We start from the raw sequence: 240,511 nt of genomic DNA, 5'->3' as shown, positions 1-240,511 counted from the left end.
ACTCACTGATAATTTAGAAGTATACTGTTTAGGAGCACCTGGTTGGCTCAGTTGGTTGAGGATCTGACTCTTGATCTCAGAGTGATGAGTTTAAGTCCTTTGTTGCCATGCTGGGCATGGAGCCTACTTGAAAAAAAAAAGTAAAAAAAAAAGTAAAAAAAAGTAAAAAAAAAAAGTATGTTAATATGCATATATTTATGGATTTCTGAGATTTCTTTCTGTAGTTGATCTCTGCCTTCACTCCATTGTTGTGGGAAAACATATTTTGTATGATTTCAATTCTTTTAAGTTTATTGAGTTTTCATTTATGCCCTGACATATGGTCTTTGTGAGAATGTTTTATGTGCACTTAAGATTTAACATGCAGTGTGCTGTTGTTGGAGTTTTCTTTAGATGTCTTTTATATCAAATTTGTTTACAGTGTGTTAAGGTCTTCTATTCCCTTGGTGATTGCTGTCTAGTGGATCTACCTTTATTATTCTTTAAAATACATTTGATGACTGAAAGGAAAAATTTTAAGATTGTTCAGTGCAGTTTACAATGTATATAAATGTACTTTGAGTCATCTATAACATGAAGAAAGGAAGGCAAAGATATCTCTATGGCCTTTAGATTTCTACAGTCTACTTGAAATGATGTGGTATTCAATTTAAGTCGTCTGTAAATAAGTATATTGTAATTCCTAGAGCCACCATTAAAAAAAACAACAACTATGCAAGGAGATTTATTCAAAGAAAATAGACAAATTAAACAAAATGATATTATTATTCAAAGTATTCAAATAACTAAAAAGGCAGAAAAGAGTAAACAAAGAAATGAAAAATAGAACAAACAGGAGCACCTAGGTGGTTCAGTGGTGACTGTCTGCCTTTGGCTCAGGTCGTGATCCTAGGGTCCTGGAATCGGTTCTGCATCCGGCTCCCTACAGGGCACCTGTTTCTCCCTCTGCCTATGTCTCTGTCCCTCTCTGTCTCTCATGAATAGATAAATAAAATATATTTTTTTAAAGATTTTATTTATCTATTCATGAGAGACACACAGAGAGAGGCAGAGGGAGAAGTAGGCTCCATGCAGGGAGCCTGACATGGGACTTGATCCTGGGTCTCCAGGATTTGGCCCTGGGCTGAAGGCAGCGCTAAAGCGCTGAGCCACCTGGGCTGCCCAGATAAATAAAATCTTAAAAAAAAAAATAAATTGCTCTCAGGAACACAATGATTATAAAACCGCAGTTTTTCTTATAAAGAAAGGTGTGGGGGATCCCTGGGTGGCTCAGCAGTTTAGTGCCAGCCTTTGGCCCAGGGCATGATCCTGGAGTCCTGGGATCAAGTCCCACATCGGGCTCCCTGCATGGAGACTGCTTCTCCCTCTGCCTCTCTCTCTCTCTCTCTCTCTTTCTCTCTGTCTCTCATGAATAAATAAATAAAATCTTAAAAAAAAAAAAAGAAAGGTGTGGAAGATGTATCTGCAAAAATACAAAGAAACGAAAGCCTCCTTTTCGAATCAAACTGTGTAATTTCATAAATCAGACAAATTAGTCAAAACAAAATACTGTTAATAGTAAATGTGTTCTATATTGTTGAAATATAATTTGAATTCAAACCATTTGGGGACACCTGGGTGGCTCAGCGGTTAAGCACCTGCCATTGTCCCTGGGTCCCAGAGTCCCAGGATCGAGTCCCACATCGGGCTCCCTGCATGGAGCCTGCTTCTCCCTCTGCCTGTGTCTCTGCCTCTCTCTCTCTGTGTCTCTCATGAATGAATAAATAAAATCTTAAAAAATAAAACCAACCAGTTATTTTCCAGACCTGTATATAAGCTGAGGCTTATCACTAACTTGATCTTGTTTCTAAATTGTCAGAATGTTTGTTCTCTTTATATTAAGCTGATGTATTCCTGTTCTGAGAAAGCCATTCAATAAAAGCAGTCTGGGGGTCGGGGTTGGGGGCAGTATTTTTAAATATCTGGAAAATACAGACGACTCACGTGGAGATGATTACTGTAAACATTTTGTTATCTACTGTTCTCTAATATACATAAATGGGGGGGCTCTTCAAATTACACAACTATAGTCGTCCAAAAGCAGTATTTGTGGCCTCCCTTTTATATGACACACTTTTACTTTCCTCCTAGAACACGCTCTTCTAATACACACGAACTTTAACAGGGACGCTCGGTGTCCACAGGGGCCCGAGGTCACGTGTCCCCACCAGCGTCCAGGAAGGGGCTTCCCTTTGACACGCTCGCCAAAGCATCCCGGCTGCTTTTCCCTTTCACAGCATCACGTTATTAAATTTTTTTTAAAGATTTTATTTATTTATTCATAGACACACAGAGAGAGGCAGAAACGCAGGCAGAGTCGGGGAGGGAGAAGCAGGCTCCGTGCAGGGAGCCCGACGCGGGACTCGATCCCCGGCCTCCAGGATCCCACCCCAGGCTGCAGGCGGCGCTAAGCCGCTGCGCCACCGGGGCTGCCCTACGTTATCAAAATTAAGAAGAAGCGGCGCCAACTTTTGAGGAGCCCTCCGGTACACACCGCCCCGCCGACGGCCTTCCGTTCAGCAGCGCTCAGGCTTCCCGCCGCCGCTCCCGCAGCCGGAGCGCCCCCCGCGCCCCGCAGGACCGCGCCGAGCCTCGGGCGGGGTTGGCCGGAGCGCCGTGAGCCGCGCGAGCGACGCCGACGTCGGCGGGCGCACAGTGCTGACGCAACACGCACGCTGGCCCGGCCGCTCTTCGGCCGGCGACGGCGCTGCGTCACGGCTTTCAGGCGCTTCGCTCCTGGAGACGGGACCGCGGTGGGCCTCGGCTCTGGCCTCCCGCGCCCTGGGAGTCCGGTCGTTGGCGCGATGCGGCGCAGCAAGGCCGACGTGGAGCGGTACATCGCCTCGGTGCAGGGTTCCGTCCCGTCGCCCCGAGAGGTGAGTGGGTCCTGGAGAGCCGGGCGGCCCCCGCCCTGCCCCGGCCCTGCCCCGGCCCCGCGCAGCGCCGGCGTCATGGCTCCCGGCGGCCGCCGCTCCCTGGCGCGCTGAGGCGCCGGCCGGCTCCCGCGTTCCGGTGGGCGGCGTGGCGCTCGCGAGCTCGGGGGTGGAGGGGGGGGCGCGGCGGGCTGCCGTTGGCGTCGGCTCTTCCCCTTCCTCCTGGCCTGCTCCTGACGCTCCGCGCTCGGGGGCCCATCCCGCCCGGGGCTCCTGGGCAGCGGCCGCGCGGCCTCGCCCCGGGCTGGGGAGCCGGCCAGCGGCGGCGGCGGGGCTGTGGTGGTTCGCCGGCAGTAGCCGCTGCGGCAGGAGGCCCTGCCTGGCCTTGGAGGGCGGCGGGACCCCGCGGGGCTGGCGCAGCTCGGGGTCCGCGCTGGCCCCTCCCGGCGGGGCGCGCACACGACGCCGGGGGACGTGGGGGCCCCACTCTGAGCATCTGTCACCGCGCGCCCGTGGGGACTCTGCCCCCGCTCTTCACACTCCGCTCCCGCTGCCAGCACTCCGCGCACGCTGCTTTTATTTGCCCTTAGCTTTCACAAACGCAGTCTTGGGAATTCTGAATTTCTTACAGGCCATTGTTACTACGGCTTAACATTTTTAACCTTTTGACAACACGTTCAGCGTATTTTTTCCTCTGAAGATAATGTATCATATGTTGTGGGTTCATTAGTGATTGGATGTGGAGGGTGAGGAACAAGGCTAATGGGTGAGTGGTGTGCCCCGGATCTTGAGTTAGTTTGCTGGGAGTTGAATCCCAGCACTGCCCCCTATAAGCTCTGCGATCAGAGGCGAGTGAGTTGGGTAATGGTATTGGTAGGAGTGCCCAGGATGGCCGGTGTTAAACATTTAGGGCAGTGCCTGGAGCATGGTACGCACTGAACACTGATGTCAGAACAGTTCTTGGGGGTCTTTTATGAGAAGGGCCTATGAGAATAAAGATAGGTGAGGAAATTAAACTGAGAGATGGATGTGATTGTAATAGCTGCATTTTTAAAAAAAAGATTTTATTTATTCATGAGAGACACACACACAGAGAGGCAGAGACACAGGCAGAGGGAGAAGCAGGCTCCACGCAGGAGCCTGACGTGGGACTCCATCCCGGGTCTCCAGGATCACGCCTTGGGCCGAAGGCGGCACTAAACCGCTGAGCCACCCGGGCTGCCCTAATAGCTGCATAATTGTATCTCTAACCATACATTAGGCATAGGTCTCTGTAGGATTTCGGTTGTGGGTCTGATTTAGTTTCTTTTATAACAGAGTTGGTTATAACCTGTTCCACCAGAAGAGAGGAATAGGTACCTACATAGAGATGGCTAATTTATTTTATTTTATTTTTTTGAGATGGTAATTTTAAACAGCTGGCTTTAAACACAAACGTGGTGCCAGAGTCTAAAACAGAACTTAATTCAGGTTTCTGGACCGCTGAATTAATAAACCTTTTTTTAAAACAAATTTAGAGCTTTTATGAGATTTTTAGTGGCTCCCAAAAGATTAAGATCTTATGTCTGAGGACAGAATTTAGAATGTTCTTTGAACTACTTAGCTTTTTCCATCAAATAAAGAGGGGTGGAGTGAAAAATTTAAGGACTGATTATTATGGCTACCCTTGTTTTACATTTAAAGAGTATTATTTAATCAGATGTTTTTCTTCAAACCTGAGAACTTGGGGATTTCATTAGCAAGTGAGTAACTTTGTAGCAGGTGATGATATTCTATAATCTTAGGTCTAAGTGAAAGGACAAAACAGTACTTTGTATAACTTGGAATCAGGCAGATGGTGGAGGAAGCAGAGTGACTGTTGAGAGTAGAAAGATTAGGGGGATCCCTGGGTGGCTCAGCGGTTTAGTGCCTGCCTTTGGCCCAGGGTGTGATCCTGGAGTCCTGGGATTGAGTCCCACATTGGGCTCCCTGCATGGAGCCTGCTTCTCCCTCTGCCTGTGTCTCTGCCTCTCGCTCTCTCTCTGTCTCTCTCATGAATAAATAAATAAAATCTTAAAAAAAAAAAAAAAAGAAAAAAAAACTTTAGAAAAAGAAAAAAAAAAAAGAGTAGAAAGATTAGTATTTACTTGGCTCCCAGCTTGGTAGATACCCACAGTGTGTGAACTGGGGATGCTTTCTGGGATGTCCCAAGTTCTGGAATGCTGTGATGGGTCCACAGTCTTACCTTCCCAGGCTTCCATTATGCTTTCATTTATCTCTTTTGTTTTGTTATTTTCTATTCATGCCTGCTTTTGCCATTATTGAAGATATTACTTGTGTTCTTTAATTTTTCTTTCCCTAGTTGGCTTCTATTTAGTTTTCCTAGATTTCTGTTGAGTTGGCTTCCCAGTCCATAATACCCCTCTTACCTACTGATCAGAGGCAACTTGGCAGCTCTTGGTTGATTGTTCTACCATTTACATCTATACTATAGACTTCTGAATAGCATAATATATACTTTTATTTCTCTGTTTCCTTTTCCACATTTTAGACACTTCCTGTGGGCTTTCCACTCTGTCCCCCAGATATCTGTCCACAGATCATTTCCCTCTCTTTTTTATTTTTATTTTTATTTTTCTTATTTTTATTTTTTTATAGATCTTTTCCCTCTCATTCTTCAAGGTCTGTTGTGATTTTTAGTTAAATGAATAGTTTGTTTATGTAATTATGATAAGGTACATATTTATACATTTGAGCCACCTTTTTTGTGTAGTTTTATCCTTCTTTGGAGTTAATAGTTGCTTTATTTTTTTGGTTTAGTTATCTATGATGTATTACTAATTCTTTACCCAAACTCAGTTTAATTCTCAAGTGTGATCAAAGAAGTCACATAGTCCACTGATTTCAGCTTAAAATTTTTTAAAAAGTCTTTGTTCTGGAGCGTTCTTGTCTTACTCCCGCAGTCTGGGCTGGTTTCTTCTCTTTGCTACACAGTTCTAGCTCTGGGACTTGGCTTTATCATCATCTTGAGAATTACCTTTACTTCTTTCCTGTTTTAGACCCTTGGTTTCTTGTAACTCAGTGTACTCAGTTTCCTTTGTTTTGGTGTAGCACAATCTCCAGTTTGTTTAAGAAGGAATGGTTGGAAATTTTTTTTTTTTTAACATGATGTGCCTGAAAAAGTCTTCACCTAAAGTTTATAGTTGGTTATCAGATTCTAGGTTTGAAATAATTTTTTCCTCAATTTTGAAAGTATTGCTTCATTTTCTGATCATTTTTTTAAAAAAAGATTTTATACACACAGAGAGAGGTAGAGACATAGAGGGAGAAGCAGGCTCCATGCAGGGAGCCTGACGTGGGACTCGATCCCAGGACTCCGGGATCACACCCTGAGCCAAAGGCAGATGCTCAACTGCTGAGCCACTCAGGCGTCCCCATTTTCTGATCATTTGTATTGTTAGAAATCTGCTGTGATTCTTGTTATTGATAGCTTGTAGGTTTTCTGGAAATTTCCCTTCAAAAACTTATTTCTTTCGGTTCTGGGACCTTGTGTTACTCCTTTGAGCATTTCTTCCCCATCCCTAGCGCACACACACCCTCCGCCCGACCCCCTTCAAAACACCTGGAAGTGGATTCTGGTTTGATCCTCCGTATCTTTCTCTCTTGCTTGTGTCTTCTATTCTATTTTTAACCTTCTCTTCCAGGGGAAGGTGATTGGGGAACTCACCACTCAGTATCTAGACTTTGCTTATCTGTGTCTATGACCTCTGCCCTCATCCCTTATCAGGACTCCGTAAGTTTGGAGCTCATTGGTTTATACAGAGAAAATATCCATTTGCTTATATTTTTTGCAGGGGGTGTTGGGGACTTGGGGAGATGGGGAGATAGTGAGTCAATTGGCTGTGCAAGATGAGGGTTAATGTGGCATCTCTCCAGATCTGAATGTTCCTATTTTCAGCCCCACGTCAGTTTTGATAGGAGTTTAAATGAATTTAAGTATTTGTTTACAATGGCATAAAGTGTCATGGAAAAAAGCAGTGACTGAATCATGGACTAACTGAATTATGAATAACATTGGCTCCTTTCCTTTCTACCTGTGTATCCTTAAACAAGGCATTTAACCCCCTCAGACTTAAGTTCTTTTATAAAATGAGCAGAATGGAGACAAGACTGTTAAATTTTCCAATTTTGTGCTTCTATATATTATTCTTTAATAATTGCTGTTCAGCTATCTTAATATAGTCTTTAATGAGATATTTGGAAGCAAAATAGGCTGTGGAGTTGGTTTTTCTATTATGTGTTAACATTGTAACTTGTGGGAATAATTAATAAATAAATAAATAAATAAATAAATAAATTTTTAAAGAGTATTTATCCATGAGAGAGACAGAGAGAGAGGCAGAGATACAGGCAGAGGGAGAAGCAGGCTCCATGCAGGGAACCCAACGTGGGACTCAATTCTGGGTCGCCAGGATCATGCCCTGGGCTGAAGGCAGTGCTAAACCACTGAGCCACCCGGGCTGCCCAGGAATTAATTAATTAATTAATTAATTTATTTTTAAAAAGATTTTATTTATTTATTCATAGAGACACACAGAGAGGCAGAGACACAGGCAGAGGGAGAAGCAGGCTCCATGCAGGGAGCCCAACGTGGAACTCGATCCAGGGTCTCCAGGATCATGCCCTGGGCTGCAGGCGGCGCTAAACCGCTGCGCCACTGGGGCTGCCTGGAATTTATTTTTTAAAAGGAGGAAGAAAAGTGTTCATTTTAATGCCATCTTGCCTGTTGTGCATTATTATTGTCATAAACTACTTCATATCTCTTAAATTTATGAATTTGGGGAAGAGGAGGGAGGCTCTGTGCCTCAATTCTGCTGTATTCCTTCTTTGCTTTTTAAAAGTATTTATGATTACAGTTCTAGTCCCCCTGTTTTTCTCAGGTGTTTGTTAGTCCTGAATGAAGATTGATTGCTTATGGTTCTTTTATAGTTATTAAAAAATATTTTGTTTATTAGAGAGTCTGAAGCGGACTCCATACTAGTTGTAGAGTGTGATGCGGGACTTGATCCCACAACCATAAGATCATGACCTGAGCTGAAATCAGGAGTTGGAAGCTTAACTGACTATAGTTAACCCCTACAGTTCTTTACTTTTAAAATATATCCTGTAAAGGGATGCCTGGGTGGCTCAGCAGTTGAGCATCTGCTGTCAGCTCAGGGTGTGATCGAAGAGTCCCAGGATCGAGTCCCACACTGGGCTCCCTGCATGGAGCCTGCTTCTCCCTCTGCCTCTCTCTGTGTCTCTGCCTTTCTCTCTGTCTCTCTCATGAATAAATAAATAAAATCTTAAAAAAAAATGACTAAACTCTTAAAAAAACAATATATCCTTTAAGGATGTATACTGAATACTGTCATACTAAGGTCACTTGGAATAATTTTCCGATAATTCGGTAATTTCAAATCACAATTTCAAAATCACAATTTTGACATGAGAGTGTATTTTATACAGTTTAATTGAGATACAGTTCACATGCCATATACTTCACCCATTGAGTATGTTCCACAGTTGATTTTAGTTTATAAAGTAAGAAGTGAAGAAAGTGGGGGCACAATTATAGTATGCGACACCCAAACTCAACCAAATCTGAGATTCCTGGAAAAACCTATCAGTTACAGAATTGGCCACTTCCTCCCCCGCTGAAACAGGGGCTTGTCAGGGGAGACCGGGGAATAAGTCAGGTGGCAGGACCGGTGGTTGCTCTTGGGGCTGGGAGTGATCTCTGTGACTTTCAAGGCCAGGTGGTCTCGGACTCAGGATCGAGACTTCATCGTAGATGCAGCCAGACTCAACAAGATGGCTGCGACCGTGAAGCCCTGGGCAGCGATCCGGGTGCGCATCATAAGCTGCAAGCGGTGGCTCTGACCCTGGTGGAAGCAGTAGAGGCCGTAGGTTAGGGCGGCCGCCGTGCCCAGGCAGCCTATGGATACCATTGGGTTCTCGTGGGTCTTCCGAAGGAATTTTTCCTTGAAGCTTTCTGGAGTGCTGCAGATACTGGGGCTAAAGCCCTCAATGACTGGGGGCTGTGATGGTTCAAAGGGTGCCCCCGGAGTCACAGGGCCAGGAGCCGCCTGTCCCGGGCAACAGCTTTGGGAGAAATCCACAGTCGATGTTTTAAATTGTAAAATACATGTAAAAAAATTTACCATTTTAATGCTTTAAACATTTAAAAAAAAATTTTTTTTTTTTAATTTTTATTTATTTATGATAGTCACACAGAGAGAGAGAGAGGCAGAGACACAGGCAGAGGGAGAAGCAGGCTCCATGCACCGGGAGCCCGACGTGGGATTCGATCCAGGGTCTCCCGGATCGCGCCCTGGGCCAAAGGCAGGCGCCAAACCGCTGCGCCACCCAGGGATCCCCATTTTTTAAAAATTTTAATTCCATTATTGTTAGCACAGTGTTATATTAGTTGCAGGTGTACAATACAGTGATTATACACTGCTCATCATGATAACTATATGTCTTTAATCCCAGTCACCAAAAAGAAAAAAAAAAAATCCCCATCACCTATTTCAGCTATCCCCTCTCCCACTTCCCCTCTGGTAACCATCAGTTTGTTCTCCGTAGTTAAGTCTGTTTGTCTCTCTTTTTTTCCATTGCTCATTTGTTTTGTTTCCTAAATTCCACATGAGTGAAATCATATGGTATATTTGTCTTTGACTTATTTCACTACACATTATATATTTTTTTCTTTTTTTTTTAGATTTTATTTACTTAATTCATGAGAGAGGCAGACACACAGGCAGAGGGAGAAGCAGGCTCCACGCAAGGAGCCCAATGCGGGACTCGATCCCGGGTCTCCAGGATCACACCCTGGGCTGAAGGCGGTGCTAAACCGCTAAGCCACCTGGGCTGCCCTACACATTATATTTAGCTCCATCCACGTTGTTGCAAATGGCAAGATTTCATTCTTTTTTATGGCTTAGTGATACTCCATTTTATAAGTATATGCCGCACCTTTATCTATTTAACTATCAATAGACACTTGGGCAGCTTCCATAATTTACCTTTTGTAAATAATGCGGCAATAAATATAGGGATGTGGGTGTTCCCTTGAATTAGTGTTTTTGTTTTTTTTCCTTTAACTTTTTTTTTTTTTTTTTTTAGGTTTTATTCATTCGATAGAGTATGCAGATGTGTGCACAAGTGGGAGGGACAGAGGGAGAGAGAGAAGCAGACTCCCTGGGGAGTGGGAAGCCCAATGCAGAACCCAATCCCAGGACCCTGGGATGATATCTTGAGCTGAAGGCTAATGGTTAACTGACTGAGCACCCAGGCACCCCTCTTTTTAAAAATTGTATTATTTTTTTTGGGGGGGTGTCATATGAAGGTTTTCTGTATTTTGGATATGTCATTTGCAAATCTCTTCTATTCAGTAGGTTACCTTTTAGTTTTTTATTGTTTCCTTCACTGCAGAAGCTTTTTATATTGTTGTAGTCCCAGTAGTTTATTTTTGCTTTTATTTCTCTTTTCTCAGGAGATCCGTCTAGGAAAAGGTTGCTATGGCCAGTGTCAGAGAAATTACTTCATGTGTTCTCTTCTAGGATTTTTTTTATGGTTTCGGATTTCACATTTAGTTTTTTGATCCATTTTGAATTTATTTTAATGTATCATGTAAGGAAGTGGTCCAGTTTCCTTCTTTTGCATGTAGCTATTTGGGTTTCCCAACACTATTTGTTGAAGAGACCATCTTTTTCTCCCTGCATATTCTTTCCTCCTTCATTGGAGATTAACTATATTTGGGTTTTCTATTCCCTTCTGTTGATCTATGTGTCTTTGTGCTAGTACTTTTTAATTTTTTTTTAAAAATTCATTTATTCATAAGAGACACAGAGAGAGAAAGGCAGAGACATAGGCAGAGGGAGAAGCAGGCTCCATGCAGGGAGCCCAATGTTGGACTCGATCCCGGGACTCCAGGATCACGCCCTGGGCCAAAAGCAGGCGCACTAAACCATTGAGCCACCCAGGTGTCCTTAGTACTAAGCTTTTGATTACTACACTGTAATATAATTTGAAGTCTGGAGTTGTTTATGCCTTTAGTTTTTTTCTGGTCTTTTCCAAGATTGTTTTGGCTATTCAAGGTCTTTTGTGGATGCATACAAATTTTAGGATTATTTGTTCTGGCCTTTGTGAAAGATGCTGTTGGTATCTTGATAGAGATTGCATTAAATGTGTAGGTAGCTTTGGGTGGTGTTAACATTTTAACAATATTTGTTCTTCCAGTCTGTGAGCTGTCTTTTTTTTCCTGTTGTCTGTAATTTCTTTCACCATTGTTTTAATTTTCATCTCTTAAGTTTATCCCTAGATATTTTTGGTGCAGTTGGAAATGGGATTGTTTTCTTAATTTTTATTTTTGCTGTTTCATATATATTAGTTTATAGAAATGCAATATATTTCTCTGCATATTGATTTTGTTTTCTTGACTTTAGTGAATTCATTTATCTGTTCCAGTATTTTTTTTTTTTTTTTTTTTTTACAATCCTGAGGTCTTTTATTTTCTTTACAGTTATCATGTCATGAATTCATAGGGAACGGGTTCCAGCAGTTCAGGCTCCTTTCCATTGGTTCTCACAAAGTGTGCTTCTGGGTGGGGCAGGCTGGCGCTTCAGTTGGACCCAAGTACCTTTCTCTTTGGCTTCTTCTTTTTCTGATCATTTTCCTTCACACGCTTCAGGAAGCTATCTCGGCTCCTTGAGTGTTTAATATGCTCAATGAGGACATTAATTCTCTTGGCAAGAATCTTGCCCTTGTTTGTTTACAACAATGCCAACAGCATGCTGAGTAACATTGTAGACCCTTCCAGTTTTGCCATGGTAACATTTGTGGGGCATTCCTTTTTGAACAGCGCCCATTCCCTTGATGTCCACAGTATCACCTTTCTTATAGATTCGCATGTATGTGGCCAAAGGAACAACTCCATGTTTTCTAAAAGGCCTAGAGAACATATAGCGGGTACCTCTCCTCTTTCCCTTTGTGTTGGTCATTTTGGCGAATTACTGGAAGATGGCGGTTCTGGCCGAAAGGAAGCTTTTTTTTTTTTTTTTTTACAATTTTATTTATTCATGAGAAACAGAGAGGGGTAGAGACATGGGCGGAAGGAGAAGCAGGCTCGCTGTGGGGAGCCCCATGTAGGACTCGATTCTGGGACTGTGGGATCATGACCTGAGCCAAAGGCAGACATTCAACTGCTGAGCCACCCAGGCATCCCTCAGTTCTAGTAGCTTTTTAGTGGAGTCTATAATACATGGTATCACATCATCTGCTGATAGTGAAAGTTTACTTCTTTACCGATTTGGATGCCTTTCATTTCTTTTTGTTGTCTTATTTCTGTAATTAAGATTTCCAGGACTGCGTTGAATAACAGTGGTTAGATTGGACATCCTTGTCTTGTTCCTGACCTTAGGGGAAAAGTGCTTAATTTTCCCCCATTGATAATGATGTTGACTGGGGGTTTTTCAGGTAAGGCCTCTATTATGTTGAGATATGTTCTCTTTTAAACCTCTTTGTTGAGGGTTTTTATCATGAATCATGAATAGGTATTGTACTTTGACAAATGCTTTTTCTGTATCTATTGAAATGATTGTATGGTTTTTATCCTTTCTTATTGATGTGGTCTATCACATTGATTTTTAAGTATTGAGCCACTCTTGCAACCTAGTAATAAATCCCACTTGAATGATTTTTTTTTTTAATGTGTTGGATTCAGTTTGCTGGTATTTTGTTGAAGATTTTTGCATGTATGTTCGTCAGAGACAGTGACCTGTAGTTCTCTCTCTTTTTTTTTTCGTAAAGATTTTATTTATTTATTCATAAGAGCCACAGAGAGTGAGAGAGAAGCAGAGACACAGGCAGATGGATAAGCAGGCTCCATGCAGGAAGCCCAATGTGGGACTCGATCCTGGGACTCCAGGATTATGCCCTGGGCTGAAGGCAGGCACTAAACCACTGAACTACCCAGGGATCCCCAGTAGTTCTCTTCCTTCAGTGGTGTCTTTATCTACTTTTACTATCAGGGTAATGCTGGCCTCTTAGAATGAATTTGAATTTGGAAGTTTATTTTCTTCTTCTACTTGTAGTAGTTGGAGAAGAATAGGTATTAGCTCTTCTTTGAATGTTTGGTAGAATTCTCCTGTGAAGCCATCTGGTCATGTACTTTTGTTTATTGGGAGTTTTTTGATTACTGATTCCGTTTCATTGCTGGTAATTAGTCTGTTCATATTTTCTATTTCTTCCTGCTTCAGTTTAGGTAGGTTATATATTTCTAGGAGTTTATCCATTTCTTTTCTTTTCTTTTCTTTTTAAAGATTTTATTTATTTATTCATGACAGAGAGAGAGAGGCAGAGACACAGGCAGAGAGAGAAGCAGGCTCCATGCAGGAAACCCGATGTGGGACTTGATCCCGGGACTCCAGGATCACGCCCTAGGCCAAAGGCAGGTGCTCAACCACTGAGCCACCCAGGCATCCCCTATCCATTTCTTTTAGATGTCCATTTTGTTGGCAGGTAATTTTTCACAATATTGTTAAAATTGTTTATATTTCTGTGGTGGTGTTTGTTGTTTCTCCTCTTTCACTTGTGATTTTGTTTGAGTCCTCTCTCCCCCTCTCCCCCCCCCTTTTTTTTAATGAGTTTTTTGGTAGACAGCAGTTTTTTTTTTTTTAAGACTTTATTTATTTATTCATGAGAGAGAGACAGAGAGAAGCAGAGGCAGAGAGAGAAGCAGGCTCCATGCAGGGAGCCCGATGTGGGACTTGATCTTGGGACTGCGGGATCACACCCTGAGCCAAAGGCAGACGTTCAACCACCGAGCCCTCCCAGGCGCCTAGTTTTGATAATTTAAAAGAATCACATCTTGGTTTCATTGATCTGTTCTATTGTGTTTTTTTTGTTTTTTAGTTTCTTTAACTTTTCTGTTTTAATCTTCATTATTTTCTTTTGCTTGTTTTGGGCTTTATTTTTCTAGGTCCTTTAGATATAAGGTTACATTGCAGATTTTCTTGTTTCTTGAGGTACACCTGTATTTCTGTAAACTTCCCTCTTAGAACCACTTTTGCTACATCCTCAAGATTTTTGGATTTTTAAAAAAAATTTTTTTTAAAATTTATTTATGATAGAGAGAGAGAGAGAGGGGCAGAGACACAGGCAGAGGGAGAAGCAGGCTCCACGCACCGGGAGCCTGACGTGGGATTCAATCCTGGGTCTCCAGGATCGCGCCCTGGGCCAAAGGCAGGCGCTAAACCACTGCACCACCCAGGGATCCCGGATTTTTTTTTTTTTTTTAAGATTTTATTTATTTATGAGAGGTGCAGAGGGAGAAGCAGCCTCCATGCAGGGAGCCTGATGTGGGACTTGATCCCAGGACTCCAGGATCCACGCCCTGGGCTGAAGGCAAGCACCAAACCTCTGAGCCACCCAGGGATCCCGGATTTATGTTTTCATTTTCATTTGTTTCCATGTACTTTTTGTTTTCTTCTTTGATTTCTTGGTTGATTTATTCATTGTTTTGTAGTACTTGTTATTCACTTTCCGCGTATTTGTGGTTTTTTCAGATTTTTTCTTGGAGTTGACTTTTTGTAATCATGTTGTGGTCAGAAAAGATGCATGGTATAACTTTGATCTTTTTGAATTTGATGAGATTTGTGGCCTAGTATGTGATCTGTTCTGGAGAATGTTTCATGTGCACTTGGAAAGAATGTGTATTCTGCTGTTTTAGGATGGAATGTTCTGAATATATTTGCTGAACCTATGTGTTCCACTGTGTCATTCAAAGCCACTGTTTCCTTGTTTTTCTGTTTGGATTATTGTCCATCAATTTAAATGGAGTGTTAAAGTCCCTACTATTACTATATTACTATTGATTAGTTCCTTTATGTTTGTTATTAACTGTTTTGTGTATTTGAGTGACCCTATATTGAGTGCATAATTACCTAAAACTGTTATATCTTCTGGTTGGATTGTGTCCTTTACCATTATATAATGTCCTTTTTTAGTCATTTGTTAGTCTTTGCTTTAAAATCTGTTTTGTGGGCAGCCCCAGTGGCTCAGTAGTTTAGCGCCACCTTCAGCCCAGGGCATGATCCTGGAGACCTGGGATCGAGTCCCATATCGGGCTCCCTGCATGGAGCCTGCTTCTCCCTCTGCCTGTGTTTCTGCCTCTCTCTCTCTCTCTCTCTCTCTCTCTCTCTCTGTGTCTCTCTTGAATAAATAAAATAAAATCTTAAAAAGAAAAAAAAATAAAGTCTCTTTTGTCTAATGTAATTATTGCCACTCCAGCTTTCTTTTGAAGCCATTTGCATGACAAATGTTTCTTTTTCCCTTCACTTTGAATCTGCAGTGTCTTTAGGTCTGAAATGAGTCTCTTGTAGGTGGTAGGTATATAGATGGTTCTTGGTGTTTTTAATTTAGTCTGTCACCCTATGTCTTTTGATTGGAGTAATTAGTCCATTTACATTCAAAATAATTATTGATAGGTATTTATTGCCATTTTATTACATGTTTTCTTGTAGATTTGCTCTGATCCTTTCTTGATGTCTTTCATTATTTGCTGGCTTTGGTGATATATTTTGGTTATTTTTATTCTTTGAATATCTATTACTGGTTTTTGATTTATGGTTACCATTAGTTGTATAACATCATCTGCATTTATCACTCTGTGTGAAGGTAATGTTTATGTTTGAATCCATTCTTCTCCTTCCACATGCCCCCCATGTTTTAGGTATACGGTGTCATTTGTTAACATCCTTTTATTTTGTGAGTTCCTTGACTGATTTTTACAGGTATTCTTATTTTTAAGTATAAAAAACTACTTTTGTGATACCTTCTTTTCATACTTACAGTCTTTTATTTCCACTCAAATAGTTCCCTTGAATTAATTTCTTGTAGGGCTGGTTAGGTGGTCATGAACTCCTTTAGTTTTTGTCTGAGAAACTCTTTATCTCTATTCTGAATGATAGTCTAGCTGGTTACAGTGCTCCTGCCTGCAGATTTTTCCCTTTCAGCATTTTGAATATATCATGCCACTCTTTCCTGTCCTGTAATGTTTGTCCTGAAAAAAATCTATTGATTGCTTTATGGAGTTTCCCTTGTATGTAACTATCTTCTTTTTCTTGCTACTTTAAAGTTTTTCTTTGTTACGACTTCTTGCCATTTTAATTACTGTGTGTCTTGGTGTAGATATTATTGGGTTGATTTTGTTGGGAGATTTCTGTGCTTCCTCAATCGGGGTATCTGCTTCCTTCCCCAGATTAGGGAAGTTTTCAGCTCTTATTTCTTCAAACAAATTTACTGCCTTTTCTCTCTGTTCTTCTGGGATCCCTATAATGTGAATGTTGTTATGCTTGGTGGAGTAACTGAGTTTCCTAAGTTTATTCTCAATTTGCAGAAGTTTTTTCTTTTCACTTGCTCAGCTTGATTGCTTCTTCCAGCGTGCTATTTATTCTATCAAGTGTGTTTTTAATTTCATATATCTTTTATTCCTGATTGCTCTTGTGTGTGTGTGTGTCCTTTTGTTAAGAGTCTTTTTGATGTCTTCTACTCTTTTTTCAAGCCCAGGGAGTATCCATATGAATATTACTTTAAATTCTCTATTAGGCATATTATATACTTTTGGCTTAGGTTTCTTTCTTTCTTTTTTTTTTTGGCTTAGGTTTCTTGATGTGATCTTTTTTTTGTCCTGTTCTTTCATTGGGGCATATTTCTCTCCTTATTTTGTTTTAACTCTTTGTGTCTGTTTCTTTGTGTTAGGAAAGTCAGCTACGTCTCCCACTCTTGAAGGTAATGGCCTGAGAGGAGGAGGATGTAATGCCTGCACCACAAGGTCCTGTTTCTCAGGACCTGGCACCTCAGGGAGTGTCTCCTTTGCATGTTGGATGTACTCTGCTGTTGTGTTTTGGCAACTTTTTTTTTTTTTTTTTTTTTAAGTTCAATCATTTAGAGAGGTTTCTTTTGCCTGTTGTGGGCAGTGTTTGTTCCCTGCTGGGGTGGGTGTGTTTTAGCAAAGTGCATGTTGGTCTGTTTATGAAATGAGATCTGCTGCCATGACTCCTGAACCGAGCAAAATGCAGGCGTTGGGGAATGTGGTGTGGGCAGGTTTTGCGCTGATATTCTGGGGCAGGTACCTACAGGGCTGAGACTCAGGGAAGTGTAATTGGAAAGGATAAGTCCCTCCGGGGAGGAGGGGGGTGGGGAATGGTTGATGTAAGCAAGTAGAGTAGGAGGACCCTATTAGGGGTAATACCACTCTATTTCCTGTAGGTGGTCGTGTGTTTATGCTGGGATCCTTGGAGGGAAATAGTCCCTGCCAGCTCCTTTGTTCCTGGAGGGAATTCTCTGTTATCCCTGCCTCTCTGGGACACGCTCTAAGTTGAGTTAATAACTCTTCCCCCTGTATGCCCCAGATGTTTTTCCATTTTTTTTTTTTCCCCAGATGTTTTTCAAACTGCTGCTTCTATGTATATCTCTTGTGCTTTGTTTATGCTTTCTGGGGTCTCAGAGCCAGATCTCCCTGATTTTTAAATTCCTCGGCCCCTCTTGATTTCAAAGCTAAGTATTACGGGGATTCCTATTCTGGGGGTGGGGGTGGCGGTGTGATAATCTGTTTCTTGTCCTTCGATGTGCTAATGGCTCTCTCCTAACTGGATAGCCATAGTCTGTTTTGCTCCCAAACCAGGTCTCTGCCTTTCTTACCTTTTTGCCTGTGGCCTCTTCTCTCAACCTTTAGTTTTGGAGTTCTGCCAGTCTCTGGATCATTTTCTGTGATATTTACAGTAGTGTACATGTTCCTGTGGGATGAGGTGAGCTTAGGGTCCTCCTCCTACTCTGCCATCTACCCGCCTTCATGAACTACTTTTAAGTATACAATTCAGTAGTATTAGTTACATAAATAGTGTTCAACTACCACCACTATCTATGTTCAGAAACTTTTGGTCACCCCATGTAAAGAAACTTTGTAATTATTAAGTAGTAACTCCTCAGGTTTCCCTTTCTCCTAGTCTCTGGTTACTCTTAATCTACTTTCCTTCTCTATGAATTTGCCTGTTTTTGATATTTCATATAAGTGGGAGCATACATTTGTCCTTGTATCTGGGTTATTTAGAGTGTTTTAAGGATTCACCCATGTTGTAACATGGATCAGCCTCATTTTTTTATGGTTGAATAATAATATGTTGTATATATCATATTACTTTTTCATCTGTTAAAGGACACTTGGGTTTGTTTCTACTTTTCTGCTTTTGTGAGCATGCTGCTGTGGACATGGGTGTAAGAATATCTATTTGTGACTTTGTTTTCAGTTCTTTTGGGTATATATCCAGGAGTAGAATTGCTCGTCATACTCTTTAAAAAAGCTTTTGAGGAACCCCAAACTGTTATTCATAGTGGCTGTATCCCCACCAGCAGTGTAAAGAGGGATCCAGTTTCTCCACATTCTTACCAAAAACTTATTTTCTTTCTTTCTCTTTTTTAAAGATTTTATTTATTTATGCATGAGAGACAGAGCAAGCAAGGCAGAGACACAGGCAGAGGGAGAAACAGGCTCCTCGCAGGGAGCCTGACGTGGGATTCGATCCCTGGTCTCCAGGATCACACCTTGGGTTGAAGGTGATGCTAAACCACCGAGCCACCCAGGCTTCCCCATTTATTTATTTCCTTCCTTCCTTCCTTCCTTCCTTTCTTTCTTTCTTTCTTTCTTTCTTTCTTTCTTTCTTTCTTTCTTTCTTTCTTTCTTTTATTCATTCATTCATTCATTCATTCATTCATTCATTATTTTTTTAAAGATTTTATTTACTTATTCATAGAGACACACACAGAGAGAGAGGCAGAGACACAGGCGGAGGGAGAAGCAGGTTCCACGCAGGGAGCCCGATGCGGGACTCGATCCCGGGTCTCCAGGATCATGCCCCGGGCTGCAGGCGGCCCTAAACTGCTGTGCCACTAGGGCTGCCCTATTTTCTTTCTTTTTAAATTGTAGCCATCCTTATCAACTTGAAGTGGTTTTTATTATGGTTTTTATTGGTGTTTTCCTTTTTTTTTTTTTTATAAAAAAAAGATTTTATTTATTCATTAGAGACACAGGGAGAGAGAGGGAGAGAGAGGCAGAGACACAGGCAGAGGGAGAAGCAGGCTCCATGCAGGGAACCTGAGGATGGGACTAGATCCCAGGTCTCCAGGATCAGGCCCTGGGCTAAAGGCGGCGTTAACCGCTGAGCCACCGGGGCTGCCCTATTGGTTTTTTCCCGATCATTAGTATTGTTGAGCATCTTTTTCTGGTTTATTGGTTATTTCCATATCTTCTTTAGAGAAATGTGTAGTCAAGTTCTTTGCCTTAGACTTTTTTTTTTTTTTAAAGATTTTATTTATTCATGAGAAACGGAGAGAGAGAGAAGCAGAGACACAGGCAGAGGGAGAAGCAGGCTCCACGCAAGGAGCCCGATGTGCCTGGGTCTCCAGGATCACACCCTGGGCTGCAGGTGGCGCCAAACCGCTGCGCCACTGGGGCTGCCCCCGCCTTAGACTTTTAATAGAATTTGTTGAGTTGCAGAAGTTAGTTACTGGATTTAATTTCCAAATATTTTTTCTCATCCTGTATATTGTCTTTTCAGTTCTTTTAAAATATCATATGATGCACAGTTTTTAATTTTGATGAATTTCATTTTATCTTTTTTGTTTTGTTTCTTATGCTTTTGGTGTCATGGCTAAGAATGCAGTACCAAATCCATCTTGGATGAAGACTTATCCCAAGGTTTTCTTCTGAAATTTTTGTAGTTTTTATATTTAAGTCATTGACACATTTTGAATTAATTTTTGCCTATGGTGGGGGTGAGGGTCCAGTTTTATTCTTTTGCATGTGGAAAATCAGTTGTGCCATCACCATCTATTATAGAGACTTTTCCCATTGAATGTTCTTTTCCCATTGAATAGACTTGCCACCCTTGCCAGATATCCATTGGCCATAGATTTATGAGTTTATTTCTGAACTCTCAGTTTTGTTCCTTTGGACTATATGTCTGTCCTTAATGTTAGTATCACCGGTTTGATTGCTTTAGCTTTGTTGTAAATTTTGAAGTTGGAAAGTGGTGACGCCTCCAACTTTGTCAGTTTTGAGAGTGTTAGTCTGTTTGGGGATCCATGTAGTTCCACATGAATTGGAGAATTGACTTTTCCTTTTCTGCAGGAAAGGCTGTTGGAATTTTTATTGGGATTGTGTTGAATCTGTCTATTGCTTTGGGTAGTAGAACCATTTTGACAATATTAGGTCATTGTATCAACACACTGTTTGATTTGTTTAAGTCTTTGTTTCAGTCTTTGGTTAAATTTATCACCAGGTATTTTACTCTTTTATTTTTTTTTATTTTTTATTTATTTTTTTACTCTTTTAGATGCTATTGTAAATGGAATCGCTTTCTTAATTCTTTTTTTTTTTTTTTTAAGTTGTTCATTGTTGGTGAATAGAATCACAGCTGACTTTTGTGTGGCTGTCTTGTACCCTGCAATGTTACTGAATCTGTTTCTTAGCACTAGTGGTATTCTTCTGGGTTCTTCAGGGTTTTCTATATACAGAATCATATCATCTGTGAAGAGAGAGAGTTTTACATCTTCCTTTTGTTTCATATTTGGAAGCCTATCTCTCTTTCTTCTCTAATTATTCTGACAAGAACTTCAGTGTTGAATAGAAGTGATAAAAGCTGTTGCTGATCTTAGGGGGAAAGCCTTAAGTCTTTTACCATGGAGTATGATGTTAGCTGTGGGCTTTTCATTTGTGGCCTTTATCATATTTGAAGATATGTTCTGGTTTTTGAGAGAATCCTTGTTTTCTGAGAGTTTTTATGAACAGATGTTGAATTTTGTGGGAAATTTTTTTTCCGGCAACAGTTGAAATGATTTTTTTTCCTAATGTATTCTTTTCTTTCTTTTTTTTTTTTTTTTTTAAAGATTTACTTATTTATTCATGAGAGACACACAGAGAGAGAGAGAGAGAGAGAAAGAGAGGCCGAGACACAGGCAGAGGGAGAAGCAGGCTCCACACAAGAAGCCTGATGTGGGACTCAAACCTGGAAATCCCGGATCACTCCGCTGAGCCACCTAGAAGTCCCTAATGACGTATTCTTGATTAATTTGTGTGTGTGTGTGTGTGTGTGTGTGTGTGTATGGAACCATCTTGCATTCGTGGGATAAATCCCAGTTGGTTACATATTGGGCGTATACTACTTTTAATATGCTGTTAGATTCATTTTGAGGAATGGTATTTTGTTGAGAACTAAATTTTTTAGAACTATTTTTTAGAGCAGTTATAGATTCACATCAATACTGTGCAGAAGGGACAGATACTCCCCACATACTCCCTGCCTGCACACAGGCTTGGCCTCATCCATTATCAATATTCTCCACTGGAGTGGTGTATTTGTTACAGTTAAACCTCTTTGGACACATCATTATCACCCAAAGTCCATAGTTTACCTTAGGGTTCAGTCATGGTGTTGTATAACCTATTGGTTTTGACAAAGATATACTGATATGTGTCTGCCATTACTGTGTCACACAGAGTAGTTTTACTGCACTAAAAGTCCTCTGTGCTCTGCCTATTCATCCTTCCCCCAGTCCCTGGCAACCACTAATCTTTTTAGTGTTCCCTTAGTTTCTCCTTTTCCAGAATATCATATAGTTGGAATCATACAATATGTAGCCTTTTCAGATTGGCTTTTTCATTCAGTAATGTGCACCTGTCTCCTCCATGTCTCTTCATGACTTGATAGCTCATTTATTTTAAAGTACTGAACAATATTAATATTCTCTTGTCTGCATGTAGCACAGTTTATCCATTTACCTACTGAAGAACATTTTGGTGGTTTTAAAGATTCAACTATAAAACATTTTGTGGGAGGTTTTTGGGTGGACCTAAGTTCTCAACTCCTCTGAGTAAATATGAAGGAGCACTGTTACTGGATCACATGATAAGTGTATGTTTAGTTTTGTAAGAAACTGCCATACAGTCTTCTACAGTGTCTACCATTTTGCATATCTGCCAGGAATAAATGAGATTTTCCGTAGTAGCACAACCTTGCCAGCATTTCCCGTAGCGGCACAACCTTCTTACTTAGCATTTGGTGTTGGAAGTGTTCTGGATATTGACTATTCTGATACATGTAATGGTATCTCAGTTTAATTTGGAATTAAACAAATTGATGTGGATCCTTTTATATATTTATTTTCTGGTTTTATATATTTTTTGGAGATGTGTTTAGATCATTAATTCATTTTTAAATCATATTTTCTTTTTTTTTTAACAGTCAAATTCTTTATTACACAACAGAAGGGGGAATTAAGTTTCTGGATATAAAAAATGAAAGCTGGGATCCCTGGGTGGCTCAGCGGTTTAGTGCCTGCCTTCAGCCCAGGGTGTGATCCTGGAGTCCCAGGATCGAGTCCCGTATCGGACTCCTTGCATGGAGCCTGCTTCTCCCTCTGCCTGTGTCTCTGCTTCTCTCCCTCTCTCTGTGTCTCTCATGAATAAATAAAAATCTTTAAAAAAAAAAAAAAGAAGAAAGCTTCAGGAGGACATAAGTAAGAGACAGCTCCAGCGTTATACAAAGACTCACATATACATCATAGGACCATCATGGCCTCCCTCACCATCACTCTTCCATTCACTCTCTGCCATCCAGTCTCACAGTCTCACACAGGCTCCACACAGGCAGGACTCCTGCAACCCACACACTTGCTGCTTCTAAAGATTCTGCCCATTTGTCTGTCTCTCTCCATCTTCCATAGTCTCCTGCACCAGTCCTCTTCTCAGCATACCAATTTCTTGGTCTTCCTGAGAACAGGTCAGACTGGTCCTGAGAATGACAGAGAAGGGGACCTAGGGTTGGGGAATCCTTGATTCAGTCATGCTGCTCCTCAGGAGATGTGGAGCCCAGGACATGTTGGTATTGAGGAGATAGGAGGTGGCGCTAGAGGCGGAGGAGTGAGTGGAGGCAGGTTCTGTGGAGGAGGAACCTAGCTACCAGATTGTTTTTTTAAATTATTAGTGTATTTTGGAAAACAGTCCTCCCCAGATGTTTCTATTGCAAATAATTTTTTCCACTATGTAGCTTGTCTTCATTCTCAGTGTCTTTTGCAAAACAATTTTTTTTTAGAACAAATTTTTAATTTTAATGACATACAGTATATCAGTTCTTTCATGGATAGTGCCTTTGGTGTTGTATATGAAAAGCCATCATCAAACGTTGAGGTCATTTAGATTTTCTCCTGTTATCTTCCAGAAGTTTTACAGTTTTATATTTACATTTAAGTCTGTGATCCATTTTGAGTTAAATTTTGTGAAGGGTATAAGGTCTGTGTCTAGATTATTATTGTTACTGTGTTGCACTTGGATATTAGTTCTAACACCCTTTGAAAGACTGTTTTTCCTCCACTAAATTGCTTTTGTCAGAAATCACTTGACTATATTTATATGGGTCTATTTCTGAGCTGTCTATTCTGTCCCATTTTACTGTTTATAATTTTGCTAATATACACTCTTTTTTGAGAAGTCTATGCCTTTATTGCCTGAACAGCCTACTAGAGAGAGATGAAGTGGGAGGAGTGGGAGGCCTCAATACCAGGTCTGCTGTGCTTCACAGGCTTGTAGGTAATAGAGAACTCGCCCAGATAGTGGCCAATCATCTCGGGCTTGATTTCTTAGTTGAAGGTCTTGGCATTGTAGACACCCACCATCTCAGCATGATGATTGTGTTCTACAGGTGCGTCTTAACCACCTTGGGCTTTTCTGTCAGGGAGCCTTCTTCTTGGCCTTGTGCAGGCACTTCAGCAGTGAGTGCTATTTCCTCCACAAACCCTGGTTTAGCCTCCACAGCTGCCAGGCTCTGTACAACTGCATCAACTGCTCCTAGGGCATGTCCAGCAGCTGGTTGTCTGTGCCGCGGTAGGTGAAAGTTGGGAAAGGTGAGCTACTGCTTCTTCACTTCTGCCATCTTGTCAGCTTGTTGGGAGGGACCAGCTAATAACTCACTGTCTTGGTTACTCCAGCTTTATAGTAAGTATTGAAGTCAGGTACTGTCAGTCCTTCCAATTTTTTTCTCCTTTAGTATTGTGCAACTGTGGGTTTTCTGTCTTTCTGTATAAACTTTAGAATCACTCTGTTGATATCCACAAAATAACTTGCTAGATTTTGATTGGAATTGCTTGAATCTATAGATACAGTTGGGAAAAACTGACATATTGTCAAGATCAGATCTTCCTATCCATGAGCATAGAATGTCTCCAGTTATTTAGTTCTTTGATTTCTTGCATCAGAGTTTTGTAGTTATCCTCTTATAGGTCTTACACATATTTTGTTAGATTTAGAACTACAATTGACCCATAAACAACAAACTGCATGTGTCCACTTAATATGTGAATTTTTTGATACAGTACAGTACTGTAAATGTATTTCCTCTTTATTATTTTTTTTTATGATTTTCTTAAATTTTTCTCTACTTTTTTTGTAAGAATGCAATGTATAATATCACTTGCAGAATATGTGTTAATTGCCTGCTTATGTTATTGGTAAGGCTTTTAGTCAGTAGCAGGCTATTAAGATTTAGGGGAGTCAAAAGTTATATATGGGTTTTCAATTGAGCTGAATGTTGATACCCACGTTGTTCAAGGATCAACTGTATTTTCATTTTGGGGGGTGCTAATATAAATGGTATTGTGAATATGAACTTATATTTCAAATTTCTCTTGTTCATTGCTGGTATATAGGAAAGTGATTGACTTTTTATTACTATTGTCTTTCAAACTTCCTTATTTTCAGGAATATTTTCATCATTTGTTTTGGATTTTCTACATGGACAGTTTTGTCTGCAAATATACTTTTATTTCTTCCTTTCCAACTTGTGTATCTTTTCTTTTCTTGTGTTATTGTATTAGCTAGGACTTCCACTATGATGGTGTAAAGGAGTGGTGAGAGAGGGGACATCCTTGCTTTGTTCTGATCTCAATGAGAAAACTTTTGAGTTTCTTACCATTAAGTATAATGTTAGTTTTTATAGATATTCTTTATTAAGTTGAAGAATTTGCCTTTATTCCTGATATACCGAGAGGTTTTTTTTTTTTAATCATGAATGGGTATTTTAGTTTTGTCAAATGTTTTTTCTACATGTATTGATGTGATCATGAAATTTCTTTTTTCCCTTTGACTTGTTGATGTGATGGATTATGTTAATTGATTTTGAAAGCTGAACCAACCTTGAGTATCTGGGATAAATCATGGGTCATGGTATATGATTCTTTTTATACATTGTTGGATTAGGTTTGCTAATATTCTGTTAGGATTTTTGTAAGTATGTTTTTTGAGTGATGCCAGTCTGTAGTTTCCTTGTAATGTTTTTGTCTAGTTTTGGAATAAGGTAATGCTGGTCTCATTGGATGAATTAATTATTTTCCTTGTTTTTCTCTTCTGAAAGATTGTAGAGAATTGGTGTAATTTCTTTCTTATTAAATGTTCAGTAGACTTCACCAGTGAACCTGGTGCTTTTTGTTTTAGAAGATTATTATTTATGCAATTTCTTTAATAGATACAGGCTTATTTAGGTAATCTATTTCTTTTCTGAGTTTTGTCAGATTGTGTCTTTTAAAAAATTGGTGCATTTCATCTAGGTTATCAAATTTGTGGGCGTTGAATTAATAGTCTTCCCTTATTATCCCTTTTGTCATGGGATCTGTAGGGATGCTCTTTTTTTAAATTAAAAAAAATTTTTTTAAAGATTTTATTTTTTCATGAGAGACACAGAGAGAGAGAGAGAGAGAGAGAGAGAGAGAGGCAGAGACACAGGCAGAAGGAGAAGGAGGCTCCATGCAGGAACTCGGTTCTGGGACTCCAGGATCATGCCCTGGGCTGAAGGCAGGCACTAAACTGCTGAGCCACCCAGGGATCCCCCGTGATGCCCTTGTTAATGTCTGATATTAGTAATTTGTGTTCCCTGTCTTTTTTCTTATTACCCTCATGGCATGTTATTGGTTTTGTTGGTATTTTCAAAAAAAAAAAAAAAATCAGCCATTAGTTTTATATATCTTATGTATTTTATGTTTTTCTGCTTTAATTTTTGCTTTCTTTTTTGCTTATTTTGGATTTAATTTGCCTTTTTATAGTTTCCTAAGGTGAAGGCTTAGATAACTAATTTTAGATCTTTTCTAATACATGCATTCATTGCTATAAATTTATCTCTACTGTATGGTAATGTATTGATGGCAGGCTCTTCTCTGTGGGCCTCTCATAGTATACCTGTGCCAGAGGAGCATGCAGCCCCGAACCATTGCCCAGCTTCCTCACTGGTGCACTGTGAGCACCAAAGGGGGCTGTATACTGTTAAATTTGTGTGTGTGTGTGTGTGCCTAAGCAGTGTTTTTGCTGTATTCCACAAATTTTGGTAAGTATATTTCTTTTTTCTTTACTTCAAAATATTTAAAAATTTCTCTTGATATCTTGAGTCATGTATTATTTAGTAGTTTATTACTTAATTTCTTAGTATTTTAAGATTATTCAGTTATCTTTGTTACTCCTTTGTTACTCTTTTGTTACTCCTTTGTAGTTTGAAAACAAAGGATTTCTGTTCTTTTAAATTTGGTCAGGTGTGTTTCATGGCCCATAATATGGTCTATTTTGGTGAATGTTTGATGTAAGCTTGAGAAGAATGTGTTTTCCCTTGTTGGATGAAGTAGACTAGAGATGTTGATTATGTCCAGTTGATAGATGATGAATATTTAGTTCAGCTATTGTTTTTACTGATTCTACTTGCCTCTATTTCTGATAGAGGGAAAGTGAAGTCTCCCAACTATATGTAAAAGTGTATTCATCTATATCTCCATGCAGTTCTGTCCGTTTTTGCCTACATACTGTACTAAGTACATATCACTTTAAGGACTTCTTTGTCTTCTAGAATTGATCTCCATATCAAAATGTAATGCTCCTCTTGATCCTATATGACTTTCTTTGCTCTGGAGTCTTCTGTTTGAATTAGTATGGCTACTCTTGCTTTCTTTTATTTAGTGTTAGATTGGTACATCTTTTTCAGACTATTTACTTTCATTTATTTACGTATTAGTTTCAGGCATACAACATGATTTGATATATAGTGAAACGGTTGCTATCTGTCAGTGTATATAGTCATAGAATTTTTTTCTTGTGTTGAGAACTTAAAAGATTTACTCTGTTAGTAACTTTAAAATATGCAATACAGTGTTATTAACTATATTCATTATGCTGTATATTACATCCCCTTTGACTCCATTTATTTTGTAACTGGAAGTTTGTACCTTTTGACTCCCTTCACCCATTTTGCCCACCCTCCCAACTCTGGCAACGACCAGTCTGTTCTCTGTATCTATGATCTTGAGTCTTTTTTTTTTTTTTTAAGATTTTATTTATTTGACAGTGAGCAAGCACAAGTTGGGGGGGGGGGAGTGGGCAGGCAGAGGGAGAAGCGGTCTGATGGTGACATCAGATTGTGACCTCAACTGAAGGCAGACATTTAACCAACTGAGCCACCCAGGCGCCCTTGAATCTTTGTTTTTGTTTTTGTTTTTTGAGATTCCATATATGTAAGTGAAATCATACAGTATTTGCCTTTCCTGACTTACTTCACCTAGCATAATTCCCTTGGAATTCATCCACATTATTTTAAATGGCAAGATTTTATTTTTTTTAATGGTTAGAATGAAATTCCATTGTATATATGTACCATATTTTTTTTTTATTTTTTCATCTGTCAGTGGACACCTAGATTGTTTTCATGTCTTGGCAGTTGTAAGTAATGCTACAGAGAACATGGGGATACATATATCTTTTTGAGTTAGTATTTTCTTTTCTTCATTTTTAATCTATATATATTTTTTAAGGTTTTATTTATTCATTAATGAGAGATACAGAGAGAAAGGCAGAGACACAGGCAGAGGGAGAACCAGACTCCTTGCAGGAGCCCGATGTGGGACTCGATCCTAGGACCCTGGGATCACGCTCTGATTCAAAGGCAGATGCTCAACCACTGAACCACCCAGGCATCCCGATCTATATGTTTTTTTTTTTTATGTGGGTTTTTATATTTATTTTGGATTTCTTGTAGACAACATATAGTTGAATCTTAATTTTTAATCTACTGACAAAGTCTTTCTATTGGTTTGATGTTTTAGTTCATATTGATATAGTTGGGTTAAGAGCTATCATATTTATTGTTGTTTTCTATTTATTGTCCTAGTACTTTGTTCCTATTTTTTGTCTTTTTCTGTCTTTTGTGGTTTTCACTTAGTATTTTCTATGACTTTTTTGCTCCTTTTTTAGCATATCAGTAGAACTTTTTTTAGTTGTTTAGTGGTTGCCTTAGAGAGTTTGCAGTATACATTTAAAACTAATTCAAGTCTACTTTCAAATAACACTACTACAGTACTTCATGGGTAATGGGTAATACAGTACTTCATGGTTATATACATTTCTCATACCTAATGGAAATACATATTGGTGTTTTGAACAACTGGTATATGTTAGATCAGTTAAGAAAAAGGAAAATAAATTTTATCTTCACTTCTTTTTTTTTTTTACAGAGATGGAATTTCTCATCTGTATCATTTTTTGTTTCTCTTTTATCAACATCTTTTGTAAGGCTGGTGTGCTGGTAGCAAATTCCTTCAACTTTGTGTGAGAAGATATTTCTCCATTTCTTGCAAAGAATAATTTCATGGAGTACTGAATTCTAGGTTGGTTGTTTTTCTCTCAACTTGAAATATTTCACTTCACTTTTTTCTTGCTTACATGGTTTTTGAGAAGTTCACTGTAATTCTTACCTCTGCACCTGTCATAGGTGAGATTTTTTTCCTTTATGTTGTTTCTTATTTTTAATAGTTTGAATATGATATGTGGTGTATTATTTATATTATGTTATTATTATTACTTTTGTCATTTATTCTGCTTGATGTTTTCTGAGCATCCTGGATCTGAGCTTCCTGGATTTGTGGGTTTTTGTGTAATTTTAAGTTGGGGGAAATTCCTAGTAGTTATTGTTTCAGATATTTCTCCTGTTCCTTCATCTCTTCTCATTCTTGTAGTCTGTTTCATGGATGTTACTCCTTTGATAGTTCCACAATTCTTGGATATTTTGTTTTGTTTTGTTTTCTCTTTGCTTTTCAGTTTTGTAGATTTTTTTGAGATAGTCTGAAGCTTGCAGATTCTTACCTCAGCCATGTTCAGTTTATTTATAAGCCCATCAAAGGCTTTCTTCATTCCTATTATAATGTTTTTGATCCCTAGCTTTTTTTTTTTTCTTTTTTTGTGCTTAGAATTTTTATCTCTCTGCTTACATGGCTTATCTGTTCTATTTTATCCATTGGAGTCCTTAGTGTATTAATCATAGTTATTTTAAGTCTCAGTCTGATAATTCCAACATCTCTTGCATATCTGAGTCTCATTCTGATGCTTGCTCTATTTTATTTTTATTTTTTTCAAGATTTATTTATTTTAGAGAGGGCACCTGTGAGAGCAGGGGGAGGGAGAGAGAGGGGGAAAGAAGCTTACTCCACCTAGTGTGGAACAGGATGCAGGATTTAGGACTTAATCCAATGACCCTGGGTTCATGACCTGAGCTGCAATTAAGAGTTGGATGCTTAACTGACTGAGTCGCCCAGGCACCCCTTGTCTCTTTTTAAACTTTTTTTTTTTTTTTGCCTTTTAGTAAGTCTTGTCATTTTTTTCCCCTTACATCTCGACATGATGTATTTGGTAGAATTTAAGTAATGTGATGGGTTTTTTATATTTCACACTTATTTCCAACAATTGTCAATGACAGTTTAGGTTTTCCTACCCTAGCACTGTCTCCTGTGGAGGTTTCTGCTATGGTGAGGTTTGATTCTTTGTATTTGTCTCCATTTTTGAGGGGCAGTTAGTGATCTACCTAACTTACCCTATGGATGTAAAAAAGAGTTGTGATTTTTCTTAGTTCAACGTTTTACTTGTAGGATGGAGTGGCTACTTCTAAGCTCCTTATGTGCCAGACTGGAAGCTGGATGGATGTCTAGAGTCTGTTTTAAAGTGTTTCTCTTTTTTTTAATTGTGATATGACTATTTTAATAGTTTTTTTTTTTTTTTAATCTAGTTAAGTCTTTTCCTACTAGCTTTTGGGTTCTAAAACTAAAATACTGCATCTGAAGCTCTTTTTGGGGCAGTTCATTTTATCTTTGCATTTCTAGATTGGTGCCATTGTAAATCTCAGATTTCTAACTTCACTTGGGTCTATAGCATTCTGCAGTTCATTTCCCTTTCCCTTTCCCCACCATCCATAAATTGTGGCAAAAAAAATGCATACACACACACACACACACAGTTTACCATTTTAACCATTTTTTAAAAAAAGATTTTATTTATTTATTCACGAGAGACACACAGAGAGGCAGTGACACAGGCAGGAGGAGAAACAGGCTCCCCACAGGGAGCCCGATATGGGACCCAATCTCGGAACCCCCAGTATCATGCCCTGGGCCGAAGGCTCAGCCGCTGAGCCATCCAGGCGTCCCCCATTTTAACCATTTTTAAGTGTGCAGTTCATTAATGTTAGTGTACATTATTGAGCAACAGAGCTGCAGACTTTTCATCTTGCCAAACTGAAACTCTGTACCCATCGAACAACTTCACATTTTTCCCTTCCTCTAGCCTCTGGAGACTGCCATTTGACTTTGTTTCTATGAATTCACTACTTTAGATACCTCATGTAAGTGCATTCATACAGTATTTGTTTTTCTGACTGATTTACTTAGTATAATGTCAGTGTTCATCCATGTTGTAGCTTGTGATAGAATTTCTTTCCTTTTTAAGGCTGAATAACATTCTGTTGTTAGTATTACATATACTACATTTTATTTATTCGTACATCCTTTGAGGGACAAGGGTTGCTTAGAACCCTTGGCTGTTGTGCATAGTGCTGTTATGAATGTAAGTATGCGGATACCTTTCCAAGACCTTGCTTTCAGTTCTTTAGGTTATATATACACCCAGAATTTGGGTTGTTGAATCATATGGCACTTTTATTTTTTTTATTTTTTATTTTTTCATATGGCACTTTTAATTTTAATTTTATGAGGGACCACCATACTGTTTCCATAATGGTTGTATTATTTTACATTTCCACTAGCAATATATAAGGGTTCCAACTTTTCCATATCACCACCACCATTTGTTACGAATTTATTTTTGTTAGAACTTTTTTTTTTTTTTTTTTTTGGTTAGTAGCCATTCTAATAGGTATAAAGTGGTATCCCAGGTGATTTTGATTTCCATTTCTCTGGTGATGGTGAGCATCTTGTTATGTGCTTTTAGAACATTTGTATATCAATTTTGGAGTAATGTCTATTATAAAGGTTTTTTTTTTTTTTTTTTGAAGACTTTATTAATGAGAGACAACACACAGAAAGGTAGAGATATAGGAAGAGGGTGGAGAAGCAGGTTTCATGCAGAGAGCCTAATGCAGGACTCGATCCCAGGACTCTAGGATCACGCCCTGAGCCAAAGGCAGATGCTCAACTGCTGAGCCAACCAGATGTCCCAGATATAAAATATTTTGCTCATTTTCTAATTGGGTTGATTTTTTTTTGTTGTTGTTACTGAGTTGTAGGAGTTTTTTTTTTTTTTTGGTAAAGATTTTATTTATTCATTCATGAGAATACACAGAGAGGAAGGGAGGGGAGATGGAGAGAGGGAGAGAGGCAGAGGCAGAGGCAGAGACACAGGCAGAGGGAGAAGCAGGCTCCATGCAGGGAGCCCGATGTGGGACTCGATCCCGGGTCTCCAGGATCACGCCCTGGGCTGAAGGCGGCACTAAACCGCTGAGCCACCTGGGCTGCCCTGTAGGAGGTTTTTTTTGTTTTTAATATCCTAGATACTAATTCTTTATCAGCTATATGGTTTGCAAATATTTTTTCCCAGTCTGTAGGTTGCCTTTTTACCCTGTTGTGTCCTTTGATAAACAAAAGTTTTTAAGTTTGATGTGCTTCTTTGTGTTTGGTGTCAATTCCAAGAAATCTATTGCCAAATCAAATGTCATATAGCTTTCTCCCTATGTTTTTTATTAGGAGTTTGATAGTTTTGAATCTTAGTTTTAGGTCTTTAATTTGTTTGGAGTTAATTTTTGCAGGTGGTATGAAATAAGGGTCCAGCTTTACACTTTTGCATGTGGATATCCAGTTTTCCCAGCACCAGGTGTTGAAGACTGACTTTTCTCCACTTTGTTGTTAGCATCCTTGTCAGAAATTATGTGACCATATACATGAGCATTTATTTGTGGGCTATTTACCTGTCCTTGATTGCTACTTTCTCTTACTCCTACCTTCTCTTACTCCTTCTAGTCACTGTTTTAGAACTTCGCTGTCCAGCTGAAATTCTTCGCATTTACTCCACAAATTACCTTGCTTCTTTATTGGTGAACCAGTCTGTTGGCAGTGAACCGCCAGGCCCTATTCATTTTTCTGTCATCTGTATATTTCCTTTTCAAGGTACCTCCCTGACAACCTTTCTTGTTCTCCTCCCTTCGGTTTCCTGAAATAAGGATTTCCCCTTTTCCTTTTGAATTCTCCTCACCAGCTGTTTTTCCATAGCCTGAAAACATATCCATGCCCTTATTTATCTTAAATAACTATCCATCTCCATGTCTTGTTATTGCCCTATTTCTTCCCTCACTTTATCAGTCATTCCTTTTGAAAATTATTTAGCAGTATTTGTTCCTTAAGAGAGGAAATAGTGTGATATACAAGTAGGAAATTTATGTGTGTATGTATACACACAATTTTATGCTTTTTTCTGTAGTTTTAAATGAAATTTTCTTTTTTTTTTTTTTAAAGATTTTATTTATTCATGAGAGACACACACACACACACAGAGGCAGAAACAGAGGCAAAGGGAGAAGCAGGCTCCATGCAGGGAGCCCGACGTGGGACTTGATCCCAGGTCCCCAGGATCATGCCCTGGACTGAAGGCGGTGCTAAACCGTTTGAGCCACCCAGGCTGCCCTGTCCTGAAATTTTCTTAATCTTCATGTATGCTTTTATGATTTATTTATTTATTTTAAAGATTTCATTTATTTATTCATGAGAGACACAGACAGAGATATAGGCAGAGAGAGAGAAGCAGGCACCACTCAGGGAACCTGATGTGGGACTCAGTCCTGGGACTCCAGGATCATGCCCTGGGCTGAAGGCAGATGCTTAACCGCTGAGCCACCAGGGCGTCCCTACTTTTATGATTTAAAATGTATCTGCTTATTTAACACTTTTTTTGGTGTGGAGTAAGAAGTGTAGTAAGAGAAAGGGACTGTAAATTAAGGTGCCATAACAGATTTATGTGGCATTGCTAAGTGACATTCTTTTTTTTTTTTTTTTAATTTTTATTTATTTATGATAGTCACACAGAGAGAGAGAGAGAGAGAGGCAGAGACATAGGCAGAGGGAGAAGCAGGCTCCATGCACCGGGAGCCCGACGTGGGATTCGATCCCGGGTCTCCAGGATCGTGCCCTGGGCCAAAGGCAGGCGCTAAACCACTGCGCCACCCAGGGATCCCGCTAAGTGACATTCTAAAGCAATGGAGAAAATATGGATTATTCAATAGATAGTTCATGAAAAAATGACATTGGTTTAATAATTTATTTTTATGTATTTATTTATTTTAAAGATTTTATTTATTTATTCATGAAAGAGAAACAGAGACACAGGCAGACGTAGAGACACAGGCAGAGGGAGAAGCAGGCTCTATGTAGGGAGCCCGACATGGGACTCAATCCCGGGTCTCCAGGATCAGGCCCTGGGCCGAAGCCACTAAACAGCTGAGCCACCCAGGCTGCCCAATAATTTACTTTTAAAAAGAGACTCTCGTCTATGTTATTTACCAAAAGAAGTTTCAGATCTAAAAGTAATTTTAGAGAAACTGATATAGATGAGTATATCTATATACTGACAAATGAGAAAGATCTTTTTTAATATCTAATTTGAAAAAAAAAAGTTTTTACTGCAAAAAAATTGAAGGTTTATTTCACAAATGCATCAAACATGGATAAATGATAACTTGGGAAACCTGGAAAAAGCCCTCAGGAATGCCTGGGTGGTACGGTTGGTTGGGCATCCAACTCTTGGTTTCTGCTCAGGTTATGATCTCATGGATCATGGGATCGAGCCCTACATTGGGCTCTGCATTTAGAGAGGGTCTGGAGTCGGCTTAGATTCTTCCCTTCTGTCCCCTCCTCCTTGCATATGCTCTCCTCCTCTGCCCAAATAAATGGATAATTTCTTTTGTTTGTTTTAAAGCTCTCAGATGTCAGTATGGTTAAGAATTCTTAAAAATTAGCAAGACAGCCTTTTCAAAATTGGGAATGGCCATGGTATATTAGTAGAGAATTTATACTATAAATATTTCATTGTGGATAGTAGAAGCCAGTCTTATCAGAGGAATGTCAGGTTGTCTTAGTGGTTCTTCTTTTGCTTATCAGATTAGCAATGATTGAAGAAATGGGAAAAATTAATTTTGAAGAATATATACTCTGACTTAGGCATTCAGATACTGAATGGGGAAATGATTGCTATGAATTTTATGGAGAATTGGCAACATAGCAAACAGTTCAGGTATGTGTATTCTTTGAACTATTTAGTTTCTAGGAATTTATTAGGAAATAATGGTACACAAATTTATGTGTATGTATTTCAAGAAATAGTGAATATGTAACATCTGCCAATTAATGTTCTTGATTCCTGGTAGTGGACAAGTCACACAGGCCTTATTACCCTAATGGAAGCCTTATAGTTTTGAGGGATAGATACCTATAAAAACAAAAATACTTATGTATAAATGCAGTGAAGGAGATAAGCAGGATTTTGTGAGAAATAATGAAGAGGACATACTTTAGTCAGGAAAGACTGTGGGAGAGTGCTATTCAGAACTGCCTGAAACACCGGTGCTGCTGTGTTGTCCTGCCTAGTTGGAATTCTGAAAGTGTTTAGTCAGAATGTCACTGATGTTAGCTTTGAATTAATTGCGCATTAGGCAAACTCACACAGGTGGTTGATGTCTCAACTGTGGTTTCTGAGCAGGATTATTATGGAGATAACCCATTATCATCAGAGTTAAACCAGTTTGTCTCATGGAGGTCTAAAACCTGTTCATGTTGGGTGAAGATCTAAGTAAACCTAGCTCTATTAGTGAGTCAGCAGTCCAGTGAGAGGTAAATTCTGCTACACAAAGATAGGATAAAGTGACATCAAGGGCCAAAAAGTGAGGTTTCTCAGGACTTGACTGCCAAGAGTCAGTATGGTTACTTTTCTGCTCTCTCAAAACTTAAGATCAGAAGGATTGGGGGACCCTTCTTTTCTGGGTCTGTATTCCTACTGAAAATGTAGATTTATTTATTGTTTTCACTTCTGTTTCACTGGAATTTTCTCTTTTTACTCAGCTGACCTAGAATACCCATGGTTTTTTTTTTTTTTAACGTTTTGAAGATTCTGCTTATTTATTCATGAGAGACACAGAGAGAGGGGCAGAGACACAAGCGGAAGAAGTAGGCTTCCTCCAGGGAGCCCGATGTGGGACTCAATCCCAGGATCCAGGGATCACAACCTGAGCTTTGCGAAGGCAGATGCTCAACCACTGAGCCACCCAGGCGTCCCTAGAATACCTGTGTTATTAACAGTTACACTGGACCCAAGATGTCAAGGGGAAGTGAGGGGCATGATGGGGAGTGGGTAGGGAATCTTCCATTTATTCTACGCTTATTGTTTCACTGTGCCAGAATAGAATCATGCTCAATAAGGGTTGTTCTGTTTTGTCAGATGATTCTCTCAAACTCATTGTCCCCTAGTTACGGTTTCACTAGGATAGTGAGAATCTTGTTAATTCATTCACACGTGTCTCTCTGTAGATGATGAGGCATTTATTTAAGGGAACCATAGTTTCTTTTCATTGAATTTCTCACTCTGACACTGAAAGCACTGGATAGAAGTCATACCGTATCAAAATCTGCTGTAGGGGATCCCTGGGTGGCGCAGCGGTTTAGCGCCTGCCTTTGGCCCAGGGCGCAATCCTGGAGACCCCGGATCGAATCCCACGTTGGGCTTCCGGTGCATGGAGCCTGCTTCTCCCTCTGCCTATGTCTCTGCCTCTCTCTCTCTCTCTCTCTCTCTCTCTCTCTGTGACTATCATAAATAAATAAAAATTAAAAAAAAAATCTGCTGTAGCCTTTGTTTAAAAGATGCCTCACAGCTGCCATAGTTGGAGAGATGCATTCTGGTTTTAGTCACTGGCTAAACTACAGTATGCAGGGCCAGATGAAGTAAAGTTGGAGAGCTGGGCAGACACCATGCTAGTCTTTGGTGAGAAATTTGATATTTTCAAAGCATAATGGAAGCAATGGAAGGATTTTATATTTTAAGTAAAGGCATAACATGGTTTGTCTTATGTTTAAAATGATATCCTTTTGGTTTATGAATTAGATGGGAGGAAAAATATACAGAGGGAAACAGGAAGGAATTAGCCTTTTCAGAAATCCTAGAGGGAGATCATAGAGGCTTGTTGGACTTTGGTTATAGCAACAGAGTTGTAAAAAATGGGTGGATTGACGTGATGTAGAAGGTAGAACTGACAGGTTTTGGTGAGGATATTTTGCACCTAAGTGTAGAGCTTAGGAAAAATGAGAGCCAAAGATAGATATTTGAGAGTCAGTATATTGTCAATAGTCATAGGTGAGATTCAGTATATGTCACAGAGGAGATCTCCTCAAAGAGGATTTAGGACTGACACTGGGGAAGTCAGTATGAGAAAGAGCCTGAAGAGTGACCACTAAGGTGGATGTCAAACTGGAGATTATGATTATTTTTGAAGTCATGAGAAGAGTATTTTTCAGATAAGTGTGATTTAGAGTATTTTCTGTAGGTTTGATTAAGAAGGAAAAATTGAAACATAGCAAACAGTGGGAATAAATTTTTGTAGTCCATCTGCTGTCTAGTCTGCCCTAGTCAGTCACTTTTCACTTTATTATATATCTGATCAAATATCCCCTTAATAAGACCTTTCCTGACAACTCTTACTTTATAGAACTTCTAATACCATTGTTTGTGCCCCTCTACCATTACCAGCTAAGAAAGAAGAAACACTGCCAACTAAACAGGCACAATGTTAGGATTCCTGTGACTTGTGAGATGAATACTGAGTTTAGTTTTGTTAAAATATAGTGTACTGTAAATAATTGATAGAATACTGTAAACTCTAGGACTCTCTTCTGCTCCTGTATAGGTAGCAGTTTGTCTGTCATCTCTCCTAAAATACAGGCTTCATGAGGACAGATTTTTTTGTGTGTACTACTGGTTCCCCAGTGCCTGGAACAGTGCCTTGTGAATAATAGTAGGCACAACAAACAAATCCTAAGTCTACATTTTTAAGGAATAAAGTGAATAAATGAAAACATACTGATTTGTACACTTCTTTCTTCACTTAATATATTGATTTTTTTTCTGTGTCCTTATGTAGTTTTCAAAATTAGATGTTTGACAGCTGTGTACTTTTATGTCGTGTGTATAACATTATCTGGTATGTCCCAGGAACTTAAACTTTGGAACTTAGGGAAATAAAAGAGCCAGATTTTTGACTTGGTTTACTACTGGAGAATTCAACTTTTATTTCTGCCTTTTTAATTCTTTGAGCGTAAAATATTGATTTCTAGAGAGAACAATTACCTGGGCTAGGAAGTCCCCTGTGCCTTAATGGGTTGGAAGTACTTGCTTATTTTTCCCCCAAAAAGCCTTGCATTTGGCAAGAGAAAGACCTTTCTAGTCTATTTCACCTCCTCTAAGAAAGGTTTCTGTTTAGTTATTTGTAAAGTGAGAGAGTGGCACCATGTGGTTTTTCAGGTTTCTTGATGATATAAATTCTTAATTTCTGACATTGTCTGTCTTGCTGTTCTTAAATTTTAGTTTTATGATGAGAATTATGAAACTTGGAATGATGACTTATTTTATTATGATTTATTTATTTTAAAAAAGATTTTATTTATTCATGAAAGAGAGAGGGAGGGGGCAGAGACACAGGCAGAGGGAGAAGAAGGCTTCATGCAGGGAGCCTGATGTGGGACTCCATCCTGGGACTCCAGGATCACGTCCTGGGCCGAAGGTAGGCGCTAAACCGCTGAGCCACCCAGGGATTCCCGGAATGATGAATGATGACTTTTAGAACATATATTTCTATAGGCAGTTTTTTCCTACCTTTTAGATGAACAAAAATCAAGTATATTAATATTAACCTTATTTAAGACCGATTTTTAGTTATGTGAAAACTTTACAAAATTCAAAATATGAAAAATTAAAAGAACTCTTAATTTTTTTCAGAAGTCAATGAAAGGATTCTATTTTGCAAAGCTGTACTATGAAGTTAAAGAATATGATCTTGCTAAAAAGTAAGTATCGAACTATAAAGATACTTTAATTTTCTAAAGTCATTCCCCCTCCCCTAAGATTCTTAACTTGAAATGGGTGAAAATACTTTTTTTTTTTTTTTTAAAGCAGTTCTTCCTAAGTATGTCCCGGAAATAAGGTATTATATCACTTCAGACTAATATAAAGGACTAGCCTCAATTCTGTGGAGATTAAGCCTAGAATGAGTATCTCCTGCATGCCTGTCACTTACTTATGCCTAAGGCAAGAAATCATTTGGCTTAAAATTAAAACACTTCTAAGGAATAAAAGAGAACCATGTTTATTTTTATTTTTTTTCCTGGTTAGATACCTGGTACTTTAATCAGTTGGAAAAATACCAATGAATACAAAATTAAACTGTGATTTCTGAGCAGGACAATAGCTTGTGTAAAAGATCTTTAATTGACTTAATAGGTGACACTCTTGAGGCTTTGTCTCACCTGTAAGGCCAAGAGGGTTGGTGATCTGATTTCCTGATTTGGAGTGGCTTAAAGCAGGATATTAGGCGGGAGGTTAAAGGCATTTATGGGAAGATGGAAAGAAATGCTGATAAGTAAGGAAAATGGTAACCCTTTTATTTAACTAGCAGCAGTGGGGCTGTCAACCTTGTTCCTTATTCATATGACCCCTTTTCCTCCAGTTTTGGTCTTTGGTTTATCTTCACATATGTATATGTTATATACATATACATACATATATATACACACACAATATTATATATATATATTTGTAATATTCATTGAACCTAGATGATGCTTATATGTTTAGCTGTTAACTTGATTTAAGAAATGGAAATTATCTACATTGCTAGTTTATTTAGTAATTTTTCTTCTCTATTTTAACTGGAACAGTACAATTATTAGATAATATTTTCTTGTTTAAAAGATCAGTAACACAATTTAAAAAAGGTATTTGAATAGTATATCCTTGGGTCACCTAACTTGGTTAGTCAGTAGAGCATGCACTTCTTGATCTCTAGGTCATAAATTCAAGCCCCACATTGAGTGTAGAGATTATTAAAAAATAATAATAAAGTAAATAGTACATTGTCTTAGTTGTTATCTGGGGAATTATGCATTAGTATTTTGCATTATGATACTTTAAGAATATTTACTATAATCTTTTTCTAATTCCTATGTAAAATTCTTTAGTAATTGGCCAAAATGTAATTAGGAAGAAAAAGCAATTTATGCAATATTTTTTTTATATGTGGGTAGCATTGGAAAAAACTTTTGGTAAATGTAGTATTTAATGGTAAAATAAGTATATTGTCAATATTTTACATATGTTTGTATTTAATCATTCTTTTTATGGATACTTTTGCATTGTCTGCATATTCTAGTTTAAATAGTGGTAGTCAATAATTAGAATAACTGAATTAGTTTAGTGGTTGCTTTAGTTTAAGATGTGCTCTTCGGGTTAGAATTAAATACAGTTCTGAGTGTGATAATCTAAAGATTATTTTTGTATTATTTTTAAACAGATACATTTCTGCATATATTAATGTGCAAGAAAGAGATCCCAAAGCTCACAGATTTCTTGGACTTCTTCATGAAGCAGAGGAAAATATAGACAAAGCTGTAGAGTGTTACAAGGTAAATTATTTAAGTTTAAAATACAGCCCTTTGCAGCCACATGCATGATGCCCAGAGTAATTTGTATAATAAATAAATCAAATGTGTTTTATGGATATCATGAAAATAGCATTGGTCATAGTGCTATTAAGCAATACAGATTAGAATAGATCTTAAATTATTTGGCCCAAAGCACACTGTGATTTAATCATTAACTTAGCACTTGTAAAAGAAGATTAACACCTATAAATTCTAAGTCTAATATGGTTCAAGATGCTGTTCTTATAAGTGTGGTTTTCTTTCTTTTTTGGAGGCACTTACCTAATAAAAACATAATTTTTATTTAATTCATGTGGAAAAAAATTCCAAGACACTTTAAGTTTGATTTTAAACAACTTTGAAATAATGTATTGCCATTTAGAAAAGTTTTTAATGTGGGCAGTGATAAATTTTTGACTTTTATATATTTGAGTGTAGGTACTCGATGAATTCTAATTTATTTTTTTCTTTTTTGGTGTCAGCGTTCAGTGGAATTAAACCCAACACAAAAAGATCTTGTGTTGAAGATTGCAGAATTGCTTTGTAAAAATGATGTTACTGATGGAAGAGCAAAATATTGGGTTGAAAGAGCAGCTAAACTTTTCCCAGGAAGCCCTGCAATTTATAAACTAAAGGTAAAGACAGAACAAAACAGTAAACACGGGAAAGCTTAAGACACAACCATTTCTAATATTTGGAGTTTAAAAGACATTTCAGTAGCAAACTGAAGTTGAGGGTTGGTGGGAAATGTGTGAAGGTGTGTGGGAGTTGGTGGGAGATGGGTGAAGGTGTTCAAAAGGTACAAACTTTTGCACTTTGTGTATAAAATATATTCTGGGGATATGATGTATAGCATAGTGACTAATGTTACACATACTCTGTTGTGTATTTGAAAGTTGTGAAGAGAATAAGTAGATTTTATAAGTTCTCATTACAAGAAAAAATAACTTGTTTTAAAGATTTTATTTGTTTGAGACAGAGAATGAGCATGAGCTGGAGGGAGGAGACAGAGGCAGAGGGGCAAGCAGACTCCTTGCTGAGCAGAGAGTTGAATGCTGGGCTCCATCCCAGGAGCCTGGGATCATGACCTGAGCTGAAGGCAGACGTTTAACTGATTGGGTTGCTCAGGCACCCCAAGAAAAAAAGAAATTTAGAACCATATGAAGTGATGGATGTTAAATTTACTGTGGAAATTAGTCTCTATATACCTGTCAAATTGTTATATTGTACATCTTAAACTAAGACAATGTTGGGATCCCTGGGTAGCTCAGTGGTTGAGCGTCTGCCTTTGGCTCACGGGGCAATCCCAGAGTCCCGAGATCGAGTCTCTCATCGGGTTCCCTGCATGGAGCCTGCTTCTCCCTCTGTCTGGGTCTCGGCCTCTCTCTCTGTGTCTCTCATGAATAAGTAAAATAAAAAAATAAATAAAAAAAACAAAAACAAAGACTAAGACAATGTTATATGTCAATTATATCTATAAAAAATGGCAGACCAAAATTTTTTTCCTTCAGAATCTTTCTGAGCATATGCTGTTTTATTAGGCACTATTATGTTTTACAAATGGTATTTACCTTTATGAAATGATTGATGTGGGTATTTTATGGTTTTGTAGCTAGATGGTAGAGCTAGCATTTAAATTGAGCTCTGTCTGATGTAAAGTTTTTGCTTCATTGGGTGAAAAGAATAACAATTTAGGGTTTTTATATAGGTTTTTAAGAACTATTACCTAAAAATGGAAAGGGTTGGGTGCCTTGCTGGCTCATTCAGTAGAGCATGTGACTCTTGATCTCAAGGGTATAGAGATTACTTAAAAATAAAATCTTTAAGAAAAAAATGGAAAGGATTGTGTTAGGGGACAGTGAAGTTTTCAAGCAAAAGAGAATAGTGTCTCCAATAATTATGAAAAATAATGGGAAGTTTTTACTAATGTATTGACCAACTCTAATGTTTTATTTATTTATTTATTTATTTATTTTTTAATTTTTATTTATTTATGATAGTCACAGAGAGAGAGAGAGAGAGGCAGAGACACAGGCAGAGGTAGAAGCAGGCTCCATGCACCGGGAGCCCAACATGGGATTTGATCCTGGGTCTCCAGGATCACGCCCTGGGCCAAAGGCAGGCGCCAAACCACTGCGCCACCCAGGGATCCCTAATGTTTATTTTTAAATTTTTTTTTATTTTTTAAAGATTTTATTTATTTAGGACGGAGAGAGAGGGAGAGAGAGAGAGGTTTTTACTGAATAAAATATACTTAAGTAAGTCTTTTGGAAAGTCTTTTCCAAATTTCCAAATTTGCTAGGTACCTGACAAGTACCAGCTGCATCTCATGAGAGCTGCATGCTGTCCCTAAAATTTGCTTATTGTGGTAAATGGTTTGTGAGTACTGGCAAGGACAACCTCCTCAATGCTTGGTGGACCCCGTACGGAGCTAGTATATTCCAGTCCAAAGAGTCCTCATCTGTGCTTAGCTGTGACATCTCAGTGGATAAGTACATAGTCACTGGCTCAGGAGACAAGAAGGCTACAGTCTGCAAAGTCATCTACTGAAAACATGTGGTTTAATGTTTATAGTTGAATCAGGCCAAAATGTTTTGAATTTGTAGAAATAGAAAAGTTGTAACATTAAAAGGAAAAAAAAAACCACCATGAAAACCTGTTTCCAAACCTTGACACAAAACTATTTTGAGTCTACAAAGAGGAGGCAACGAGTCCCATCAACTGAGAGTCACTGATCTACCTAGACCAAACGGACACCGAGGCAGAGTGGACAGAGGGGCCAAGGGCTGTAGGCAGAGCCTGTTCTTTCCTTTCTGTGTGATCTGCCTAGATTACCTTTCTGTTCCTTGCAGTTCCCCTCACGTTCTGTGCTTGGTAGAGCAGTAGTGTCTCCAATGAACTTGTTTCCTGGTTTTGCATCTTGTGAAATGTTTTTTTTGTATTTTTGTTGAAGGTTAAACATTTGTATAAATTGTAAATATATTTGGTTTATTACAGTAAAGGCTTTAGTACCAATAAAAAAAAATTTGCTAGGTAAACAATTTTAAGTGTGTAGTTGACCCTTGAATGATGTTGGGGCCAGGAGCCATGAACCCCCTGTGCAGTTGAAAATATGCATATAATTTTTCCTTAAAGATTTTTTTTTATTATTTTTACTTTTTTTTTTTTTAAAGATTTTATTTATTCATGAGACACACACAGAGAGGCAGAGACACAGGCAGGGGGATAAGCAAGCTCCATGCAGGGAGCCTGATGTGGGACTCAATCCCGAGACTCCAGGATCACGCCCTGAGCTGAAGGCAGAGGCTTAACCGCTGAACCACCCAGGCGTCCCAAAGATTTTTTTTTTACTTTTATTTTGTTTTTTAATTTTTTTTTTATTTTAAAGATTTTATTTATTTATTCATGGAAGACACACACACACACAGAGGCAGAGACACAGGCAGAGGGAGAAGCAGGCTCCTTACAAGGAGCCTGACATGGGACTCGATCCTGGGACTCCAGGGTCACATCCTGGGCTGAAGGTGGCGCTAAACCGCTGAGCCACCTAGGCTGCCCAGATTTTATTTTTTAAAGTAATATCTGCACTCAATATGGGGCTCAAACAACCCCAAGATCAGGAGTCACATGCTGTCCTGACTGAGCCAGCCAGGAGCCTCTGCTTATAAGTTTTGACTCCCCAAAAACTTTAATAGTCTACTCTTGATTAAAAATTTTACTGATAACATAAACAGTTATTTTATTTAACACTTGTTTTGTGTATTGTATGTATTATATACTGTATTCCTACTCTTAAAATAAGAGAACAGGAAATGTTAAAAATCATGAGGGAGAGAAAATATATTTATAGAGTATCATACTGTATTTGTTGGAAAAAGAATTCACATATAAGCAGAACTGTGCATTTCAAACATTTGTTCAAGAGTCAATTGTATATTGTTTTTAACAGCTCCCCACCCCCATTATACATATTTTGGGTAGAATTTATTTTAGATTTTATTTATTTGAGATAGAGTGAGCAAACATGGTGGGGGTTGAAGGAAGAGGGACAAGCACACTCCCTGCTGAGTGCAGAACCTGACATAGGGCTTGATCCCAGGGCCCTGAGATCATGACCTCAGCTGAGGTCAGACATTTAACCCAATGAGCTACCCAGCGCCCCAGTAGAATTTATTTTGAAATAATTATATTAAAAAAAAATAATTATATTTTTCATAAGAGGTGGCAAAGATTATACAAGGAGATTCTGTGAATATGTAATGTATAGTTCAATATCAAAATCAGGAATGATATTGGTATAATATGTGTGGATAGTTTTTTCATTTTATCACATGTGTAGATTGGTGTAAACCACCACTGCAGTTAAAAGTACACAACTGTTACATCATCACAAACCTCTCCCTCATGCTATCCCTTTTATTTTTTTATTTTTTAAAGGATTTTATTTATTCATGACAGAGAAAGAGAGACAGAGACACAGATACAGACATAGACACAGACACAGGCAGAGGAAGAAGCAAAGCTCCATGCCCGGAGCCTGACATGGGACTCAATCCTTGGTCTCCAGGATCATGCCCTGGGCTGAAGGCTGCGCTAAACTGCTGAGCCACCAAGGCTGCCCTGCTATCCCTTTTATAGTTCTCTCCACCCCCTTCTTCTTGTCATCCTCTGGCAACTGCTGATTTGTTCTCCATATTCATAATTTTGTAATTTCAAAATGTTATGTAAGTGGAATCATGCATTATGTGGCCTTTTGAAATTTTTAATTCAGCATAATGCCCTTGAGATCAATCCAAGTTGGGTGTATTAGTAGTTTGTTCCCTTTTATTGCTGAGTAGTATTTTTGTGTATGGATGTATTCCACAGTTTAACCATTTACTTTTGGTGGACATTTTGGTTGTTCCCAGTTTTTGGCTATTAGAAATCTCATATGAATAAATGTGCACAGATTTTAAAATCTAAAGTATTTTTAAAAACCCTAGAGATAAATACTAGTAATAACATCAAGTTTTCTTCTTTCCATAATCAGTTGGGTTTTATTTTTTTTTAAAGATTTTATTTATTTATTCATGAGGGATACACACACACACACAGAGGGACAGAGACACAGTCAGAGGCAGAGGGAGAAGCAGGCTCCATTCAGGGAGCCCCATGTGGGACTCGATCCCGGGACTCCAGGATCATGGCCTGGGCCGAAGGCAGGCGCTAAACCACCGAGCTACCCAGGGATCCCATCAATTGGGTTTTAAATATTAATTTATAATGTCGGGTCTAAGTGTAGATTTCTTTACCTTGTCTTTGTGTTAGTCTCAAACATAAATTGGATTGTCAAAGCCAATAAGGAAATTATTTGATGACAATGACATTAAGGAATATAGATAGATAGATAAAGATAGATAGAAGTTTATTTTTCTTGTATTGTAAAATGCTTCTTCTCAAAGATGTTGATTTTCTTTAGTAAATTTAGAGACACTGGTCTTTAGGGGTACCTGGCTGGCTCATTCAGAGGAATGTGAACTCTTGTTCTCAGGGTGGTGAGTTTGAGCCCCATGTTGGGTGTAGAGATGACTTAAATAAGTAATTACACTTAAAAAAAAACACTGTTGTCTAAAGTTAAACCTTCTTACATTTGATTTTTTTCTTCCATTTTTTGAAATTGAAATACTTGAGACTTAAAACTGTTTAGTAGAGTAATTCTGTTTCTCCTAAAATTTAAGGCTTACTTAAGGTAAATAATTTTTTGGTATTTATTTTAATGAATGAAAATATTGGTTAGAGGGCTTTTTTTCTTGAACACGAGAGTAGAGTTTTTCAAAAGCACCCATGAAGGTGTTGATCTTTTAGTTAAAAAATTTAAAAAATATTTATGTTAGAGCGTGAACGTGAGTGGGGGGAGGGGCAGAGAGAAAGGACCAGAGACTGACTCTCTGGCAGATCCCTTACTGAGCATGGAGCCTGTCACAGGGCTCAATCTCATGATCCTGAGATCTTGACCTGATCTGAAACTAAGAGATGCTCAACTGACTCAGCCACCCAGGTGCCCCACAGATTTTTAAAATATAAGTGAAGTGTAGGGTTTTTTTTTCAAGATCTAGAAAGACCAAGTGTAAGTTTATTGAAATGATAATGAGAGAAGGAGAGAGATTAGTGAAGGAGAGGGCAATGAAACAGCACTAATGGAGAGCTTTGGTCTTTGCTGTGTGGAGGGAGCAGGGAGAAGGGGAGTATAAGTTGGAGTGATGGCTTCAGTTTTTGCAGTGAAGGGTGGAAAGTGTGGGAAATGTGAGGAAAGATGATCATGAATTAACCTTTTCAGGAAATGGAGAATTTTTTTTAAAGATTTTATTTATTTATTCATGAGAGACAGAGAGGCAGAGACATAGGCAGAGGGAGAGACAGGCTTCCCGTGGGAAGCCTGATGTGGGACTCAATCCCATGACCCTGGGATCATGACCTGAGCCCAAGGCAGACACTCAGCCACTGAGCCACCCAGGTGCCTTAGGAAATGGAGAATTTGTATATTAGAGGTCAAGTATAATTTTGTTCTAGGCATTACCAGTTTGGAGACTTGAGATTAACTAACTAATTTGAAAGTTAGTCACCCTGCTTGTGATCTCTGCCAAATTCCTGGATGCCCTACCCCCTATTGCTCAACTGTTAGTGTAATAGGCACAGGGAAAGCAGATTGTAGGGTTCTTCTATGGAAAGGTAGAGGGAATTAATTGAGGGGATCTGTGAGCAAGCAGTAATTATGGATGTTGGAAATTATGACACTTTAGCTTGGCAGAGAAGGAAAATACATGTTATATGGAAAATTAAAAACCTGGTGATATCAGTAATTGAATAAAGCTTCTTTCCATGTGGTAGTGACAAATATATGTGGCATTGAAGGTCTGTGTACCCACAGAGAGGTGAAAGAGTAAGAGAGGTATAGTGATCTAAGTGGTATGACCAAAGTACAGATTCTGAAGACCCAAGACAATGCTAAATGGATGGCTGAGACTGGAATGTAGAGCAAAGCCATGGAGATGAGGCAATTAAAGAACTGAGTAGAGCTACTTATATATCTTTGTACATCTCTCAATTGTTAATACTAGTGAGAGCTTTTAGGAATGAAGGAAGAGTGTTTTATTCTAGTTGCTCATGAGCAGGAATGAGTGGAAGAGCTGGATAGCATGTCCTTTGGAAAACAGGATTATAAACAGGTATGTGTGGGGAGATATGATTTGGAGGTGAGCAGCCACTAACCCCACTTCCTCTATTTGTATGTAGACTAGCAGAGAAAAGGCCACCATGGCAGAGAAGTAACAGAGCTTATATCAATATAATATTCCATTTAGTTAAGGCTAGATGGTGAAGACTGAGAAAATTGCAAAACAGCAGCAGCTTAGAGTGGGAGCCGAAAGAGTAGAGGATTGAGTCAAATTTAGGGAAGAACAGAACAGTTTGAGGATAAGGACCCCGGTATGAGGTTTGACTCGGGAGGCCTAGGCATGTGGTGGTGACTGGGGTGTATAGAGATGTGGGGCAATAGTCCTTGCGGTCTGTGAGGTGTATATGGGGAACCATTGCTATAATCACAGATGTTTCTTTCCACATAAATTTCTTGAGGTTTAGCTTCTGGGTTGGAAACAGCTCTCTTCCATGAGAGTTGGTACTTCTGGTTGGTAATTTACTAAAACTAGACACAGTGAAGTGGTGCTCATCAGAACTGCTATGTTTTTAAACTTGACAGGTGTTTTTCTAAACGATGCTTTTTTAAAAATAGGAACAGCTGTTAGACTGCAAAGGTGAAGATGGATGGAATAAACTTCTTGACTTGATTCAGTCGGAACTTTATGCAAGACCTGATGATGTCTATGTGAACATTCGACTAGTAGAACTGTATCGCTCAAATAACAGATTGAAGGATGCTGTGGGCCACTGCCATAAGGCAGAGAAAAACATAGCTTTGCGTTCAAGTTTAGAATGGAATTCATGTGTTGTACAGACCCTTAAGGTAGGTAAAAACTCTTGAGTCTCTGTACTTCTATGTAGACAATTAATATACATCATTTTGTACTTAAATGGTGCTCTCTAAGACTTAAATTTCTTTCCTTTATGCATAGCAACTGTGAAATGAAATTTTTACTAGGATACTTTCAATTTTATGATGGGAAGATTAGAGATAAATAAAACATATATATATCTCTTTGGTGTTTTCATAGACTGACGTAAAAATCATTATGGTTTTATGAGTAATGGGAATGGGTAAAGGAATATATAGGCGTAAAACTAATTTTTTAATGCTTGATAAAGTTTTGTAATTGAGTGTTTTTTTCCATAAAATAGGAATATCTGGAGTCTTTACAGTGTTTGGAGTCTGATAAAAGTAACTGGCAAACTACCAATAAAGACTTACTTCTGGCCTATGCTAACCTTATGTTTCTTACGCTCTCCACTAGAGATGTGCAGGAAAGTAGAGAATTATTGGAAAGGTATGTTGACTTAAGGAACGTACTTCAGTGTCAATTATAGATTTTTTTTTTTTTTTTGGTAATGATTCAGTTCATTGATCTGAACATCTTTACAGCTTTGCTGTTTCTGTAACATACCTAGGGGTAACAGTTAATACGATAAACTACTTGGGAGGAATTTTATTTCTTTTGTATATTACAATTGGTTTTGTAGGACTTTGATTTTTAGAAAATTGTGTTACTGTTCATATTTTATTAAATTATTACAGTTATGTATCCAGTTTTGGCATACTTCATAGTTCTGAAAATGTTCTGCTATTTCACATTTTATTTCAAAGGCGATATAATCTTGAGTGAAAATCAAAATAGACTTCCATCTGTCAGATGTTGTAGTAGTGGAAGCAGTTAGCATCACTAGTATTTCAGAACACTCCTAACGTTTTAGCTTAGAAACAAGATAACTAAAATATAATGTATGATTTTTCTGTTTTTCTAAATTTTGATTTCAAGGACCATAGCTCCACTTTATTAAAATAAATTTCACTGAACAAAAGCATCACTTGGATTTGTATAAAAATGTTAGTTTAGAGCAGGAGTTAACTAGAGCTTGTAGGCCAGATATGGCTCACTGCCTGATTTTGTAAATACACTTTCATCGGAACACAGCTGTGCCTCTTGTTCGTATTATCTATGGCTGCTTATATGCTACAGTGGTGGAGTTGAGCAGCTGTGGCAGATTATATGCTTGTGGAGCCAGAATAGTATGTGGCCCTTTATAGAAATAGTTGTCAATCCCTAGTTTAGACTGTCCATTTGTTTTTAAAAGTAATTGTTCCTTACTTGATATTTGGGGTGTTAGAGAGTGGAGTAGTTTTCTTGAAGAATTTCTTAGTGTCCTAAGGTGGTAGGGTAAGAGCGGTATCCAGAACCATTTTAACTTTCAGATTATTTTAGAAAAAATTTAGGATGTTTTCTTTTGTATGACTTATATACCCAAACATGTTTGGTGTGTGAGCAAATGGGGGTGGAAAAGACCATTTCTCAGTAGTACTATAAAAATAATTTAAACTTCTCAGATACCCTGAATTGGTCTTGAGAAACTCTAGGGGTTCCTAGAACTCCCCTCATATAAACCTACTTAGAAATCATGCTTCACATTTCTGTTACATGTTTCACCATTTGGATTTAGAAGCACTAATAGTACATTTACAGATAATAATGAGAAATACAATTTAGGCCTGTAGTCATCTATGTAGTAAGAAGAGCAGTTATTGATAACTTAAATATCTTATCAGTTATTTATTTATAATTTGAGAATGACATGTCTAATTTGAGAAATTTCAACTTTGAATTAAATAGTGAAACCATATGGTCAGTAATAAACTAGAAAACATTTTAGTTTTCCATCTTTATTGTGGTCAGTTATGAAAATTTCATCATAGTCCATAAATTTGTCATTTGATTTATATCTTTTCTGTGATTAGAGGGCTGTAGTAACTGGATTAAGACCTTCTAGAGGTTAAGCTTGAAGTATAGAAAGTATACTGAATAAAAATAAACACTAGATGATTCATAATTTATAGAGAATAAGGAGTATTAGTTTGTGGAAGATGATAATTCATGAAACCATGATTATTCACAATGCAATGGGTTTAATACCTGTTTAATAATTTAATATTGCAGTTTTGATAGTGCTCTTCAGTCTGTGAAATCTTGTGTGGGTGGAAATGATGAGCTCTCAGCTACTTTTTTAGAAGTAAAAGGACATTTCTACATGCATGCTGGTTCTCTACTTTTGAAGATGGGTCAGCATAGTGAAGTGCAATGGCGAGCTCTCTCTGAACTGGCCACATTGTGCTATCTCATAGCATTTCAGGTAAGTTTTTTCTAGTTTTGGTTGATATTTCACTGTGAGACTGCTGTATTTCACTTGGAGGTGTATCCTGGTATATATTAGAACTATTAATAAATCTGAAGAATTGAAGTCAAAATAGTTAATTTGTTAGGTGGAAAGTAACAAGATGTACACAGCATTAATGAGGTGAAATAGATATGTTGATACATTGCTGGTGTCAGTCTCTATTGCTATGACTTTAACTGGAAGACTACTGTGAAGAGTTTGATCTTTATTCTGCCATTTCTGGGAACCTGTAATAAGGAGATAATCTCAAAGATGGGTAAAATTTGATTCAAAAAGATGTGCAGGGATCCCTGGGTGGCGCAGCGGTTTAGCGCCTGCCTTTGGCCCAGGGCGCGATCCTGGAGACCCGGGATCGAATCCCACGTCGGGCTCCCGGTGCATGGAGCCTGCTTCTCCCTCTGCCTATGTCTCTGCCTCTCTCTCTCTGTGTGTGTGTGTGACTATCATAAATAAATAAAAATTAAAAAAAAAAAAAGATGTGCATGCGTAACTTGCACAGAAACCTAATTAAGTAAATTTTGGGGATGGTTACATAAGCTGTGATAGAAGACTGTTTTTGTCACAAGCACTTCAATGTTAATTGAAACACATATGTTAATAACATTATATATAATATATAGTAGTATATTTTTGGAAACATGATTCCTTTTTTTATACATAGAACATGATATGAAGGAAATATGCCAAAATGTGAACCATTACTTTTAGATGATGAGATGCTGGCTATCATTCCTTCCCACTCTATTTTTGTAGTTTTAATGTTTTCTTTAGTGAACCCTACATTAATTCCAAAATGAGAAGAAATAAGCAGTCTGCTAAAAAATGAAAGCCTGGCTTATAAAAATCATTGGTAGTTTTAGAGAACTATCTTTTTCTTGAGGGAAAGTAAAGAGGATTCACTGTAGAATTATTTTTAGGGAAGGCTCCTTCTAGTTTATATTGTATTGATCTTTTTTTTAACATTTGATATTCAGCTCACAAGGTTAAGTGTTCCTATTTGCACAGCAGGAGCATTTAGGTTCATGAAGATTATATGTATTAGTGAAAATTAGTGAAGTTAATGAAGTTTGCTAACTTATGTAGGCACTAAAAGGTTCTTAGATTATTATTTTAAAGAATCTTAAAGTAGGTGACATTATTTTTAATGGAAACTGGAATCTTAAATTTTTAAAATATACATGATTTTTATTTTTTTAATTTTTTAATATTTATTTATTTTAAAAAAGATTTTATTTATTCATGAGAGACACAGAGAGAGAGGCAGAGGGAGAAGCAGGCTTCATTCAGGGAGCCTGACATGGGACTCGATCCCTAGTCCCCAGGATCATGCCCTGGGCTGAAGGCGGTGCTAAACCGCTGAGCCACCCGGGCTGCCCTATTTTTTTATTTTTAATTTTTAAAAAAGGATTTTATTTATTTATTCATGAGAGACACAGAGAGAGGCAGAGACACAAGGCAGAGAGAAGCAGGCTCCATGCAGGGAGCCCAACGTGGGACTCAATCCCAGGTCTCCAGGATCATGCCCTGGGCTGAAGGTGGTGCTAAATCACCGAGCCACCTGGGCTGCCCAAATATACATGATTTTTAAAGTTAATACAGTCAACTGTTTTAAACTTTGATCCTTTTTAATAGTAAATTTCTTTCTCAAACCACTCCCATCTTCTTGACTGTTTAGTCACAAGACAATATTACCGATTTTTTGTTATTTAGAAGTTTGTCAGCATATGCAAGCATAATCTACATCCCATCTTTACTTTTTAAAACTCTTTTGTCTCAGTGAAAGTATACTTTTTCTGCTGTCTAGTATCTTATTTCATTTTCTCTTGTCCCATTTTAGCACATAGACATCTACCTCATTTCTTTTACTCTCCACACATTTCCATTGAATGGATAAATAATGAGACCTCTTAGATGCTTAGATTATTATGTGTTTATAAAGCTTAATTATCAAATGATTATAAACTTAGAGGGGAAGCATGGACTGGCATGGAAGTCCTTAAATCATGTTAGGGCAGCTTTTTTAATGGTAGGATTTTTTTTTAGACTCTTGATCAGGGGAATGCTGTATTATTAGTCTATCTGCATTTCAGCTAGGAATTAAAGTCTCTCTTGAAACTGTTTAATTCTGATGAGGAAATGTTGACTTGGGATATGACTGAGTGGATTCATAACTATTTAGTCACAAATGATAGCTGTAAAAGGGGCCAGTTTTATGAATTGAATTCAGTTTGAAAGCAAAAAGAATAATGTCACATTTTGTTTCTCATTTTGTGTGCTCTTCAACATCTTCAGAGACAATTTACCATCATGTTTAGAAAACTTGTGGTTAAAAGCATAGGTCAAACTAATGTTTTTAAAATTCAAAATCAGAAACTTTTAGATTCATGAATATATTTCCTTTAAAGAAGTAACTTCTTTGAAGAAGTGATTGTATTCATAGGTTTAAAATTCGAGTGGTGTAGAAGAGTATACTGTGAGAACTCCTTCCTGCTTCTGTTTAGTCATTTACTTCTCTTCCCTGGAGGAACTAATGATACTAATTTCTTGTGAGTTCTTCAAGAAGTGAAACTTTTATGCCTATGCAAGCAAATAGATAAGCACATACTCTCCCATTCCCCTTTAAAAGGTCCAGAAAGCAGCATTCTGTACATCCTATTTCCTTTGCTTATTTTCATGAAATAAATATTGGTGATATTTCCATGTCAGTATAGAAAAGACAGCATGAGTATTGCATCTTCATTTATTTTGATGATTGCATATCATTCCATTGTATGGATGTATCATAGTTTTAGTCTTTTTGTTTGTTTGTTTGTTTGTTTAACCAGCTTCACAAAACCAAGACATTAGTTTCCTTTTACTTTTTTTTTTTTTGCTATGCTACCTCTAATAATTCTTTAATGAATAACTTGTGACATTTCACATGTTTATTTTTTTATTTTTTGTTTCTTAAAGATTTCTATGTATTTATTCATGAGCGACACAGAGAGAGGGACAGAGACATAGGCAGAGGGAGAAGCAGGTTCCCTCCGGGGAGCCCGATGCAGGACTCAATCCCAGGACCCAGGGATCACAACCTGAGCTGAAGACAGACCCTCAACCGCTGAGCCTCCCCATTTCACATTTTTAAATTTATGAGTAAAGTAAATTCTTGAAAAAAGAATCAAAGTGTATCTATGCATTTATAATTTAGAGCTTTTGCCGGTTTTCTGACTTCACAGAAGTTGCACCAAACTAAACCCTCACTACCAATTAAGAAAATAATTGAAATTTAACAGCAGTTACTCTAGCCACCCCTGTATTACTTTTAGAATATCTCTAGTAAGTGGCCCTTGCCTGTGATTGAATATTTTCAATGATGAACATTCACTACTTTCACCATATAGCCCAATGCATTTTTGATGGTTTGGGTCTTGGGTGCTCCCTTATGTGGAGTAAAATAGCACTTCTCAAACCTGTTACCTCTTGATGTTATTTTTCTTTTCGTGCTATTTAAAAACAAACTTTTTAATAGATAACTTTCTTATCTGAAGGGAGCTATTGTATTTTCTCGTCATTCTGTTCCTCATTTTTCAGCTCTTCATAGGATGTGGCTTGGAGTCCTTTGGTTGTCCCACCTTATCCCAGTGGTATCCCATATTATCCATACTTTTTGAAAAGGTGCTATATATAGTGTGGCATGCAAAGATGCTTTTGTAGTAGAAAGTAATTCCTCAGAAGTTAGTTTTTGTAGACACTTTTTACATATTATCTGAATTCCCTCTTCAGTTTTTTTCAATGGAAAACTGCAACTCCCAACTTAGTTTAACCATTGGTTAACTGTTTTGTCATCAAAAAATCACAATGTAATAGAAAGGAACATCTTACTATTAAAATATGGGTATCACTAAATAAAGGACTTTTGATTCTAAAATTATCAGGTTCCAAGACCAAAGATTAAATTAATAAAAGGAGAAGTTGGACAAAATCTGGTGGAAATGATGGCCTATGATCGTCTGAGCCAATCAGGTAATAGTAATGTTTAATTTTATTTTAAAAAGAAAAGAAAATTTCTCTGTTAGAGCACTCTTAATGATAATCTTCTATTTGCTTAGGAGAGAATGTGTCATAATCACTAATTTCTTTTTGCCATACTGGATGAGGGCAAGAGATACAGAATTAGAAGAAATATCTAGTTCAGAAGGTAACAAATGTTTGATACATTTTGCTCCTGGATGGAGAAACTCTTTAACCAAACCTCCCTCCTTTATCTAGCTGCTAGAGCCTCCATTCTGAATATTTTAAAGCACTTCCTGAACTAAGAATAATTTCACCACCCATTTAGCATTAGTAATTTATAAGATACTCCTATGGGAGATATAAAGATGAAGAACCTATGGATTTCTTGAGAAACTGACAACATAGTAAAGAAGATGGAAGATATATATACATTTACATACTGTTAGGCTTTTGGCGTTTGTAAATTTATTCCCAGTTTTGACTATTTGGATGGATCTTAAAAGGCCTATTACGTATTATCTGGTTTTGCTGAGTTAGAAACTTCAGGATGTTTATGTAGCTAGCAAATTTAGCAATGAACTGAAGAGACATAATGCTTTTTATGTAAGAAGCAGTTTTGATATAAAAATTGAATGAACTTTGTAAAGATCAAGTAGTATTATTAAAGTTACTCTAAGCTTTGTAGTTAGGCTCCTGTTCAAAGTATATATTGCTTCTCCATCCTACAACCTATTTTGTGGGAGGTGGACTTTCAGTCCTTGAAGAAATGGCTGTATTTTTTTCCTTTTGTCTCCTGTCTACCTTTGCAAGGCTGTTACAGATACTTCTGCAGAGTGTCACAGCTAGTAAAATGAACTGTGTTTTAATGTCTTGATCTATATATTCCTGAACTTGTCTGCAGATTTTCAGAGAGAGAAGTCAGATGCTAACCAGACCTGACTGACCAGCAGAATTGCTCCAAAGAATGTGTTTTTCTTTTTTTTTTTAAATGCTTAAGTGAGATGAAATTCACATTGTATATAATTCATTTAAATGTACAATTCAATGGTTTTTTAGTATGTTCACAGAATTGTGCATCCATTACCACAATCAATTTTCGAACATTTTCATCATCTCCTAATGAAACCTCATAACCATTTTCCCCCAAACCCTTTAGTCCTTGGCAACCACTAATACTCTATCTCTTTAGATTGCCTTATTCTGGACATTTTATGTAAATTGAATCATATGATATGTGGTCTTTTGTGACTAATATGTGCTCCTTTGTGACTGACACTTCTTCCACTTAGCATAGTGTTTTCAGGGTTTAGCATTTTAGAGCGTGTACTAGAACTTCATCCAAGGAGTGTTTTAAAAATAGATTCCTCACCCCAAACCTGTGGAATCAGAATCTCTAGGAGTGCACCCTGGAATTAATTATTCTAAAAGCTTTTTTAAGGATGATTCTTTCCGGCTAGCTTTAAAAATCAGTTTATCAAATTAGAGAACTTGAGCTTGACTCTGTTCTCCTATGGCCACTTAAATGACACACTTTAAATACTTATGGCATTTTTCAGACATATTCTGGTCTTGTCTTTCCTTTCACTCTAGATATAGATAACAAACCTTAGTCTGTGTCCATTTTTTGCATGAGCACTCTTTTTTGTTCAGTTGTGGTTGCTGGATTGGCAGATTAATTCTGAGATAATCATGTTTTTTCTCCTCAGAGTATGAATGAAACTGTTGAGTTTCCTATGAAAGAAAATGTTGAGATGCGAGTAAAAACAATGTTTTTTAAATGATGGAAATAATTTGTTTTTCAGGACACATGCTGCTAAACTTAAGTCGTGATAAGCAAGATTTTTTAAAAGAGGTTGTAGAATCCTTCGCCAATAAAAGTGGGCAGTCTGCTTTGTATGATGCTCTGTTTTCTAGTCAGTCACTTAAGGATAGATCTTTTCTTGGTAATGATGATATTGGAAACATTGATGTGCAAGCACCAGAGCCTGATGATTTGGCTAGATATGATGTTGGTAAGTAGTATCTTTTTAAAGTAAACATTTTGTATCTTAATCCTTTTATTTTAGGAGATTAAAAGCAAATAGAAACAATCTCATAATCTCATTACCCATAGATAATGATATAATATTTCCCTGTATCCATTTGAGGTTTTTTGGGGGGATAGGATGGTGTAAGGAGTTGGTAGTGCTAGTGGTGGAATATTTTTCTTCTAAATAGTGGTTTATACTGTACATGGGATTGTCTTCTTTCATGGATTCTCTCTTTATCTATTTTTGTAAATAACAACTTTTAATGGCAATATAATACATTATATGAGTTAGCCATAATTTGTTTGCCACTTATTGCTGCTTGACATCTAATATGTTTTCAGTTTTTTCACTATGAAAAATAAAGTATCTTTATTTCAAAATTTTCCATGGAGTTTTCTTAAAACCAGAATTACTGGAATAAGGTTGATGAACACTTTTAAGTCTCTTGCAAATTGCCATATTGCCAGAAAGGTTGTACCTCTTTATGCGTCTAAAAGCCCATAACTTTTTTGGTATTCAATTTCTTGTGGAAGAAAAGATATTTTTACTCTCCCAAGGTTATTAATAAAGTGGTATCTCATTGTCTTAATGACTCTCTACTGAAAGGAAAATTCAGTTTCAGGTTTTCTTACTGGGGGTGGCTTCTGTCAATACAGTGTTTTATTGAGTTCTAGGGAGTACCTTTTTTCTCTTAAATGGACTTGAAAAGAGCTTTCTTCATCATAACTGTTGCTACTAAATTTCCTAAATATGGAGTGTGAATACCTTTAATAAGAACATGAGACTTAGCAAAGAATTTGCCCCAGCTTCAATATAGAAAAGTAATTATAAAATTAAGATGTAATTGACAAAACTGATGGCACAAGCAAAATTTCCAAAACCTCAAGCCAGTTTTCTCCTTTCAGGTGCCATTCGAGCACATAATGGTAATCTTCAGCACCTTACATGGCTTGGCTTACAGTGGAATTCATTGTCTGCCTTACCTGCAGTTCGAAAATGGCTAAAGCAGCTGTTTCATCATTTGCCCCAGGAAACCTCAAGACTTGAAACAAATGCACCCGAATCAATATGTATTTTAGATCTTGAAGTAAGCAAAGATTTTAACAAATTAAGTATTTTGAATTTTGTTTAATTTTTTTTCTAACTTAAATTGATTTTTCTTTAAATGAAACAGGTATTTCTACTTGGAGTTATATATACCAGCCACTTACAATTAAAGGAAAAATGTAGTTCTCACTATAGCTTCTATCAGCCACTATGCTTGCCACTTCCTGTGTGTAAACAGCTTTGTACAGAAAGACAAAAATCTTGGTGGGATGCAGTTTGTAATCTAATTCACAGAAAAACAGTGTAAGTAGCAAAATAAAAGTATTCCTTTAACTCATTGCCTAAGTTTTTAACCTAATAGTCTATTTAATTTAAAAACTTCCTGCCTTAGGTATTTAATTCTCATGTGAAGGTTGAGTTTGTCATGATTAATGTACATGTAAGTTTTAAACTGCGTGTTTATAAATCGGTTTTATTAAACTTTTTTTAGACCTGGAACTACAGCAAAATTGCGACTTCTAGTTCAGCATGATATAAACACACTAAGGGGACAGGAAAAACATGGCCTTCAGCCTGCCCTGCTTGTGCATTGGGCAAAATGCCTTCAGAAAACGGTGAGTTTGTTAAAGTGTAAGCATTTTTAAGAACATTACCTAATTTTTAAAAATCCTAAACTTTTCAATGAGTCTTTTAGTTCAGAGAAACAGTAAGAGCTTATTTACATTATGCTAGGTGAAATGTATTTTTTAAATATTGCCACAAAATAGTTAATAGTTAAAATATATAAGCACTTTGAATAGTACCTGGCACAGTAAATGTTATATAAATATTAGCTGTTATTATTACCACTAAATAATTAAGTTACGATAATTATTATCCAGCCTGAAATTTTTTTTTTACATGTAGATAACAGAAGGCTCTGTAGGTTAAGGGCATTGTAGATCTTTATAAATATTTGAGGACTGTTCTATGGCAAAGTTAGGTGTGGATGTTTATTTCTGTGACCAAACTGTGACACAGAGTGGCAGGTTTGGGCTATGTTAAATGGCAACCTTTAAAAAATAGACAGGGCTACTTCATTAGGTAGTATCATTGAAAGTGTTTGAAAGTTGGGTCTAGAATGATCCCTGGTATTAAGGTGATTGGTATGTGAGGCCTATGACTTTTGAGATTCTGTTTTGCCTTGATTTGAAATTTTAACCAGTTGTTCCGACCATTTATAAAAGAATTTTTAGATTCTATTATTTGTGTTCCTTAGGATGTGTGCTTCCAATTTTCTCTTTTAGGGCAGTGGTCTTAATTCTTTTTATGATCAGCGGGAATACATAGGCAGAAGTGTTCATTATTGGAAAAAAGTTTTGCCAATGTTGAAGACAATCAAAAAGAAGAGCAGTATTCCTGAACCTACGGACCCTTTGTTTAAACATTTTCATAGTGCAGACATTCAGGTAATGGAAGATCCTTTTGTGAATGAACTGGAAATGTGAATTTCCAGTTTACAAACAAAGAAATAGAATTACAAACTGTTTAAGTCAATTGCCTGGATACTTGTTCCTTTTCTTGTTTTCAAAACCCACTAGCTATCACAAAATATAGTAGAAAAGAAGACTGAGCTGTTACTTAGATCATGTAAAATCTTTGGGAAATCACTTGGGTTTGATATTCTGGGGAGACGCAGTTGGACTAAAAATTACTAAATGTGTTTAGGCATCTGAAGTTGGCGAATACGAGGAAGAAGCACACATAACATTTGCTATATTGGATGTAGTTAATGGAAATATAGAAGATGCTATGACTGCTTTTGAATCTGTAAAAAATGTTGTTTCTTACTGGAATCTTGCATTGGTAAGTAGATGGTGATACGTGAATTAAAAGCTTTTTGTTTTAAAAACCTAATTGTTTCATAAAAGCATTTTTGTATAGATTTTTCACAGAAAAGCGGAAGACATTGAAAATGATACCCTTTCTCCTGAAGAACAAGAAGAGTGTAAAAATTACCTGAGAAAGGCCAGGGACTACCTAATAAAGATTTTAGATGACAGCGATTCCAATCTTTCAGTGGCCAAGAAGGTAAGCTGCAGGCTGTTTGTACTTTCTTGCTGTTGCTAGCTGGATGGTAACTATTTTTGCTTTGATTTTATAGTTTGATAATTTCAAAAATACTCAGTAATACTTATTAGTGCACAGAAGTGGTGTGTATATATTAGCATTGCTTTTTCTTAGGTTTGGTCTTCATTCATTCATTCATTCATTCATTCATTTTTTTAAAGATTTTATTTATTTATGAGAGACCCACACAGAGAGAGAGACACAGGCAGAGGGAGGAGCAGGCTCCATGCAGGGAGCCTGATGTCGGACTCTATCCCAGGTCTCCAGGATCACACCCTGGACTGAAGGTGGCGCTAAACCGCTGGGCCACCGGGGCTTCCCGGTGTTTCTTTTTTTAAACTTGGGAATCTAGCTTTTTTCCTACAAAAGTACTTGTTAGGGAATTTAGAAAAGGCTTATAAGGCAGAACATTCATTTTTTTGTTATCTTGGCAATGTAATCAAAGCAAATACTGCAGGAGCACCTGGGTGGCTCAGTGACTGAACACCTGCCTTTGAGTCAAGTTGTGATCCTGGGATCGAGTCCCATATTGGGCTCTCTGCAGGGAGTCTGCTTCTCCGTCTGCCTAGGTCTCTGCCCGTCTCTGTGTCTCTCTCATAAATAAATAAATAAAATCTGAAAAAATAAAGCAGTGAGCGGCAGATGGGCTGTGGCCATCGCGGCCCTGGAGTTTCCGCTTGTACTCTGCGCTTGTGGAGCGGGCTTCTGGGCACTTGGCAGACACATGAGAGAGACCCAACAGCGAGCTGCGTTACTGTCCTGGGAGCTCATTCCCATGAGAGTAGAACTTCTACGAAAGAAGAAAAAGGTAAATCCTAAAAAGATCAAGCAGTAAAGGACTGTTTGAAAAAAAGGATCAGATGACTGGAGAAAGCTAGCCAAGAGCTAATTCCCATTGAAGATTTTATTACACCTGTGAAGAAGCTCTTGGATAAAACAAGACAGCGGCCTAACATGGAGCTTCCCTTTTGAAGAGAGTGAGCAGAGAGCTCTGCTTCTCAAGAAGTGGTCCCTCTACAAGCATCAAGAACACGAGAAGGAGAGGGATGCCATCACATCCATGCTTGAGTCCCAGCAGGAAGCTCTGCAGGATATGCTGCTACTCATATCCCCAGAGCTACATGCGGAGGCTAGCTATCAAGTGGGACCCCAATTTGTTCCCCTTTGAAAGAGAAGGGCCAGATTACACACCACCAATCTTCAGCTACCAGCCCCCTGAGGGCAGGTACCATGACATCACCAAGGTGTACACACAGGTGGAGTTTAAGAAGTAGAGCTGCAGGCACCTGTCCTGTCCACAGAACACACTGCCCTTTCAAGCCAGAATGACCAGGGTACAGGCCTGCTTGTCACAGAATCAGGCATGCTGTGAATAAATACATTTAATCAAGAAAAAATAAATAAAAAATAAAGCAAATGTTGCAGCCTAAGGACCGCTGTTAATTTGGCAGTTAAACATTTCACTGAAATTAAAAGTAGTTGCTGACACCTTCAGAACATTTCTTCTCATCTTTACCATTTGCTATGGACTTTATTTTTTCTGTCAGCAGTTTGAGACTGTCATCATGGTATTAACTTTAGTTGTATTCATCCTTAAACATCATTTGTTGATTAATTCATGTTGCTGCTCTTATATTAGGGATGATATTGTCTGGTACATTCTGGCATCTGTGTTTCTCTCCCCATTCAAAATTAATAAAAAATTCAAAAATAATAAAAATAAAAACAGTAGCTTATTTTGTTCATGTGGAAAAACTTCCCAAGTTAACATTCCTCTACCATTATTGTTAACAAGAGAGAGAAAAACATCACACTTTAGCGTCAGAAGACTTTAGATCATACAGCAGTTTCATGTGTGTTCCTATGTAAAGTATTAAATGCTTATTATACAAAAGTAAGAACATGTAAGTAAATTAGTAAGATAAAGTCTTTGTATTTATTTCAGAGTTGTTTATTTTTGCAAACCAAAGCCCTTGATTCATGCCTTTTGTTTTTAGTTGCCTGTGCCACTGGAGTCCGTAAAAGAGATGCTTAATTCGGTTATGCAGGAACTCGATGACTATAGTGAAGGAGGTGCTCTTTATAAAAATGGTTCTTTGCGAAATGCAGATTCAGAAATAAAACATTCTACACCATCTCCCAGTATATATTCTCTATCACCAAGTAAAAGTTACAAGGTAAGTAGAAAGAAATGAATCCCTCCATTGCAGAATAGTTTCCATTCTAAATGCTTTAAATATTTTTTTATTTTTTTAGTTTTCTCCCAAAACTCCACCTCGATGGGCAGAAGATCAAAATTCTTTACTGAAAATGATCTGCCAACAAGTAGAGGCCATTAAGGTAAATTACTTAATATCTTTAAACTGTGCCTCTCTTATTCCCAGGTTTCTTCTTTGACTATTCCCTCACTTCTTTGTAAAGTTGTTCAAAATGTCCCTTTGCCATTCTACTGTAGAGTCCTCCTGTTTTGTATATGTCTACCATGAAATTAACCATATTATTTTTCCTATTTTTTAATTTAAATTTTTAAACTTTAATTCAAGTATAGTTAACCTAGTGTTACATTAATTTTAGATGTACAATATAGTGATTTAACAATTCTGTATATTACTCTGCTTATCAAATTAAATGTATTTTTTTATTTAAAAATTTTCTTTATTTAAATTCAGTTAAGTTAAATTCAATTAAGTTAACATATAGTGTATTGTTAGTTTCAGGGGTAGAATTAGTGATTCATCAGTAGTATGTAACACCCAGTGCCCATTGCATTAGGTCATTAGGTGCCCTCCTTTTTTTTTTTTTTTTTTAAAGCCGAGGTTTATTTATTTTATTTTATTTTTTTAAAGATTTTATTTATTTATTCATAGAGACACAGAGAGAGAATGAGAGGCAGAGACACAGGCAGAGGGAGAAGCAGGCTCCATGCAGAGAGCCTGACTTGGGACTTGATCCAGGGTCTCCAGGATCACACCCCAGGCTGCAGGCAGCACTAAACCGCTGCGCCACCGGGGCTGCCCAGGTGCCCTCCTTAATGCCCATCACTAAATTACCCCATTCCCCCCACTCACTCCCCTTCAGTCACCCTGTTTGTTCCTTATAGTTAAGAGTCTCTTATGGTTTTTCTCCCTCTCTGTTTTTATCTCATTTTATATTCCTTCCCTTCCCCTATGTTCATCCTTTTGTTTCTTAAATTCCACCTATGAGTGAAATTATATGGTATTTGTCTTTTTCTGACTGATTTATTTTGCTGAGCACAATACCCTCTAGTTCCATCCATGTCATTGCACACGGCAAGATTTCATTCTTTTTTTTTTTTTTTTTAATAATTTATTTTATTTATTCATGAGAGACACAGAATCAGAGACACAGGCAGAGGGAGAAGCAGGCTCCATGCAGGGAGCCTGATGTGGGACTTGATCCCGGGACTCCAGGATTATGCTCTGGGCCGAAGGCAGGTGCTAAACCGATGAGCCACCCAGGGATCCCCGATCTCATTCTTTTTGATATCTGAGTGATACTCTGGTGTGTGTGTGTGCATGCACGTGTATGTGTGTATATATAAAAAGCATTTTATATATGTATATATAAAACATATACATACACACATATATAGAAAATATATTTTGAAGTTTTATATATAAAACTATATATATAGTATATATAGTTATATATATGTGTGTGTATATACATATATATATGTATATATATATATAAAAACATCTTTATCCATTCATCTCTTGATAGATATCTTGGCTCTTTCCATAGTTTGGTTATTGTGGACATTGCTGTATAAACATTGGGGTACATGTGTCCCTTTGAATCACTATGTTTGTATCCTTTGGATAACTACCTGGTAGTATAATTGCTGGGTGGTAGGGTAGCTCTATTTTTAACTTTTTGAGGAACCGCCGTACTGTTTTCCATTGTGGCTGCACCAATTTGCATTCCCACCAAGATAAATGTGTTCTTAATCCCATTTACCTATTTTACCCATCTCCCCTCTGATAACCTCTGTTCTCTATAGTTGAGTGTGTTTTTCTGGTTTATCCCCCCCCCCCCCCTTTGTTTTGTTTCTTACATTCCACATAGAAGTGAAATCATATGGCATTTGTCTTTCTCTGGTTTATTTTGCTTAGCATTATACTCTCTAGATCCATCCACATTTTTGTAAATGGCAGGATTTCTTTCTATTGATTGATTGAAGATTTTATTTATTCGTGAGAGACGCACAGAGAGAGGCGAAGACATAGGCAAAGAGAGAAGCAGGTGTAGGGAGCCTGACGTGGGACTTGATCCTGGGACTCCAGGATCACGCCCTGGGTCAAAGGCAGATGCTTAACCACTGAGCCACCCAGGTGTCCTGGATTTCATTCTTTTTAATGACTGAATAATATTCCTTTGTATATATGCACACCACATCTTTTTTATCCATCTCTCATTGGCCACTTGTACTGCTTCCATAATTTGGCTATTGTAAATAATGCTGCAATAAACATAGGGGTGCATATATCCCTTTGAATTAGTGTTTTCATATTCTCTAGGTAAATACCCAGAATTATGATTACTGGATCGTATGGTAGTTCTATTTTTAATTTTTTAAGAACCTCACAAACTGTCTTCCACAGTTGCTGTGCTGTTTGTACTCCCACCAAGTGTATGAAGGTTCCGTTTTCTCCACATCCTTGTCAGCACTTAATTGTTTCTTGTGTTTTTGATTTTAGTCATCTTGACAGATGCGAGGTGATATCTCATTGTGGTTTTGATTTTCCTTTCTATGATGTTGAGCAACTTTTCATGTGTCTTTAGGCCCTAACCACATTTTTAATTTTTTTTTTTATTTTTTATTTTTTATTTATTTTTTTAATTTTTTTTTTATTTATTTATGATAGTCACAGAGAGAGAGAGAGAGAGGCAGAGACACAGGCAGAGAGAGAAGCAGGCTCCATGCACCGGGAGCCCGACATGGGATTCGATCCCGGGTCTCCAGGATCGCGCCCTGGGCCAAAGGCAGGCGCCAAACCGCTGCGCCACCCAGGGATCCCCCTAACCACATTTTTTAAATTACTTGTTTCTGCTTCCTCCACCAGGTGTGAATCCTTCAAAGGGAAAGATTCTTTTATCCAAAACATAGCAGCATTCCTGATATAGAGGTGGTTCCCAAGTGATCGAATTGAACTAGAGAAATAAACTAATCATATCTTGGTCTAGGAGTTCATTTCTCAGACTGATTGGTTGTGTGTGTCGTATTTTGTAGCTAGATATTGATATGTGGTCTGAGTTCCACATAACTTAATTATGTAAGGAAATGGCTATGTATTTGTGATCTTATTTTAGCTTTATGAAAGTAATCTTAACTGTTAGGCTCACAGAAGCTTTATTTACTTATTTGGAATTAGAAGTGCAAGTAGGTTGTTTCATCCTCATTGGATAAGAACTAAAGCACCGATAGTTTTGAAGTTACAGCAAGTAAATCCTGATGTGTGTGCGGTTATTACAGTGTTATCAGCAATGTGAGAGACCTAACAAAAATGCTGTTTGGAGGGAAACAGAATTTTGGATTTGCACAAAGTTTTGTATGTTAGTTTTATACAATTGTGGCCTATTATGATATTACATACCACCTTTGGGTTGTAAGTTCAGCTACCCAGGGTTGTATTCTGTAGAAGTGTAGTGGAACATTACTCTGTGTTCTGAAAATCTGGGTTTTAATGGTAACTCTGCCACTAATTAATGCTCTGAGCCAAGCACTTCATTACTTTTCTATTTGTGTGGCTTTTCATCTGTAGAGTAAGAATTGTTGAAACCACTTCTCAGCACATTTTGTAGGTGTTTGAATTTTTAAAATTATGATTATAGCATTAATTGCATGTTCAAAACTACAGTCCAGATACCAGTAGTGACTATTAAATTTTTCCAGGTGATTCCATCAGTTTCTAATTTTTGGATGTGTAGCATCTAGGCTAAACACAGTAGATGGATGAATGGGGAAAATTTTATTTAACTTGAAAATTCAACATATTTCTGATCTCAGTATTTAGGGTTTTGGGAAATACCTATTTGAAAACACTTTTAGAAGAAGAAAGCAGATATGCTGGTGTGTCTGTGACCTTACCTGCAGCAGGCTGGTCAGATACCTGGACCCATATACAGATATTTGATACTGTTTTCAAAAACTACTGTTGACTGATGCCACTGTAGTTTCTTTGGAAAAAGAAGTAGTTTCTTGATAAGTGCCTGTTTTGTAAGGGACATTTTGTAGTTTCTGCGATTGGGGAGACTGTTGCCATTTAGTTGTCTGTAAAACAATAGAGATGTGATAACTAGCCACCTAGCCACTGTTAGAAAACAGTATGTCTGTTTTCTGTAGGCAGCAGGGTGGTATGAAAACATATTTGGAGTAAAATCTGGTTTGAATTCTAGCTGTGCTATTTCCTGTATCCTTTTTTCCCTCATTTTAAGATGTGAGTTAATATTGTTACCTGGGTAAGGATTGAGAATTTAGAGTGCCTGGACTATATGATTATATACTTAATATATACTAAGCAGGTAACAGTTATTTTCCTTTTCCTAGTGGATCATTACAGCGTCAACCTTGAAGGATTTTTAAGCAATTGTGTATAGTATCAGGAGGTAATTTGGAACATTGAGTAGCCCAGATGGACTGGAGAGGAAAACAGTGGAAAGGAGGTGCTAGAAGGATGTTTGGGGCAATACTTCTGAGGACCAAAAATATCAGAGAAGTTTAATTTGTAGGTACTTGTGTTTTTGAGCAAGGAAGTGTCTTGGCTAGAGCTCAACTCTAGGGGCACCTAGGTGGCTCAGTTAAGCATCTATCTGCCTTTGGCTTAGGTCATGATCCCAGGATCCTGGGATTGAGCCCTCTGTTGGGCTCAGTGGGGAGTCTGCTTCTCCCTCTTCCTCTTCCTCTGCTTCTGCTCTCTCCTCACTGTCTCTCTCTCTCTCTCTCTCAATAAATAAAATCTTAAAGCAAACCTTAACTTTGGAAAGATTAATTTAGGCAAGTGTGGAATGGAAATGGAGATGAAGCCATCTAGGAGGTTATCAGTTTAGGTGATAGCTAACTGTAATCTGGAATGAATTTGGTAATATGGTACTAAGGAATGAAAGAATGGGAGGAAATAAATTTTAACAAATTGAGGATCATTTTCTTAAATCGGCCCCTAATACATAGATCTTACTAGAATATCGAATCTCTAAAAACACATTAAGTATTTAAAGTACCTAAATTTAAAATATTTATTTGCTCTAGCACTGTTTCTGGCATGACAGAGTTGCTTACAGTTGTTTTCTTTCTCCAACAGAAAGAAATGCAGGAGTTGAAACTACATAGTAGTAACTCAGGGTCCCCTCATCGTTGGCCTGCAGAGAATTATGGACCAGATTCAGTGCCTGATGGATATCAGGGATCCCAGACTTTTCATGGAGCTCCACTAACAGGTTAGTTGGCAACTAGATAATTCCACATTTTAGTAAAATCACTGTACTTTCCCCTCCTTTACACAATAACTTGTGAACTCACCTTGTCTATATACATTTGTGTATATATACATGTTTATATATGTCTGCTTATATGTTTCTTAAGTTGTGTTTGGTATTACTGAGATTTTTATAACTCTAAGCAGAAACAAGCTTTATCTTAACCTCTTTGTATATAAAGGTTTAAAGAAACCTTTAATATGTATGTCAGAGAAGCTGACACTGAGGTAGAACTATTCCTTACTTTTGGCAAATGTTACCTGATATTGTTAGGCATTAAGAGATGGCTAAATAAAACCTTCTTTGGAATTATTTTGGTGATATACTAAGAGGTATGATATTCATAGGAAATCTTGTGTATTTTGAAATGCAATGGTCATACCGATAAGGAAGGAGTTGGAGCTTGGGCTATACTGGAATTTGAAGTTGTGCTGTCTAGTAGATAGTGATCTCTGAGTCAGTTTGTGTGCTAGAAATGTGGGGATAAAACTTGCCTCACATTATTGTGAACATTTTTGTATGTGTGGGTGTGTGTTAGGCATTTACTTAGAGTTATAGTAAACACTTAATGAAGAGGGGTGTCCCGTGGGTTGTCTGTGTGCAGAAGTGCTTTGTGCATGTAATTTTACTTAATCATGGTAACCCAGAATGGTAGATGCCATCATGAGTTCATTTTTTTTAAAGATTTTATTTATTAGAACGAGAGCAAGAGAGATACCACAAGCTGGGGGTGGAGGGGGAAGAGGGAGAAGCAGATTCCTGGCTGAGCAGGGAGCCTGACATGGGGCAAATCCCAGGACCCTAGGATCATGACCTTAGCTGAAGGCAAATGTGTAACCGACTGTGCCACCGAGGTGCTGTATGAATTCTGTTTTTATAGATGAGGAGATAGGTTTAGTAAGGTTAGTTAATTTATCCATTATTGTATGGCTAACTGTTGGTAGAGTCAGGGTTGAAACTTGAGTGATCTTAAATGTAAAGCCATTTGATAGTATGATATATTGCCCCCAGGCAGCCAGAAATGATAATAAAAACAGGTTTCTTTGGCATGAGATAGATTGCTGAAATGGTAGTAGTATGCTTTTTTTCCTAAATGGTTTTAACCCAGGGAAGATTTAGAGTAGTATGTTCCAGTTTAGATGAGCACATGTATATGATGGTCCATAGGGGCATACTGAAGGCAGCCTCACTATCCTCTTTTGACAGTGTCTTCTAAATGCAGACAAAATAAATCTTTGTAAAGTCAGACTTACTAAATGTTATAAGTCATAGATAAATACATGAAATGTCAAGAGTTCAAACATTGCTCACTTAAAAACCATGTGCACTATGTAGAGCCTTGCATAGAGAAGATAAGTAAACTGGCTAGCCTTTTCTAGGGCTTTTTGAATGCTGTGTGGAATTGATCATTTGGCACCTTTTGAGTCACAATTTCCATTTCTTCTGTGTACAGACATAAATGGTCTTCTGGTTGTTAAACATAACATTCACATTGTCTCATTTTATTCTTGCAATTACCCTATGAAATGTGTAGAAGCAGCACATCCTCATTTTACAGTTGAGAAAATGGAGACCCCAAACAGCTAATTGACAAGGTCACAAAGCAGCTTTGTGGCCCTGAAAGGAGAGCTCAAGTTCGCTGTTATGCATTCCTGTGCTCACACATTTTGTTTTTCTTAATGAAAGTAAAAATATACCAAGATTGTATATTTGTTTTTTTTAGTAAGATGATTAAAAAACTTGATTAATAAACTTACAGGAAATATTCAGAAGTCCTGAGCAATGTATACTAAAAACTAACTGTACCATATAGAATGCTATTAACGTTTTGGATCATTTCCTTCTGGTCCTTTCTCTTTGTATGTGTAAAGAATTTTTAGTGAGATTTTTATCATTATTATGTTGTAAGTAGATGAGTGATCTGTTTTTGAAATATCAGAGTTCTGAACATTTTTCTTAAATGTTTTTTGAAAATACTATTAACGAATACAGGGTATCCCATCATGTAGAAGCATTGTAAATTTTATTCCCTTACTATTTCCAGTTTGTTATAAATAATGCTGTGGACACATTCTTAGGATTGTTAGAGTATTAAAAAATTTTTTTTTTGTGTTGGAAAATTACTTTCCGGAAAAGCTATGCCAGTTTACACTCTTTTCCCATCATTATCTGATAGTGCCCATCTCATTGCATTCTTGCTTAGTGTTAACTATTACTAATTTCTAAAAACCTTCAATTTTTAAAAACAAAAATGATAATTAGTTTTTATTTTTTATACTAGACATGTTCAATACTTTATAATCTTTTATATTTCCTGAGTTATCTGTTTATTTGGTATTTTTTTCTGTTAGATTAATTTTAGTAGGTTTATAAGAACTCTTTAATTTTTTTTTTCCCCCACTATGGAGAGTCACTAGTCACTGATAAAGTCACTAGTTAAATTTTCAGACTTTATGATTCTTGGCTCATATCCATTAGCTTGTTCTGTGTTCTGTTCCTTTTTTTCTCCCCAGAATGTTTCCACAATAACCATCTTTACCAGGTAGTTCCATTAGTTTTCCAAATTCAAACTTGGGCTTCTTTAGCAATTTTTACTTTTCTAGTCACTGTAAAGAGAAGATAAGTAGACTGACTAGTCTTTTCTTGGTCTTTTTCAGGGCTTTCTAGAATCAATTGTTTAGCCCCTCTTGGGTCACAGTTTACATTTCTTCCACGACAAGGCATAAATGGTCTTTAAGTTGTTTTGTTTTATGATAAAGCTTTTCTCATAAAACAGATCAAGCAAATGATGGTTGGTAGCTTTGCCCTGAACATGAGTGTCTTCTAGTTGTTGGTTTCCTGGTGAAACTCATACAAAACTGATGGAACAAATAGTTTGGACATCAGCATGAGTGTTGGTCATGATGTGTCTTTTTTTCTTTTTTTCTTTCTTTTTTTTTTTTTTTTTTTTTTTTTTTAAGCCAAGGAAACACATTTTGGTTACCTGTGAGATTCTTTGTGAATTTATCAGGTGATTTTTGACTGGAACGTTTTCAGCTTGAGTTTATAAAATGTAGCCTTATCTTCCTGAAAGTTTTCGAGGCTCACACTTTAAAAACATGGTCCCAAGGCCATCAGATGCATTTTGGTTCCTTAAGTCCTTTCTGTGACCAGTGTATCCCAATATTTCTGATGTTGAACATAGACTGTGCTTTCATATCATACCAATCTTTCTTAGAAAATGGACCAAACGCTTTCTTCTTGGCTCCTTTTTGATGCTTGTTGTGAGGCGCTTGTTCTTGTTGACCACTGTGGTGCTGCTCTCTTACTCCTCATGTGTCATATTTAGGGTTTTTTCCTAGTTTGTCATTTGATAATCTTCTTTATGGTATATTTTGATGTATAGAAATTTAAAAAAATCTATAGTTAAATCTTTCTTTGATTTCTATTGCTTTTGTAATTTATAGTTCTTGCCTAGATAGTCTTAACTGTAGTATAGACTTTTTTAACTGTTTTCTTTCTTTTCTTTTCTTTTTTTTTTTTTTTTTTTAGTTGCAACTACTGGCCCTTCAGTATATTATAGTCAGTCACCAGCATATAATTCCCAGTATCTTCTCAGACCAGCAGCTAATGTTACTCCCACAAAGGTAACAAAGGAATAATTTATACATTTATAAATATCTCCTTTTTAATTGTTCAGGCTTCCTTCAAAGAAATTCAAGAAGTAGTTCAGCATTAAAACTTATATTCCCATAAGATACAGATATTTTAAATTTCTTTCCAGATATAGAAGTTATGCTTCTTATTCATCCTATTTTTATGTTACAATACGTGTGAACATTTAGAATATTTTCTAAATGGGGTGGTGGTGGTATTGATGATGGGTCCTCCATCATTTTGTTTTTGGCGGAAATAGAACTAGAATGGCCTTGCTGAACCACTATGTGGTAAGTACTTTAGGCCTGAAGTGGCTATGTAGGTGTCTATTAACACCCAGTATTACAACCATAGTTGAGCTACAAAGCTTTGAAGACAGATAGCTTGGGTGCATTTAGACCCTGGCTCTTCTCACTGTGACCTTGGGCAAGTTTCTTAATCTCTCTATGCATTTGTTGCCTCATATGTAAAATGAGGATAATAATCCCTTAATTCATAGGGTTTTTGAGGATATTAAAATGAGATATTATATAAAGTGCTTAGGATAGTGCCCATTAGGCACATTAGTAAATGCTTGATAAATGTTAGTCTCCATCATCATCATCATTATTGTTAACATCATTTGACACATTATTTAGGAATAAAGAAGAAAATTATTCTATGCATTTATTGTAGAATTGGATTTTTAAAATTCTGTCATTAGTTAAGGTAATTTCCATTATATACCAAGAAAGGAGTATAACTGTAAGTATCTTTGTAAGCAATGTCTTCTCTCAATGCTGTGATACATACCTTAATGATATCTTTACCTTATAATGCTCATGTTTGTAGTTTGTGAGAATTGGTATCTAGTTATCTGTAGTATTGTGGACAACCTACAAAAATTTTTAATTTTTTTTCTTTTAGGGCCCAGTTTATGGCATGAATAGGCTTCCACCTCAGCAACATATATATGCCTATTCCCAACAGATGCATACACCACCAGTCCAAAGCTCATCTGCTTGTATGTTCTCTCAAGAGATGTATGGTCCTCCATTGCGCTTTGAGTCTCCTGCAACAGGAATTCTATCACCCAGGGGTGATGATTACTTTAATTACAATGTTCAACAAACAAGCACAAATCCACCTTTGCCAGAACCAGGTTATTTTACAAAACCCCCAGTTGCAGCTCATGCTTCAAGATCAGCAGAATCTAAGGTTATTGAATTTGGGAAAACTAATTTTGTTCAGCCTGTGCCAGGTGAAGGAATAAGACCATCTTTGACAGCACCTGCACACACAACACAGCCAACTCCTTTTAAATTTAACTCCAATTTCAAATCAAATGATGGTGACTTTACCTTTTCTTCACCGCAGGTTGTGACACAGCCCCCTTCCACAGCTTACAATAGTAATGAAAGCCTTTTAGGTCTGTTAACTTCAGATAAACCTTTGCAAGGAGATGGCTACAGTGGATCAAAAGCTAGTCAAACCGTTGGACCTCGAAATATGTTCAGTTTTGGAAGCAAAAATGTGCCTGGACTTTCATTTACTGAAAACATGGGTCCAAATCAGCAAAAGAATTCTGGTTTTCGTCGAAGTGATGACATGTTTACTTTCCACGGTCCAGGGAAATCAGTATTTGGAACACCTGCACCAGAGCTGGCCAACAAGAGTCATGAAACAGATGGAGGGAGTGCCCATGGTGATGACGATGATGATGGCCCTCACTTTGAGCCTGTGGTACCTCTTCCTGATAAGATTGAAGTAAAAACTGGTGAGGAAGATGAAGAAGAATTTTTTTGCAATCGTGCAAAATTGTTTCGTTTTGATGTAGAATCCAAAGAATGGAAGGAACGTGGAATTGGCAATGTAAAAATTCTAAGGCATAAAACATCTGGTAAAATTCGTCTTCTGATGAGACGAGAACAAGTATTGAAAATCTGTGCAAATCATTACATCAGTCCAGATATGAAACTGACCCCAAATGCTGGCTCTGATAGATCTTTCGTTTGGCATGCTCTTGATTATGCAGATGAGTTGCCTAAACCAGAACAACTTGCTATTAGATTCAAAACTCCTGAGGAAGCAGCACTTTTTAAGTGCAAGTTTGAAGAGGCCCAAAGCATTTTAAAAGCCTTAGGAGCAAATGTAGCCACAACAACAAATCAGGCTATGAGAATTGTAAAAGAACCCATGAGTCACGATAACAAAGATATTTGCAAATCTGATGCTGGTAACATGAATTTTGAATTTCAAATTGCAAAGAAAGAAGGGTCTTGGTGGTATTGTAATAGCTGCTCATTAAAGAATGCTGCAACTGCTAAGAAGTGTGTATCATGCCAGAATCTAAACCCAAACAAGAAAGAACTCCTTGGCCCACCATTAGTTGAAACTGTGTCTGCTCTTAAAACTGACCCAGAAAATACTTCAGATAGATTTGCATCGATGACTCCAAAGAAAGAAGGTCATTGGGATTGTAGTATTTGCTTAGTCAGAAATGAACCTACTGTATCTAGGTGCATTGCATGCCAGAATGCAAAGGCTGCTAACAAAAGTGGATCTTCATTTGTTCAGCAAGCTTCCTTTAAATTTGGCCAGGGAGATCTTCCTAAGTCTGTTAACAGTGATTTCAGATCTGTTTTTTCTGCGAAGGAGGCACAGTGGGATTGCAGTGTATGCCTTGTACAAAATGATGGAAGCTCTGCAAAGTGTGCTGCTTGTCAGAACCCAAGAAAACAGAGTTTACCTACTTCTTCTGTTTCAGCACCTCCTTCTTTTAAGTTTGGTACTTCAGAGATAGGTAAAACCCCAAAGAGTGGATTTGAAGACATGTTTGCTAAGAAGGAAGGACAATGGGATTGCAGTATTTGCTTAGTGCGAAATGAAGCAAATGCTACAATATGTGTTGCTTGTCAGAATCCAGGTAAACCAAGTCTATCCACCTCTTCTGTTCCAGCACCTGCCTCTTTTAAGTTTAGTACTTCAGAGACAAGTAAGGCTCCAAAGAGTGGATTTGAAGGAATGTTCACCAAGAAGGAAGGACAGTGGGATTGTAGTATTTGCCTAGTGCGAAATGAAGCAAGTGCTACCACGTGTGTTGCTTGCCAGAATCCAAGTAAACAAAATCAGCCTCCTTCTGCTGTTGTAGCACCTGCTGCTTCATCAGATACATGCAAGGCTCCAAAGAGTGGATTTGAAGGAATGTTCACCAAGAAGGAAGGACAGTGGGATTGCGGTATTTGCTTAGTGCGAAATGAAGCAAGTGCTACCACGTGTGTTGCTTGCCAGAATCCAAGTAAACAAAATCAGCCTGCTTCTGCTGTTCTAGCACCTGCTGCTTCATCAGATACATGCAAGGCTCCAAAGAGTGGATTTGAAGGAATGTTCACCAAGAAGGAAGGACAGTGGGATTGCGGTATTTGCTTAGTGCGAAATGAAGCAAGTGCTACCACGTGTGTTGCTTGCCAGAATCCAAGTAAACAAAATCAGCCTGCTTCTGCTGGTCTAGCACCTGCTTCATCAGATACATGCAAGGCTCCAAAGAGTGGATTTGAAGGAATGTTCACCAAGAAGGAAGGACAGTGGGATTGTAGTATTTGCTCTGTGCAAAATGAGAGTTCTTCCTTAAAATGTGTGGCTTGTCATGCCTCTAAACCAACTCATAAACCTGTTGCAGAAGCTCCTTCAGCTTTCGCGTTGGGCTCAAAAACTAAGTTAAGTGACTCTTCTGGAAGTCAGATTGGAACAGGATTTAAAAGTAACTTTTCTGAAAAAGCTTTTAAATTTGGTACTACAGAACAAGGATTTAAATTTGGGCATGTGGATCAAGAAAGTACACCTTCATTTACATTTCAGGGTTCTTCTAGTACAGATTCTAAGTCAACAAAAGAAGGATTTAGTTTTTCTGTCCCTATGTCTGCTGATGGATTTAAATTTGGCATTCAGGAGCCTGGAAATCAAGAGAAGAAAAGTGAAAAGCCCCTTGAAAATGACACTGGTGTTCAGGCTCAGGATATCAGTGGTCAGAAGAATGATAGTGGTGTGATTTTTGGTCAAACTGGTAGCACTTTTACCTTTGCAGATCTTGCAAAATCAACTTCAGGAGAAGGATTTCAGTTTGGCAAAAAAGACCCTAATTTCAAAGGATTTTCAGGTGCGGGAGAAAAATTATTCTCATCACAAAGTGGTAAAATGGCTGATAAAGCTGACACTTCTGCTGACCTTGAGAAAGATGATGATGCCTATCGGACTGAGGACAGTGATGACATCCATTTTGAACCAGTAGTTCAGATGCCTGAAAAAGTGGAACTTGTAACAGGAGAAGAAGATGAAAAAGTTCTTTATTCACAGCGGGTAAAATTATTTAGATTTGATGCTGAGATAAGTCAGTGGAAAGAAAGGGGCCTGGGAAACTTAAAAATTCTCAAGAATGAAGTAAATGGCAAACTGCGAATGCTAATGCGAAGAGAACAGGTACTAAAAGTGTGTGCTAATCATTGGATAACAACTACCATGAACCTGAAGCCTCTCTCTGGCTCTGACAGAGCATGGATGTGGTTAGCGAGTGATTTTTCTGATGGTGATGCCAAACTAGAGCAGTTGGCAGCAAAATTTAAAACACCAGAGCTGGCTGAAGAATTCAAACAGAAATTTGAGGAATGCCAGAGACTTCTATTAGATATACCACTTCAGACTCCTCATAAACTTGTAGATACTGGCAGAGCTGCCAAGTTAATCCAGAGAGCAGAAGAAATGAAGAGTGGATTAAAAGATTTCAAAACGTTTTTGACAAATGATCAAACAAAAGTCACTGATGGAGAGAGTGAGAGCTCTGATGCAGGTTCTGCCAATGCCTCCGATACAATCAGCAAGCCAAATCCCGAAAACACAGGGCCCACACTGGAGTGGGACAACTATGATTTAAGGGAAGATGCTTTGGATGATAGTGTGAGTAGTAGCTCAGTGCATGCTTCTCCATTGGCAAGTAGCCCCGTGAGGAAAAATCTCTTCCGCTTTGGTGAGTCAACAACAGGATTTAACTTTAGTTTTAAATCTGCTTTGAGTCCATCTAAGTCTCCTGCCAAGTTAAATCAGAGTGGTACCTCAGTTGGCACTGATGAAGAATCTGATGTTACTCAAGAAGAAGAGAGAGATGGACAGTATTTTGAACCTGTTGTACCTTTGCCTGATCTAGTGGAAGTGTCCAGTGGTGAGGAAAATGAACAAGTTGTTTTTAGTCACAGAGCAAAACTCTATAGGTATGATAAAGATGTTGGTCAGTGGAAAGAAAGAGGCATTGGTGATATAAAGATTTTACAGAATTATGATAACAAGCAAGTTCGCATCGTGATGAGAAGGGACCAGGTGTTAAAACTTTGTGCCAATCACAGAATAACTCCAGACATGACTTTGCAAAATATGAAAGGGACAGAACGAGTGTGGGTGTGGACTGCCTGTGATTTTGCAGATGGGGAAAGAAAAGTAGAACATTTAGCTGTCCGCTTTAAACTACAGGATGTTGCAGACTCATTTAAGAAAATATTTGATGAAGCAAAAATAGCACAAGAAAAAGATTCTTTGATAACACCTCATGTTTCTCGTTCAACCACTCCCAGAGAGTCTCCATGTGGCAAAATTGCTGTAGCTGTATTAGAAGAAACCACAAGAGAGCGGACAGATTTAACTCAGGATGATAACACAGCAGACGCAACTTCAGAAGTTGGAGAAGTATCTAGCACATCTGAAGCAACAACAAAAGCAGTGGTTTCTCCTCCGAAGTTTGTATTTGGTTCAGAGTCTGTTAAAAGTATTTTCAGTAGTGAAAAATCAAAACCATTTGCGTTTGGTCACAGTTCAGCCACTGGGTCTTTGTTTGGATTTAGTTTTAATGCACCTTTGAAAAATAACAGCAGTGAAGTCAGTTCAGTGGTCAAGAGTGGGTCTGAAAGAAGAGTGGAACCTAATGGTGAAGAGTCGAAGAATTCAGATAGCAAACAGTCTTCAGACGGCAAAGTCAGAAATCTCTTTGCTTTTCCAAAGGAGGAGTCCTCAACTAATTACACATTTAAAACACCAGAAAAGGGTAAGCACTTAGTCTTTAATGTGAGCAAATTTTTCTTCCATTGATTTGTAACTATTTTGCTTAACGCATATACTCTTTGTAGAGTACTAATGTTTTAGTAAAAGTTGGGTCATAAACACAGTGCTTCATGAACAGTGAAAATACTGGTATAGATTTTTTTTTTCTCCCTAAATGTGTTTCCCTGTGACTGTTTAAATAGCAACAAAGAGTGGGTGTGTGTAGGTCATTTAGGAGATCTGAGTAACTGGAAGATATTTATATCATGTTTAGTGCAGAGAGCAAGAACCTAATATAGTACCAAAGTTTAGTGACTCGTACTTAAATCACAAACATTAACTCAAGTCTCATTTTTTTTAAGTGTTCATTCTTCAATGTAGTATTCTCTTGTCACTCAAAAAACGTGGTACTGAGATGTACATATAATATATATAAGGTAGTCTTACCACTATTTATTAAATGATCAAAGAATGAAACTACCAGGATAAATGAATATGTGAGACAGCCAAATTGGTATAAATTGAGGGTCTCTGGCTTTTTGTATTTTAAAATCACATTCACTTTGATTCTCAAAATGTTCAAAAACAAAATACTCTTTATTTTCTAGGATTTAATTTTAGCCTTTTTAAATCTAATCCAATGGCTTTTTGGACCAGCATCCCTTCCTCACAGCCTGAAAACAAAGGTATAGAGCTAGTATTCTCAGTATGAGATGACTTTTTTTTTTTTTTTAAAGGAGCTGGTAGTCCTTTGCAAAATAACTGGCTGTATGAAATTAAGGACTTAACACTACAATGTGCATGTTAAAAGAATGTCTGTTTAAACAAGTACTTTTTGACTGGTGGTGTATGATACCCTTTAATACTGTTTTTGTTTTTTTAATGTACTCAGATATCATGTTTTCTCACTCCTGTACAACAATATTTTGAGATAGATCCATGTGGTCTTTACCTTTTGCTGCTTTGTACTTTGTTACTGTATTATTTTCGACTCTGCTTAATGAAGACCTGTGTTTTTCTAACATTTATCTTTAGCCAAAGGTAATGTTTGTGAGCATGTATACACATGGAACAGTTTCCCTTTTAGTTATCCTTTTGGACAGGGTTTAGAAAAATAATATTTGAAAGTAGACCCCGTTTTTAATAGCGACCATTATATACCTGGTATGTTACAAAAGTCAATGTTGGTATTAGAGAGGAATAATAGGAAGTGGGTGGGGGGGTCTATTGAAGACCTTCAGGAGCAAGGGTAGGGAAATGTAAACTGTTTATTAGTATCTAATAACATATCTTGAGCAGCCCAACTATGTTCAGTGATAAAATGACAATCCTTGATTTTGGGGCCCATCATTTTTAAAGTATACCAATCATAATACTAGCTAACACAGCTCTTAACCTTCATTCTTAAGAATGTATTCCTTGAGAAATTATGTGAAAGTGTGGACTTCTTCCTGTAAATGACATATACTTGCATGCATACTATGGGACCCTGGGTTAAGAATCCCTGGCCCAGGCACCTGGGTGGCTCAGTTGGTTAAGCGTCTGCCTTCAGCTCAGGTCATGTTCCTAGGGTCCTGGGATCCAGCCTTGCGTTGGCTCCCTGCTCAGCAGAGAGCCTGCTTCTTCCTCTCTGCTGCTCCTCCTGCTTCTGCTCTCTCTCTCTCTTTCTCTGTCAAATAAATACAATCCTAAAAAAAAATGTATCCCTGGCCTAAGAGCAAATTTACCAGTATAGTACAGTAGGATGAAGAGCCTTATTCTGTTTCAAGTCCAAGAATGTCAGGGCCCCGAAGGACCTTAGGGATGGAGGATTTAGACATGAGGAAACAGGCCTGATTGGGCTATCTGAAGTGCCCAAGTTGTCTTTACTAGCTAACAGCAGATTTGGAATAAGAATCTGTATCTTACAGTATTGTAATTGATACCATGTTTTTCTATTTAAGGAGAGTAAAAGGAAAGTTTAACTTTGTAAAAGGGCTCCAGTTCTCTAGATCAGATCAAATATGACCTGTGTATGTAATTTAGAATTTTCTAATAGCCACATTAAAAAACAGAATTTAAAAAAAGTGAAAAAAGGAAGCAGATGAAATTAATTTTAATAATCTATCCAGTTATATCTGAAATACCATTTCAAGTTCTAATCAATACAAAAATTAGAGATTTCATATTTTTTTTGTTTGTTTTTTGTTTTTGTACAAAGTCTTCAAAATCCAGTGTGTATTTTTTTTTTTTTTTTTAAGAGGGAGAGCTAGCAAAAGTGTGCTCACAAATGGGAGGGGCAAATAGAGAGGAGAGAGAGAATCTCAAGCAGACTGCACACTGAATGTGGAGCCCCATGCAGGGTTCAGTCTTACAACCTGGAGATCAAGACCTGAGCCAAAATCAAGAATTGGACGGTTAACTGACTGAGCCACCCAGGTGCCCCAAGAGTGTATTTTTATACTTGGAGTAGGACTCAGTTTGGACTAGCCACATTTTAAGTGCTTTAATAGCCACATGTGACTAAGGTACCATCTTGGACAGCACCAGTTGGCACATGATTTGTTATCTGTTCCCTTTGCCAGATACTCTTCTTTATAGACAACAGCATATCATATGAAGAATCCCTTTTTTTTCTTTGTGTTTTGCTTTTGTTGTTTTTCAGCTATTAAAATGATCTTAGATTCCTACAGTATTACTTACCCCTAGGATAACAGTGGGTTTTGATTTGGTTTTATATGTTATCTGCTTGGAAATATGCAAAACTGGTATAACTGATCACTCGCCATCCTTGACAATTGTTAACTTTCCTTGTAGGAACTAATCAAGGTTAGCTTTGCATTAGTTTCGTATTGATACTAATCTATGCTCATGATTTCTGTAAGTTTTTTCCATTGTTGCAAATGCATGGATATTTTGCTAAACTATTGTTTAGCATGCCAAATATGGTTATGGCAACACTCTATAAATACCTTTTACAATTATAACCATTAATAGTAGTTTTTCTTGATCAGTGAGTAAATGAAATATTTTTTTGGTTTTAAATAGATTCCTTGTTCATTAAGGGTTTTTGACAGAATGTTAAGTCAGGCTTATAATTCTTTACAGAGCTCTGTCTACATCACAATTGGTGTTTTCATCACCATGCTATATTATAACCTAAAGATAAGTCCCATGGTTTTTATTTTCAGTTAGGATATTGATGTTAATACCTATGTAATATCTTGTCTTTATAATTTTTTTGGACTTGTTTTATAGCAAAAGAGAAGGAAAAACCTGAAGATCCTTCCTCAGATGATGATGTTTTCATTGTATATGAGTTAACGCCCACCCCTGAGCAAAAAGCTCTTGCAAGCAAACTTAAACTTCCTCCAACTTTCTTCTGCTATAAGAATAAGCCAGATTATGTTAGTGAAGAAGAGGATGGTAAGCCTTTTGTTATTTTAAACACATAACATTCTTTTCATGCTAGTCTTAGTAATTGGGGGGTATATTTAAATCATTTTTAAGATTGCCTCTTAGAACCCATCACTGCTGTCTTTGTAGGTAGTTGTCTATATGTATATAAATAGTCAATGGATGTAATGATTGAAACAACTGCACTTACCAAGTGAGGATTTTATGGATGCCTACTATGAGTTGAGCAGGCATTTTTGAGAGAATTGAAAACAGTCCTAATTTCCCTGTAGACTTAGAGGGATCAGAGAGTAATGAGGCAGATGGGTGTTTGATTATGGAAAACTTTGTGAGCCATATCAGAATTTTTTAGCCAGGGTCGTACCATGTTCAGAAAGTTTCAGTAGGACCAGTTGAATTTAGTAGTGTAAAGGATTGGGTTGTGGGACATGGAGACAGGAAGATGAACTGAAATAATAGAGTAGCTCAAACAAGAGAGCCTGAATGAAATTTCTGTAATGTTAGGAGAGGTATTAGGAAGATAGAATTGGTACAATTGGGTGTTTTTTCAGTGTGGGGAGTAAGGGAAGGTATGAAGTTGGAGGATAATTTCTAGATTTGTGGCTAGAAAAATTCCTGGAACTTACTAGAAACTTTTTTTATTTAATAAAATCAATTATAATTTAAGATGAAGATTTCGAAACAGCTGTCAAGAAACTTAATGGAAAACTCTATCTGGATGACTCAGAAAAATGTAGACCATTAGAAGAAAAGCTAACAGGTATGTTTTTTAGTATATGTGCTGCCGAAGCGAGCACGCTAACAGGTATGTTAAATTAAAATTGCTAGTTATGCTAAGTTAAAATTACTTATAATTTTTATACATTTATTTATGAGAGGGAGAGAGAGAAAGAAGAGGGTGGAGAAGTAGAGGGAGAGGGAGACAGAGAATCTTAAGCAGCCTCCATGCCCAGTGCGGAGCCTGATGCAGGTGTTGATCTCAGAACCCTGAGCCGAAATCAAGAATCGGATGCTTAACCAACTGAGCCACTCAGGCATCCCACTCTAGTTAAAATGTGTTTTTAAAAAAATCTTCTGTTTAAAAGGAATCTTCTAATCTGATCATTTTTATAATTACCAGTTTTACTCATGTACTATTCCTACGGGTGATTTAAAATATTTGAAAATAACATGAAGTGTAAAACATTGTTTTCATGGGTATCCTTGTTCTCCGTTAGCATTCATAGGTATTGCTATCTGGGTCTGTAATCTGTAAATTGTATTGAGGATCTCTTTTGGAGAGTAGTTGGACTTCTATAACTTTCTTTTGCTTTTATTCTGTGGGATTTTCAGATAATGAAAAAGAATGTGTTATTGTTTGGGAAAAGAAACCAACAGTTGAAGAGAAGGCAAAAGCAGATACGTTAAAGCTTCCACCTACATTTTTTTGTGGAGTCTGCAGTGATACTGATGAGGACAATGGAAATGGGGAAGACTTTCAGTCAGAATTTCAAAAAGTTCAGGACTCTCAGGTAAGAGCATCTCCATTATTTTCCTTCTGGCTCAGTTGCTTTTGTTGATGGCAGTAGACTAGAATGTTCTTACCAAATGGTAATAATGTGTCATGGTTAGAAAATAGGTGTCTATTTACTAATCAGCTTTGGCCAAAGGAGGAGGAATTTTGTTCTACATAGAGGACTGTAAAGGTTCATCCTTATGTGTATGTTGGATTTTTGTGGGGATGGGAGAAATTGACTGAGTAGATATCCCTAAGAGTGTTATTACCACAATACCAAGATTGATATTAAGTAGTTCATTTTTCATGAGTTTATTTTGTGATGGGCAGAGTGGATACGAAGTAGCATTTGAGACTCAGTTCCCTTGGCCTATACCTTGGTTTGTCAGTTTCGCCATTTGATTACTTTCTTAGCTCAATTGTAGTGATAATTTTAATAGCTATCAACACAATGGTATCTTAATTTGTATTCCACAGAAAAGAGAAGACAAAGTCCCTGTCTAATAATTGCTTACAGTGTAATATTGGCATGTATTCAGAACGTTCCTGCCCTTCAAGTAATACTGTTTTTTGTTTGTTTTGTTTTGTTTTGTTAGAGAGATGGTTATTGAAGTAGGGTCCTGGAATTAGTTACAAATGCAGTGGTTTATTTAAAGGATATGTGACTAGAGAGAGATGTGTGGTGTAAACACATGGTCTGAGTCTCTAAGAAATTGATTACTCTTTGTTAGTCTTTCTGACTCTGAGGAGTCTAGCTGGCCACCTAGGATGTGTAGGTTTAAGCTTAATTCATCAGTACACATAAAATTAATGACCATCAGTGGATGTAACGATACCACTTTACCATTTATAACGACAGATTTATTTGTGGAAATCTGAAGTTTTTACAGCAGTGGCCTCACTATGTTGAATCTAAAGTGTATTTCAAATTACTTAACAGTTTGCGTGGACTCACTGGAAGTACACAATATGTAATGGCTGTTACTCTAATTGCTAGATGCTAGAGGCTTTATCATGTAGTTATTCATTCAACAAATACAGTAAAGTCATATTAATATAAATTTGGATTATGCAAATTTATACAGTGATTTAAACATGGCCTTTTATGTGCAGAACTTAAAATTAGTTATTGATTTAAAATTCATTTATTTGAAAACTTAAAACTGAAAAATAATTTCAGTTCTGATGCACAGATTGAATTGTACATCATTTATTCTTTTCCTTCTTGTGGTGCCACTTTAGCCAGTATACAAGGACTTGGTATCTTTTGTCATTGTTTTGTGAACCATGCTGTTTATAGGAGTTTGATACCTTATTTGAAGCGACAGTTGTGTTATTTTAAAATCTTCCTCATTGTTATAAATTAAAATGTCCTGTAACACTCTTCACGATCTTCATTAAATATTAATATTAGTGACTGTCCAAAAATACTTTTAGTACCAAAGTTAAATGTGATAAATCTCTATAAAGATTGAAAAAAATGCCACAATAAGCTGTATTTTGGAGGAGAGTAAGCATCCTTTAATACACAGAGATGAAATAGAAAACTAAAAACAATTAAAGCTAAAATACACTCTAAGAGATGTAATTTACATTCTCTCAGAATGCATTGTTCCTGCTTTATCTTTATACTCAGTCTACTTTACCTTGGATTTGCATCTGTTGCATAAAATGCTTAAGTGTCCTCTGTTTATAAGTGTTCACTGTGAGCTAGCACTATGCTGACGATTGGGGATACAGTATTGAACAAAACAGAAGTAATTTGATTTGTCTGAGGATGCATTAGGAGCTGAATTAAAACCCTTCCTATCACCCAAACAATCTAGCCAACTTTTTTTGGGTAACATTTATTGTGATATAATTTATATACCATACAATTCACCCATTTTAAAGTGTACAATTCACTGGTTTTTAGTATATTTACATGGTTGTGCAACCATTACCACAGTCCGTTTTGAACAGTTTTATTACCCCAAGACAACCTCTGACCTTTAATAGTCCTCACTCTTCCCCATTTCCCCCTAGCTGCTCCAGCCCTAGAAACTACACTGATGGACTTTCTGTCTCTATAAAGTTCGCTTGTTAGGGACATTTGTTATAAAAAAAAGTCCTGATGATATGTGGCCTTTGTGTCTGGCTTCTTTAATGTTTTCAAGGTGTATCTACATTGTAGCATATATATGTATGTATTGATTTTAATGGCTGAATAATAATACTCCATTGTATGGATATACCACATTTCATTTATCCATTCATTTGTTAATGGCCATTTGGGTTGGTTTTACTTTTTTGGCTATTAGGAATAATACTGTTATGATAGCATAAAATGTTTGACACAAACATAGAGTGAATTCTCTTTTCCTAATGCTTTGGTATGTTAAGAAATAAAGACTTTTTTTATTTGTAGTAATTTTTTTTTAATTTAGAGAAGTAAAATTCACTTTGTGTGTCTGTTTTCTGAGTTCTTACACATGCCTGAATTTTTATAATTTTCACCACAGATAGGATACATCTCCCAAAGTTTCCTTCATATCATCCTTTTGTATTCAGATTCTCTCCCACTTATATCTTCTAGCAGCTGGTGTTTTCTGTTTCTATATTTTTGCTTTTTCCTAAGCAAAACATCTAACATCTGAATGAAATCCTACAGTGTGTAATCTTTGATACTGGCATTTTTCACCTAGCATAATGCCCTTGAGATTTGTCCTAAGTTATTGTGTGTAGTAATAGTTTGTTCCTGTCTATCACTAAGTATTCCATTGTGTGGATCTACCACAGTTTATTTATTGATTCATGGAAGGTTATTTCCAATTTATTTTGCTCTTTTTCTAGTTTCTTACAGTAGAACTGTAAATTACTTATTTAAGACCATTCTTCATTTCTAGTATATTTAGTGCTGTAAGTTTCTTTCTAGGAACTATTCGGCTCTATCCCACAAGTTTTACTGTGTGGTATTTTCATTTACATTCAATTAAAAATATATATTTCCCTTGAGATACTCTTTTTGATATATGTATTAGTATGTTGCTTCCAAATATTTGGTAATTTTCCAGATATTCTGTTTCTAATTTCTAATTTAATTCCATTATTGTCTGTGAACATATTTTGAGTAATTTTAGTTCTTATAGGCTTAATGAAGGCTGTCTTGGTGATTGGTGTGCACTTGAGAGGAATGTATAGTCTGTTCTTTTGGGGTAGAGTGTTCTATAAATGTTAAGATGAAACTAGTTGATACTGTGTTCTGTGTTGTCCAAGTTTCAATATATCTTTGATTAATTTTTTTGTCTCCTTGTTCTTTTTATCATTGAGTGAACTGTTGCTAGGCATAATTATAGATTTGTCTGTTTCTCCTATTAATTTTTGCTTGATAGAAAGTGTTGCCTCTGAAGCAAATTGTGGAAGTTGTGGGAATTGTGGGAAGACATTGTGGGAATTGCTTTTCTTTCCTTTCTTTTTCTTTTTTTTTTTTTTCCTCTTTTTCCATCCCTCCCTCCCTTCTTTCCTTCCTGACTCTCATGAGACACAGAGAGAGGGGCAGAGGCGCAGTCAGAGGGAGAAGTAGGCTCCCTGTGGGGAGCCTGATGCGGGACTCCATCCCAGGACCCCAGGATCAGGACCTGAGCTGAAGGCAGATGCTCAACCACTGAGCCACCCAGGCGTCCCTATTATTTCTTTCTTAAATGTTTGATAGAATTTACCACTGAACCATTTGGTCCTGGAAGGATATTAATTGATCTTTAATAGATGTAGGCCTGTTCAGATTATCTGTTTCATTTGTGAGTTTTGGTAGGTTGTATCTTTGAAGGAATTGGTCCATTTTTTTATGTTATCAAATTTGTGGATTTAACGCTGTTCATGAAATTCATTAAAATTTATTACCCTTTTAACATCCATCAATTAAAAGTGAGTTAGTGATGGCCTTGTTATCATTTCTTTTTTTCAAGAGTTTATTATTTTTTTGAGAGAGAGAGCATGCACAAACGGGGAGGGGCAGGGGGAAAATCAGGACAAGACCCACAAGGGGCTTGATCCCAGGACCCCAGAGCCAAAGTAGATGCTTAACCGACTGAGCCACCCAGATGCCCCTTGTTTCATTTCTGATATTAATAATTTGCATCTTTCTTGTTTAGCCTGTTAGAGGTTTATCAATTTTTATTGACCTTTTCAGAAAATCAGCTTTTGATTTTATTGATTTTTTTTCTGCATTAATTTCCTGCTTTATTGATTTCTGCTATACTTTTCATTATTTCTTCTCTTTTTTACATTTATATCTCTCTTCTTTAGTTTCTTAAGGTGGAAGTTTATTGGTTTTAGGTCTTTTTTTTTTTTTTTTTAAGATCTTATTTGTTTGAGAAAGAAGAGAGAGAGGGAAGAAGCATGAGCCCAGGGAAGAGGGAGAAGCAAAAGCAGACTTCCCTGCTGAGCAGGGAGCCTGACCCTGGGGACATTCTAGAAACCCTGTGATCATGACTTGAGCAAAAAGCAGACACTTAAGCAACCTACTGGGCCACCCAGGTGCCCCATAGATCTTCTTAATATATACATTCATTACTATAAAGTTTCCTTTCTTTGTTTCTGTTGCATTGTATAAGGTTTGATAAGTTGTAGTTTCATATTTATTTTGTTAAAAATATTTTTAATTTGTCTACAGACCTTTGGACACATGTATTTTAAAAAATGTGTTATTTAATCTCAAAATATTTGAGATTTCTCCAGTTATATTTCTGGCAATGGTTTCTAGTTTTTTTTTTTTTTTTTTCTTTTTTTTAATGGTTTCTAGTTTAATTCCTTTGTGGACTGAGTATATACTTTTGAATTTGTTGAGGTGCATTTTTATGGGCCAGAATGTAGTCTTTCTTGGGTAAATGTTCCATGAGAGCTTTTTGTTATTGTATTTTTCAGTTGTAAAATTCCCATTTGATTCTTTTTATACCTTCAGTTTTTTTGCTGAGAACTTCTTATCTTTCCATTTGTTCTAAAAATTTGTCCCTATATCCTGGAGCATTGTTGCAATAACTTCTTTAAAGTTTTTTTTCTGATCATTCAACACATATCATTTCATGATGTCCCCCAACCCCTGGCCAGGAAAAGTTGGCTTTTCTTGGGATTTTTTTTTTTTTTCCCATTTCTGTCATTGGCAGCTTCAGTTTTGGGACTGCCCTAGCACCCAGGCTGGGATATAGGTTGACAGGGAAGGAAAAGACCTGTAAAGTTCTTAACCACCAGATTATATTTCAAGTCTTGGGATTCTTAATCCACCTTTCAGAGGCTTTTTATACTTTATCTGTTTCAGTCCATTTCAATCATAGGTTTTGGGAGAGATAAGGTTAAATGTGCTTATTTCATTTTGTTCAGAACTCCCAAGTCCTCAATTTCCTTTTTAGTTGTGGGTTTTGTTTTTTGTTTTTTTTTAAGGATTTTATCTATTTTAGAGAGAGAGCACTAGCCAGGGTGGGTAAGGGGCAGGGTGAGATGTGGGGGTGGCAGGGGGGTAATGAATGAATATATCAAGCAGGGCTGGATCCCAGGACTCTGAGATCATTACCTGAACCGAAGTCAAGAGTTGGACGACGATACTCAACAGACTGAGCCATCCAGGCACCCCCTTAATTTCTTTTAAAATAGGATGTGTGATCCTTTTTGTCAATCAGTATTTAATGACAGAATTATTTGTTATTTCCTCTTTGCAGAAATCCCAGAATGAGGAAGTAACTAGCACAGCTGACAGTGTGTATACAGGTGGGACTAAAGTGACTGTACCATTTTTATGTAAATCTGAAGAAACTGATTTTATTGCCAAATCTATTAGTTCATCACCTATTTCTTCTGGAACTGTGGACAAACCTGTAGATTTGTCTACTAGAAAGGAAAATGATGGAGATTCTACAAGCCAAGGTAAAATTTGATGTTTTCAAAATCCTAGGCATATATTATATAAGGTACACCTCCCTGTATGTTTGAGAAAATAGGCTTAAATGTCAATTCTAAGAACTCCCTTACCTTAAAACAAATTTTGAGATGTATAAAAGGGGCATGAGATTTTTTAAAAAAATTTATTTATTTATTCATATGAGAGAGAGAGAGAGGGAGAAGCAAGCTAGCTCTATGCAGGGAGCCCGATGCGGGACTCGATCCTGGGACTCCAGGATCACGACCTGGCTGAAGGCAGACGCTTTAACCACTGAACCACCCAGGCGTCCTGCCATGAGATATTTGTAATAATAACCAGAAAAATCATACTTCCTTGTCAACAAAGATAATAAACATGTATTTTTATTGTTAGAGTTGTAGTTATTAAGGAATATGAAGCATTGTGAGTCAGACCTATCTACCTGAGAATAAATGAGAATACTTATGTGAAAGTTTTCTTTGTGATAATAGTCTCCTTTGAATATTGTTTGAATTCTGTTATCACTGAAGTATATTAAAATTTACATATGAAGTAATTGTAGATATTAAAATAAGATTAATTTTTTGTAATATTCCTTCAATGCCTTTTCCTCTACCTGCTTCATTAATCAGTTATAGTAATTAAGATCTGATATGCTTTCCTACTTGTTTTTTCAGTCCAATTGATAGTAGAAGAGGGGGAAATCTTTTCTAATTATGTTCCTTCATAATTGCTTGTCCCTTTACTAATTTGTTGAATAACGCACAATTACTACATTTATTGGCACTTGAGAGTCTTATATGCTAGAAAAGGAGTAATCTCATACCTAAAATCTCAGATGTTTTCACATAATGCACCTAAGGCTTAGCACTAAATTGATCATGTGCTACACACTGTCAGAATTAAGATCCCCAGACTCCAGGTGACCAAATATAAATACGACACTCATTTTTGTGTGTGTCTGTGAGTTTATTTAGAAGAGAGAACAGAATATTTTATGGAGATCTTCCCTAAAACCCTACCTGTGAATGAATATAGTTTTAGATTGTAGAGGACTCTATAAAGCAGAAACTATATAGCTCTATTATCCGGCTTAGTATAAATCTACATCTCATTTTTTGAAAAAGATTTTTTTGCATTGCTTTTGGTGTAGTGTTCCATGAGAAAGTACTTGTTAACTTAATAATACTGAAGAATCAGTTCAGAATTGGGTGTATTTTGTAACTTTTTTTTAGAGAGATAACCAGAAGACAAATATTGCACACCACACACCTAACCCCTTTGGTAGTATAGAACGTCCTACCCCCATTCTCGCTGGATATGGAGTAAAGCTTTGATGTTCAGTATATAATAATTGAAATATTAAATTACTCTTTTCCTTTTGCCAGTGGAAAGCAAAACAGTTTCATTTGGATTTGGAAGTAGCACAGGGCTGTCATTTGCAGATTTGGCTTCCAGTAATTCTGGGGATTTTGCTTTTGGTTCTAAAGGTAAGGTCGGGAGGAGAGATTTTAATGATTATGTTACAGAATCAAGCACAAATGAAAGAATTGGTCCTTTGCACAGTGTTGTAACTAAGTTGGACATTGCTTCCCTCATCTTCACCTTCTAGTTTGTTTAGAGGGTTTTTTTTTTTTTGGTACTTTTTTTTTAAGATTTTATTTATTTATTCATGAGAGGCACAGAGAGAGAAGGAGAGGCAGAGACACAGGGACACAGGCAGAGACACAGGCAGAGGGAGAAGCAGGCTCCATGCAGGGAGCCCGATGTGGGACCCAATCCTGGGACTCCAGGATCACGCCCTGTGCCAAAGGCAGACACGGAACTGCTGAACCACCCAGGCGTACCTGTTTAGAGTTTTAAAAAGGAAGGACTTTTAAATTTTACTATTATTTTTGACATTTATTAATATAAACCATAAGAATTTTCCCTTAATTCAGTGTAAATCCTGTGAATAGTTTTCCTCATCCTGAAATGCAGAACCACCTTTCCAGTTTGGGATTTACCTTGATTTTGGTTCATTGTTGTTCTTTTTTTTTTTTTTTTTTTTTAAAGATTTTATTTATTGATTGATGAGAGACAGAGAGAGAGAGAGAGAGAGAGAGAGAGAGGCAGAGACACAGGCAGAGGGAGAAGCAGGCTCCATGCAGGGAGCCTGACGTGGGACTTGATCCTGGGTCTCCAGGATCAGTCCCTGGGCCAAAGGTGGTGCCAAACCGCTGAGCCACCCAGGCTGCCTGGTTCATTGTTCTTTTAATTATAGTTTTGGATTTGTTTTTTGTTAATATTTCAAGATTTGTGCATCTGTATTTTTTAAGGAGATGATTTTATAGTTTTCTATTTTTCCAGTTGATCAGGTTTGAATATAGGATTATGCTAATTTATTGTGATAAATTAATAGTTGGTGAGGTTTCCTATCTTTTTCAGTGGTTTTCTGTTTTTAGTGCATTTTGTATCATTTGTAGGAAATAATACATTACTTGATTGTTTCAAGTTTATGGCATATTACTTTTTATTCTTGCAGTGTCTTTCATATATCTGATTATAGCACCACCTAAGTTCTTATAGAAGGTGCTTGATTTGGGGAATATATTTTATTGGTGAATAAATTTTATTGAAGATATATATGTATGTGATTTAACTAACCCAGAATAGCGTTTTTCCCTCTCACATAATTAAACTTGTTTCACACACTGGCCACTTACGGAAACACATGTAAAACTTTCAGAAATTACCTTCAGGTATTTTTTGTTATGCTGGAATTTGTAGCTTCACTGATGTCAAGTTGCTTTATTTTTGTTTTAATTTATAGTAGCCTGAAGTCAGAGGATTAAAAGCAGTATAGTGGATATAGTTATCTACAAAAAAAGAATTGTCAAATGAAAGTTGATGTATTAGGTTGCTTGTTATTCAGTGTAACGTTTTCAAAGTACTCTATCAGTACTGTGCAGTAAACTATGAAACAGGTTAGACTCAAACCTCATGACATTTACTCCTCACCACCACTTACCATTTTTCAATGAGATGAATCACCAAGTTCTTTGTTCAACTACATTTTTTACTTTGTTTTGTTCTTAGATCTGACAGGAATTTATGCTGTCTTTTCAAAGAAGTGCCTTTGGTTTTGTCAGTTTTCCTTTTGCTTGTGTTTTTGATTTATCTTTAAATTTTGTTATTTTCTTTAAAAGATCATAAATTTCACCAGAATATGCAGAATGTAGCTATCCTTTTTTTTTTTTTTTTTTTTTTTTAACTTGTTTCTGGCATTGCATGAACCTTTCTGATTTTGAAGTTTTTGTTTTGGTTGTTTTTTTGGGTTCAGAGGAATCTTTTTTTCCCTCTTTTTATCTTGCATATTCTTTTTCTATGGTGATTTTTTTTTTAATCTGTCCATTTTTTGTAGTGATTTTGTTTCTTTTTTAAAATTCATTTTCTTCACAAGTTCTATTCACATAGGTCTGTCAGTCATTCCATGTTTGTTGTATAATATTTAACTTGGAAACTAAGAGAATAACAAGGAGTGCCTGTTTAGAAATCACCTGCCTTTGTCAATAATCACTATTTTATCCTTGTTCCTTCAGATTTTCTAATGTTTTCATTAAACCTAGACACATAATGGAAGCTTCCTACATACTATTACCTAGAACTGTTTTTGTGAAGTTGATGTTGATTATTGACATGTATGTCTTTATACTTTTACTATAAAATTCTTCCTCCTGGAAGCAGTGGTTTTCAAAAACCCCTTGGCTTCATATTTGAATTTCATGGAAGGTGTTTTTGTGTGTTTTTTTTTTTTTTTTAAAGTATCTGTTATGTTGGATTCCCTGGTCATGGTAACCCAGGTATTGTTTTTTTTTTTTTTTTTTTTTTTTTTAAACAAAAGCTCCTGTGTGATTCCGATAATGCACCCAGCATTAAGAACTAAAATTGAGAAATTTTGAAATTTTCTGTCATACCTCTCAGGGATCCTTGGGGGTAATTAAAATTTTTTCCTCTGCTTGGGAATTCCTGACCAGTATTTTTTTTTTTTTTTTTTTTTAAGAGAGAGTGCAGTGGGTTTGGGGGTTGCACCAAAGCGGGGGAGAGAGAACCTGAAGCAGGCTGCATGCCCATCGAGGAGCCCATTGTGGAGCTCGACCTCACAACCCTGAGATCATGACCTGAGCCAAAAATCAAGAGTCAGTTGTTCAACTGAGCCACTCAGGCAAAACCCTCTTTTGCAATATCTTAAGCATTTTTGTCTTCTCTCTCTTTTTAAAGTTTTTTTTCTTCTTCTTTTTTTTTTTTTTTTTTCCTGTCCCCTACCCATTAAATCTAGCTTAGGAGTTGCTGTTAATAGATAACTTATTTTGTGCTTTTTTTTTCAAGGGGCTGAGTTACTTTTTAAATGATCTGTGATATTTCTGTTAAGTTTTTTTTAGCACTAGATAGATGTAGAATTTTTTTTAAGGTGATTCATCAGTAAGTGATGAAAAGTTAAGAGGTGTTTCTTTCCTCTAAGATAGTGAAGAATGTATTAGCAGGCTGGGCCATCTCAGTTGAAATGGAGATAAAGAAGTAATTAGTTTTCATCTTCTCCTAGATGTGAGGGAGAGTAACAGTCTTTGTTTCTCTGTATGGAAACGGGGGGTTTTCAGGCCCAACAGCTTAGTATCCCTTGAGGATAGTTAGAGTCAGTGAGCTTCTCCCAGTGCAAGAAATGTAAGCTGCAACACTAGTTACTGCAGGAAGAAGTTGAAATAGAGAAGCTATAAACATGTGTTTAGGCTGCTTTGACTACTTTGGAAGTACCAGATTTGACCTCTTTGAGAACACATTTTTAGGTTCAAAGGTTATTTTTCACATGTGATAAAATGTTTTATGAAGTAAACTACCTTTGAAGCAGAGCTAAGTGTTCACAGTTCCATGGTATGTACTTTTAAGAACATACTTCATTACTGAAAGTTCTTGTTTAGTTTAGTATTATGAAATTTGCCTAAGGCTCAGATAATCTTTTCTTTTGTATCTCAAAGCAGAAACAGTACTAAATGTACTGTGTGCTCACTATATGAGTAAAACTTCTCAGAGTAATATAATTTTAAGCATTTTTACTAAAAGTATATGTCATCCTTGGAAATTACAGGCCTCAGTATAAAGTGACGGGGGGTTAAAAGCATATAAAATTAGATGCTACTGTTTAAATATCCTAATTTATTCATCAGATAAAAATTTCCAGTGGGCAAATACTGGAGCAGCTGTGTTTGGAACACAGTCATCCAGTAAAGTTGGTGAAGATGAAGATGATAGTGATGAAGAAGTAGTTCATAATGAAGATATCCATTTTGAACCAATAGTGTCCTTACCAGAGGTAAATATTAAAGAATGGAACTCTTACTAATAACTTCACATTTGAAGTTTAAAACTCAACATAGTAAGCTTGACTTGTAGGACTAGCTTTGTTGTTTACATTTTTTTTCAGAATATTTCCCTTTTCAAATGGAAGCTTTTATTATTTATTATATATATATATGTAAATTCTACATGAAATTGTTGGGAAGAACTAAGTTTTTTCATAATTTTTAGAATATCTTGTTTTCATAACATAATTCTGTAAATAATAAAGTATCCAATCTCATACTTGCCAAAATCCTTTCAATAGAAAGTAAAATACATTTTCTGGACAAGAATGTTATTTTAGGCAAATTATCAGTTTTCAACTATAATCAGTAGTTAATATTTCTCTTCAAGAACACTTTTTGAAACCATCTTCTGTCCTATAAAAGCATTTATTTTTCAAAAGGAGGAAGAATACTATGTAAGAGAAAAATATTTCGTGACAAATCAGTCTTTACTGCGTCATCCAAATCATATGTATTCCTAGCCCTTGGGTATTACCATTTATCTTGATACTGTAGTTCAAATTTTATTAATGTCATTGCAACGGTAATATGAGGCATTTGGATCTTTGGGATTTGTCATGGGATATGTTAAAAGCAGCAGCTTATAATTTTATCTACTGTCATAGGTAGAAGTAAAATCTGGAGAAGAAGATGAAGAAATTTTATTTAAAGAGAGAGCCAAACTCTATAGATGGGATCGAGATGTCAGTCAGTGGAAGGAGCGTGGTGTAGGAGATATAAAGATTCTTTGGCATACATTAAAGAATTACTATCGGATCCTGATGAGAAGAGACCAGGTTTTTAAAGTGTGTGCAAACCATGTTATTACCAAAACAATGGAATTAAAACCCTTGAATGTTTCGAACAATGCTTTAGTTTGGACTGCCTCAGATTATGCTGGTGAGTTCTTCATTCAGATGCTACTTTTCACTTTTTGGACTTTTCTAAAATCTATAACAAATATATAAGACAGTTTATGACAGTTATTTTAATATTAAGGTCCCTGTGTGGTTTTGTTGTTTAATAGATGGAGAAGCCAAAGTGGAACAGCTTGCAGTGAGGTTTAAAACCAAAGAAATGGCTGACTGTTTTAAGAAAAAATTTGAAGAATGTCAACAGAATTTATTGAAACTCCAGAAAGGACAAGTATCACTGACAGCAGAGTTATCGAAGGAGACAAATCCTGTGGTGTTTTTTGATGTTTGCGCAGATGATGAACCACTAGGACGTATAACCATGGAATTATTCTCAAACATTGTTCCTCTGACTGCCGAGAACTTCAGAGCACTTTGCACTGGAGAGAAAGGCTTTGGCTTCAAGAACTCCATTTTTCACAGAGTAATTCCAGATTATGTTTGCCAGGTAAGTACAGTAAAAGTCTAGAAAAGTGAACCACACTAACTTGGGAAATTTGAGTGTTTCTCTTCACCTGGAATTTTCTTAAGACTTTAGCTTTTCTGTATATTAGTTGGTGGTATCACCACCCAACTTCCTGTCCCCACAAAAACTTTCAACCCTAAAATGGTTCAAATTTCTCTAATACCTTGAAACCTGGTAGAAATTGAGGGTGGGAAAAAGACCTTCTCTTTTTTTGTCTTTCAAAAATAGGTATTTCTTAGTTTTTAAACCACATTCTCAAGGAAGCTGAGTTTTTTTTAGGACTTATCCTGTAGTACTAGTTCTGTGTGTATTTTAATATTTTATTCAGGATTCTTATTAACTGAAATATTCTTTCAGGGGGGAGATATCACCAAACATGATGGAACAGGAGGACGGTCCATCTATGGAGACAAATTTGAAGATGAAAATTTTGATGTGAAACATACTGGTCCTGGCTTACTATCAATGGCCAATCGAGGCCGGGATACCAATAATTCTCAGTTTTTTATAACATTGAAAAAAGCAGAGCATTTGGACTTTAAGCATGTAGTATTTGGGTTTGTTAAGGATGGCATGGATACTGTGAAAAAGATTGAATCATTTGGCTCTCCTAAAGGGTCTGTTAGTCGAAGAATTAGTATCACAGAATGTGGACAGATATAAAATCATTGTTTTTCATAGTAAATTTAATCTGTATAAACAGTTGAATTGAGCTTAGCTGTTGTGACAATATGGTAATTATGTTCAGCTTTTGAAAATGGACGTTTCCAATGTATAAATGTAAAATTGCAGCTTATAGCTGTTGTCACTTTTTAATGTGTTATAATTGACCTTGCATGGTGTGAAATAAAAGTTTAAACACTGGTGTAAATCAGGTGTACTTGTGTTTATGTACTCCTGACATATCTCTGTTAAAATGGAATAATACTAATCTTGTTAAAAGCAATAGACCTTCTCAAACTCTTGAAGGAATATGATATATGCAATTTAATTTTACCTTTTAAGGTATTGGACTTCCTGCATGGATAAACTTACCATTTGAATAAAGGGACCACAACTTGGATAATTTTTATTTTAGATTTGAAATATATTTGGTAATATTAACTATTGGTGTGCTCATTTATGCATAGAGACTCACTTATGAATGGGTAGAGCCACAGAGGGTAGAGACTTAACCAAAGTGCTCTTCTATAATCCTTGAACCTCCTGTATAGTTAAATTAACTTTTAAGTAGAATACCTTCTTTTCTTAAAATGATCTGTAGTTCCTGTGCCCTTTCAGAGGTATTAAATTAATTTTTACATTTTAAACAAGTATTTCCTTAGTTTTTTTGTTTTGTTTTTTAACTTTTCTGTCATCTGTTTCTACTACCTCAAACTGCAGCTTGGTTCTGATAGAACTTGAATTTTTCCTTGCAGTTATTGTGATAAAGTATGACTATTTTAAAAAGGTCTATACCATGTTCTTTGGTTAAAGATTTGCTTTATACTAGATTGTTGCAGTACCTTTTTCTGGTGAATTTTGTAGCAAAAATAAAGTGACAATTGTTAACAGCCATGACATTTAAAAAATTTATTACTTGTGCATCTAGTTGTTTGTTCATTCTAGAGCCAAAGTAAGGAGAACAATAAAAATTCTGTAAATCAGACTGCTACATAATTTCCAAAGCTCCCAAAAAAGTGACTTCAAATTTGATACATACACACTGAAGATTTATTTGGAAATGGCTACTGTCAAAGTTAGGCAAACTGCTGAAAAGGTGGTGGGGCAGGAGGGGGAGGTATTCTCATATCAATCAGCCTACTCAATATAGACCTACAAAGAATCTAGAGCACAAAATATTGTGTATTCTGATTACCAAAAATGACTGCCTTCTACCCTCCTGTGTTCTTCCCAGTGAAATCATCTCATTTTGTTTAGTGAAAGATGGTGGGGTTTATTCTGTTGTTTGGGGATTTGGAAATCGGTTATCATATGATACCTGTTTAACCACCCGACGGAGGAGGAGAAGGATGTCATGTGTGGTGTGTGTGAGTAATGAGTGGTGGAACACTCACTGAACCCACTTGGCCACAAAGGCAGATAAACCTATTGCAGTGTACCATTTGAAATTACCTGAACCTTGGACTACATGTGTGTACATTTAATATTAAGAATTGGCTTCTTTGGAGACCTATGTAATATAAATTGATATAGTGTGTTATAGTTTTTCAGCTGGGACAGCTGATTGCTTTGTCATGATTTTAGAATAAATTCCAAGTAAGGGAATTATGCTTTACATATTTTTTAGACAAATGAGTTTACACTATCTTCTATGCTATCCTAAAGCATTAAGACTATGAATTAAAAGAGCTTTAAAAGCTAATGCTTGAACCAAAAATTTTATTCAATGACATGTAAACTGTTTTCCAGTGTTAGTATTCCAAGGTGCTTAAAAGATGGCTTGGGACGTTAATGACAAAAGACATTTCAGGAAAGGACTTTGTGATTTCTCTCTGTTATTTGATCCTTATGCAGTATAAATCCACAATGACAAGTACTTTTTGCCCCAACTGGCTCAACTTCATAGTGTCTCAATAAAAATCTGCTTAAAATAGAGCATAAAAAAGTATTTGTACATGTAATATTCGATGGGAAAGAATATTGGTAAAAATAATTTTCAGATAACTTCATGATATTCTAAAACTTTGGCATTTGAAGAACTTGAAAGATAATCCAGAGAATCTAGGATTTGTTAGTCCAGACACGTTGAACTCATAATTTAGAAAGGTAAAGGATCGTGCTAATGTAATTGTATAAATTAATGAAGTGGATTCAGTTATTCCTTTCAGTTAGTCTTGGTTTGATAAAGGATTTAGGTTGATAGACCGTTCCAATAAATATTGAGCCACCTACTAAATGCCTGGCACTGTTCTTAAGTACTGGGAAAAACTGTTCAAAAAAGAAAGTACATGCTCGTTCTTAAGTTCACTACATTCGTACGGGGAGCTTACATTCTACTACTGCTTTTTAATCCCAGACCAATGGCAGGGAAAGTGAGGGAGTCATCCTCTGAGAATTCTGTGCTTTGAGTACAAGACGTCCTTGATTTCTGCCTCTAGTTAGCAAAGGCCATCCCGATTCATGAGGTGTGTTCTTGTATGCCCGAACGCACCCTAAATGTGTTAGGTTCGAGGAAGAGGGAGTCGCCGGCAGTCAGGTGTGCACGGTGCTGGTGACCACCGCGTGTGCACGTTCATTCCTGCACGCTCGCGGGGCGCACGGGGGACGGGAAGCGGCGGCGGCCCGCGGGGTCGGGATGCTGAGGCCGCCAGCGCCTCCCAGAGGGGCCACCTGCAGAGGTGCGATTGCTGTGGACATGACCGAGGAAAACTGAAGTAGAATCTTTTTAAGACAAAAGGTGAGACGCCGTTTATCAGTCCAAAGAACGCAGTCGTAGAGAAATTAGTTACTAAATCCTTCAGCAGGAAGAACACTTGTCCGAAGAGGACGTTTTGAACACTGCGTAGAGGGTGAGACGGAGGGCCTCGCTGCCTGGTCTGGGCCCTGGCGGTGCCGGCGCTCCTGGGGTCGCTCCCCCCGCCCCCCCGCCCGGTGCCCCTGGCGCTCCGGGGCGCTCTCCACCCGAGGCGGGGGGCGGGGCGTGCTGCGTCGTGTCGCAGGTCCGTGACGCGAGCTCCGCCCCTGCGCGTCCCGCCGCCGTGTTTGAACGCTGCTCCCGGGGTGACAACGGCGGCGTCCGCTCGCTATGGAGCCGAGGCTGGTGAAGCCCCCCGGGCAGGATTTGGTGGTGGAGCGACTCAAAAGCCGCTACGGACTAGGGGGCAGCCGCCTGGCCGAGGTGAGGTCTCGCCCTTCCCCTCGGGCTGTCCCCGGGCCCGCGGGCTGGTTTGTGCAGGGGTAAAGCAAGCAGGCCGGCCGGCGGCTGCGCCCGGGGCCCGGAGCCCGGAGCCCGGAGCCCGGAGCCCGGAGCCCGGAGCCCGGGGCCGGGAGGGATGGGACCCCTGGGGCCGCCGCTCCCCCTCCGCCACAGCCCCGAGCCTGGGGCCGCCCTCCGCTCCGCCCCAGCAGGGTCAGGAACGGTAGCCGGAGGGGCAGCGCCTGCTCCGCACCCTGGAGAAGCGGATTTTCCGTCAGAAAAAGCCCTTCACCCAGCACAGACCCTGGAAGGCGTGGGACGCCCCGGACGTGGTGGTAGGCCCCTTGTATTACAGTGACTTGTGCGGAGTTCAAAAAGCAATTTTATCTCCTCCAAAAACCTTCCTATTTTGAGGTAATTACCAACTTTAAGCTGCAAGGATCCTGTCAACAAGTCTTCTGAACCCTTGGTTTGGGCTCATCAGTCGTTCATACTTTGCCGCATCTGCGTTACTTCTCTTCCCGTCTCTGACGTGGCGTGCACACATTCCCCCTGAACTGATGGAGGGGACTTGCAGGCGCTGTGCACCCTCACCCCCGCATGGAAATTCTTAAGTGTATTTTCTGGGAATAGGGTGATTCTCACATATCCATAGCAATAAACTGAACAAACTGACCATTTGCACAGTAATATTTAACATAGAGTTAATATTCAGATTTCCGATTATCTCATTGATGTCCTTTGTAAACTTTGTTTCCCCGGTGCAGATAGAGTCCATCTGTATTTGGTTCTCTCCTGTTGCCTTTGTTCTGGCTCAGGTTCTAAGTCTCTGTCTTTATTTTTTTGAGATTTTATTTATGTATTCATGAGAGACAGAGAGGGGAGAGGCAGAGACACAGGCAGAGGGAGACGCAGGCTCCATGCAGGGAGCCCCATGTGGGACTCGATCCCGGGACTCCAGGATCACGCCCTGCGCGGAAGGCGGACGCTCAACCGCTGAGCCCCCAGGCGTCCCTAAGTCTCTGTCTTTATGATGTATTTTTGAAGACTACAGGACAACTGTATATGGGACCGTCCCTCCGTCAGATTTTCTCGGATGCGTATACCTCAGGATTGTACATAGATACTGACTTTGTGCGTTTTTGGCAGGAGTGATGTGTAGGTTTCTCTTGTTCACTAGGAGATATAACATTTCTTTGTCCTGTTATTGGTGATACTAACTTTGACCGCTTGATTAAGATAGTATCTATTAGATTTGTCCATGCTAATTTTTGTAATTAATTCTTGTACTTAATACATAATTTGTGGGGAACTCTTTTGAGATTGTAGGTTGATTCTTAATATATAAATTAAATGTCTTTTTTGATTTTTTTTAGTATGATTTTTCAAATTTTGATCAGGCTAGGTGGAAGAGAAGATCGCTAATCTCTCCAGGTAAGCTGATCGAGTATTTTGTGTATTTGGGGGTTTTAACAAATTTAATTTGAGAAAAAACATTAAAAAAAATGTTTAGGCTTAACACTAAGTGCCAGATATCTTGTGATACTAGGCTTTTTTCATTCAGGTAATGAACTAATAGTCATCAAGATTTGGGGGGGTAAAGGTATGATATCTCTAAAATCAAATTGAGTGAATTTTTTTGGTGTTTCAGTTACAGTATTTTTGCCTTTAAAAATGTTAAAAATTAAACAGTATATTGGGGAAAGAAAACTAATTGCTATTTTTTTAAGGCACAAACTTTTCCAAGTTACAGGGGTAGTAATTGTTGCACCAGAAGAATTTTTCAAATGTACTTGATAAAGAGAATTATACTGTGAAATGGGGTCGGTTGGAACATTATATGGTAATCTGGAACTAACATATATAGCTAATTAACCTTTAGTCTTTTGATTTGTTGATACTTCTTCAGTGATGTTTTTACTAGTAAGTATTATCATTGAATTCTGAGGTCATTGCAGCAGAAACAGTAAGTTTATGAGATGGTAGATTAGGGAATTTCATTTTTTTCCAAGTTTATTTCTCTTTGAAATTTTGTAAACACTCTTCTGAAACATTCCTTCAGTATGAACAAACCCAGTTATTACTGAGTTTAGTATCTTAAAACATTTTTAAAATTTTTTTTTAACTTTTATTTATTTATGATAGTCACAGAGAGAGAGAGAGAGAGAGAGAGAGAAAGAGAGAGGCAGAGACATAGGCAGAGGGAGAAGCAGGCTCCATGCACCGGGAGCCCAATGTGGGGGATTCGATCCCGGGTCTCCAGGATCGTGCCCTGGGCCAAAGGCAGGCGCCAAACCGCTGCGCCACCCAGGGATCCCTTAAAACATTTTTTAAATTGTATCTTAGTTTTGAAATTTGTCCTAAAATTTCCAACATTCTAAACTATAACTAAAAAGTATAGCTTGTTTAATTTCTGATGGGAAAAAGCATGTTAGACAAAAGGTGCATACATTTCAGTGACATGGATAGAACTAGAGCTGCTCAGTGAAATAAATGAGTTAGAGAAAGACATACCATATGATTTCACTTATAGGTGGAATTTAAGAAACAAAACATATGAACGAACATAGGGGAAGGGAATGAAAAATAAAATAAGATGAAATTGAGAGGGAGTCAAACCGTAAGAGATTCTTAACTCTAGGAAACAAACTTGAGGGTTGCTGGAGGGTAGGTAGGTAGGGGATAGGATAACTCGGTGGTGGGCATTAAGGAGGGCACTTGATGTCGTGAGCCCTGGGTGTTATATGCAACTGATGAATCAGTAAATCTACCTATGAAATTAATTTTAAAAAAGTCAGATAATTCCAGAAAAAAATTTTTTTTGATAAAATAGCAAACAATCCATGTTTATAAAATGACATAGGCAGAGGGTTCAAAATCAGATCAAACAACTGAATGGCCCACAGAAAACTATTAAGTTGAAGAATACATAGGAGCCAGCTCCTGCAAGGTTAAGAGAAATTTTTTTAAATTTATTTTTTATTGGTGTTCAATTTACTAACATACAGAATAACCCCCAGTGCCCGTCACCCATTCACTCCCACCCCCCGCCCTCCTCCCCTTCTACCACCCCTAGTTTGTTTCCCAGAGTTAGCAGTCTTTACGTTCTGTCTCCCTTTCTGATATTTCCCACACATTTCTTCTCCCTTCCCTTATATTCCCTTTCACTATTATTTATATTCCCCAAATGAATGAGAACATATAATGTTTGTCCTTCTCCGACTGACTTACATCACTCAGCATAATACCCTCCAGTTCCATCCACGTTGAAGCAAATGGTGGGTATTTGTCACTTCTAATAGCTGAGTAATATTCCATTGTATACATAAACCACATCTTCTTTATCCATTCATCTTTCGTTGGACACCGAGGCTCCTTCCACAGTTTGGCTATCGTGGCCATTGCTGCTATAAACATCGGGGTGCAGGTGTCCCGGCGTTTCATTACATCTGTATCTTTGGGGTAAATCCCCAGCAGTGCAATTGCTGGGTTGTAGGGCAGGTCTATTTTTAACTCTTTAAGGAACCTCCACACAGTTTTCCAGAGTGGCTGCACCAGTTCACATTCCCACCAACAGTGTAAGAGGGTTCCCTTTTCTCCGCATCCCCTCCAACATTTGTTGTTTCCTGCCTTGTTAATTTTCCCCATTCTCACCGGTGTGAGGTGGTATCTCATTGTGGTTTTGATTTGTATTTCCCTGATGGCAAGTGATGCAGAGCATTTTCTCATATGCATGTTGGCCATGTCTATGTCTTCCTCTGTGAGATTCCTCTTCATGTCTTTTGCCCATTTCATGATTGGATTGTTTGTTTCTTTGGTGTTGAGTTTAATAAGTTCTTTATAGATCTTGGAAACTAGCCCTTTATCTGATATGTCATTTGCAAATATCTTCTCCCATTCTGTAGGTTGTCTTTGAGTTTTGTTGACGGTTTCTTTTGCTGTGCAAAAGCTTCTTATCTTGATGAAGTCTCAGTAGTTCATTTTTGCTTTTGTTTCTTTTGCCTTCGTGGATGTATCTTGCAAGAAGTTACTGTGGCCGAGTTCAAAAAGGGTGTTGCCTGTGTTCTTCTCTACGTGTGTTCTTCTCTACGATTTTGATGGAATCTTGTCTCACATTTAGATCTTTCATCCATTTTGAGTTTATCTTTGTGTATGGTGAAAGAGAGTGGTCTAGTTTCATTCTTCTGCATGTGGATGTCCAATTTTCCCAGCACCATTTATTGAAGAGACTGTCTTTCTTCCAATGGATAGTCTTTCCTCCTTTATCGAATATTAGTTGACCATAAAGTTCAGGGTCCACTTCTGGGTTTCTATTCTGTTCCACTGATCTATGTGTCTGTTTTTGTGCCAGTACCACGCTGTCCTGATGACCGCAGCTTTGTAGTACAACCTGAAATCTGGCATTGTGATGCCCCCAGATATGGTTTTCTTTTTTAAAATTCCCCTGGCTATTCAGGGTCTTTTCTGATTCCACACATCTTAAAATAATTTGTTCTAACTCTCTGAAGAAAGTCCATGGTATTTTGATAGGGATTGCATTAAACGTGTATATTGCCCTGGGTAACATTGACATTTTCACAATATTAATTCTGCCAATCCATGAGCATGGAATATTTTTCCATCTCTTTGTGTCTTCCTCAGTTTCTTTCAGAAGTGTTCTATAGTTTTGAGGGTATAGATCCTTTACATCTTTGGTTAGGTTTATTCCTAGGTATCTTATGCTTTTGGGTGCAATTGTAAATGGGATTGACTCCTGAATTTCTCTTTCTTCAGTCTCATTGTTAGTGTATAGAAATGCCACTGATTTCTGGTCATTGATTTTGTATCCTGCCACGCTACCGAATTGCTGTATGAGTTCTAGCAATCTTGGGGTGGAGACTTTTGGGTTTTCTATGTAGAGTATCATGTCATCGGCGAAGAGGGAGAGTTTGACTTCTTCTTTGCCAATTTGAATGCCTTTAATGTCTTTTTGTTGCCTGATTGCTGAGGCTAGGACTTCCAGTACTATGTTGAACAGCAGTGGTGAGAGTGGACATCCCTGTCTTGTTCCTGATCTTAGGGGAAAGGCTCCCAGTGTTTCCCCATTGAGAATGATATTTGCTGTGGGCTTTTCATAGATGGCTTTTAAGATGCCGAGGAATGTTCCCTCTATCCCTACACTCTGAAGAGTTTTGATCAGAAATGGATGCTGTATTTTGTCAAATGCTTTCTCTGCATCTAATGAGAGGATCATATGGTTCTTGGTTTTTCTCTTGCTGATATGATGAATCACATTGATTGTTTTACGGGTGTTGAACCAGCCTTGTGTCCCAGGGATAAATCCTACTTGGTCATGGTGAATAATTTTCTTAATGTACTGTTGGATCCTATTGGCTAGTATCTTGTTGAGAATTTTTGCATCCATGTTCATCAGGGATATTGGTCTGTAATTCTCCTTTTTGGTGGGGTCTTTGGTTTCGGAATTAAGGTGATGCTGGCCTCATAGAACGAATTTGGAAGTACTCCATCTCTTTCTATCTTTCCAAACAGCTTTAGGAGAATAGGTATGGTTTCTTCTTTAAACATTTGATAAAATTCCCCTGGGAAGCCATCTGGCCCTGGACTCTTGTGTCTTGGGAGGTTTTTGATGACTGCTTCAATTTCCTCCCTGGTTATTGGCCTGTTCAGGTTTTCTATTTCTTCCTGTTCCAGTTTTGGTAGTTTGTGGCTTTCCAGGAATGCGTCCATTTCTTCTAGATTGCCTAATTTATTGGCGTATAGCTGTTCATAATATGTTTTTAAAATCGTTTGTATTTCCTTGGTGTTGGTAGTGATCTCTCCTTTCTCATTTATGATTTTATTAATTTGAGTCTTCTCTCTCTTCTTTTTAATAAGGCTGGCTAATGGTTTATCTATCTTATTAATTCTTTCAAAGAACCAACTCCTGGTTCTGTTGATCTGTTCCACAGTTCTTCTGGTCTCGATTTCGTTGAGTTCTGCTCGAATCTTTATTAACTCCCTTCTTCTCTTGGGTGTAGGATCTATTTGCTGTTTTTTCTCTAGCTCCTTTATGTGTAAGGTTAGCTTCTGTATTTGAGTTCTTTCCAGTTTTTGAATGGATGCTTGTATTGTGATATATTTCCCCCTTAGGACTGCTTTTGCTGCATCCCAAAGATTTTGAATGGTTGTATCTTCATTCTCATTAGTTTCCATGAATCTTTTTAATTCTTCCTTAATTTCCTGGTTGACCCTTTCATCTTTTAGCAGGATGGTCCTTAACCTCCACGTGTTTGAGGTCCTTCCAAACTTCTTGTTGTGATTTAGTTCTAATTTCAAGGCATTATGGTCTGAGAATATGCAGGGGACGATCCCAGTCTTTTGGTATCGGTTCAGACCCGATTTGTGACTCAATATGTGGTCTATTCTGGAGAAAGTTCCATGTGCACTTGAGAAAAATGTGTATTCAGTTGAGTTTGGATGTAAAGTTCTATAGATATCTGTGAAATCCATCTGGTCTAGTGTATCATTTAAAGCTCTCGTTTCTTTGGAGATGTTGTGCTTAGAAGACCTATCGAGTATAGAAAGAGCTAGATTGAAGTCACCAAGTATAAGTGTATTATTATCTAAGTATTTCTTCACTTTGGTTAATAATTGATTTATATATTTGGCAGCTCCCACATTCGGGGCATATATATTGAGGATTGTTAAGTCCTCTTGTTGAATAGATCCTTTAAGTATGATATAGTGTCCCTCTTCATCTCTCACTACAGTCTTCGGGGTAAATTTTAGTTTATCTGATATAAGGATGGCCACCCCTGCTTTCTTTTGAGGACCATTCGAATGGTAAATGGTTCTCCAACCTTTTATTTTCAGGCTGTAGGTGTCCTTCTGTCTAAAATGAGTCTCTTGTAGACAGCAAATAGATGGGTCCTGCTTTTTTATCCAGTCTGAAACCCTGCGCCTTTTGATGGGGTCATTAAGCCCTTTCACATTCAGAGATACTATTGAAAGATATGAGTTTAGTATTATCATGATACCTATTCAGTCCCTGTTTTTGTGGATTGTTTCATTGGACTTCCTCTTAAAGAGGAATTTTAAGAGTCCCCCTTAAAATTTCTTGCAGAGCTGGTTTGGTGGTCACATATTTTTTCAGTTCCTGCCTGTCTTGGAAGCTCTTTATCTCTCCTTCCATTTTGAATGAGAGCCTTGCTGGTAAAGTATTCTTGGTTGCATGTTCTTCTCATTTAGGACCCTGAATATATCCTGCCAGCCCTTTCTGGCCTGCCAGGTCTCTGTGGAGAGGTCTGCTGTTACCCTAATACTCCTCCCCATAAAAGTCAGGGATTTCTTGTCTCTTGCTGCTTTAAGGATCTTCTCTTTATCTTTGGAATTTGCAGGCTTCACTATTAAATGTCGAGGTGTTGAATGGTTTTCATTGATTTTAGGGGGGGATCTCTCTATTTCCTGGATCTGAATGCCTGTTTCCCTTCCCAGATTAGGAAAGTTTTCAGCTAGAATTTGTTTAAATACATATTCTGGCCCTCTGGCCCTTTCGGCACCCTCGGGAACACCAATTAAACGTAGGTTTTTCTTCCTCAGGCTGTCGTTTATTTTCCTTAATCTATCTTCATGGTCTTTTAATTGTTTGTCTCTTTTTTCCTCAGTTTCCCTCTTTGCCATCAACTTGTCTTCTATGTCACTCCCTTGTTCTTCCACCTCGTTAACCCTGGTCGTTAGGACTTCTAGTTTGGATTGCATCTCATTCAATTGATTTTTAATTTCTGCCTGTATAGCTCTAAATTCTGCAGTCATGAAGTCTCTTGAGTCCTTTGTGCTTTTTTCTAGAGCCACCAGTAGCTGTATAATAGTGCTTCTGAATTGGCTTTCTGACATTGAATTGTAATCCAGACTTTGTAACTCTGTGGGAGAGAGGACTGTTTCTGATTCTTTATTTTGAGGTGAGGTTTTCCTTCTAGTCATTTTGCTCAGTGCAGAGTGGCCAAAAGCAAGTTGTATTGGGAAAAGGAGAAAAAGAGAGGAGGGAAAGAAGAAAGAAAAGAGAAAGAGAAAAAAAAGGAAGAAAAAAAAAAACAAAAAAAAAGAAGAAAAAGAGAAAGAAAAAGAAAGAAAGGAGAAAAAAGGGGTGTGGGGGAAGGAAACAAATCAAAAAGCAAAACAAAACAAAAAAAGAACCACGGGGGAGTATCTTCTGATTCTGTGTACTTTAAGTCCCTTGGCTTCTCCTGGAACTTGTCCGTCTAGCTGGTCTTCTGGGGGAGGGGCCTGCTGTGCTGATTTTCAGGTGTTAGCAGTTGGGGGAGCTGCTGTGCCCCTGCCTGGTGCAGGGCTCAGTGGGGGTTGTTTACCCCGTGAGGCCCCAGGAGGAACAACCGCAGTGGCGGGGCCAGCTCTGGAAACTTGGATTCAGCTCCGGCAGGAACTCCGGAGCTCTCTGTCTGCAGGGCCTGGAGGCTCCGGGGCAGGGCCGCTGATCTGCTCAGCTCGGGGCAGGAGCGTCCTCGTCCTCGCTGTCCTGGGCCCTCCCGGCCTCTGCCTGCCCCGGGGGAGGCCGGATCCTGGGCTGTGTCCCGGCGCCCTGTGCCCCGGGGGCCTGCGCTGTTGGATTCGAGCTCCCGCCCCGCAGCCTCCTCCGCGGAGCCTCCGCCCGAGCCCCCCTCGAGCTGCTCCTGCCCCGCAGCCCCCTCCGCAGAGCCGCCGCCCGAGCCCCTCCGAGCTACTCCGGGTCCCGCCGTGCGCGCTGCAGCCCTTAGGGAGCTCGGCGGGCTCTCCCGGGGCGCAGGTGTCTGTTACTGTCCCGGGGAGCCCGAGGGCATCCTCGCCCTTCTGGGTCCTGCTCCACCTCCCTGCGAGCCCCTTTCCGCCCAGGAAGGTTGGTGCAGCTCCTGCGTCTCCGGGACGGGGCTCTCCTGTCCTGGGGACACTCGCCCCGGCCTCAGCCCGGCTCCTCGCGGGGCCCCTCCCCCTTGGAGGCCTTTGGTTTCTTTATTTCTTTTTTCCCGTCTTCCTACCTTGATAGAAGCACAAACTCTCTCACTGTAGCATTCCAGGTGTTCTCTCTTTAATTCTCAGGCCGAATTCATAGATTTTCAGGATAATTTGAAGGTTTTCTAGGTAATTTGGTGGAGACAGGTGATTTGGAGACCCTACTCTTCTGCCATCTTGCCCCTCCTCCCAGAAAATTTTTTAAAGATCTTAAAAAATATTTCTGAATTTCTTATCAGAGAGGCTCTCTTTGCATTTTATTCACTGAATTTATATATAGGCTAACAGTCTGTTAAATGTTTAGTGTTTAGGGGCATCTGGGTGGCACAGTCAGTTAAGTGTCTGATTCTTGATTTCAGTTCAGGTCATGATTTCAGGATCATGAGATCAAGCCCCGGGTTTGGCTCCACTGTCAATGCAGTCTGCTTGAGATTCTCTCTCTTTCTCTCTGCCCCTCCCACTCATGCTCTCTCTCTCTAATAAAAAAAATGTTTAGTGTTTAGAATATATAAAATTAAAAAATAAAATGTTTAATATTTGAGGACTGATGAAATATCATGATAGGTAGAAAGAAGACAGGATTCTGAATTTTAATCTTTCCATTTGCTGGTTCTGTTACTTGGATAACTTCACATAACTTCTGTGGTCCTTAGACTTCACACCATTAGAATAGGGTTAAAGGCACCCATTCTCCTTACTTCACAGTAAACTGTTGTTGCTAAGATCAAATAAGGTAATAAATGAAAACATTTTGTAATGAGTAAAGTGCTATATAGGAACTGATGCCTATTTTCTGAAGTTTGCATTACACAGACATACAGATAAATCATTAGGTAATTTTGCTGTCTTACCTTCAGAAGCCTAGAATGAGATTAGTATGTGATCTTAGTAATCTCTGCTGTTTTCTTTTTTGTTAACAGATGATTTGGACATCTTCTCATCTGGAGATAAAGTGGGTTCATCTTTGAGGTGTCACTCTGATGAAAGAAAACATTGCACAACACCGCTTTGTAGTTCATTCAAACTCTTAAATGTGAATTGGTAAAGTACCCCTCAATCCTTAGTATTACTATCCCTTTGGTATCTAAAAAATGGAGAAATTAAAGGGTGGATTCTTTACGTCTTTGCTTTTTTTCTGAGAGGACGTGCAAGCATTCTGGAGCCTGCTGAATGGTTGAAGAGACTGATTTATTAATTTTTACTGAGAATCTCTGTGATAAAAGCATTATGGCTAGTGGTATAATGCAGAGTTATACAGTATGAAAAATGAAAAATTATTTTTATGATTATTCATCCAGGACCCAAATGAAGACCTTGCCCCCTCCCCCTTTTTTTGGTTAAAGGAGCCAGGACAAAAATGAATGCAGGTTTATTAGTGATATTTAACTGTATCCATTGTGTGTCTACTAGTGTGGTAAGTTATATTTTAGGTAGTTGAAAGAGATTGAGGAAATCAGTCTAGGGAAATGATAACTACAAATATGCAGAATGCTGGGTTGTGAGTGGGTGAAAACAGTATAAAAACAGTGGCAGCTAAGGTGAAATAAAATTGTGAATTAGATACTTTTAAATGTCAGAAATAAGTGGCAGAAGGAAGTGCTATGGATATCAAGAAGTAGTGAACGTTTTGGAATAATGTTAAACCATAAAGATGTATATATACAGTAAATATTGAGATAATCGTGGGGAGAAGAAAAGATAACAGTGCCTAAAATATATGGATATTATTAATGTAATTGATATTTGGGAGCTTGAATTTTTTTACATAATTTTCTCATTCTCTGCTTAAATGTAAAACACTTAGAACAGTGCTTAGTATATTGAAAAGCATTCAGATGTGCTATTATTGTTATTTACTGTTTCATTTGGCATTCACCAAGTTGCTTTGTTGATCTGGATTTAAGATTTGGACAAGAGGTAGATTGAATATAGAGTAAGGAAAGTAAACATTGTTTTCAGATAATTATGAATTTCTGGAAATTAGTTTCATATGTTAACTGATACCATTTTTTTGTTTTCATAAATGACCTGGGTATTTTTCAAGTTATAATTTGAAGCTTTTGAACTATGAAAGTTTTTATTACATTGGACAGCTTTTTCACAATCTCTCATTATGATCTAGTCTGGAATTATAGTGCTGTCTAGCATAGTAGCCATAGGGCACAGGTGGCTATTGAGTACTTAAAATAGAAGTACAAAATATACACTGGATTTTAAAGATGGATAAAAGAATACAAAATACGTTAATAATTTTTCGTATTGATTATATATTAATCTTTTGGATATAGTGGGTTAAGTATAATACATGTTAAAATTTTGTGTCTTTATGTGTGTTTTTTTTTTTAAGATTTTATTTTTATTTATTCACGAGAGACACAGAGAGAGAGAGAGAGAGAGGGAGGCAGAGACACAGGCAGAGGGAGAAGCAGGTTCCATGTAGGGAGCCTGATGTGGGACTTGATCCCAAGAGTCCCGGATCATGCCCTGGGCTGAAGGCAGGCGCTAAACTGCTGAGCCACCCAGGCTTTCCTGTCTTGATGTTTTTAATATGGCTACTAGAGAATTTTAAATTGCCTTATGTGACTTGAATTATATTCCTTTGAACAGCACTGCTCTAGAAATTTAAACTTTGAGACCATCTTTTTGGAGAGAACACCTGAGATGTTTTTTTTTAATTTTATTTATTTATTCATGAGAGACACACACAGAGAGAGAGGCAGAGAGACACAGGCAGAGGGAGAAGCAGGCTCCATGCAGGGAGCCCGACATGGGACTCAATCCCGGGTCTCCAGGATCGTGGCCTGGGCTGAAGGCAGCACTAAACCGCTGAGCCACCCGGGCTGCCCCAATACCTGAGGTTCTAGTTCTGCTTTTAACTAGTTTAATTTCTTTCTGTTAAATGTTAATTCTTTTAGCTAAAATTATAGCTAACAGTACCTGTGATATCTACCTTACAGAAGTATAAGGAATGAAAAGAGTTTGATGGTTATAGAGCATTCTACAGCTCTATATGTCATTTTATTTTATTTTTTTTTAAAGATTTATTTATTTATTTATTTATGATAGACACAGAGAGAGAGGCAGAGACACAGGCAGAATGGAGAAGCAGGCTCCATGCTGGGAGCCCGATGCAGGACTTGATCCCGGGACTCCAGGATTGTGCCCTGGGCCAAAGGCAGGCGCCAAACCGCTGAGCCACCCACGGATCCCCTCTATATGTCATTTTAGATTAAGCCCATTGGAATATGTAGAAAGATACCTGTAGTGAATTTTTAAGGTCAGTGACTGTTACTTTTCACATTTTTATGTTTTCCTTTTTTAAAAAAATAAAAATATTTTATTTATTCATGAAAAACACACAGAGAGAGAGAGAGAGAGAGGGGCAGAGATACAGGCAGAGGGAGAAGCAGCCTCCATTTAGGGAGCCTGATGTGGGACTTGATCCCGGTCTCCAGGATCAGGTCCTGGACTGAAGGCAGCGCTAAGCCACTGGGCCACCCGGGCTGCCCTGTTTTCCATTTTTAAAAATGTTTACTTATTACATTTTTTCAATTGTTATGCTGTTAATAATAAAGCAGTTTTATTTTTTAAAATGCTACAGTAAACTTCCAGAATGCTGTAATAAATTTATTTTTTTTAAAGCCTAGATGATGAACTGGATTCTTTTCAAGATTTGAAGCAACAAGAAACAAAAGAAGAGTTAATTGAGAATGATCCTAGAATTAGTACCTCTAAGTTAACCAAGCAGTCTTTTAAAGATATAGAAAAAGGTAAGAGATATTCATTTTAGAACAATTACTTCAAAGTAGCTTTGTCAGGGCATCTGGCTGGCTCAGTTAGTAGAGCATGCAACTCTTGATCTCAAGGTTGTAAGTTTGAGCCGCACATTGGGTGTAGAGATTACTTAAAAATAAAATCTTAAAGAAAAAAAAAAGGTTTTGTCAAATAGAGCACATAAAGCTTATCCTTTAGTAATAACTCTGGTCCTCAGGTGTCTGTATATTTCTGTGCTCTGCATTTTTGTAAGCCATGGGATAGTAACTGATTATTAATTAAAGGAGAAGAGAAAAGTAAGCATCATTATTTTCCAGTAGTATCCCACTGCTCTCAAATTATCAAGTAGTAAGTTAGCAATCAAGTGAATACTTTTTATAATTTTTTCATATTTCTTCATACTTTTTTATAATTTCTTCATATTTTTTCATTTAAGTATTGGTTAGGAAGTCACTAAATACTGTGGTAGATTTGAGTAATCTTTGACTATTTTAAGACAGTACTCCAGATTACTTAAGGTATGACTTCTTCAGGTACTTTTTTAGTAACTCTCTGCATGTGGCTGCATGTTGAGATTTCAAGGAAGGAGGCAACCAGAAATGGCTTCCTCTTGGCTATAAGACTTTGAGAACAGTATTGCTCCTTTGATAGCCTTTGTGCTTCTCTTCTGGGCATACATTGTCTACACAGAACATATACTCATTTGTCCCTTCCCACTCTCTTTCATCCTTTTCCCATTCATCTCAGCATTTGAGGAAAATGAAAAGTAATTGTGCCTGGACTTATATTTCTTGCTGTTTTACAGCTTTTCCCACTGAAAATATAGGATAATGAAAAAAAAAGTTGAATGTATTTAGAAGTTGACATAATTAAGTAATATTTAAACTACAGATTGTGAGATGAGAACCTAGAGAAGCAAGCAAAGCAGTGAAAGTGCCTTTCACTTTAGGGGGACCTGGGTAGTTCAGTTGGTTGGGTGTCTGACTCTTGATTTCTACTAGGGTTGTGATTTCAGGGTCCTCTGATCAAGCCCAGTGTAAGGCTCTGTACTCTGCTGGAGTCAGCTTGGGATTCTTTCTTTCTCTCTCCCTCTGCCCCTCCTCCCCTCCTGTGAATACATGTGCTAAATAAGTAAATAGATGAAATCTTTTAAAAAATGAAACTTTTACTTTAAGGGCATTTGCTGAATTAAGTGAAGTGGAACTTTTTTCTTTTTCTATTTAAATATTTTTTAAATTTATAGAATGGGCCTGCTTGCATGCACAAGTGAGGAGCAGGGGGGTGGGGGACAGAGGGTGAGGGAGAAAGAATCCCAGGGTGACTCTGCACAGAGTGCAGAGCCCCACATGGGGCTCGATCTCACTCTCTGAGATCATGATCTGAATTGAAATCAAGAGTTGGTACTTAACCGATTGAGCCACCAAGCACCCTAAAACTTTTTTCTTTGTTAAAAATTCATGTTATTCTTTATTTTGGCTCCCTAGAGTCTGTCCAAGATGCGGAGTACAATAGGAAACCCCTTTCTTAAAGCTAGGGTTCCCAGGAAGGCTAATGCAAGTTAAAACTAACAGAAAATAAATTCTGGCAGTGCAGTGTTGGCAAAGAAGTGAAGCAAGAGGAACTTGTTCGTCCGTTGCTGTTGGGAGAGTAAATTAATATAACTACCTTGGCAAGCATTTTGTCATCACTAGCACAGTTGAACCTGCACATGTTCCCTGTGATCCAGCAATGTTGCTGTTAGTCATTTACCCTGGAGAAACTCTTAAACACGTGTACCAGCAGCCACATGCAAGACTGTAGGGCACCTGTGGCGACAAAGAACTCAAATAGCCACCTGTAGTAAAACGTTGGCATATAAAAATACAAAATAGGATAGCTTTGTCAAGGGATCTGGCTGGCTCAGTTGGTAGAGCATGCAACTCTTGATCTCAGGGTTATAAGTTTGTATAGGTGTATTTCTTAGATTTCAGACTGTTCAGTGTTTGTGTTTATTTCTTTATTTCCATCCCATCCTTGCTTAAGAGTTAAAATCTTCTGGTAAAGTATACTTTTTTTTTTAGTTTATTTTTTTAGTAATCTCTAGCCCCAACCCTAACCCTAACCCTGATTCTGTCATTAATTCAAGAACATATTTAAAGGTTATAGAAATTACATGATTACATCATTATATAAACTACAGACATTATATAGTGTTTAAAACCAGTCAAAACGGGATGCCTGGGTGGTTCAGCGGTTGAACACCTGCCTTCAGCCCAGGGCGTAATCCTGGAGTCCCAGGATCGAGTCCTACATCGGGCTCCCTGCATGGAGCCTGCTTCTCCCTCTGCCTATGTCTCTGCCTCTCTCTCTCTGTGTGTCTCTTATGAATAAATAAATAAAATCTTAAAAAACAAAACAGGCAAAACAAGGTCTTAAAAATCTTTTAATTTTTACCCAGATAGTAAAAACTTAAAAATAAAGCAATGATTAATGCTATATTTTGGTTAGAGATTAGTTTGGTTTTAGGGAAGAGAAAAGAATGTGATCAGGGGTTTCTGAAGTAACTTTACATTTCTTGGCCTAGGTGGTTCATACATAAGTGTTTTCATGCACTTTAAAATCTATTTTGAAATAATTTCAGACATACAGGAAGAGCATAGAGAATTTCTGTAAGGCCTTCAGACAGGTTTTTCTAAATTTTAACATTTTACCACGTTTGCTATATAATTCTTTCTGCATATAATATTGGAGACTTAAATTTTTTTTTAATTTGAATTCAATTTAGTTAACATCTAGTGTTTTTTTTAAGTTTCAGAGGTAGAATTTAGTGGTTCATTAGTTGCAGATAACAGTGCTCATTACATCAAGTGCCCTCCTTTTTTTTTTTTTTGTATTTTCTTCTTTTTCCTTTATTTCTCTATTTTGCATAGTTGTCAGTGTGGGTGAGTGTTAAGATAGCTCCAGTAGCCATACTCTGAGAAAGTTTACCTTGTAATAGCTATCCCTGAGGGAAACAGTATCATCAAAGTGCCCTCCTTAATGCCCACCAGAAATGTCTGTTCTCCCATGCCCCACTCACCTCCTCTCCAACAACCCATAGTTTGGTTCCTATAGTTAAGAGTCTCTTATGATTTGCTTCCCTCTCTGTTTTTATCTTATTTTTCCTTCCCTTCCCATATGTTCATCTGTTTTGTTTCTTAAATGCCACCTATGAGTGAAATCATGCGGTATTTGTCTTTCTCTGACTTATTTCGCTGAGCATAATACCCTCCAGCTCCATCCACGTCATTGCAAATGGCAAGATTTCGTTCTTTTTGATGGCTGAGTGATATTCTGTGTGTATATATATATTCCACATCATCTTTATCCATTCATCATGGACATTTGGGCTCTTTTCATATTTTGACTATTGTGGACATTGCTCCTATAAACAGATGTGTGTGTCCTTTCGAATCACTATTTTTGGCGGCGCCTGGCTGGCTCAGTCCATTAAGTGTCTGCCTTTGGCTCCCAGGGTCCTGGGATCAAGTCCTGCATCTGGCTCCCTGCTTAATAGGGAGCCTGCTTCTCCCTCTGCCTCTGTTTGCCTCTTCCCCGGCTTGTGCTCCCTCTCTCTGTCAAATAAATAAATAGATAGATAGATAGATAGATAGATAGATAGATAGATAGATAGATGATAGATAAATAAAATCTTATTAAAAAAAAAAAGAATCACTATTTTTGTATGCTTTGGATAACTACCTAGTAGTGTAATTGCTGGGTTGTAGGGTAGGTCTATTTATATTTTTAACTTTTTGAGGAACCTCCATACTGTTTCTAATACTCGAAACTTTTTAACAGTACTAAAATTCATATTTAAAGTAACTCATCCTGAAGAGTAGTCTGTCTGAGAATACTTAAAACTGTAAATTGATAAGCTTTATAATTTTTTTCTTTTTAGCAGTTCCCCAGCCAACCAATTTGGCTTCAAATTTAAGAAATTGGACTGAATGTTGTAGTGATGAAAGTGACTCCCCTCTCAGACGTGTCAGCTATCCAACATCTAAAGCACCAAACAAGCAGAGAATACTTCCACATCAGATTAATCAGATATATGATGAATTATTTCAAATACATCAGAAACTGCAGGTAAGAACTAAAAACTGAATTGAAAATTCAGAAATATTTATGTTCTGTGCACCAAACATGTATAAAATTTGAATACGGAGTATTTAATTTTAATTATTTAAATAAGTATGTCAAGACAAAGGTAGAAGAGGACAAATTTATTAAAAGGAACAAACATTTAAGATAGTTATTGAAGGGAAAAATTTATCCCTAAGGGAAAAAATAAATGATTTTTTTATGTATAGGTATATTTCTTAGATTTCACACTGTTCTGTGTTTTGTGTTTATTTCTTTATTTCCATCCCATCCTTGCTTAAGAAATAAAATCTAAAAAAAAAAAAAAGAAATAAAATCTGCTGGTAAAGTATACTTTTTTTTAATATTTTATTTATTTATTCATGAAAGACACAGAGACATAGGCAGAGGGAGAAAAGCAGGCTCTCTGTGGAGAGCCTGATACAGGACTTGATTCTGGGACTCCAGGATGACACCCTGACACCCAGGTGTCCCAGGTATACTTTTTTTTTTTAAGTTTACTCTTTTAGTAATCTCTCTACCCAGCATGGGGCTTGAACTCACAACCCTGAGACCAAGAGTCCCATGCTCCTCTAACTGAGCCAGCCAGGTCTCCCTAAAGTATGCTTTTTTGAAGTAGTGTTCCTGATTCATTGTTTTAAATACCTATTTGTAAGAAGTTCTCTTGTCGGTTCTCACCAAAATTCTATTTGGAACATTGGTCTTTGTCTTCTTTGAGATTTTTTGTTTCCAAAGGATGTAATTCTTGTATTAAGTATCCACTAGGTAGGGGTACAGAAGGGAACAAAAGTATGTATAATACACAGTTGCTGACTGAAGTTGTTATAGTTGGAATTCTGCTGTATTTGTATACGATGAAATAGTTAAACATTTAGAAAAAAAAACCAATACCTTAAAAAAAAACCCTAATACCTCATTTTGTCTGAATAATTCAGATTATATTATAGGGAGAAAGATCAAGATTTTAGTTTGGAATTGGTTAGGTTTGAGAGTTTAAGGGAGACCTAAGGTAAGTAGTTAAATGTACCAGCTCAGTATTTAAAACATAGGTCTTGGATGGGTATCTAAATTGGGAGTCATTTACATATAGATATTAAAAACTGTCACCAGTAGTTGAGATCTAGAGAGAGGGCAGAGTGTGAAGAGATGTAGGTATTCTGATGGTGGATATTAGGATGAGGGCAGTAGGGATAGAGGGAAGTAGATGGATTCTAAACATATTTAAGAGATGGAATCAGTAGATCTTGAAGATTGTTTTGATGTGGGAGGTCTACAGTAGGTTTCAGTCAAGAATGAAATTCAGCTTTATTAATTTGGCTATTGGATAAATGATACTGCCTTTTTTGCTGAGATAGGAAACAAAACTGGAGGGAGAGGATTCTATTTTTTTTTTTAATTTGTAACTTTAATTTTTATATAGGAAATAATTCATTTATTATGAATATTATCTTTTCATTTGCAGTATTCTTCTAGGTAACACAGTGTTTTTGTTTTTAAAAGTTTATAAAATGAGATGCCTGGGTTGAGCATCTGCCTTTGGCTCAGGTCCTGATCTCAGGATCCTGGGATCGAGTCCTACATCAGGCTCCCTGCATGGAGCCTGCTTCTCCCTCTGCCTATGTCTCTGCCTCTCTCTGTGTCTCTCACGAATAAGCAAATGAAATCTTCAAAAAAAAAAATAAAAGTTTATAAAATATTTATGACATATAGAAAAACATAGGGAATATTATAACATCAACTATATACTCATTGCCCATATTGCATAATGCTAAAATTTTATTAATAATTCTGTTTGATACTTGAAAGAAAATAAAATGTTTCAATTACAGTTGAAACAGCTTTCCTCCATCCCATACCCTCTTCCTTTTCCCAAGGATTAAGCACTCCCTTGAAATTGATGTAGATCCATTATATTCTTCTTTAACCCTTTTATATATTCTTATATACGTATTGCTTTGAATGTTTTAAAATGTTACGTAGGTAGTGATGTATTGTGGATTTCTTTTTGTAGCATCCTTCATTTGTTGCTAAATTTTTTAGTTGTATGTGTTTGGAAAATGTAGTTCTAGTTCATTCGTCATACCTGCCATGTAGCATTCTAGCCTCTAAATAAACAGCTTTTTTTTTTTTTGAGAGAGAGAGCACATGTACAAGTGGGGGTGGGAGAGGAAAGGGAGAGAGCCCAGCATGGGGTTTTGATCCTGGGACCCTGGGATCATGACCTAAGCTGAAGGCAGATACTTAACTGATTGAGCTACTCAGGTACCCCTATTTGTTTATGTCTATATAAATATACAAGATGGAGTTTATATTTTATGATTAGCTCTATTTAAGTGTCCTTAGCCTGCAAGAGGTAATAGTTGTAGGGTGCTACCAAATTGTTCTCCAAAGTAACTGTGCTTATTAGTTTACATTCCCATCAGCAACATTCTGGAGTTATCTTCTCCCATAATATGACAGATACCTCACTGATGTAGTTTGCATTTTTTTGCCTTTGAGTGTTAAATCCATTAAGATGATTCTGAGTTGAAACACTAATGATAAGGCTATATATATATATATTTTTTTAAAGATTTTATTTATTTATTCATGAGAGACAGAGAGAGAGAGAGAGGCAGAGACACAGGCAGAGGGAGAAGCAGACTCCATGCAGGGAGCCCAATGTAGGACTCGATCCCTGGACTCCAGGATTATGCCCTTGGCCGAAGGCAGGCACTAAACTGCTGAGCCACCCAGGGATCCTGATAAGACCATATTTTTAAGCGAACCAAGATAGTAATCTGCAGGTGCATACACAGGACTTTGAGTAAAAAGACCAATTTCTTTTATATCAAATCTAAATGTTGAAAGTAAATGAGATGACAACCCCGTGTCCAGGAATTAAGTTTCGATTCTCTAGAATTCTACAGTTTTTTGTTAAACAATATAAGCACAATAGTAGAACTTTCTGGATTTCATCATATGCTGAGATAAAAGAATTACAGCAAATTTTTTATTAACAGTGGACCAATGATGGGGAATCTGTTAGTGATTGTATTAGAATTCATTTCTTTCAAGGCTATATATATCTGCCTCAAGAACTGCTGGACCTGAGACAGGTGAAGGCAAGTGTCTTATTGGGTTTCCAGAGTAGTGGCCTGGTCCCATACAGAAAACTTCCACATCCAGAAATGATAGAAAAAAAGTTAACATTTTTTTTAAGTTTTTATTTTAATTTCAATTAGTTAACATAGTATTATATTAGTTTCAGATGTGCAATGTAGTGATTCAAAACTTCCATACATCTTGAGCTATCTTCAAATAGGGAAAATGTGATGTACGTTCACAGTGGCCTGCTGAGCACTGAAGGAAACAATGAACTCACATCAAATAATTCCAGACCTAGAAAGTCCAAGATGAAGGCTCTAGCAGATTCATTGTCTATTCGGAGCCCACTTTCTGGTTCACAGACAGCTATCTTTTTGCTGTGTTCTCACATGTTAAAAGGGCCTCTTTAAAATTTCTTTATAAAGTGTACAATTCAGTTATTTTTAGAATATTCAAAGAGTTATGCTACCATCACCGTAGCCAATTTTATAATATTTTCATTATCCAAGTAAGAAACCCCCTACTCATTAGATCGCTCTCCTCATTAACCACCCACACTCCCCTGACACCCTCCGCCCCATTTCCTGTCAACCCTAGGCAACTATTAGTCTATTTTCTGGCTATAGAGGTATTCGAAGTAAAGAATAGAGAAGATTTGAAATAGGCAAATAGGCAGGCACTATGATGAGTGGGAGAGAGAGAGCCAACCATGAAAATATAAAACGATTTCTGGACTACATTGAGAATGCAGTAGAGGTTCCCTGAATTTAAAATAGTACAACTTTTTCTGATGTGTGTTTTCTCCATTGGTATCGAGCAGCGCGGCATTGAGGTTAGAGCTGTAATGCAGAGCTAAGATTTTTCAGTCTAAGTGATGGACAAGAAGAAGAGGGGGATAGAGTATAGGGAAAGAAAAGATGGTACAGTTGAAGTGGAGCATGGAATAGAAGCTGGATAGGGGATTATTCTCTATAGTATTGATGCATTTTAGACCTCAAATTCTCTAGAGTCTTCATGGTGGAATCTCACTATGGTGTCACATCATTTTGCAACAAGATAGAATTTCTGTGTAAGCTTACTTGCTGTGGTAGTCTAGCTGTTGCTATAATACAGATTTTACTTGTACCCATGTAATCCTAAATACCATTTGATTAAGCTACAGCCTCAGTAAATAAAACCTAATTTGTAGAATTTGTGAATGAACTTTCTAAAAACATTTGAATCTGACATTTTAATGCAGTGTGAAACTGCAGCACAACAGGAGTTTGCTGAAGAACTTCAGAAGCGGGAACGTTTTTTAGTTGAAAGAGAACAGCTGCTTTTCAGACATGAAACTGCTTTGAGTAAAATTAAAGGTGTTGAAGAAGAGGTTCTTACAAGATTTCAGATTATAAATGAGGTAACTATATAGCATTTGATTTCAGAGTAATATTATAATTTGTTTTTCTTAATTTAGATTCACTTACTATTAGCATTTTGCCACATTTGCTCTATTTCTTCTTTGTCCTTCCTTACCCCACCAATTTTTTCCTGACCATTTGAAACTAACTTGCAAAAATCATGACTCAGCACCCCTGAAACTTCCTTAGTATTATCAATACTTAATCTTAGGACTGTGTATCTCCTGAGCATAAAGATATTTGTCACATCATTATCATATTAGGAAATTCATGCTAATTGAATAATTTAACTTGATATGTAGTCTGTATTCACTTTCCCAGTTAGGTGTTGAAATTTTTTTTTAAGAATGAATTTATTTATTTATTTATTTATGAAAGTGTGTGTGTGTGTGAGGGGCAGAGGAAGAGGCAGAGAATCTTTTTTATTATTATTTTTTTAAGCTTTTATTTATTTAAGGCAGAGAATCTTAAGTAGACTCCCCACTGAGCATGGAGCCTGATGTGGGGCTCAATCCCACAACCCTGAGATCATAATCTAAACTGAAACTGAGAGTTAGATGCTTAACTGATTGAGCCACCCAGGTACCCCATTGTCTTGAAATCTTTTATTGCATGTTTTATTATTATTTAAAACAATTTTTTTAAATTTATTTTTTATTGGTGTTCAATTTACTAACATACAGAATAACCCCCAGTAAAACAATTTTTTAAATATTTTATTTATTTATCCATGAGAGACACAGAGAGAAAGAGAGACACAGGCAAAGTCAGAGAAACAGGCTCCCCACAAGGAGCCCGATGTGGGACTCAATCCCGGATGCTGGGATCACATCCTGAGCTGAAGGCAGACACTCAACTGCTGAGCCACTCAGACGTCCCAGCATGTTTTATTATTATTTTCTGATTAAAGAACTAGACAGAATTTCACGCATTGTACTGGATTTTTATATGTTTTTGGTTTCTGTAAATCTAGAGCAGTCAACCATTTTCTTTTTTGTGAGACTTTCTTTGAAGATTCCAGGCTAGTAGTCTTACCCACCCCTAGCACTCTGTGCCCCCTGCCAATAACTATTGACCTATTTTCTGACCCTGTACTTCTGCCTTTCCCAGAATGTTATGTAAATAAAATTACAATTTTTCTTTATCTGTGGTTTTTAGCAGACATTTAATTATGAGATAGCTCCACATACTTTTCTTTGAGTTTATCCTGTTTGGGATTAACTGAATATCTTTGACTTTTTAAATTAATGTCTTTCACCAAATTTGGGATGTTTTCAACTGATATTTCTTCTCTTATTTTTTAATTTTCCAACTTCTTTCTTCTCCTGTAATTCCAGTGACTTACATATTAGGTCTTTTGCTGTTATACCACAGAGTCTCTGCTTCTTTTTTCTCATTTGTTTCTTCTGTGTTCTTCAGATTTGATAATATCTATTACCTACAATTATGTTCATTGTTTTTTATTTCCATGTTGCTACTGAAATCATCTAGTGAATTTTATTTTTAATATTTTAAAGTTCTAAGATTGCTAATTATGGTCTTTTAATTAAGTTTAATTTTCCTTATGAGAATTTTTATCTTTCCATTTATATTTGTTCATATTTACCTCAGGGAACATATCTAAAAATTCAGTGTTTGGATCATGTAAGGATTGGCATTTTTCTTGAGATTTAGTCACATTTTTCTGGCTCTCTGTATGATCAGTGACTTTTTGTCCCTATTGTATTTGGGACCTTTTGGATATTGTACAGATTCTGGATCTGGTTATAATCCTCTGGAGACTATTTTTTAAGCAATCAGCCCAATTGAGGTGTTTGTTTACTTATAAATTGAAGTATAATTGACATACTTTATGTTTCAGATGTAAACGTAGTGATTTGACATTTTTATTTTTATTTTTTTTTTAATATTTTTTTTTCAATTTTTATTTATTTATGATAGTCACAGAGAGAGAGAGAGAGAGAGGCAGAGACACAGGCCGAGAGAGAAGCAGGCTCCATGCACCGGGAGCCCGACGTGGGATTCGATCCCGGGTCTCCAGGATCGCGCCCTGGGCCAAAGGCAGGCGCCAAACCGATGCACCACCCAGGGATCCCTGATTTGACATTTTTATTTTTATTTATTTTTTATTTTTTATTTTTTTAATATATATATTTTTTCTTTATTTATTTATGATAGTCACACACAGAGAGAGAGAGAGAGAGGCAGAGACACAGGCAGAGGGAGAAGCAGGCTCCATGCACCGGGAGCCCGACGCGGGACTCGATCCCGGATGTCCAGGATCGCGCCCTGGGCCAGAGGCAGGCGCCAAACCACTGCGCCACCCAGGGATCCCCTGATTTGACATTTTTAAATGCATTATGAAACACTCACCATGATAAACTAGTTACCATCTCTCACTATATAATGCTGTTATAATATTATTGACTATATTCTCTATGCTATACATTACATTCCTGACTTATTATACCTGGGAATTTTGTACCTTTTGACTACCTTTACCTGTTTTGCCCACTGCCCACCTCCCTCCCCATCTGGCAGCTGCACTAGTTCTTTCTTTTATGAGTCTATTTCTATTTCTGTTATATTTTGTTTACTCATTTGTTTTGTTTTTATTTCATGTAAAAGTGAAGTTATGTAGTGATTGTCTTTCTCTGACTTATTTCATGTAGCATAAATACCCTCAAGGTCCCTTCATGTTGTCACAAATGGCAAAATTTGATTCTTTTTTTAAGTCTGTGTAATATTCCACTGTATATTTATGCAGCATCTTTATCCAGTCATCTCTCAGTGAACACCTAGGTGTCCTCCATATCTTGGCTGTTGTAAATAATGCTGTAGTGAATATAGGTGTGCATATATCTTTTAGAATTAATGTTTTCATTTTCTTTAGGTAAATAACCAGAAGTAGAGTTGCAGGATCATACGGTAGTTCTATTTTGAAGTTTTTGAGGAACGTCCATGTATTTTCCAGAGTGGCTGCTCTGATTCGCATCAACAGTTCATGCATGAGGTTTCCCTTTCTCCTCCTCCTTGCCAACATTTTTATTTCTTGTGTTTTTGATATAAGCCATTCTGACTGTTTAAGGTGATATCTCATTGTGGTTTTGATTTGCATTTCCCTGATAGACTAGTGAAGTTGAGCATTTTTTCATGTACCTCTTGGCCATCAGTATGTCTTCTTTGGAAAAATGTCTGTTAAGGTCCATTTCCTATTTTTCAATTGGATTGTTTGTTTATTTGTATGAGTTCTTTTTTTTTTTTAAGATTTTATTTATTTATATATTCATTAGAGACAGAGAGAGAGAGAGAGAGAGAGACAGAGAGAGGCAGAGACACAGGTAGAGGAAGAAGCAGGCTCCATGCAGGGAGCCTGATGTGGGAGTCAGTCCCGGGTCTCCAGGATCACACCCTGGGCTGAAGGCAGCGCTAAACCGCTGAGCCACCTGGGCTGCCCTGAGTTGTAGGAGTTCTTCATGTTATTTGAATATTTTGAATACAAGTGTCCAAATATATATTGGATATATCATTTGCGGATATTTTCTCCTATTCAGTAAGTTGTTTTTCCATTATATTAATGATTTCCTTCACTGTGCAAAACCTTTTTAGTTTGATGTAAATTGAATTGTATTTTTTTTTCTCCAGTTGTTTAGTTTTGCTTTTGTTGCCCTTGCCTGAAAACACAGACCAAAAATATATTGTTAAGACTGATGTCCAGGAGTTTATTACCATTGTTTTCTTTTAGGAGTTTTATGGTTTCAGGTCTTGAATTCGTTCTGAGTTTATTTTTGTATATAGTATGAGAAAGTGGTCCAGTTTCTTTTGTATGTATCTATTCAGTTTTCTCAGCACTATTTATTAAAGAGACTATTTTTTCCCTATTGTATATTCTTTCCTCCTTTGTAGTAGATTACCATATAAGCATGAGTTTGATTCTGGCTCTCTGTTCTGTTCCATTTATCTCCACATCAGTTTTTGTGCCAGCACTATACTGTTTTGATAACTATAGCTTTGTAGTAAAGTTGGAAATCTGGAAGTATGATATCTCCAAGTTTGTTTTTCTTTCTCAGTGTTGCTTTGGCTGTTGGGGTCTTTTGTGATCCAAACAAATTTTAGTATTCTAATTCTGTGAAAAATGCTTTTGGCATTTTTGGTAAGGATTGCACTGACTCTGTAGATTACTTTAGGTAGTATGGAAATTTTAACAGTATTAATTGTTCTAATCCATGAGCATGGTATATCTTTCTGTTTATTTGTGACATCTTCAATGTCTTTCATTAATGCCTTATAATTTTTGGAATGCAGGTCTTTCACTTCCTTGGGTAAATTAATTCAGAGGTATTTTTATTATTGTTTTAGTGCAATTGTAAATGAGATTGTTTTTTTAATTTCTCCTTCTGCTATTTTGGCGTTAGTATAGAAACACAACTGATTTCTGTATGTTACTTTTGTATCTTGCAACTTTACTGAATTCACATATTCTAATAATTTTTGGTGAATTCTTGAGGGTTGACTATATATAACATACTGTCATCTGCAAATAATGTTGGTCTTACTTCTTCCTTACCAACTTGGATGCTTTTTCTTTTTCTTCTCTAATTGCTATGGCTAGGTTTTCCAGTGTTATGTTGAATAAAAGTGGTGAAAGTAGGCATTCTAGTCTTGTTCCTAATCTTAGAATAAAAGCTTTAAGCATTTCACCATTGAGTATGATGTTAGCTGTAGCTTTCTCATATATCCTTTATTATGTTGATATATGTTCCCTCTATACTCTCTTTGTTAATAGTTTTAATCATGAATGGTTATTGCCTCTTGACAAATGTTTTTTTCTGCATCTGTGGAGATGATCATACGATTTCATTCTTCATTTTGTTAATATTGCATATCACATTAATTTGTGAATATTGAGCCATTCTTACATCCCTGGAATATATCAGGGTAGTGCTGACCACACAGAATGAATTTGGGAGCATTCCTTCCTCTTAAGTTTTTTTTTTTTTGGAATATTTGGGAGAAAGATGGATGTGAACTCTGCTTTGAATGTTTGGTAGAATTTTCCTCTGAAGCCATCTGTTTGTTGGGCATTTTTGATTACTAATTCAATTTCATTTCTAGTAATTGGTCTGTTTAGATTTTCTATTTCTTCCTGATTTAATCTTGGAAGATTGTATATTTCTAGGAATTTATCCATTTCTTCTACATCATCCAAGTTTTTAGCATATAATTTTTAATAATAGTTTCTTATGAGTCTTTGTATTTCTGTGATGTCAGTTATAACTTCTCTTTAATTTTGGATTTTAGTTTTTTGAGTCCTCCCTTTTTTTCTTGGTGCATCTGGCTGTAGGTTTATCTATTTTATCTTTTTGAATCTCATAATTTTGTTCATCTTTTCTCTTTCTGTTTTCTCCTGGCTTTTAAAGTCTCTATTTCATTTATTTCTGCTCATGATACTTATATTTTCTTTCCTTCTGTGAACTTGGACTTTGTTCTTCTTTTTCTGATTCCTTTAGGGTGTGAGGTTAAATTGTTTATTTGAGATTTTTTTCTTGTTTCTTGAGGTTGGCGTGTAATGCTGTAAATCTCCCTCTTAAACTTCTTTTGTTGTGTCCTAAAAATTTTTGAATGATGTGTTTCCATATTCATTTGTCTCAGGTATTTTTTAATTTCCTCTGTTTTTTTGTTGATCCACTGGTTATTAGTAATATGTTGTTTAGCCCCCATGTATTTATGGGGTTTTTTCCATTTTTCTTATAATTGATCTGTAGTTTCATACCACTATGGTTGGAAAAGTATGTTTCCATGTGCACTAGAAAAGAAGGTGTATTCTGTTTTTGGATGGAGTGCTCTGTATATATCTGTTAATGTGTTGTTCAGAATGACTGTTTTCTTACTGACATTCTGTCTGGATGATCTATCCATTGATATAAGCGAGGTGACAAAGTCCCCAACTGTAACTCTTTTTCTGTCAATTTCCCTTAATGTCTGTTAAGATTTACTTTATATACTTAGGTGCTCATATGTTGGGTGCATAAATACTTATAATTGTTATGTTCTCTAGTTGGATTGATCCATTTATCACTATGTAGTGCCCTTCTTTGTCTCTTGTTACAGTCATTGTTTTAAAGTCTGTTTTGTCTGATACAAGAATTATATTCCAGCCTTTTTTTTTTTCATTTCCACTTATTGTAATATCTTTTTACATCTCTTCACTTTGTCTCTACGTGTCTTTAGATCTGAAGTTAGTCTTTTGTCAGAAGCATATATGGGTTTGTTTTTTAATCCATTCACTCACCTTCTGTCTTTTATTGGAGCATTGAGTCCATTTACAGGTATATACTTGTTGCAATTTTGTTTTCTAGTTGTTTCATAGTTCTTCTCTGTACCATTCTTCTCCTCTTGTTCTTTTCCTTTGTAGTTGAGAACTTAGTGTTATGTGTAGATTCCTTTTTCTTTATTTTTTTTTAATCTGTTACAGGTTTTTGGTTTGTGGTTACCATGAAGTTAAAATATGACACTCTATGTTTCTAGCATTCCAATTTTTTTTTTTTTTTTAAGATTTCATTTATTTCACAGAGAGCGCACAAGTAGGCAGAGGGAGAGGGAGAAGCAGCCTTCTCACCTAGCAGGGAGCTGGATGCGGGGCTAGATCCCAGGACCCTGGGATCATGACCTGAGCTGAAGGTAGACATTTAACTGAGCCACCCAGGTGCTGCTAGCACTCTATTTTAAATTGATAGTCACTTAGATTTGAACACATTCTAAAAGTAATACATTTTACTCCCTTCCATCTACATTTTATGTATTTTATGTCATATTTATATCTTTTAATTTTGTGTATCCCTTAACTACATATTGTAAATATAGTTGACTTTCCTACTTTTGTTTTTTACCTTCATACTAGCTTTTCAAGTGGCATACTACTTTTACTGTATGTTTACTTTGGTATACTACTTTTACTATATGTTTACTCTTCCCAGTGAAATATTTTAATAATTTTTTTCCTTCTAGTTATGACTTTCTTTTCCACTTAAAGAAATTCCTGTAACATTTCTTTCTTTTTTTTTTTTTTCCTGTAACATTTCTTGTGGGGTTTATTTAGTGGTGATGAACTCCTTTAACTTTTGTTTATTTTGGAAACCCTATCTCTTCTTCAGTCTGAGTAATAACCTTAGTAATAACCTTGTGGGATAGAATATTTCTGGTTACAACCAAGAAGGCTTTTTTATTTAAGCACTTTGAGTGCATCATGCCACTCCCTTCTAGCCTGTGAAAAATCAGCTGATAGTCTTATAAGTGTTCCTTTTCTTTCCTTCTTATTTATCTTTTTATTTATTTGAGAGAGCGTTTGTGTGCATGCATTGAGGGAGAAGTAGAGGAAGAGGAGACAGACCCTCAAGTGAATTCCCTGCTGAGCTCAGAGCATGACACAGGGCTTTGTTCCATGATTCCAAGATCATGACCTGAGCTGAAATTGAGAGTTGGATGCTCAACCGACTAAGCCACCCAGGTGCTCCTAAGTGTACTCTTTCATGTAGCTAGTTACTTTTCTCTTGCTTCTTTTAAGATTATCTTTTTTAAAAAAACTTTAATTTTTGGTATTTTAATTATTATGATTCTTGTTATGGACCTTTTTGGGTTTGTCTTGTTTGGGGTTCTCTGTGCTTCCTGGACCTGGATATCTGTTTCCTTCCCCAGGTAACGGTAGTTTTTAGCTATTCTCCAAATAATTTTTCTACCCATTTCTTTCTGTCTTCTCCTTTTGTACCCCTATAATGCAATTGTTAGTATGCTTGATGTTGTTCTAGAGGTCCCTTAGCCTATTTTCATGTTCTTTTTGCTGTTTAACTTGGATGATTTCTGCTACCCTGTCTTCCAGATTGCTGATTTCTCTTCTTCTGCATCCTCTAATCTGCTGTTGATTATCTCTAGTATATTTTTTATTTCAGTTATTATATTCTTCATCTCATTTCTCATTTTTTATATTTTATATCTCATCTTCATTTTTTATATCTTCTGTCTCTGTTGAGATTCTCACTGAGTTCATCCATTTTTCTCCCCAAAGTAGAGGAGACCGTTACTTTGAATTATTTATGAGGTTAATTGTTTATCTCTGTTTCATTTAGTTCTTTTTCTGATATTTTTTTTTTTGTTCTTGTTCATAACATATTCCTCTGTCTTCTCATTTTGTCTGAGTTTCTGTTTTTGCGTATTAGGTAGGACACTTCCATCTCCTGACATTGAAAGTATGGACAATGAGTAGAGGGTGATATGTAGGACCCAGAAGTATAATCCCCTGGTCACCAGAACCAAGTACTCCAGGGGTGTTCCCTGTGTGAACTATGTATGCCCTCCTCTCGTGACTGGACTACAGTTGCTGCTGGTACAGTTGAGGATGAGACTGTGCCCTGGCCCAGCACCTGGCTACAATGTCTGGCCATGACTACTGCAGGTGCATTGGTGTTTGGGGCTGGCCAGCATGCTGGCTGAAGGCCCATCTGTGGCTGCTGCCTGAGTGGGTGACTGTGACTCTGGAGGGTGGGTCTGGCTCCTTCTCCCTGAGACAACAGTTTCTTTGAATGGTTGCCATCCTGACTAAGGATGCCAACTGGTTGTGTCAGGGTAGTTGCTATAGAGATTGTTTGCCAAGTATAGTGGGTGCCCAGGGATGCCTGCTGGGTTGAGTGAGTTGGGTGGGGTGGATCTCCAGGGGAATGCCAGAGTGAGGTGAACAGTGCTGGCAAGGTGGATGGAGAGTGTTAAAACTGGCACCTACAGCATTGGAACAGCTAGGCTGAAAGAGGGACCAAAAATTGGCACTCCATGGCTGCTTCTCCCAGAGACATTTCCTCCAGATTCCTGATCCTCTGGCACATATGCTAAAATTAGTAAATATCCCTAATATATGGTGCAGGCACTTTTCACACTACCTGTATGGTAGGTGTTGAAGTGAGTGAGATTGTGTTCAGACCCTTTAATGTGGAGTCTTGGTTTCTTGTTAGCTTGCAGCTCTCCAGGAGTTAAGCCATGCTGATTTTTCAGTGCTCCTGGATTTATGCCCAGCTGATTTTCAAAGCCAGATATTATGGGGACTTGTCTTCCTAGAGCAGATCCCAGGGCAAGGGTGGCAGTATGCCTGATATGGGGCTTTGAACTCCACACTCCTTAGGACCTCCATTTTTGTGCTATCCCTTCTGCTTGTGGGTTGCCATGCCTGGGTTTGTTTCCGACCAGATTGTATTTCTGCCTCTCTCACCCTTCTTGATGTCCCTGTTTCTTCATATCTTTACCTGTAGAAGAGCTGTTTGCTCGTCTTCACGTTATTCTCAGAGGAGATTGCTCTCCATGTAGTTGCAACCTTGGTGTATTCATGGAAAGAGGTGAGTTCAGGCTCTTCATGCTCCATTTTCCCTCCTCCATCCTGATTAGGTGTAGGCCAGAGTTGTTTGTCACCTTCTGTGGGAAGTGACCCAATCTTGGTTCAGTTTTCAAAGCTTTTATGATGTTGCTTCAGAGTTGTCTTATACATGTGCCACTTAGGTTTAGTCTGATACTCAGGCAGTGATATAAATCTTATTAGTTCAATTGTCAAGACCTTTATTGTGGTGCTCAGTGTCTTTTCCGTGCTTAAGGAATTGGGAGGTTAGTCTGCAACTTGGGTAGTATATTTAAACTGAGCTCTGATCTCGCTACATTTGCTCTGCTGCTTTTGTTTATGCTGTGCTTAAGCAGCTTAGGCTTTAGCCAGTTTTCCACAGGTTTATGTACACTAGAATGAAAGGATCCTCTTTCTGAGTCTCTTCTCTAATATACTCCCCACATTCCTTGGCTCACAGTGGCCTGTTTCCTGGCTTCCCTGGATGGAAAGGCAGAATTTTCTCTTAGAGTTTTAGCAGCTTATACAGCTTAAAGCTGCACTTAAGTAGTTAGAGGCCTGCTTTGGGGCAAGACTACTAGAGAAAGGGAAAAACAAAAACCCTGAAAACTTCATCTTGAGGGTTGCTCTGTGTCTTCACTCCTTTTTACAATTCCCTGCTTCTGCTTACTTTTTACAGTCTTTAGGGTAGTTACTTTTTGTGTTTTTTTCTAAGGATTTTAGTTGTTATTAGTAACAGAACTAGAGAGTAGTGGGCTTTTCTTGTCTTTCTGGAAATGGAACTTATATCCTATTTTTGTTTAAATTTGGAAAATGAGAATGTTAACTGAAATAACTGTATTTGCGACTATATACTAAGTTATTTAAAGAACCATTTAATGTAATAGTTAAATTACTTAAAGCTAATATTTTCACATGACTGGATTTTTAAATAGGGCAGGAGAAGAAATGCTTGGATTCTCAAGAAGTTTCCATCCTAGATTTATGCTTGATTTTTTTTTCTCTTTAGACTTGTTTGTTGTTATTCTTATTAAGTGTAAAGATAACAGCCTTATTTTAATGATACCTATATGTTTACTTGGAAGAAAGAAATTGATTCAGTTTTTTGATTTCCTGTAAAAAATTGCTTGTTTTAATACATTATAAATAATTTCAGAATAAAAGGTGAAATAAACTATACATATTTGCACTTTAAATCAAAATGTGCTATCTCATTTAAATATAATTAGAGGGTTAAATGATGTAAACAATTTTAGCTATTTAATGAGAAATTAGTTTGTTCTATCTATGAATATTTCTTTTCAAGGGTAATTTAAATCTTTAATTTATAAATACGAATAGCTAGTCTCTTGAAAAAGATCAGAAATCCTTGTTTTCTCACTCTATAATGTGAAAGAAATTATTTCAGTGAGTTTCATTGGATTTTTTTTTGAGCAGAAGCAGAAAATAGTTTTTTAATAGGGACTTAACAAATGCTTTTAACAATTATTACATTGGTTGATGATACAGTTTTTATAAATTATTTACAGTATTAGTCATGTATGCCTAAATGCACTGATTAAAGTCCTGATTTAAGGAGTTAAAATTTTTAATTATTTTGTGTTCAGTAGCATTAGTGACATGGAATCCTTACCTAATTTTTAGATCAGACTTTTTTTCTTCCCATCTAGCAACACAATGCAGAAGTTGAGCACTTAACTGAAGTCCTTAAGGAAAGAAAGAAAGAAAGTAAGAGGCTAAGATCCTCTTTTGATGCACTGAAAGAATTGAATGATAGCTTAAAAAAACAGGTAAGATTTATGTTGATAAATACTAGATTATAAGATTTTAAAAACTTATATCATGTATATTTAACAAGTTATATATCCAAGTCTTAGATTATATTCTGGCTAGAGAAAATTTTGATTAACCTTATTTGCTAACTTTATTTCCTAGAATACTTTCAAATATAAATATGATATTCTTAAGCTTTTGATTTCTCATCATCTGATTTAGCATCCAGCTGAGATGTTTTTGCAGTTTGGAATTTTTAAAATATAAGAGCAATTACTAGATTTAAAACAAGCAAAAGAAATAAAAGACATGATAATCTGGGGATTTTTAGGCATTGATTTTATCTAATACTTCTTATAATTGCTATTTTATACCACTGCTTATTTAAGATTTGTTTATTTTCTGGGCATCTATTATATGCTGGGCACTGTACTAGAAGGAAGCCTTCACATTATTCATGGTCTCGTGAGTACAGAGTGCTGTCATACAGAGTGCTCTCCTATTGTACTGATATAATCTAGGTCACTGCTTAATACTGAAGTTGCAAAGCAAATATTTTGAGTTGTATCTTTTTTTTTTTTTTTTTTTTTTTTTTTTTTACCTTTTGCCAGTTTTTGACTGAAAGATGTGAAAGTATGTTGAAGAGAGACAGGAGAATGATTATGTGTGCATTTGTGTGAGGCGGAATAGTAGACTGAACAGAAATTGGGATAAACCCAGTCACTTCAAAAATGAAAGCTTTGGGCTGGAAGACTTCATGGATTTTAAAATGTAACTGAGATTAGACTCTCAGATAATATGCATCCTAGAATTCTTAGCTATGTGTTCTCAGTTTCTGTTTTTGATGTTCTGTAGTTATTGCTTGTTAAAGTCTTTTTCATAGGCAGTGATACTTAGCTACACCGTTTCTCATTTGATTGAATTTCTTTGGCTTCATTTATGGCCTCCCACAGTAGGAGTATGGATGGCCTTAACTTACTGCTGTCTGGAAGCCTGCCTTATCTCTGGAGACATGACTTTTTCCCATTACACTCTCAAGCTAGCATGTACTCTTTCTTTCTCTTTTTAATTGAAGTATAGTTGGTTGACACAGAACATTATATTAGTTTCAGGTGTACAACAAAATGATTTGACAACTTTGTATGGTATGCTATGCTCACCACAAGTATAGATACTATCTATCACCATATAACTCTAGCATTCTTCTTGAGAAGGATTTAATTGCTAGCCAAAGAACATTATTGCCCACACCTCTCTCTTAAGATTATATAATTCTTAATAATTTTGTATGTCTTTGCATGAGTGTGTGCTGAGTAGAGTAACTTTTTAAGTGATTGATTTATTGGTAATTGGATTTTTGATCTAGTGTGTCTAAACTGAAAGAACGTGGGAGAAACCCTTTGGTACCAGCTGGCAGAATGCTTTTTTATGGTCACTTTGTTTAGTGTAGATAGGGGGAGCAATTATTTTCTGTTAAGGATGAGGTAGTAAATATTTCGGGCTCTGTGAACCATACAGTCTGTCATGGTGACTGAACTCTGACATAATGCAAAAGTAACTGTAGGCAATAAGAAACTGAATGAGCATGACTATGTTCTTAATAAGACTTTATATATAATAGTAGGCCGTGTTCAGATTTGGCCCATGGGCTATAGTTTGCCAGCTTTTGGCATGATGAATAATATATACAGTTGACACTTGAATAACATGGGTTTGAACTGTGTTCCACTTATATGAAGTTTTTTTTCGATAAATGCAATACAGTATTGTAAATGTATATTCTCTTCCTTATGATTTTCTTTTCTTTTTTTTCATGTCAGAGTCTACCATCTTTTATTATTATTTTTTTTTTCTCATTACATTCAGGAAAATTATTTTTTAGTAACACTGGAAATGAGAAATATCTGGCTGGGAATTCCATTCTCCCATCACTTCTCAAGAGTATGCTTTGCTGATCTGGGTCACTTTATTCCATTCCTCCTCCCTTCCTCAGCATCCACCCCTCTTCTTCTTCTTTTTTAAATGTTCATTTTTCTTTTCTTTCCCTCTTTTTTTTAAATTTAAATTCAGTTAACTGAGATATAAACATCTAATGTATTATTAGTTTCAGAGGTAGAGTTCAATAATTCATTATATAACACCCAGTACTCATTATATCATGTGCCCTCCTTAATGTCCATCATCCAGTTATCCCATCTTGCCATCCCCCTCACGTATAGCAACCTTCACTTTGTTTCCAATGATTAAGAGTCTCTTTATGATTTGTATCCCTCTCTGATTTCAACTTGTTTTATTTTCCCTCTCTCCCCTATAATACTGTTTTGTTTTTTAAATTCTACATGAGTGAGATCACATGATAATCGTCTTTCTCTGATGAACTTATTTCGCTCAGTATAATACTCTCTAGTTCCATCCATGTTGATGATGTAAGTGGTAAGATTTCCTCCTTTCTGATGACTGAGTAATATTCCACTATATATAAACCACATCTTCTTTATCCATTCATCTACTAATGGACATCTGGGCTTTTTCCACAGTTTGTCTATTGTATATATTGCTGCTATAAACATTGGGGTGTAAATACCCCTTCAGATCACTACATTTTGTATCTTTGGAGTAAATACCTAGTAGTGCAATGGCTGGGTTGTAGGGTAGCTCTATTTTTAACTTCTTGAGGAACCTCCATACTGTTTTCAGAGTGGCTGCACTAGCTTGCATTCCCGCCAACAGTGTAAGAGTGTTTTCTTTCTCTGCATCTCAGCCAATATCTGTCATTTCCTGACTTGGAAATTTTAGCCATTCTGACCAGTGTGAGGTAGTATCTCATTGTGGTTTTGATTTGTATTTATTTCCCTGATGCCGAGTGATGTGGAACATTTTTACTTGTGTTTGGTGGCCATCTGCATGTCTTTGGAGAAATGTCTGTTCATATCTTCTGCCCATTTCTTGATTGGATTATTTGTGTTTGGGGTGTTTAGTTTGATCAGTTCTTTATAGATCTTGGATATTAGCCTTTTATCTGATAAGACATTTGCAAATATCTTCTCCCATCTCAAAGGCTACTTTTACTTTTGTTGACTGTCTCCTTTATTATACAAAAAGCTTTTTATCTTGATGAAATCCCAGTGGCTTATTTTTGCCTCTGTTTCACTTGGCTTTGGAGACTGTCTAGCAAGAAGTTGCTCTGGCTGAGGACAGTGATGTTGCTGCCTGTGTTTTTCTCTAGAATTTTGATGGGTTCCCTTCTCACATTTAGATCTTTCATCCATTCTGAGTCTAGTTTTTTTGTATGGTTTAAGGAGATGGTCCAGTTTCATTCTTTTGCTTGTGGTTGTCCAGTTTTCCCAGCACCATTTGTTGAAGAGACTATCTTTTTTCCATTGGATATTCTTCCTGCTTTGTCAAAGATTAATTGATCCAATGATCTGTGTGTCTGTTTTAGTACCAGTACCATATTGTCTTGATGATTACAGATTTGTATATCTTGAAAATGATTATGGTTTTTTAATACCGTGAAGTCCGAGTTTGAATGCCACCAATTTTGGTTTTCTTTTTTAAGATTGCTTTGGCTATTTGGGTTCTTTTCTGGTTCCATATAAATTTTAGGATTATTTGTTCTAACTCTGAAAAAAGTTGATGGTATTTTGATCCTATTTGATCCCTGTTTGATAGACATTGCATTGAATGTATAGAATGTATAGATTACGCTAGGTAGCATACATTTTAACAATATTTGTTCTTCCAGTCCATGAACATGGAACATTTTTCTGTTTCTTTAGGTCTTCCTCAATTTCTTTCATGAGTGTTCTATAGTTTTCTGAGTACACATCCTTTGCCTCTTTGGTTAGGTTTACTCCTAGGTATCTTATGATTTTTGTGCAACTGTAAATGGGGTCAATTCCTTAGTTTCTCTTTCTTCTGTCTCATTCTTAGTATATACAAATGCAACTGGTTTCTGTGCATTGATTTTATATCCTGCAACTTTGCTGAATTCCTGTATGTGTTCCAGCAATTGTGGGGTGAAGTCTTATTTTTTCCACATACAGTATCATGTCATTATGAAGAGTGAGAGTTTGACTACTTCTTTGTCAGTTTGAGTGCCTTTTATTTATTTGTTTTGTCTGATTGCTGAGGCTAGGACTTGCAGTACTATGTTGAGCAACAGTGGTGATAATGGACATCCTTGCTGTGTTCTGACCTTAGGAGAAGTCTTTCAGTTTTTCCCCATTAAGAATATTATTCACTGTGGGATTTTCATAGATGGCTTTTATGATACTGAGGTATCTTCCCTTTAACTCTACACTGTGAAGAGTTTTAATCAAGAAAGGATACTGTATTTTGTCAAATGCTTTTTCTGTATTTATTGAGAGGATCACATGGTTCTTATCCTTTCTTATATTAATATGGTATATCACATTGATTGATTTGTGGATGTTGAACCACCGTTGCAGCCCGGGAATAAATCCCACTTGGTTGTGGTGAATGATCCTTTTAATGTACTCTTGGATCCTATGGACTAGTATCTTGACATCCATGTTCATTGGGGTATTGGTCTATGGTCTACTTGGTTGGGTCTTTGTCTGGTTTTGGAATCAAGGTAGTACTGACCTCATAGAATGTGTTTGGAAGTTTCCCTTCCATTTCTGTTTTTTGAAACAGCTTTAGAAGAACAAGCATTATTTCTTTAAATTCTTGGTAGAATTCCCTTGGGAAGCCTTCCGGCCCTGGACTGTAGTTTGTTGGGAGATTTTCAATTACTGCTTCAATTTCCTTGCTGTTTATGGGTCTGTTCAGGTTTTCTGTTTCTTCCTCTTTCAGTTTTGGTAGTTTATATGTCTCTAGGAATGCACCATTTCTACCAGGTTGCCTGATTTGTTGACATATAATTGCTCATAATATGTTCTTATAATTGTATTTTCTTTGTGTTGGTTGTGATCTCTCCTCTTTCATGATTTTATTTATTTTTGTCCTTTCTGTTTTCTTCTTGATAAGTCTGGTCAGGGGATTATCAATCTTACTAATTCTTTTGAAGAACCAGCTCCTAGTTTTGTTGATCTGTTCTATTGTTCTTTTGGTTTCTGTTTCATTGATTTCTGCTCTAATCTTTATTATTTATCTTCTCCTGCTGAGTTTAGGCTTAATTTGCTGTTCTTTCTCCAGCTTCTTTAGGTTAAGGTTAGATGGTGTGTGTATTTGAGACCTTTCTTGTTTCTTGAGAAAGGCTTGTATTGCTATATACTTTCCTCTTAGGACCACCTTTGCTGCATTTCAAAGGTTTTGAACAGTTGTATTTTCATTTTCATTTGTTTCCATGAATTTTTAAAATTCTTCTTTAATTTCCTGGTTAACCTACTCATTCTTTAGTAGGATACCCTTTAACCTATTTTACTGATTTTGAGGGGGTTTCTCTGTGCCTTCTGGACTTTCATGCTGCTTCCTTTCCCAGATCAGCAAAGTTCTCAACTATTATTTGATCAAATACACCTTCTGCCCCCCCTCCTTTTTTCCTCTTCTTCTGAGATCCCAATTATTCTAATATTTCACTTTATGGTATCACTTATCTGTCAGATTCTCCTTTTATAATCCAGTAGTTATTCATCTCTTTTTTTCAGCTTTATTCTCTTATTTTGTCTTCTGTATCACTGATTCTCTCCTCTGCTTCATTTATTGTAGCAGTTAGAGACTCCCATTTTTTTGTTGCCTCTCATCTCTTTTTAATTTCAACTTGATTAGATTTTAGTTCTTTTATTTCTCGAGAAAGGGATTTTCTAGTGACTTCTGTGCTTTGTTCAAGCCCAGCTAGTATCTTTATAATTGTTGTCCTGAACTCTAGATCTGACATGTTACTTATATCTATACTGATTAAGTCCCTGGAAATCAGTACTGCCTCTTGTTCTCTTTTTTGAGAACAAGTGAGTTTTGAGTGAGTTTTTCTGAGTGAATTTCTGAGTAAACAAGTGAGTGAGTTTTGAGTGAGTTTTTCTGTCTTGTTTCTATCCAGAGAAAAATAGATGAATGAGAGATCAAAGTACTAAAATGACAACAACCCCAGAGAAATATATACTAAACAAATCAGAAGAGACCTGAAACTGAAAAAGAAAATTAAAAATATTAGAGAGATAATATAATTAAATAGGTGAACAGAGCAGACCAATACACAGTAGATCCTGTGTGTATTTTGGTCTGTTTATTAGAATAGAAAACTATATCCCAAAATTATATTGTGAAAGAAATTGTATTGTGAAAGAAAAACATATATATGTACAAAAGTAAAATTAAATATGATAAATGGATAGAATGGATAGAATGTAACTGTGGAAATGAAAGCTTAAAAAGACTTTAAAAAAGAGTTGATAAAATAAGGAATTGGTTTAAAAAGAAAGAGAAAAGAGAAATTAAAATTGGAAGACTAAAGAATCATGGAGGGAAAACCCATGAGTTCTATATACTGTGTTCCCCTAGGACTGGAGTTTTGCAGTTCTGTGTGATGAGTAAGCTTGGTCTCAGCTGGATGTTCTTGCTGGTCTTCTCGGAGAGGGACCTGTTGCACTGAATCTCAGGTGTCTTTCCCCAGGTGGAACCGCACTGCCCTTGCCGCGGACCAGGCTCTGTAAGCGGTTTCTGATTGCTCTGTGTGGCTTTTGTTCCCCGAAGGCTTTCACTCTGATTTAGAGGATGAGAATGGAAATGGCAGCCTCCCAATCTCCAGCCCCAGAGCTGAAAGCTCATGCCCCCAACTCCTCAGTGTGTCCTTGGGGAAAGCAGTCACTCCTGTCTGTCCTGTCTCTGTCTGCACTCCATGCTCACCCAGCCTGTGACCAAGCATTTTTATTTCAGGCACACAACCCTGCTTCAAGTTTCCAAACCCGCAGACTCCTGTGGCACGCATTGTGCTGCTCCTCCCCGATGAGGGAGGGTAGTCTCACCATAGTTCTGCCACTTACTAGGCCCTGCTCAGTTTGTGGTTTATAGTAACCCTGAGCGGGGAGCCCACTCTTGGGTTTGCAGATAGCATTCAGCTTCCCCACTCCAGTCCTTGGGAATCCGGCTGTACTCAGGTACTCCTGTTCTTTCTGTGACCCCAGGGAGACCACACTGTCCCACCTAGGATTCTGCCTCACTTCACCCACCTGAGTGCTTTTTAGGCAGGGACATCCCTCACCAGAGCAGACTTCTAAAAGTTCTGATTTTTGCACTTGACTCCTATATGACTTTCTGGTACAGGATCATATACTCAATATGAAGAAAACAAAAATGCCTCAGATAATATGAATATACCTGCCAGTGTTCCAGATATTGGAGCTAGTAGTCAATGACTTTAAAATAATGATTAATATGGTCAAGAGAGTAGAAAAAAAGATTGAGAGCTTCATTAGAGAAGCAAAATTTATAAAAAAAATTAAGATGAAATTCTGAAACTAAAAAATAATTGAATTTCAGAACTGCAATGAATGGGTTAATAGCAGATGAGTGCAGCAGAAGACAGGATTAATGAACTGGAAGATAATTTCCTAAAAAGTTTTGGAATAAAAACACTGAGTACAGAAAGAATAAAAAAAATTTCTAAAAGAGATATGTTTAGGGCGCCTGGGTGGCTTAGTTAGTTAAGCCTCTGCCTTTGGCTAATGTGATCCTGAGGTCCTGGGATTGAGTCCCACATTGGGTTACCTGCCCCATGAGGAGCCTGCTTCTCCCTCTGTCTCTGTCTCTCTCTGTGTCATGAATAAATAAATAAAATCTTTTAAAAAAATAAAAGAGATGTTTAGTTAAAATTTTTAACATGGGAATCCAAAAAGAGATCATAGAGTAAAAACAATATATATGAAGTGAAATGGCCACATATTACCAAAACTGGTAAAAGAAAATGACAATTTAACAGATTCAAGAAATTATTTTAAGCTTAAGTAGGACAATTATTAAAACCATACATAGGAACATTGTTTTAAAACTGCTGAAAACAATAGATAAAGATAAAATTTTAAAAGTGAACAAAGAAAAACAAGACCCTTTACTTCCAAAGAAGGAATGGTAAGACTTAGGAATTTTAAGGAGGAAATCAGGTACCTTAAATATAAGTAGAGAAAAACTCCCCTGTACAAGGCCAGCATAACCTTGAAACTAAATGTGTCAAAATTGTTACAAGAAAAGTAAGATTCAAACCAGTTGCATGAATATAGATGCAAATTGGGAAATTGAATCTAGCAATACATAAAATAATACAACTGAGTGGATTTAATAGAGGAATACAAAGGTTTCTCATTTGAAACACATTATCTGATAAGGAGAAAAATCGTAATTTCTACTGATAATAAAATTCATCAGCTCATGATAATAGTAATAAAAGAGAACTTAATTTTGATAAAGTGTCTACAAAAAAAAAATCCAACAACAAAATAAGTTATTGAAGTGTTTTCCCTCTGAAATCAGAAGGAAGTAAGAGTACTTACTGTTTCTATTGAACAGTGTACTGAAAGTTCTAGTTAGTATGATAGGGAAAAAGAAGATAAGGATTGGAAAGGAAGAAATAAGAATTATCTACTGATAACATGATTATGTAGCTGTATATGTAGGTATCCAAATGAATATACAGACAGGTAAGCAAATGTAGGAGAATCTTTGGATGTAAGTTCAATATACAAAAATCAAGTGTATTTTTATATGCAACAGTAAAATAGTATTATTTATTGAAAGATACCACAGATAATAGCATCAAAAAAGATAGCTTTCCAGGAATAAATCTAAAGGAAAGATATGCATAATATATATACTGAAAAGTACAAAACGTTAAAAGAAAATAGAGAACATCTAGGTAAATTGAAGACTATGGATATGAAGACTCAATATTTATAAACATGTCAGTTCTTAAATTTATATATTCCAATTTCAATAATTAGTTACACTACATAGTTAATTTGTACATTTTCTATATATACATAAAAAGTTCAATCAAAAGACATTTCCCATTAAAACATATACTTGTAAGATGTCAAGAGACTTGCAAATTTTATAGAATGAAGTAAACTTAGATACTATTAGTACTTTAGGGACCAATGATGATTTTAGCTATGATATTTTTTTACATTAAAATTTTTATTATCTTATTGAACTATAATTGGCGTATAATATCCTATTGTTTTCAGGTGTATATCATAGTGATTCAGTATTTTTATGCATTTCAAAATGATTTCTACGATGTCTAATTACCATCAGCTATGATCTTTAGTCATGACTGCTAACTCTGTTTTGTTACATTTTTTGGTTATATGGATTAGATAAGATAGATAATTTGGGAAACCTTTAGTATGAAATCAGCTTAACTTTTATGTTGAAATATTTAATATCTTCTCACTTTAGTTAAATGAAGTAAGTGAAGAAAACAAGAAGATGGAGATTCAGGCTAAGAGAGTTCAAGCTCGCTTAGATAATTTACAGGTAAGTTGCCTGCTCTTTTGACACAAGTGAATTTTAAATTATTACTTTTGGGTTTTCTTATCTTTAATTAAACAATTGTGTTTTAATTCATGGAAATGTATTGTTGCAGAGGAAGTATGAATTTTTGACAATACAGAGGTTGAAAGGAAATTCGCATGCTGCCAATGAAATGAAAAGTTTAAAACAAGAAAAAGTACCAGTCTCAAAAACTCACAAGGTATGATACAATAGAAAATTTTTCCAATAGAAAACAAAGACATTTTTGCTTTGTTCTTGAATGTTTATTTATTTATTTATTTATTTTATTTATTTATTTTTTTGGCAAACATCATTGTGTGTTATGGAAGGATTCACCATAATAATTGCTTTACAGGAAATATTTGTATAATATTTCTAATATGCTTTTATTTACAAGAGCTAAACAAAGTATTTCAGCAGTGTTTCAGACGCAGACCTTAAACTTATTAAGAGCTTTACTATTCATTGTATTTGAAGATTCTACAAGCTTTCAATATTTTCTGTCTAGATTCCAATCCATGCCTGAATGGGCTTTGTATATTTTTCCTAAGGATTTTTTTACTTTGAGGTATAACATACAGTAACATAATGCAGAGGTTGTTAAGTATATAGCTTAGTCAATTTTGAAAATGCCTATACTCATGTAGCATACAACTAGATTTAGAACATTTCCATCATCCTAGAAAGTGCCCTTGTGTCTTTTTCAGTTCTTTCCTACAAGAAGTAGCTGTTAATCCAAGTGGGTGGAGGGGACATCAGTGAAGGCATCAACACCAACCTGCACATCTTTTCTGAGGTTCCAAGTCCAAGGTCTGCCTTCTCTCTGGGCTTGGACCTATGATTTCTTGTACAAGTAGGGCTGGCTCTGGCCTGCCAGGCAACACATATGTAAATAGATTTTTTGTGGTTGTAAATGAAAATGTTTCACTATTCCCACCTTCACCTTTTTCCTGTCATACAACTTTCCATGTTTATTAAAGGAGATGTTTTTATACTTAGTATCTAAAATGATTGAACTTATCATCTAAAGTTTCTGTTTGAAAAAAATACGTTACAATTACCCCTGTTCAGAACAATCCTAAAATTTATATGGAACCAGAAAAAAACCCAAATAGCCAAAGGAATGTTGAGAATGAAAACCAAAGCTGGAGGCATCACAGTTCTGTACTTCAAGCTGTATTACAAAACTGTAATCATCAAGATAGTATGGTACTGGCATAAAAAACAGACACAAAGATAAATGGAACAGAATAGACAACCCAGAAATGGACCCTCAACTCTATGGTTAACTAATCCTTGACAAAGCAGGAAAGAATATCCAATGGAAAAAGGACAGTCTCTTCAACAAATGGTGCTGGGAAAATTGGACAGCTACATGCAGAAAAATGAAACTATTTTTCTGTTACATGTAAAATATTGAATTATTAATGGGACCCTGTTAATTATAATGGGACCTCAGCTCCTCTGAAGACAGAACTGTTAGGGTACAAGAGAGAGTTATTTAAAATCTTGTTTGATTGAGTTCCACGTCGGGCTCCCTGTGCATGGAGCCTGCTTCTCCCTCTGCCTGTGTCTCTGTCTCTGCCTCTCATGAATAAATAAATAAAATCTTAAAAAAATAAATAAATAAAATCTTGTTTCTGCTTTCAAATCTACTTCATTCAGAAATAAAGTTCCGTTTTGTCTCATACATCTTCTATATTTTTAATTAATCAATCAATTAATTAATTAATTTGCATCTCATACATTTTTCTCCCAGGAATTTCATTTTATTAAAATTCAGTTTGCGAGCATATGGTATAATACCCACTTCTCATCTCGTGTGCCTTCCTTAGTGCCCATCACCCAGTTACCCTATATCACCACCCACCTCCCCTTCTACAACCCTTTGCTCAGTTTCTTATTTAAGATGGGTTTTCTTCTCTTCTCTCAGCCATCATTTAACATGTTTCTAAGGTTAATTGGAGGTATTTGATTTGGAATTTCCTTTGTTTAGGGAAGCTTTGTCATTCATTACATATTTTAGTGACCTTCTTTTTAGGTAAATTATTCTATGTTCCCCAAATTTAAAGCTTGCTCTTGAAATTTTATGCGATTGTGAGTGGAAATAAATATTTGACTTAATTTTTTACATATAGGTACCACTTAATGCACAAGTTTATGAACTTTTAACTGTCTTCATGGACTGGATTTCAGATCATCACCTTAGTAAAATAAAAAGTGAAGAATCTGGAATGGATGGTGAAAAGCCACTACTCAAATTTGCTTCTCAGAGAAATGATATTCGAGAAAAGTGTATAAAGGTTTGTTTTTTGATTTGTTATATATGATTCATGGAGAATAAAACTGGAGAGCCTGTGTATATGTTACAAGAGAAAAAATATTTAAAGTACTTTTCATAAAAAATTGACCATACTGGTAGTTATAAAATGATTCACTTCAGACTTCATTAAAATTAATTCATACTTCTATTTTTCTTAGCATAATGGGAGTTTCTTTTTAAAAATAGAGACTAGAAGTTAAAAACTTAGTCTAAAAATGTCAAAATAGGGGCACCTGGTTGGCACAGTGGTTGAGCCTCTGCCTTTAGCTCAGGTCGTAATCCTGGGGTCCTGGTAAGAGTCCTACAGTGGGTTCCCCATGGGGAGCCTACTTCTACCTCTGCCTATGTCTCTGCCTCTCTCTCTGTGTATCTTATGAATAAATACATAAAAATTTTAAAAATATATAAAATAAAATAAAAATGGCAGAATAATTGTTAGGCAAATGATTAGTGCTATGAATAATTCGTGATAGCAATCATTTTAGGATTTCAATTCCACTAAAATAATTTTGTTTTTTTTGTCACGAAGGGATAAAAAGTCTATTTGCAAGAGGCTTCTCATTAACAAAAAGAAGTGATCATTTTCTTAAGTTACAGACATTAATTTGGATATTGGTACTCATGATTTCTCATTAGTCTATGTGGTCATTAGAGGTTGATGATTATATTCTACAAGAAATATATTAAAACTTTTTAGACTGAACATCTATAGTTGTTGGTTTAATGTTTTCAGAAACAATTTCATAATTATTAGAGTTTCTTTCTTTTTTTTTTTAAGATTTTATTTATTTATTCATGAGAGACACAGAGAGAGAGAGCGAGAGAGGCAGAGACACAGGCAGAGGGAGAAGCAGGCGCCATGCAGGGAGCCCGATGTGGGACTCCATCCCTGGTCTCCAGGATCAAGCCCTGGGCTGAAGGCAGCGCTAAACGCTGAGCCACCTGGGCTGCCCTAGAGTTTCATTTTAGAAAATTATTTCTAGTTTTCATCCTTACCTAGAATCTGTCTTCTAAATGCCTTTTCTGCTTGCTGGAAGGCTTGCTTCCTTCAAGAAATTCGTATCCTAATCCCTGTATGTTATATCCTGTGGTAGAAGTGAATTATGGTTGCTAATCAGATAACCTTCCAGTAGAGATTGACCAGTATTGTCTGGGTGAGTTCAGTAATCATGTGAGCTTTTAACCAGAGGGGCAGAAAAGCAGGTCAGGGACTCAGCCCATGCTTGCTGGCTTTGTAGGTGGAGTAAAAGGGCCATGCCAAGAAATGCTTCAAGAAATTAGTTTAGTTTTAGTTACATTTAAGTCTTTGCTTCATTTTTAGTTTTCAGGTTTTTTGTCTCTGGTACAAGATAAAAGTGTAGCTCGTTTTTTACATGTGGATATCCAGTTTTCCCAGCACCATTTATTGAAGAGACTGTCTTTTTCCCTATTGAGTGATATTGGCGTCTCTCATGAATGACAAACATCATTTCACAATCTCTATCCCATTGACCCGTATATCTCTATGCGAATACCATACTATTTTGATTACTGTAGTTTTGCACCAAGTTTGAAATCAGGGAGTGTGAAACCTTCAGCTTTTTTCATTTTCAAGATCATTTTTTGTTGACTCTGCCTGGAGATTCTATATGAATTTTAGAATGAATAGTATTCTGTGGAATATAAAAGTTTTACATTTTTATGTAGTAAAATCCATATCCTTTCTTTTATTTTTACCATCGCATCAGTGTTAAAATAGACTTATCTTGCCCCAACATTTGGAAAATATTTAACTTTGTATTTTTTTATGTTTCTAGGCTTTTTATTTATTTCATGGTTATTTATTCATTTATTTCATGGTTGAAATATTTAATTTTATGTTTCTAGGCTTTTTATTTATTTCATGGTTATTTATTCATTTATTTCATGGTTGAAATATTTAATTCATCTGTGATATATTTTGGTATAAAGAGTGTAGTAGAGATCCATTTTCTTTCTTTTTTTTAATTTTAAAGATTTTATTTATTTATTCATAGAGAGAGAGAGAGATTGAGGCAGAGACACAGGCAGAGGGAGGAGCAGGCTTCATGCAGTGAGCCCAATGTGGGATTCGATGGGACTCCAGGATCATGCCCTGGGCCAAAGGCAGTTGCTAAACTTTAGCTGAGCCACCCAGGGATTCCCCCATTTTTGTTTTGTTTTTTAAATGGTAAATTATCTTTGTGGAGTCACTCCTATTTCACCCATTGATTTGAAATGTATATGAAATATATATTATATAAGAAATGTATATATGAGGTGGGGTCTATTTCTGCACTCACTACTCTGTTCCATTGATCTGTCTGTTCCTGTACTACTTACTGCTGCAGTGTTCTGATTGATTCTGACTGTAATACATGATTATACATGAGTAGGGAAGTTTCTGGTTATTCTTTTTGTTTCTGGTTATTTTTTTTTTTTTAAGATTTTTTTATTTTATTTACTCATGAGAGATATAGAGCGAGAGAGAGAGGCAGAGACACAGGCAGAGGGAGAAGCAGGCTCCATGCAGGGAGCCCGACGGACTTGATCCTGGGTCTCCAGGATCATACCCCGGGCTGCAAATGGCACTAAACCGCTACGCCACCGGGGCTGCCCTGTATTTTTTATTTGAATAGATTCTTCATTTCTTACTGTTTTTGTTTTTGTTTTTGTTTTTGTATCTTTTATGTATGTGTTGAAGTTCTCACTGAATCCATACACTCTTCTGAAGTTTAGTGAGTATCTTTTTGGTCATTACTTTGAGTTCTTTATTAGTAATATCAAAGATACTGCCTTGAATATCTTTTTACATATTATCTATCTCTGTTTCCCTTTGCTCTTTTGCTGTGGTTTTGTCCTGTTTTTTCCTTTGGGACATATTTCTCTGTTTTCTCATTTCATGTAACTCTCTTTGTTTGTTGCTACGTATTAGGTAGGTCAGTAGTATCACTTCATCTTGAAAATGCTGGCCTTGTATAGAAGAGGTCCCTGTGTGCCCTGTAGCGCTGTGCCCCCAGTGACCAGGACCAGGTACTCCAGATGTGTCTCTGATGTGGGCTGTGTGTGCTCTCCTTTTGGATCTGAGCCTTTAGCCCCCTTGGCTACAGTGATCCTGCTTTGCCTGCTCTTGGCATACTGGGCAGAATTTGGTTTTTGCCATTCAGGGACTTGTCTGAGGCTTCCATGGGCTTGTAGGTGGGTGGTGCCAGCAGTCTGCAGTTAACCTCTCAGCTGCACTTGCAGGGTACTGAGCAGCATTACTTTCTACCTGCAGGACCAACTAAGAGGCTTTCCTTTGTCAGTGGAGCTGGCAGTCAGACTAGATTCTGCGCTTGGCTTCTCTACCATAGACACCAGTGCACCCAATGGCAGGGCTTTCTCCCAGTGCAGCCAGCTAGAAGACTCAGCTGCTGGAACTGTGGGTGTGCTAGTGTGTGGGGTTATTTCTCCTCCCCAGAGCAAGAGTCACTTTGGAGTGATGCCCATCCCTGCTGGAGCGTTTGCAGGGTGTGTTGGGGCTGGAGCAGCTTTGGATGGATCCCTGGCGAGCGATCCTTCGGTTGGGACAGGTTTTTAAGGGAACACTGGGCTGGCATGAGGCATGCAGTGTTAGCAAGATAGATGGAGAGTTTTAGCCTTGGCTCCAACAAGTGTCTGGCTATCAAGTCTGGAGGAGGGAAATTAAAATGGGGCCCTCTGGCACTTTTGTTCTTAGAGGAATCTGAAGATCCCTGCCTCTCCACTGTACCTTCTGAGATTAGTAAATGAATCTTCTTTATATAAACTCCAGGTGCTTTTCAGACTGCTGCTTCTGTGCTGTGTCTTGGGGCTGGAGTTATGCTGGTTCTTTAAGGGTGGGGACTCAGTTTCCTATTGCCCTCTGGCTCTCCTAGAGTTAAGCCTGCTGATTTTCAAAATACCTGGAGTTAAGCCCATCTGATTTCAAAAGCTCCCAGAGTTAGGCCCCACTGGTTTTCAAAGCCAGATGTTACAGTAACTCCTCTTCCGAGTCTTCCCAGTTCAACTCTCCAGTGGCTGGAGTGCCTCTGTAGAGTCTGATCTTGCTTCTCTGTACTTGTGGTATTCCTCCCATTTGTGGTTAGTCTTAACAGAGGTTTGGTTTCCAGCCAAATCCCACCCCTCTTACACTTTTTGAAGTTGCCTCCTCTCTACAATTAACTGTGGAATGTCTGTCTGTTCTTCCAGTCTTCATGCTGTTTGCATAGTAAGTTACATTGGTGTAGCTGTTTAGTGTGGGTGCACCCATGGGACAAGGTAAGCTCAGGATCACCTATTATTCATAGTTTTAAAAATGCTTCCACATTTATTTTTTCATGTAATCCTCATAACAGTTTTTGTGAGATAACTAGCACACCTATCATGCCAATTTTACAAGCAGGATAAGAGAGTTTTGAGATTTTATTATTTTACATGGCTAGGAAGGAAATGGCAAATTTGGAACTTAATGCATGTACTTTCTACTGTCTTGTCTCTAATAATCCATGGTGAAAAACAAAATTGAAATAAATTTCTATTAAGGTTATAAGCATCAATACAGTTTTCCATGAGGAGCTAGCTATTCATTGCTTTATTGCCTTTGTAAATAAAAATTTTCTTTAAAGTTGATATAACTCATTATCTACTAAAATATTAAAGTTCAAGTTTCAGTGATGTACAAAAGTCTATTCTAAACTACATAGTTAAAATAGTAAAAGAATATGAAATAATGGTTTAAAACAGCTTTGAAACTTTATATGGTAGCTAAGATTGTCATAAGTACTGGTCCCTAAGATAGCCATATCTCTCCATCTGTATCTATGTATTTTCTCCATGTTGCAAAGCTGAAGGTTGATATGCAAAAAAATTGTTACAAGAATTGTGAGCTTCCTTTAGGACTGACACATTTGGTATCAATAGATTTCCTGTCAGGTCTTTTCATTACCGTGTATTTTCTGTGCACTGGCTATTATCTCATTTCTACATATATCCTGAATGCTAGGTAATTGACTGTTTTGTGTATTTAAAAATAACTGCTTATAACATCTTGATTCTATACGTCAAAGTTCATTCATATTTTGGGAATCTGTTAGAGACCCTAAAAGAAGCTTTTAGTATTGTTTCCCTCTATGTATTGATTCCAGAAGAAAAATAACCTAGAATTTCTAGCCTATAAAATTTGAAGTAATAATTTCTGTTATAAATATTTAGAATGCAAGAATCAGTAAAATTGTGGAAGCTTAGAGATCTTACTAGAATACTTATTAACCGGTCCATATATAGATGTCTATAGGTGGCTCTCAGTGCTTTTTTATATTTAGTTCAAATTAGAACCTAACAAGGCACATATTCATTAGAACACTCCATTCAGTTTTAGAGTATACATTCCTCTCAAGTGCATCTGGAACATTATCCAGCCTAGCCCATATGGCAGACCATAAAACAAATCTTTTTTTTTTTTTTTTCATAAAACAAATCTTAATTATACAGGGTATGTTTTCTGACCATAGTGGAATGAAATTAGAAGTCAGTAACAGAAAAAATTTGAGAAAATCACAAATATATGGAAATTAAATAATATATACCTAAACAACTGGCCAATGAAATAATCACAAGGAAAATTAGAAAACAAGATGAAAAAAAAAAAAAGAGAATACATGTACCAGGATGCATGGGATACAGCTAGGACAATACTTAGAAATGTGCAGCTGCAAATGCCTACCTTAGAAAAGATGAACAATCTCTGTAATGTAACCTTCTACCAAAAGACACTGAAATAGTCCCGTAAACTAATCCTAAAGCCAGCAGGAAAGAAGTACTAAAGAGTAGAGCAAAAGCTAATGAAATAGACAGTAGAAAAACAGCAGAGCAAGGCACCTGGGTGGCTCAGTGGTTGAGTGTCTGCCTTTGGCTCAGGTCGTGATCCTGGGATCAAGTCCTTTATCAGACTCCCTGTACAGAGCCTGATAAAGGACTCCTATGCCTATGTCTCTGCCTCCTTCTCTGTGTCTCTCATGAATAAATAAATAAAATCTTAAAAAAAAAGAAAAAAAACCCCCAAAATCAAAAGAAGTGAAAGTTGGTTCTTTGCAAAGATTTTGAAACTTGACAAACCTTTAACAAGATTGGCAAAGTAAAGAGGAAACCAAACCAGGATTACTAAAATTGGGAATAAAAGTGGAGACGTTACCAGTCTATAGAAGTAGAAAGGTTATAAGGAAATACTATGAATAATCATGAGCTAATAAGATAAATAAGTGACAACTTCCTAGAGATACAGAAACTGTCAAAAATGACTCAAGAAGGAATAGAAAAGTTAAATTGATCTGTAACAAGGACATTAAATTAATCAAAAGACTGCCTACAAAGAAAAATACAGGCCCATATGACTTCACTGGTGAAATCTACCAGACATTTAAAAAATTAATATAAATTCTTTACAAACTCTTCTCAAATATAGAGAAGGATCTCACACTTACCAACTCATTTTATGAGGCCAGTATCATAGTGATAACAAAACCAGACAAATATATCACAAAAACACTAGAAACCAATCTCTTACTATTACACAAAAATTCTCAACCCAATACAAACAGATTGAATCCAGCCATTATAAAAAGAATTATATACCATTACCAAGTGCAGTTTATCCCAGGAATATAAGGTTCACTTATCCTCCAGAAATCAACTCATGTAATGCATGATAACAGTAGAATAAGGACAAAAATCACAAGATTTTCTCAGTAGATACAGAAAAAGCATTTGACAGTCCAACATACCTTTATGATAAAAGCTGTGAAAAGTTAGAGATAAAAGAGATAAAAGGGAACTTCTTTAACCTGATAAAGCATATCTACAAAACCTACACAGCTAACATCATATTTAGTGAGGAAAAACTATGATTTCTCTCTAAAATTAGGAAGAGAGGAATACTCCCACCTCTTCTATTCGACATGTGCAGGGCAGTTAGCCAAGGAAATGAAATAAACCCAACCAGAGCAGGAAGAAAGTAAAACTATTTGCAGATGACATAATCTTGTTTATGTAGAAGCCTAAGGAATTCACTAAAAAACTGTTAAAACGGGATCCCTGGGTGGCGCAGCGGTTTGGCGCCTGCCTTTGGCCCAGGGCGCGGTCCTGGAGACCCGGGATCGAATCCCACGTCGGGCTCCCGGTGCATGGAGCCTGCTTCTCCCTCTGCCTGTGTCTCTGCCTCTCTCTCTCTCTCACTGTGTGCCTATCATAAATAAATAAAAGTTTAAAAAAATTAAAAAAAAAAAAAAAAAAAAAAAAACTGTTAAAACTATTACACAAATTAAGATTAAAGGATACAAGTTCAATATTCAGAAAAGCAATTGTGTGTATATACTAGCAATGAACCATTTGAAAATGAGTTTAAGAAAACAGTTCCATTTTCAGTGGCATCAAAAAGAATAAAATACTTAGGACTCAGTTTTTCAAAAGAAGTGTAAATAAAACTCATGCTCTGAAAACTGTAAAACATTGTTGAAAGAAATTAAAATTGAATGACATCCTTATTCATGGATTGAGCTAGCATGCTTCCTAAACTGATCTACATATTCAGTGCAACCTTTATTATAAAATCCCAGCTGGCATCTTTGCAGGAGTTAATAACCTCATCCTGAAATTCAAATGGAAATACAGGGACTCAGAATATCCAAAACAAGGTTGAGAAAGGACAGAGTTGGAGGATTCACACTTCTTGATTTTAAGTTTTCCTGCAAAGATACAGTAATGAATAGAGTGTGATATTAGCATAAGAATAGATATACAAATCAAGGGAATAGAATTCAGACTCCAGAACTGAACCTCATAGTGTACCCAAGGCCTACACGTAAGAGGTTAAAAAGTACAAAATTCTTTTAAAGAAAACATACAAGCAAATTGTGCCTTTGGATTTGGCTGTGTTTTCTTAAATATGACACAAAGCATAAGAAACCAAAGAAAAAGGGTAAATTGGGCTTTATCAAAATATTTTAATTAACTACTTAAATAAACGAGTTGACCTGAATACACTTTTTTTTTTTTTTAAGATTTATTTACTTATTTTAGAGAGAGAGTGGACGTGCATGTGTGTGGTGGAGGGTTGCAGAAGGACAGAGGGAGAGAAAGAATCTCAAATGACTCCCTGCTGAGCACAGAGCCCTTTGCTGGACTTGATCCCATGACCCTGATCATGACCTGAGCCAAAATCAAGAGTCGGATGCTCAACTGACTGAGCTACCTAGGTGCCCTATGAATAGACATTTTTCCAAAGAAGACATATACATGGTTAACAGGTATATGAAAAGCTCAATATCGCTGATAATCTGAGAAGTACAGATGAAAACAAAACTACAATGAGATCTCACGTGTTCTTACCACCAAAAAAAAAAGGATAACTGGATATGTTAATTAGCTTGCTTGTGGTAGTCTTTTCACAAAGTATGCATATATTAAGACCACATTATAGACCTTAGATATATTCAGTTTTGTCGGTCATATCTCAGTAATGGAAGGGATGTGGAAATAACATGTGGAAAAACATGGAATTGGGGGAAAGAGCAGTGTATATTAATTATTTACAAAAGATTTGGATATGAACAGAGTAATAGGCAGGGTTGGAGTATGGGAAAAGAAGGCAGGGTTGAAGTATGGTTATCTTTGGGGGCGTTGCCAACAAATTTGGCTTCTGCATCTCTGCAGCCTATTACATTGCCTTGATAAAACCACATTCCAGTAAATGTGAATTGTTGTTGAGGCCAAATCCAGAAGACACACAAACCTCCATTGTTGAGAAAATTCTAACTAATAAAAAATGAAATCTAAGATGAAATTTTTTTTTTAACTTTTATGCCTCAGAGGATACCATCATGAGAGTCAAAAGATAACCCTACTTAATGAAGAAACTATTTTTCAAATCATGTATCTGATAAGGGACTTCCATCTGAAATATTTTTTAAAAAGGCTTATAACTCAGTAATAAAAAGAAAACCTAATTTAAAATGCACTATGGATCTGATTAGACATTTCTCTAAAAATCATATACAAATGGTCAATTAGCACATGAAATGTTCAGCATTACTAATTTGGGAAATGCAAATCAAAACATTGATATATCCTACCCATAGGATGACTAAAATTAAAAAACAACAACAAAAACAGATAATCTTAATTGTGACCAAAATGTGAATGAAGAAATTGAAACTCATACACTGCTGGTGAAAATGTAAAACTCTGTAGCACATTTGGAAAAAGTCTGGCACTTCTTGAAAAGATTTTTTTTTTAAATTTTATTTATTTATGATAGTCACAGAGAGAGAGAGAGAGAGGCAGAGACACAGGCAGAGGGAGAAGCAGGCTCCATGCACCGGGAGCCTGACGTGGGATTCGATCCCGGGTCTCCAGGATCGCGCCCTGGGCCAAAGGCAGGCGCCAAACCGCTGCGCCACCCAGGGATCCCTCTTGAAAAGATTTAACATCAATTTGCTCTATGACTCAGCAACTCCACTTCCAGGTATATACAGGAGAAATGAAGTTATGTGTGCACAAGAGAAATTTATACATGAATGTTCATAGAAGCATGATTCATAGTAGCCAAAAAGTGGAAATAACTCTGATGTCCATGAGTGGACAAATGAATAAATAAAATGGTTTACATCTGTACAGTGGAATATTGTTTGGTGGTTAAAAGGGATGATGTTTTTGGTGCATTCTACAACATGAAAGAACTTTGAAAATATTGACAGTGGAAGAAGCAAGTCACAAAAGACCAAATACTATATGATTCCATGTATATGAAAAATCCAGAAAAGGTAAATGTATATAAAGAAGACAGAACAGTGTTTGCCTAGGGCTGGAGTAGTTGGAGCAAACTATTGAGGTGACTGCTAATGTTAGAGTCTTTTGGGAGAAGGCAATGAAAATGTTCTAAAACTGATTGTGATGATGATTTCACAACTGTGAAAAATTACTTAATTGTACACTTTAGGTGAATTGTATGATGAGCGAATTGTAAAACTATTAACAAAAAATTCACCACCACCACAACAGAAACAAAATATAACCAGCCCTTTGTGGTGTCTTGGTCTTAGTGTCTCCTAAGTCTCTTTAACCTTGGGATACTTCACTTTCTCCACCATCTTCCTTCCTTAGCTTTTTTTTTCTTTTTTAAGATTTTATTTATTCATGACAGAAAGAGAGAGAGGCAGAGACACAGGCAGAGGGAGAAGCAGGCTCCATGCAGGGAGCCCAGCATGGGACTCGATCGGGGTCTCCAGGATCACACCCTGGGCTGTAGGCGGCACTAAACCGCTGGGCCACTGGGTCCGCCCGTTCCTTCCCATTTTTTATGCTAATAACTTGTTGAAGAGTCAAATTCAGTTGAGTATGTCACAGTGTTAATTCTTCTACATACGTTCTTTTGGTGTTATGTAATTTGTATGACAGATACTTTATAGGTAATTCTGTGTATTTTATCGTGCCTACATATGTGTAGTTGCATTTGGAAGATTCCCTCTGAAAAAAATCACTGACCAACCTTCCTTCCTTCTTCTTCATCCTCCTCCTTTTTTTTTTTTTTTTTTTTTTTGCCTATTTTGCCTAGGTTGGGGCTTGAACTCGCACAATCCCAAGATAAGGATCATTTTCTCTACTGACTCTTTACTAGTTTTAAATCTCATATTAAAATATAGGGTGGGGGGGGAATTAAGTATACAAGATCTTACTGGAATTAAGAGAGTAGGTATTTATTAAATTCCTTTCACACACAGAAGTACAGTTTAGACATTTTTCAACTTGACATGTCTGTAATTTTTCAATTTTCCTTGAGATTTCATTCCAGAAAATGATTACTAAGATAGTAGGAAACCAGTGCAGACCTTTAAGGAGAAAATAGCATCAAGTTTATGCTTTTAAAAAGATCCGGGGATCCCTGGATGGCGCAGTGGTTTAGCGCCTGCCTTTGGCCCAGGGCACGATCCTGGAGACCCGGGATCGAATCCCACGTCGGGCTCCCGGTGCATGGAGCCTGCTTCTCCCTCTGCTTATGTCTCTGCCTCTCTCTCTCTCTCTCTCTGTGTGACTATCATAAATAAATAAAAATTTAAAAAAAAATAAAAAGAAAAAATAAAAGAAAAAATAAAAAGATCCCATTGGCTGCTACATGGAGACAGGTTACATGGCACCAGAGCAGATGCTGGAGAACAGTTAGGAAACTCTTAAGTTGTTGAGGTGAAATGAGATTGTGTTATGGAATTAAAAGGTAACAGATGAGACTTGGTAAGGCATCTAATATATCAGTTGATGTGACCGTTTTGGCTCCCGGGTTTCTGGCTTTTGCAACTCGATGAATGTAAGTAGTATTCACTCAAAATAGGAAATGTTGGAGTGCATCTCGGTTTGAGCCTCCTTAATCTGATACATTCTGCAAAAGCTGAGTTTGAGATACCAAAGTGGGTGTTTCTGGTAGGTTTTGATATAAGGGACCAGAGCTCAGCAGAGAGAGAGGTCTATGCTAGATACGTCAGTAGGCTGTGTGGGCTAATACTGAATTTGAGGAACCCCTACATTTAATGATCAGGCAAGTGATGGTGAACCAGCCCAGGAGACTGATAGTGCCTCGAGCAGTAGAAGGAAAACTAGGAGAAACTGGTGTCACAAAAGCCAAAGAGTATTTCTTTTCTTTCTAAAAAAAATTATTTAAATTCAGTTAAGCCAACATATAGTACATCATTAGTTTCAGATATAGTGTTCATAATTTGTCAGTTCTGTATAACACCCAGTACTCATCACATCACATGTGGGCCTATTTAATGCCCATCACCCAATTACCCCCATCACCTTACCCACCTCCCCTCCAGCAACCCTCAGTTTGTTTCCTATAGATAAGAGTCTCGCATGGTTTTTCTCATTCTCTGATGACTTCTTCGGTTTTCCCTCTCTTACCCTATGATCCTCTGCGCTTTTTCTTGTATTCCACATGTGAGTGAAACCATATGATGATTCTCTTTCTCAGTTTGACTTATTTTGCTCAGCATAATACCCTCCAGTTCCATCCAGGTTGATGTAAATGGTAAGCAGAGTAATATTCCATTGTATATGTATACCACATCTTCTTTATCCATTCATCTGTTGATGGACATCTCAGCTTTTTCCACAGTTTGGCTATCATGGACATTGCTGCTACGAACATTGGGATGCAGGTGCCCCTTCAGATCATAACATTAATATTTTGGGGGTCAATACCTAGTAGTACAATTAGTAGGTGGAAAGGTAGCTCTATTTTTAATTTTTTGAGGAACCTACACTCTGTTTTCCAGAGTGGCTGTACCAGCTTGCATTCCCACGAATAGTGCTACACATCCTCTCCAACATTTGTTGTTTCATGTCTTGTTCATTTTAGCCATTCTGACTGGTGTGAGGTGGTATTTCATTGTGGTTTTGATTTGTATTTCCCTGATGCCAAGTGATGTGGAACATTTTCTCATGTGTCTGTTGGCCATTTGTATACCTTCTTTGGAGAAATGTCTGTTCATGTCTTCTACCCATTTCTTGATTGGATTATTTGTGTTTTGGGTGTTGAGTCTGATAAGTTCTTTCTAGATCTTGGTTACTAACTTTTTATCTGATGTGTCATTTGCAAATATCTTCTCCCATTCTGTAGGTTGTCTTTTAGCTTTTTGGACGGTTTTCTTTACTGTGTAAGGCTATTTATTTTTTTATTTTTTTATTTTTTTAAAGATTTTATTTACTCATGAGAGATACAGAGGGAGAGAGAGAGGCAGAGACACAGGCAGAGGTAGAAGCAGGTTCCATGCAGGGAGCCTGACGTGGGACTCGATCCTGGGTCTCCAGGATCACGCCCTGGGCTGCAGGCGGCACTAAACCGCTGCACCACCAGGGCTGCCCCTGGGCTTTTTATTTTGATGAAGTCCCAGTAGTTCATTTTTGCCTTTGTCTCCCTTGCCCCTGGGGATGTGTCTAGCACAAGTTGCTGAGGCAGAGGTCAAAGGGGTTGCTTCCTGTGTTCTCCTAGGATTTTGATGGATTCCTATGTTACCTTTAGGTCTTTCATCCATTTTGAGTTTATCTCAGTGTATAGATAGAAGGAAGTAGTCTAGTTTCATTCTTCTGCATGTGGCTGTCCAGTTTTCCCAGCACCATTTATTGAATAGACTGTCCTTTTTCCAGTGGATAGTCTTTCCTGCTTTGTCAAAGATTAGCTAACCATAGAGTTGAGTGCCCATTTCTGGGGTCTCAATTCTGTTCCATTGATCCATGTGTCTGTTTTAGTGCCAGTACCATACAGTCTTGATCACAGCTTTGTAATACAGCTTGAAATCTGGAATTGTGATGCCCCCAGCTTTGGTTTTATTTTTCAACATTCCTCTAGCTGTTTGGGGTCTTTTCTGATTCTATACAAGTCTTAGGATTATTTGTTCCAGCTCTATGAAAAATGTCTATGATATTTTGATAGGGATCGCATCAAATGTGTAGATTGCTCTGTGTATCATAGACATTTTAATAATATTTATTCTTCCCGTCCATGGGCATTGAATGTTTTTCCATTTCTTTGTGTTTTCTTTAGTTTCTTTCATAAGTGCTCTTTAGTTTTTAGAGTACAGATCCTTTACCTCTCTGGTTATTCCTAGGTATCTTACGGTTTTTGGTGCAACTGTAAATGGGATCGATTCCTTAATTTCTTTCTTCTGTCTCATTGTCAGTGTATAGAAATGCAACTGGTTTCTGTGTGTTGATTTTATATCCTGTCACTTTGCTGAATTGCTGAACGAGTTCTCACAATTTTGGGGTGGAGTCTTTTGGGTTTTCCACATAGAGTACCGTGTCATCTGTGAAGACTGGGAGTTTGACTTCTGTGTCAATTTGAGTGCCTTTTATTTCTTTTTGTTGTCTGATTGCTGAGGCTAGGACTTCCAGTACTTTGTTGAGCAATAGTGGTGATAATGGACATCCCTGTCATGTTCCTGATCTTAGGGGAAAAGCTCTGTTTTTCCCCATTGAGAATGGTATTTGCTGTGGGCTTTTTGTAGATGGCTTTTATGATATTGAGGTATCTTCTGTCTATCCCTAAACTGTGAAGAGTTTTAATCAAGAAAGGATGCTATATTTTTTTAAATGCTTTTTCTGCATTATTTGAGAGGATCATGTGGTTCTTTTCTTTATAATGTGATCTCTCATGTTTATTGATTGGTGAATGTTGAACCACCCTTGCAGCCCAGGAATAAATCCCAATTGGTTGTGGTGAATAATCCTTTTAATGTACTGTTGGATCCTATTGGCTAGTATGTTGGTGAGAATTTTTGCATCCATGTTCATCAGGGATATTGGTCTGTAATTCTCCTTTTTGGTGGGGTCTTTTTTTTTTTTTAATTTATTTATTTATTCTCGAGAGACACAGAGAGAGAGGCAGAGACACAGGCAGAGGGAGAAGCAGGCCCTATGCAGGGAGCCCGATGTGGGACTTGATCCTGGGACTCCAAGATCTTGCCCTGGGCCAAAGGCAGGTGCACTAAACTGCTGAGCCACCCAGGGATCCCCTTTGGTGGGGTCTTTATCTGGTTTGGGGATCAAGGTAATGCTGGCCTCGTAGAAAGAATTTGGAAGTTTTCCTTCCATTTCTATTTTTTTAAAACAGCTTCAGAAGAATAGGTATTATTTCTTCTTTTTAAATGTTTGGTAGAATTCTCCTGGGAAGCCATTTGTTTTGGGAAGTTTTTGAGGACTACTTCAGTTTCCTTGCTGGTTATGGGTCTGTTCAGGTTTTCTATTTCTTCCTCTTTCAGTTTTGGTAGTTTTTAAGTTTCCAGGAATGCATCTGTTTTCTTCCAGAATTCCTAATTTGTTGGAACATAGTTGCTCATATATGTTCGTAATATCATTTGTATCTCCTTTGTGTTGGTTGTGATCTCTCCTCTCTTTCATGATTTTATTAATTTGAGTCTTTACTCTCTCTCTCTCTCTTTTTTTTTTTTTTTTTTTGCTAAGTCTAGCTGGGGGTTTATTGATCTTATTAATTCAAAGAATCAGCTTTCAGTTCTGCTGATCTGTTCTACTATTCTGGTTTCTATTTCATTGATTTCTGCTCTGATATTTATTATTTCTCTTTTTGTGCTTGGCTTAGACTTTGCTCTTCTTTCTCCAGCTCCTTTAAGTGCAAGGTTAGGCTGTGTTGGGATTATTCTATTTTTTGAGAGAGGCTTGTATGCAATGTACTTCCTTCTTAGGACCACCTTTCCTGTATCTCAAAGGTTTCATACAGTTGTGTTTTCATTTTCATTAGTTTGCATGAATTTTTAAGATTCTTCTTTAATTTCCTGGTTGACCCATTCATTCTTTAATAGGATACTCTTTAACCTCCAAGTGTTTGAGTTCCTTCCAAATTTCCTCTTGTGTTTGAGTTCAAGTTTCAAAGTGTTGTGGTCTGAAAATATGCAGAGAATGAGCCCAGTCTTTTGGTACTGAGACTGGATTTGTGACCCAGTATGTGATCTCTTCTGGAGAAATTTCCATTTGCACTCGAGAAGAATGTGTATTCTGTTGCTTTAGGACGGAATGTTCTGTATATATCTGTGAAGTCCATGTGGTCCGGTGTGTCATTCAGTGTCCTTGTTTCCTTGTCGATCTCCTGCTTGGATTATCTGTCCATTGCTGTGAGTGGGGTGTTGAAGTCCCCTACTATTATTGTGTTATTATTAATGTTTCTTTAATTTGGGTATTAATTGGTTGATATAATTGGCTGCTCCCATATTAGGAGCATAAATATTTAAAATTGTTAGATCTTCTTGTTAGGTATACCATTTAAGTATGATATAGTGCTCCTCTGCATCTCTTCCTACAGTCTTTGGTTTAAAGTCTAATTAGTTGATAATGAGGATTGTTACCCCAGCTTTCTTTTTAGGGCTTTTAGCATGGGAAATGGTTCTCCACCCCCTCACTTTCAATCTGAAGGTGTCCTTAGGTCTAAAATGAGTCTCTTGTAGATAGCATACTGATGGGTCTTGCTTTTTCATCCAATCTGATACCCTGTGTCTTTTGAGTGGGGCATTTAGCCCATTTACATTCAGAGTAACTATTGAAAGATGTGAATTTAGTGCCGTTTTATTACCTATAAAGTCCCTGTTTCTGTAGATTGTGTTTGTTTCTTTCTGGTTTATGTTACTCTTAGGCTCTCTCTTTGCTTACAGTATCTCCCTTAGTATTCTTTGCAGGGCTGGCTTGGTGGTGACATATTCTTTCAGTTTCTGTCTGTCCTGGAAGCCCTTTATCTCTCCTTCCAAATGAATGAGGCTTGCTGGATAAAGTATTCTTGGCTGCATGTTTTTCTCATTTAGTACCCTGACTATATCATGCTGGCCCTTTCTGGCCTGCCAGGTCTTTATGGGTAGATCTGAAGCCAGTCTAGTGTTCCTATGCCTCGAGGTTAAGGACTTCTTGTATTGAGCTGCATTCAGGAGTTTTTCTTTATCCCTGAAATTTTCAGTCTTCACTATTATACGTCTCTATCTCTTGGGCGTGAATGCCTATTTCCTTTCCCGGATTAGGAAAGTTCTAAGCTATGATTTGCTCAAATATACTTTCTGGTCCTCTCTCTCTCTTTCCTCTCCCTCAGGGATTCCAGTAGTTCCAATATTTTTAAGTTGTGTGGCATCTTTGATTTCTCGAAGCCTGCCCTCATGGTCCATTAGTTGTTTTTCTCTCTTTTCCTCAGCTTCCTTCCTTTCCATCAACTTGTCTTCTATGTCATTTACTCTCTCTGCTGCCTCATTTACCCTAGCTGTTAGAGCATCCAATTTAGACTGCATGTCAGAGCATTAGATCTCATTTCTGTACTAGTAGATTCTCTAGAGTCTTTCATGCTTTTTTCAGGCCCAGCTAGTAACTTTATAATTGTTATCTGGAATTCCATCTTTGACATTTTACTTATATCTGTGGCAAAGAGTATTACCTCTGGTTCTTTCTTTGGTTGTGAATTCCTCCTTCTAGTTATTTTGCCCAGAGAAGAGAAGATGAATGAGTGAGTACTTTCAAAAATATCAACCACAACCCAAGTTAAGATACACACTAGACAAATCCAAAGAGATTAGAAACCAGAAAAGAAGAAGAAAAAGAAAAAGAAATTTTTTAAAGGAAGAAAAATAAAGGGGAATGGAATAAAAGACTATAATCTCACAGGATGGACAAAACAGGGTGATGCAGTTGGTCCTGAGTGTATTTTGGTCTGTGTATTAGGAGATGCTAAATCCCAAATTGTAAAGAATGTAAAATTTATATATGTGTATATATATACAAAAATAAAATTGAATAGAGTGAAAGGAAGCCAAAAATGAAGAGTATACATATGAAATGTAAATATAAAAAAATAAGTTAAAAAATATTTTAAAATCAAAGGTTGATAAAATAAGAAACTAGTTGAAAAGGGAAAAGAGAAAAAAAAAAGAAATGGAAAATTTTAGACTGAAAAATAAATGAATCATGAGGAAAAACCTTGAATTCTATATACTATTTACCCTCTCTCACTCTGAGTTTTACAGTCCTATGTGGTCTATAAATTTGCTGTTCACTGTTCTTCCAGCTCATCTTCCTTCCAGCAGGAGGGGTCTGCTATGCTGATTCTCAGGTTTCTGTACCTTGGCAGAGTTGTACTGGACCCCTCATTACACTGAGGGGCAGAGCTCAGTGTAAGCTGTTTTTGGTTGCTCTATGTGGCTTTTGTTCTCTGAAGACTTTCTGTGCCTCTTCAGAGGATCAAAACAAAAATGGCCATGCTGGATCTCTAGCCCCAGAGCCTTTTGAAAGATCAAAAGATCGTGGCCCATTCTCTGCAGTAAACCCTCAGGAATAAATGGTCTTCACTTTTATGTCTGCCAAACTCTATAGACTCCTGCGGTGGGATTCTCCCAGGGGAAGGTGGAGAGTCACTGATTTGTGCGTTTTGCAGGGCCCTGGCTCAGAGAGTGATCCGCCCAATCCTGCATGAACCCGCTCCACTCCTCCCAGGGGAAGACAGAAGGTCGCCTATTACTGTCCTTTACAGATCCCCACCCTGAGAGCTGATCTGCCCCTTCTGGGGTAAGGAGAGGATCGCTGCTTTGCTGTTTTTCACAGGGCTCTGGCACTGAGAGCTCTCCCCTTGGTGGTGTGCACAGCCACCCGGACCCTCCCAGGAGAAGGTGGAGGGTTCCTGTGTTCCTGTCCTTTGTAGGGTCCCCATGTAGCAAACCATCACTTGATTACGCTGTGGCTCATGTTTTATGGCAAACTGAGCTGAGGGCCCTATCCTGGGCTCCCTGACTATAATGTTTCTCCGCTCCAATGCTTGGGAACTCTACCAGCTCAGGCACCCCCATTCTTTCTGTGACTCCAGGGATCCTGAGAACATACTTTCTTGTCTAGAATTCTGCCCCATTTCACCACCTGAGCACCTTTCAAGTAGGGATGTCTCTCACTGGAGCTGGTTTCTAAGAGTTCCGATTTTGCCCTTTGGAGCTATATCACTTTCTGGTAGCTGGCTTAAGAGGCTCCCTCCCGCCCACTGTTTATCTTCTGACATATCCCTTCAGAATCACTTCTCTGCATGTCCTACCTTGCAAAAACTATGAGTAGAGCTCCAGATATTTTCTTACATCTCAAGTTGAATTCATGGGTATTCAGAATGATTTGATATCTAGCTAAATTCAGGGACCAGATAAAATGAGGTCCCCTACTCTTTGGCCATCTTGCCTCCCCCACCACGAATGAGTATTTCAAAAGGAGGAGGTGGTCAGTAGTCCCTAGATGGTACTATGAAAGGTCATATATGTCCTTCCAAACTCGAACATTTATTTCCATATTTATTGATCATATCTGTGATCTAATTACATATGATTCTGTATCCTAACTTTTATTATTTTCACTTAATTTAACATTAATATTTTTCTTGTTCATAATCTTTAGTTCCCTGAGTGGCTGTACACTTGACTTGAACCATTTCCGTGTTGCTAGGTGATTAAGTTACCTCTGCATTTTTATTTATTTATTTATTTTTTGCATTTTTATTCTTACAAGCAGTGTAATAATACTGTACTTTTGGAAGGTTGTATTTTAGGTGTTTTTCTTAGGTAATATACCAGAAGTAGGATTATTCAATCAAAGGCTTAGAATATCTCTATGGTCTTGAAGTCCTGTAGCAAAGTAACATATTTTTGAAGCAGTGTTCATAGACATCTTTTTTAAACATTTTATTATTTTTACAAATTGACTTTAATGCTTTTTATTTATGCAAGGCAGATATATTAAGAGGAAAGTATTACAGCAACTGCTAAATTTTACTGCTATTATTTTTATTTTTTGTTTTTTATTCATTTTAGAGAGAGAGCAGGTGTGCATACACGTGTGTGAGCGAGGGTGAGTGTGGCAGGGAGGGGTCAGGTGAGGGGAGGAGAGAATCTCAAGCAGACTCTGAGCTGAGCACAGAGTCCCACATGGGGCCCAGTCTCACAAACCTGAGATCATAACCAGAGCCAAAACCAAGAATCAGAGGCTTAACCTTCTGAGCCACCCAGGTGCCTCTACTGTTAATATTTTAAAAAAACATTCTTTCATATATCTCTTTTTCAATATAAATTCATATAGGTATTTTATATAAACGGGACCCAGTTATACTTGCTCTTTTGTAACCTGCTTTTATCATCTAAATACAGGTTCTATTATCATTTCTTTTTTAAATATTTATTTATTTATGATAGTCACAGAGAGAGAGAGAGAGAGGCAGAGACATAGGCAGAGGGAGAAGCAGGCTCCATGCACCGGGAGCCCGATGTGGGATTCGATCCCGGGTCTCCAGAATCGCGCCCTGGGCCAAAGGCAGGCGCCAAACCGCTGCGCCACCCAGGGATCCCCTCTATTATCATTTTTAATGGTTATATATTTATCATAAATTTATTTAACCATTTAAAGTCCAGAGAATATGTTTATATAGGTTCATCTCCTTAAAATCTTAGATGTGCTACTGGTGGGTTAAAGGATGTGCATATTTAAAATTTCAAATATGTATTTCTATATTGTGTGGAACGTGGTTCCAAAGTGAGGTTTTTTTTACAGAATTTTATTCTTTTGAAAAAGGAAACTTTAGGGAAATCATGGTAATTGATTTTTGCCATCTAACATTACTGTGCATTTATAACTTCCATTATTTTATCTTTAGCTTTTGCCTCTGATGACAGAGCAGCTACAGTGGATGCCATTTGTGAATACCAAACTTCACGAGCCTTTTGTGAAATTTATATATTGGTCTCTAAGACAGCTGGATGCGGCAGCACAGGTAATTGATTAATAGGAGTCTCTTTAAGTGATACTCTGTTCAGTATTATTTCTCTTGATCTTGTTCTTTTACAGATTTCTTTGGTTTATATTTCAGGACTTTTGCCTTCTTTGTTTTATTCACTACTATCTTGTCTTTTATAAATACTGTTTCTCAGTGCTATAGGTTTTATTTAATATGTAACGTTTTTTAAGTTTGAAAATTGGAGTACTTAGTAAATATCACTCTATTAGGTTGTTAAAACCACTGTCCCCTTCCCCCATTATTTAACTTATAATTTTTCATATTTTACTGAAGGTAATAGAAATTAAAGATTTCTTGTGTTAATGCCAGTAAATGCACACTAGGTAAATTGGACAGTGATTTTTACAGTAGCCTAATCAAAGCAGAAAAATTATTCCAGTATCTATAAAATGAATCATACATGTTACCTATTTATATAAGGTTCATTCAATTTAAATTATGTCATATGTATGTAATCATTTGTGCTATTAGCTGTAGTAATTTTGTAAAATTTTATTTCCCTAGTTAATATTGGTAAACACTGTTATAGCTTTCATTTACTTAAAGGAGAGATGCAAATTTGTGCTTGGGTAGTGTAATCTTGGTCTTGTGGAATTTAAGAAGCACACAGCTAAACCACTTAGTGTAGTACTGATGATCAAGTAGTGTTAATTGATTATAATTATATATAAATCATAGTAATAACACTGATTATTATATGTATGATTATTAAACTTAAGGAGAAATAACTTTCCTTGGGTAGTATTTCAAATATTTTGCCTCTGTGGTGCGTAAGTAGGCAATGTGAGCAGGTATGCACATGTGCATGTGCCCCCCACCCACAGAAAATCATTTTTAATTTATTGGTCTTAACTACATGTTTTACTAAACAAAGTTGTATGGATTATCAGATCTTGTATTGTTGCTATCTTCTTTTTACAATTTGATTTTTCTGTTTGTATAATGGTTTCTAAAAATGGTTGGCTGAATGCTTGTCTCAGCCACAAAAGGCTGTGCTCAGCAATCAAGTAAAATTTTCTTTTATCTTCTTTCCAAATATTCTTTTCATTTTCAGATAATTTACAGTTTATTTTTATCTACAAATATATACTCTGCATGTACTTTGTGTGCTATTATAGACAGGACTACCAGTGTGCTTCTACATTTCTAGTAGAAAGTAGCATTCTTGGCACTGTCCTGTTTGTTTATTCAACATTTATTGAAGGATTTCTAATATTTTAGTTGTAACAATTGTCTGATTGCATGTACTTTTTTAAATTAAGCTATTTATTTTGAGATAATTGTAGATTCACTTGTAGTAATAAGAACTAAAACAAAAAAATCACTTGTGTCCCTAACCCACTTTCCCCCAGTGATAACATCTTGTGAAACTAGTACAATATCACAACCACAGTATTGACATTGATATAGGCAAATGATTGTTCAGTCATCATACTGATTCCTCATGTTGCTTGTTTTTTAATGTATACAGACTTTTATTTTTTATTTTTATTATTATTTTTATTTTTTATTTTTATTTTTTAAAGAGATGAGACTGCTTTCTATTTTTTTTTAAAGATTTTATAAGATTTTATTTATTTATTCAGAGACACAGAGAGAGAGAGAGGCAGAGACACAGACAGAGGGAGAAGCAGGCTCCGTGCAGGGAGCCCGATGTGGGACTCGATCCCGGGTCTCCAGGATCACACCCTAGGCTGCAGGCGGTGCCAAACCGCTGTGCCACCAGGGCTACCCAGACTTTTATTTTTTAGAACAAACTTAGGTTCACAACAAAATTGAACAGAGATTTCCAGTATATTCCCAGACCCCACTTAAATACTGTCTCCCACACTGTCAGCTTCCTGTACCAGAATTTGTTAAAATTGTTACAGTGTGGGGCAGCCCCGGTAGCTCAGCGGTTTAGTGCCGCCTTCAGCCCAGGTCCTGATCCTGGAGACCCGGGATCGAGTCCCACGTCGGGCTCCCTGCATGGAGCCTGCTTCTCCTCTGCCCGTGTCTCTGCCCCCCCCCCATGAATAAATAAATAAAATCTTTTAAAAAAAAATTGTTACAGTGTGTTAAACCTGATGACCCCACATTGATATGTTATTTCACCCCAAGCCCATAGTTTACATACATTAGTTACCATTCCTGGTGTTTTACTTTCTATGAGTTTTGACAAAAATATAATGGTATGTAACCACCAGTATGGTATCATACAGAATAATTTGTTACTAAAAATAGTTTGCCCTAAAAACCTTGTGTGGTCTGCCTAGTCATGTTTCTCTGATCCCTAACTCCTGCAAACCACTAATTCTTTTACTCTTTGCCTTTTACATAATGTGATAGTTTTTCCTTTTACAGAATATCATATAGCTAGAATTATACAGTATGTAGGCTTTTCAGATTGGCTTCTTTCACTTAGCAATATGCATTTAAGATTCCTCCATGTCTTTTCATGGTTTGATAGCCTATTTCTTTTCAGTGCTGAATAACATTCCATCGTCTAGATGTACCACAGTTTATTTATCCACTCACCTACTAAAGGACATTTTGATTGCTTCCAAGTTTTGGCAAGTATGAATAAAGATGCTGTAAACATCCATGTGCAGGTTTTTGTATGGACATTACTCCTTTGCATAAATACCAAGGAGCACAATTGTTGGATAGATATGGTAAGAGTATGTTTAGTTTTTTGAAAAACTATAAGCTGCCTTCCAAAGTGGCTACACCATTTTGCATTTCCAGTAGCAGTGAATGAGAATTCCTGTTGCTCCACATCCTTACCAACATTTGGTGTTTTCAGTTTGGCTGTTCTAATTGGCGTATAGTCAGATCTTGTTTTTATTTGCAATTCTCTAATGACATACCGTTGAGGATCTTTTCATATGCCTATTGCCATCTGTATATCTTCTTTGGTGAGGTTTGCGGGTTCTTTCCCCATTTTTTTTTTAATTGGTTTGTTTTCTTACAGTTGGGCTTTTAGAGTTCTTTCTATATTTTGGTTAACAGTTCTTTATCAGATTTGTCTTTGGAGATATTTTCTATTTCCAATCTGTAGCTTGTTTTTCAATCTCTTGACAGAGTAGTTTTTAATGAAGTCTAGCTTCTCAGTTATTTTTTGTGGATCATGCCTTTGGTGTTGTATCTAAAAAGTATTTACTATATCAAAGGTATTATGTATTCTTGGAGAATTGACTCTTTATCAATATGTAGTGCCCCTCCTTCCCTGGTAACTTCCCTTGCTCTGAAGTCTGCTTTGTCTGAAGTTAATACAGTTATTCTAGCTTTCTATCGATTAGTGTTAGCATGGTCTATCTTTCTATCCATTTACTTGTAGTCTGTATTTGTCTTTATATTTAAAGTGAGTTTCTTATAGACATTGTATAGTGGGTCTTCTATTTTGATTCACTCTAATAGTCTCTCTCTCTCTCTCTCTCTTTTTAATCTTATTTATTTATTCATGAGAGACACAGAGAAAGAGAGAGGCAGAGACACAGGCAGAGGGAGAAGCAGGCTCCATGCAGGGAGCCTGATATGGGACTTGATCCCAGGACCCCAGGATCACGCCCTGGGCTAAAGGCAGGAGCTAAACTGCTGAGCCACCCAAGGCATCTCTAATAGTCTCTTTTAATTGTTGTATTTTGACTATTGATATTGAAAGTGATTATTGTTATTGTTGAATTAATATCTACCATAAGTTTTTACTGTTTTTATTCATTAACAATTTTCTTTGTTCCTGTTTTGTTCTCTTTTCCCGCCTTTTGTGGTTTTAATTGGACATTTTATATGCTTCTACTTTCCCTTCTTTCTTAGCATCTCTTTCTTTACCTTTTTTAGTGGTTGTCCTACTGTTTGCAATATACAATTTACAACTAATGTAAATCCACTTTACAATTACACTATACAGCTTTACATGTAATATAAGTATCTTATAATACAGTAGACCCACCTTATCTGTGGTTTCACTGTCTGTGGCTTCAGTTACCCACAGTTAACCACAGTATGGAAGTGGATGATCCTCTTCTGAAGTATTGTCAGAACGTCATTATTAGCCTAACGCTAAGTAAGGTCATAATGCCTGTGTCATTTACCTCACTTCATCTCATCCTGTAAATATTTTACTGTCTTACATCATCATCATCATAAGGGTGAGTACAGTTACAATAAGATATTTTGAGAGAGGGAGGGAGAGAGAGAGCCCACTTTCACATAACTCATATTATTATAATCTATTTAATATTAGTTATTGTTGCTAATCTCTTACTATGCCTCACTTATAGGTTAAACTTTATCATACATATATATGTATAGGAAAAGAATAGTTTATAAATAGTTTGGTACTATTCATGGTTTTAGGTATTCACTGGGAGTCATGGAACATCTGCCCCTCAGATAAAGGGGTACTACTGTAACAAAATACTGCTCATTTCTTCTGTCTTGTATTCCCTTGTATCATTCCTGTCGTTCATTTCACTTATACATAGGCATACATAAGCATGCATATGTACACATACATGTGCACACACAGAAGCATCAATAATTGTTGCTATTTTCAAGAAATTTATGTTAGATCAATTAATAAGATAAAAGTATTTTATGTACATATTCCTTCTCTAATGCTATTTCTTATTTTATGCACATCCAGATATAATTATCCTTCTCTCTAAGGACCTTTTATTAATATTATTTTCAAGGCTGGTCTACTGGTCACAGATTCCTTCAATTTTTGTTGGTCTGAGAAAATCCTTATTATTGGTGGATAATTTCACAGTATTTGGAATTCTAGGTTGGTGGAGTTTTTTTCCTCAATATTTAAAAAATTTCATTCTACTTCTTTGTGCTTACATGGTTTTTGAGGAGAATTTGGATATAATTCTTATCTTTGCTTCCATATAAATAAGCTATATTTTTCCTCTGGCTTCTATCAATTTTTTAAAAAATCTTTATTTTTTCATTTTCTGCCATTTGAATATGATATACCTTGGTGTCGTCTTTTGGGGATGGAGTTGGTATTCATCCTCCTTGGTGTTCTCTGAACTTCTTGGTTTTATTTCCTATGTTAATTTGGAGGAAATTCTGTCATTGCTTCAAATATCTCTCTTATTCCTTTCTTTTCTTTTCCTTCTGGTATTTATTTCCATTACCTGTATGTTACACCATTTGTAATTATCCCATAATTTCTGGATATTCTGTTCTGTGTGTTTTTCTCTTTATATTTTAATTTTTGAAGTTTCTGTTGATATATCTTTAAAGATTATTTCTTCATCCATGTCTAGTTTGCTAATGGGCCTACACTCTTACCAGCAATATCTGTGATCTTGTTTCTCCATGGCCTCACCAGCATTTAGTGTTGTTACTATTTTTTATTTTCACCATTCTGATAGTATTGTTTTCTCATTGGAGTTTTAATTTGCATCTCTCCAGTGGCTGAACATATGTTTTCATGTGTTTACTTTTCCACATGTGTAGCCTCTTTATTCTGTTTGTGTCTTTTGCCCATTGTGTAATTGGACTCTTTGTGTTCTGTTGTTGAGTTTTGAGGGTTCTTTATATACTTTAGATACTAGTCCTTTGTTTGGTATATCGTTTGGAAATTTTTTTTTTCTTTTTCGTAGCTTGTATTTTCATCCTCTTAACAGATAGTCTTTTGCAGAGCTTTGAAGTTTTAATGATTTCCAGTGAATCATTTTTTCCTTTTGCAAATGTTGCTTTTGGGGTCAAGTGTAAGAATTTGTTAACTAATCCTAGACTGTGAAGATTTTATCCTGTTTTTTCTTAAAGTTTTAAACTTTTGCATTTTACATGTAAGGCTATGTAGTTTGAATTAATTTTGTATGAGGTGTGAGACTTGGATCAAGGTTAATATTTGACCTATAAATGTCTAATTACTCAAGCTCCACTTATAAAAAAGGCTTTCCTTCCTCTGTACCTTTGTTAGTTAGAAATAATTGTGTGGGTCTCTTTCTGAGTTCTTTGTTATTTTCCAGGTATATGTGTGTCTGTTCTTTGCTAATTCCATACCGTTGATTCCTATACCTTTATAATAGGTTTTGAAATTGGGTATATTGATTTTCTCTCATTTTACTGTTGTGTTTCAAAAATGTTTTAACTATAATAGTTCCTTTGCCTTTCCTTATAAATTTTGGAATAATCTTCTTTATCTACAAAATATCTTGCAGGGATTTTGATAGAATTGCACTAACCTGTATTTAATTTGAGAAAACTGTGTTGAGTGTTCCATTTCAGGAAATGATATGTTCCTCCATTTTATTTATAAATTTGATTTTTATCATCCATGTTACATGGTTTTAAGCATAAAATTCCTGTACATTATTTGTTAGATTTTCAGCTGCATATTTAATGTTATTTTTAAATTTTGGTATCCATGTTGATATTCTGTTTATTCTGTATCCTGTGACCATGATCTTACTAGTTTTAGGATTTGTCTTAAAGATTATTTGGGATTTCCTATATAGTCATGCATTTGCGAATAAAGAAAGCTCTTTTGTTTTCCTTTTTTTTATACATTTGCCTCTAATTTTTCTATTGCATTAGCTATGATATGTAGGACTATAGTAAATATGAATGGTAATGGACATCTTTGGCTTGTTCTTGAATTTAGAGGAGAAAATAGTCCTTCACTATTAATCATAATTTTAGCTGTGGTTTTATAGGTGATTTTTATCAAATTTAAGTTCCCCTCTATTCCTATATTTCTGAGATTTTTTTTTTTAAATCATGAATGAGTATTGAAACTTTTTTAAAACACTTTTTGGCATTTATTGATATAATCATGTGATTTTTTTTTTCTTTAACCTGATAATGTGGTGCATTACTGTTTGGCTTTCAAATACTGAATTAGCCATATATTCCTGAAATAAACCCCACTTAGCTATGTGGTATGGTTCTTTTTATATTCACTGAATTCTGTTTGCTAATATTTTGTTAAAGAGTATATATTCATTAGGGATATTGGCCTGCAGGTTTCTCTTCTTTTATACTATCTGTCTGGTTTTGTATCAAGGTAATACTATGTTCATAGAATTAATTGGTAAGTGTTACATCTTCTTTCTTTGAAAGAAAATAGAATTATTGTTAATTCTTCTTTAGACATTTGGTAGAATTCTTCTATGAAACTGTCACCCTGGAGATGTCTTTTTTGGGGAATTTTTTTTAGTTATAATTTTTTTAAAGATTTTATTTGAGAAAGGGTGAGAGCACAAGCATGGGGAGTAGCAGGCAGAGGGAGAAGCAGGCTCCCCATTGAACAGAGAGCCCAATATAGGCCTCAATCCCAGAATCCTGGGATCATAACCTGGCTGAAGGTAGACACTTAACCAACTGAGCCACTGGGTGCACCAGGGAGGTTTTAACATTTTATGAATTCAAGTTCTTAAATAGTTATAGGGATATCATGTAACTTATATGAGTGATTTGTAGAAGTTTGTGCTTTTCAAGGAATTGAGTGAACCCTTGTCTAAGCTCAAACATGTTAAGGATGTATGTGTAAAGTTTTTCATAGTATTCTTTTATTATCCTTTTGATGTCCTCAGTGTTTGTAGTAATATCCTCTGTTTCATTCCTAGTATTGATTAATTTGTCATTTTTTTTTCTTTCTTGCCAGAAGTTTGTTATGTTGATTTTTTTTTAAAGGATTATCTTTTAGTTTCAGTATTTTATAGTTTTCACTTTTATCCCTTATTATTGCCTTCCTTCAGTTTGCTTTGGATTTATTTTGTTCTCCTTTTTTAGTTTACTAGGTAAAAGCTTAAATTATTCACTTGAGACTTCCTTTTTTTCTAATATATTGCTATTTTTAATGCTGTTTTTCTGTCAGTGCTGCTTTAACTGTGTCCCGCAAATTTTGGTATATTGCATTTTCATTTCTTGTAGTTTAATTTATTTTAAAAATTTCCCTTGAGACTTCCTTTTTGACTCATGAATTATTTAGAAGTTCGTTTTAGATCTTTTACCTTTCTGTTTTTCTGGTTTGGTTGTATTGTTGACATTGTTTGGCTGACAGTGTGTATTCTGCTCTTATTATGTGGAGTGTTCTAGAAATGTGGATTAGATCCTACTGGTTGGTGGTGTTTTGAGTTAGTTTATATCCTTGTTAATATTTTGTCTATTTGTATTGAGTGTTCAGAGAAGTCTTCAGCTGTAATTGTGAATTTACATTTTTCTCCTGTTGGTTTTATCATCTTTTGCCTCATATGTTCTGCAACTCTCTTGCTTTATGAATATAAATTTATGATTGTTACGTGTTCTTAGTGGTTTGACTCTTTTATCATTATGTAAGTTTCTCACTCTCCCTGGTAGTTTTCTTTGCTTTGAGATCTATTTTCTAGTATTAATATAACCACTCTACTTTCCTTAGATTCATAGTGTCTTTTCCATTCTTTTAATTTTGATCTGTTTACATTGTTATATTTGAAATGAAATTTTTATAGATAGCAGATAGCTAGATTTTATTTTTAAATCAACTTTACTGAGTTTTTGTGTTATAACTGGTATATTTAGGCCATTTATATTTAATGTAGTTATTGATATGTTAGGGCTTAAGTTTATTTTTTTGCTACTGTTTGTTTTTGTGTATCTTTTTCACTTCTCTGGGTTTTCTTTTCCCCTGCTTTGCTGTGGGTTGCTTGAACATTTTTTAAAGTTCCATTTTGGTTTATTTATAGAATTTTGAGTCTCTTTTTATAGTATTTTTTTTATTAGTCCTTCTAGGTACCACATTGTATATAAATAACTTACCACAGTCTGCTGGTGTTTTCATTTTGCTAATTCAACTGAAGTATAGAAACTTTGCCTTTTCATCCCTTTATTAATCCTCTGTCTATAATATTATTGTGCTAATATTTTTCTACATATATTAAGGATCACATTAGACAGTGTTATCATTTTTGCATCAACTGTCAAACATAAAACTCAGGAGAAGGAAAGTCTATTGCATTTGTCTATGTTTTGCTTACTGAGTTCTTTTCTTCCTTCCAGATATTCCAAGGTTCCTTCTTTTATTATTTCATTTCACCATAGAGAACTTCTCTTAAGCAGTTTTGGAATAGGTCTGTTGATGACAAATTATTTTAGTTTCACTTCATCTTATAGTGTCCAAGTTTCCTCTTCATCCTTGAAGGATATTTTCACTGGGTATAGGATTCTTTTTTTTTTTTTTTTTAAGATTTTTTTCTTTCATTTGACAGAGTGAGCACAAGCAAGGAGAACAGCAAGTAGAGGGAGAAGGAGAGAGGGAAATAGACCTCCCAGGGAGCAGGGAGCCCAACTCATGGCTTGATCTCAGGACCCCATGATGATGGCCTGAGCCAAAGGCGGACACTTAACCAACTAAGCCACCCACGTGTTCCTTGGTAGAGGATTCCGAGATGATAGTTCTTTTCTTCTAATACTTGAAAAATGTAGGTGCTAATTTCTTCTAGACAACTTCCATGGCTTATGATAAGGAATCTACTGTTACTTGAATTGCTTGCTTCTTTTATGTTAATTTCTCTGTTACTGCTTTTGTTTTCTTTTTTCCTTAGGTTTCATAAGATGGGCTATTGATATATCTTGTTGATCACTTTGGATTTATCCTTTCTAGGGTTTGGTCAGCTTCTTCAGTCTCTAATTTTTTTTTTTTTCCAAATCTGGGAAGTTTTCAGCCATTACTTCTTTTTCAGCCTCACCTCATGTTTGTTTTTCCTTCCAGAATTCTGATTGATATGATTATTAAATCTTTCGTTATATTTCCTCAGTTCCTGGAATCTCTGTTTATTTTTCCCCTCCAGTTTTTTTTTTTCATTGTTCAGATTGTTTTAAATTCCAGGTAACCAGTTACTTCCTTGTGTCCTCCATTCTGCTGTTGAACCTATTTTTTTTGTTTGTGTATTTTTTTCTTTTTTAATTGAAATACAAGTTAGTAAACATATAGTGTAGTAGTGGTTTCAGGAGTAGAATTTAGTGAGTCATCACTTATATATAACACCCAGGACTCATCCCAACAAGTATCCTCTTAATACCTGTCAGCCTTTAGCCCATCCCCCCACTTACCTCCTCTCCAGCAACCCTTAGTTTGTTGTCTCTTATGGTTTGCTTCCCTATTTTTGTCTTGTTTTTCTTTTTTTTCCCCGTGTTCATCAGTTTTGTTTCTTAAATTACACAAATGAATGAAATCATACAATATCTGTCTTTCTCTGACAGACTTATTTCACTTAGCATAATGCATTCTAGCTTCATCCACCTTGTTGCAGGATTTCATTCTTTTTGATGGCTGAGTAATACTCCATTGTATATACACTATTACTTCTTTATCCATTCCTTGGTTCATAAACATTTGGACTCTTCCCATAATTTGGCTATTATCCATAGGGCTTTTATGAACATTGGGGTATGTGAGCCCCTTCGAATCAGCACTTTTGTATCCTTTGGATAAATACCTAGTAGTGCAATTGCTGGGTCATAGGGTAGTTACATTTTTAACTTTTTGAGGAATCTCCATACCATTTTCCAGAGTGGCTGTACCAGTTTGCATTCCCAGCAGTGTAAGAGAGTTCCCCTTTCTCCGCGTTCTAGCCAACATCTGTTGTTTCCTGTGGTGTTAATTTTAGCCATTCTGACTGGTGTGAGGTAGTATCTCATTGTGGTTTTGATTTGTATTTCCCTGATGATGAGCAGTGTTGAGCACTTTCATGTGTCCGTTGGCCATTTGTATGTCTTCTCTGGGGAAATGTCTGTTCATATCTTCTGCCCATTTCTTAACTGGATTATTTATTTTTGGGGTATTGATTTTGATGAGTTCTTTATACATTCTGGACACTATACTTTTATCCAATATATCATTTGCAAATATTTTCTTCTGTTCTGTAGGCTGCCTTTTAGTTTTGTTGTTTCCTTTGCTGTGCAAAAGTGTTTTATTTTGATGAATTCCAATAGTTTTGCCTTTGTTTCCCTTGTTTCCAGCTATGTGTCTAGTAATAAGTTGCTGAGGCCAAGGTCAAAGAGTTGCTGCCTATGTTCTCCTCTAGGATTTTGATAGTTTCCTATGTCATATTTAGGTCTTTCATCCATTTTGAGTTTATCTTTGTGCATGGTGTAAGAAAGTGGTCTTAGTTTCATTCTTTTGCATGTCATGGTCCAGTTTACCCAACACTATTTGTTGAAGAGATTATCTTTTTCTCATTGGATATTCTTTCCTGCTTTGTTGAAGATCAATTGACTGTAGAGTTGAGAGCCCATCTTTGGGTTCTCTCTTCTGTTCCGTTGATCTATGTGTCTGTTTTTCTGCCAGTGTCATTCTGTCTTGATGATCACAGCTTTGTAATACAGTTTGAAGTCTGAGACTGTGATGCCTCCAGCTTTGATTTTCTTTTTCAGGATTGTTTTGGCTATTTGGGGTCTTTGTGATTCCATACAAATTTTAGGATTGTTTTTTCTAGGTCTATGAAAAATATTCGTGTTACTTTTACTGGTGTTAAACTGTGAATTTGGGTAGTATAGACATTTTAACAATATTTATTCTTACAATCCATGAACATGGAATATTTTTCCATTTCTTTGTGTCTTCTTCAGTGTCTTCCATTGGTGTACTATAGTTTTCAGAGTACAGATCTTTGATCTGTTTGGTTAAATTTATTCTTAGGTATCTTCTGGTTCTGGTGCAGTTGTAGATGGGATTGATTCCTTCATTTCTCTTTCTGCTGCTTCATTATCAGTGTATAGAAATGCAACAGATTCTCTACATTGATTTTATATCCTGGACTTTGCTGAATTCATATTTTAGTTGTAGCAATATTTGAGTGGAGTCTTAGGGATTTTCTACATAGAGTATCATATCATCTGCAAAGAGTGCAAGTTTGGCTTCTTCCTTGCCAACTTGAATGCTTTTTATTTCTTTCTGTTACCTACCGAGGCTAGGACTTCCAGTACTAGGTTGAACAATAGTGGTGACAGTGGGCATCCCTGTCATGGTCCTGACCTTGGGGAAAAAGCTCTCAGTTTTTCCCCATTGAGGATGGTATTTGCTGTGGAACTTTTGTATATGGCCTTTATGATGTTGAGGTATGTTCCTTCTATCCCTACTCTCTTGAGGGTTTTTGTCAAGAAAAGATGCTGTATTTTTTCAAATGCTTTTTCTGCATAAATTTAGAGGATCATATGGTTCTTATCCTTTCTTTTATTAATGTGATATATCATGTTGATTGTTTGACAGATACTAAGTCACCCCTGCAGCCCAGGAATAAATCCAACTTGATCGTGGTGAATAATCCCTTTAATGTACTGTTGGATTCAATTAGCTAGTAAACCCATCTGTTTTTAATTTGGTTAATGTATTTTCAGTTATAAAATTTCCATTTGGTTCCTTATGTTTTCTTTAGTAAGACTTCTATTTCTTTGATGAGGTTTTCTATTTTTCATTTTTTTAAAAAAATGCATAATTACTAATTTTATCATTGCTGCTTTAAAATATTTGTCAGATAATTCTTAAATCTTTGTGCCATTGGTGTTGGCAATTACTGATTTTCATTCAGTTTGAGATCTTCCAGGTTCTTTGTGTGATTAGTGATTTTTATTGAAAACTGGACATTTTGGTATTCTGTTATAAGACTCTGGGTCTCCGTTTTATCTGACTTTCTTTTGACACTGCTCTTGCAGAGGAAATACAGGTTGGCTTCTCTTTATTGCCTAGTGAAGTAGAAGTCCAGATTCCCCACTAGGCCTCCACTGATACCTCCCTAACTGGGAGGGATGGGAGTATCTAATTACTACCCCTCACATAGCCTTCATGGATACCTTGTAACTGCCTGGTTGAGGGTAGAAGTGTAAGCTCTCCTTGGAATTTTGCTCATTTAGGTGGGTGTTAGATCATCTAGATATTTGGTGGGATATTTGGTTGGATTGTGGTTTTGTCTAAAAGTTTTTGTCTTGGGGCACCTCAGTAGCTTAGTTGGTTAAGCCCCTGACTCTTCATTTCAGCTCAGGGTTCTGAGATCGAACTCCACATCAGGCTTTGCGTAGGTGTGAAGCCTGCTTTAGATTCTCTTTCTCCCTCTGTCACTCCCTCTCCACTCTTCGCTCTCTTTCTCTCTCTAAATAAAATTTTAGGGCAGCCCAGGTGGCTCAGTGGTTTAACGCCGCCTTCAGTCCAGGGTGTGATCCTGGACACCCGGGATCAGGTCCCACGTCGGGCTCCCTGCATGGAGCCTGCTTCTTCCTCTGCCTGTGTCTCTGCCTCTCTTTCTGTGTGTCTGTTATGAGTAAATAAATAAAATCTTAAAAAAAAAATCTAAATAAAAATTTTAAAAACGTTTTTGGTCTTGCAAGGCTGCTCTTTTCCTAGCCTTTTGGCTAGAGAGAACAAGCTTATGTTGGGTCTTTTTTGTCTGCATTTGCCAGGTTGTCAGCTTTTTCAACTCCAAGTCTGAGAAATGTGAGGCATTAACAAACTTGTAGAATTTCTAATATTTTCTTCTATTTTTATACCAAAGTTTTAGAACACATACATACATATTATCTTTTCCTAATGATTGTAAAAACTTAGTTTTTTTTTTTTAATTTGAATATAGTTGATGCACAGTGTTAACATTAGTTTTGGGTATACAACGTACTGGTTCAAATTATCTGTACGTATGCTCTGCTCATCATGAAGTATAAGTACCATCTGTCACTCTATAACACTATTGCAGCATCATTGACTATATTCCCTGTGCTGTGCCTTGATTAGTGTGACTTATTCCTTCCATAACTGGAAGCTTGTATCTCCCATTCCCCTTCACCCATCTTGCCCTTCTTTTCACCTCTCTTCCCTCTGGCAACCATCAGCTTATTCTCTATATTTAAAGGTTGATTCTGCTTTTTGTTTGTTTATTCCTTTTTTTTTTTTTTAAGATTCCATATAGCAGTTAAATCACAGTCTTTCTCAATCTGACTTATTTCACTTAGCATAATACTCTTTAGGTCCATCCATGTTGTCACAAATGGCAAAATCTCATCTGTTTTTTTGGCAGCATAATATTCCATTGTGTGTTTGTGTATGTATGTATGTATATGTATATGTGTATATATATGTATATAAACACACACACCACATCTTATCCAGTTACCTGTTAATGGACACTTAGGTTGCTTCCATATTTCGGCTCTTGTAAATTAGTGCTGCAATAAACAAAGGAGTATACACATCTTTTTTTTTTTTCTTTTTAAAGATTTTATATATTTATTCATGAGAGACACACAGAGAGAGGCAGAGACACAAGAAGAGGGAGAAGCAGGCTCCATGCAGGGAGTCTGATGTGGGACTCAGATCCTGGGTCTCCAGGATCACGTCCTGGGCTGAAGGTGGCACTAAACCGCTGAGCCATCTGGGCTGCCCTACACATCTTTTCAAATTAATGTTTTTGTTTTGTTTGAGTAAATAACTAATAGAATTACTGGGTAGTGTGGTATTTCTTTTTTTCATTTTTTGAGAAACCTCCATACTGTTTTCCACAGTGGCTATACCAACTTATATTTCCACCAATAGTATATAAGTATTCCTTTTCAAATTTAAAGTTTATTGGCCATATATTTAAATTAGATTGCATTTGTTATGCCACTCACCACCGAAACATTGTGCCTTTTGATACCCATAAAATCTCAATATATCTCTCTAATCTTAATGTATTATTATTATTGTTATTATAATTAGGGAGGGAGTGGAGGAGGGCAGAAAATGAGAGAATTTCAAGCAGGCTCCACACCCAGTGTGGATCCTGACACAGGGCTTGATCTCACAACCCTGAGATCATGACCTGAGCTGAGATCAAGAGACACTTAACTGAGCTACCCACGTGTCCATATCTCTCTAATTTTAATATATTGAAATTCTAAAGCAAATACTTGTTACCTATATTTAAGCTACTTCTGAGTCTAGCTCATGCACTCTTCTCTGTAAAATGATTTTCCTTTACTTGGTTCTTAAAATATATATGGAATATCATAAAAGCCTATATTATTTTATTTTTTTAAGCCTATATTATTTTAGAAGTATTTATGTCAGTATTTCTGTTTTGCCCATTGTCTTGTTTTAGTTTATTCATCATGAGAATTATCCATGATTCTAACCTAGTGTCTTGTTCTTCTGCAATTGTTAAAAGTTATCAAAATTACTGTGATGGTTATGATCATAGTGATCTATAAAACAGGAAGGCCCTAGGTGATCATTTTATAAGCCAACACTGTAAGATATACCCAAACAAGCCATTTGTCAGTAATGGTGGAGGAGTGTGAAGAACCTATAGTGTCTCTGCTCCTTTGATTTGTATGTGCCAGAAACATATCATGATCTTATGTTCTTAAACATTTTCAAATTGAATCTTGACTCAATTCTCCTAATTTTGTTCTTAGAAAATTACATCTCCAATTTCTTAATTCTTGTAGGCTGCTCATTTCTTTTAGGAAAAGTCATAAATAATTTAGAAAAGTTGATTATAAAATTACTTCTTTTTAATCTTGCATATTTCTAACCCATTTTTTAATTAGAAAAAATCGACATTTTTAGTTTCTATATTTGATTGTCGTATTTGAAATATATCATGGATATAAGTAAATATATTAAGATGGTACATATTTTTGACAGCATTCAACCATGACATCAACATTGAGGAGATTGGGTGAAGACATATTCAAAGGAGTAGTAACTAAGGGAATTCAGGATAATTCTTTAGAACATTCAGTGGAGAATAAACCAAAGACAGCTGCTTTCTTTAAAAGCTCCAATTTACCATTGAGATTTTTATCAACTTTAATTGTTCTCAAAACAGTCACTCAAGGTAAGCTTTCACATGTGCTTATGATATAGTTTTTCATAAACAGAAGGGAATTCTACGTAATGAAATAATTCTTACATAGCCAAATATGTTTTCCATTTTTATTTTTTATTTATTTATCTTTTAAAGATTTTATTAATTTATTCATGGTAGACACAGAATGAGAGAGAGGCAAAGACACAGGCAGAGGGAGAAGCAGGCTCCATGCAGGGAGCCCGATGTGGGACTCAATACCACTTCTGTGCAGTAGAGTATTGGACATGCTGACCATCTTCAGTGAGTCATTAAAAAAAAAAAAAGATGAATGTCCAGAAGGAATACAGAAAACTATTCATTCATTCATTCACTCTATATAAATCAAGGACATTCAATAAAACTAGCTAAGAAATTTATTGAATATCATATGCTGGGTTCTGAATATTTATGTCTCCTGCAAAATTCATATGGTGAAATGCTGACCCTTAAAGATGATGGTAATACTAGTTGGGGCCTTTAGAAGGTGCTTAGATCGTGAGGGTGGAGCCCTCATGAATGGGATTACTGCCCTTATAAAAGAATCTCCACAGAGATCTCTAGCTTTTCACCTTGTGAGGACACAGTGAGAAAGAAGGTACAGGCTGTGAACCAGAAAGAGGGTCTTCACCATACTGGCGACCATACTGGCAACTTTGTCTTGGACTTCACCGACTCCAGAACTGTGAGCAAAAAAATTCCTGTTGTATGTGAGCTACACAGTCTCTGATATTTGTTATAGTAGCCTGATAAAATTTGTGTTTCAGAAAATGAGCTTCAAAGAAATTCACAGTCTGTTGACTTTCAATATTATCATTACTATCTATGACTACCCATGGCTGTATATCATGACTACTGTGAATATCACTAACAGCAATCATATATGTAAAGAAATCTTGTTAATATAAGTAAAACAAAGAGTGTAAAATTTGGATATAAATCTAGTATGGTATCTGTAAACTTCATTTCTTTGTGAAATATAATAGGGCATAAATAAAGATATTCTCCCTCTCCCTCTGCCCCTTCTTCCACTTGCATTTGCTCACATGCACTCCCTCTAAGAATAAATAAAATCTTAAAAAAACAAGATCTGGGTAAATAATAGATGAATGGACAGAGTAATAAAGATTATTGCTGAGATTAAATGACAGAAATAAAGGACTTTTTAGGGCGGGGGAGGGCAGAGGGGGAGAAAATCTCAAGCAGGCTCCATGATGCAAGGCTTAATCTCACAACCCTGAAACAATTGTAACATTATACATCAACTGTATTTTTGTTTAAAAAATAAAAATAAAATTTTAAAGTTAAATTGAAATAGTCATGATATATAATAAAAATGAGTACTTCTAAAACACTAAAATAGGGCAATAGGAATATTAAGTCCAGAAATGACACAATTTGCACTTAATATATATATATTGAATTAGTGAATTGGTTGCTTTCTTATGTAAGTCACTTTTTGAAGAAAGAATTATAGGACAGTTCTTGCTTTCAAAGTCCTTAGAGTCTGTTGGGTAAGTAGGTTGTAAATATTTTTCTGCTTCATCTTATTATTGATACAGAAGTTTAAATAATGTGCTTCTGGTTAAAGAGAGATGATAAAAATTAGTTCTGGTGGTATAATTAGGAGATCAGGAGAGGATTTAGTATAAGGAGTTAGGATTTGAGCTGGACTATCAGGGATGTGTAGGATTTTATAGGCAGAAAATAAAGAAGGCCATTCCTCAAGGAACAGTATGAGCCAGAGTTTGGAATTATGGAAGAGCATGGCATGCAAGAACAGTGAGTTATTCAACAGAATAACATGTGGTACAGTCACAAGCTGCTCCTCAAATGGTGTTATCAACCTCTCAAAGCACATTACTTTTATCTTCTTTTAAAAACATACAAATTATATCATAACACTTTTTAAAATATATATATTTATTTTAGAGAGCAAGCCAGGATGGGTGCAGAGGGAGAAGAAGGGAATTCCAAGCAGACTCCGGGCTAAGCTCAGAGCCCAACACAGGGCTCTGTCTCACCACTATGATATCATGACCTGAGCCAAAATCAAGAGTCAGTTGTGATCCCGGGGTCCTGGGATCAAGTCCCACGTTAGGAGCCTACTTCTCCCCCTGCCTATATCTCTGCCCCTCTCTCTGTGTCTCTCATGGATAAATAAATAAAATCTTAAAAAAAAATTACCACCCATGATCCTCTCCTAATTTTGATTAACAAAGCATATAAAGCAATAATACGGTTCTCTAAAGTTGTAAAACCATTCCTAATTTGCCATTTATGACAAACACATCTGTGATTAGTTTTCATTCAATTCACTGTTATGGCCTTCAGTTAAAAATGTTTGAGAAATTTGGGAGTAACTAAAACTTAATAATGCCAGTACTTTAATTTCATTACTAGTGGGCTTTATGAATCTATAAAACTTGAATACACTTTTATGCGACATTTCCGAAACTTACTTAACTTCCAAACCCTTTTTGGAAAAGTGATATGCAGCACTAATTTTCTGCAAAGAACAATTTGGGAAATGCTGTCTTTCAGTTTCTGAGGCAAAATTGTAATACCTTATGAAGGTTCATATTACCCTGAGGAACACTTTCAGGGAGAGAAAATTAATGTTAAAAAAGCTGAATGGACGAAAGGTGAAATTCACATTGGTATCAAATTCTAGAGCTAATGAACTGATCCTTCTTGACCTTGTGTTTTCTGCCTTCATTGTCAGGTGCTCTAGAGGTTCAGTAGGCTGAGGGTTGGAAAGACAGCTGGTGGACCTTAGTTTATAGTCTCTTGGGATAGAGCAAAGCCAGCCAAGTAAAAGAACAGAAAAGGAAAAAGACATGTGTTAAATACAATTAAGGGAAATAATTAAAAGTATAGAGAAAAATAAAAGTTAGATATATTGTCTTATGTGCTGCAGCAAATTTGGAAGAACTAAAATTTCATACATAAAAACTCTTAGAGTAACAGACTTGTCTTAACTCTGGTAAGAAATAAAAAAACAAAACAAAACAAAAACAAAAAAAAACTCTGGTAAGAAGATATTTTCTATTTATAAAAAGAAAAGTATACATTACAAGATGAATAAATTTATTATAAAAAGTAAAGAGGAAGTAGATAAATGTGTTAGGTAATATTAAATACTCAGTAACCTAAATAAATATATTTGTAAGATAATACCTGATTTCCATTGAATAGACAGTGCAAATAGGTTGTTCAAAAACATAATACTTGGTATAAATTTGATGCTATAATGCTAAGCCCTTTATAGATTGTCTCTGAATATTATTATTCCTATATTAGTGGTTATTAGTTTATAGAAGTTAGATAATTGTGTCAAGGCCACACAGCCAGTATTTGACAGAGTCTGGTTCAGCTCACCTCTATCCATATCTAGAGCCCACCCTCTTGACCCTATTGTGTGACTTCCTAAGAGCCGGTACTCCTGAGATAATGAAAGAAATAATAATAAATACTTACATAGCATTTCCTGTGTTATGGGCCAAGCACTTTATGTGTACCAACTCATTTAATTCTTATAACAAGGTTATAAAATGTCATTAACATCTCAATTTTATAAATGAGGAAATTGAGGCATAGAGAGGTTAAGTCTGCACTCTTAGTCACTGTGCTACACTGATCCTCAGAAATAAAATTTAACTGTAAGGTATAGTCTTATATCCATTACACTCACAAAAATAAAGTAATTGAATATAATGCCAACTAAGTCTTTATTGATAAAATTCATGTATTTTCCAATTATAATACAATATTTCGATATTCAGTATTTCAAATTATAATGCAATAGTTCATTTCTAAGATTAATATATAATATTTACCAAAACTATCTTTAGAAATGTGGGATTTTTTTTAAGTTCTTATTTTAATTCCATTAGTTAACATACAGTGTTATGTAACTTTTGGGGTACAATAGAGTGATTCAGCATTTCCATGTGTCATCCATTGCTCATCATGACAAGTGCCCTCCTTAATCCCCATCACCTATTTCACTCTATCCCCACCCCTCTACCACCTCCCCTCTAGTAACCAGAGGTACTAACTTTGTGGTGTCTAGTTCAGAGTTGAAACAAGTACAGTTTTGATTGTGTTGTAGCTTACCATTTTTGAAGTGCGTTCTGCTTACAGGAATCACCAAAATGTATCATAACCTGTGCTGTCTAATAATGACAAAGGATAAATAATTGACAAACCCACAATTGGAATAGTGAAGGAAATAAGTTCTTGCACTGTTGTTGACATTTTTCTAATCATTCATTTGGTTTTTTCAAATTTATTCCCCACAGTAACCTTAAGAGGTAGATGATGATGTCATTTTTACAAAAGAGCAAATTGAGGGTCAGGCATTTGTAAGGGACCTAGATCTTTTCTTGACCCTAAATATTCCGAGCTTTAACAGTGTCACATGAGGAGAGTAGGATATTATATGTTATTAGCAATTTTTAAGTATGTAGGTGTGGCAGTCAATGTAAAAATATTTTAATTAATAAAACCTTCAGTATGTACATACTAATTTGATCTATGTAAAGATATGAGAACTGAAAGATAAGAATCTTATCTAATAGTATTGTTTTAGGGACAGATTTCTTGTCTTTCTCATTAGACTCTCTCCCCGTTTAGTTGTGTGCATCGGCCAGTTGTGCTGTCCTGCTCCTGCAACACTTGGCCCCCAACTTACGCAGACTTATATATTTATAAGTTATGTATTTATTTATACTTGAGGCCTGTAGAAATGTAGGAATTATTGCCATTCTCAGATAGCAGGAACAATGTAGTATTAAGAACTTCAGTTTTACAGTCAGATAACTAAGGATGTGACATTGGGCAAGTCCCTTCTTTTCTGTGTTTCACCACATTTTTTTGAAGATTAAATTAGAATTGATGTGAAAGTTTAGAAAAGAATGTGACATATAGTAAGCATTAGCTGCTATCATTATCATAAACATTATTATTTATTTTATCTAACTTCTAAGAGTTGGTTTTACTTGAGATCAGAATTGAGGTCTCTTAGGCTGCGTTGGATTTCTATTGTTTCATAATAAACCACCAAACACTTGTTGCTTAAGACAACAACCAGTTTTGGTAAAATTGGTAACTCAAATTACTTAAAATACTCTCTTAGAAGTTAAATTGGTCTTGATTTTTAGAAAATCTTCACTAGTAGAGAAATGAAAATAAGAATATGATTCTTTTACTTTTCCCTAAAAGATAAGTCAACTTAAAAAAAAAAATCACCAAATACCATCTCCCCCTCCCCAAGTTAATAAGGGACAATTTTTTAAGTTTATAAATTTGCTGTATCATATAGCATTTAGCTTATTTAATCTCATAATATATTAATGAGAAGTGAAGTAATCTGTGTCAAATACAGCAGGTGGCACTGTGATAAACACTTTTCTGTGAAGAATTGAGTTCAGAATTAATGTATATACTCTTCTACTGATTTTTTTGCTAAATAAGGATAGGTTCCTAATGAGGTAAACCTGAACAGAATCCAGCAGCTTTGCTTACCCTAACACTCGTTTGCAATATTTTATTTAATCACAAAAAGTAAGTGTAATAGTAGCAGTGTTCCTTGAACTAAATTCTACCAAAAGTAAGAATAGAATATACTATAAATTGAGGCACAGATTTTAATTTCTCAAAATTCTTTCATATGTATTTTAATATGTGTTTATGCATTTCAATTCTTTCATAGGTATTTCACACCGGTTATTTTCAGCTACTCATTCTTAATTAGGAATTTGAATGAAATGCAACACATCAACCAGAAGATAGTAAATTTTAATGGAGGTGACTCTGTCATATTTTCAGTCTTTCAAAGTACTCTCAAGGCTTCTTTAAACAGAAATCTCAGTAGAAAAATTAGCTCACTAGTATTTGAACAGCACAAACACTTTTTTTAAAAAATTCCTTTCCATAGTATATTGAAGGAGTTTAGGAAACTGGAGTATTCTTGTACAATTAAAAGCACAATGTAAAATTGTTGTAAGACTACTGATTTGGGTTTAGTGTATTGAAGTGTAACAATTTAAGTATCTTAATATCTCACTTGCATTGATTCTGGTTAAATTAATGCTTCTCAATCCTGGCTTTAAGCTTCCCAATCATCTTTAAGAGAGTTCCAGGGACTCTAATCTAATGGATTCCATCATAACATTGGCCTTGGCAAAACCTTGCTGCATTAATGGCAGATATATCACAAAAGGTAATACACCAGAGCACATCTAGTTCTTTGAAGTTGTCTTTTGAATGGCTGTTTGATTTTTATTAAGAGATTAAAAATCCTTGTTTAAAAATTTTCATAAAGTTACTTAGCAACAAAAAAATATCTCAAAAGCTAGGTAAAGATAAATATGCTTTTGGAAGCATATGGCAGTTATCAAATATGGAAAATAAACATTATTTACGGTCTTTACTATTAAATATCAACTTTTTTCTTTAAAAATGGAATTTATTGTTATTTGGATATTAAAATATGAATGAAATTTACCCCATCATGGTGTAATTCCTCTTCATGTTTCAAGCCTTTGGGTTCTAACATTTTAAATTTAGCCGGTGATCTCTGGTCATTTTATTTTTGTTTCCCTTTTGAATTTAAATGGTGGTTTTATCTTTCTTTTGTTTCTGATTACCAACTATACTCCTGACTGATAATGTCAGTTGATTTTATGTACTGTTTTTCAGCTGACTACCTGGCTCAGGCTTTTGATTCTCTATGTTTGGACTTGAAGACAGATGAAGGAAAAGTCTTGTTTTTGGAGTATCAAGCTGTTCCGGTAATACTGAATCATCTAAGAATCTCCAGTAAAGGACTCCTCTCTAATGTCATTGATAGTTTGCTTCAGATGACAGTGGAATCTAGTAAGTTTTAAAGTTTTTAGATACAGTAAGAAGTGACAGTAGGATGATTTTCTTTGCACTCTGAATGTGTAACTACATATCAGACATAATGTGTTTTATAATAGAAATGGTTAAAAAGTATTTTTGATAGCTGTGTAATACAATGGTTAATAACATTTCTAGAAGTCGTATGTTCAAATTTCCATTAACCTAGCACAATTTCCAGTACTCATCTCAGTCACGTGGATATACTCTACATTGCGAGTCCTGTTTTCAAGCATCTCTGTCTCATCGTTCTGAAAGATCTAAACCTGTATTCCCTGTTTTCTCAGAGGGAGCGAGATGTTCAGGTGTGTTCCTATCTAAAGGAGAGTAATGACAGAGCTGTATTCCTGTTCCTCTTCAACCTTACTGTTTTGTGGGAAGGTGGGGGGTGGGGTGGGAAAGGCACTCAGTTGTACATGTGGCTACTCTTTTTCATTCATATTTGTAACATTTTGTAGCCTGTGGCTTTACTTTTTCTATTCGGTTCTTATGTTGGTGTAACAGTTTCTTTTAACTTGCTGTTAATGGTTCCTAATTTAGCCCAGATATATATGGGTACATATGAAAATATGTATTTTCATTTGCTTTGGTTGGTAGTGCTCTTTGAACCTCAAATAGCCCCTTGACTTGTAATAAGCAACCATTTTGCCTCAGTAATTCTTTTTCAGTGTAGCTTTTCTTTTTCCCTATTCTCTCCTCTTTCTGTGGCACTTCTAAAGATGAAATGTTTATGCCTTCCAGAAGGTTGAAACTAAAACTGGAAAGTCATTGTCATTGCTCAGTGTGGTAGTAAGCAGTCTGGTACTTGGTGCTGCTTGCTGCTTGTGGGTGAATCCCTAACAGCTGGATGTAAAGCATAGTTATATTTATTTTTTTAATTGTTTTTATTTATTCATGAGACACACAGAGGCAGAGACAGAGGCAGAGGGAGAAGCAGGCTCTCTTCAGGGAGCCCAGTGCAGGACTTGATCCCCAGGATTGACCCTGGGATCAGGACCTGAGCCAAAAGCAGACGCTGAACCACTGAGCCACCCAGGTGCCCAAGCATAGTTATATTTCTAACTAGGTACCTTCAGTGTATGGATTCACATTTTCAATTCATTTTATATACTTTCTTGTTTTTCCTTTACAACATCCCTATGAAGGGCCTGAGTAGAAAAACTGAGGCCAAGAAAAATCCGGTAACTTGTCCATGGCTTTTATTCCTAGGCCATCGTAAGACTTAGACTTGAAACCATGTTTCTGATTCTAGAAGTAACAAGATGCATTCTCCTATGGCACTGTGATTAGGTTTTCCAGAGGCTTTTTTCCTTCCCCAAAATGTTAAATTTTCTCTGACATTTTTTATTAATATTTTTAGCCATTTGTGACTGTTAAGATATTGGACTTATAGTTGAGGGTCTAGCTACCTAGTTAAATAATCTTGGGGTTTTATATCTTGATTTACTAATATATGCTATGGAGCAAAAAGGTGAAGAATTAATAAAATGAGAGATACTCAAGATTACTTGTTTAAAGTGGGTAGATTTATAGTTTACTTTCATAGGATTTTTCTTTCTTTTTAAAGATTTGAGAGAGAGCGTAGGGAGGGACAGAGGGAGAGAGAATCTCAAGCCAACTTCTTACTGAGTATAGAGCCCAAGACGGCATGACACAGGGCTCAATCTCATGACCCTAAGATCATGACCTGAGCAGAAATCAAGAGTTGGATGCTTGGATGCTTAACTGACTGAACCACCCAGGCACCCCCATAGGATTTTTCTTAATGAGGAAAACAAAAATTTTATCAGATGCAAATGTCTATTCGTTTGAAACAAATCTGTCTGAATGTTTATAACAGAGAGGAAATCTTATAGCCAAAGGAAAACTAAATATAATTTTATCAAATAGTGGACCTACTTGGGTGAAATGACTTTGTGGCACCATAACATTTACATTTGGAGAAATAATGGTAGATAAAGTCAACAGGTGTTCAGTTCATTCACACATGTTCAGATTATGCGCAAATCCAAGGTTATCCTTTCTTGTTCAAATTGAGTAAATAAAGCAATTTCTAATGTGGATTGCTAGAAAGCCATATCATTTTTAGTGATGGAAAACTTTTGGAAGATTAGAAATGAGTGAATCTTTGAGATCTCTGACTGAAGTATATTTATTTGCTTGATATATTTTTCATTTTTAATATAAATCCAGTACCTGATGTTAACCAGAGAAATGTGTTGAAGAGATTAAATGATTGATAGATAAAAATGCAGCAAGTACTCACCTAGCTGTTGGTTTTCTGTTCTGTTTTTTGAGAAAGAGATGAGATTTGAGATGAGAAACTCATTCCACCATATACATAATTTCCACATGCCATTTTTTTTTTTAAGTTTCTAGGAAAAAGTTGTTGGAAGAGAAATCTTGGTAGAATGGATTTGCAGATGCTTATCTCACAATGGGACTTGGTAGCCAGCTGTGCTTGAGGCAGTATGTTTCAAGCATTGTGTTTGCAGTGCTTTGGTGCTGAGCCTAGGGCTTCCTCCAATGTCTGTTTAGGGCTTTGGAGCAAGAGGCTGGAGGAAAGTGTCAGTGGAGCAAGCTCTAGCCCTGCAGTACTCAAACTGCTTAGTATTGGTTCTCTAACACATGTTAGTATAGAAACAGTATTTAAAACCTGTATGGTAGTTGTCAGATTATTAATTTTATCAAGTTCAATTATAACTTAAAACATTTGGATTTGGATTTTGTATGTTTGTCTTATTTCATTTCTAATGTTTTCTAATGGTATTGTAAAAAGATAAATTGGGGCACCTGGGTGGCTCAGTGGTTGAGTGTCTGCCTTTGACTCAGGTCGTGATCCTGGGGTCCTGGGATCAAGTCCCGCATCAGGCTCCCCACAGGAAGCCTGCTTCTCCTTCTGCCTATGTCTCTGCCTCTCTCTCTCTCTGTCTCATGAATAAATAAATAAAATTCTTAAAAATAAGAAGATAAATTTTGAAAAATTTATTTGAACAAACAGTGACTCCAGTAGGCCAGCACCAAATCTGAAAATGGTTAGGGGTGTGCTCTGCAGGTGGGGCCTAGAGCAGAGGTCTTTATAGAAAAGACAGGGAAGCAAAGCAAGGAAATTATTTAATTGGCTGTAATATAAATGTTTGCCTTGTTGGGGCAAACATTTAATTAAAATTTAATTAGTTGGCTGTTATGATAGTTTTTTCTGGAGGCTCATTTTCTCCAATTTGAGAAACTCTAGCTGACTATTGATGGTTAGTTTTTCTTGAGTTTCATTTTCTTAGATTCAAGTGTATTGACTGTATTAGAATTTGACTTGTAAAATGTCAAGGTAGGGTATCCTGCTGAAGGCATGAGAGCTCCCCAGTCTATATAGCCTTTTTGTTGGACTATTTTATATTTTATTTTATTTTTTTATTTTATTTATTTTATTTTATTATTTTATTTTACTTTATTTTTTTTATTTTTTCCTCATCAAACACCAACCTTACCAACAAGATTTTTTTTTTTTATTGGAGTTCAATTTGCCAACATATAGCATAACACCCAGTGCTCATCCTGTCAAGTGCCCCCCACTCAGTGCCTGTCACCGAGTCATCCCAACCCCCTGCCCACCTACCTTTTTACTACCCCTTGTTTGTTTCCCAGAGTTAGGAATCTGTTATGTTCTGTCATCCTCACTGATACTTTCACTCATTTTCTCTCCTTTCCCCTTTATTCCCTTTCACTATTTTTTATATTCCCCAGATGAATGAGACCATATAATGTTTGTCCTTCTCTGATTGACTTATTTCACTCAGCATAATACCTTCCAGTTCCATCCACATCGAAGCAAATGGTGGGTATTTGTCATTTCTAATGGCTGAGTAATATTCTATTGTATACATAGACCACATCTTCTTTATCCATTCATCTTTCGATGGACACCGAGGCTCCTTCCAGTTTGGCTATTGTGGACATCGCTGCTATAAACATTGGGGTGCAGGTGTTCCGGTGTTTTACTGCATCTGTATCTTTGGGGTAAATCCCGAGCAGTGCAATTGCTGGGTCGCAGGGCAGATCTATTTTTAACTCTTTGAGGAACCTCCACACAGTTTTCCAGAGTGGCTGCACTAGTTCACATTCCCACCAACACTGCAAGAGGGTTCCCCTTTCTCCACATCCTCTTGTTGGACTATTTTAAAAAGTATTTTATCTGTTGCATTCTGTATGCCGGATTGAAAATCTCAGACCAGTTCTTAGAATAGTTTGAGGAGCAATACAATACTTCATCTCCACCGGATACTTCATGTTAAGCTGTGTTGTAGTTTGTACTGCTACAGAGTGATTGTTTTTTTCTTGTCCCCCTTGTGCTTTTCCCCAGAAGATTCATCTTTTCAGATATGAGAAATGTTATTAGCTGCATTGGTATTTACTGTTTTTTGAAAGCTACTAAAATGCATTTCTTTTTTTAGAAAATGATCTAGATATTTTATTTTAAAATACATTTGAGTATAAATTGAGATCTATTCATTGATATACCTCAACTTATATGTTATGAGCACATTTTTTTTTAGATTGAGGGTTTCTGATAATACCTCTTTTAGGGTGTGAGTATATATAATCACTTAGTAGTGTTGATTTTAGAAAATTACTTTGTGGTTTTTCTTTTTCCTGTCAGTGGTTAAAAGTGATTATTCACTTACCTGGGGTTAGCTGTGTAAGAATTTGAGTCTTATTTTATTTCAAAGAGTACTTTCCTTTTCTTATCCGACTTAGTTTAAATAGAAGGATTTAAGTTTGTATTTGTATTATTTAGTTCATTCTATTTTGTGGCCTAAAAACTGCCCGTTTCCATTTCCTTATTGTTTGTAATGGTTTTTCATTTCATTTTCTTGGGTTTTCCAGATACATAATCATATTATCTATAAATATTATTTCTTCCTTAACAATCTTTATAATTTTATTTTGCCTTGTCTCATTGAATTTGGGTGTCACCTTTAGTACAATGCTAAATAATAGCAATGGTAGTAAACATTTTCATCTTAGTCCTCATTTTAAATGAGAATGCTTCTAGTGTTTCATTAAGCAAAATGTTGCTGGCTTGGGTTGAGATACATATATCTTATCATTTTAAGAAAATATTCATCTGTTCCATACAATTATATTTAAAGGTAGATGTTGAATTTTGTCAAATGAACTTTTAGTATCTATGGAGTTTGATATATCAAAAAAGGATCATGTGATTAATAAAGGGAAAAAAAAATGATAATCTTGGGACACCAGGTGGCTCAGCAGTTGAGCATCTGCTTTTGGCCCAGGGTGTGATCTTGGAGTCCCAGGATCGAGTTCCACGTCAGGCTTCCTGCATGGAGCCTGCTTCTCCCTCTGCCTCTCTCTCTTGGTGTCTTTCATGAATAAATAAATAAAATCTTTTTTAAAAAGTGATAATCTTTAGATTACTAAAATAAACTACATTTGGCCATGGGATGTTTTTCTTATAGTGTACTGCTGATTTTGTTTGTTTGCATTGCAAAGGAAAATAATAAACTAGTCTCACTTATGGTTACCTATTCAAAATCCTAGACTGAATATTAGCATTTACATTTACTGTAACAGTTAAAATACTAAGTTGTATTTCCTGTTAGCATAATTCTTAAAGGTCCCTAGGATTTTGGGAATGGTAAATGAGCATTGGCTGCAGTTTAAGTCACCAGCACCACCTAATGAGAGAATCAGCCTGTCCTCTGAAGCTTTGAAGCTAGGCATTGATTTCTCTCTAGCTATGAAGTCCTGGTGGCATCTTCTTCCAATAATAGACATTTCATCTACATTGAACATCTTTTGTTTAGTGTAATCACCTTCATTATCTTACCTAGACTTTCTGGATAATTTGTTGCAGCTTCTACATCAGCATTTGGGGCATCACCTCCTACTTTTATGTTATGGAAATGGCTTCTTTCCTTAAACCTCATAAGCCATCCTCTGCTAGCTTCAAACTTTTCTTCTATAGCTTCCTTTCCTCTTTTAGCTTTCATACAATTAAAAAGAGTTTAGAGCCTTGCTTGTTTAGGCTTTGACTTAAGGGAATGTTTTGGCTGGCTTGATCTTCTATCCAGACCACTATTTCTCCATATCAGTAATAAGGCTGTTTTGCATTCTTATCATTCATATACTCACTGTAATAGCACTTTTAATTTCCTTCAAGAACTTTTCCTTTGTATTCACAGCTTGGCTAACTCTTTGGTATAAGATGCCTAGCTTTTGGCATATCTTGGCTTTCGACATGCCTTCCTCAATGTCTTCCTCTTGCTTTTACTTGAACATGTAGAGAGCATTGTAGGGTTATTAATTGGCTTGATTTCAATAGTGTTGTGTGTCGGGGAATAGGGAGGCCTGAGGAGAGGAGGGCAGACGGGGGAATGGCGGTTGGTGAAGCAGTCAGAACACTCACAGCATTTATCAGTTAAGTTCAACATGTTATATACAGATGTTGTTTGTGGCCCCCCAAAACAATTAAAATAGTAACAACAAAGATCACTGATCACAGATCACCATAACAAAAATAATAAGTCAAAAATCATAATGAAATATTGTAAAAATTATCAAAATGTGACACAGACACATGAAGTGAGGAAATGCTGTTGGAAGGATGGCACTGATAGACTTACTGGACACAGGGCTGCCACAAACCTTCAATTAGGAAAACAAAACAACCCCACCATATCAGTGAAGTAAATGAAGTGAATAAAACATGGTATGCTTGTAGATAAATGATTACCCGATGCTCTGAGAAATTACATGACTTGTTTAATGTCACATGGTTATGGACAGGGTGGTGATGAGGAATAAGTAAGTCTTTCAGAAAAAGGAGGTAGAGACAAGGGAGAAGCTTCCCTTGGACTTAAGACCCCAGAATTGAGGGATTCCAGAGCAGAAAGTAGTTAGCACTCACTATGTCCCAGGGATTAAGAAAGAAAAAGAAAGAAAGAAAGAAAGAGAGAAAGAAAGAAAGAGAGAGAGAGAGAGAGAGAGAGAGAGAGAGAGAAAGAAAGAAAGAAAGAAAGAAAGAAAGAAAGAAAGAAAGAAGAAAGAAAAGGGAAAGGGAGGAAAGGGAAAGGGAAAGGAAAGGAAAGGAAAGGAAGAAAAGGAAGGAAGGAAGAAAGAAAGGAAAGAAAGAAAGAAAGAAAAAGAAAAGAAAAGAAAGAAAAGAAAAGAAAGAAAAGAAAAGAAAAGAAAGAAAAAAGAAAAGAAAAGAAAAGAAAAGAAAAGAAAAGAAAAGAAAAGAAAAGAAAAGAAAAGAAAAGAAAAGAAAGATGGGGGATCCCTGGGTGGCGCAGCGGTTTGGCGCCTGCCTTTGGCCCAGGGCGCGATCCTGGAGACCCGGGATTGAATCCCACGTCGGGCTCCCGGTGCATGGAGCCTGCTTCTCCCTCTGCCTGAGTCTCTGCCTCTCTCTCTCTCTCTCTCTCTCTCTCTCTCTGTGACTATCATAAATAAATAAAAATTAAAAAAAAAAAAAAAAAAAGGAAGATGGGGTTGGTTGCGGGGGAGCTTTGGAATTCTCTCCAGAATGAAGAAGTAGAGGGAGGAACAGGGATTTGAGCAGACTAGGAACTTTGCTTGGGATTGTTCTGTTCTGAAGAGAGACTGTCTCTGGACTAGCACTTCTCCCACTTAGGCACCTGACAAACTCCTACTTGTCTTTCAAGTAGTAGGTCATCTTCAGTGTGTTTTACAACCTGCCTTGTTCCATAAAGGAATGAAGGTAGACTTGGAAAAAACTAAAGAGGGTAATTGATGTAGAATTGTTTTCAAAAGATTGCCTATGTATATCCTTCTGTTTTACAACCTGCCTTGTTCCATAAAGGAATGAAGGTAGACTTGGAAAAAACTAAAGAGGGTAATTGATGTAGAATTGTTTTCAAAAGATTGCCTATGTATATCCTTCTTACTGTTGCTTGTTTACTTTTTAAGAATTTATTGACCTTTATTCAGTACAAGGGTGGGCAGCTGACATTTTTTGGTTGATACTGAATGTCACAATGTTACAACTTTTGAAGATTTATTTATTTTAGAGAGAGAAAAAGAGTGGGCAAGTAGGGGGAGGGGAGTGGGGAGGAGGGGGAGGAAGAGGGAATGAATCTCAAGTGGACTCCACACTAAACGTGGAGCCTGTTCCAGGGCTTGATCTCAGGACCCTGAGATCATGACCTGAGCTGAAATCAAGAGCTGGCTGCTTAACTGAGCTATTCAGGCACCCCAGCTTTTAACTTTTGAATCATCAGAAGTAGAAATACAAAAAGCCATACTATCTAAAAATTCTATATTTTGTCCCATGTAATAACATGTTAATATATATATCTGAGAGTTGAGAGTTTGCTTTTAAAATAATTTTATTCTAATTACCACTTTGCCTTAGAATTCTGAAAAGAAAAAAAAAAGAATTCTGAAAAGATTAAAATAACTGCTATCTGGAAAATACAGACTTAGATTCTTAGCATATGAACTACATAAAGTATTCTAATCAGTTAACAACAGGTTGATGTCTAACATGCAGAGACATAATCATTACCAAAAAGTGTACTGAACTGCTGACAGCACATACTTTTTAAAACATATAACCACTTTTGAATTGGCAGATCTTGAATAAATAATTCTCTTGAGAAATTTCAGTGATTGACTTTTAAATTAATAAGAATGTATTTATTTTAAGTTGCCCACTAATACAGTATTTTGTCAGATATTAGTGTAATGTTGGTACAGGGAGTTTTTATGCCACTTTCCCCTGACTATTGAAAGTAATGGGTAACTGAGATTGAAGACTTAAGTACTGCCCACCAAGCTTGTGAACTGCAAATTTACATGAAATACTGTGACTCAAGAAAGCATTGGAAATAATTGTTTTCAAGAGATAATTTAATTTAGTCCTTTGTGGCAAACATTATGGGCTGGCTTCCCCATCACCATTCTCATCTCTTTCTCCTTTCCTTGCTCTCAGCCCTCTTGCTGGCAGGAATGTCCACATGTGTCCTGCATGTGAGGTTGGAAATCCACTGAGAGGTTCAGAGACACTTTATGTTTTGATTTTCTGGTAAGAGGGGACAGATGATAAGTACTATTCTTACTTGACTCCCTTCTTTTGCCTTGTTGTCTAGAGCCTTTTGACCATGAATTACACATGAAGAAACAGAGAGTCTGAATTTGGGTTTTCGATGACACTGTCTTGTACCTGAACCAGTTACAGGAAGTGCCTCCTTTTAAGAGAGAACCAAGAATCTGTTTGATTAAGCCACTATAAATTGGACTTTCTGTTACATTTCCAACCGAACCAACATATACTTCCACATCATAATTGAAGTTAGTTTTATTTTACCCTATAAAAATTCTATTTTCTTTAAAGTCTTTCTTTGGAAGGTAAAATTGTATAGGTTTATCATTTTAAAATTCAAATAAAGACAGGTGTCAGCAAGATGGTAGACTAGGATGCTCCAGGCTCTCATTCTTTCACAGAAACATCAAATTAACAACTATAGACTGACTAAATTAACTTTATAGGAGCTCTGAAAACTAGTCAAAGATCTGTAACAGTCAACCTAATGCACATTCAAAAAAAGCCTTATTCAAAACATTAAGAAATTTTGTTACTTTTTAATTGTCTTTACACCACCCCACCCCTGGTGTGGTACAGGGCAGATGGGAGAGGGTGGCTCATTCCTGTTCCTTCTTTGAGACAGAAAAGACAGTAGAACTAGTATGCAATATTCTGGCCTTTCTGGGTGGTCCAAAGGATTGGGTTCTTCTCTCTTGCCTGACTCAGAGCACAGACTGGGACATATGCAAATAGTTTGGATCTGACTGAAGGCGAGAAAGGCAGTGGTAAGTACCATGGCGCTTGAAAGCTGCACGGGAGTATAGACTTGCAGATGCCTGGGACAAGAAATTATGGACAGAAGAGTACAGTACAACATCTGAGGTCTTGAGAATAAGCTGGGGTAAGACTCTGGGAAATTAAGACCTATAAAATCAGCCAGGGGGAAATTAGAAAAGAAGAAGCACATTCATAGGCCCAGATAGGACTTATGCCTATAAAAGACCCGAGAAGACCTTAGGCCTTAGGCCTGGCACTGTTCCCAAAGGCTCAAGTTACTGCTAATTAATGAAGAAGATCTTTCATCCTAGTCTGCAAAGACTAGGAAAGGTGGCTGTTTTTCAAATGATAAATTTTCAGAAAAAAAAAAAATCACAAGGCATACAAAGAAACTGAGAACATGGCCATTCAAAGAAACAAAATAAATCTTGAAAAATATCCCCAAAGAAACATGCAGTACACTCATTCAGCAAAGACTTTAAAGCAACTATCTTAAATACACTCAAAGAGCTAAAAGAAGACCAAAGAACCAAAAGAAATCAGGAAAATTATATATGAAAAAGTGAGAATTTGAACAAAGAGCAAAAATTATCAAGAACCAAATAGAAATTCTGGAGCTGAAAAATACAGTAACTGAATTTTAAAAACACTAGAGAAGTTCAACATCAGATTCATAGATTCATACAGGGACAAGAAAGAATGAACTTAAAGCCAGGACATTTGAAGTTATCAAGACTGAGGAGCAAAAAAGAAAGAATGAAGAAAATGGAACAGATCAGAGCCTAAAGGACTTATGGGACATCATCAAGCAGATTAATATGCACATTTTGGTAGTCCCAGAAAGAAGAGACAGAGAAGGGGGCAGAATAATCTGCCTCTTCGATAATCTACTTAAAGATATAATGGCTGAAAATTTACCAATGTGAGGAAAGACATAGTTTTACAAATCTAAGAAGCTCACCAAATTCCAAAGCTCAGTGAACCTCAGGAAGAGCCCAAAGAGCCCACAGAGAAGATACATGATAATTAAACTCCAAAAGTCAAAGATAGAATCTTGAAAGCAGCAAGGGAAAATGTGGTATATACATAACGAGGAATATTATTCAGCCTTAAAAAGGAAGGAAATTTTGGTACCTGCTCCACCTCAAATGAACCTGGAGGACATTATGCTAAGTGAAATAAACCAGATACAAAAAGACAATTTTTTTTTTAAAGATTTTATTTATTGGGGCACCTGGGTGGCTCAGTGGTTGAACATCTGCCTTTGGCTCAGGTCGTGATCCCGGGGTCCTGGGATACAGTCCCACATCAGGCTCCCCCCGGGGAGCCTGCTTCTTCCTCTGCCTATGTCTCTGCCTCTCTCTGTGTGTCTGTCATGAATAAAAATAAATAAATTCTGAATAAATAAATTTAAAAATTAAAAAAATAAAGATTTATTTTTGAGAGTGAGAGATAGCAAAAGTAAGAGAGAGCACAAGTGGGAGGGAGGAGTAGGCTCCCCACTAGGCAGGGAGCCTGATGTGGGGCCCAATCCAGGACCCTGGGATCATGACCTCAGCCAAAGGCAGATGCTGAACCATTGAGCTGCCCAGGGGCCCCCCAAAAGACAAATCTTATATGATTCCACTTATGTGAGATACTTAGAATAGTCAGATCTACAAAGAAAGAAAGTAGAATGTTGGCTGCCAGGATCTAGAGGGACAGATGGAAGTGGGTGTTAGTGTTTAATGGGTACAGTTTCTTTTAGAGAACATGGAAAATTTCTGGAGATGGATGGTTGCACAACAATGTGAATGTACTTAATACTAACAAACAGTACACCTAAAAATGGTTAAAATGTAAGGGTTTGAGGGTTTTTTGCATATTTAACCACAGTTTAGAAACTAAATATAAATAAGCTTTTAGAGCTAAAAAAAAAAAAAAAAATGAGACCAAAAAGAAATGTAGAAAGCATGTTTTTTTAAAACATCACCATATAAACTTCATCATTTAGTAATCACCATCATTAAATATTATTTCAGATACTTTTCTGTAGTTGTACATACGAAAATATTGAGTGGATAAACATGAAAAATACTGTTACAGAAATGGGATTTATTATACATTACTTAATGAAAATTATTTTTAAAAACATTTTATTTATTCATGAGACACACAGACAGAGATACAGGCAGAGGGAGAAGCAGACTCCCTGTGGGGAGCTCAATGCGGGACTCGATCCCAGGCCCCAGGATCACAAACTGAGCCAAAGGCAGATGCTCAACCACTGAGCCACCCAGGCGTCCCATGAAATCTATTTTTTTTTTCAAGTTTTTATTTAAATTCCAGTTAGCCTACGGAAATCTATTTAACAGGAAAAATGAAATGGATTTGAATTACAAATGCTAAATGAACAAAGAAGGATGAAGATTGAAAGAGCCCAATAGTGACTCAGGAAAATTTGCCTCAGAATATTCAACAGCAAGATATACCCTAAACTTCAAAGATAAAAGTCATTAGCCACCTAAGCAAAAGAGTAAATTAACAGGAAAAATAAAATGGATTTGAATTACAAATATTTTATATCAAATTCCTTCTGTTAAGAAAAGGTAAAAAGCATTGAGTCTCTCTTTTTCTTTTTTTTATTGTAAAATAATATAAGAAAATTCACCATAGTAGTCACTTTAAAAAATTAATTAACTGGTTAATTTAGAGAGAGAGCATGAATAAGCAGGGGGAGGGGCAGAGGGAAAGAGAGAGGCAGAGAATCCCAAGCAGACTCCATGATGAGCATGGAGCCCAATACAGGGCTTGATCCCACAACCCAAGAGATCATGACTTGAGCCAAAATCATGAGTCAGATACTCAACCAACCAAGCTACATAGGCACCCCTACCATATTAGTCATTTTTAAGTGTATCCTGTCTTTTAAGTATTGTTTTCAGTTTTAGCCGTTTATTGGCTCCCAGCCAGGAAAGATGAAGACAGCCGCACTGTGCACTTTCCATCTCTCCTTCTTCCACTTCCCTTTCATTATCACAGTTCATTCTGTTCTGTGACCACAATTTGCACATGTGCTTCATACTGGTTTTCTTACTACTTAAATTAGTTTTACATTCAGTTATATTAAGTGCTCAGGAATAGTTCTTTTACTGTGACTTCTGCATTTTTCTGTGTTATTTTTTTTTAAGATTTTATTTATTTATTCATGAGAATACACAGAGGAAAGAGAGAGAGAGGCAGAGACACAGGCAGAGGGAGAAGCAGGCTCCATGCAGGGAGCCTGACATGGGTCTCGATCCCGGGTCTCCAGGATCACTCCCTGGGCTGAAGGCGGCACTAAACCGCTGAGCCACCCGGGCTGCCCTGTGTTCTTATTTTTGAATAATCACTTAATTGCTCCCTCCCCCATGTGTATCCTACACCCCTCCTCCCCAGTTTAGGAAGTGCTTGTGGGTGCTGAGTCATTTCATGTTTGAAAATGATGGCCTTTTTGTACTTACCAAGATCGTGCCTGAGTATATATAGTAGGTTTAGAGCTCCCTTTCTTTTGTTCAAAATTTTGTAAACTATACTTTTACTGTTGCAGAGAAGTGAAAGGATAGCCTGATTTTTTCCCTGTTAGTGATAATTTACTCTTTTGCTTAGGTGGCTAATGACTTTTATCTTGGAAGTTTAAGGTATATCTTGCTGTTGAATATTCTGAGGCAAATTTTCCTGAGTCACTATTGGGCTCTTTCAATCTTCATCCTTCTTTGTTCATTTAGCATTTCATATATATATATATTTGATCCCTTAACACAGGTTTGAACTGTGCCTACCTGCTTCTGTGTGGGTTTTTTTCCCTATAAATACAATATAGCACTGTAATTCTTTATAGATTTTGGATACTAGCCCTTTATCTGATATATCATTTGCAAATATCTTCTCCTATTCCTTAGGCTGCCTTTTAGTTTTACTGTTTCCTTTGCTGTGCAAAAGCATTTTATTCTGATAAGGTCCTAATAGTTCATTTATGCTTTTGTTCCCTTTCTCTCCAGCAACATGTCTAGTAAGAAGTTGCTGGCGCCAAGGTCAAAGAAGTTGTTGCCTGTGTTCTCTTCTAGGATTTTGATGGTTTCCTATCTCACATTTAGGTCTTTCATCCATTTTGAGTTTATCTTTGTGCATGGTGTAAGAAAGTGGTCTAGTTTCATTCTTTTGCATGTCATGGTCCAGTTTTCCCAACACCATTTGTTGAAGAGACTGTCTTTTTTCCATTGGATATTCTTTCCTACTTTGTCGAAGATTAGTTGACCAGAGAGTTGTGGGTCCATTTCTGGGTTCTATTCTGTTTCCCTGATCTATGTGTCTGTTTTAGTACCAGTACTATACTATCTGGGTGATCACAGCTTTGCAACATATCTTGAAATCTGGCAGTGTGATGCTTCCAGCTTTGATTTTCTTTTTCAAGACTGCTTTAGCTATTTGGGGTCTTTTATGGTTCCATAAATTTTAGGATTGTTTGTTCTAGCTCTGTGAAAAATGCTGGTGGTATTTTGATAGAGATTGCATTAAATGTGTAGATTGCTTTGGGTAGCATAGACTTTTTAGCAATGTTTGTTCTTCCAATCCATGAACATGGAATGTTTTCCCATTTCTTTGTGTCCTCTTCAGCTTCTTTCATCCATGTTCTATAGTTTTCAGAGTACAGATCTTTTATCTCTTTGGTTAGGTTTATTCCTAGGTATCTTACGGTTTTTGGTGCAGTTGTTGATGGGATTGATTCCTTGATTTCGTCTTCTACTGCTTTGCTATTGATGTATAGAAATGGCAACAAATTTCTGTACATTGATTTTATATCTAGCGACTTTGCTGAATTAATGTATTACTTGTAGCAGTATTTTGGTGGAATCTTTTTGGGTTTTCTACATATTGTCTGCAAATAGTGAAAATTTTACTCTTTCTTTGCTGATTTTGATGCCATTTATTTATTTATTTATTTATTTATTTATTTATTTATTATCTATCTGTTTTAAAGATTTTTAATTTATTTATTAATGAGAGAGAGAGAGAGAGAGAGTGAGGCAGAGACACAGGCAGAGTGAGAAACAGGCTCCACGCTGGGAGCCCGATGTGGGACTGGATCCTGGGACCCCAGGATCACGCCCTGGGCCGAAGGCAGGCGCTAAATCGCTGAGCCATCCAGGTGTCCCAGATGCCTTTTATTTCTTTTTGTTGTCTTGATTGCTGAGGCTAAGACTTCTAGTACTATGTTGAATGGTAATAGTGAGAGTGGGCATTCCTGTCATGTTCCTGGTCTTAGGAGAAAAGCTCTCAGTTTTTTCCCCGTTGAAGATGATATTAGTTGTGGGTCTTTCATATATGGCCTGTATGATACTGAGATATGTTCCATCTGTAGCTGCTTTGTTGAAGGTTTTTATAAAGAATAGATGCTGTAGAGCAGCCCTGGTGGCTCAGCGGTTTAGCGCCGCCTTCAGCCCAGGGTGTGATCCTGGAGACCCGGGATTGAGTCCCACGACAGGCTCCCTGCATGGAGCCTGCTTCTCCCTCTGCCTGTGTCTCTGCCTCTCTCTTTCTCTCTCTCCTCTCCGTGTTTCTCATGAATAAATAAATAAAATCTTTAAAAAAAAATAGATGCTGTATTTTATCAAGGGCTTTTGTGCATCCATTGAGAGGATCATATGGTCCTTATCCCTTCTTTTATTACTATAGTGCATCAGTGATTTGTGAATATTGAACCACCGCTGCAACTCAGGAATAAATCCCACTTGATCCTGGTGAATAATTCTTTTAATTCCTTATGATTTTCTTAACATTTTTTTCACTAGCTTACTTTATTGTAGAATATAACATATGATATACAAAATATTTAATAATCAACTATTTGTTACTGGTAGGACTTCTGGTCAGTGGTAGGCTGTTAGTAGTTTTGGGGACTCAGAAGTTATACACAGATTTTTGATTGTGTGTGTGTGGAGGGGGGTCACCACTTGTAACCCATACATTGTTCAGGATAAACTAATATCAAGAATACAAATTATCCTTATTTTCTTGATGGTCTTCCATATTTTGATTTCTTTCTAATTATTTCTTTACATGATTTTCATTTGTATTGTTTGTGATTATCTGAAATTTCTATAATAATCTAATTTTCAGTTATATCACTTCAGTTTTGTGATTTATCAGGGTTTTTTGGTTATTTTTTTAAGTTGGCTCCATGTCCAGCAGGGAGCCCAATGTGGGGCTTGAACTCACGACCCTGAGAGCAGGAGAGTTGGATGCTTAAATGACTGAACTACCCAAGTGCCCTAAATATTTGGTTTTTGATGGTGGATTTTAAATTGTCTTTCTTTTTAAAATCCTGTTCTTTATCATCTTTTCTTATTTTATTGACTAGCCATGTTTTTATTAGGTTAATATATACCTCAAAACTCTTATGGAAAACTATTGTTTTTTGAGTTGTGTTTTCTATTAATTACACTTGACTGTTTTGTGTGTGCTATATTCCTTTCTTATTGATTAATTGACTGATTGATCAATGTAATATGTATGCCAGATTGCCATGCTGTTTCTAATCAATCTTGTTCTTGCTTGGACCTCCTTGTCCAGACTTTCTGTTTGTCTTCATAGAGGGTGTGGGACACTCTCTTCTTACCACCATAGTCAAGTCCAGTTTTCTTTTCTTCCTTCTGACCTATAGTTTAAAAGCTATTTTCCTTAATATATATGTTTTTTTCTGTGTCCCATGGGTGTAGCAATAACATGCTGTTAGATTCTCAGGACTATATTCTTCTGAGATTTGACTAAGTATCCTGTTCCCATAGAGAAATTCTTTCGGGTTTGGACTGGTTCCCTAGTACAGTGTGTACTCAGGAACATTATTTTCCACTGCCCCCCTGGCAACCCCTTTTCTTTGTTTCCCAGTCAGAAGTTGAAAAAGTAACAGCAGCTGTTTTGTTTGTTCCTCTTCAGGTTTAGGGTTATTAGTGAGAATTCCCAAGATTTTGTCAACCCCGATATGTGATATGGAAAAAAGGTGGTTAAGCTGGGCTAGGACCCTGGCTACACTCCCAACTCTTCTCCACTCTAGAATTTTGTGTTTATATCCTAGAACATTGGCCACCAATGTTTGTGACCTTGACTTCTGCCCCCTTTTTGGTTGTTGTAGTTAAGGGGTTTGCTTTTGTTTTTGTTTTGCTCTTCTTTACTATTCGGTGTTTTTTTGTTTTTGTTTTTTGTTTTTGTCTTACAATTTTTGATCCTTATGACTAGGTATTAGGGGAGAAAAATTCTATCAGGCATTTTTACCTTTCCATTTTAGTGTAGAAATAGTGAAGACATGCTGAGTAATTTATCCAGTGTTACATGAATTTTAGAAGACAAGTCATTTGCCCTATTAGACCTTCAATATTTTCCACTCTCATACTAGCTACCTTTATTCAAATTGAAGTTTTTCTAGGCTTAAAAAATATAATGAATTTGAACATTGGAGTAGTGAAAAAATGTTAAAACTGCAGTTTTGGTCTTAAAGTTAACCCTAACCCAATGCATATAAGAATTTCAGGATTTCCCTTCTCTCTATATCTTTCTCATAGGTTTAAAGGGGAGGTTGGAAATTAAACCAGTGAACCTTTTTTACTTCTAAAAGACCTTTACAAGCTTCCCTTTTTAAATATGCTGATATATTAAAGTTTTTGGTTGGTCTTGGCTTTTTTCCATTATAAAGGTCATACACAAAGTTTATTTTTATTTCAATGGATTCTTGTCTCACATTTAGATCATTCAACCATCTTGAGTGTATCTTTGTGTATGGTGTAATGGTCCAGTTTCATTCTTCAGCATGTGGCTGTCCAATTTTCCCAACACCATTTGTTGAAGAGACTATCCTTTTTCCATTGGATATTCTTTCCTGCTTTGTCGAATATTAGTTGACCATATTGTTGAGGGTCCATTTTTGGGTTCTCTCTTCTGTTGCATTGATCTATATGTCTGTTTTTGTGCCAGTACTATACTGTCTTGATGACAAGTATTTGTCACAAATTTGTAATATTGTGTATTACAAAGCTGTATTACGAAGCTTTGTCACAGCTTTGTAATACAGCTTTAAGTCTGGAATTGTGATGCGCCCAGCTTTGGTTTTCTTTTTCAACATGCCTCTGGCTATTCAGCGTCCCTTTTCTGGTTCCATATAAATCTTAAGATTATTTCTTCCAACTTTGTGAAGTCCATGGTATTTTGATGGGGATTGCATTAAATGTAGCATAGGCATTTTAACAGTATTTATTCTTCCAGTCCATGAGCATGGAATGTTTTTCCATCTCTTTGTGTCTTCCTCAGTTTCTTTCAGAAGTGCTTTGTAGTTTTTGGAGTACAGATCCTTGACCTCTTTGGTTAGGTTTATTCCTAGGTATCTTAATGTTTTTGGTGTGATTGTAAATGGAATTGATTCCTTAATTTCTCTTTCTTCTGTCTCATTTTTTTTTTAAAGATTCTATTTATTCATGAGAGACAGGGGTGGGGGGTGCAGAGACATAGGCAGAGGGAGAAGCAGGCTCCATGCAGGGAGCCTGACATAGGACTCGCTTCCGGGACCCCGGGACCACACCCTGGGCCGAAAGCAAGCGCTAAACCACTGAGCCACCCAGGCATCCCTGTCTCATTGTTACTGTATAGAAATGCCACTGATCTCTGTGCATTGATTTTGTATCCTGCCACATTGCTGAATTGCTGTATGAGTTCTAGCAATCTTGGGGTGGATTCCTTTGGGTTTTTTATATACAGTATCATGTCATCTGCAAAGAGGGAGAATTTGACTTCCTTGCCAATTTGAATGCCTTTTATTTATTTCTGTTTTCTGATTGCTGAGGCTAGGACTTCTAGTACTGCTGTGTTGAATAATAGTGGTGAGAGTGGACATCCCTGTCGTGTTCCTGATCTTAGGGGAAAGGCTCTCAGTTTTTCCTCATTGAGAATGATATTCGCTGTGGGCTTTTCATAAATGGGTTTTATGATATTGAGAGATGTTCCCTCTATCCCTACACTTTGAAGAGTTTTAATCAGAAATAGATGCTGTATTTTGAACTCATAACCACCTTAACAGATCTTTTAGTTTTCACTATTGCAAACTTTACTGTGGCCCTAATTATCAAACCTGTGCATACATTCGATTCAGACACAGTCTCAGAGGCAGGATTGCTGAATCAAAGGATATCCCCACTTACATTGCTTTTTTTTTTTCTTACATTGCTTTTGATACAAATTTGCCAAATTCCAATTATTTTATTTCTACTGAGGTTGAATATTTTTCCTGTATTTATTCCATCATGATTGCTTGTTTGTGCTCTTTGCTCATTACTGAAAATATTAGATCAATCTTTTTCTTACTGATTTATAAGAGCTTTTTTTAATAGTATCAATCTCCTGGCAAATATATTACAAGGGAATTTCTTCCCAATCCCTCTGCCTCGAGTTTGACATTTCCCTTTGTTTTTTTAGGGCTTTTGCCTTTTAAGTTTTGTAGTTGTTTTTTATACAGACCTTACATAGACATTAAAATTTTTTATTTTGTAAAATTTTTGTCTTTTATAAATCTTTTCACCCTTTGGCTTCTGTGCTTAAAAAGTTATTGCCCAGCTATTGATTATGTGAATTGTCACTCAAATGAAATTCTTAAATGTAGAATATTTTTTAAAAAATGCTATCCCCAAAGTATTTTTTATGTTAATTATTTTTAAACTCAGCTTACTATTATGAACTTCTTGAAGAATGACCTCCCCACGTTCTTTCAAACATGAGATTTCTGCTACATAATACCTACTGGAGGTTGGATCTTTGGTTTGCCTTGTTCCACAACAGCCATTAGAGATTTTCTGTTTTCAAATGACTGTATTGTTGCCCCAAAGTTTAAGTATGAAAGAATGAAAGTCCAAATCAGTACTTGATGAACCACATGGTACCAGTACCACATAGTTCTGGTTTATTTTGTTATCACTTTCCCTTCCAGCTACTTTGTAACAGTAAAGCCCTGGTGTTTTGTTTTGCAGAGTCCCTGCAGCCCTTCTTGGAAGCCTGTAGCAACACTTTGTTTTTCCGTACTTGCTCTGTGCTGCTCCGAACGCCTAAACTTGACCTTCAGATTCTAGAAAAGCTCAGTATTATCCTGCAGAAGCTTTCCAAAATCAAGTAAGGATTTTTTTATTTCCAATATTTTTTTATTGAAAAACATATTATTGTGAAGATTTAGGCCTTTCTGAATCCTATACTGGTTCAACGTTATTAAGTAACGGTTTCCAATAAATGTAGAATCTTGAGATTCTTGAACTATTAATGCATGTCTAAGATACATACTCAGTGATAGATGAGAATCAGAGTGTCTGTCTAGGCATGTCTTGTTTCTGTAGTTCATTTTTGCTAAGTAAACTTTAGGAACCATAGAGGATGCAGAAGTAAGCAGTTTTTAGCAACCAAGTGGTAGTATCAGAGTGAATTATTACACACTGATACACTGAAGTACCACAGATAAAAATAAAAATATATCAGATCCTATTGACATACTGAAATGAATTTGGGGAATGAGAATGAAGCAGGCAGAAGAGATTTAAAATAATGTTGGTAACTGGTTTTATTTTAGGAAATAATTATGGGCTTATTATGCCACTAATTTGGATTTCATTGTAAGAACCAAGGGCTTTCTTTTTATATTTCCTCTTCTTTCCCCTGATGCAAACATTGGTATAACCAGTTTTTAAATTATAAATAAAGGACACAGATTTTAAGCTTTATTTTCCTGATCCTGGTATAGTCTAGCTATACCAGTTTATAGTTTCTTTGGAGGTGGATTAAACGCCTGTCTCATGTTGTAACAGTAAAATTTCGGTTTTGGTTCAGCTCCTCTGCCCCTGCCCTACCTTTCCTCTCACCTGTGATTTGCATGGTCATGAACTTAGATATGTTACCAGGCCTCAGTATACTTGAATAGTAAGTATAATACATCTTAAAATTATCTGTAGTTGTGTGATAGAAGGTCCATATGATCTGCTTGGTGCCTAGCACACAATACCACACCACAGTACGTTATTGTCAAACTCTAACCTCATACTCAGCAGGTTTTGGACTGGTATCAGTTAAACTTACCAATTCATCGTCTTCCTTTGCTTGCAGACTGACTGTACCATGGTTGTCTTAATTTATAGTCTGTAAATTCTCAGGAAGAGCTGTTTTAGTTTACCTGTGCTGTCACGAAGCTGCAGTAACGTTATTTAGGTTTAGTTTGGTCTTAGGTCTTAGTTCATGGGATTTTTTTATGCAGTCCCAACTTGCAACTGTACCCTATTCCTGCTGTGTGTTACAGCTTATGTTCATTTTAGCCAGAGATAAGAGCTGAAACAAAGCCCCTGCAGGAGGGCTGGGAACAGCTGATGTGCAAGCAGGTCTTCAAGTAAAGCTTTAAAACCACAGAGATGTGAATCCTTTTGTATTAAGTGGGTGGTTACTTAGGTTATTTAATAATCTCTTTCAAGAGGTAAACATATGGAGACAGGGAAATAAATGTGTTTCAGATGTTATTAGAACTAATTGAAAATGAAATTACTGATTATTAGAAGGAGGATGGTTGAAAAGATATTTTGTAGCTAAGTCAAAAGGTAATCCAATACTCTGCTGCTTAAAATAAGATGATCAAGTGTTTTACTCTTTTTAGCTGTGAGGAAAAATTCTCAAGCATTTTGATGGTGATGAGGTTGCAGATTTAAGTATTTATAAAGCATATTTTGGTTTTCCTTGAATACTTTTCCACTTTAGGCTTATCTCCTAAAACCAGTTTTGTCTGTCTCAGCATATTAATCCTTTAGTTACCTATGTTCTGCACTGTGTTGAAACCAGGTGCTGTTTGCCCATATTTACAAATAGATGACCTCTCCTTGTCATTTCAGACAAACTCCTTAAGAGTGTCCGACTAAGTCAATATACTCATTCTCTTACAGGAGTAATAAGAAGCTCTTTGAACTTTTTACTATTCATCTGATGCTTCAAGAATTACAAAGGACAACACATCCAGAGCATGCCTTTCTCTGTATCAACCTAAATTCCACTCTGTTCAATTTGGGTTTGACAAAATGCAACTCCTTGGCCTCCAATGCAAGCCATTAGATTAGCTGATTATTATTTTATATATATTATATGTGTGTTGCTTATTTGTAAGATTGTAAAAATTACTAAACTACAAGTCCACCAAGTAAGTTACCAGTAGCATCATTTATCATGAAAAATAGATTTTTTTTTTAACTTTTAAAATGAAATCTATAGAAGCTATGGAATTTTTGAACTCTTTCAGTTCAACTAAGGTAGTACTCACTAATGTACAAAATGGAATTTTCAGAATTAATGACATTGGGGTTACTTTTTGTAAGAATGTTTTAGGAAAGTTTTTTAAATTATGTGATTATTTGGAATAAAATCGGTGTTTGTGTGGGAAAGAAGATTAGATCATATTGTCATTCTTTCTTAATATGTTAGCAGTTTCTTGTTTTTGAAGCAAAAGTACATAACTTTTACCTTCCATCTTCATATCATAACTTTTGTATATATCCTAGATTCACAAAAACTGATTTTTGTGCATTCACAAAAACTGCTGTTCAGAGTACTTTAAAGAAAGAATTTTTTTCTATTTTTATTTTTTCCAAAATAATTATCACCAAAGTATATATGTACAACAAAAATCTTAAAAAAAAAAAAACCTGAAAAATAAGCAAAAATATCTTAGTCTGAATACCCGGGGATATTTCTTGCTACAGCCAAAGATGAATGAAGTAGCCACAGGTTGGAGTAAAGTAGAAGAGGTTGGATTTGGGGCAGAATACTGCAAAATTAAGAAAAGGAGCATTGTCCTAAACACTCATAAAATTAAGCTCTCTCAGTATATAATCTCATTTCCAGGAACTGGGAGGAATTTTCAGGAAACTTTTGATCTCTTCAAAAGAATATAAGAAAATATGCTGTTTGTGAAGCAGAAACAGAAAGCCATAAAGAGAACAGGGTAAGGTGAGTATGGTGACACTTACAGGAACTAAATGCAGAAGCAAAAATGCACAGCAGACACAAAAATATATCATTATTGACATATCAGAAAATAGAATCAGTGTCACGAGAAAAAAAAAGCAGCTCTCAGAATACAGAGTACCTAGAGATGGTGCCAACAAGAGAGTGGACAGCTGATGGCAGAACAAAAGTTGGCACTTTAGCATTGGATATTTGATGTTTCTGAAAGAGAACAGAACAGGTGGAGCAGAAGCCTTGTTCAAAGAGTTGAATAAAGATTTGGGGGGAAAAAAAGCCTTGGGGGACCGAAGAAAGACCTACATGTAGAGATTGAATGAACTCATGTTCCAGAAAAATCAGTGAGAAAAACATTCAATAATAAGACACATCCTGTAATTTAGACACAAATTATAATTTAATTATATAAGTATTAAATTATGAGGATAAGGGCAAGAACAAACAAAAGCCAGTTACCTGCAAGAGAAGAAAAACCCAGTGAGCGTCATGGAGTGCCAGGAGTTGATAGGAAACTATCCCTTCAACTTTTGGAGAGGGAAAATTTTAACCCAAGACTTTATACCTAGTGAAGATACCTGCACAGGTGAAAACAATGGAAGAAAGACATTTTCAGATATGCAAGTGTTTAGAAATTATACCACTTCTTGAGAAAAGAAGCTACTTAGATTATTCTAGCCAATTTAGACATAAAAGAGAATTGGTTTATTAAATCCACCTCATACCAAAAGACTGTAGTGAAACTGAAACCACTTAAATATAAATAAATTTAAATAATTGTAAATCTCTTTATGAAATGGAGTGAAATGTTAAGTTCTTCAAAAAGGATAAATAATGGGAAAAGCAATAATTTAGTGATATTTGGATAAACTTTATTAACTGGTATTAAAAGCTGAAAATTAATGAGACCCTGAGATTGAGGTATAGATGGAGGAGGAAGTAAGTAAAGTTTTATATATTCATCAGAAATAGAGTCAAAATTAACTTTGACAATTAGAGAAATGAAGGATAAAGGAATGCTTTTGGAAAAGGTCAAAGTAACTATTAAAATTAAAGACAGGAGGGGGATTCTGTAATAGAAAGAGGAAGTTCAAGGGAACAATCCACAAAAACAGGGACTGAATAGGTATCATGATGACACCAAATTCACATCTTTCAATAGTAACTCTGAACGTGAATGGGCTTAATGACCCAATCAAAAGGCGCAGGGTTTCAGACTGGATAAAAAAGCAAAACCCATCTATTTGCTGTCTGCAAGAGACTCATTTTAGACATAAGGACACCTACAGCCTGAAAATAAAAGGTTAGAGAACCATTTACCATTCAAATGGTCCTCAAAAGAAAGCAGGAATAGCCATCCTTATATCAGATAAATTAAAGTTTATCCCAAAGAGAGACAAAGTAAGACATAAGAGGGACACTTATCATACTTAAAGGATCTATCCAACAAGAGGACCTAACAATCATGAATATTTATGCCCCGAATGTAGGAGCTGCCAAGTATATCAATCAAGCAATTAACCAAAGTTAAGACATACTTATGTAATAATACACTTATACTTGATGACTTGAACATAGCGCTTTCTACAATCGACAGATTTTCTAAGCACAACATCTCCAAAGAAACAAGAACTTTAAATGACACGCTGGACCAGATGGATTTCACAGATATTTACAGACTTTCATATCCAAACGCAACTGAATACACATTCTTCTCAAGTGCACATGGAACTTTCACCAGAATAGATCACATACTGGGTCACAAATCAGGTCTTAATCGATACCAAAAGATTGAGATTGTCCCCTGCATATTTTCAGACCATAATGCTTTGAAATTAGAACTAAATCACAAGAAGAAGTTTGGAAGGATTTCAAACACGTGCAGGTTAAGGACCATCCTGCTAAAAAATGAAAGGGTCAACCAGGAAATTAGGGAAGAATTAAAAAGATTCATGGAAACTAATGAGAATGAAGATACAACCGTTCAAAATCTTTGGGATACAGCAAAAGCAGTCCTAAGGGAGAAATACATCGCAATACAAGCATCCATCCAAAAACTGGAAATAACTCAAATACAAAAGCTAACCTTGCACCTAAAGGAGCTGGAGAAAAAACAGCAAATAGATCCTACTACACCCAGCAGAAGAAGAGAGTTAATAAAGATTCGAGCAGAACTCAATGAAATAGAGACCAGAAGAACCGTGGAACAGATTAACAAAACCAGAGTTGGTTCTTTGAAAGAATTAATAAGATAGATAAACCATTAGCCAGCCTTATTAAAAAGAAGAGAGAAAAGACTCAAATTAATAAATCATGAATGAGAAAGGAGAGATCACCACCAATACCAAGGAAATACAAATGATCTTAAAAACTTATTATGAGCAGCTTTATGCCGATAAATTAGGCAATCTAGAAGAAATGGATGCATTTCTGGAAAACCAAACTACTAAAACTGGAACAGGAAGAAATAGAAAACCTGAACAGGCCTAAAACCAGGGAGGAAATTGAAGCACTCATCAAAAACCTCCCAAAACACAAAAGTCCAGGGCCAGATGGCTTCCCAGGGGAATTCTATCAAACCTTTAAAGAAGAAACCATACCTATTCTACTAAAGCTGTTCAGAAAGATAAAAAGAGATGGAATACTTCCAAACTCATTCTATGAGACCAGCATCACCTTAATTCCAAAACCAGACAAAGACCCCACCAAAAAGGAGAATTATAGACCAATATCCCTGATGAACATGGATGCAAAAATTCTCAACAAGATACTAGCCAATAGGATCCAACAATACATTAAGAAGATTATTCACCATGACCAAGTGGGATTTTTCCCTGGGATGCAAGGCTGGTTCAACACTTGTAAAGCAATCAATGTGATTGATCATATCAGCAAGAGAAAAGACAAGAACCATATGATCCTCTCAATAGATGCAGAGAAAGCATTTGACAAAATACAGCATCTATTCCTGATCAAAACTCTTCAGAGTGTAGGGATAGAGGGAACATTCCTCAGCATCTTAAAAGCCATCTACGAAAAGCCCACAGCAAATATCATTCTCAATGGGGAAACACTGGGAGCCTTTCCCCTACGATCAGGAACATGACAGGAATGTCCATTCTCACCACTGCTATTCAACATAGTACTAGAAGTCCTAGCCTCAGCAATCAGGCAACAAAAAGAAAGAAAAGGCATTCAAATTGGCAAAGAAGAAGTCAAACTCTCCCTCTTCGCAGATGACATGATACTGTACATAGAAAACCTAGAAGACTCCACCCCAAGATTGCTAGAGCTCATACAACAATTCAGCAGTGTGGCAGGATATAAAATCAATCCCCAGAAGTCAGTGGCATTTCTATACACTAACAATGAGACTGAAGAAAGAGAAATTAAGGAGTCAATCCCATTTACAATTGCACCCAAAAGCATAAGATACCTAGGAATAAACCTAACCAAAGAGGTAAAGGATCTATACCCTAAAAACTACAGAATGCTTCTGAAAGAAATTGAGGAAGACACAAAGAGATGGAAAAATATTCCCTGCTCATGGATTGGCAGAATTAATATTGTGAAAATGTCCATGCTACCCGGGCAATTTACACATTTAATGCAATCCCTGTCAAAATACCATAGACTTTCTTCAGAGAGTTGGAACAAATCATCTTAAGATTTGTGTGGAATCAGAAAAGACCCCAAATAGCCAGGGGAAAATTAAAAAAGAAAACCATAGCTGGGGGCATCACACTGCCAGATTTCAGGTTGTCATACAAAGCTGTACTCATCAAGACAGTGTGGTACTGGCAAAAAACAGACACATAGATCAATGGAACAGAATAGAGAGCCCAGAAGTGGACCCTCAACTTTATGGTCAACTAATATTCGACAAAGCAGGAAAGACTATCCACTGGAAAAAAGACATTGTCTTCAATAAATAGTGCTGGGAAAACTGGACATCCACATGCAGAAGAATGAAACTGGACCATTCTCTTACACCATACACAAAGATACACTCAAGATGGTTGAATGATCTAAATGTGAGACAAGATTCCATCAAAATCCTAGAGAACACAGGCAACACCCTTTTTGAACTTGGCCACAGTAACTTGCAAGACACATCCATGAAGCCAAGAGAAACAGAAGCAAAAATGAACTATTGGGACTTCATCAAGATAAGAAGCTTTTGCACAGCAAAAGAAACCGTCAACAAAACTAAAAGACAACCTACAGAATGGGAGAAGATATTTGCAAATGACATATCAGATAAAGGGCTAGTATCCAAGATCTATAAAGAACTTATTAAACTCAACACCAAAGAAACAAACAATCCAATCATGAAATGGGCAAAAGACATGAACAGAAATCTCACAGAGGAAGACATAGACATGGCCAACAAGCACATGAGAAAATACTCCGCATCACTGGCCATCAGGGAAATACAAATCAAAACCGCAATGAGGTACCACCTCACACCAGTGAAAATGGGAAAAATTAACAAGGCAAGAAACAACCAATGTTGGAGAGGATGTGGAGAAAGGGGAACCTTCTTGCACTGTTGGTGGGAATGTGAACTGGTGCAGCCACTCTGGAAAACTGTGTGGAGGTTCTTCAAAGAGTTAAAAATAGATCTGCCCTACGACCCAGCAATTGCACTGCTGGGGATTTACCCCAAAGATATAGATGCAGTGAAACGCCGGGACACCTGCACCCCGATGTTTCTAGCAGCCATGTCCACAATAGCCAAACTGTGGAAGGAGCCTCGGTGTCCATTGAAAGATGAGTGGATAAAGAAGATGTGGTTTATGTATACAATGGAATATTACTCAGCCATTAGAAACGACAAATACCCACCATTTGCTTCGACGTGGATGGAACTGGAGGGTATTATGCTGAGTGAAATAAGTCAATCAGAGAAAGACAAACATTATATGGTCTCATTCATTTGGGGAATATAAAAAATAGTGAAAGGGAATAAAGGGGAAAGAGAAAATGAGTGGGAAATATCAGAGAGGGATACAGAACATGAGAAACTCCTAACTCTGGGAAACAAACAAGGGGTAGTGGAAAGGGAGGTGGGCGTGGGGGTGACTGGGTGACGGGCACTGAGGGGGGCACTTGATGGTATGAGCACTGGGTGTTATGCTATATGTTGGCAAATTGAACTCCAATAAAAAAATAAATAAAAAATTAAAGACAGGATAAATATTCCCAACTGAAGAAGAAAAAATGTATAGTCTTAGCAAAAAAAAAAAAAAAAAGAAGAAGAAGAAGAAGAAGAAGAAGAAGAAGAAGAAGAAGAAGAAGAAGAAGAATAGTAACTTGTAAAGAACAAAACTATTTATTAGGATAAATAAAAGTATAAAAATCATAAATTTTTAAATTATAAATTCTGTGTTAGCCTCTGCAGATAAATTTGAAAATCTGGATGAAATGAACTATTTTCTAGAAAACAACAAGAAATCTGCAATAGGAAATCAGTGAAGTCTTTGATAAAATTTTGGAAGAATTCTTTTTAAAAATGACATTAAGAGGCACCAGAGACATCTGCCTTTGGCTCAGGGTGTGATACGGGGGTCTGGGATGGAGTCCCGTATCGAACTTCCCACAGGAAGCCTGCTTCTCTCTCTCTGTCTATGTCTCTGCCCCTCTCTGTCTCTCATGAATAAATATATAAAATTGTTAAAAAATTAAATAAAATAAAAATGACATCAAATCCAGATGTTTTACAGACAAATTGTTTTTAATATTTCAAGGAAGAAATACTTACTAAATGCATGTAAACTGTCCCAGAGTGTAGAAAAAGCATCTTAAAAAAAAAAAAAAGCATCCTAATTCATTTTATACAGTTAACATGAACCCAGTACCAAAAGTGTCAAAGGAAGTTGGAAAGAATTCAATAGATTCAAAAGTCTAAAGAATTATGAGCAAATCAATACCAATCATTTATCACCAGAACAAGCCATGAGCAAGTACACTAGCATGCATTCTAGAAATACAAGGTTGGCCTTCTGGTAAGAAAAATATATTTTATCCCTAAATTCTACCTCTGAAATCAATAATACAGTATATATTAATGAACTTGAATTTAAATAAATTTTTAAAAGTATATTTTACTGTATTTTTAAAGGAAGAAAGCCATCGTTATTTTAATAAATGTCTAAAAATGTTACAATTCAGTTTACATCTCTGATAAAACTTATTACAATGTGCCTAAAGGAATATGAAATCAGTAACAAATTTACTATGAAGCAGTATAAACATGCTTCAGATGAGGAATAAAGGAGTTCACTGAGGAAGCATAACTTTGGGAAAGGAGAATAAAAAGATCAGATGAAGTGATTACTTAGAATGGTCCTCATTTACATGGACATGGGGCTTGAATTCACACTGTGTTGGCAGTCAAAACAGTTAAGCAGAGAATCTGGTTGAAATAAGTCCCAGACTGGTTACTCTCAGGAGCTTGTTAGAAGCATCCCAGACCTTAGAAGTTTCCTCAGATAAGGTACCAAGGAACATGAGTTCACAATGAACACACACAAGTGAGACCAGAAATTACAAACAACAGAATAGACTCACAACTACAATACAATAATACAACATAAATTATGTTCAGTGGTTTTAAAGAAACAAGAGATAATTAGAAATAAAATGAAACAGAAGATTAATAATTGTCTTGAAAAGTTTTGGAATGTAACTTCTACAAGTGAAAATAGTGAAATGAGAAATTCAAGATATGATTTAAAAGAAAAATGGTTGTAGAAATTACACAGAATGCCCATAGAGAAACGAAAAGTCTAAGAGTATGTATTACATGAAGGATAAAGCATAAGGAGATCTAACATATATGTAAATGGGTTCCAGAAGAAGGGAATGGGGGATCCCTGGGTGGCGCAGCGGTTTGGTGCCTGCCTTTGGCCCAGGACGCGATCCTGGAGACCTGGGATCAAATCCCACGTTGGGCTCCCGGTGCATGGAGCCTGCTTCTCCCTCTGCCTGTGTCTCTGCCTCTCTCTCTGTCTCTCTCTCTCTGTGTGTGTGATTTATTTTATCATAAATAAATAATAAAAAAAATTAAAAAATAAAAAAAAAGAAGGGAATGGGGCAGAGATAACACATGAAAAAATAATGACAGAATAAGTTATTGAGAACTGGTGAAAAATACGAATCCCAGTTCAAGAATCCAAACAGGTTAAAAGCAAGATAAATAAAAAGATACTCATATCTAAAAACATATTAATAGAAAATGTTTTCAATTATCAATAATTGCGCCTCGGATAAACCTCATTGGCTATGATACTGCCAGTGTGCAAAGCTTATGGTAGAAAATGAACACCAAGAACACCAAAGACAGTAGAAATTTAAAAGCAGACAGAGGTTAGGCAGATTAATTTCAAAGGGACAACATAGATTGAAAATGACTTTCAACAACATATTTTCAGCCTTTCTTTCTTTCTGATGATTCAATCCCACATTTCTGTGTAAAAATGGTCCAATAAATGGTGGAATATTTTCAATGTACTGAAAAACAATGGCTGTCTAGAGTTTGCCTACTCATCAAAATATCTTTCAGAAACAGTGGCAAGATAAAAATATCTCAGGGAAACCAAATTAAATTCTTACTACCAATAAACTACATTTAAGAGAATTTCTAAAGGATGTACTTTAGGAAGAAGCAAAATGGTCTCAGGAAGTTGAGGTGCAAAGACATAACAAAGAGAATGATGAAAATATGAATAAAACCATTCTATGAATTAGCCATAGTTTGGTTAGAAAAAAAACTAAAATCCAGGACAAGGACAGTGACTCAGGAATGAGGGGTAACTAGAATTAGAGTTAAAATGTTTTAAGGTACCATGTTGTTTAGCAAGGTAACTCAGTCTTTTAAATTAAACATGATGTTAAAATTTCTAGAAAAAAATAAAAGATTAAAAACATTAATTTCTAAACTAACAGAAGAGGTAGAGGACTCCACCAATGAAGGCAAGAAAAAAAATAAGCATGAAGAAAGGAAATATCTACCAAATAAGATAGAAGTTATATAATTATATCAGTACTCATAATATAAATGGATTAAACTCACAGTTGAGGCAATGATTATTGGGATGGATTTAAAAATTCAGCTATAAATTGTTTTCAAGAACCATTCTAAAAACATAAGGACACAGAAATAGTGAAAGACCTATCCAACAAAAAGGTGGTACAACTCTAAAATACAAAATGTCAATGATATTTAAAAATCAGAAATAGGTCATTATATAGTGATAAAAATTTTAGTTCAGGAGAATATCACAATTTTATATATATATGCTTAAAAATACAAGCATAGTAAAAATGTCTGAAGACTTAGAGTAAGACAAGTCCATTATCATAAGTGGAGATTTTCATACATCTCTTTCAGTAATCAATAAATCATGTCATAAAAAGGACTAAGCATATGAAAGATTTGAACAAGGCAATAAGCTTAATATATATAGAATGTTAGCTGAACAAAATACACTCTTTACATGCACATAGAACATTTCCAACAATTAACCACCTACAGGCCATAAATCAAGTCTTAACATTTCAATGAATCAGTATCAAAGAACACATTTTCTGACTTACAGTATAATCATTAGAGGTCAGTAACAAAAAGTAATGTAAAAACTCATACATTTACAGCATTCTTTAAAATAACAGAAGGGTCAAAGACAAAATCATATCAGAAATTAGAAAAATACTTAAAACTAAACAATAATATATATGCTGCTTATCAAACTTATGCAGCTAACTTATTTTTACACAGAAATGTGGGATTGAATTATCAGAAAGGAAAAAAGCTGAAAATATGTGAACCAAACATCAAGAGAAAATGGAACAAGAACAACAAAGTGAATATAAATAAAGTGTAAAGAAGGAATATTAAAAAGAAAAAAGTGCAACAAAGATATAAAACAGGATCAACACTAAAAGCTAGTGCTCTGAAAGACTAAAATCTCTGACAAGATTGATGGTTAACAAGAGAGAGACAACACAAAATGTCACATTGCTAGGAGTGAGAAGTAGTAGGAAGTGCTGGGGCAGCTTGAATTTTGTTCCTTTAGGGAGTGGAAAAAAGTAGTACATGTGCATTTAAACCTAGAAATTTACTCATAATGTATCCAGGGCACCTTTATTTTGTTTGTAACATGGTAATTACTTAGATTTGCATCTTTATCTTTTATCTCTGAATACTTTTAAAAATCATGTTGGATTATTTATTCTGTTGCAGTTTTTTTAGTTTGTTTTTGTTTTGAAATATTTATATATTTTAGGTCTTATTTCTATTTTTTCATAACTTTTTTTTTTTTTTCTCTCATCTCTGTCCTCTCTTTATCCTTTTCTGTTCTTGGAGACCTTTTCAAGTTTTCTCTTCAGGGCTCATTTCAGTGTTCCAGGGTATCATTTCTTTTTTTTTCTTTTCTTTTTTTCTTTTTAGAAGATTTTATTTATTTATTTATTTATTTATTTATTTATTTATTTGGGGGCGGCAAGCATGAGCGAGGGGAGGGGCAAGGGGGAGAAAGGGAAGAGAGAAATCTTTTTTTGTTTCTTTTTTTTTAGAAGAGAGAATCTTAATAGGACTGAGCACAGAGCCCCACTCAGGGATTGATCTCATGACCCTGAGATTATGAACTGAAATCAAGAGTTGGACACTTAACTGAGCCCCCCAGGTGCCACCTGAGCAACCATATTTTTGAGTCATAGTTTGTCTAGAAAATAGAGGGTGTCTTGTGTTGTTGGGGAGAGTTTTGTGAGTGGAGGCCTTCTGGGGGCTGGCAGTGTTCAACTTCATGATGTGGGAGGCAGTTATGCAACATTCACTCTACCATAATGTATGAACTTGTGCATTTATATGGTGGGCACTTTTGTGCATATGTGTTGTATTTACACAAAAGGTTTTATTTAAATTAAGAAAAGGAGAGAAATGATGGTTTATTTCACAGGACTGTGGATAGTGAGCAGCTGTGCAGGTGGCACAGTGCATGGGAGCAAGCCCATCACTGCCACCACTATAACCAGTACACAGAGACATCACAGGACCACAGGATAGCAGCAGAATGTGTGCATCCCTCTGTTGATGGACACTGGTCTCAAATCTTTCCTCTGCCAGCGAAGGGTTTTAAGGGTTGGGAATTCTTCAGCAGCAGAAGCTCCTGGAAAGGTGTTATTGGCCAAAGCCATGTGCTTTATTTCTCTCTCTCTTGTCTTTACCTATTCAAGTCTACCCCCCATTCTGGACCCATCTGAAGCCCCCAACTCATTCCTCCAACCTCCTCTGTCCACTCCCATCCCCCATCTCATGCCATCCTCCTTACCCCTCTGATGCCACATGCCCTTCGCATTCCTCTCTTCGCAGGTCTCCTCTCCCTCTCTTGCCATCTCTTTCTAATCTCCTTATTCCCCCAGTTCTTCAACGCCTAAGCTGGCCTGACCAGGCACCGACCGAGAGGTGAGCATCTAAAGGAACATCAGTCCCCTGCAGTCAGTGAATCAGGCACAGATCTGGAGAGCTAAAACATGTGAGGTTGGGATTCAAGGGTGGTGCAGTTGGAGCTTGGTCAAGAAAGAGGCTTTTCTTTGTTTAATGATGCCATCAAGCTAGAACTCCATACTGAATTCAGTAGTGCTCAGTTCCCTTCCCTTTTTTGCCTATATTTTTTTAAGATGTATTTATTTATTTTCAGAGGTGGGGGTGGGGCAGAGGGAGAGAATCTCAAACAGACTCCCTGCTGACTGTGGAGCCCGACACATGGCTCCAGCTCAGGATCCTGAGACCATGACCTGAGCTGAAACTGAGAGTTGGAGGCTCAACCACTTGAGCGCCCCAGGTGCCCTTACCCTGTGTTTCATTTCTGTGTGGATTCAACCTCCCCTTTCCATTTCACAAGTCTGAAGGCTTTTGGTGTATATGGAGGAAGTTAGGACACAGATTTCAAATACACAAAATTTGCCCAAGTAGTAGTTTGCGTCGCAAGATCGACTTGTATTTTTGCAAAGCTCTAAAAGCATCTCCTAGCAAATCTGTAGCACCCAGCTGAGAGGAGAGAAAACTCGAAGAACTGCCAGTGATGCCCTATGGGTTCTGGGAGGTGAGGTGGAGGTGAGATCAGCCACCGGAGCGTGCCTGTTTGCTAAACACTTACCTGGTATTCCACATGTGACCTCTTCCCGTCGTGAGCGCAATGTCCAAGTTCAACACTTGTACCGTCCTACCACATAGATGAAGAGAGGAAGATTTGGAAGGGTTAAATCCAACCTCCCCCCAGGGCCACTTAGCCTGTAAGCGGTGGGGCTGGGCTGGGCCCTGTGTGTGTGAGATTGCAGAGCCCGGCGAACGTCCCGCACTCGCTCCAGAGTCCTTTGGCCTTGATGAAAAAGAGACTGGATCCAGGATGTCAGGGCTCAGTCTCACTGGCTGTGCCAGAATCTTCCAGCTTCCCTGGGCCTGGGAGGCTGAGCTGAGTGGATTTTGGATTTCCTGCTGAGTCTGGCCAGTGGGAGCATCATCAGGAGAGGGGACAGCACCCCCTCCCCATGGGTCCCCTTGCCCAGGGCCCAGCCCTGCCAGTGGCTGCTCGGCACAGCACCCTCAGGCGCCAGTGGCTCCTAACTGCTACCTTCCTGCCCGGTCGGTCCCAGACCTCACTCCTCTCTGTAAACAGTTCCTTCACCAACCACCCGCCTCTACTGTGCTGTGCTGTGTCCTGCCAGGGCCCCACCGATTCACCAGCTCACTCCTGAATTATGTGAACTTGCATCTGCTGAATTTCCCTGGGCTAACTTTCTTTACCTGTTAGGGATGGTGATGCTGGCCTCACTTGTGAATGTTGAAGAAAATACCAGGTGGAAGGCACTTTGGAAGACCTAGGTTATGTGTGCTAGCTGTGTAATATCTCGAGGCGCAGAATAGGCATTTGATATATAACTTGACTTGAATTAGAACATCTTTGGTGAGAAAAAATGAGCTTCTGAGATGCTGAGTACATTACTATTCTGAAGAGCTTGATAAAAAAGCAAAATAGAGGAAAGACCATTACAAAGGAGATCTTTGTTTTGTTTTTGGTTTTTATTTTGGTGGCAATGATGTTGTATTTAAGAAGCCTCTTTTCTTTGGACCCAGTGATAAAGCCACACATAATAAAAACGTCAGAAAGTCGAGGCCAGTTCCCTCCAAGGTAATGGTCTTGGCTGAGAAGCAAGGTAAACAGGCCGCAGCTGTCCCAGCGGATTTCTTCTTGGCGAGTGTGTGCCAGAGGACATCTCCCAGCCCTGCCCAGCTAGGACTTGCTGGTGGCAGAGGTGGAGATCCTGAAGCTGGGAAGGGCCACTTGGCCTTTTTCATTTTCTTTCAAAAGCCAGGCAGCCGTGAGTCCAGGCACGCCACCCCTGGGTGCCAGCACAGCAATGGAAGGTGTGCCTGCCAAGCCAAACTCTCTCATTGGAAAAACCTTTGCTCCATGGCCAGGTGTTTCAGCACTTCCCCACTCCCTGTCAGCAAAGGCTTCTGGAATTTCCCCGTCTGTAGAATAAGAACAACATTCCTTCTCAAGCAGCTAATCGGAATATTGCCAACAAAAACCTCTGCAGAGGCCTGATGCCCAGAGACTCCGAATTATGATTTTGCAGATATAGTTTACTCCTCAGTGTCTCCTTCCTAGAAAATCTGATGGGAGCTCAGACCTCCAGGCTTTCTCCCTATTCACTCCACCAGTGCTTGACTCCTGGGGATGAAGCTGTGATCTGACATTTCATTGTTTGGAAACCAAATACATTTTTTAAATTATTGTTAAAAAATTGCTGTTAAAGTGTTACGTGTACTTTAAAGAAATAAGTCTCCTAAGTATTGTATAAAAATTAAAGAACAAAACTTTATAGCTCCCCAAGCAGTTTTTCTTTATTTGGATGTGTCTTGTTTACCAACTGAATGATGGAAGATGACTTGTATACATCAGAAAGTTTGAACAGCCATCTAACTGCATTTTTTATGGACAACTGCCCTGTTTTTTGGGGGAACATGCTTTGAGGATGATGACTTTGTGTCTGATGTAGGCTATTCCCCACCGTGTTTTGTAAATTGAAAGGTTAAGTAGAATTGGATTTCTGATGAATAACTAGCTCAGGGTAGAGGAATTTCAGTGACACAGAAGATAACACCATTAGCCCATACCCATTCCCCCTTCTGCGTTCCCAAGAAAATTCTGAGTTGATGGAGGGTAATGGTTTAAAGGACTCCACTTCTCAGATTGCCCTGCTTTTTCGGATAGCTGTGTGACTCCTTCTGGTGATGAATTGCAGGCTTTCAGGACACCTACTGGGACCATGGGGCGGGGAGTGGGCGAGGGGCACCCAACATCCTGCCTGGGTGGTGGCCCTCCTAAGCTTTATGCATAAACACAGTGGGAGCCTAATTTGCTGCCGGTCACACCCTGGGCTGCTCCTCTAGACTTCTGTTACAGGTGAGAGCAAATCCTGGAGTCCCACCACTGTGTTTGCCTCCCTGTTGCAGGTCACCAGCACAACCCTAGCATAGAGGGGCGCGCCCAGGATGCCAGGCCTTTTTAACCTAACCTGAGAAGCAGGTTCAATTGATCTGCCCCTAGTCTTGAAGGAGATAACTAGTTAACGTTTAGCAGCATCACGAGTATGACAAAATGAGGAGTTGGCACAAAAGGTTCAACTACCTTCCTCCTCCCCTTTGGCAGGCTGCTCCGTGCTGGTTGCTCTCCCTTTAAGCTTTCAGGCCACCTTGACCTCTGTAACCCAGGTTCTCAGACCTGAATGGGCTACCTGGGCAGGGCCCATGGAGGACGAGGCAGGAGGTCAGGGAGAGAGGTGAATGGGGTGAATTATAGGTTTCCCCGCTTCCTCCGTGTGGGGCTACCCCGTGGGGTGGAGTCCTGGCCTTTCTGCTTCAAGGTTCTAGAAATGGCTCCCTGTCCCCCACGCCCCCCTGGAGTTCAAGGCTGGAAACAGCCAGGTTAGACCTGCACACATGAGTGTACACCTGGCCACATAGTGGTAACCGACCTTTCATGAGGTAAACCTCCCTACCCGGGCCTGATTTGGGTGCTGTCTGCCTGGGGGATCTGGAAGGAGCACAGGGAGGTCAGCTTAGCACCGTTGGGCAGCCCAGCCCCTGTCACACCAACCCCTCACTCAGATCATAGACTGGAGGGACCCTCTAATCGCTACTCTATAATGCATGCACTTCCTGCTTCACCAGCAGTTTGCATTCATTCTGTTTATGAGACAGATATTGTCTAGTCGTTTGCTCTAAGCTCACTTGCCTTTTTCCTCTCTGCACTTGTCTCTCACTGATTTGGCCACCTGCTCCGTCCCCTCTAGCCTTCCCTTCCTGGGCCTTGCACTCTTCTTTTCTCCAGGAAACAGCTTTGCTGGCAGCCTGCTGGATGCCCTCCCCAAGAGGCATACGTGCACTTTGCCTGCTCACACCTGATGTGGGACTCAGTTCTCTAGGCTCATTTGGACAGTAACAATGTTAATATATTTTGCTTATTTAGGTTTCAGAATACAGGAGACCATTTTTCTCTCTAGTTTTATATTCCCTTATAATGTATTTAGCTTTTTTTTATATGACATCTCTATAAGAATTTGTTACCCTCTTCCCTTGGCAGTCCCCATATTTGATTTTTTTTTACTTAATTTTATCCATTTCAATTTCTTGAGATTATATTTTTTATTGAGATATGATTGGCATAATATACTAGTTTCAGGTATATGAAATAATGATTCAATATTTGTATCTACTATGAAATGATCAACACGCCTGTTTAACATCTATTACCATACATAATTACCAAACTTTTGAGATGTACTCTCTTAGCAACTTTCAAATATACAATATGGTGTTGTTTAACTACAGCCGCCATGCTATACATTAAAATCCCAGAACTTACTTATTTTATAATTGGAAGTTTGTACCTTTTGATCACTCTCACCCATTTCACCTATCCCCACATCCCATCTCTGACAACCACCAGTCTGTCCTCTGTATCTATGAGTTCTTTTTTTTTAATATTCCTCATATACGTAAGATTTGTCTTATTTGTATTTGTATTTCTCTGACATTTCATTTAGTATAAAGCCCTCAAAATCATTCATCCATATTGTTGCAAATGGCAAGATCTCCTTCTTTTTATGGCTGAATAATATTTTGTGTGTATGTATACACAGACACACACACACACAACCACAATCTCTATCCACCTATCAATTGGCACTTAGGTTGTTTCCATGTCCACTGTAAATAGTGCTTTGGACATGGGGGTGCAGATATTTTTCAAGTTAGTATTTTCATGTCCTTTGGATAGATACCCAGAAGTTGGAATTGAGGGGTCATATGGTAATTCTAACTTTTTGAGGATCCTCTCCACTATTTTCTACAGTGGCTGCACCAATTTACATTCCCATCAACAGATGCACAAGAGTTCCCTTTGCTTTCACATCCTTGCCAACATTTGTTATTTATTGCATTTTTTGATAATAGACATTCTAACAGATGTGAGGTGAGATCTCATCGTGGCCCTGATTTGAATTTCCCTGATGATTAGTGATGTTGAACACATTTTCATGTACCTCTTGGCCATCTGTGTATCTTCTTCAGAAAAATATCTGTTCAGATCCTCTGCCTATTTTTTTAAATTTTAATTTTAGTTTTTTACCGAGGATGTTGAGTTTTTTTTTTTTTAAGATTTTATTTATTTATTAATAGAGACGCACACACAGAGGCAGAGACACAGACAGAGGGAGAAGCAGGCTCCATGCAGGGAGCCTGACGTGGGACTCAATCCCATGTCTCCGGGATCACGCCCTGGACCGAAGATGGCGCTAAACCACTGAGGCACCTGGGCTGCCCTCTTTGGGGGTTTTAGATTTTTTCTGAAAGTAATCTCTACGCCTAACATGGGGCTGAGAACTCAGGACCCTGAGATCAAGAGTCACATGCTCTGCCAACTGAGCCAGCCAGGAGCCCCTCTCTGCCTATTTTTAATTACATCAGGGATGTTTTTGCTATTTGGTTTGTGAGATTATCTTTTTAATGTATCTAGATTTTGTGAAAAGTATATCTCACTTGACTTTCAAACTTGGAATTTTGGAATTAATAGTTCTAATGCTTTTTAAGTACAATTTTTAGCTTTATCAGTCTGGTAATTTAAATATGTATCTATAATAATTTTCCTTAATAACAACGTCCCATCTGCTCCATTTTATCCTTGAAATATATTAGACTAGACAGTCTTCTAGACTGGAGATTTAGCCTAGGTAAATAACTTCAAAGAAGGAATATATGTTAAAAGTGTTTCTGGCAACATAATTTGTAACAGAAAAAAATCCCTAGAAACATGTTACATATCTAAGTGTAATAGAGCATAAAGTTTGATGGTTTACTTGAGGAAGTATTGTGCAAAGATTCACATAATAAATTCAACAACTCCTACATGCATGGGAAAAGTTAAATGAAATACCATTAAGTTAAAAAACAAACAAACAACAACACCCTGTAGTATTGTATATTTACGGTGGACCCAGCTACATACAAATTGCTGCATTAAGAGAGGAGGTACAGGTCTCCATTTCTTGGTATGTGTCTGCCAACAAAAGCGGCCAGCACTTGGGCTGGCACAGGCATTCAGGGGTGTTTCTGGGAGCCTGGCACTTGGAAGACCCTCTCTGGTGGAGATGTTTCAGAGCTGAGTCACAAATCTAATTATGCATGTGGGAGCTTGGATTTATAAAGAAAGAGTGAGAAATAAATTTAGTTTGGCTCAGTTACACATCTTCGTGTCTCTAAAACTGTGTACTCTGAAAGAGAGGGTCAGAGCTCCAGAATAATGCAGAAAAACAGGTGTTCAGTTAGGATCAGGAGCTCCCTAGAACTTCAGAATTCTCACTGAAGAGGGAGCGCTGGGGCAGTGGTGTTTGGAATAGGATGGAAGACGTTAAAACATGTGCAGGGAACAGCAGTTGGTGCTGCCCAGGTGGTCCTGCCTGGTCCTCAGAGACCCAGGAAGTGCCACCAAGAAGAACCCCTATGATTGAGAGGGGGACTCTTGCAGCGTGCAGAGCCCCTAGCCTGGCATTTCCAGTCTTTGCTATGACTTTCCCCCTTCGTTAAAGAGAGGGAGCATGGGCAGCCCGGGTGGCTCAGTGGTTTAGAGCCGCCTTCAGTCCAGAGCTTGATCCTGGACACCAGGGATCCAGTCCAGATGAGGCTTCCTGCACGGAGCCTGCTTCTCCCTCTCTCTCTCTCTCTCTCTCTCTCTCTCTCTGTCTCTCTCTATGAATAAATAAAATCTTTTTAAAAAATGTTTAAAAATGCTTTCATGGTGCTTGGGTGGCTCAGTCATTTAAGCATCTGCCTTCGGCTCAGGTCATGATGGGGTGAGGGGAGGTCCTGGGATTGAGCGCCCTCTTCCACTGGATTCTTTGCTCAGCAAGGAGCCTGCCTACTCCTCCTCCTTCCTCTGCCTGCCACTCCCCTTGTTTGGGCTCTCTCTCTCTCTCTCTCAAATAAATAAAATCTTAAAAAAAAAAAAAAAAAAAAAAGAGGGAGCAGCAGCCGCGTCCTGAATTAAACCCAAATAACCATTAGGTGACTGTACTTTAAAATGCTGAGTGTGGAGAAGGGAAGCCAGACTTTCTCATCCCCCTCCCCATCTCGTGTCTGCTGTCCCCTTTGGGCACCATCAGGTTTGAATGTGGATCCTCTAGACTTCATGTCATATGTAAAGAGTAAGGTTTAGGATCCGTGGGTGGCTCAGCGGTTTGGCGCCTGCCTTTGGCCCGGGTGCGATCCTGGGGTCCCGGGATCGAGTCCCACGTCGAGCTCCGGGCATGGAGCCTGCTTCTCCCTCCTCCTGTGTCTCTGCCTCTCTCTCTCTCTCTTTCTCTCTCTCTCCCTCTCTCTCTGTCTATCATGAATGAATAAATAAATAAATCTTTAAAAAAAGAGTAGGGTTTATTACTAGTGTGTGTGTAGAAATGTAAATGCTTGTGTAACTGTTCCTCTTCCTGCTTTATTTGACATCAATAAGGACCACACGAGCTGTTCATAACATTAAAGGAATTCTTAACACATAGTCAATTCTCCTGGAGATCAGCTCTTCATAATTGGCTCCAAGGCCACACAGAACTTGTGAGGGGTTACATTTTAAAAGCTCCTACTAACATCAAGAAGGAATTTTAGTAATTTTCTTAAACCAGTCCAGAAGCGTTCACTGAATAAAAGGCCTACAGGCACCTTTAATTTGAACTCTAGAAGATGTAATGTGGTTTTTGATGTACTGCAGTTGTTAAGTACTCTCTTTTATCTGCATTCTACAGTAAAGTTTGAATTGCAGATGAATTGTGAGATATTTGCTTTGTTCTTCAATATCACCATCACTTCACATGAGTTATCTATGCTGCTCAGGTACGTTGCTTTTAGGACCAAACAATCAGCTCTTAGTTTCACTGATCCTTTTTATATAGTCTTTTCAGTCTCTATTTCATTCACTTCTCCTCTGGTCTTGTTATTTCCTCCTTTCTATTAAATGTGGACTTTGCTCTTCTTTTCCTAGTTCCTTGAGCTGTAAAGTTTGGTTGTTTATTTGAGACTTTTGTCTCTTGAGGTAGGCATTTACTGCTATGAATTTCCCTTTTAGATCTGATTTTGCTGCATCCCACTGATTTCAGTATGTTACATTTCTGTTTTACTTTGTCTCAAGGTTTTTGTTTTGTTTTGTCTTGTTTTTTGTTTTTTTTTTGTTTTGTTTTTTGTTTTGTTTTGTTTTGTCTTGTTTTTTAAATTTCCTTTTGGATTTATTCTTTGATTCACTGGTGAGTCAGTAGCATGTTGTTTAATCTCCACATTATTGTGAATTTTCCAGTTTTCTCTGTGTAATTAATTTCTAGTTTTATACCATTGTGGTCAGAAAAGATGCTTGATATAATTTCAGTGGTCTTAAACTTATTAAAATTTGTTCTGTGGCCTAACGTGATCTACCTCAAAAAATGTTCCATATGCAGTTGAGGAAAATGTGTGTTCTATTGCTTTGGGGTGGAATGTTCTGTATATATCTGTAGGTCCACATGGTCTGTGTCATTTAAGGCTGATGCTTCCTTATTGATTTTCTGCCTGGGTGATCCATTTATTGATATATATGGTCTGGTAGGGTCCCCCATTATTATACTGCTGTCTGTTTCATCCTTTACATCTGTTAATATTTGCTTTATGTACTTAGGTGCTCCTTTGGGACAGATATTTATAAATGTTATATCCTTTTGTTAGATTGATCACTTCTTTGTCTCATAATACAGTCTTTTTTTGTGTTTTTAAAGATCTTATTTATTTGAGAGAGAGAGTGAGCATGAGTCAGGGAAGGGCAGAGGGAAAGAATCTCAAGCAGACTCCTGCTGAGCATGGAGCCCCCTACTCAGGGATCGAACCCTGGACCCTGAAATCATGACCTGAGCCCAAGTCAGATACTTAGCTGACTGAGCCACCCGGGAGCCCTAATATAGTTTTTGTTTTAACGTCTGTTTTGTCTGATAGAAATATAGCTATCTCAGCTTTCTTTTGGTTTCCCTTTGCATGGGGTTTCTCTCTTCAATCCTTCACCTTCAGTTCATGTGTGTCCATACATCCAAAGGGTGTCTCCTGTAGGCAGCATATAGATGAGTGTGTTTTTTAATCAACTCAGCCACTCTGTCTTTTGATTGGAGAATTGGTCCATTTACATTTGCATTTAAAGTAATTATCGACACATATGTGCTTATTGCCATCTTGTGCATTGTTTTTCTGGCTGTTTTTGTAGTTCTTCTCTGTTCCTTTCTTCTTCTCTTGCTCTCTTCCTTTCTGATGTCATGACTTTCTTTAGCGGTATCTTTTGTGTATTTAGATTTTCCTTTGTGGTTACCATCAGGCTTACATATAATAACATTTATAACAGTCTATTTTAGATTGATAACAACCTAAGTTTGATTCCATTCCTAAAGCTCAACATTTTTAGTCTCCTCTACCTCATTTTATATATTTGATGTGATATTTTACATCTTTTGATCTTGTGTATCTCTCAACTAATTATTGTAATCATAGTTTTATTACTCCTTTGTCTTTGATTCTTCATCCTAACTTTATTTTTTTTAAATTTTTATTTATTTATTTGTTTTTGAGAAAGAGAGAGTGTATATAAGTGGGGAGGAGAGGCAGGGGGAGAGAGAGAATCTCAAGCCTGATACGGGGCTCAATCTCATGAACCTGAGATCATGACCTGAGCTGAAATGAAGTCTCTGAGCTCTCAACCAGCTGAGCTGCCCAGAAACCATCCCAGCTTCATAAGTAATGAAGTCACTACCTTTGCTATATTTTTTTCCTGTGTGATTTATTCATTCATATGTGTTCTTGCCAATAATTAGCACTCTTTCTTCTTTCAGCTTGAAGAAATCCCTTTTACATTTCTTGTAAGATCAATGTAGTGGTGATGAACTCCTTTAGCTTTTGCTTGTCTGGAAAGCTCTCTCTCTCAATTCTGAATGATAACTTGGCTAAGTATTCTTTCTTGGAAGTTTTCTCTTTCAGCAGTTTGAGTATATCATACCATTCTTTCTGGCCTGCAAAACGTCTGCTGAAAAATCTGCCATATTCTTATGGATTTCTCCTGTACGTAACAAGTTGTTTTATTCTTGTTTGCTCTTTTGATAGTCTCTCCTTGTCCTTAACTTTGGCATTTTAATTATAATGTGTCTTGATGTAGGTATCTTTGGGTTCCTCTTGTTTGGAGCTCTCTGGGGTTTCTGAATCTAGATGTGTGTTTCTTTCCCCAGGTTAAGGAGGCTTTAAGCCATTATTTCTTCCAATAAGATTTCTGCCCCCTTTTCTCTGTCTTCTCCTGCTAGAACCCTTATGATATGAATGTTAGCCTGTTTGATGTTATCCTATAAATCCCTTAAGCTATCTTCACATTTTTAAAAATACTTTTTTTCCTTTTGCTGCTCTGATTGGGTGAGTTTCACTGCCTTGCCTTCTTGTTGACTGATCCTTTCTTCTGCCTCATCTAAGCTGCTTCATGAACCCCATTCAGTGTATTTCTCATTTTAATTATTGTATTCTTTAGCTGTATAACTTCTATTTTGTATTTCTTATAGTTTCCATCTCTTTGATGAATTCTCACCATGTTCATCCATTCTTCTTTCCAGTCCAGTGAACATATTTATGACCATTACTTTGAACTCTTTATCAGGCAAGTTATCTTCATTTCATGAAGTCTTTTTTCCTGAGGTTTTATCTACTTCTTTCAGTTGGAACATATCCCTCTCTATTTTTTCATTTTGCTTGTTTCTCTGTATTGGTTTCTATACAGTAGATGAAATCACCACTCTTCCAATCTTGAAGGAGGGACCTCCTATAAGAGATGAAGCTTGTCATTCAATACTACTCTGGCTCTTGGTCGTCTCTCAAAACTTTGTGCTTGTCCAAGCAACTTATTATATTTTTAATAGCTCCCAGTAGATGGTAGCTGTCAGTGTCTCAAAGGGGAGAATCTCAGCACCTAAATTCAGTTTGACCGGAAACCAGGTACCCAGGTAGAAGCTCTTAAAAGTATAGCACTGAGGAGCCACAAGGCCCCGTGGCCTGCAGAACCAGGCACCAAGAGGCATCTTTCAGGTAGAGCTGCAAAAACTGGAGCAGCAGAAACATACAAAGGCTCCCTTCTAGAAGGTACTGGTGCTTTGGAGTATGAAGAGGGAGAGTGTGAAAATGATGTCAGCCAGTTCTGTACCTGAAATGTTCCAGCAGGCTCCTATGTCTCTCTCTGTGTGTGTGTGTGTGTGTGTGTGTGTGTGTAATTAGATGTCTGCCTCTCAAACTGAAGTTTCAGTATAAGCAGGTGGGCCTTCTTCACTTTAAGTCTGGACACAACTGGGTGCCTTAGCTAGGCCCTAGGGTGGGGAGTCTGAGTGCATGGACCCTTTAAGAGCTGTTTCTCAATTCACTACCTTCTTGTGGGTCTCAGGATATGAGCTCTGTTGGCTTTTAGAATTAGATGTTTGGGGGGCTTGTCTCTCAAGTGTATGTCTTTTTTTTTTAAGATTTTATTTATTTATTCATGAGAGACACACAGAGAGAGAGGCAGAGACATAGGCAGAGGGAGAAGCAGGCTCCATGCAGGGAGCCTGATATGGGACTCGATCCTGGAACCACAGGACCATGGACCCGAGACAAGGCAGACGCTCAACTGCTGAGCTACCTAGGGGTCCCTTGAGTGTAAGTCTTAAAAATCAGGGTGACTGATGTAGGGTTTGAACCCTTCATGCCTCAGGGAGAAGCTGTGGGCTTTGAGTACACTGCCAATTGTGGGTTGCTGTGCCAGGGTGTGGTTTATGATGAGATTGTATCCCAGGCTCTCCTACCTGCTTTGATGTGGTTTTCTTCTCATTTGCCCAATGTGTAGTCACCACTATGCCACTTTAGATATTTTGAGAGAAAATTATTCCATATGTAGCTTTAGACTCAGTGTCTGTGGGAGGATGTGAATTCAGGATTTTCTATATCATCATCTTGAATCCTTCATATGCACCTAAGAGCTGGTTCTTTGAAAAGATAAACAAAGGTGACAAACTTTAGCTATACTCACCAAGAAGAAAAAAGAGAGCACTCAAATAAATAGAATCAGAAATGAAAGAGATGCTACAATCGTCTCATATAAGACTACTACGAACAATTATATGCCAAGAAGTTGGACAACCCAGAAGTGGGAAAATTCCTAGAAACAACTTACTACAACTGAATCATAATGAAATAGAAGATCTGACCTAGAAAGGAGATTGAATCAGGCTTCACCAGTAGTTCTATAATGCATTCAGAAAAGAATTAATACCAATCCTTCCCAAACTCTTCAAAAAATACAAGAGGGGGAAACTCTTCCAAACACATTTTATGAGGCCAACATTAGGCTGACTCTAATACCAAGACCAGACAAGGATACTACAAACAAAATCACAGGTCAATATCCCTAGTGAAGATAAATGCAAAAATCCTCAACAAAATATTAGCAAACTGAATTTCTACAATACATTAAAAGGATCTTACACCATGAGTAAGTGGGATTTATTCCAGGGATGTAAGGATGGTTCAACATCTGCATATCAGTAAGTGTAATACACCACACTGACACAATTAAGGATAAAAAAACATATGATCATCTCAACAGATACAGAAAAACCAGGTGAAAAAGTTCAACCTTCATTTGTGATCAAAAACTCTCAACAAAGTGGATATAGGCAGGAACATACCTCAACATAATAAAGGCCACATATGACTAGGCCATAGCTAACCTCATATTCAATGGTAAAAGACTGAAAGCTTTTCCTCTAAAATTAGAAACAAGACAAAGATGTCCAGTCTCACTACTTTGATTTGGCATAGTATTGGAAGTCCTAGCCAGAGAGATTTGGTTAAAAATATAAATAAAGGACATCTAAACTGGAAAAGAAACAAAACTGTCACTATTTGCAGATGACACAATACTAGAGAAAACACTAAAGTCTCCATTAAAAAACCATTAGAACTAATAAACTCATTAAAGTTGTAGGATACAAAATCAATATGCAAAAATCTGTTGCATTCCTTTACACTAATAATGAAGCAGCAGAAAGAGAAATTAAGAAATCAATCTCCTTTACAATTACACCAAAAATAAATGCATAAAAATAAAATTTTATTTATTTTTATTTATTTTATTATTTTAAAAGATTTTATTTATTTATTCATGAGAGAGACAGAGAGAGAGAGAGAGAGAGAAGCAGAGACATAAGCAGAGGGAGAAGCAGGCTCCATGCAGGGAGCCTGATGTGGGGCTTGATCCCGGGACTTGAGGATGATGCCCTGGGCTGAAGGCAGGCACTAAACCGCTGAGCCACCCAGGCATCCCAGAAATAAAATATAAAAAGTCTTTATTTAAATTCCAGTTAGTTAACATAAAGTGTAATATTAGTTTCAGGAATACAATATAGTGATTCAACACCCCAGTGCTCATCACAAGTGCCCTCCTTAATCCTCAGCACCTATTTAACCATCTCCCCACCCGTTTCTTCTGGTAGCCATCAGTTTGTTCTCAATAATCAAGAGTCTATTTGTTGATTTGCTTCTCTCTCTCTTCTCTTCCCCCTTTGCTCATTTGTTTTGTTTCTTAGATTCTACATATGAGTGAAATCACATGGCATTTGTCTTTCTCTGACTCATTTCAGTTAGCATAATACTCTCTAGCTCCATCCATGTTATTGCAAATGGCAAGATTTCATTCTTTTTTTTACAACAGAGTAATATTCTAATATATATATACCACATCTTCCTTATCTATTCATCAGTTGATGGACATTTGGGATCTTTAAATAATTTGGCTATTGTACATAGTGCTGCTATAAACATCAGGGTGTATGTATCCCTTTGAATTAGTATTTGTATTCTTTGGGTAAATACCCAGTAGTGCAATTGCTGGGTCATAGGGGAACTATATTTTTTTAACTTTTGAGGACCCTCCATACTGTTTTCCAGAGTGGCTGCACCAGTTTGCATGCCCACCATGTGAGACAGTTCCCCTTTCTCTACATCCTTGCCAGCACCTTTAGTTTCTTGTGTTGGTGATTTTAGCTGTTCTGACAGGTGTGAGATGGTATCTCATTGTAGTTTTGATTTGAGTTTCTCTGATAATCAGTGATGTTGAGTATCTTTTCATGTCTGTTGGCCATCTGAACATCTTCTTTGGGAAAATGTCTATTCATATCTTCTGCCCATTTTTTTATTGGATTATATTTTTCTGGGTGTTGAGTTTGATAAGTTCTTCATAGATTTTGGATACTAACCCTTTATCAGATATATCATTTGCAAATATCTTCCCCCATTTCAAAGGTTGCCTTTTAGTTTCATTGATTGTTTCCTTCACTGTGTTGTTTTATTTTCTGATGTAGTCCCAAAGTTTATGTTTATTTTTGTTTTCCTTGCCTCAGGAGATACATCTAGAGGAATATACTACAGCCAATGTTAAATAAGTTACTGCCTGTGATTTCTAGGACTTTAATGGTTTCCTGTCTCACATTTATGGCTTTCATCCATTTTGAATTTATTTTTGTGCATGGTGTAAGAAAGTGGTCCTGTCTCATTCTTCCACCTGTTGCTGTCTGTTTTCAGAATCATTTGTTGAACAGACTATTTTTTTCTTTTTTTTCAAGAGAATATTAAATCACTTATTGATTACACATGATAATGGACGATACACAAGCTTTAATCCCATCTATAATTTTATCTGATACCATAATTCAATTTAGATATATTGCATAGGATGTGCCAACAATCATAATAACCAAATAAACTCCAGGACTTTGCTTGGGTGACCCTTTTAACAGTGAACTCCAGGTCACAACACATTAACTGTCAGTTCAACCACACCAAGGTTTGTGGAGACAATGGCTTCTGTGCCCAAGCAGGTTGCAAATAAATTTCGAGTGGAACCTGGCATCACCCTGAAGGAATTCTAACTTCACACTGTTGGGGTAGTTTACTAAGATGGCTTCAGAGTAGACTAACTTTACACAACACATTTTTAAAAAGACACATTTATTCAGCGTCATGATCAGACTATTACATTTAGCAATCAACAGCATGGGTGCAAAAAAAAAAATCTACATTAAAACCCTTTGTTGGAATGCTTTACGCTTTCCACAGAACAGAAACTAAAATAACCTGTTATACAATTAGTCACAAATACAGTCCTCGAGTTTTTTGCCCATACACATGAGTATTGTCTAAAACATGTCTTCTTTGTAGCAGCTAGGCCCTGCCACCACTGTGCTTGGCTGAGTTCACAAATCTGTTGTAACCTGTAGCTTCCCTGTCACTTCTCTGGCTCTCCTCTCCTGCTGAGCTTTGTTTCCTGGCAGTAATTAAAACCTTCTGCCACTGCCATAGCTGCTGCTGCTGCTGGAACCGCCATAGCCACCTTGGTTTCGTGGTTTGGCAAAGTATTGGCCTCCACCACCATAGGGGCCAGAGCTTCTGTCTCCAAAATTTCCTCCTTTCATGGGTCCAAAATTTGAGGGTTGATTGTTGTAATTGCCCAAATCATTATAGCTTCCATTACCTCCAAAGTTGCTTCCATCATTACCAAATCCGTTATAGCCATCCCCACTGCTACCGTATCCACCACCACCTCGACTGCCACCGAAGCCACCTCGACCACTGAAGTTCCCTCCACGACCAAAGTTGTCATTCCCACCAAAACCACCTCCACGACCACCACCAAAGTTTCCAGAACCACTTCAGCCTCTTTGGCTGGACGAAGCACTAGCCATCTCTTGCTTCGATAGGGCTTTCCTTACTTCACAGTTGTGGCCATTCACAGTATGGTATTTTTGAATGACAATCTTGTCTACAGAGCTGTGGTCGTCAAAGGTCACAAAGGCAAAACCTCTCTTTTTGCCACTGCCTTGGTCAGTCATGATCTCAATCACCTCAATTTTCCCATACTGTTCAAAATAATCTCTTAGATGATGTTCTTCAGTGTCTTCTTTAATGCCACCGACAAAAATCTTTTTCACAGTTAAGTGGGCACCGGGTCTTTGAGAATCTTCTCGGGAGACAGCCCTCTTTGGTTCCACACTCTCCCGTCCACCTCGTGCGGCCCAGCGTTCGTGGCCGCGTCCACCTCCTCCACGGGGGCCTACGTGACCAACCCAAAGCCTCTGGAGCGCTTGGTGTTGGGGTCTCTCATTACCACACAGTCCGGAAGCGTCCCCCATTGCTCAAAATGGCTCCTCAGACTCTCATCGGTCGCTTCCAAGCTCAAACCTCCAATGAAGAGCTTCCGCAGCTGCTCGGGCTCTTTGGGAGACTCTGACTTAGACATGACGGTGGTGGGAGGGGAGACTGTAACGATGCTTACTCGGCGGCGTCCAGGGGCAGAAAGGCTATTTTTTTTTTCCATTGAAATTCTTTCCTGCTTTGTTGAAGATCAATTGGCCATATAGTTGTGGGTTCATTTCTGGGTTCTCTGTTCTATTCTACTGATATGTGTCTATTTTTGTGTCAATATCATACTGTTTTGATTACTACAGATTTGTAATATAATTTGCAGTTCAGAATTGTGAAGCTTCCAGCTTTCCTTTTCTTTGCTTTTTAAAAGATCTATTTATTTATTTTAGGGGGAGAGGACGGGACAAGAGGGAGAGAGAGAAAGAGTCCCAAGTAGACTCTGTGCTGAGCAAGGAGCCGAACAGGGGCCTCAACTCAACCCCAAGATCACAACCTGAACTGAAACTGACTATGCCACCAAGGCACCTTGCATCTTTGCTTTTCTTTTTCAAGACTGCTTTGGCTATTTGGGGTCTTTTGTGGTTCCATACAATTTTTAGGATTGTTTGTTCTAGCTCTGTGAAAATGTGAGTGGTATTTTGATAGGGATTGCATTAAATGTGTAGATTGCTTTGGGTAGTATAGATATTTTAACAATATTTGTTCTTCCAGTGAAGAGCATGGACTGGTTTTTCATTTCTTTTTGACATCTCCAATTTCTTTCATAAACATTCTATACTTTTCAGATTACAGATCTTTTACCTCTTTGATTATTCCTAGGTATCTTATGATATTTGGTGCAATTGTAAATAGGATCAATTTCTTGATTTTTCTTTCTGTTGCTTCATTATTGGTGTATAGAAATGCAACAGGTTTCTGCATGTGATCTTGTGTCTTGCAACTTATTTTAAATTTTATTTATTTAAATAATTGCTTCTCCCAATGTGGGGCTCAAACCATAATCCCAAGATCAAGAGCCACGTGCTCTTCCAACTGAGCCAGCCAGGAGCCCCTGTATCCTGAGACTACTGAATTTATGTATCAGTTCTAGAAGCATTTTGGTGGAGTCTTTCAGGTTTTCTATCCGGAGTATCATCTTATCTGCAAATAGTGAAAGTTTGACTTCTTCCTTGTTGATTTGGATGCTTTTATTTCTTTTTGTAGTCTGATTGCTGAGGCTAGGACTTCCAGTAGTATGTAAAATAACAGTGGTGAGAGTGGACATCCCTGTCTTGTTCCTGACCCTAGGGAAAAGCTCTCAGTTTTTCTCCATGAAGATGATACTAGCTGTAGGTTTTTCATATATTTCATATATGTTGAATACCTAGGAATAAATTTAACAAAGGAGGTGAAAGATTTGTATAGTAGAAAATATGACATTAATGAAAGGAATTGAAGAAGACACAAATAAATGTAAAGATATTCTGTGCTCATGGATTAGAAGAATTAATATTGTTAAAATGTCCATACTATCTAAAACGGTCTACAGATTCAATGCAATCTCTATCAGTATTACCATGGTATTTTTCAGAGAAATAGAACAAAAAGTACAAACTGCGTAGGAAACCACAAAAGACCCTGAACAGCCAAAGCACCGTACAAGTGTTCTGTATGATCTCACTTTTTATGTGGAATCTAAAAAAACCCCAACCCAACAAGCTCATAGACACAGAGAATAGACTGATGGTTCCAAAAGTTGAGAGTGAGTGGGAGGAATGGGTGAATGAACTGTTTTTGTTGTTGTTTGTTTTTTTAGTTTAAATAATTTGAAGGGAAATTAAAAAAAAATCCACCATCTGAATTAGAAGAGGCTCCTTTAAAAAAAAAAAAAAAGAAGAAGAGGCTCCTTCCACCCCTCTTCCTGTCAGGTGCTATTAGGCCAGGCAGAGTGGCTCCAGGGCCTGAAGACACATCTCCAGGTGTAAGGCCACTGGTTTGCGCCCTTGGGGATCCCTTCAGGTCACTACCACAGACAGCAGCTATCGTGTGCCAGCATTTTCTCTGGTTAGACTAACTGCCTCTTCTCTCCTGCACTGATATTTTTCCTTGTAATAATCATTTTATAATCATGATCATCTTCCCTATCTGAATTCCATTTGGAAAGTTCTTTGCAGTGAGTTTATTAGTTTCTGTACCCTTCAATAATGTAATGATAGCTAACACTTATTGAACCTTATTATGTGCCAGACGGCGTACTTCATTATGTGATTCTCACAATTCTAAAAACAACATAATACTGTAATCCTTGCATACGGATGAGACAACTGAAGCATAGAGAAAGGACTTGAAATTGCCTTTAGAGAGTCCCATGCAGGTGATTGTGAGTGAACTGGAACGTTTTCCCTCAGTGAAGTCATTACCCCGTGTAAGTAATGCTGATCAGCATTAAGAAAACAAGGAAGAGCAGAACATGAATGTCTATTTCATTGGAATCATTATGTAACTTTGAGTAAAAAGCCAGGCTCAGGGTGACTCTCAGAAAAATGGTTTTAAACCTTCTCTTCATTTTCACCCTCTAGTTATCTCTCTGCAAGTTTTTAAAAAATGAAATATCTTCAAAACTTGAATTTCTCATGAGGTCTCTTGGCGCCAGAATGTGTAGCTGAGCAGGAATTCTCCAGCCCTCAAAAATGTCTTTATTTTATTTAAATTCAGGTCAACATATAACACCCAGTGCTCATCCCATCCCTTAGTGCTTATCACCCAGTCACCCCATCCCCCCATCCCCCACCTTCTGCAACCCTTTGTTTGTTTCCCAGAGTTAGGAGTCCCTCCTGATTTATCTCCCTCTCTGATTTTTCCCCACTCAGTTTTTCTCCTTCCCTTACAGTCTCTTTCACTATTTCTTATATTCCCCATATAAATGAGACCCTATGATAATTGTATTTCTCTAATTGATTTATTTCACTCAGCATAATACCCTCCAGTTCCATCCACGTCAAAACAAATGGTGGGTATTTGTCCTTCTTGATGGCTAATATTCCATTTTATATACAGACCACATCTTCTTTATCCATTAATCTGTCAATGGACATTGAGGCTCCTCCCACAATTTGGCTATTGTGGACATAGCTGCTGTGAACATTGGGGTGCAGCTGTCCCGGCATTTCACTGCATCTGTATCTTTGGGGTAAATCCCCAGCAGTGTAATTGCTGAGTCATAGGGTAGCTCTATTTTTAACTCTTTGAGGAACCTCTGCACTGTTTTCCAGAGTGCTGTACCAGTTCACATTCTCACCAACAGTGCAAGAGGGTTCCCCCTTCTCCACATCCTCTCTAACATTTGTTGTTTCCTGTCAGTCTTCACCATTCTCACTGGTGTGAGGTGGTATCTCATTGTGGTTTTGATTTGTATTTCCCTGATTGCCAGTATGTGGAGCATTTTTTCATGTGTCTGTTAGCCATGTGTAGATTGTCTTTAGAGAAATGTCTATGTCTTCTGCCCATTTCTTGACTAGATTCTTTGTTTGGAGGGGGGTGTTGGGTTTGATAAGTTCTTTATAGAAAAAAATACCTTTTTAATGCAAACAATATTTGGCTATTTCCAGATTTTCCTGGTCCATAAAGCATTCCAACACATGGCAAGTAGTACCAAGATTTTAAGTTTTGTTTTAAAAGATTTTATGTATTTATTAGACAGAGAGGGAAAGAGAGAGAGAGCATGCAAAAGCAGGGGGATTGGCAGAGGGAGAGGGAGAAGCAGGCTCCCTGCTGAACAGGGGGCCCAATGCAGGACTCAATCCCAGGACCCTGGGATCATGACCTGAGCCGAAGGCAGACACTTAACTGAATGAGCCACCCAGGTGCCCCAAGATTTTAGCTTTTTGCTGCAAAATGCAAGGTGTCTTTGAAGGGCCCCAAATACATTGCGTGTAATGGCAAAATATACCTTCAGCATTGATTCCACACAAAACTTCTAAAAGCCATCATTGTTGCCAAAGCGAATGATTTACTAGAAATGTTCAGGGAAGAAGCGTGTAAGCAAAGCCCTGAATAGTTATCCTCTAATCCAAACTGGGAGCTCGTGAGACTGCCACACCCCCCTGCACCACTGAGGCTGGAGGTGGAGGGGAGCAGAGCTCATGCACCCCAGTCAGGGTTGCGAGGCAGGTGGTCCACCGAAGTCCTTGCTGCTGAGCACCTGCAGCCCAGCCCATCCACCCTTTCCTCACAGTCCCCAGCAGGAAGGCAGCCACTCCTTAGTTTACATTGATTCACACAAAATAGCCCCAGCTGGAAACTATGCTTTGGCAGAACACCCTCTGAGGATGTTACATTGTGGTAGTCCACAGTCACTTCCATACTTACTATGGTTGACAGACCAATGGCCTCTCAAAAATATTTACCCTAAACTTGTGAATATGTGATCTCACATGGCAAAAGGATTTTGCAGAGGTGATTAAGGATCTTGAGGGAGGAGATGATCCTGGATTATCTGGATGGGACCCATGTGATCACAAGAGTACAGAGAGGGAAGCAAGAAGGTGTTAGGGAAAGACGTGACAATGGAAGCTGAAGAGACAGGACTGCTGGCCTAGAAGATGAAAGGGAACAATGAGCCAATGAACACAATGAACACGGACAGGCTCTAGAAGTTAGAACAGGCAAGAAAACAGATTTTCTTCTATAGTCTCCATAAGGAACACAACTGTTAAAATTTTGACTTTGGGATTTCTGACCTCTAGAACTGTAAGACCATAAATTTTGCTGCTCTAAACCACAAGGTTTGTGGTAATTTGTTAGAGTAGCCATAGGAAACAAACATACCCGTGGACATTTGCATTGCCTGCCCTCATATTTTATCTTTTGTGATTTGACCTTGTTCTTCATAGAGTTAAGGTGGGGTCTGTCTCCCTACCCTTGACTCTGGGTTGGCCATATGACTTACTTTAGCCAAAAGAGTGAGCTAGAAGTGATGATGTACCAGTTCTGAGTGTAGGCCTGAAGAAATGTTGTGTGTCTGCCCACTATTGCATATCTGTCATCAACATGATAGAGACATGCCTAGGCTAGATGATGGTCTGAGGCCAAGGATGGGGGATAATGGAACAGAGTAACCCCAGTTAAAGTATCCCAACAGGGAGAGGCCCCAGCTGAGCCATATCCAACTAAGCCCAACTTATGTCAGCTGAGATCCTTATTGACCTCTGAATTGTGATAATAAATTGTCACTTTAAGCCACTGAATTTTGGGACACTTTGTTATACACAGCAATAGCTAAGTGATACAGTGATGGCAACTTTGAAAGCAATGCTCCGGGTGTTTTTTT

The 240,511-nt window shown here is 37.2% G+C and overlaps 2 protein-coding genes, 1 non-coding gene and 3 pseudogenes across 18 annotated transcripts; 4 read left to right on the top strand and 2 right to left on the bottom strand.

Annotated features, from left to right (window-relative positions):
* Nucleotides 1–2,721: 2,721 nt before the first annotated feature.
* LOC140643010 (E3 SUMO-protein ligase RanBP2) lies at nucleotides 2,722–95,184 on the top strand. 6 transcript variants are annotated; one of them, XM_072844321.1, is made up of 31 exons: nucleotides 2,722–2,915; nucleotides 28,527–28,679; nucleotides 38,323–38,390; nucleotides 39,893–40,004; nucleotides 40,505–40,657; nucleotides 47,791–48,021; nucleotides 48,354–48,499; nucleotides 50,162–50,354; nucleotides 54,317–54,404; nucleotides 56,198–56,407; nucleotides 57,331–57,512; nucleotides 57,600–57,775; nucleotides 57,963–58,086; nucleotides 58,759–58,920; nucleotides 59,180–59,317; nucleotides 59,396–59,542; nucleotides 61,579–61,758; nucleotides 61,838–61,921; nucleotides 66,904–67,039; nucleotides 70,610–70,704; nucleotides 71,621–76,778; nucleotides 77,383–77,460; nucleotides 80,012–80,179; nucleotides 80,838–80,930; nucleotides 81,503–81,681; nucleotides 87,356–87,560; nucleotides 88,944–89,045; nucleotides 92,757–92,902; nucleotides 93,560–93,833; nucleotides 93,961–94,295; nucleotides 94,671–95,184. In XM_072844321.1, exons 3-31 carry the CDS (start codon nucleotides 38,329–38,331, stop codon nucleotides 94,974–94,976), a joined length of 9,663 nt encoding a protein of 3,220 aa, XP_072700422.1. In that variant the 5' UTR covers nucleotides 2,722–2,915; nucleotides 28,527–28,679; nucleotides 38,323–38,328; the 3' UTR covers nucleotides 94,977–95,184. The 6 variants fall into 6 exon arrangements, 5 of the variants coding, with proteins under 5 accessions (XP_072700422.1, XP_072700419.1, XP_072700421.1 ...); XM_072844318.1 differs by lacking the exon at nucleotides 28,527–28,679 and having other exon boundaries at nucleotides 2,723–2,915; XM_072844319.1 differs by lacking the exon at nucleotides 28,527–28,679 and having other exon boundaries at nucleotides 2,731–2,915; nucleotides 38,326–38,390.
* Nucleotides 8,465–10,645, bottom strand: LOC140642252 (HIG1 domain family member 2A pseudogene; annotated as a pseudogene).
* Nucleotides 26,162–26,298, top strand: LOC140600591 (small nucleolar RNA SNORA42/SNORA80 family). Its single transcript, XR_012003784.1, has one exon. It is a non-coding gene; the product is annotated as a small nucleolar RNA SNORA42/SNORA80 family (small nucleolar RNA).
* On the top strand, nucleotides 59,863–61,230 carry LOC140643014 (large ribosomal subunit protein mL40 pseudogene; annotated as a pseudogene).
* A 2,698-nt stretch (nucleotides 95,185–97,882) lies between the features above and the next one.
* CCDC138 (coiled-coil domain containing 138) lies at nucleotides 97,883–207,802 on the top strand. 11 transcript variants are annotated; one of them, XR_012039394.1, is made up of 16 exons: nucleotides 97,980–98,154; nucleotides 99,549–99,606; nucleotides 108,075–108,195; nucleotides 110,797–110,924; nucleotides 114,848–115,035; nucleotides 119,378–119,536; nucleotides 128,831–128,914; nucleotides 130,581–130,700; nucleotides 140,038–140,115; nucleotides 140,225–140,332; nucleotides 142,272–142,436; nucleotides 162,657–162,773; nucleotides 178,393–178,585; nucleotides 179,149–179,279; nucleotides 184,712–184,820; nucleotides 185,300–185,436. XR_012039394.1 is itself a non-coding variant. In XM_072844325.1 (16 exons), exons 1-16 carry the CDS (start codon nucleotides 98,062–98,064, stop codon nucleotides 207,471–207,473), a joined length of 2,070 nt encoding a protein of 689 aa, XP_072700426.1. In that variant the 5' UTR covers nucleotides 97,986–98,061; the 3' UTR covers nucleotides 207,474–207,802. The 11 variants fall into 11 exon arrangements, 10 of the variants coding, with proteins under 10 accessions (XP_072700432.1, XP_072700430.1, XP_072700426.1 ...); XM_072844325.1 differs by lacking the exons at nucleotides 179,149–179,279; nucleotides 184,712–184,820 and adding exons at nucleotides 205,370–205,508; nucleotides 207,308–207,802 and having other exon boundaries at nucleotides 97,986–98,154; nucleotides 99,573–99,606; nucleotides 185,300–185,476; XM_072844324.1 differs by lacking the exons at nucleotides 179,149–179,279; nucleotides 184,712–184,820 and adding exons at nucleotides 205,370–205,508; nucleotides 207,308–207,802 and having other exon boundaries at nucleotides 97,986–98,154; nucleotides 114,851–115,035; nucleotides 185,300–185,476.
* A 7,759-nt stretch (nucleotides 207,803–215,561) lies between these two features.
* LOC140600557 (U4 spliceosomal RNA) lies at nucleotides 215,562–215,687 on the bottom strand (annotated as a pseudogene).
* Between the last annotated feature and the right edge of the window lie 24,824 nt (nucleotides 215,688–240,511).

The sequence above is a fragment of the Canis lupus genome, chromosome 11, assembly GCF_048164855.1.
Source record: "Canis lupus baileyi chromosome 11, mCanLup2.hap1, whole genome shotgun sequence".
NCBI classification, from domain to species: Eukaryota; Metazoa; Chordata; class Mammalia; order Carnivora; family Canidae; genus Canis; species Canis lupus.
Note: the sequence above shows the minus strand (reverse complement) of the source record. Positions and strands in the feature narration are given on the sequence as shown.

Coding starts and splice junctions, on each gene's coding strand:
- LOC140643010 (XM_072844318.1), top strand. CDS start 2,844: ATGCGGCGCAGCAAGGCCGACGTGGAGCGGTACATCGCCTCGGTGCAG. Junction 61,759..61,837: donor CACCAAGTAAAAGTTACAAG/GTAAGTAGAAAG, acceptor TTATTTTTTTAG/TTTTCTCCCAAAACTCCACC. Junction 92,903..93,559: donor CAATAGTGTCCTTACCAGAG/GTAAATATTAAA, acceptor CTACTGTCATAG/GTAGAAGTAAAATCTGGAGA.
- CCDC138 (XM_072844323.1), top strand. CDS start 98,062: ATGGAGCCGAGGCTGGTGAAGCCCCCCGGGCAGGATTTGGTGGTGGAG. Junction 128,915..130,580: donor TGGTGTATTCATGGAAAGAG/GTGAGTTCAGGC, acceptor CTTCCCATCTAG/CAACACAATGCAGAAGTTGA. Junction 140,116..140,224: donor CTCGCTTAGATAATTTACAG/GTAAGTTGCCTG, acceptor GTATTGTTGCAG/AGGAAGTATGAATTTTTGAC.